We start from the raw sequence: 273,685 nt of genomic DNA on the forward strand, positions 1-273,685 counted from the left end.
CCTCTGGAAAAGTACATTTCATCCCATCAGTGCGCAGGCAGCGGGGTGGGGGTGGGGGTGTTTATAGAGTCTTCCTACTGGCTTCTGCTTAGCTAAGGCCCAGGAGTAGGGAAGGAAGAAGCATGAGGAGGACGCTATCAGCCCTAGAAAGAGGCCCGTGTGACATGTGCAGTGAGGGCAAGACCAGCTTCCTTTCCCAGACGCCCTGCAATAGGGGGTCCCACAGGTCTCGCTCTCATAGGCAGCCTTTGCCTCTGTGCAGGGCTCCCCTGTGAGGTGTGGCTGGGAGGGGGCTCGCTCCTCCCCCTGGAAATAAAGTGACCTCTGAGACTGACGGGGTGCCCCTCTGAATACCTGGGGTCTTGTTGCAAGGAGTTCAAAGTGAAGAGATGAGATTAGGCCCAAACCAGGAAAAGTGGAAGAAAGAAAAAAATTTAAAAAATGCCTATGTTGTCTTAGGTCCTCAAGGAGGATGGGCAGACGAGTTGGTCATTCAAACCAAAGCTCAGCCTGCAGACCACTTTGGACTCTGCAAGGGGACCCCCAAGACCTCAGCCAGCCTCCGGCTTCCCGACACGCAGATCACGCAACAGAGACGCCAGGACGAGACGCGCGCAGAGACAAGCACCGCGGAGCTGCCTCGGAGGATGCGGTGGCAGCAGCCAGCCGCTCCCAGAGACACACACACAGACAGCACGTCCTCTGCCGGCTCGACACCTCGCGCTTTATTTCTGGTGCCTACGCAGGAGCGGGGGACAGACACACTGGACGAAACGCGGTGGTCTCCATCCAGAGGTGGGGGCTGCGGTCGCACCTCTGGCCGGAAGCGGGGCTGGGTGCCAGGGCAGGCGGTCTGCTCGCCAGAGGCGGTGAGGAGAGGAGCTGGGGCGGGACGGGGCGGCACCCAGTCCGGTCCTGGAGGGGCTGGGTTTCCTCAAGGTGCTGGGGTGCGAGTTTAGTCCTGGGACCTGGCCGCCCCTCTCTGAGGGGTCCCAGCGTCTCAACCAAGAAGCAGGGAGGGAGAGGATGCTGTGGGTCCGTGCTGGCCGCTCACTCCAGGGCGGGGGCCGGCTTCAGAGGGGCCTGCGTGAGCGCCGAGGGGCCCAGCACCGTGAGGCTCGGCCGCAGTCGCCACGTCGCCGCCATTCCTGGGGGAGGACGGACGCCCACAGCCCGGGGCCCAGGTGGACAGCTGGAAACAGAGTCCAGACTCCAGAGGGACAGCGGTGGGTGGTGCCCCCTCGCCGGACGGGAGCCCTCCTTCTGGAGGCAAGCAGCTGAAGAGTGACGCACAACGCCCCCGTTGGCTCGGTGGGCCAGGGCTGAGATGAGGCGCAAGAACCCGAGGCTGCCAGGGCCAACCTGCTGAGGTCCAGGCAGACTGCACGGTGGCCTCCACGCTGACCGGGGAGGCAGGCATCGCTGCAGGGGGGTCTGAGGCAGCTGGAATGGAGGAAGGGGCTCAGCCCTTTCCTTTTTCTCAAGTAGCCAGTAACACCCAGGACAGAAGGCACCGGCCGGGCAGCACCGAGAACAGAGATGGGGCTCAGCCCTGGGGGAGACGGCGCTGGAGCCGGAGCCCAGCCGCGGGTCGACAGCCAAGGTGGGGCTGAGAGGCCAGCGCCCGGGGAAGGCCCACCTGGCGAGGTGTCTCCTCGTCCTTCCAGGCTGGGACGCCCCGCTCCGGGGCCGCCTCCTTCTGCGTGGCAGAGACCTTAAGGCAGTGATGTCAGCACCATCCTTGGACAGACAGCCTCTTCCCGCGGGAGAATTGCATATTTTCTGGCAGGGTTGGGGTCTTCACAGCTCTAGCAGCATCAACAGACATCCCCTCCAGCAGATAAGATCCGTCATCCCTGGGAGCCGCCAGGTGAATGCAGAAGCTTCTGAAAGGAGCAATCTGACCACCTTTTGGACCTAAGTGAACCTCTTCTAGTAGGAAGGTTCAGATGTAGCCGCTCCTTGGTTTGGTGGGACAGAGAGATCCAGGTTAGTGGTTGCTGTGCCTGTAGGTTCTGATAAGTGTGTGTGCTACTCGGGGCTCCAAAGAGCATCACAGATGCCTGGTCTGCAGAGCCCATAACCACAGCCTCGCCAGGCAACCCAGTGCACTGGCAGTTAACCGCGGGCTTCTCGACGGCTGGCTCCTGCGGTTTGGACGCCGTTTCTCAGGCGACCCTGAGGTCCACGAGATAAGGAGATGTGTGTCCAGTGGAGATTAATGTTTCCTAGTAGACAGTGAATGTAAGTACTCACACCTTCTTTTTTTATACCCAGTGACTGGTACACAGTAAGTGCCCAATAAATGCTTGTCCAATGAAGGAATTGGGACTGCCGAGCCTTCAGGGCAACTTCTGCAAAAGGTGGACCCCTTTGGAAGGCAGATCTTTGCCACCGAATCAGACTTATCCTATTCCGCGTCTCACACGGGTGTCCACTCCAAGTGAGTCTTCGCTTGTTCAGAGCCGACAGTAAAGGCCAGCCAGGGATTCTGGATTCAGCCGGGCAGAGCAGTTGCCATCAGAACAGTGCAGTGAGGGCTCTGCAGGCCACAGAGGGAGATTTTCCAGGTTCTGGTTTCCCTCCAGTCCACGGGGAAGCTCAGCTGAGGTCTTCTGTCAGGATGGGCCCACGATCTCCTCCAGAGACTGGCCGCCATGCTCCAGGCAAGACGTGTGGGACTCGAGGTCCCTCCTGTCCCACTGCTGAGCTGGCTCTTCAGGTCCCATGAGAGTGCCGGAGTGCCAGGCGCGACTGCGTGGCAGGCATCTTGTGGGTGCGCGCTGCCCAGCACTGGGCTCTCCACATTGCGGGTGCGGGTTGCCCGGCACTGGGCTCTCCACAGGGCGACCTGGAAAAGCCAGACCAGCCCCAGGAAAAGAAGCTTGAGCATTTCATGGACTTGTGAGGGTACAGGAAAACAAGCTGAGAAAGAAGAGGGGAATAAATAGGCAAATGGGAGGGAAAAATGGAAACAAAAAACAAAACAAAAAGTCGGGTTTATTGATTCGTGTGCTGACTTAGGCGCTGTGAGCAGAGCTGGTGGCGCTTCTCTGAAGGCTGCAGTGGCGTCCTCGTGGTCTGGCCGCGTCTCAGGTGGGCGGCCATCTCGCTGGTGTCCCCCGTGTGTCCGGGGGGGGGCAGGTAGCGCACTTTGCCACTGAACCTCCTCCCTCCGGCTTCATGCTTTCCTTTTTTAAAATACCTGTTACAGATTGATTTAAACTTTGTAAACCACATGCTTTTTTTTTTTTTTTCTGGGCTGCAGCCTGATCTTGGGCGCAGGGAGAGCTGTTGGCAGTGGATAGAACTGGGCAGGGTCCAAGGGAGGGTCCGGGAGCCGCCTCCTCCCAGAAGACTTCCCCCGGCGAGGCTGTGTCTCTGAGCCGTTCGTGAGAATCAGGGACTACCGCAGGCTTGTTTGATGCCTTCTGAACCCCTCCCCAGAAAGCCCCGAAGTCTGTAATTGAGACAAGAAATCAAGGAAAAAGAGCCAGGATCTTCTCCCCAAAGTCACCGGAGGAGACTAGGAGATGGGTCTGGGGACGCAAGTCCACCTGCCAGTCCCACAGGGAGTTTGCTAAGGTGCAGCACCAGGAACCTGCCCCTTCCTCCACGGCCCCTCCTGTCCTGGGGCTGGAGAGCCCGCGCTGGGAGGGAGCAGGGAAGAGGGGATGGCATGGCACTGTCCTGCCCCCCCGCTGTCCCATGACTGGCCGCTGGGCCCTCAGAGTGTGGCCTGGAGGCTGGGGTCCAGGATGCTCTCTCTGTCTGGAGACTCGATGTAATTGGCAGCTTCCTGCAGCTTCAGCAGCATGGCCATCTGAAGAGGGGCAGAGAGACAGGTAAGGAGAGGGGTGGGGCGCCCAGGGAGTGCAGGGCTGGCTCGGGAACAGGCTGTGGTGGCTGCTTCCGCCCTGGGTGGGGCCGGTCCCGGGGGGTGAGGGGCGACTGGGGGCAGTGCACCCACGCTGTGACCTGCTGGCCACTCCCTGGAGGGTGTGGGGGCCCCAAGGCCGCCTAACAGCGTTTCTCCAAGAGGCTGTGGCCCAGGGGCTAAGCGCTGAACTCAGTGCCTTCAGGACCTGCTTCTCTCCAGGCCAGCCCCCCGCCCCGCCCCCGCCCCGCCCCCGCCCCGCCCACCACCCCGCCCCACCCCGCCCACCACCCCGCCCCGCCCCCGCCCACCACCCCGCCCCCGCCCCGCCCCGCCCACCGCCCCGCCCCACCCCGCCCACCGCCCCACCCCGCCCCGCCCACCACCCCGCCCCCTGGCCCTGGCCCTGGCCCTGGCCCTGCCCCACCCCGCCCCCGCCAGGCCTGGCCTGGACGCCAGTGTCTTCTCCTCCTGCCCTGGTCCCCTCGGCTTCCTCAACAGGTCACACCTCTGACCCCCCTCATTCAGCTAAGGAAGCATCGTTGTTCCAGCCTTCTGTTTACATGATTAACACTGTCCTGACTTAAAAGCCTTTTTATACAGAGAACACCTGTTTTCTACAAGGTCTGAATCTGAATAAAATGCGTTAGGATTAGAGCAGAAGGATCTCCTGGTAGTGTAAAAGTGCGAGGTCCTGGGTTTGTCGTGTGTCCATGCCATCTGCTGAACCGTCCTGCAAGACGGCTTGACGACCAACACCCCCTCGAGCAGAAGGAAGGGCCGAGCCTAGCACGTGTGCGACTCTGCCAACACTGAGCCGGTGCCTCCTTGTCATAGGCGTCCCCTCAGTGCTCAGAGAGGGGAAGGGTCGTCTTCCCTTCCCATCCTCTAGTCAGGGCCTGCTCATGCCCTCAGCCTGCGCTCGGTGGGGAGTCTCAGGGTTCAGGCCGCGCATTCTGGGCATCAGTTCTCTCCGTTACAAGCTCTGTGGGTATTTTTGTAGCTTGTCACTTGTCTCGGCCCGTTTTTTCCTTTTTTAAAAACTATTTATTTGGCGGCACCTGGGCCTTAGCGGCCACACGCAAACTCTTAGCTTCAGCATGTGGGAACTAGTTCCCTGACAGGGACTGAACCCGGCCCCCTGCCTTGGGAGGCGGAAGGGAAGCCCCTCAGCCCACTTTCTAAGAGCTCCTGGAGTCGCTGTGCCGTGGCTGTCCCCAGGACGACCCCAGGGAGCAAGGACCGGAGCAGGAGCCGCTCCCCCGCCCTGCACGCCGTTCTGTTCCTCCCGCCTCTGCCGGACACACACGTTGCTGGTGGGCGATGCTGCTTAGCGCCGCCTGGGGTGCTGATGGCCAGAGCTACCACCGCTGGCCTCATGTTCGCCCCGGCCTCTGGGCCCAGCAGGGTGTGGACAAGGCTTCAGTTCTGTGACACCCTGACTTCCGGCTTACAGTGGCCTCTACTCACCAGTGGGTCTGAGTCCAGGGAGCTGGGGGTGCTGTCCTTGACTGTCCTGTCCTCGGGGGGCGAGGCAATGCTGTGAGGGCCCACGGTGGGGGGTGGCAGGTGGTACAGCTTTGACTGGTCTTGTTGGGCTGAGGGCCAGGGAAGAGTGTCCCGGACCCACTCCACTGGGTCCTCCCAGGCAGCTTTCTGCCCATGAACCTGGAGAGAAGGAGCGGTGTGGGCACTGGTGAAGGTGAAGAGCCCATGGACGAGCAGCTCCTGGTGTGCGCGTGCCCGCGTGCCCAGCCCCTCAGGCGTGTCCAACTCCTCTTGACCCCCACGGACTGCAGCCCGCCAGGTCCTCTCCATGGGATTCTCCAGGCAAGAATACTGGAGTGGGTTGCCATGCCCTGCTCCAGGGAATCTTCCCGACCCAGGGATCGAACCCTTGTCTCTTAGGTATCCCGCACTGGCAGGCAGGTTCTTTCCCACGAGCCCCACCTGGGAAGCCCCCTGAAGTGTCTGCACTTCCTCAAACGTAAAGCCATGAGGTTTGGATTCCTGTAGGATTTTGAGTTTCCCAAAATGGGAAATAAAATAAGTTGGCATAGATTGGTAGAAGCCATCTTTTTTTTTTTTAGTTTTGGCCACAGCACACGGCATGTGGGCCCTTAGCCCCCACCCAGAGACTGAATCTGCAGCCCAGGCGCTGCAAGGCGGAGTTTTAACCACGGGGCCAACGGGGAGCTCCGAGGCCATCTTGGAGAATAACTTGGCAAACTGTGTTAAAACTTGACATGGACCCCACAAGTCATATGACCCTGCAGTTTTGCTTTCCAAGTAAGAAATTTCAGTTCGGTAATAATACCTTTTGAAAGAAATTTGGGCTTTGCTGAAAAGAGGTATCATCTGTGTAAAAATGGTTTAAATCAGAAAACTGTTAATGCAAAACTAAATGAAAACGGTGACATACTGCATCTCTGGAACTCTCCCACATCATCAGATGGTGTGTGCCACACTGACATGTGACTCTGGATAAAACACGACCACTGGTCCAGTCACCACGTCACTGTGGACCCGTGATGAGTATGCCCTGACTTACGGGTGAGAAAGCGGAGGAGGTTTTTAAAAGTGACAGCTGTCTTTTGCATAAAGTTCTTATTCTCACTTTTACAAATGTTTTCACACATTTCATTTGCCTTCAAAACAGAGCAAACTTATACTGTCTCCTTTCTTACATACGAGGAGTTTAAAAAGGTCAAGTAACTTGACCAGAATAACATTTTAATTAGTAATTAGTAATGAGCTAAAGCTATAATAGGATCTTACTTAATTCCTAACTCAGTTGTTTCTCTATCTGCCCAAATCCCTAGGGAGTGGTTTGCGTTTGGAGGAGACTCAAGAGGCCTAGGCCTGGACACACAGCCCCAGGTCAGTGGCCGTTTAGCGGCTTGCTGGGCGCTGCCCATAGGCGGGAAAGCAGTATTATCTGTATAATGCCTCGCCCGGCCTGTTAGGAGACCCTGAAAACCTCAGTGCCCGTGTATCTGACTCTGTCTCCACTCTGTGAGGTGGGCCAGCCTGGCCTCGGTTGAGCAGGGTCCGGGGTGGGCTCACCTTGATGCCGTCCTTGGCCCCTTCCTGTAGGTAGGGGATGATGGAATTGTTCCACAGGTCAATGAACCAGGTCCGGAAATCCTCGATGCCGATGGGGCAAGACAGAAAGAAGCAGGGACCTGGCGAGAGAAGAGGGCCGGGGAGACGGCCTAGAACCTCACTCTCCCTGGCCGTCTGCCCCGCTGACTCCCTAATGCCAGGCAGAAGGCCTTGGGACTCGAGGGTGAGAGAGGCACAGGGCGGGGCTGAACTGCGATCGTGGTCAAGACAGTGGGCGCTGACAGCCTGGGGCAGCCTCAGGAACGATGCTTCTCCAGGTGGACGGGAGGCGTGGGAGCCAGAGACAGCACTAAGCTCCCCTAACACCCCCTGCGTCTTCTCAGCGAGTCTGGGGAGTGTGGGTGAGGTCTGAGCTCTGACAGCTGACGCAGGCAGGGGCACCACACTGGGTGCTTACTCAGTGACCCGCGGCTCTAAGGCTGCAGGCATGGGGCCAGTGAGTCCTCCACACGCTGAAGACACGGGAGGGAAAGGGGCCCACGCCAGCCCCGCCCGGGTGAGGCGCAGGCCGCACCGATGAGGAAGTCAGAGGTGCTGTGCTTCTCCAGGAAGGTGTGCAGGTGGTACCACAGCTTGGGCACCCAGTCCAGCACCCGCAGCAGCTCCTCCCTGTTGGCGTTGATGTCGCTGTCCGACTCCACCAGCTTCCTCCTCAGGTAGCGAACCAGGAAGCCGTTGGCGGGCTCCACATTGTTGGAGAAGGTCAGCATCCTGTGGCCAGGGACGCAGAGGGTCGGGGGGGGGGGGTGGCGGGCACTGCACGAGGGCAGGTCGACTTCGCTCCCACCCAACCTGAGCTGCCTGCCTCCCACTGATGCCTGCGGGTCTGCTGAACTCAGGGCCGAGGCAGAGCTGGCACTCAGATCAGTGACCCCCTCAGGTGACCATCAGACCCCACTGGCCTGGACGAGGGGTGTGTGGGCAGAGGCTGCCCCTCTTCCTGTGTCACGGGCCCATCTCCCTCGGCACCAACACGGCACACGCCTCCTCTCCCAGCCCACAGGGCGCCTGCTCCTCTCCTCTCGCTGTCCCTCCGGCCAGATCCTGGACTGAACCGGTTTACAGACTCAGGCCATAGGTCTTACCTGAAGCTCAGGTGCAAGCCGTGATTGGGTGTCATTTTTACTGGTTGATTAGTGGTACCAATAATATAGGGACTGCGGGGAGACAGAGGAAGAAAACCCGTTAGACCTGTCTGAATACTCGATTTCTGCCGTGTGCTACCCCCCACCCCCGGAACGCTCACAGCTTGGGGTGAACTGGGCTCCCTTCTGCCCGCTGTGGTGAGTCTGGTCCTGACTCCAGCTCACCATTTGTGATACTTGCAGGTCAGGGCCCCATTGACCAGCTCACTGATGGAGCCTGCCTCACTCAGGTCATCCAATAGGATCACCAGGGGGACGTCCCCAATTCCTGTTTCCCGGTCTATCTGATTGGCCAGGTTGGAGAGATACAGCTGCAGGTCCTGAAATGAAAGAAGCGGGCGGTCAGCACTCAGGAGCAGCGAGCCCCCGGACCAGCCTAGCAGAGGAGGGTTTCGGAGGAGCTGGGCTGGTTCTGGATCCCGGGAGGGGCCTTGGTTCCTGTGAGGTGCGCCTGGACCGGTGACTGCAGAAGCCCGCCACCGCAGCCCGATCAGCAGTGGCCCCTGAGCCGCTCGTGGTTGGGGAACACGCTTGTCTTAACCACGGTGCACAGGATCTGCGCTGGGAGCCCCTGCGATGGCCATGCCTCCCCGGGGGCACGGCATGCAGGGACCGGCAGAGCGAGCGGCAGTTCCGAGGGCTCCCCTAAAGGAAGCCAGGCCGCGGTCAGAGGGCCGTCCCAGAAAGAGAGGCTGAGGGGAGGCGGAGAAAGAGACTGACAAGGTGGGCAGAGGGCCGGTGGCATGTGAGAGGGATGGAGCGCCCCAGGGAGGGAGGAGCCTGGAGTGGGGCTGCGCGGCGGGCGGGGAGGACCGTGGAGCGGGGGGGCCGGGCGGAGGTGGACGGAGGGGGCACGGCCACCTTGCAGGACTGCTGGTGCATGTTGAAGGTGCTGACGATGCCCTCGGTGACCTCGCGGCCGGAGCGCTCCACCAGGTACTCGGCCAGCCGGTTGGTCAGGTAGGTCTTGCCGGTGCCGCTGGGGCCCGAGAGGACGAGCCGCCGGTGCTTGAGCAGCAGGCCGATGTAGTGCTGCATCATGGGCTTCGGGATGAGCGTCTCGAACACCAGGCTGTCCACACACTTCTCCCTGAGGCCTGCAACGCGCCTGCCCGCGTGAGCCGGCGCCCCTGCGCCCAGCAGGACCCCCTGGGCTGGCTCTGGGCACGCAGGGCAGGCCGTGTGCTATGGGGGCGGGTGGAGGGGAAGCCCAGGTGGGGCAGAAACATCCTGTGAACAACACATTCCCTGGGACGAGTCTGGAGCAGGTGAGCCTATCTTGAGTCTCATGGCGACCTCCACCCTGCAGCCCCTCAGCCAGTTCCTGCTCCAGGAATACACGACGGACCGCCTGGCAGTCCCCCCATCCCACAGCCCTGCACCCAGGGTCTGGGGCTGACCTTTGAGGGAGACCGCTATGTTGTTAACCCCTCGGCGGCACGGGGGCAACTCTGGGGGCTCCGCGTCCAGGAGCCGCTTCACATGGCTGACACTGTAGCCGTGGATGGACTCAGTGCTCAGTCCCAGCGTGGAGGCCGGGTCCATCTTAGATATGTAGTCCTGACGGGAAGGGAGGGGAGAAAAGAGGTGCTCGAGAGGGATGCAGAGGAGAGCAAGAGCGCAGGACGAGCAGCGGCACAGGGCACAGCGGTCCACGAGGAAGGGGAGGAGCTGTCTGTCTCCTGGGGGCTTCCGCACGGAGCCTCCGAGGCCCGGGCCCCCGTGTTCTCAGAGGACCGGCAGCCCCCTGAGCTCCTGCACCTCTTACCTTGAACACCTGGAAAACAGCGCCGTCCAGCAGCTTCCAGTCAACCTGCCCGCTGACCTTACTGCACCCCAGGAAGAACTCCTGCTGCTTCAAGTCCTGTGAGGCCAAGGTGGGCGGCTCAGGAGCCGCATACACTCGGCTCAGGGGTCCTCAAAGCCAAGGCTTCTCGAGTGGAAACGACAGTGTCACGGCCCCCAAGCTCCTTACCCCTTTGATGATGTGCTGGGGGGGCATCCTCACCACCACCCGGAGAGTCACCTCCTCCTTTGGACCACAGGTGCTGATGCCATCCATGGGGGACAGGTCTGGAGGTGGGGAACAGGAATGCTGGTTTGGGGAGGCACCCCAGACTATCCTACACCTTCCTGCCACTCCCCTTTCCACAAAGTCTGTATCTACCCCAAAAAAGTACCAGGAGTCCCAGCCCAGACAGTGATTAGGGTTTCAGGACCACAGCGACCCTTGGTGTCTCAGCAGCACTGGTACCTCTCTGACCCCAGGAAGCCACACCAGAGTGAGTGAGGGGGGAATCCTTTCCTTCTTTTCACCCGCCCAGGGCCTTCGCCCCAACAGGTACCTGTGTCTGCGAGGCTTGGGCTGAAGGAATGGGTGAGCGCCAGGCCCAAGGAGCGACGAGGGGAGGGTAGAGCTGACGATCCCGGGATCTGCCCAGGAGCGGAGCCCGCCGAGGGGCCTGGGGCCACCTTCAGCCGGTCGTTCTCTGCTTTCAGCAGGTCCACCTCCAACTGTGGCAAGAACGGGCGGGTCTGGAGCCTCAGCCGCCGGGTCCTGCAGACACGCCCCGCGCTGCATCCCTCTCGCAGCCAAAAATCCAAGTCGCGGCCCATCCCGAAGCCCCGCCCCTCTCCGTATCCCTGTCCTGCGCTCCATCCCGCAACCAATCCCCGCATCCCATCCAGCCCCGCCTGGCCCTGCGGCCCCGCCCCTCCCCGCATCCCCGTCCTGCGCTCCATCCCGCAGCCAATCCCTGCATCCCGTCCAGCCCCGCCTGGTCCTGCGGCCCCGCCCCCCGAAGCCCCGCCCCTCCCCGCATCCCCGCCTGGCCCTGCGGCCCCGCCGCGCCCAGGACCTGCATGTTGTGCATAGTCTCCCGCAGCTGGTCCAGCTGGTGGGCCGAGTTGAGGGCTTCCAGGCGGATGTCTGTGAGCTTCATCTCCTTCTCCCACAGCTCCGAGCGCAGCTCGGACACCTCCTTCTTCTCCGGCTCCTCCTCCTCGCTGCCATGGAACAGCCGGGCGTGGGGGGCCGGGGGAGCGGGGCCCCTGGAAGGAGGCGTGGAGCACTGGGCGTTAGACCCTGGGCCCGCGGGCGGCCGTCACCGGTCCCGCGGCCTGGGGAGGGGGCTACAGTGGGGGGCGGCCCGGGAAAACTTACTCGGGGGGGTCGGTGCCCGCAGAAGACGAGGTGGAAGACTTGATGGAGGGTGAGGCGGTCTCGGTGGACGCGTGCTGCAGTTTGGGGGACGAGGGGGCGGAGGAGTCGGGCGTGGCGATCTCCTCGATGTCAGAATAGGAGGAGGCTGACTTGGGCCCCTTCTTTATACTGAAGGCTTTGTTGAAGGAGCTTCGGAGCTAAAACAAAGCAGATTGGGGAGAGCGCTGTGAGGCCAGGCCCTGGAGATGGGGAGGCGGGAGGGGGCTTCTGAGACACAGGCCGGAGGAAGGGATGTGCGGCAGTGGGCACGCCCTCAGGAAGGCGTCTCTGGGCCTTGTGGCACGAGGGTGGGAGGCTTGCCTAGGAACTCAGGCTGAGTGACTAGGGCTTGCTGCACTGTGGGAACGTCCTGGGTTTTTTCTCCCCCTTGGGGGCACCCTGCTGTGAAGGGACAGAGGGGACCCCCAGGGGCACGGGGTGAACCTCCTGGTGACCCCATCCTGCTTTTTTCAGATCAGCCACTGCTCAGCCTGCACCCTGGCTCATTTGGGCCTCAGGACCCACCTCTGAGCTGGGCTTATCAGTCAGATCAGAGCCTACCCAGCAGATACAGACAACACGATTTTGTGCAATCAAAAGATGGGAGTGAACTAAGCTCCTTTACTGCCGCCCGCACTCAGCACACTGCAGGGTACAAGTGCTTTCGACCATGTGCACTCAAGTGTGCCAGAATTAGGGGAGCTTCCCAGCATCTCCTCCAAGTGTGCAGGGGGAACTGGCTTGGTCTTGGGTGCTGACGAGCTGGGTGTTAGGGGTACGGGAGGCGAACCGGGGATGTGTCCCACGCCCGTCACATGCATCCACTGAGCATGCACACACACGCAGGGACACGGAGATGGAGCTGCAGCCGGAGACAGAGAGTAAGGAGGGTCAAAGCAAACCAGGTCGCTGGGGCAGCAAGAGAGCAGAGTGCGAATCTGAGGGCTCTTGCCAGGCGTGTCTCCTGGGGCTCGGGACAGCTGTGGGGGGTGGTGGTGCAGCAGGGGTGTGTCGGGGTCTCTACCAGGAAGGACATAAGCAAGACCCGTCTGGCTCCATGGGGGTGTGAGGGGGGAGTGCGTGTGCAGGGCTGTGCCCTCTCTGGGCAGTTCTCTGTGGAGACGGAGACCTGGGACTAGGACGCGTCTGTCTCTAGCCCCACGTCTCAGGAGACCGTGTGTGCTCACTGTGACCCCACCTGCAGGGGCCACCTCCTAAGGCCGTGGAGATCCTAAGTGGGAACAGTGCTCCATGCGGGTCTGTGTTTCCAACACAGAACTGCTGGGCAGAGGGACTGTGCGGTGCGATGTGAGGGATGCTGGGGTCAAACGACGGAGCAAAACAAACCCGGGCTCGGTCCTGAGGGACGTCTCAGGACGTCTCCAGGGAGGCCGTGCGTGTGGAAGGGAGCACTCCTCAGATCTGAGCGTCTCGAGGGGCTGGAGTCCACCTCGGGGCAGTGCCAAGCTATGGCTCAGGTTTCAGTGATCATCCTGCACTTGGCCCTTTCCTCCCAGGACCCTCGGGCAGGCTCTAGGGGGCAGAACCTCTTCTTGAACCTCCCCCTTCTGCCCGGCATCTGCAGGAAGCACCGCTCCCTGTCCACCAAGATCCCATCTCGATTCCACCTCCAGTGGGCTTCTGCCCCGCTGTGACACTCTGCCTGCCTCCCGGGAACAGCTGTCTATGAACTCCCAGAGCCGCGCTCACTGAATTAGCAAGCATTCCGACACCACTGGATTGCCATCAGTCTTATATGGGCTGCTTCTGTCTCCCTGGCAGTTTCCCAGGCTCTTTGAGATCACAGACTCCACGTTTCCTGTCAGCCACTGCTGGCAAAGGGTTTGAGTGGACTTTATGTGTCTGGCTTGTCAGCGCTCGCTGTTTCTTTTCGACGTTTATACCCTAATTCTCGAAACCCCTTTGTCAACCCCACGGCTGCTCGGAGGGCTTCAGGCTTAAGGGTGATCTGAGGTCCCACCCCTCACCTCTCTCTGGTTCATTTTACTCCAGAGCTAAATCTTCAGGCCACACCCAAGCTGACCTGGCCTCTGGCAATTGTGGTAACGCTCACCCCCTTGGAGCCTTCCATCTGGGGTGTCTGGGGTTTGAGGGAGCGAGGGGCCAGGGCGCACCGTCCTGGCAGCCCGACAGGGCGCCGTCCTGTTCGCTGCCTTCGCAGCAGGTGGACTCTGGCGCCAGGGGAGACGGGATGGGGCGGCTCCCTCTCACTGCCCCAGCCAGACCCCTCCTCTGTCCTCCAGGGCCGGCCATGGATTGACATGCAGGGAGGGTTAGGGGCTTGGCGGCAGTGGTCACGGTTAGTCTCATGAGTGGTGGTCTCTGTTTAGGGGGAAGGGGTTGCTCTGGAGAAGGGGAGGGTATGGCAGAGGCAAAGAGGAACGGGGAGGAATGAGTGTCTTACCTCGTAGACCTGGAAAAAAATAGGGATTTTAAGTCAGCATTTTGAAGGAAAAAAAAAGAAGCGACACTTAAGTCACTCATCTCACACAGCGGCCCGTCTGGACCGCACCACACTCTGTGCACAGGCTCACTGGGTGGGGCCGGCGGGGGGTGTGCCCCTGGGGCTCCCCTCCTTCACACGGGCAGCAGGGGGCACGGTGATGTCAGAAAGGGCACCCCAAGTCAGCTTAGGGTTTTCTGGGAGACACGAACAGCTAGAACGTCTCTCTCTGGACCAGTCAGGCAGCACAGTGTTCCTTCTGGAGTGATCTGGCAAGTTCCACGAATCTCTCTCCAGCAGCATCTCAGATGAGTGGCTCTGCTCCTAACATCTCTCCACAGTACGGGAGGGGTGGGCACAGGTAGGCCAGTCCCTCTGAGGACCTCCTGCTGCTGCTGCCCACTAGACGCGTGCGGGGCTGCAGGGGGTGGCTGGTGCGGGGGCAGACCTGCGCTGGGTGGACACCACCCGGGGCTCCCATCAGACGGGACTAGCGTGGCAAGCTCAGGGAGGTCAGCTCCTGTGCTCCAGTGGGGTGCCCCCCGGGGGCCCACACGGCTCCCCCCAGACCTTCGCCTACCCAGCTCTTCTTCTTCTTCTTCTTGGCATCGGCCTCCTTGCCGCTGCTGATGCTGGAGTGGCTGGTGATGCTGTTGAGGCTTGAGATGCTGTCGGAGGAGTTCTGCCTCTTGATCCGGAGCTCTGGGGGCCAAGCACAGGGGCGGACACAGAGCCGGCGGCTTTAAGGCGATCCTGAGGCTGGAGGCCGGGCTTGCTGCAGGAGGAAGGGGAGGAGGCACCCACCTCCTCGTCTACGTCCTCCATCTGTTGGGAGCACCCTTCCCACAGGCTTTTGTCGGGTGTCAATCATATTTCAAGATAAACAATCAAGTAGGAAACGGTCCCTGTTCTCAAGAAGCTGCTAACAGCAGAAAGGCCAGCACAGAACCCAGTGACCTCGGTTCGAGCCGCGGGGATGAGGGGAAGCCCAGGCCTCCACCGTCCCCCAGGTACTGGCTGCCACCCTCGGGACTCGCTTCAGAAATACTGGCTACCAATACTGGGTTGGGGGGGGGGTTGGCGCACAAGGCCAAGGGCCTTGCATTTAACCCTAAAGGGCTTTAATTTCCCTTTTAATCTGATGAGCAGAAAAATCTCTTCAGCTCTTGGAAAAGGTTTGTAATGGCACCAAAATGCCCTCTTCTCCTACTTAAGGGAAAGAAAGTGTTAATAAAGGAGGCAGCCTCTGAGTGCTGGCAGAACGGAAGCTCTTCAGGTGGGCGTGGAGAAGCCGCTGCAAAGGCTGCGCGGGAGCGCTGGGGTTTGGGGCACAGTGCAGAGCTGGCGCCCTTCACAGGGCCCGTGGGGCACAGGTAAGGGGCAGCGGAGTCCAAGCAGAGGCGCCGGGCGACCAGATGTTAGTGCAGCTGCCTCTGGCTGTGCGGGTCTTCACCGCTGCCTCCGGGCTCCCTCCAGCTGCGCCGAGCGGGGGCCACTCTCCTGCCGCAGAGGCTCCTCCCCGCGGGGGCGTCCCTCGTTGCGGAGCAGTGGCTCAGTTGCCCCGAGGCTTGTGGGGTCTTTCTGGGCCTGGGATGGGGCCCACGCCCCCCGCGTTGGCACGTGGATTCTTAACCACTGAACCACCTCAGAAGTCCGAGGACTGGATTTGTAAAGCCTTATTTTGAAATCGTTACAGATTCACAGGAAACTGGGGACAAACGGGCAGGGAGGCCCTGTGCACCGCGGCCCGGTGAGCTTCTACTGCAAAGGCCAGAGAGCGAACATTTCAGGCTCTGGGGTCATCTGAGCTTTTACAACCGCTCAGCAGTGCCACGTGGCATTAGAACAGCCACAGGTGATACGTATGTCAGTGAGCATGGCTGTGTGCCAGTAAAGCTTCATTTAAAAGCGGGCGGTGAGCCAAATGAGCTATGGGCGCCGACCCCTAGTTTGCATTTTCCTCCAGAACACGCGTTGCTTTTGTGATCAATTTAATTTACAATCAGTCATAAAATAGAATGTAAGGCAGCAAAGCAACTGTTTACCGCGACGCCTGGAGACCCAGCTAGTTGGGAGGCTGCCAATGAAGAGTCTAAAGCATGCTGTACAGTACTTTTAAGAGCAAAGGGTATGCTTCAGAGTCAGTCTTCAAAGAAAAAGTTAGGAAATCTTTTGTGCCTTTAAAATTTTGTGCCATATGCATGTATTATCTATCTACAAACCAAATAAAGTTAGGCATCATTGCTTTAAGCATTAGCTCTTTGAAGGCTCCTGGAAGTCCTGGCCAAGCTGGACCTGGGTCACCAAGGAGGAGGAGGACCACACGAAAGCTAAGGGCTGGGTGCACGCATGCATCCCACACAAACGTATCTGAGGAGTCAGGCTACTCGGAGAACTAGGCTCAGCGCCCCGACCTGTCGCTGAGGAGCCATGTTCGAGCAAGTCTCCTGCCTTCTCGGGTCTTACTCTGAACTACAGAGTGCACTTTGCAGGGCTGCTGTCCGGACTAGATGAGCCAATGTAAGCACAGCGATCAGAGCGGGGCCTGGCGTCCTGCAGACGCTCCTAAAGGCTGGCGGTGTCTCTGGCCAAGCTGGGCAGAGAAGACAGGAGAAACGGTGGGAGGCATGGACACGTGCTACGCCAGCAAGAGGCAGCGCTCCTCCTGCTGACGGCCGAACACGTTCTCTTTCCCTCTCACTTGCTTTTCTGAAAAGTTTCAAACTCACAGAGTCACTTAAAACTAAGGCTGACCTCTCCGTTGAGCACTGAGAACCACGTGATCTCCGTCTCACTCGAAGGGTAGCTTCTTTCCCCTCAGAGAACCGAAGTAAGCGTCAAAGGGGGTCACACACACGTCTGTGCACGCACACACGTTGTCAAGTGGAAAGCGCTAGCTCTTCAGAGCAGCTTCAGGTTCCCAGCAAGACTGAGAAGGTGCAGAGGTGCCCCACCTCCTGCCCCCACGTGCAGGGACCCCCGATGGGCACCCCCACCGCATGCTGCGTCTTCTGCAGTCGCCGCCGCCGCCCTGGCGTCTCAGCAGCACTCGGAGCCCACAGCCTACGCTGGGGGCCACTCAGCGCCACCTTCTGGGGGTTCAGACAGATGGACAAGGACCTGCGCCCCTGTCCCCACGTCCTCCAGAGTGCCGTCACGGCCCTACGGATGCTGCGCCCCGGCATGGGCACCCCTACTCCCCGCCCCACCCTTTCACTGCCCCGAGTCTCGTCTCTCCCACAATGCCCTGCAGTCGGCATCACAGAACACGCAGCCTTTCCCGACGGGCTCTGTCACTGAGTAACGGACGTCTCCTCCGTCGCTGTCATCGTGCGGCTAGAGCACTCAGTGCTGAGTGACAGTTCATCGTCTGGCCACAGCACCGTTTATTCATACTTTTGTCCATGCAGGACAGCTGGGTTGCTCCTGAGTTTTGGCGACTGTGAATGAAGCTGCCGTAAACACCCACATTTAGCTTTTTGTTGGGGACGTGATATTTCTGCTCCTTTGGGGAAATTCCAAGGAGAGTGACTGCTGGGCTGCACAGCAGGGGTATCTGGAGTTTGAAACTTAAAGTGCTATTTCAACAACTGTCTGTGGCAGTCATTTGGGGTCCAGGGAGAGGAGCCCTGGTCTCCCTCAGTCCCTTGGGTGGTGGGGCCGTGTCCCCGCCACTCCTCACTGATGACTGTCAGGACCCTTGCCTTCTGGAAGTTGCCGGCACATTCTGGAGACAGAGAAGCCCTGCAGAAACCCTCCTTCTAGCCCGGTCCTGCCACTGGCCAGAGGGCCTACCTTTGGGCGTGGCCTCTGAGGCACTGAGGGCCCCTTGAATGACAGCCTGCGCCTCAGAGTTCTTCTTCTTCAGGAAGTCTATGGTTTCCCGTAAGTCCAGCAGCTCAGTGTCCTAGGGAGAAACAGGAGTGGTGTCAGGTGGGGCTGGGGCTCCTGCTCTGCGGGCCCGAGCTCTGCAGGCCTGACAGGGAGGGCAGGACAGGTGCGGGCCGGGGCTGGGGAGGCCTCACCTTCTCCTCGGCGGTCTCGGCCAGGTGCCGCAGGCGGCAGGTCATGCTCACCAGGCTCTGCTCAAAGGCCGCCACCAGGTTGGCCTGAAACAGATGGGCACGGGGCGCCTCAGGTGCCAGGGCATGGGAGGTGGCTGGGCTGACTCTTGGGGTCTCTGGGACGGCCAGTGCACAGGATGCCTCAGGTGCTGGGGCGTTGGGGGCAGCTGGGCTGACTCTTGGGGTCTCTGGGACGGCCAGTGCCAACCAGCCTCCTGGCAGCCCTTAAATCTTGCTTCCCACTCTGGCCTGAAGACATGCCTTGGGGCACAGGCATCATCACGGTCCGGCAGGTCTCTGGAGGCGTCCAGAGGCCTGGCTGTCCCCGCCCCCGGGGAGGCGTCCCCTCTGGAGCCCTGGCTCTGCCCAGTGTCACTCCTCGCCGAGCCCACCACCCCCGCAGAACGGCCTGGACCCAGGCGCCCCGGGGCCTCTGCTCCAGTTCTCCCCGCGTTCCTCCGACAGATCCAGCTCAAGGCCCTCGGGGCAATTCCGCGTCTGGCCGCTAGGTGTCAGGCCTGCTCCACGGGAGCGAGGGGTCCCCAAGAGGACTGCAGGGCGGGGAGGGGTGAGGGGCCCACAAGGCAGAGACGAGCGGGTCAGGCGGGGAGGGCAGAGCTCCAGCTCTGCCAGCTGGGGGGCTCGGGAAGTGGCAGCTCCCAGAGGAGAGGGCCAGCCTTGGGGGGCGTCTAAGCCAACTGCGATGGGGAGGGGGGCTGGGGGTGGGCGGGGGACGCCCCTCGAAGAGCTCTGAGGCCTGCAACCCCGGCTTCCTGTCGACCCCTGCTTCCTGTCACCTGGCGTCTGCCTCCCTGGGAGTCAACCCTAGGGGTCGCCCCTGTCCTCGAGGAGTCTGGAGGCCTCTCGGACCCAGGGAGCAGTGCCCGAGTGCTGGACTCCTGCCTTCCCGGCCCCGGGGCCCCTCCTGCTTGGTGTCTCCCTTCCCACCCATCTGTGGACACGGGTCCCCTCATGAGAGGCCTTCAGACCCTGGCTCCTGGGGCCCACCCCAGCCTCTTTGGTCTGGGGCTCCCTCTCCCTGGGGGGTGCTGCCACCCGCCTCCCCATCGTCCCCGCCCACTAGGTGGCCCAGAGTGGCCAGAGCTCAGCTGGGAACCCAGAGAAAGGCTGGTGAGAGGCAGGGCAGGGTGTCCAGACTGCCCAGCGTGGGCAGCTGGGGAGGCCCAGGAACAGGGCCCAGGGTCTGAAATCGGGACCGAGGGCCTTCCAGAGTGCTGGGGTCGGGGCTCGCACTGAGGGCAGGGCTCCGACCCTCGGGGCCAGGCTGCCTCCGACCCCAGGAGAGGTGGCTCTCAGCCAGGGGCACGTCCTGCTCTGTGAGTCGCCCTCCAAGTCCACGGTCCAGACCCAGCCCGCCCCCCGCCCCGGAGAGTGCGGCACTGCCGGGGTGCAGGGTCAAAGGGCCAGACGCGCTCCTACTCTCTGCCCCTGGGCCCGACAGGGGCTCCCCGGGTCTGCGGCGTGACGGCCTTGGTGGGCGTGGGGCGCAGGCCAAGTAGAAAGACGGGCGTTGTTTCTCTCACTATTCTGTGTCCCAGCAGTGGGGAAAGGCCTGCCAGGGGCTGCACACAAGCTGGTGAGCAAACACTGACCACTGGGAGCCTGGGGAAGGGAAGAAAGGGAGCTGGGGTGCAGGCAGGATGCGGCCGCCGGGACGTGCTGGGGACGCCCAGACTCGCGGCGCAGTCTCGGCTCCATGGGAGACCAAGGCCGGACAGCTGGGCTCCCCCGGGAGGAAGGGGAGAGAGGAAACCAGCGGAAACTGCAGACACGGCTGCTCTGTGCAAATACTTGGAAGGCTCCGGAGACCCGGCTCAGCTGTTGTTTACAGCTTTTGGGGAAAATGGCTCTTATGTCTTCTGCTTGCAGCTTGGCCGCTGGGGAGACGCTGCCGCGGCCTTGCTTGGGGCGGCTGTTTCTCCCCATCGCGTGGGGTGGAGAAACCGAGGCCACGAGAGACGGTCTAAATGGGCCGACTCTGGCAGGCTGAGGGAGGGGATGAGAAGGCAGGTCCCCAGCGCAGCTCACGTCCTGAGGAGCTGAGGCCCCTGTGGCCGGGGGCAGGGGCTGGCTCCGAAAGCCTCCCCAGCTGGAGCTCCAGCGCCCAGCCTGGGGCGGTGCAGGACAGGGTGTGAACAGACAGGTCACGCCCCAGACGGGGCAGAGGGCTCCCGGGAGCCTCCGTGAATTTTGACCCACGACTAACCACCGCTGTCCAAGCAAGGCTGCTTCCTCCTGTACACACAGCCACTGATACAATCCTTTCTCCAGCGAGTTCACAGGCATCACCCGGCCACTCGTCCACGCCCGTGAATTGAGACGGGGGCGAAGTGGCTGTTTAGAAACCCGCGGACTCGGGGGAGGAGAAGCCAGCCCTCAGTCCTCTGCGCCTATGTAACTGAAGCCCAGGGGACACCCGGGGAGACCTCTTCAGATGGACTTGTCCCACTGGGGCCCACACAGCGGCCCCTCTCTGGGCCCACCTCTGGGCACTCACGTTGGCCGAGAGCTGAGAGGTCAAGGTGGCCACTTTCTCCTGGGACGACTCCAGTTCCCTGCGAAGCTTTCGGATTTGCTGTGGAGGGAGAGAAAGGCACACTCACGGCGGCAGAAGGGCTGGGAGGCTGGGGAGGAGGGGTGCGGGCTGTTAGAAGGCAGAGGCAGAGGCGGGGACCCTACCTCAGACTGCATTCTCTCCTCAGCCTGGAGAAGGAGCCCAGAAGCGGGGGAGAGAGAGGAGGCGGTTACACGGGGCAGAGAGCGCACGGCCGCGCGGTGGCGGGACGCGGGGCACCAGGGCCCTCGCAGGCTCAGACCCCAGACCAGCGTTTAGTCTCCTGCCGGAGCCGCGTCACCCGGGGGCCCAGAGGGAGCTGGCCTGAAGGCTGACCTCGTCTCCCCCGACCACAGGACGGCCCGGCCCCACCAGGAGCTGCCGTCTCCACACACCCCGAGGGTCCTGGGCGCCGGAGCTGCCCACCCGCCCTCCCTGACACAGAATCCGAGACCAGGGCACCCTCTGTGTCGCAGAGTTACTCAGGGACTGGCTGAGGCCAGAAGGGCCCGCCTGGTGCCCTGATGTCCAGGGGCTCCCACCCGGCCCCCCGCCGCAGAGGGTCCAGGGCGCTTACTGAGGAGTACGTGGACGAGGCGCTGGAGGCCAAGGAGAGCACGGAGCCGTGAACTGCAAGAGAGGCAGCGCCAAGGGTCAACAGAGAGCTCGGGGAGGCAGGGCGCCCAACACAGGGCCCAGGGGTCCGGCCCAGCCAAGGACTCCAGGCACGGTCAGAGCCGCTCCCCCCTCCGAGGGCAGGGGCAGGAGAGGACACGCCCCCGCGGGACGCAGAGTCGCTGCGCCAGAGCTGCTCAGGATGAAACCCGGTCCTGCCTGTGTCTCCTTTCTCAGCGAGGACCTTGTGGACGAGAAACCCCCAAGTGCAAGGCACTCACTGCGACCCCAGGATGAGCGCGGCGGCCCTCCCGACAGAACTGGATCAGGCAGCTGCGGGAGCCCCGGGACGAGCGTCCTGAGGTCCCCAGGCCTCCCCCCCGGAAAGCCCGGCTCCAGGTCTGACCACACCCCAGAGCGCGGCCCCGAAGCTGGTCTTAGGAACGCTCTGACAAGAGGATGGAGAAGCCTGGTCTCTGAAGGGCTGGAGCACCACCCCCGCGTCCCTGCCAGCTCCGTGCGTGGCGGTCCTGTCCTCTGACAGGGTGGGGGGCGGGGGGGACAGCCACTGCCCAAAGGCCCTGGGCCCCCAGACCTTCGAGGCCTGGGAGGAAAGCGTGGAGATGGCCCGGGGGGATGTTCTGTGAGTCAGACAGTGTGTGAGGTGGGAGAGGTGGGCAGGCGAGGGGACCAGCGGAGCCAGGATGAGCGTGAACTGCGCGGGCGTGAGGTCTCACCGTCGTCCGCAGGGTCTCGGAAGGATCCTGACCGGATCATCCCCTTGGGTCTCTCGGCCAGGGACAGGGAGCTCCCCGTTTGGGAGCCGCTGTACAGCTCGAAGGCCGTCTCGTGGGCGGGGATGCTGTTGGAGCGGGTGATTCTCGGCGTGGTGGCTGCGGTGGGGCTCACTGGAAGGACAGAGCGGGGCAGGTGGGGGGAGAGGCGATGGGGGGGCGGGAGAGGAGAGGGAGGGGCATGAGCCTCGGTCCCGGGGCACCAAGGGTGGGGTGGGGGGAGGGCAGGAGAGGAGGAAGGTGTATGTGCTGGGCTGGCTGTGGGGAGCAAGGCCTGGGGGGGGGGACCTGCGTCTGAACCAAGGGTTCAGAGTGCGGCCTGTGTGAAAGCCCGCCTGCCCTGGAGACAGGTCTGGGGGTCAGGCTAGGGGCCTGGCAGCTTTTCCAAAGCCTTCACCTCGCTCGGATGTGCCAATGAAAACGGGGCCCCGTGTTTCCCTAACACACAAGGGGTGGCCTGAGAGTTCACAGCAAGACTCAGATCTGAGCGACGAGGAGAGTCAGTGAGAGGGGAGCCCCCAGCGGGCACGCCGCTCCGGGTGGACCCCTGGGACACGGTGGCGCCTGGCCTCAGACTGGCCTGGGGGTCAGAGCCCCCGCGCACTTCAGGGGCCGCGTAGCCTCACTGGCCTGAGTCGGGCCCTCTCAGCCCTGCCTCTCGGCCTGCAAGCCCGGGGGGCTCCACAAAGACCCAAGCGGAAGACCTCGGCTTCCTCAGGGCCCCTCAGCCGTGAGGTGACTTACGATCACAGCTTGGCCGGGTCCCTCAGTCTCCTACGTGGTCCCCACCCTCCCGTTAAGAGCCCTGCGGGGACCAGTTGACCTCTCCTCAGCCTGCTTCCCTCCTCCGGCAAGATGGTCCCATCCCGGTCTGCTCAGAGGCCCGGTCACAGGTGCGTCCCAGGACCTCGGGCTGGGCCAGCTGCCTTCCTGCAGAGGCTGGCCGAGGAGGAAGCCACAGGCCAGGCCGGGCACCATCCCTGAGGGCCCCTGGCCCTCGGCTCCCAGGAGGCAGGGCCGGGAGCCCTGCCTGCGCCCCGCCTGTCTCCAACCAGCCGCCCTCTGCGCTTACAAGCTTCCCCTTGCCCTCAAAGGCCAGAAGCTTGTGGCCAGCATGGGCTCACGCAGCCCTGCTCCCAGGGCAAGCCTGGCCCTGGTGGGGGCAGAACCCCTGCGCCCAGCCGGTGCCCCTCCAGCCCCCCAGCAGCCTGGCACCGAGGGTGGCACACGGGGCGGGGGGCGGCCGCCTTCGGGCCTGAAGCACAGCCTTTCCAACACTCAGACTGTCTGATGCCGCACTGGCCACACCCTGTGCCCCGGGGCCGCCTCTCAGCTCCAGGTCGCGGTGCGCTCGGCCTTCAGGCTCACGCGGGGTGGGTGAATGGAGACTCCATGACCCAGCCCGCGTGGGTGACCCCAGTGTGAGGCGGAAGCCGAGGCCCCCCGCCCCGCCCTGCCCGTGGGCGCATGGCGGTCCCCGCGGGTACTGACCGATGTTGGTGAGTTGGCCCTTGGTGCTCAGGGACATGGACAGGGCGGGGGGCGACGGCAGCTCCGACTGGTCGTCCGACTCGAGCAGCCCCGCCACGGCATGGGAGTGTCGCCGCTCCTTGGCCTCTTCCTGGGAAGGCAGCTGGTACCTGCGTGCGAGCGGCAGGAAAGGGCACGGCTGGGTGTCCGCCACCGAGGCTGGGGGCGGGGGGTGGCAGGAGCGGCCAGGCCGCCCTCGGGGGCAGCATCCCTGCAGGGCTCCCCAAGGCAGGGCCAAGATGACAGAGCGGGCGCCAGGGCGCCCTCCCCGAGGCTCGGGACACAGCCCGGGGGTTCCAGGCGCGGGCTGCAGGGCCTGCTGCTGGGGGCAGAGCGACCCAGGCCTGGGCCAGCTCAGGCCAGCGTGAGATCCCGCACGGAGACTCTCCGTCTCTGTCACCAGAGCAGTGCCTGGCCCCCGGTGGCGCTCGGGCAGGGTGAGCCTGGGAATGGGTCCCGGAGGAGGCGGGGGGTGGCACGCACAGCCGGGGCTGGGGCAAGCACGGCGGCTCACTCAGGCCAGGAGCCCCAAGGGCAGGAAAGAAAACACATATGAGGGTTACCTGAGCCCCTTCTTGGGGAGAGTGTTCCGATCCCGCTGACTACTGTGGAGGAAGAAAGAGAAGCTCGTGGGTTCAGAGTTTGGGACCGCAGGCTTGACAGACATGAGACAGGGCCCCGGGTGTCGCTGTGAGCCCCTCGGCTCCACAAGCACAGGGCAGGACGCCCCTGGCACCCCTCACGGTCTGAGAAATAGTTCTGAGACACTCCGCGTTTTTCCCCGATTAGCTTTGTTTTTTGACCAGGGATTGAACCCACGCTCTCGGCAGTGAAAGCGTGGCGTGTAACATTGGACCAGCAGGGAACTCTGACTTGATTTTCAGAGATCACATTAGGGGGACATCCCTGGCGGTCCGGGGGGCTCTCTACACTCCCAGTGTGGGGGGCTGAGGCTCAGTTCCTGACCTCAGGCAAAGGTCCTGCCCACTGCAGAGTGTGGCCAACGTAAGTAAGTAAATACAGATAACTGTTCTCATAAGATGATACGATGGGCCACGGAAAGCAGCATCTGACGTTACAGGAGTGATTTGGGGCCAGGACGGAGAAGCTTCAGTCAGCAGGTTAAACCCGCCAGGAAGTCCTGGAGAAGTCCGCCAGCATCTATGGCCTGGCTTCCCATGCAGGAGATGAGAATCGGAATCAAAAGACAGAAACGAAAGCCTGTTCATCCACAGCGCGCGGAGCAGACAGGCTTAATCACACAGACGCTGAAGGTCACGGAGCGGGAAGCTGACTCGGCCGCCTACCTGTCCAGCTGCCCGGCCCTGGGGCTTCCGCTCCAGGCCAGCTCCTCGGCGTCCTCCGCGGCGGGGGCGGCGGGGGCGGGGGCGCCGCCGGGGAAGGCGCCGGGCAGGCTGAGGGGCATGTGCAGGGACTCCATGCTCCGGTGCAGCCCCGAGAGCTTGGGGTGCATGCGGGGCTCCTTGGGGACGCCGAAGCCGCTCATGAGCTCCAGGCCCTGCGAGAAGCTGGCCGAGTTGATGTTGAGGATGGGGGCCGGGCTGGGGGTGAAGCAGGAGGCGAGGGGGCCCCCGGCAGCCGGGCCGGGAGTGTGCAAGTCCGCGGCCTTGGGCGTGTGGGCGTCGCCGGACGCTGGCAGGTCCAGGCTATTGGAGTTGACCTTGTCGAGGTTGGCGAGGGACGGTGGCTTGATGAAGCTCTTGGCCGCAGCCCTGGGGAAGCAAAGACAAGACAGACGTGTGGGCTCCAGGGTTAGGGAGGCGACGGGCAGCTGGGACCTGGGCCAAATCCTCGTCCTCTTAGGTGCTCCGAGCGCCCCTGAGACCAGGGAGGACCCCTGACCTGGCAGGGCGGTGCAGGCCGTAGTGGGCGGGGTGGGCACACACACAGGACATACCTGAGTGGGGTGGGGGGCAACTCCGCCAGCTTGGGGGCCGGGGTGTGGCCTGCCTGGCTCCGGGGCGTGCTCTCGGGGGAGCCGACGCTCTTCAGGGACAGGCTGTCGGGGCCCAGCGCCTCGGCCTTGGCTTTGGCCTTTTCCTTCTCGCGATCCGTCTGGTTGACGGGGGCAGGGGCAGCCCGCCCGCCGGCCACCTTGGAGGGCTCCTTCAGCCTGGAGGGCGCCAGGCCCGCTGGCTTGCCACCGAGGAGGCTGGGGTCGATGCTGCTGACGGGCCGGGGGCCGCCACGCCCGCCAGTCACGCTCATGGAGCTGGACTTGGCCGGCCGTGGCAGGCTGCGGTACTGGATGTTGGAGCGGGCGCCCGGGGCCAGGAACCCGGGCTCTGCGCTGTTGGACACGTCCAGGCTCGTCTTGCGCCCATTCGCTGGCTTCACAGGGATGCCTGAGGACTTCTGGGCCTTGCCGAGTGTGGCCGAGCCCCCGGTCTGCACGACGGTAGCCGTGCCCGTGGCAGGAGGGGGCTTCTTGTAGCCGAAGGACCCTGACGTGGACGGGCGTGCGATGCCCGAGGGAGGCTTCTTGGCATCGCCCAGGCGGTCACGGCCGGCATCCGAGGAGGAGCGCTGCAGGCCTGCGCCCTTCACAGCCAGCTTGGCCTTGTCGGCGGCCTTGCCCTCGGGTTTGCCTGTGGAGGGCGGGCGCTATGAGCAGGGGAGAGCCAGCGTCTGCCCCCCAGGAGGAAGGGCACCGTGGGGTGGAGGGCCTAACTAGGGGCAACTGGGGACCCACGGGCCGAGGACCCTTCTGGGCAGGCCTTGTGTCCAGCTGTTCAATTTCTCTTGTTTTCTGGTGGTTTCTGCTCCCAGGTTAGGAGGTCCCAGCTTGGTTGAAATCACAAGATGACCAGGAAGGGCACACATCTAATAGCAGGCCGCCAAGGGCCCGCCCCGGGAGCAGCAGCACTCTGATGCCGCCAGTGTCTCCCGGGACACCACACGGGCCCCTAGGAGGTGTGAGGACATCGCCTGAGAGCCCAGGCGAGGGAAGGAATCACTGGGCAGTGTGGGAGGTGGGTCAGACCAGGCTCCCTCCTGCCCTACGTCTGGGCTCAGCCTTCTATGCAGGTGGAGCCCTATGCCAGCATCTGTCTGCCTTCCCTGACTCAGGACGGTCTGGAGACCTGCTGGGTGGCGTGTGGAAGCTGCGTGCAGGCTGCCCCCCTCCCAGGGGTTAAGGGCCAGAGGACAGGAGCCACCAGGGGAGCAGGCCGCGGTCCTGGGCCCTGTCCCCGGGCTCACCTGCGACCTTGAGGGCACTCTGGGCCGTGTGGGTGATGGGCGAGGTGACTGCCACGGGCGGGGTCTTGCCCTTCTTCAGGGGCCCAGGCGGGCCCAGGCCGGCCGGTTTCTTCAGCTCCCCGGCCTTGGACGTGTCATCGCAGCTCTCGGGACGCTCCCGCCGCCACTTGGACCCCGCGGGCTCCATCTTCAGGCTGCCGCTGTCATACTCCAGCTTGCGGGGGGCCTTCTCCTCCGACTCGCTGAACCAGCTCAGCCCGCTCTCCGCCAGCGAGCGCTTCTCCGAGTCTGTGCGCAGCTGGTGGCGAGAGAGAGGGCAGGGTGGACGCTCAGCGGGACAGGGAGGCAGAGACAGAGGGCAAACGGGTGCTGAGGAGGGCCCTCCTCTCCAGGGGACTCGGGGACCCAGCTTCTGCCTGCACCCCAGGCTGCTGGACAGCACAGCACCCTCTTCTCCAGGTGGGGCAGCACTCACAGGCACCCTCCGAACGGGCGTGGGCACCAAACAGACCTCCCCCCGGACAGCAGATCACGCCCTAGGTGACTGCCTGGACGCTACCGGTTCCCTCCCGCCAGCTCAAGGACTCGATCCCGTGCACGTGGGGACCAGTCCCCCGGATTGGCACACGCAGTGAACCCGCCACCCCACCGCGTGCAGGGCACACGCCACCCCGCACACAGGCGCAGCCGGTCTGCCCGTGGTTGGCCTGGAGAAGGCAGCCCCGCGTCTGCACCGCACCCACCACTATTGTCGAGTTCCTGCGAGACGCCGTGGGCGTGGTGGGCAGGGAGTTGAGTGAGGAGCTGGCATTGAACTCTTCGGAGCTGAGGTTGTCGGAGGCATCACTGAGCCCACTGCTGATGGAGCTGCTCTCATCCCAGCTGCGGGCAGGAGAGAAAGGTGAGCCGTCAAGACAGAAGCCAGGGTGAGAACTGAAGTTCCCTTAAGGAGAGGATGGCGGCACTCAGCATACAGACAGGCCAAGAGCAGAGAGTCTGGGGGTTAATCCTAGATTTGCTGGCAGCGCAAAGAGTGACTTAAACTTGCTTACATTAGACAACCTGGTGATGTTCTTTCCCAAAAGGAAGGGACTAGCTTTGTTTGTTTGTTTCCAAGGCAAAACAATCAACATCAACCAATATCACAGTAATCCAAGTCTATGCCCCAACCAGTAATGCTGAAGAAGCTGAAGTTGAACGGTTCTATAAAGACCTACAAGACCTTTTAGAACTAACACCTCCAAAAGATGTCCTTTTCATCATAGGGGACTGGAATGCAAAAGTAGGAAGTCAAGAGACACCTGGAGTAATAGGCAAATTTGGCCTTGGAATGCGGAATGAAGCAGGGCAAAGGCTAATAGAATTTTGCCAAGAGAACGCACTGGTCATAGCAAACACCCTCTTACAATAACTCAAGAGAAGACTCTACACATGGACATCACCAGATGGTCAATACCAAAATCAGACTGATTATATTCTTTGCAGCCAAAGGTGGAGAAGCTCTTTACAGTCAGCAGAAACAAGACCAGGAGCTGACTGTGGCTCAGATCATGAACTCCTTATTGCCAAATTCAGACTTAAATGGAAGAAAGTAGAGAAAACCGCTAGACCATTCAGGTATGACCTAAATCAAATCCCTTATGATTATACAGTGTAAGTGAGAAATAGATTCAAGGGACTAGATCTGATAGACAGAGTGCCTGATGAACTATGGACAGAGGTTAGTGACATTGTGTAGGAGGCAGGGATCAAGAGCATCCCCAAGAAAAAGAAGTGGAAAGAGGCAAAATAATGGTCTGAGGAGGCCTTACAATAACTGAGAGAAGAAAAGACGTGAAAGGCAAATGAGAAAAGGAAAGATATGCCCATTTGAATGCAGAGTTGCACAGAAGAGCAAGGAGAAATAAAGCCTTCCTTAGTGATCAATGCAAAGAAATAGAGGAAAACAATAGAATGGGAAAGACTAGAGATCTCTTCGAGAAAATCAGGGATACCAAGGGAGCATTTCATGCAAAGATGGGCTCGATAAAGGACAGAAATGGTATGGACCTAACAGAAGCAGAAGATATTAAGAAGAGGTGGCAGGAATACACAGAACTGTACAGAAAAGATCTTCATGACCCAGGTAACCATGATGGTGTGATCACTCACCTAGAGCCAGACATTCTGGAATGAGAAGTCAAGTGGGCCTTAGAAAGCATCACTACGAACAAAGCTAATGGAGGTGATGGAATTCCAGTGGAGCTATTTCAACTCCTGAAAGATGATGCTGTGAAAGTGCTGCACTCAATATGCCAGTAAATTTGGAAAACTCAGCAGTGGCCACAGGACTGGAAAAGGTCAGTTTTCATTCCAATCCCAAAGAAAGGCAATGCCAAAGAATGCGCTCAAACTACCGCACAATTGCACTCATCTCACATGCTAGTAAAGTAATGCTCAAAATTCTCCAAGCCAGGCTTCAACAATACGTGAACCAGGAACTTCCAGATGTTCAAGCGGCATTTAGAAAAGGCAGAGGAACAAGAGATCAAACTGGTAACACCTGTTGGATCACTGAAAAAGCAAGAGAGTTCCAGAAAAACATCTATTTCTGCTTTATTGACTATGCCAAAGCCTTTGACTGTGAGGATCACAATAAACTGTGGAAAATTCTGAAAGAGATGGGGATACCAGACTACCTGACCTGCCTCCTGAGAAATCTGTATACAGGTCAGGAAGCAACAGTTAGAACTGGACATGGAACAACAGAGTGACTCCAAATTGGGAAAGGAGTACGTCAAGGCTGTATATTGTCACCCTGCTTATTTAACTTCTATGCAGAGCACATCATGAGAAATGCTGGGCCAGATGAAGCACAAGCTGGAATCAAGATTGCCGGGAGAAATATCAATAACCTCAGATATGCAGATGACACCACCCTTATGACAGAAAGTGAAGAAGAACTAAAAAGCCTCTTGATGAAAGTGAAAGAGGAGAGTGAAAAAGTTGGCTTAAAACTCAACATTCAGAAAACGAAGATCATGGCATCCGGTCCCATCACTCCATGGCAAATAGATGGGGAAACAGTGGAAACAGTGACAGACTTTATTTTGGGGGGCGCCCAAAATCACTGCAGATGGTGACTGCATGAAATTAAAAGACGCTTACTCCTTGGAAGGAAAGCTATGACCAACCTGGACAGTATATTAAAAGGCAGAGACATTACTTTGCCAACAACGGTCCAGCTAGTCAAAGTTATGGTTTTTCCAGTAGTCATGTACGGATGTGAGAGTTGGACCATAAAGAAAGCTGAGCACCGAAGAACTGATGCTTTTGAACTGTGGTGTTGGAGAAGACTCTTGAGAATCCCTTGGACAGCAAGGAGATCCAACCAGTCCATCCTAAAGGAAATCAGTCTTGATTATTCACTGGAAGGACTGATGCTGAAGCTGAAACTCCAATATTCTGGCCACCTGATGTGAAGACCTGACTCATCTGAAAAGACCCTGATGCTGGGAAAGCTTGAAGGCGGGAGGAGAAGGGGACGACAGAGGATGAGATGGTTGGATGGCGTCACCGACTCATGGACATGAGTCTGAGCGAGCTCTGGGAGCTGGTGATGGACAGGGAAGACTGGCGTGCTGCCGTCGAGGGGTCGCAAAGAGTCGGACACGACTGAGCGACTGAACTGAGCCGAACGCTATCTGGCCAAGGAGGATGTTCTATCTGCTCAGCAGAACGGGGATTATACAGACAAGGCAGCTCCCGGACTGACCTCACTGCACAGACCCATGTCCCCTCCAGCCCTGAAGTCCCCACGTCTTTATTCTTAGATGAGCTCTTCTAGGCGTTTCGTCTCCCTTTTCTGAAATTCTCTACACCTGGTACCAAGGGTGGAAGACTGATCTTTTCAGGGCAGCTTAGACCCATCACTTCTCACGCCTCTCTCTTTACCGGGTTGACCGTGTCGTGAGGGCAGGTCCCGCTTCTCAACAGCGAGTCCCGCCGCTCTGGGTGCGGCGGCCGCGTGCAGGGCCGCACGCGCCGACAGGTCCCCTTTTCCTGCCCACAGCTCGGAGCGCCAGGCGGCTGTCAGCATCTGCCTGAGCATTTTTCTAGCGGAACCTGGCCCAGCCTCAGCCACTCTCCCGCAGTGCCGTGGCTATTGATTTCTGCGTTTGACAAGTTCCACCGTCATAGGTTTACTTTTAACATCTGAAAGAAATGCCTCCTGCCCCATTCACACCAGACTCCTCTTGTACCACCTGAGCTCGCTACCAGAGGCGTCTGTGTTCACACATTATTTTCAAAGCTCAAATCGCATCTTCTACAACCTCTCCTCGAACGTGCTGGTCCCCACGCCTTTCCCCATCTCTATGTCTTCCTTCTGGGCCCTAAAGAGTTCTCCAGGTTCCTGTGAAATCTGAAGTTCCACTTTCAGTTTTGGAGGCTCAGCCTGAACACAGGCCTTTAGTGAGAGTGCAGTGCAGGAACCCGTGTCTGTGAGAACCTCTAAACCCTCGTTCAGCAGCTTCACACGTGTGCTGAAGAGGCTGAAGATGTTTTCCATGAATCTGCTAGTTTCTGGAACACTGTTCCCTTTTGATTTATTTTGAGTTTCATCTCATGGAACAAAAATCAGACACACAGGCATCTAAGGGCTTGGCCCAGACTTAGGCCAGTCTCCCCATGATTTACTTGCTGGGAAGAGGAAAGTGGGTGGTTTGGACGTTTGGCTTGTTGTTCTGCAGGGATTAATCCAAACACCATGAGAAAGCAGAAGGCAGGGGCTTGGGCCACACTGCAGAGCGAGCTCGACTCCATTACTAGGAACCACAGCCATCATGAAACGACCTTCCGCCTCTCCCCCCGAGTGGTGACGTATATTAAATCGCACGCCTGTCTTGGGCTAAGGTAATCCCCCCAACATTTTGAAGACAAGAGACACTGAGGGGAAAAGGTCAATACGGTTGTAACATCCCGTCGGCTCTCCTGGGTCAAGACGAGCTCTCTGGCGAGCACATACACACAATTCCCAGGGCGTTCTCTCAGGTCAAAGGCACAAGAAGTCTGTCCTTCCACTGAACCCTCCACCAAGATTAACTGGTGGTAATCGAGGCCTCGCAGCAGAGAAAACTCTTATGGGCAATGAGGACTCTGCAGTCCACCAACCCCAAGAAACCTGCCCTTGCTCACTGTTGATGGACAGCCTAAGGCTGAGATGGCGGAGCAGGGACACACGCTCCTCTTGGCTCCAAAGACGTCCCCTCCCGAGTCGCAGGCCCTCCTCCGGTCGGGAGGCAGCATCAGCCCAGCTGCCGGGCAAGGCTTCCTGGAGAAAGTCCTCTGTAGGTGCTGGAAAAAGGGGAATTCTGTGCTCATGACTGAAGGGGCAGGCATCTCCAGCGGAGAAATCGGACAAGTTTCATATGCGACAGGCAAGGCCCGAAAATCATGTAGAACTATCCAGGGAGAGAGGACAAGCGCCCCCTATCTGCGGTGACCGCGGGCGACGGCTTTGTGCCCCCTAAAGCGCAGCCCGCACGGCCCCCTGCCCGTCCCCAGCTGCCTGCACCCCGACACCCCAGCCTTGGGCTCCTGGCTCTCGGGGAGCCTCGGCCCCTGTGTTGTGTTCCAGTGACCTGCCTCTTGCCGCAGGTTCCTGGAAAAGCGTCCTCGGAAAGCAAACTTTATAAGATCTAACACGTTACAAAATGTTATTTTTCTATTTCACGTGTGAGATTTTGGCCGGACGTTGAATTCCTAGCTGAAGATAATGTCCTCTCCGACCGTGAGGGCCCTGCCCCACAGCCCAGTGTCTGCTGCTGGCGTTCTGACTCGCAGTCCTTAAGGCTGCGGTCGGTTTCCTCTCTGGGAACCTGGTGTTCCGAGGCATCGAGGATGGCGGGGCTGGTGAGGCCCTGTGCGTGCGTGAGCTGGTGCCCCCCTGGGCCCCCGACACCTGGACGCTCATGCCCTCGGCTCTGCGAAACTTCCTCCAGTTATTCCTTTGATGGTTTCTTCCACTTTCCAGCTCTCTCTGGACCGTTACTCAGATCATAAATTCTAAGGCTGCAATTCTGATTTTCTCTTATTTTACATCACCACACACACACACGTATGAATTTTAAACTCTCCTCTCTGGGCAGTGGCCCCAGTTTTGCCAACATTGCCTCCTTTAAGATTTCCATTTCTGTCAGCAATACATTTCCATTTTATGCAACAGCACTGTCGGTCTTTCTCTCAAGGACGCACCTCTCAACTCTCTGAGACGCTCGCTCACTCATCTGTGTGGAGGGGCAGGTCCACGAGCTCTCTGCCTAGTTCCTGGCTCCAAGTTGCTCTGTTCTGTCTGTACTGGTGAGACTTCTGGGAGCGCGGACGCTCCACGGCTGGCACTCGCCTGTAAGGCTGGGCCCCTCACCCTGAGTTCTTTGGAAGCTCTGTGTTCACAGGGAGGACCTGTCAACTGTTTCCACTTTTCCCCATCTATTTGCCATGAAGTGATGGGACTGGATGCCATTCTCAGTGTTTTGAATGTTGAGTTTTAAGCCAGTTTTCTCATTCTCCTCTTCCAGCTTCATCAAGAGCCTCTTTAGCCCCTCTTCGCCTTCTGCCATTAGACTGGAATCATCGGCAGGCTGTTATTTCTGAGGTTGTTGGTATTTCTCCCTGCAATCTTGACTCCAGCTTGTAAGTCATCCAGCCTGGCATTTCACAGAGAACTTCTTATTCTACATTCTATCTGTAAGTCCACACCACAGTCACGAACGGACACCTGGCATATACGAGAGGTGTTCTTTTGTGCGTTTACACCATTTCACACCGTTAACGTGGAACCAAGCTTCCCCTCTGGGGCGGTTACTGCAGGAGCGACACGCCTCCTTTCTCACTCAGCCCGAGAGAAGGCAGTGGGGCTGCGTCTGGAGCTCAGGAGGGCCTGAGTCACACGGGAATCAGACAGCACGGGCGGCGCGGGGGCGGCCTCCAACGCGCTGGGGCAGGCGCAGGCCAGCTTGGGAACTTCCTCTGCAGGGCACTCACCTTCCCAGCTACCCATCTCCTCAAACCCCTAGCCCTCCCCCGCCACAGCATAAATTCCCACTTGCTGTTTCCACCAGAAGCATGACCGTTTCTTCCTGTCTTCCCACCAGCACCTTCCTGCACCTCCTCCTCCTCCTCTGTCCTCACCGCCCCGGCCTGTCCCCGACTGTGGTGCCACCAGCCCTCCTCTTCTTCCTCTACGTCTCTCTTGCTTTTGCTCCGGGTCAAAGCTGGACGTGCTCACACTCAAACCCCCGGGAAGGTCTCTACCCACCCCTCTGTCTACCGAGCTCCCTCTTCCCGGGATACACCAAACACCATCAGAGGAAGCCTGACAGCCTTTCCAACACCTCCATCAGTTCCTCGCTGCTGAGACAATCAACTCAAACCCTGCATCCATGGACACGCGGGTACTGTATGACTAAGAACACAAACGTGGTGGCTGACTCTCTGAATTCAAGTCCCATAAACTTTGCCCAGGGTTAAACTCGACGTCAACATGCTGAACACCCAGGGAGTCACATCCACGGGGTGGCGTCAGCTGCGGGGATGTTTGATGAAGACTGGAGAACCAGCTCACCACACAAGGAGGAGAAAGATGGAAATGAGACAGGAAATCAGGAGAGAGGAGACAGAGAGCAGGGCGGCTTCATTCTCCATGCACACCCGGGTGGATGGGGCGCTTGCCCCCTTGCCGCGGGGCCCCCTCCCTCTGCGGAAGCACAGATGTGCAGGAGGCGGCTCCTCACCACGTGCGTGACCTCTCTGCGAGGGTTCAGGAGTCCTGGCACCACCGTGGGCACCTGACAGGGGGGTGAGCAGACCCGACCTGCCCGCACGGGCTCCTCCCAGCTCCGCGGTGGGCAGCCAAGGTCCCTGCCAAACACCAGCTTTATCCAGGCTCCCGAGGCCCTCCGCGTCGCCCTCTTCCGTGTCTCCTCACCGCGTCTCGGGCTCTCCTGAAGCATCCGCCTTGCAGGCAGTCTCCCAAGGGGCAGGACCGAGGTCCGGTGCCAATGTGCCTCTCACAGTGTCTATGCAGCGGGCAGACCTGTGAAAGCGGGGGTGCACACTCAGGGAACTGGTTACAACTTCCCAGTGCCAGAGACCTGCTCTCCAAGAGTGACTGGCAGTTTGTTTCCGAAGGACCCTGGCTTCAGTGGGAATCAATAACCTTTCTCTTTGTAGAACTTCCAGATCTCCACTTGAATTCTCGGTCTATGCAAGCACATGATCCCGCCTGTCTACCGGATCATTCAAAGTCCCTAGAAAAGGTGCCCGACGACCCTCTGCGAGCGCCGACACCAGGCCAGCTGTCGCTTCGCTGCACCCACTGCACTTCCGGCTGTGATGCCTTCCCAGCTCTTCACGAGGCTCATAGCTGTTTCTTCTGCGCCAGACGCTGTGTGTAAGCACACGGGAAGCGACACCTGGGGACGGACGCTGGCAGAGCTGAGGGCGGAGTCGCCCTCCCCGCGGCGGCGGAGCCGGCTCGGCTCTGCGGTCACTTTGGTTTAAGTCGGTTCCGAACGTCTCGGGGGCTGGATCAAGGCTGCTCTTCCCGTGGGGCTGGGACGTGGCCGTGGTGACTCCAGCCCCCTCTGTGCTCTGCAGCCTGGCTGCCGGCCTGCGGGGCTGCCCGGGGCGTGAGAGGAGGGCCTTGTGCCCATGGGGGGCCCTCTGCCCCCGGCCCCGCTCTCAGCTTCTCCTGCGCTGTGCGGCTGACGGGCACTGGGCGGCTGCTCTGTGCCCTGGCCGGGAAGGGCCGTGTGCCCCGTCTCTCCACCCTGCCCTTGGCCGTTGGCTTGTGGCCCCTGTGTGCTCCCAGGGCAGGCGTCGTGGGAAAGCACTGGGGCTGGTGGCTGTGTCTCCTTGTAGCCAGTTCACATGTAGCCTCCAGAAGTCTCCACGGAGTCCAACTGTCTCCTTTTCCTCATTGCTGCTGGGTTGACCCCCCTCCCACCGGCCCCTCGGATGAAAGCCGCCAAGCATTCTCGCTCCCCTGAAACTCAGTTCCGCTAGAACACTCCGTATCCTTAGACACTTATGTTTTCCTTTTCCAGATCTTGACTGTTACTCCTCCAGCTTCCTGCCACTGGGTGGAGTGGCAGTGCACGGTAAGTCACTAGGCCCTCCGTCTAGGCCGCGAGCGTGCCGGCGGATTGCTGTTCACGTTCCCACTTCCTGGCCCTAAGCCGCGTGGACGTGCCCATCTCCTCTGTGGGAGGACACGGCCGCGGAGGGGAGGGTGCACCTGGACGCAGCCATTTGTCTCAGGCTCAGGGCGGGCGCACCCTCCCTCTGGGAGCTGCCCCAGCACTCACGGAGCTCTTGGCTGGGGTTGGGAGCCCCTCCCAGACGTCGCCCACAGAGCTCGGTGGCCGAGGGCGCCTGCAGGGGCCAGAGGCCAAGGGCGTGGGCTAGTGGCAGGATGGGCCAGCGGGCCGGCGATGCACTGGACGGACCCTCAGTCCTCCCTTGTCCAGCACGGTCTTTGCAAGTCAGGCCTGACGCTGAGCCCAGAATACCTGTGCCTGATGGGGCAGTAGAGAGAGGTGCCCGATGAAGCCGCGCCTCTCTGCTCATTTACCACTTAATGGGTTAGGGCTCTGTGCACAGAATCTTACTTTTTCCTGAGAAGCATCCAAGACGCAACAGGCTGGTGTAAGAGCGAGGCCGACTGTTTTCTTCTTGTGGAATCATTTTCACTCCCAGATGGGGCCTCCCCAGTGGCTCGGTGGTAAGGAATTCACTTTTAACGCAGGAGACGTGGATTCAATCCCTGGCTTGGGAAGATCCCTTGGAGAAGGGAATGGCAACCCACTCGAGTATTCTTGCCAGGAAAATCCCACAGACAGAGGAGCCTAGCAGGCTACAGTCCATGGGGTCGCAAAGAGCTGGACACGACCGGGCAACTAAACAGCAGCTGAGGGCAGCACCAGGCAGATAGCAAGCCGGAAGCACTCGCAGCTGCGCTCTGCGCCCCCGAGGGCGCCACTTGGACATAGCGCAGAACGGCCGGGTGGCTGAGCACACACGCTGCTCCCAGGGAGAGTTTACGGAGCCGGGAGCCCAAGGCTACAGCCCCACAGACGCCCAAGCCCTGCTGGTCTCCATCTGGTATCGCTCCGGTCTGAGCGGAAACTCGCTCCAGGACAGCAGGAGGCTCTCTCGCCACAGAGTGGAAAGCCTTCAGGAAACGGAGTCCTCAGCTGCTCATAAAAAGCAGCCCGAGTCAGCCGTGGGAGGCCTCCAGGGCCCAGCACTGAACTCGAAAGGGGGGGCCATGCTCTGTGAGCCCACAGACGTCGGGTGGGCCCCGGGGGAGAGTCACCAGCCTGGGACCTGTGATTCGACCCCTTGCGGGGCCGGGCCACTAACCGGGCAGCAGCGGGCGGAGGTGAATGAGCGAGAATCAGGCCCGGGGCAGAACCCAACCTGGCTGCCAAGGTGAGGACGGCGGCTCCCGTGACAGGCTGGCCCGGCGCGGCTGCGGGCCAAGAGAAAGGGGACATCGCACACGCACAGGCGCTCTAGACGAGGCCCGGACTGCGCAGCGGCCCCGCAGCTCAAGCTGCTCTACTTCAGGGGGCCGGAGAGGTGGACGGGGCTTGGTCAGGACCAGCCTGAGTCAGAACCACACACGGAAAGAGCCTCCAAATCACTCTGTCCTCCCCACCCTCGCGCTAGGTCTGAAGACGGCCATGGCCGGACGGAATGGGACGGCCCAGCCCCGCGAAGCTGCCTAGGCTGTGGTGGGAGGGAGCTGACCACGGGGCTTCCTGCTTCCCTCCACCCTGGGCAGGTGCTGCAGCGCCTATCTGTTGCAGAACTGGGTAGAGGGTGCTTTTTTTCCCAGTATTTTTTGTTTTGTTGATGTGGACTCTGTTAAAGTTTGCGTCGAATTTGTTACAACATTGCTCCTTTCATGTGTTTGGCCTCCTCTGGCTGCAGGCTCGTGGGATCCTAGCTCCCCGACCTGGGTTTGAACCTGCAGCCCCTGCACTGGAGGCGCAGTCTTAACCCCTGGACCACCAGGGAAGTCCCTGAACTCTTCAAGCAGGAAGACGCTGGGTCCCGGGACCTGGGTCAAGCAGCAGGGGTGACGGCCTGTCCTGCCTGAGGCCGCGTTTGGTGCCGCGGAGCGTCTTGGACCCTCCTCAGTGCACACTTCGAGGAGGCCCTGCCCTTCACGGTTCCCCAGGCCCTTCCCGGGAGGTGAGCAGCTCGGATGGCAGCCAGGCCTCCCTGGAGCTCGCTCCCAGCTCGATGATGGGTCCTGACATCACGGCTGGCTGCTGAGGCTCCCTCTCTGGCCCCTGCAACAAGCAAGGCCTCCGTCCCCTTGGTTACCAGGCAGTCATCTCCTGTTGCTGTTAGTTATAAGTTATGCCTCATTCTCTCGCGACCCCAGGGACTGTAGCCCGCCAGACTCCTCTGCCCATGGGATTTCCCAGGCAAGAATACTGGAGTGGGTGGCCACCTCCTCCTCCAGGGGATCTTCCTGACTCAGGGATCAAACCCATGTCTCTTACTTCTCATGCACTGGCAGGTGGATGCTTTACCACTGAGCAAGCTGGGAAGCCCAGTCCCCTGGTAGGTCTGTGTAACACGGCAGCCACTGGCCAAGCACAGCTACACACCGAATTCCTGAAACATGGCAGGTCCAAACTGAGATGTGTGGAAAGGTTTCACATTTAGTACTAGAGTCCAAAGACTTTGTATGAAAAGAGAATGCTCTGTATCTTATCAATAACTTCATATTAATACTTAAATGATATTTTTAGATATATGGATTAAATAAGCCTTGTTATTGTAATTAATTCCACCTGTTTCACTTTTTAAAAACGTGTCTACTAGGGAATTGAGAGTGACAGATGTGGCTCGCACTGCTTCTGGAAGCTGTGTCTTGGAGGAAACTTTTGGCTGAGACTGTCCACCTGGAAGAGGCGGGGCTCATCGACTGAGGCTGTGGCTGCAGTTGGCCTGTGGCGTGAAAAGGCTGTGGCTGCAGGTCGACGCCAGCTGACCCTTCCCCAGACGGCACCAGATGAGGCAGATGTGCTGGGCACTTATTCTGAATGACTGGCCACAGTCCCGAGCATCCAAGAGGTTAAAGCGAACAGGTGGTACAGCAGGGCCGGAGAGAGGACGAGGCGATGGAGGAGCCTCAGGGACACCGAGCACCTGAGGGAGGTTCAGTTCTGAAAACGACTGGGGCCACGCAGAGACCGGCGGTCTGCTCAGGCGCCGGCAAGCGCGCGCTGCCCCAAGTGGCCTCAGCTCTGCAGGCAGGCCGTGTGCAGCCTCACTGCATGTCTGTGGTTTGGCCGAGGCCACAGCGAGGCAGCCGGGTCTGGGCAAGGACGGACTGCAGAGAGATTGAGAGGACGAGGGGGTGGGGCAGAGAAGCCAGCGCAAACGTCTGGCGCTGGGGGTCCGCCAAGTCTAAGGGAAAAGCGCAGCAGCAGAAGGAGCTCAGGGCCTGGTGACCAGGGCCCCTGGAAACAGGAGGGTGTGTACAATCAGGGGGATTCATCTGGCAGTGAGCTCATACCCCTCCCGCCCGTCCCGAAGAAAACTGAGGGCTTCAGCTACTTGTTAGAGACACTTCCTGGACTGCAGATCCGCTGAATTTTGTCCAACTCTCACACGCTGAGGCTGATTTTGTGAATGGGCTGGGGACCCTAACATTCACATTTAATCTCTACAGATCCCGCAGCGCCGTTCTGGAGCCCGTCACTCTGTGAGATCCGGGCAACCCCTCAGTGATGAATTCTTACTCAGACCCAGCCTGGAAGATTACAAGGATGAACACCACAGATTCAGGAAGCGTTCTCTGGAGGTCACCGCCGACTCGAGTGAAAGTCAAGAAAATCCGGCGCCACGCCCTCCTGTACTCCGATCACCCCACTGAGTTGTGGAATCACCATTTCCGCCTCTGTCAAGCGGCTCAGCTCCTAGTTTCCACGTGGGCATCTGGAGGGGCTGCTATAAACACACAGGCTGCTCGGCCACCGAGAGTGTGAACGCGCCCTCCTGGACTCATCCCCGTCCTAGCTCCCTGCATCCTTCCCCTGCCAGAGTCAACTGACGCCACCGCCCAGCACGGCCCCCTCCCCTCTCCCGGAAGGGTTACGGCAGAGGGATACAGCCCGGCCTCAGCAGAACCCCGCCTGGTCAAGATACAGCTTGTGTCCGAATCTGGAGGGAGACCGGCTCACTGGCAAAAGAATGATTTAGAGAATCATCCCGCGGGCTCCGAGTCCTTAACCGGTCTAGAGGACCCGGTGCTCCTGATCAGCCTGCGGGCAACGTAGAAAGTTCTGTGCATATGTGCAATTTTCCAGTGTCTGATCACACCTTCGGAGTCTCAAATGTCTGTGACTCAGAGAAAAGTTCTTTTAAATTATCATCTTGCCTCCTAACACCCTGCTTCAAGCATGGCCTTCTTGATTCTGGCATTTAATCTCCGCCCTGAGGTTAAGACGGTTTCCCCCTCTTAGACCACTGTTACAGTCTGAAATGTGTCCCCCCCACATCCTTAAGTTGAGGTCCTAACCCCCAACGATTATATTTGGAGCCAGGACCTCTAGGGAGGTCATTAAGGTTAAGTGAGGTCAGGAGGGTGGGGCCCTGATCCAACAAGACTGCTGTACTTAATCTTTTAAGAAGGAGGGCCCACCGTGTGAGGACCTTGACTTGGCCAGAAGACAGTCTCACCAGAAACCCAGCACCCTGATCTTAGACTCCCAGCCCCCAGACTGTGGGAGGGAGCATTGATTTCTGTTGTTTAGCCTCCCAGCCTTCAGTATTTTGGTACAATTGACTGACTCTATACTCATACGTGAAAACACTGGAGCCTGACCACCTCCAGGGTCCAGGCAGTTTTCAATTCAGCGGTTCATTAACGTGAGGTTTTTGACTGTGACGCCACAGGTCATCACAGTTCACATAAAGCACCCAGATCCATCAGCGGGCTCGGCAGAAGGTAGGGCTGGGAGGGGCGAGGAGGCAGGAGCGAGAGGTGGCTGCTCCTCCGACTTGGCAGGGGTGTCCTGCTGGAGGAAACCCACGTTCTTATGATGCAACCAGGCCTCGAGTGTGCTCCCCTAACGACACACACGCGGCCTTCCAGCCCCGCAAACAGCTCGGCCAGCGCTTTTTGGGGCAGAATGGCTGCAGCTAGATTAGAGGAACCAGCGTGTCTCACTGGCACCTCCGCGTGGGACAGGACGACTGCAGGGTGGTGGGCGAGGCAGAGAAGGGAGAGGGCGGGGAGGGGCGAGCCAGGGTGTCCGAGCTGCGGCTTCTAGCTTTGCCGTGTCAGCTGGCAGGGCCAGAGCGCAGGAGACAGCTGAGCGCGGAGCTGCTGAACGGGAGTCTCTCTAATTGGGACCAACCGCGGGTGAGCGATGCTGACTCGGCTGGCCGAAGCCCGATGGGGTCTCTCTCGTGTCAGAGACTCCTGCTTTCTCAGAGGTAGGAGTGAAAAGAAGCACCTCCCTATTTTTCAGAGTGAAGAAATTGAATCCTTCACAGAGTGAAACGTGACCGGGAAGCTGAAGACAAGGGAGAGCCCTACAGGCACAGCCTGCCCGCCGCTGGAGGACGAAGGGCAGCGCCGGGGGCCACCCCGCCATCCCCCTGCCCTCAGTCCTGCAGCTGCATCCCTTGGGCCTCAATTTCCCCAGGCATAAACAAGTCACCCAGCACCTCCCAGCAGGATGTTTCGAAAGTTGAACATCTGGGAAAATTATTTTGATTCCTAACTTGGACAAAGAAAATCTTGACAAAAACTAATGCATGACAAAATTAAGGTGCCGAGCATTAAAAGCTATCCCAGTTTGAGTGTCCGTGTCTTTGTCAAGAGGAACAGTCGGCAGCATGCTGTCTGGGTCCCACGGCCCCTTCGCTTCCTAAAGTCGACACAGACGTCCCGTTTCACAGACTTCTGGAAAGGGATGAAAATGCTGCCAGCGCTGACGCTTCGGGAGACAACTGCTGGTTCCTCCCCACATCCTTGGCTCTTCTGGAGGCTCTTGTCAGGATGGTCTCACGCAGTTCCCAAACCCCTGGCTGATGGAAGGGGCGCCGCACGGTGCTTCTTGCACTTCTGCGCGGCCTTTAAACCAATAAGGAATTAAGAGCCAACTGATGGCACTCTGAAAAGTCGGGAAGCTTTAAGCGCCTAGAGCAGGACTTGGCCAAGTTTCTCCAAAACATGAGGACCAAAGGACCGGTCACCATGTCAGCCTTTGAAGGCCGTGCTCTGCCCCTTGGAGCAGGAAGGCAGCCACAGGCAGCATGGAAATGAAACTCTCCATCACTTAACTTTCCCTCTCACATCACTTAAAAATGTGAAAACCATTCTTTGCCTTGTGGGCCAAACCGAAACAGGCGGTGGGCCAGATTGGTCCAGAAGGCCAAAGTCTGCTGACCACTAGGCTAGAAGAAACTGGAGCAAAAAGGAAAGTGACTCTTCAGCCGACAAGTCTTGGACCAAAAAGCAGCTCTAGACTCAGAGAGACCCCCTCTTCTGCTCCCTTTCCGTGCCCTTCTGATCCGACCTGCTGGGTTTACAAGTCAAAACAAGATTTTCCTACCAGCAACGTTACTGGCTCCTTTTGACACAGGAAAATAAAAGGTTAGGGGGTGGGGAGGGAGAAGGCAGGAGAGGAAAAGAGGACGCTCTAGGCGGGCCTGCCCTTCACCATTAACCCTCCGCCAGAAGGAGGCACTGCCTTAAAACAGGATGAGACAGATTTGAGCACATCTGTAGTTTTAAGAGTGGATGATGAGAAGCCGACAGAAGCAAAGCCTTTTCTAGTGAGAAGCACAGCCCTTGCCCCAGGGATGGGCAAACTGGGACGTCCCGCTCTCCGGTTAGGGTCGCGGCAACAGAGGGGTCTTGTCTCCAGATCAGATCGCAAAGCAGCCTGGGAGCGCAGGGCGGGCATCGGAAGAGGCGGAGGGGGTGCAACCAGGACGCCTTCCGTGCGCTCTGAGCTCGTAGCACTGGCTGCGCGGCTGTGCCCTGGGCGGGACGCGGCCTCCCACAGACCCGCGCGGCCCGCCTTCCCTTTGAGCGCGTCGCTCCCCTTTCCTGACCACCCTCTGTCACATTCAACCTTCTGACCTCAGAACCCCTGGCCTTCCATTATCGCCTTTCCAATTTCCTAGGAAATATTTCCACGTAAAAAAGCCAGTATTTCCACATAAAAACCAAGGAGATCACTTTTCTGGTCACTGAGTCTCGTCATCCAGTTAAAAATCCTGACTCGAAACAGACAGCAACCCACCACCTGTCTCCTGCCTGCGATCACCCTAACGGTGTCCTCGTTTCATCCACCGAAGGGGAGCATGACAAGGAGCATTCATTCGGAAAGCTGGCCGAACACAGCAAACACAGTCCCAGCTACGACTGAGAGAAACCTCCCCGCATCCGCCTGCTTGATGTGTCCTGCTGGACCCCTGGGAGGCTGTGGTCAGAGAGCCGAGTGCCCCTCACGTCCACCAAGAGGATCAGCTCAGGATAAACGCAAAGCTGGCGGCAGCACGGTGGCCTTCAGGGCGCACACAGGCAATGTCATCCGAATCCGTGGTCGGCCTTCCTTCCCAGGAGGAGCATGGAGAAACCAACCCAGGGCAGAGTGTGGGCACCTGCCAGGAGCTGGCACCCTCCTGAGATCCCTGGGGAGGAGTGCTGCCGACAGCCGGCCGTGGACGGGGCAGGTCACTCTAGAGCAGGTAAGCTGCATGGCCACAGAAACTGCCGTCCCTTCACTGAACACAAAGAAGAAACACCTGGGCTGGGCGGTAGAGGTGGAACTGCTTTCCAGGCTCCAGGAACACTTGGACATCGCCCCTTCAGGTCACCTGCAGCTTTAAGTGGCTCTGGCTGGACTTTTTCACACCCATAATGCCTGCAATTCATCGTCATGTCATACCCTCACTTAAATTCCAAAATAAAGATGTCGGTCATGCACGCTGGCAGTGGCCAGAGCTGCTGGAGTCCAGGGTGGTCAACAGCTTCTCTCCACAAAGAATCAGCGTCTGAGGCCTCGAAGAAGCTTCAGTGCGTTGCCAGTGAGGCTTCTCAATTTGCTCCTGGGAGAGCTCATCGGACGCTTCTGTTGCCACCGTGGCCTCATTATTTCAGAAGAAGTGTTCACGAGGAGGCAGGAGAGTTTAAGGGCATGCTCCATAACCGAACGTTTGTCTGTCTGTGTGGTTTTAAGGATAGAGATTGCCGTTGTAGCAAAGCCATCCTCATGAGAGTCAGGCTGCCTTGTGCAAAGCTTTTCAGCAGGCAGCCGGGGTCTGACCCAACAGGAGTTACGACTTGTGTCCACCTGGTAGGCAGGACCAGCAGGACTCTTCACACGTGCAGCAATGCCCCACACTTGACCAGAGCAAGGTCTGCAGCTGGACTGAAGAGGCGAGGCTTTCTGGAAGACATCCTTAAATGATGCTGCCGACCATCACGCCACCAACACCAGAAACGCTGGAGCCCAGTGTGATGGTCCCCTTCTGTCTGCAGAGTCAGAGAAGTTACCAAGCTCACTCATTCGGCTGTCCACAACTGCTCACAGCTAAGCAGGCTCACCACTTTCCCACCACCCACTGCACTGTGGATATCCAAACAGCGACTCCTAAATGCTCACAGGCAAAGCTGTCTTTAGCATGCTGCTTTCCCCCAGATCCACGGCACCTGCTTTCATCAGAACGGCATGCTTTCTGCATTGTTTCCTAGTTGAGATGGATTTGTGCTGATCCATGCATATATTCTAACCTTAGTTTTCTCGTAAACATCACCAGATTGTGAAAACAATAGTTACCATATGTCCAGTATTTAAATACGTGTCTAAGCACTGTCCTGGGCACTTACATACGTGCACAGCCTCATTTAACATTCGTTATCAGCCTGGACTAGGATATTACTTCCATTTTACCTGTAAGAGAGGGGAAACTTGAGATTTAAGACCTGGAGAAGGGAATGGCTACCCACTCCTGTATCCTGCCTGGAGCATTCTATGGACAGAGGAGCCTGGCGGGCTACAGTCCATGGACTCACATAGAGTCAGACACGACTGAGCAACTAGCACTTTCACTCTCAAGGTTACAAGCCTGCCCATGGTCCCACAGCCTCCCTTAGTGTCAAGATCTGACTAAAGACCTGTCATTAACCACTGAGTGGAATAGAAATATTCCCGTCAGGAGGGTGACAGCTCTAGTCAGGGGTGGTAGCACTAGTGAAGCTGAATTGGGCATTTGCTCAGATCACAGGGAGCTCTCTGGCGTGTGGCTCTGCAGGGTGTGGTTTGGCAGCTTTCCAAACGGTGTTCTGCTGGAGGGCAATGATCACTTACAAACCTCCAGGGGACTTCTGCATAAAAAGATGGTCTCCAGGTCAAAGGCAATCTGTGTCTGCTCTGCCGACTTTACACACCTCGAGTTACTGAGGTCTGGAATGGAGAATCGTGAAGAAATGGGGTCGGTCCTGGATCTCAAAAGGCCTGAAGACTCAAACAGAAGACTCCCGAGTGGTCTGCTTCTCAGTAACTGGATGAGGGCTTGAGCACCAGGCAGGGCGGCCAGCCCCACAGGCCCTTCCACAAGCACACACCAGCTGTCTTGGCACAGGCCAGCGGACAGGGTGCCCCTGCAAGCCTGCGGCATGGGGCTGGGAGGGTGCAGGCAGCTCTCGACGACTCAGGTGCCTTAGCCTGGGTGGGGGGGCTTTCCGGAGCCCTGTCCACCTCCTCCCACATAGGGTTCATCAGGAGCCCACGTGGCCCGAGTGTGAAGTCCAAGTCTCTGGAATGGCACTGGGCAAAGGCCTCTGTGGTGACAGGTGAAACTAAAATGCCCCTGATAGCGATGGCCAGGATGCTGGGCAAGGCCTCCAGTGGACACTGTGGGGATACCTGCCTTCAGTGTGGCCCGGGAGTGGCAGAGCCCTCACTGGGGGTCCACAGAGCCTTCCCGCGTCTGCGTGGCCCCAGGACCAAGGCACGTACCCCCACCAAGACCAGGTGGACCAGCCAGCCACTAACGCCACCTCCACAGCAACCTGCCCTGTCTGTCAATGGCACGGAGGCTGCTGATTGGTCTGCTTGCGGAGAGGCCTGTCTCCCTTGCGGGTGTGTCCCTGTGGTGCTCACCTTCCTGGCTTCTTGTCTCTGGGAGGGTCTTCGGTTCCACAACAATCCCTTACACTCACCCACCAGAGGCCAACACTTATGCAGCCCTGTTTCCAAAAAGCCATCCTATGTGGAGTCTGCCCAGGACAGATCGAAAATGAGTCAGGAGCAGAATCCGCAAGAAGTTGCACACAGCGCTGTTCAGATGTCTTCCAAGCACACCCTAAGTGGATGCCCCGCCACGGCGGCGGGAGGCCCCTTCCGGCCAAGAGCACTCGGCATTTGAGTTGAGGCCTCCCTGAGCGAGGTCTCACGGAGGGCGCTTCTCTCCGATCCCAGGCAGTGGTCAAGCTGAAGGCCACCAGGTCTTCCCGTCAGACACCATGTGCTGGAATTCAATTAAACATGGGCCTTTCCCAATCACCCAGTTATGGGCTGAAATGTAACATGGTGCAATTGTTTCTGCTTTCTCTGTTTATGAAACACGCCGTGTAGCCCCTCATCAACGTGTCTTCGAGGCTGGACTGCAGTTCTTACAGCACTGTGGCTCCCAAAGAGACAGTCTTCTCCCTCGAAACAGCCACCTCTTAAATCTGTGAGGGCCTTTCATCTGGGAAGACAGTCCTGGGCAGGCGACCAGAGAGTTTTCTTTGCCTGAAGGCATATGGGTCTCTAATCTGTTCTCAGACCCCAGGTCTGGGAGGCTAGGCAAGGCAACTTTTAACTTGAGCCTCCCCGCTCCCCCGACCCCCAACAACCCGTGCATTCTTTCCTCATGTAAAGATTTCCAATAACAGCATAAAACGAGCAGTTAATAATAGGTCCCAACATGTAAATTACAGTGGTTTCCAAAAATAAAAGCTTCATGGGGGAAAAATCTGCAAGTTACCACTGTGAGGTAGACACGAGAGAGGTTTCCTCACACCAGGGCAATCTGGGCGTCTGTGGGGTAGAAACGAGAGAGGTTTCCTCACACCAGGGCAATCTGGGCGTCTGTGGGGTAGAAACGAGGGAAGTTTCCTCACACCAGGGCAATCTGGGCGTCTGTGGGGTAGAAACGAGGGAAGTTTCCTCACACCAGGGCAATCTGGGCGTCTGTGGGGTAGAAACGAGAGAGGTTTCCTCACACCAGGGCAATCTGGGCGTCTGTGGGGTAGACACGAGAGAGGTTTCCTCACACCAGGGCAATCTGGGCGTCTGTGGGGTAGACACGAGGGAAGTTTCCTCACACCAGGGCAATCTGGGCGTCTGTGGGGTAGAAACGAGGGAAGTTTCCTCACACCAGGGCAATCTGGGAGTCTGTGGGGTAGAAACGAGGGAAGTTTCCTCACACCAGGGCAATCTGGGCGTCTGTGGGGTAGAAACGAGGGAAGTTTCCTCACACCAGGGCAATCTGGGCATCTGTGGGGTAGAAACGAGAGAGGTTTCCTCACACCAGGGCAATCTGGGCATCTGCGAGGTAGAAACGAGGGAGGTTTCCTCACACCAGGGCAATCTGGGCGTCTGCACACAACTGGCAGGCAAGGACTCCAAGCATAGTCCTTGGAAATGATTTTCTTGTGTTGACCAAACCCTAACTTTTCCCTACCTTGCCACTGTCTCTTTCTCCTCAACCAACCTCACGTTAAGCACCCAAGGCCTGTTCCTCAGTGTTTCCTTACATTTCTAGACAGCAAGAAGGGAAAAAAGGCGATGCTATAATCTGTCACCTTTCTCGCACTTTGTCTAAGGTGATGCCTGGAAACTCTTGTTTGCTTGCCAACCAGCCTATCAATGCTTACGTCCCTGAAAACCAGCACTTGCTCAGGATTTAAGAAAAGTGCTCCTGAGAGGCCCTCCAGATTCGTGCGTTCTGACTGCATCTCATCCCCTCACCAAGATTCTCCACTCTTAATCCTCCCAGGAAGGACTGGGCAGGTTTGTCCAAAGAAATCCGAGCCTCGGGAAACCCCACTGACTAAAAAGCTGACTTGTCTCTTTAAGCGAGGTCTTAAGGAAGGCTGAGCTGCTGCCCCCACCACGAGGGGTCACTGATCTGGCTGTGGTGGGCACTGTGGTGTTTATAGATGGCTCGCCTTTATCTCCAAGTTAAGCGCCTTCTTATCAAGAGCCATTTAGTTCACGGGCTGCTTACTCTGAGTGAAGCATCTTTGTTGAGGGTTCTGAGGATTTTCACTTCAGAGAGCAGGACAGCTGAATACCACATTGTGTGGGTCGGTCAAAGGTCAGTCTCAGAGGAAAACCCAGCTAATGGAAGTGAAAGACTCAAGTTTTGGGGGAGAGTTTTCCATGCATGTGAAAGTAAGCCCCTCTCTCACCTGTGACAAAGCCTTGAACAAAAAGAATGAAAAGAAAAGGAATCTTAATTCTTAATCAGTAAGGAGATGAAATAAAGATCTTAGTTCAGAGAGACAAACCACAGGCAGGTGTTCTGGCAAGGTGAAGGGACTCATTCCCTGCCCCAGGCATGACAGGCTGGCCACTTAAGGACGCAGGATGAATGGAGGGAAAACTAACAGGGGACTGGAAAGATTTAAACTTCTCAGACCCTCACCTGCAAATGCCGGAGGGAGCGCGCACACAGTTCTGAAAGGCGGGTGTTCCACACAGTTCTTACAGAATCAGGTATTGAAGTGTCCACAGTATTTTGCAAATGTATGCACCCAACCACGTTGGGAACTGGTTATAGCATTCAACACCTTTGAGGATGATTCTTCGAGGCTGACTGCCATCACTCTGAACAAAGTCTCAAGGCACCACTCTCCACTGAGGCACCCCATTCCCTCTGAACCCTCTCTGCTGCAGCGCCCGTGCTTCTCCTTCAAAGAAGGGAAACCAGAAGGGGGAGTTTCACCCTGGGCTCCAGAGCAAGTCAGTGGCGAAGCCACCTCTGGGTTTTCGGTACTTCATCTCTTCACTTCAGCATCGAAGCTGTTCTCCAGCACTGTCTGGGTGCAGAACGCGCGCTCACCGGCCCCTGCTCCTGCATCACGCCTCCTGCCACCTCATCTCCCCCAGGGCAAGAGGGGGAGCAGTTTCTCTTCTCTAAGGACACACGTCTTAGGAAAAAATAACAGTCTTGAGAACACAGGAAATGACTGGCTATGAAATGACTTTGGGGATTAACATGCTTTTCTTGGGCAACTTGGAGTTGGAATCTCTGCTTTGAGGCTTTCTGACCAGTCTGGGGCTCTGTGCATAATCCTTAAAGAAGCTGAAAGAAGGAAGACTGAAATTAAAAGAGAAGTTAAAATCAAACTGGCTTGTACTTCTGGAGAAGGAGCCTTCAGGCGACAGACAGAAGGAAAACATCCTGTTATCCCTCCCCTTCTGCTCCGACGCGGGACCCAGAGCCCCTGCACGCTGTCCCCAAGGCCTGGGCGGCAGAGCTTGGGCAACGCCCTGAGGGTCCCTGCTGAGGGGGCAGAACTCCCCTCCCTTCCATATACCCCATGCCGGCACATCCTCTGGGGCCACAGCTGTGCCCAGGCTCTCCACGCAGAGACTGCCAGACACAAGCACGTGGAAGATGCTGCGAACATGAGGTGCCTCGTGGGGGATGAAGGGGATTTCCATAAAGCACAGGAGGAGACTGGTCTCATCACACATCCCCTCTCTCAGTCTGTTTACAGGAGCTGGCCTGTTAACAGTGGACCAAGGAAAGTGGAGGGAAATTCATCCATTAACATACAGCTCACTGTACTTTGAAGGTAATTCTAAAACACATTCAAGCCCTAAGAAGAGTGGTCTTTATGGGCTTTCCTCATTCAGAGGAGCCATCTTTGCTGGAAGAGGTTATTCACAAGTCCTCCCCAACAGCGGCTTGAGGCTGGCCCGAAAGGCAAAGTTGCTAAGCACGAAGCTCATGTTCGAGGGAACCCCCCTCCCGGGCCTGCCATGGGAGCTGAGTTCTTGGAGAACAATGCCCCAGGGACCCACTCTCAGGAGCAGCAGGCATGGACATCGAGCTGGGAACGCAGAGCCTGGAAATTGCAAGGATGTTTGTGAAAAAGTGGAAGCGAAAGAGAGGAGCTCAAATGGGAGAAACAGTATGGACTGTGGGCACGGAGTACACACCAAACAGCCAACAGGAAGAAAGGGCCAAACGTCCGGGGGGACGACGCGCCACAAGCCCACCACGCCCGCTGCCCTCCCGACGGCTGCTTCCTGACGGCTATGAGTCTCTCTTTCTGACCGCTTGCTTCTCACTGCAGATACTGGCATCCCAGTGTCGGCAGCCAGCGTCTCACTCTATCACAAGTTAATCGCACCGCCACAGGCACTGAAATAAACTGTTGTTCTGTCTGCGGTGATCACAACGATGCCTGGCATACAGGAGGCAGTTTCAACAGGCGCTGGTGGAGAACTGACTTGCTTTACTTTGTGCAGCCGTTTGACCCTAAAGAGCTCGCCTGAGCGCGTCGGGCACCGGCACATTCGCTAATCTCAAACTTGCAGTCTGTCCCTCCCCACCCACGCTCCGGAACTACAGTCAGTAATGAACCACGACGGAAAAGGCTGTGGAAAACAACGCACATGTGTGCAACTGAGTGACTTCGCTGTGCAGCAGAAATTAACACGAGGCTGCCAGTCAGCAATATTTCAATAAAGTAAAATTTAAAAAATATGATTTACCCACATCTGACCTGTTATATAAACTGTCTCGATGGGACCCTGCTGGCTATTTGCTGTCATTGTCCAAAGAACATTATGAATTCCACATACGCATCACTTCTGGGTAAGAGTTCCTGTCGGCAGGAACCTGTGATTGGACAAAGCCAGCATCATGCAATCAATGACTGTTGGGGGAAAAGTAGAAATAGGGTGGAGAACAGCTTCCCTGGAGGCTGAGCTGATACAGCAGCAGCTCTTGTTCACAGAAAGCGACCGTTCCCAGAGGGAGCCCCGGCGTCCTTAAGCTTTCAGAAAGCACCAAGCTCCTTAAGCAGACATCCCGCCCAACGTGTGATGGGCAGAGGGACCAGCCAGAGTTGTGTCCGAACTTCTGTTTCACCAACTTACGACCTGGGATAGGCACGCCTGTCCACCACCCTCACCCCAAACTCACCCCCAGCTCCCCAGTGGTCACATCACCATCAGCCTTTCGAGGTCGTCGTGCAGAGTAAACACGGAAAAAGTGCGGCCCCCAGCTTGGTGCGGGGCAGGGAAGTCAGATACAGGGCTTGCCTCCCATCTCCGCTTTTGAATGACCCCCCTGCTGCTCAAATGGCCCTGGCAGCTACACATCTGGAGGAGAGTCCGCCCAGGAGGAGCCGGCACTTGCCGCAGCCCGGTCCGCGCACGGCCGCAGAGCGCATCCCTGACCGACCGACCGCCCGCAGAGCACAGCCGGGCTGCCGGGCACGCGCACACGCGCTCGCGGCGGGTCTGGGGAGGCGCTGCGACCTTCTTTCTTCTCAGTGTTTTCCCGCAGTGGTGTGCCCATCTTCACGGGGCACAGGCATGTCCAGGACCTGAGTATTTCTAGGAAGTTCCCGAGCCATCCCCGGAGAGTCAGGTCAGGGGTGAGTCCTCGCAGGCGCCGCATCCTCCGCGGGGGCAGCATCACCTGACTCTGCTTTGAGGGCGGGGGCGAGGGGCTCTGTTCCTCTGGCCATGAACGTGGTGTGTGGTGACCCTGGGCCTGGTCCAGGGGAAACAGCAGATTGTGCTGCTAGATCAGAGGCTTTCAGGCAGGGCTCCCGGCGCGGCTGAACACGCAAGGAAGCAGAGCTGTGCGTCTCACACTAGCAGCCTGTGTGACGCGGGCACCCTGGGGAGGGTGGGTCTGGGCACAGAGCCTCCCACCAAGGAAACTCCCCTCCCCCTCTCCTCAGAGGAGTTCACGTTCCTTCGGGAAACGCTTACTTCATCTTCAAGGCCCGAGGAAAGCGACACCTTTGCCATGGAAGTCCTCCTGCCCTGCCTGCTTCCAGGCACCACCAGTGTGTCCCCTTCCTCCAGCCGACTGCCTCTCACGCGTCTCGAAATTCTAAATGCCGCATATATGTGTCTGCTGACACTTTAAAAAATTAACTTATTTGACAGCTGGTCTGTAGTTGCTGCGAGTGGGGGCTACTCTCTCGTGGGAAACGGGCTTCTCACTGTGGTGGCCTCTCTCGCCTCGGGGCATAGGCCCTAGAGCGCGGGCTCAGGAGCGTCTGTCGCAGCGCGTGGGATCGTCCCGACCCGGGGACCTAACCCGTGCCTCCTGGACTGCAAGGCTGACCCTTCACCTCTGGGCCACCAGGGAGTCTTGTGTGCTGGCTTTCGTCTGTCTGTTCGCACTGCAAGACGCCGAGCTCGCTGAGGGCAGGGCCTGTACACCGCTGCCCCCTGTTCCCAGCACTGTGCCCGCACTGGGGGCGTGCACGACACTGCCGAACAGATGGAGAGGTGCCGGCTCCTTGGGGGTCTCCATTCCTCCAGCATGCTGTGGGCCCAAAGTATCACACAGCAGAGGTTGAACGAACACAAGCTGGCATTGTTAAAGGCTGCGTTTTTCCAGGTGGTGTGTGTCATTTGCTGTCAAAAACAGGATGTATAATATACTACCATAATTAGCATAGAATTTGGGCTAGAGCGAAGCCCGAAGACGGACCATTAAGAATTTACGTAAAGATCTAAGACACACTGTAAGCGGAGAGCTGTGTAGCCTGTCACACTGACAGGCACCTTCGTCAGGGTCCTAGCAGGATGGCAGGGAAGGATGCCGAGGGAGCGGGCGGCCTGGAGAAACCAGGAGGGACCTCGGCTACGTGGCATCTCCCGCGAAGCCTCCGTGCTGAAAGCACTCTGCTCCTCTTTGCCTGTAGCCCGTTTGTTAGTTTGCACTGGAGCATAACTGGTGCACAACGTTGCCCTCCTTTCAGGGGTACAGTGAAGTGCATCGGTTACACACGTACACGTAGCCACTTTTTTGGGGAGCTCTTCCCCGAAAGCACTCCGTCCTTCGCATCCTCTCACCATCATCCCCACACCCTGGGAGCTCGAGGACACTGAGGCGAGTGGCTCAGCAGCTAAGGCCACAAAGGGATCAGCGGCGGAGCCAGGGTCCGAGTCAGGCTGCACGGCGAGTCTGGGCTCCTCCCTCACGCCCGTGAGCGGCCGGCCAGCCCTCGACCTCGTGAGGCCGTGACTGCCCTCAGCTTCCGCAGTGTGAGCGTGGCAGGTCCCCTGGCCTGGGTTAGTGTCCGTGAGCACGCCTCCCCGGAGCAGGCCCAACGGTTGGCTGCAGAGCCACACAGGCCCCCCCAGGGCACTCAAAGGCACGTTCACTGACCCTCCCTGTGCTCGGTTGCTTCATCTGTGAAACAGGCTCATTCGGGGCCTGCTGTGGGGACTACACCAGTACGTGTTGACAGAGCCCTGGGCACAGGCATTGTCATGGCACGTCCTGTGACCGTGGCAGAGGCGGCCGGCTCAGCTATGGGCAGGGGTGCCCACCGCACTCAGCGTCCTCATGAGCGTGTCCTGCCCTGCACTCTCTCCTGCCTCCAAGCAGGGGGCAAGGCTCCGCAGGGCGAGGGGCCGCCGGCACGTGCGGCCTGCCCATGGCGTGCATGCCCAGCCCTGGAAGCCCTCTCACCGGACGCAGCTGCTGGCTCTGCCGACCCCTCCCAGGGGCTGTCCCCGTGCTGGGCCCACACCTGTGGCCCCAGGGTGTCTGTGAGCCGGCCCTATTCCTGAGGCACCCCAGGCTCCAGCTCAGGGTCCCTCCCAGGAGGGAGACCAAGAGAGCTGAATGGGACAACCACCTGCACTCAGGGTTTCTAGCCTGGGAGATACTGAAGGACAGGGTTTGCCAGGGCAGGAGAGGCGTCTCCAGGAGCGACCCTAACACTTGAGACAGAGAGGATGGGGCTGATGGAGAAGCCTCCTCCAGGACGCAGCCACTCCAGGCACCTGGGAGGGAAGCTGGAGCTGGTCATGGGGTGCTGGGCGCCACTCCTCCCCAGCTGTCTCTTTCAGGGCTCCCAGAGCCTGCAGGGAAAGCGTCTCTTCAGTGCCTGTTGTTCCCAACCAAACACCACTACAAGTCAGGTTCTAAGCGGCCCCTTTTTGAGCCAGGCCTGGGCCAAGCCTCCCTCAGTGGATGAGAGCCAGGGCAGTTAAAGTTTATGTCTGAACTCCGGCAATTCTCGGACAGACCTCCAGTTTACGACATCCCGTCTCTCCTTCCCTACTAGCTACAAACCCCCCACCCCGCCCCCCTGGGGAAGTCTCAGGCTTGGGTGAAAAGGAAACACAGGCCGGCCCAGGCGGAGCCCAGCAGGCAGCACGCAGCAGGCGGGCAGAGGTGTAGCTAGACCTGCTCCTCCGCCTCTGGGGCAGCAGCAGACAGGACCCGCCCCACCTGCCACGCCTGCCCAGGAGTCGGTTCCGGCAGGAAGCCGGGGAGCACGGACAGCTGCGGCCCCAGCACAGAGCTCGCTGGACAGAAACTGGGTCTCCGGGGTGAGGGTGAGGTGGGCAGAGGCGGCGGGGAGGACTCCGAGTCTAGGCACCATGGGGTGACCCCCATGTCACCGGTGGGGCCACTGAGCAAAGGCTGAGCAAAGGCCGGCCGCCAGTGGAAGGAGACACGATCAGGGAAATAATGCCGGGGGCAGCTAACAGAGTTCCACTTTCTCCGCCATGGGGAGGGCAGCGGGGAACCTAAGGGTCGAACCAAAGCAATTGGAACTTCCTCAGACAGAGCCCTGTGGACCTGAAGTGGGTAAACGCTACGCGGCAGTGGCAGTAGCTGGGGCGGTTAGGAAGGGACCCTCTGCCTTCTTCAGGGTCAGAGATTCAGGACTCAGCCAAGATCTCAGCAGAAGTAGAAATCCTCATGGGTCCCTGAATAGACCTCTGTTCTCTGGAGTCTTCTCCGTTCCTGAATTGGCTGCTGTTATGACACCCCGCCCCCACCGATCAGCTTAGCAGTGACCCCACGGGTCCCCAGGTGGAGGGGGCAGGACAAGCTTCTGAGGGGCTCTGGGCGCTGAAGATGCCCCGGGCCGCGCCTTGCCACCTGTTTGCTCCACCCGGAGCCTGCGTGGGCAGAGCGGCCTGGAGGTCCTGGCAGGAACCCGCGGGGAAGGAGGGGCAGTTGCCAACGGCAATCTGGGCCGAGGGCGGGGCTGGGGGCGGAGTGGTCCCAGCAAGGGGCGTCGGCCTCCCATTCAACTCTCTAATCTCCCACTTCCTTCAGCTCCGAAGGCGGAGGAGGGGAAGGTGTCCGCGGGCTGGGAAGGTCCCAGAAAAAGCAGGCAACATCAGCGCGCTTCCTCAGGCGGCAGGACCCCTTAGCTCTCTCAGAAGCGTGGTTTCCAAGAGGGCTTGGGTCCCGGGAATGCCGCCCTCACCTTCCAGGGCCGAGCGGTCTCCCGGAGCGCATCTCCCGGTCGCTCGGCTCTCACCTCTCCCGGAGGGGTCCAGCGCGCGGCGGGGTCACACATGCAACCCCGCCCCCACCTCGGGTCTCAGGCCGCACCTCCACCGCCTCCCCTCAGCCCAAGGGACGCCCAGAGCTTCCGGGGCCGGGATCGAAGCTCCCCTCCTCCCACTGCCCAGGCCCCAGGGCACTGCGGCGGCCCCGCAAGTCCGGTCCGGTCGTGTTACGGCCCCACCCGACCGGTCCCAGGGACGCACGCCCAGCCTCCCTTTCGAAACCCCTCCGCACGCGCACCTCCACCCGGGGGCCAAGAGGCCAAACGCTCCGGAGCCAGGGGCCCAGGCGGCGCTGCCGTCCTTCCGATTGGAGCCGCGAGGGTGGCCAGGACGCCCTCCCGGAGGACCCCAGCCCACGACGCGGGGCCGCGTCGCGAGCCGGGGCGCTTACCTGCGGGGGAACTTGCTTCTGCCCGCCCGGGGCGGCGGCAGCTGCAGCATCCTCCCGGCGCGGCGGCCTGCGGCCGGCAACCAGCAGCGACAGCGCGTCGCCCGGCGGGCCGCCGAGGTCTGAGCGCGGCCACGCGGACTGCTGGGGACCCGGCCCGGCCCGCGCCCTCCTCCCCCGCCCGCCCGCCCGCCTCGCGTCTCCGGCGGCACTTAAAGCGACAGAGCCCCATTTCCCGTCGCCGTCTCGGGTCCCGAGCCCCGGCTGCGGGCGGGCCCTTTAACGCCCGGAGCAGGTAGACAAAGAGCCGCAGCGGCGCGGCCGTTCAGGGGGCCCGGGGCTGAGAGCTGCCTGGCGGCTGGGGTTGCGGCGGCCACTGGGGCGGCTGCAGTCACACCTCCCAGGGACCCCCCCCCCAAGCCAGCTGCGGTCACACCTCCCAGCGTCCCCCCTCCCCCACGCCGGCTGCGGGTCACACCCCCCAGGCCCCCAAAGCCGGCTGCGGGTCACACCCCCCAGGCACCCCTCACGACGGCTGCAGTCACACCTCCCAGTGGGCCCCCCACGCCGCCAGGCGCGGGTCACAAGCCCTCCGTCCCCGCCAGGATGGTGGCAGCAGGTAACTCCTGGCTCTTCCTGGAACCGTGCAGGCAGACTGGTGCGCAGCGGGGCACTGGGTCTGGAACCTGGACCCTGCCCAGAGGGCTTTCTCCAAATCCCCTCCCTGACTCTTTCCAAGCTTTTAAATCAGTTCCACTAAGAGTACAGCACCTAAAACAAGGTCTGCAGATCTTACAGTGAAAAGGAGGGGACAGCTTTCTTTTTCTCTAGCCTTTTCTGAGTTCCTTTTTCATTCTAACTGTCCTTGACCTGCAGCTGGTGATGGAGACTAAGCTAGTAAGTCAGTTACATCCTGCACCGTCATTGTGTTCAGTCGTGCAGGTGTGCCCAGCTGTTTGTGCCCCTGTGGATGGCACCACACTAGGCTTCCCTGTCCTTCACCATCTCCCGGAGTTTGCTCAAACTCATGTCCATTGAATTGACGATGCCGTCCAACCATCTCGTCTTCTGTCATCCCCTTCCCCTCCTGTCCTCAATGTTTTCCAGCATCTATCTTTTCCAATGAGTTGGCTCTTCGCATCAGGTGGCCAGAGGATTAGAGCTCCAGCTTCAGTATCAGTCCTTCCAGTGAATATTCAGGGTTGATTTCCTTTAAGATTGACTGGGTTAATCTCTTTGCAGTCCAAGACACTCTAAAGAGTCTTCAACACCACAGTTTCAAGATATCAATTCTTCGGCACTCAGCCTTTTTTTATTGTCCAGCTCTCATATTAGTATATGACTACTGGAAAAGCCATCAGTTCAGTTTAATCGCTCAGTCATGTCTGACACTTTGCGACCCCATGGACTGTAGCACGCCAGGCCTCCCTGTCCATCACCAACTCCTGGAGCTTGCTCAAAACTCATGTCCATCAGGTCAGTGATGACATCCAACCATTTCATCCTCTGTCCTCCCCTTTTCCTACTGTCTTTAATCTTTCCCAGGTTCAGGGTCTTTTCCAATGAGTCAGTTCCGCAAATCAGGTGGCCAAAGTATTGGAGTTTCAGCTTCAGCATCAGTCCTTCCAATGAATATTCAGGACTGATTTCCTTTAGGATGGACTGGTTGGATCTCCCTGGGACTCTCAAGAGTCTTTTCCAACACCACAGTTCAAAAGCATCAATTCTTCAGCGCTCAGCTTTCTTTATGGTCCAGCTCTCACATCCATACGCAACTACTGGAAAAACCAACACTTTGACCAGACGGACCTTTGCCAACAAAGTTTCTTTCAAGGAGCAAGCATCTTTTAATCTCATGGCTGTAGTCACCATCTGCAGTGATTCTGGAGCCCCCCAAAATAAAGTCTCTCAGTTTCCATTGTTTCCCCGTCTATTTGCCATGAAGTGATGGGACCGGGTCCCATGATCTTCATTTTTCATTGTTGAGTTTCAAACCAGCTTTTTCACTCTCTTCTTTCACTTTCATCAAGAGGCTCTTTAGAATAGCATTCAGTTCAGTTGCTCAGTCGTGACCGACTCTTTGGGACCCCGTGAATCGCAGCATGCCAGGCCTCCCTGTCCATCACCAACTCCCGGAGTTCACTCAGACTCACGTCCATTGAGTCGGTAATGCCATCCAACCATCTCATCCTCTGTCGTCCCCTTCTCCTCCTGCCCCCAATCCCTCCCAGCATCAGGGTCTTTTCCAGTGAGTCAACTCTTCGCATGAGGTGGCCAAAGTATTGGAGTTTCAGCTTCAACATCAGTCCTTCCAATGAACACCCAGGACTGATCTCCTTTAGGATGGACTGGTTGGATCTCTTTGCAGGCCAAGGGACTCTCAAGGGTCTTCTCCAACACCACAGTTCAAAAGCATCAATTCTTCTGCGCTCAGCTTTCTTCACAGTCCAACTCTCAAATCCATACATGACCTCTGGAAAAACCATAGCCTTGACTAGACGGACCTTTTATTGACAAGGTAATATCTCTGCTTTTCAATATGCTATCTAGGTTGGTCATAACTTTCCTTCCAAGGAGTAAGCGTCTTTTAATTTCATGGCTGCAATTACCATCTGCAGTGATCTTGTACCCCAGAAAAATAAAGTCTGACACTGTTTCCACTGTTTCCCCATCTGTTTTCCATGAACTGATGGGACCAGATGCCATGATCTTCGTTTTCTGAATGTTGAGCTTTAAGCCAACTTTTTCACTCTCCTCTTTCACTTTCATCAAGAGGCTTTTTAGTTCCTCTTCACTTTCTGCCATAACGGTGGTGTCATCTGCATATCTGAGGTGATTGATATTTCTTCCGGCAATCTTGATTCCAGCTTGTGCTTCTTCCAGATCAGCATTTCTCATGATGTACTCTGCATAGAAGTTAAATAAGCAGGGTGACAATATACAGCCTTGACATACTCCTTTTCCTATTTGGAACCAGTCTGTTTTCCATGTCCAGTTCTAACTGTTGCTTCCTGACCTGCATACAGGTTTCTCAAGAGGCAGGTCAGGTGGTCTGGTATTTCCATCTCTTTCAGAATTTTCCACAGTTTATTGTGATCCACACAGTCAAAGGCTTTGGCATAATCAATAAAGCAGAAATAGATGTTTTTCTGGAACTCTCTTGCTGTTTCCATGATCCAGTGGATGTTGGCAATTTGATCTCTGGTTCCGCCGCCTTTTCTAAAACCAGCTTGAACATCTGGAAGTTCATGGTTCACATGTTGCTGAAGCCTGGCTTGGAGAATTTTGAGCATTACTTTACTAGTGTGCGAGGTGAGTGCAATTGAGTGGTAGTTTGAGCATTCTCTGGCATTGCCTTTCTCTGGGATTGGAATGAAAACTGACCTTTTCCAGTCCTGTGGCCACTGCTGAGTTTTCCAAATTTGCTGGCACATTGAGTGCAGCACTTTAACAGGAGAACCTTTGTAGGCGAAGTATGTCTCTGCTTTTTAAGACACTGTCTAGGTTTCTTATTGCCTAGACAGCATACCTCTCGCCCTCAAGCTCTGCCTGACCTCCATTCTGCACCTGTTATATTTGACTCTGTGCTAACCACATCCCGTGTTTACAGCACTCTCTTTGCAGACCACCCCTTATAGTTCTTTTTTTTGGGGGGGCCTTATAGAAAGGGGGCCACAGTAAAATTCACCAAAGACAATAGACCCAACTACCGGGCTACCTGTTGCTGGCCTAGGAGTATTCTTAAAACAACGAAGAGGAAAAGTCCAAGACCCTTACACCTTTGCTCCTCATCACCCACCCCTGACTGGAGCCCTCATCTGGACAGTCTCCCGGACTCCTCAGGCAGGGGCCCCTTTCCTGAAGCATGAGCCTGCTGTGTCCCAGCTGAGGAGAGAAGCCAGCTTCCTGTTTTCTCCGGACTCCGCCTCTGTATTTTGAATTCAGCATTGGTAGGCAGAGAAAGCCAAAATTTTTGGCGGCATCACAGAGGATCCTGAGAGGGTGGATGGCACCCGAGTGCAAGTACCAGAGGCTGCTCAGGAAGCGGGAGGCCTTGCTTCCTCCAGCACAGGGTTGGGGGGCGTGCGCATTGGGGTTGACTGTGGGGGGAAAGAACAGTTCACACTGTGCAAGCGTCTGCCGTCATCCAGGGAGCATTTTCAGTTGACAGATCAGGAAGAAAAGGATCGCAAGATGCGAAGATTTTCACGCAGGGTAAGAAAAAAAGTGGGGTCCAGTAGCAGGGAATTTCTGGTAACGTGACCCCGGTGGTGAGGAAGGAGGGGCTGCTAGAGGAGAAGGGGCTGCACCCGAACCCCTGCTTCTGAGAGGCGCTGAGTGTGGAAGGTAAGGTCTGTCCCAACCCCAAAGTGACCTGAGCAAACAGGGAAGCCCGGGCCTTAGAAATGGACAGGTTAGATCCTCAGTTTCTTAAACCAGCAGAGACAGCACGAGCAACAGTGCTTTCTTAAGGCCCAAGGGACTGAGCTGAGGTGACGGAGCCCGAGCAGCTGCCTCTCCGGGCCTGAGCCGCGCAGGTGAGGGAGAGCCTGAGCAGCTGCCTCTCCGGGCCTGAGCTGCGCAGGTGGCGGCCGTGCAGAGACCCAGGCCAGTGCTCCGGCGGCTCCCACCGCCTGGCCTGTGGCTCCCACCGCCTGGCCTGTGGCTGTGCGGTGTTAGGGCTTCCCTGACGGCTCAGGTGGTGAAGACGCTGCCTGCAGTGCAGGAGACAGGGTCAGATTCGCGCGTTGGGAAGATCCGCCGGAGGAGGGCGTGGAAGCCCACTCCAATATTCCTTCCTGGAGAATCCCATGGACACAGGAGTGTGGCGGGCTACAGTCCATGGGGTCGCAGAGAGTGGGACAGGACTGGCTGAGCACACACAAGGTGCAGGAGCCCTTCCCCGCTTCCCGCCCCCAGGGAGGTGCCGACGGGCTGTGAGGCCCGAGGATCGCATCGCCGTCCGGCTCCAGTCCTGAGCGCCCAGGCCTCTCACCTGGGGCTGCCGCTCTACTGTCCCAGCGGGGGAGACCTCGCCAGGGGACTCTGTCCTGGGTCCCCGGACAGTCCTGCTGGGAGGGGGCTGTTTCTGAGGGTGCAGACACTGGCCAAGTTTTCCAGGTACGCTTTGTGTCCAAAGGGGAGTGAGGGGCTGCAGGGAGCCCAGTACCAAGCCCTCAGGGCCCCCAGCATGCGGGGGTGGGTTTTCATCCCCTTTACTCTCTCCGGGGGGTCTGGATGGTGAGATTTAGGAAGGCACAGCAGGTCGCAGGCCGAGTGGCTCTGGGGGGAATCACAGCGAGGTGGGCTCTGCAGCAGCATCGCCCACCTCGCTTGGAGGCCGGTGTCCCCGGGGGAAGACCCCCAGCCGGCACCTCATCTTCACCCCCACCCTAAATGGAGGGTGAGGGAGTCGGCCAGCCTGGGTCATCTGGGAGCAGCTGAGGGGAGGGCACCGAGAGAGCTCCTCTTGAGCCTCGGCCAGCATGGAATGCCACCAGCAGGGGATATCTTCCACCAGGCCTAGCTGCGAATTCTCCCTAAGGCTTCCTCCTCCGTGCTTCCTGGCAGAGCCTGGAGGGAGGGAGAGGAAGCTGAACCGTAAGGCACAGGGGTTACCTGGAGGGCGGGAAGGCTCCCAGTCACCCCCCACCAGGACCCAGTGACGCCCCTCAAGCCCAGAGCCCCACCTCGCACCTCAGCCGCCCCCCTCCCCTGGCCCTCCGCAGCCCCTGCATTTCACCCCATGGCCGTAGGGGGCTGAGCAGAAACAGAGCAAGTGAGCCCGCCGCTCAGCCTGGGGAGGGGTCGCAGCTCTCTGAGCCCCGCTTCCTCAGGAGGACTGTGGGCTAGAGCAGGGGTCTGCAGCCTCGGGGATCCAATGCCGGATGGCCTGAGGCAGAGCTGGCCCAAGAGGGACAGAAATAAAGCGCACGGTGAGCGGACCGCGTTGGCTCGTCCTGAAACCACCCCCACCTGTCCACCCGTCTGTGCACAGGCCTGTCTGCCTCAGAACTGGTCCCCGGTGCCAAAACGGTTGGGGCCCGCCGGGCTGGGGCACCTGTAACCCCCTCCTCCTTGGGCCTGGTTCCTGCCAGAACCCAACAGAACAGCCCTCTCTCTCTTCAAGGAGGAAGGTGGGCTGCACGAGGGGCCACCCTCCTCCACCTTGACCCCCCCTCCCACGGCAGAGGCCACTGAGGACCGCTCCCTGCAGGCTCGGCTCCTTAAGCAATGAGCCCGCAGATCAGCGTCTGCTCCTTTCCGCCAGCCGCTCACTGGGTCTTTGGGCACTGTGGGTGACGGGACGCAAGTGCTGTCTGGGGTCTTTGGTGAAGACAGGAGTCACGGTCTCCTTGCCGGCACCCCGACCTCACCCACCATGGGGGACGGCGGCACACCTGCCTTGAGAACGGGGGCCCACAGGTGTGACTGAGCTCTGCTTTCCGGGCCCCAGGCTGGGGCGGGGTGGAGGCGAGACAGCTGCTGACAGGGAGGTGCTTTTCCAGAAAAAAGACCAGCCGCAGAGGAAAGGGCCCAGTCGCCGCCTCCTCACAGAGCCCTCCGGAGCCAGGGCCCCATGCGTCCCCGCGCCAGGCTCCCGGGTCCTCGGTGGACTTTCTGTCTCAGCTGAGGGAGGCCTGGGCTCTCAGGGCCCTGCATAACCTTGCGAGGTCTCCGCCCGGCGCCCAGCGGCCCCCACCCCCTCCAGGCCCCCTGGGGGGACATTCTCTACCCACCCGCCAACCCCGGGGGCAGCTTCTCTGCCCGCCCTTGTCCTCGTGGGCAGGGCCGGGGGTCTCAAGGGCATGTGAGCTGCTCAGGGCCCTCCTGCAGACCAGGCCGCTGGGCTCGGAGGGAAGGGGGGACGAAGCGTGGCCGTGACGGGCCTGGAGTTGGAAGCCCTGGACCAGGCCGAGACGTCCCCGCAGCAGCGAACGAGCCAGCTGTGTGCTGCTCCCAAATGTTTACACGGCCTCTGAGGAGGCCGGCCATCCCGCCACCCGCAGCTGGGAGAGGTGGCATCCTGCCGGAGCACACACAGTGGGCGGCTGCTCCACGTCTTCCCAAGCATCAGCGTGTCTGTGGTCCAAGGGCGCAGGGCGGACGGCGCAGTGGTGATGGAGCTGGCAGGAGCTGCCCCCATGAGGGCCTGCGGACCCTCGGCTGCCAGGGCAGATACGATGCGAGTGTGTGTGTGTGTGTGTGTGTGTGTGTGTGTTTGAGGGTGTATGCATGCACGTGACAGTGTGTGTGTGCACATGTGTGTGTATGTGTGCATGTGTGTACTCGTGAGTGTGTGCTCGTGTGCGTGTGCTCATGTGAGTGTGTGCTTGTGTGCGTGCTCATGTGTGTGCTCGTGTGTGCGTGTGTGTTCATGCGAGTGTGAGTGTCCACACGTGTATGTAGGTGTGAGTGTCGGTGTCAGTGTATGTGTGAGCGTGTGTGCGTGCATGCATGTGACAGTGTAGGTGTATATGTGAGTGCACACGTGAGTGTGCATGCATGCACGTGACAGTGTATGTGTATGTGAGTGTGCTCATGTGTGTGCATGCATGTGTGCTCATGTGTGTGCATGTGTGTGCTCGTGTGTGTGTGTGCTCACATGAGTGTGTGCGTGTGTGTGCTCATGTGAGTGTGTGCTCATGTGAGTGCATGTGTGAGCCTGTGTGTGCACACGTGTGTGCCTGTGCTCATGTAAGTGTATGTGTATGTGTGCATGTGTGTGTGTGCATGTGCATGCTCATGAGTGTGTGTGCTCATGTGAGTGTGCATGTGGGCTCATGTGAGTGTGTGCATGTGTGCTCATGTGAGTGTATCTGTATGTATACATGTGTGTGCTCATGTGAGTGTGTGCGTGTGCTCATGTGAGTGTGTGTGCATGTGTGCTCATGTGAGTGTATGTGTATGTATACATGTGTGTGCTCATGTGAGTGTGTGTGCTCATGTGAGTGTATGTGTATGTGTACATGTGTGTGTGCTCATGTGAGTGTGTGTGCGTGTGTGTGCATGTGTGCTCATGTGAATGTGTGAGTGTGTGTACCAGTGTGAGATCCCCGAGAACAGAGCACTGGCTTCAGGGCGACCGAAGCCCCCGCTGCCCCAGGCTCCCCGTTACTGAGCTGCATCTCCAACCTCCCCCAGGCCGAGAAGGTGCTGGAAATGCCTGTCTCCTTTCACCCCCGGCCCTGCTCACCACCTCTGCCTCCTCCCCCACCTCTGCTCCAGCCAAGTGACCCCCACGGCTTCCGTCCCCCTCTCAGACCCCCTGCAACACAAGACAGGTCGGGCGGCTCCTCTGCCGGAGCCTGCCTGCGGCTGCCCCTCAGCTGCACGCTGGCCCCTGGCTCCCCCGCCCTCGTTTCGGACCACAGTCTGTTCGGTTCAATCTGCGTCAGCCACGCTGACCTCCCCGCAGTCCCTGAGCGCGTGCTCACTCCTGCCCCAGGGCCTCTGCACAGGCTCTTCTGGACGGTGTCCCTGACGCGCCTTCTAGCAGCCCGCGCTCATTGCCCTGCCCCTCGCCCGGCTTTGCCTCCCCCGTGGTGTCTAGTGCCGCCTGACCTACCAGGGCCGCCTGCTGGCTTGCTTGCCATCTCTCTTTTGTGCATGAGTTTAAGAAGGACTTCTCCCTGCTGTATCCCCCAAGTGCCTCACTGACAGTGTGAACAAGCAGCTTGAGGAGGGCTGTGTTACCCCTTTCCTTTTGGATGGTGAAGCTTAAGTCATCATCCAGGGTCATGCAGGCAGTAGCGACAAACTGAGAAGAAATCGGGGCGGGAGGCCCGTCGCCAGCCTCCCAAGAGCAAGAAAGTAACCACAGGGACCGGAGGAGACACAAGAGACAGGACAGCTGCAGCCGCCCAGACTGCAGGGCTGCCTGGTCAGAGCTGGGCAGGGCGGGGCCTCACATGGGAACCTCCAGGCAAGGCTAAGCACAGGCTCAGGGGGGCCGTGGGGGCGAGTGGCTCAGAGGGGCAGAGACGGGCGGCTGGCCCTCCTCTTCTAATGACACTCGGCAGAAAGCCCGTGTCCTGGAAGCCGCTGCTGCCACAAGTCCCACACCCGGGCCTGTCCACGTGGCTGCACCCAAGGAGACAATGTCACTCCCGAACGGCCTCTGGTCATTGGACACACAAGGGCTCAGCCAGAAGCCAGATGAGGAGGCTAAGAGATGGAAAACATGGCCAGTGAGAAAGGGGCCAAGAAACAGGCTTGACGGGGCTGGGGGAGCAATCAGGAGAGGAGGGCGGCAGCTCCGGCGGGGCCGCGTCCCTGCCTCTGGAGGAGAGGCCGCACTGGGAAGATGGCGCAGGGCGCACGGTAGACCCTCTTCATGCGAGCCGGCCAAGGCAGGCAGGGCAGCAGGCTATGAGACCCTGGTCCCTCCCGCTCTCTGAGCTGGACAGTCCCCTGCCCCTCTCCGAGACTCCCTGGCCTGTCTGGGTGCTGTCCCCTTCCCCGGCCAGTGGGGCCTGTGCGCACACAGCCTCTTTGTATCCAGCCCTGCACACCACGTCTGTACGGCTCTCACCTGCATCCCCGGCTGCCCGTCACACAGGCACCAGTCCCGGCATCAGCCTGTCCACCCGTCTCTCCGAATCCTGTCCTGTGTGTTCACGGGTGCCGGTCCGTGCTGCACAGCCACCCGCCTGCGGTCTCTGGACCTGGCTCGTTCTGCCTGTCTTTCAAACCCAGACCTTCACGCATCTGCCTGCACTGGTCCATCGTCTCTGACGTGCGGCGGAGAGCCTCCAGGGGCAGCGCACTCACAGCTCGGCGGGCGAGTGCCCGGCCTGGCTGGCTGGCCCTCCTTCAGCCACCATGAATGGTGTTTGGCTGCCTGGCCAGACATCTGATAGGCCGGAGACAGAGGGGCCTGTCGCGAGCATCCTGGGACAGCGTGGCCTCTGAGCCCCAGTCAGCAGAGCTGGACTCACAGGGTGGGCGCTCCTCTGCCCTGAGCTCCCCGCGGCAGTTGCTCTGTGGTTTGCCAAGTGCAACCCCATCCTTGCAGACGGAGCAGTCGCTCAGGGGCATCGAGGAAGCCTCCCACAGGGACCCCTAGGCCAGCCAATGGCATGACTGTGGTGCCCGGGGAGCTGACTGCAGCAGAAGGAAGGCCTGTGGTCACCACTGCCAAGCTTAGGGGCCGAGCACGGCGCACGGAGGGGAGAGGTCCGCAGGGGCAGAGGGCGGAGGTAGGTGAGCCGGAACTGGCAGGGGACCGTGAGGTGGGGAGCGGGGTGTGGGGGTCAGAGGCCTGGTTCTGCTCTGGTACCCCCACTTCCAAGCTGTGAGCTCCTGGCGAGCCGGCGAGGCCGAGCCCCAGTTCCCCCTCTTTTGTCCTGGGAAAAGCGTTAGTCACTCAGTCGTGTCTGCCTCTGCGACCCCATGGACTCTAGCCGCCCCCGGCTCCTCTGTCCGTGGGATTCTCCAGGCAGGAATACTGGAGTGGGTTGCCATTCCCTTCCTCAGGGGACCTTCCCGACTCAGGGATTGAGCCCAGGTGTTCTGCAGCCAGATTTTCTCTACCGTCTGAGCCACCAGGGAGCCTAAAATCAGGAGGAAGCGCCTGACTCACAGAGTCATTAAGGTTCAATACAGGAGCGTTCTGTAAACTGCACACGCTACCCAACTGTTGAAAGAATTATAGAAAAGCACAAGTCACTTCAGCAAAAATCGTACATACAAGTTCCAGGAGGATCCAGGGCCGAACAGCATCATGGCGCAGCGGGGTGAATTTGGGGAGGCTGCAGGTGCGAGGTGTGCCCGGAGCGACAGTGAGTGACCAGGCATCACCCCCTCAGGAAGCAGAGCTCCCTCTGCAGATGGCCTTCAGACCTTCTCGGCTTCTGTTTTCAAGTGGCTGACCAAGAGGAGGGAGGGAGGTGACATTTGCTGCGCGCCTGCTGTTTACCAAGCACATTATTACAACATATTCCATAACATCCTCACCGCAACTCTATTCCTGTTTGCCCATCCCCACTAGAATGGACGGCAGCCTTCCCAAAGCCTCAGAGATGGGGTCTGAACCTCCTCCTAACTTGGGCCCCTTCTGTAATACCAGACGGCACGGACTGTCCAGGCGCTCCGCGAGCCCAGCGAGCTCATCCCAGAGCAGCAGGTGTCAGAGAAAGCTGGAGGCTGAGAATGAAAGAGGAGAGGCAGGCAGACACGCAGGCCGGTGGGGGTGAGCCCCCCCCTCTCAGCAGCTGCCGCAGCCTTTGTCCATCTTGACTGTCAATGAGCTTGTATGTCCGCAAACTCAGGGGAAGCCCAGCAGCTCAACTGCAGGTCACAGGACACACTGAGGGGCCCTCCTCAGCCTCCATCTGTTGCCCTGGCAACCAGCGCACATCCAGCTGCCCCTCTGGAGTACCTGGCTCACTCCAGCCTTCCAGTGACCCTGTTGGGTCCGCACAGACCTGGTGACCCCGATGAATCCCACACAGACTCAGCAGTGCTTTCACTGTCCTCTTTCAGGAATTATGAGTGTTTTGAAAGCCAGCCGCTCTCTAATGCCACCCCTCCTTCCAAGCAGACTGAGAGATCTGACTCCACAGCCTCCTCTCTTCCCGTCTTCCCTCCTCATCACTGACGCTGCCTGAGCCGCCCCGACACCCTCCCTGCAGTGGCTGCTCCCGGAACGCAGACAGAGCCCCCTGCAGGCACCCGTGGCAGGAAGCACCGGGATGCCCCGCCTCCTGGCCCTCTGGGTGGGCACGCGCTCCCCCAGGACCCCCGGTCCAGCCACCACCGCGGCGACCCCCACAGGACGAGCCCGGCACGGGCTTCCTTTTCTCCCCAGCGCACTTCCCCACCTGTGTCAGGGCTTCCGGAACTCTCTCCGAAATAAGCTACTCGCACTCAAACCTCGCCTCGAGTTCTGTCCCTGGGGACCTCGTCCAGAGCACGCTTCATGTACACACATGCACGCCCAAGGCACGGGCAGCCCTGTCGTGGCAGAAAGGGGCCATGGCCACGGGTGGTGCTCGGTGCAGTCAGTGTGCTACGGCACGCGCCACGTGCTGGACCCGTGGCCAGGGTTTCCAAGCCGCACGTGGGTACTGCGTGAACAGGCAGGAGCGCTCAGGACGCAGTTGTCCCGCCCACTCAGTTAGTCACGTTCCCTCTGAGGCTCAGAAACATCATGTTCAAGCGTGAAGGTCAGCACATGCTTTTCCAAAAACTGTCCTGTATTTCAGAAGGTGCCTGTGACTGCTGACGGCCACCAGCTTGCTACTGTCAGTCACCAAACGGCTATCATCTAACACTCATTATATACGAAGTAAGCGTACTCTCAAATTCAGTCCTCGCATGAGCCTTACAGACCAGGCGTGACCACTGCTGCCTTTTCCAGCCGAGGGAACTCAGACAGACAGAGAGCGCGCCCCCAGCTCAAGACAAGAGCTGAGCCCCGTCCAGCCCTGAGCCGGCTCCACACTGCTCGGCAACTCCGCCAGCTGCCACGGGCCTGAGCTGGCCCGTGCTGGCAAGCCTGCTCACAAAGGCCGGCTTATCTAACTGCACGCCACAGGACGAAAAGAACATCAAGACGCTGTCAAAAAGCAAAACAAGGTTACCCCGGACAGTCTAAGCCCAAACTCGAACTCAGGCGGCAGGTTTAAGAAAGCTTAGCCAGATACACTAACAGCTCCTCATAAAGACAGAGTTTACCAGTCAGATGGACAGAACAGTACGCTGGGACTAGAATAAACGTATTTCAAACCAACAGTTCTTTACACTTTTTAAAGAACACTTTTCTCTTTTCCACCTGACCCTCCCAAGACACAAACGGTGACCCTCTTACACATGAACGAGCTGAGACTCAGAGGGGCTGGCGGCTTGCTTGGGGCCGCAGAGCAAGCTAGCAGGGGCTCAGGACGGAGTCCAGAGGCCCAGAGGCCCCTTTCCCTGCACCCAGAGGCCGCCAGCCGAGGCCACGTGCACCAGTCTGCAGGTGACACCGTCTCGCCAGGTGTCACCTCGAAGAGACATAGCCCCGTCCACATCTCATTTTTCTCCTGCTGGGGACACAGCAGGCAGCCCCTCCCTTCCAGGTGTGATGCCCTGCAAGGGCAGAACTGGCGTCCCTCCTAAACCTGAATGCTGGGTCCTCCCCGGGACAGCCTCAGCCTCTGCCCCGATCCTGGGTTCCACAGGCACAGGATGGGATGGGGGCCCCGGTCCACGGGCGGGATGCCTGCCGAGAAACAGGAGGCAGGCCAAGCAGCACGAGCCTGCTCCTGGCCGGTCACACGGCAGGTCCGCCTCCTTCCCAACAAGCCTGGCAGCTGCAGTGCCTGCAGGAGGGTGTGGTCACTGGGCGGGGTGTCTTGGGATCTGGAGCCCAGCAAGCGATGCCCCTTCCTGGGAGGGGGCCACAGGCCCAGGCCGCTCAGCAAGGCGGAAGGGTTTCTTTCAAGGCTTGGGCGCCTGCGTCTGGAAGCCAAGAGCCAGCCTGGAAGAGGCCAGGGCCCACGGTTTATGTTATGTGACATTTTTCAAAGTCAGGCAGTTTAGTGCCAAGAACACGAAGGCGATCTGTCCCTAAGCTCCGAGCACCGCTCAAGAGGACAAGCTGGGGGTGTGAAGAGGGACGTGGGAGGGATAGCAGCCGCCACCCGGGGCGGGGACCACCCGGCCCCAGAGACATGCTGTCCCTGGCACAACGCAAGGCTCCATATAAGGCTCTGTGGCCTGGGTCTCTGGAGGGTGGTCTTGCAGGGCTGCTGAGACCACACTCTACAGCACGAGAAGGGCTCCTGAGAGGGTGTGAGAGGCAGCGCTGCTGTTGATCAGCTGGGTCACCCGTCTGCCCCCCAAAACCAGCGTTCACACAGACGGACATGGAGACAGCGAGAGGCACGTCCATGTCCATGGCAGGAGGGCACACACGGCCTGTGCACACACACACACACGCACACATGGCCCATATACATGTTTGCACACACACACAGCCCATACAGAACACACACACACATGCACACACACGCGCACACACCCACATACACCCCATACACAATGCACACACACCCCATACACACATACGCACACACACGCACACACAACCCATACACAACACACACACACACACACGCACGCACACAAACAGCCCATACACACACACACACACAGCCCATACACACACACACGCACACACACACACACACGCAGCCCCTGTACTCAGAGCCTGCTTTCCCCTCCACAGGGGCCGCCACTCCCTTTCCAGCTGCAACCCTGGGGGCCACAGATGGCTGTGGAGCGTCTCCTTCCTTAGATGAAATCCGAGACCTTCCTATTTTCAGAAAAAGAAATTCCTTTCCTCTTCTCAGGGGCAGAAATGCACCGCACCGTCACCGAGGACAGGGCCAGGCCGGCGCTGTCCACGGCGCTGTGTTCCGGGCATCATCCCAGCAGGACCACGGCAGGCGGGTGAGTCCAGGCGCCCGGTGTTAGAGGGCTGTTGGCGACCTGCTTGCACAGGGCGATGAGAACGGCAGGGAGCTGGGAATCTGGGCCGTTGCAGGAAGAACTGAAACGAATGAGCTCGTCTGTGTCTGGAGAAGAGGCTCTGAGCTGGCACTGAGAACAGCACCAAACGTCTGGATGGAGCTTCCACTCAGCCTTTCCTTCTCAGATGACAACATCCGAGTCGCTGGGCGGAAGTGAAGCGGGTGCAGGGGGCACTCGGGCACTTTCCGTCATCTTACTCTATCTGCAGGTGAATAAGCCCTATCAGGCTTCCTGGTGGTAAAGAGCCTGCCTGCCAACTCAGAAGATGCGAGTTCGCTCCGTCAGTGGGGAAGATGCCTGGAGGAGGTCACGGCAACCCACTCCAGTATTCTTGCCTGGAGAGGCCCATGGACAGAGGGGCCTGGTGGGCTACAGTCCATGGGGTCACAAAGAGTCGGACATGACTGAAGTAACTGAGACGCACACACAAGCCCCCCGTCACTGTGCCCACGCAAATCAAGGCTGAGAGAAGCTGTTGAGGTTACTATGCAGAAGATTTCTTAAAGGGAAGACGGACTAGCCCCAAATCACCAAGAAGTGTCAGAAAAATACGGCTTCCTGGGGTAGCAGACGACCTGCTATGGTAGGTGGGGCGGGAGACGTGGAGTCTATACTTTTTAAAAGCCCCAGTGGTGATGAGACCCTTGGAGGGAAACACTGGGGAAAGGGTTCACGACAGTGGATTTGGCAATAATCTCTTGGCTATGACATCCACATGCAGGCCACAGGAGAAGGAGCAGATGAAGACTTCACGCATTAACGAACACCGTCAGGAGAAAGAAACGGCGACCCACAGAGTGGGAGAAATGTGTGCAGATCGCACCACGTGCCTGATGAGAGAGCGACGTCCAGAGCATACAAAGGACTCCTGCAACTCGACCAGAACAACCACCCGGCCTGACTGAAAGGCGGGCAGAGGGCCTGAGCAAACACTTCTCCGAAGAAGACGCGTAAATGGCTAAGAAACACGAGAGAAGACGCTCAGCATCTCTAGTCATTAGGGGAACAGATCAGAGCCACAGGGAGACACTGCTTCCCACCCATCAGGGTGACCGTTATCAAAGAACAAACACAGAAAGTGACAACTGTGGGCAAGGAAGAGGAGTAATTATAACCCTTGCACATCGCTGGGGCGAGTGTAAAATGGTGCAGCTGCTGTGGAAAACAGGACGGTAATTCCTCAAAAAATTAAACACAGAACTATCCAGCAACACCACCACTCCGAACAAACCCCACGGAACTGAAAGCAGATTCTCAAGCAGATATTTGTACACCCTTGTCCGTAGCAAGCTATTTACAATAGCCAAAACCCAAATGCACGGCGATGGGTAAATAGATAAGCTAAATGCGGTGCGCATACACAGTGGAACATTACTTGGCCCTGAAAAGGAAGGAAATTCTGACGCCTGCTGTGGATGAACCTTGAGGACTTACTGCCGAGTGACACAAGCCAATCAGAAAAAGACAGATACTGTGTGAGCCCACGTCTGTGAGGTTCCTGGAGGAGTCAGGCTCACAGAGACAGAGAGTGCAGGGGCAGGGGCTGGGGGCGAGGGAGTGCGCGTCTCACGCGTGCAGAGCTTCAGCTTGGGAAGGTGAAAAAAGTCCCGGGGATGAACACTGGTGATGGATCCGAATGGAATTGATGCCACTGAACTCTTAAACACGGTTAAGATGTTGGCCAAATATAAAGACACATTTTACCACAATCATTTAAATGCTTAACTTTAAGTACACCGTGGTTTGCCATCCTGGTTTGCTGAGCTTCCGTTTGAAGAATCTGCCTTCCCTGAGCTCAGCTGGATGCACGACCCAGGAAAGGACCAGGCATTTGGACGGAGGGGGGGTGGGGTCTGACTCAGCGCTGAACGGGAACTTGGCAAGAGCTCCAGGTGGATGGCCCCCAGCAGGTGACTGCGGGCACTGGGAAAGCCTGGGGACCCCTGCCGTCCGCTCCTCACCCGGACGGCTCGTGGCAGCTATCGGCCGGTGGGAGGGGGTGGCCTCGCCCTGCGCTGGGGCTTCGGAGAGGCAAGAAGTGAGTGACCGTGGGCAGGGGCCGATGGGGAGGTGAGGAGCTACCGCTGGGAGTGGAGAACAGTTCTGCCTGTTTTATGCGCAGGAAAAGCAGTCTCCTCAGGAGCGGGTGCTTGGTAAATTACCAAACCTGGATGGCAACTGCAGCGGGGGAGGGAGGGCCAGGGAGAGGCTGGCAAGCTTGGCTCAGGGCTGCTGGAGCCGAGGACACCTCACTTCTAGCTTTCTAGAAAAAACCAACCCTTCACTGTGAGAACACATAACTGAGGAGCAACCGCTTACATTAAAATTACTGAGGAACATAACGGACTCCCTTCAACTCGGACTGCTCAAGGGCACCGAGGCCCGCAGTGCTGGTGGGGCAGCGCACACTGAAGCTCCCGCTGACTGGCTTTGAGCGTGGCTGCCGAGCGCAGGCTCCCACGACAGCCCACGTGAAGCTATCCTGGCTCCACCACTGCAGGGCACAGCGAGGTCCGCCCGGCGGGTATCGCCCCGGACACTCTGCACCCCTGGGAACCACAGGCGTCCCTGGACTGTGGGGAGAGTGAACCCAGGGAGGGACGGTCCCGTGCATGGATTCCGGGCACACACGCCGTCCAGGGGCAGAGGACAAAGACAGGGTGCTCGAGGGTGGGTAGGGGCGTCTTCCCGACCCCCCACCCCCCATCTGTGTCCCCAGGAATGACCGGCTGCTGACACGTCTGTCCTTGCTGCCAACCCCGGCGGGGCTCTGCGGGACCGCCCAGTCCCCGGGGGGCAAGTCTGGGTCCCGCAGTGGGCAGGAGTCCCTACCGACCTTCAGAGAGGGCATTTTAACAATGATAGGGACAACAGTAACAATAATAGGAATAATGGCAATAAAAACGAGCTCATGTATATTGGGGCTTCTCTGGCGGCTCAGACAGTGAAGCGTCTGCCTGCGCTGCAGGAGATCTGGGTTCCATCCCTGGGTCGGGAAGATTCCCTGGAGAAGGAAATGGCAGCCCACTCCAGTACTCTTGCCTGGAGAATCCCATGGACCAAGGAGCCTGGTAGGCTACAGTCCATGGGGTTGCAGAGTCGGACACAACTGAGCGACTTCACTTCAGTTCATTCAACGAGTACTGAGCATTTATGAAGAGCCAGGAGCTATTCCAAACACCCTCGTGATGAAAGCACTTAGCCTTCGTCGTCACCCTGGCACGGGTTCTACAGTCACCTGCACTGAGCAGAGAGACGAACTGAAGCCTAGAGAGGTTAAGGGACTTGTCCAAGTTCACACAGCCTGTCAGCTGCTGGAGGTGCCACCGCCAGCCTCAGACTGGGCTCTCTCCCAGGGCAGGGGCCTGGCTGGGGAGTGCTCTGCATGGCTCCTGTGTGCCTGGGGGGCCGGCTCTTCCGCCTCTGTCTGGTGTGGGGGGCCCTGCAGGCGAGACCCTGGTCCTTCCCACACAGCAGGGCCTTCAGAGCCCTTAGCCCCAAGGCTTGTGCTTTTGACCTGTCCAGCTGGGTCAGGGGGCAGGACTGGACACTTTCTCAGAGAAGGAGAAGGGCTTCCTGGGACAGGGGCCAAGCTCCTGGTGGCCCAGCACACCCTCCGTGCCCAGGAGGAGCTGGACAGCCGTCTCCGGTCACAGCCCCGGGCTGGCCGATCCGAGCGTGAGGTCGGCTGGCCCCTGGGACTTACAGAGAGTAAACAGCCCCGTTGGTGAGTCAGCTGTTTTGTTCCAGAGCAGCCTGTCAGCCCGACTGGCCCTGCTAGGCCCTCCCAGTACAGCCCTGGGGCGGGGAGCAGTGGACGGCCTGGACCTCAGCTACTTCCCACTCTCCTCCAATTCAAGCTGTTTACTGGGGAGAGGTGGTCCCGAGGGGTTGGGGAGGGGCTCTGCGGCCTCCTGTGTGAGGGGGGAGTGGGGGCGGAGCCAGGCGGGGGAGGGGGTGGCAGGTGCACAGACGGGGCGCCAGATACAGGGTGTAGGGGGGTGCCCGAGAGCCTCCAGGCGCGCCCCGGGCTCTAGGCGCGCCCCGGGCTCTGGGCGCCCCCGGCTTGAACACTGAGACCCCAGCACCCCTCTCCTCCTGCCCTCTCCCCTTGCGTTCCAGACTGCTCCCCCGCCCCTCTGCCCAAGTCGCCCCACAAGCCCACACCGCTTTTCCGGGGCAGAAGAAGACAGGAGGAAGAAGGCGGGAAAGAAGGGCTCGACAGCCCGGGTCGGATACAAGTCGCAGCGCGTGCAGAGGTTTGCGGGAGAAACCAGGGCAGAGAGGGCGCCAGGGCCGGGCCCGGCGGAGGGAGCGGAGCTAGCGCGGCGCCCCGGGCCAGGGCTGCCAACAGACGCGCTGGCCTCTCTGCCAGCGGCCTTTCGGGGGGCGGGTCGCTGTCACCCCGACTCTCCAGGCCCACACGCGGCCGGAGCCACTGGCCGGCAGGGGCGGAGACCAGGAGGGCGGGGCGAGGCACAGAGTGACAGCTGCGGGGACGAGTGACGCGGCGCCCTCGCTGACCAATCAGCTCCCCCAGACGCCAGCCCCGTCGTCGCCCCCTCGGGTGCCCGGGACCCGCACGCGGTCCTCGCCCCTGGTCACAGCGCAGCCCCCGCCTCGGGCCGAGGTTCATCCGTCCTACGGGGGTCCATGCGCCGGGCTGTCCGCGGTCCCCTCGGCCTCCCTGGGCTATTCGCTCCTCCGCGGTCCCCGTGAACCGTCCCCCGCACCCCCGCCCCGGGGTCCACCCGTCCTTCCCACGTCCGATCGCCGGACTGCCCACCTCCCAGCGGCCCGCAGGCCAACCCTACCCAGTGGTGATGTCCTCATCCTCCGTCATGGTCTTGCCCATGAGGTCGCTGTCGCTCATGTAGCCGGACTTGAGGTCCACGTCTTCCGAGTCCAGGGACTCAACCAGCTCCAGGCGCGAGATGTGGCCGAGCTTGCTCGGGGAGCGCATGGGCATGGTGTGCGCGTAGTGCGCACGCTCCCCGTGCATGTACCAGGCGGGCGGCCCCTCCGAGCGGCAGCTGCCGCCCACCGACGGCGCGTCCCCGGCCTGCAGCCGTGGGCTGGACTGGCCGTAGCGCCAGGAAAGGGGCGACGAGCGGTTGGACAGGCTGGACACGCTGCGGGGGTTGGCGTCGTCACTGTCGTAGCAAGTCATCTCCAGGGAGCTGGGCAGGCAGAAAGGCACTGGTTACCCTCCGGCCCTGCGAAGAGCCTCCCCGGGGCCTCCAGGCGGCCTCTCAGGGTGTAGGCCCTGCTGCACGTCAGCGCAGGTGTCAGAGGAAGAGGCTGGTGGGCAGAAGGGAAGGGACCCCGTCCACTGCTGAGGGCACAGATTTTGTAGTATGACCCCTGTTTGACTCCTTCTCTACTTATTAGTGAGTCAGATTCCTCATCAACTTTCCTGAGTCTCCATCTCCTCATCTGTGGAATGGAGAAACTGTAACAGCTACTTCAGCATATACAGATTCAGAAGGGCCGCGTGCAAGTGCCTGGTACACAGAGGGCGCTCACTAAGCCTGTGCGCAGGGCGGGAGGGGCCGCCCGAGAGGAGAAGGCCTCAGTCACCCACTCTGCTCAGAGTGTCCAGCACCTCTTTCCTGTTATGAGCTCAGGGTGAGCCGGGTGGTGGGCCCTGTAGGAGCCCTGTGGGTGCGCAGGGACCGAGACGGCAGGGCGGCCAGTGAGCAGGCTTCCCGGCCTGGCTGCTGCCCAGCGTCTCCCCTTGGGCCCTCCTGCCGGCCCTGTCATGCCTTGAGCACTTTCTCTCTCTAATGATGCGGAGCTTGGGGAGCACGGAAGTTCCCTGAAGGGGGCGCCCACGGTCCTGGGAGGTGGCCGGCCTCACTTCTGCTGCTTGGGAGGATTCTCTGCCCGAGACACGGGACTGGGCCTCACGCAGTACGGACTTAATAAAAGCAAGCTGTCCTGACGAGGAGACGAGGAGAGAAGGAAGAGGGCGTGACAGTCCTGGTCGGGACGGGCGCTCTAGGGAAGCCCATTTTCAGGGCAAACTTGGCACCAAGAGCAGCTGTGCCCCCGGTTCTGTTCTCCAGGCAGTGCGGTGAGGGGGCAGCCCTGACCTCACCGCTCATCTTTATCCCAAACACACCTCCAGACACCTCTGAGTTGGTGGCCGAAATTCTAGCTCCAACCTGGGTCCCTGATTTCCAGTCCCAGACCCCACCTTCCAGTCTTGCCCCTCTCTGGGGAGGACGTGTGTGGGGTGGACGGCGTGATGGGCCGGAGCGGGCTGAGGGGAGCGGCCTCACTTCCTCTGCAGCCCCAGCCCCCTGACTCAGACCCTCTCCTTGAGGGGGAATCGAGCCGGAGAAATAGGGGAAGTGGCATGGGAGGAAAGGTTTCCAAAAAGGAACTAAACTGAACTACAGGCAGCCTGTGACCCCAGGGTGAAAAGCGCCTTGCTGGGCGTGCTCACTGGGCCGTGAGCTCCTCCAGGACACAGCCCGTGTCTGTCCTGGGAGCTGCGCCCCTGGTTCGCTGGACGCAGCACCACCCTGATCAGCCTGGGCGAGTCTGGCACATGCCCCTTCTCCCCAGCCTCTCGCTGCTCCTCCTCTAACCCGAGCCCTGTGTGCACGTCCTGTCCGCTCCCAGGGCCGAGGGAGGGCTGATAAATGTGAAGCATTTAGTACGAGAGCCATCAAAGCTGAGGGGGTCGTTGTTTTGGCTACCGAAGTGTGCACCAGGAATGATGCGAACCAAAGGCCCAGGGAGGAAGCGGCTCTGGGCCCACAGCAAACAGAAAGGCCGCTCCAGGGCTCCTGGTTCCTCTCCCGTAGAGGGAGACAAGCCAGAGGCCCAGGCGCTGCCCACGAACCGGTCAACTTCACACACGAGGCCTTCCCGTTCCCCTGCAGAAAGCAGCAGGGCCTGCATGGGGTCAGGCTGTCTTCATGTGGGGATCAGGGGTGGGGACAGGAGCCGGGGGCTGCTGCCCTTGCCCTGCGGGTGAGCCACCTGGGGTGTGACCCCACAGGAGCAGAGCGCGTGGGCCTTCTTTGGCATGGGGCTGGCAGGCAAGGTGGGGCTGAGCTGTTCCAGCAACTTCCCTGGCTGGGGAAGGAGGGCATCCAAGACTTAATCCACTGGGTACTCAAAGCGGTGAGCGGAGTCGAGCCAGACCCCTGTCCCACATGGGTTCCTGCTTAGGGCTGGGAGGGCTGGAGACGGATGTACAGGGTCCCATAGCCTCCCAGAGACCACATCCACTTTCTCCTCAGCCCTCCTCATCACATCCCTTCAGCAGTTAGAATCCTGCTGGCTCGAGCAGAGGTAGTCACAGAGACAGCAGGCTCCGCTTATCACGGGAAATATTTCAGATGTCTGGGAGCAATGTGCTGAGTGTCCCAGGCAGGGGATGAGGGGGGCTGGGGAGGAGCGTGGGGAGGAGGGACAAGGGGGAAGGAGGGACAAGGGGATCTCAGCAAGGGATCCGGGAGCCGCTGAGGCCAGAGTCAGCTCCGCTTCACAGCCACCACCCCCCCACGAGGACGGGATGGCTGGGAAGTGCTGAGTCCTCTGTCGCTGGAGGCACGTAAGTCTGGTTTGCCTATAACTTGGCCACACACCTGGGTCAGGAGAAATCCTCCCGCTGCGCATTTGCTCTCACCTTCCAATCCCAGGAGGTGGGAAGGAACCAACTCTTCCCTACCTTCCTGCTCCACACCCCGAGGATTTCTCAGTCCTGGCGGCTTGCCCCTCACCCCCAGGGTGTAGCCCAGCCCTCTGTCCCCCTTGGAGCTGACAGTATGAGCTCATCTGGGCAGCCCCAGGAGCCAATGCAGGGAATTCTGAGTCATGCTGAGCCTGGGGCCAGGACACCAGGGCAGAGAGAGGCGCGGCAGGAGGGGGGCGCCCCGCATGGTGGAGGCTGCAAGGGCTCATGAGGGGCAGGAGGAGGGTGTTTGCACGGCGCAGAGGCTGGGCCGCTTGCCGGCTGAGGGGACAAGAAGGCTGCTGCGTGTCAGGAAGGGCGTGTGGAAGATTCAGAGCAGGGAGAGGAAGGGAGTGAGCAAGCCCTCGAGACACGGGGAAGTGGACACCCAGGAGGGCGTGGAGGGGGGCAGTCACGGCCTGAGCCGCGTGCTGGCTCCTCCTTCCGCCCACCCAGCGAGGCTCCAGCCTGGTGAGATGGAGTCCGTGTCCAGCAGAAGCCGACGCCAGGCATGGGCGTGCTTCCCCCGTGGACTCAGTGCACGCTGCCCCGGCCCAGCTGGGGGGCCCGCCCTCCACAGAGGGAAGGAGGGGCAGCGGGCTCTTACCTGTGAGTCACCTGGGACCCTCGCAGGCTGGACATGGTCTCCTCCAGGTTCTGGCGCAGATCCAGGACATTCTGCACGGTCCTCTTTCTCTGGGACTCAGGGTCTGGAGGGAGGAGAGGAGCTGAGTGAGTAGGTCGGAGGTAGCCGGAGGCTGCATCCCTGGACGGGTCCTGGGACATGGCTCTGCCTCTCAGGCCTTCCTAAGGGCCTGGGACACACCCTTGAGCCCCTGAGGTCCCGGCCCTGGCAGGGACACGGGCACCAGCCTGCAGTGTCCTCCCAGATACCCACGGGACCACCCTGGCCTGCATCACTTTGGGGAGCCCTGCTTCTCCTAGCAGAGGTTCCAGACCAGGCCCCCGTGGTTGGGGTTAGCCGGGACATCTGCCCGATACCCAGCCTGCCATGGTGCATGGATTGGTGTTTCACCCTGGCTCTCGGAGGCGGGGGTGCCTGGATGTGTGGTGTTGGCCAGTCTCCAGGGCAGAAACACTCTGCAAGGGTGCTGTGATGTCGCTGAGCCCAGAGACAGGGAGTGGTGCTGGGGGTCGGCGCTGGGAGCTGGTGGGAGCCGGCATCAGGTCCGTCGTTGGGCAGGGCAGTTTGCGCAAGGACCCGGAGATGCTGGTGGGGAGGGGCGGTGAGCAGCTGCGGGAAGGCTGGGCATGCAGACCCCAGGCCAGAGGTGCACGTCCGGGCGAGCGCGTGTGGGCGCAGCCCCAGTGCAGACTGCTGAAAGATCAGGGCTGTGGAACCAGCCATGGTTTGCAGGCAGGACGTCACCGCAGACAGAGGAGAGGAGACCACAGCGAACAGAAACAGACCCCATTGCCTTCCCAGGGGAAAAGCATCCGCAAAACCGAGGGTACCAAGTGTGAAGACACTCCAGAATGTCCCCTTCACTCCCGCACTCCATCCAGGAAGCCTCTGTGAAGCAGACACAGTCTGCCCGACCCACGGCTTCTCCTGGACCTTGGCCCAGTCACTGAATGTAGGCAGATCCCTCAGTGCCCCCTGAAAGGCGACCTGGGAGAGTCAGGGGCCCACAGAGATGATGGCAAAGCAACGGAGAAAACTCAACAGCTCTGACCCCCAGGCAACTGCCCCAACCAGATCCCCGGGGTCTCACCCTAGAGCCCATGAGTCCCCCACCCACCCAGACCCAACAGGAGTGCACGGCTCTAAAAGCTGCCACAGGGGACATCTCTGAATTCAGGAGGTATTTCTCCCAAGACTAAGTTGGGCTGGCAGCTGCTTGGCCTGCCCTGTCAGCGAGGCAGGGGCAGGGGCAGGGGAGGGGGGCAGGGAGCCAGGTGCACGGCCCTCCCAGAGCCTCAGGGGCACCTTTCCTGAGAAGCAGCCCCACACCCAGGCCAACCCGGTGCTCTCCTCCCCTCCTCCGGGGCGGAGGAAGGCTGGCAGTGCGCAGGGATGAGGCAGGCCTTCTCGCATCACTCCTCTGCTGGCTGTGACTGCTTATCCTGGCAAGGGCCACCTGGCGCAGCTTTATGGTTGTCGTGGTGGTTTGGCATGGAGAACGGGCAGGGTCAGAAGGTGTACACATATATTTAAAGCTCGGCCCTAAGACGCCTATATGAGGACCAAGAATATGCTGCTGAGACACGGGTTTCTGGGCCAGTGAGATGCTTTCCGTGGATTTGGCAGAGACGAGGGAAAAGGCGTGCACAGCCCTGAGGGGTGAGTGGTCCAGAGACGAGGGGACCTAGGGCAACCTGGAGACCATGTGTGCCAACCCCCTGCAGGCCTCAGTGAGTGGAGGCGCACGGCACGTGGGGGAGCTCAGTGCAGCTGCCCCATTTCACGGAGGAGACCCTGAGCCCCAGAGACGGGGCCCTGCACCTCACAGAGCATCTTGGTGCCACCAGCGGCAGCACACAGCAGGTACTCAGGGGCCATCACAAGAGTGGACAGACTCGACCACAATAAGCAGACAGAAACAACAATGGGTTGCTGTGTGTCCCGTTAGGAAGACGTCTTTGGTTAAAAAAAAACAGGGAAAAATGTTTAGCTCACACAGCATCCTCCTCATAACGTGCCAGCAGAGTGGGGCAGAGCTACCCCAAGGTATCCAAATCAGAGCCACAGAAGTCCTTGGAAGTGACCAGTCCAGCCGGGTCCGTGGCTCTTGGGGGTGGGTGGGGCGACTGGCTGGAGGTGCAGAAATGTAATAAGGAGGAATATGTGGCACCAGGGTGCCACCCCAGGAGCAGGTGGGCATGGGGGGCAGGCGGGGACAGAGCTGGCACTGAGCAGAGCGAGGGCAGTCGCCGAAGCGCCGCCCCACCAATGCCTCCACGCCCCAGCAGCGTCCCCTGGTGGCCACGGTGGGGCACACCACCCTGCTCCCCAAAGGCCCAGCTCAGGGGAGGTCCGGCTGTGTCTGTACTCTTCACATTCTTAGCTCTAAATTACGGATAAGCTGCATCTGTAAAAGGACTCATCCCACACCCCTACCCTTCTCTGACCCCCAACCGGTAACAGCCGTCATCCCTCTCCCCGCCCTTTTCCACCGTCTTCGCGAGGCTCACTGGGGTGGGGTGTTAGTCCGGGACCCACATGACTGACAACGACGATAGGTTTTGTCGGCTGGCATCTGGATGTGTGTGCTTCCCAGGCTCAGAAGATGGCAACAGTCTCCCTCCAACCAGCCATCACCACGGTAACACACAGTCGCCACAAACAGCATCCTCCCAGCATGCACCGGGGTGGAGTTTCTCATAGGAGACCACAGCATCCTCCCAGCATGCACCGGGGTGGAGTTTCTCATAGGAGACCACGGCATCCTCCCACCATGCACCGGGGTGGAGTTTCTCATAGGAGACCACGGCATCCTCCCAGCATGCACCGGGGTGGAGTTTCTCATAGGAGACCACGGCATCCTCCCAGCATGCACCGGGGTGGAGTTTCTCATAGGAGACCACGGCATCCTCCCAGCATGCACCGGGGTGGAGTTTCTCATAGGAGACCACGGCATCCTCCCAGCATGCACCGGGGTGGAGTTTCTCATAGGAGACCACGGCATCCTCCCAGCATGCACCGGGGTGGAGTTTCTCATAGGAGACCACGGCATCCTCCCAGCATGCACCGGGGTGGAGTTTCTCATAGGAGACCACGGCATCCTCCCAGCATGCACCGGGGTGGAGTTTCTCATAGGAGACCACGGCATCCTCCCAGCATGCACCGGGGTGGAGTTTCTCATAGGAGACCACGGCATCCTCCCACCATGCACCGGGGTGGAGTTTCTCATAGGAGACCACGGCATCCTCCCAGCATGCACCGGGGTGGAGTTTCTCATAGGAGACCACGGCATCCTCCCAGCATGCACCGGGGTGGAGTTTCTCATAGGAGACCACGGCATCCTCCCAGCATGCACCGGGGTGGAGTTTCTCATAGGAGACCACGGCATCCTCCCAGCATGCACCGGGGTGGAGTTTCTCATAGGAGACCACGGCATCCTCCCAGCATGCACTGGGGTAGAGTTTCTCATAGGAGACCACAGCAGCCTCCCAGCATGCACGGGAGTGAGGTTTCTCATATCAGATCACAACATCCTTCCAGCAAGCACCAGGGCGGAGTTTCTCATAACAGATCATAGCATCCTTCCAGCAAGCACAGGGGCGGAGTTTCTCATAGGAAACCACGGCATCCTCCCAGCATGCACCGGGGTGGAGTTTCTCATAGGCAACCACAGACAGACTGCTGTCTCTGTGAGGAGTCCACTCGGCACCCGGTGCGCACACTTAGGGGAGGGCCAGGCACACCCACCCAGATGCACACAGCATCCCATCGAGGTGGGCTCAAAACCAGGCACTTCCCCCATGTGAGACTGCAGGGCTGTTCTTTCCATGACCACGGAGCGCCTCCTACACGCACACACGCCTCAGCACCCCTCCGCGGTCTGGCCGGCAGCCCGTGGCGGCCGTCACGTCCGGATCCCAGGCGCCCCACCCTGCCAGCCCACAGACGTGCGCAAGGAGAGTCGTGTGGATGCGTCTCCCGCCGCAAGTGCAGAGGGAAAAGCTGGAAGTAGAACACAGGGGTCCCTGGGGCTGGAGGTGGGGCAGCGCCCTGGGAAGATGATGGCAAGCAGGGTGCTTTCTGCCTGAAGCCTGACCCGGGCAGCAGGCTTCCCCGGACGGCAAGACCATGAATCTCCTGAGTCCCGAAGGAAGGGCTGCCGAGTGGTACCGTAGGTCCAGTCCACACGGCCAAGGACAGGTGCTGGCGGCAACCCCCACCCCATTCCTTCTGACCTGGAATGAGGCATTTCACCACCCCGCTGAGCTGTGTGCTCTGCGAAGAGCGGAGAGTAGTGGTACCCACTCCCCGGGCTGTCGGGGGGATTAAAGAGCTGACGTGGGTGCTACGCGCACCGTAAGTTCTCCACAGGAGTGGGGTAGGGTCTGGGGCGACCTGGACTGGCTGGAGCTACCTGCCTTGCCCAGCTCTTCGCCTTGGATCTGAAACCTGATGTAGGTGAGAGGACAAGGACCCCAAGAGATTTAGGGGCATGCAGGAAGAAGGGGGACTCAGGGCCCCTCACCCAGCAGGCACATTTCCCCAAGCTTTGCACAGCTTGAATTACCGGCTGACAATGACGGGAACTTCAGAGGCTGCCAGGTGAACACTTGAGACTTCCCTGCAACACATTCAGTTCAGCCTGGGGCGGGGCCCAGCCTCTAGACTGGCTCCTGCCTCCTGAGTGGATGGACCAGGCAGGAACCAACAAGAGGAACGGAAGTGCCTCAAGAGGAAGATTTTCAATCCCTAGCATTTCGAGCTCAAAAGAAACAGCACGTCACTCCAGCCGGAGAGGGGTAGGCTTGTGAGCACCACCAGGTGGGGAGGGGTGGGCCCGAGGCTCCGGCACTGGAGGCCTTGGCCTGGCTGCCCCGTGTTGCCCTGGGGTGGAGAAGCACTCAGATGTCACCAGTGGGGGTGACCACTGTGTAAAGGACCTGTCTGAGACAGCACAACATACATCCACCTAGAAACCCAGGCTAGAGGACCTGAGAGGCACCTCTCTCTCTCACACACCCTCTCTCAGCAACTTCCAAAAAGAAAAAAAAAAAATCTCTCCTGACCCTATCATCCCAAGGATAGTACCTAAGTCTTCTCTAAATTCTAAAATTTGTCACAGTTTAGGCTCCTAATACACACAGGTGAAATATCAGTATAATAAGTTACAGTTCAGTTGCACAGTTATGTTCAACTCTTTGCGACCCCATGGACTGCAGCACGCCAGGCCTCCCTGTCCATCACCAACTCCTGGAGTTCACTCAAACTCATGTCCATCGAGTTGGTGATGCCATCCAACCATCTCGTCCTCTGTCGTCACCTTCTCCTCCCACCTTCAATCTTTCCCAGCATCAGGGTCTTTTCAAATGAGTCAGCTCTTCACATCAGGTGGCCAAAGGATTGGAGTTTCAGCTTCAGCATCAGTCCTTCCAATGAATATTCAGGACTGATTTCCTTTAGGATGGACTGGTTGGATCTCCTTGCTGCCCAAGGGACTCTCAAAAGTCTTCTCCAACATCACAGTTCAAAAGTATCAATTCTTTGGCGCTCAGCTTTCTTTATAGTTCAACTCTCAGATTTATACATGACTACTGGAAAAACCATAGCTTTGACTAAGAGCCAGTTACAAACACACATCTCTCTGACAACATGACCCCTAACCAGAAGGTCCTTGGGCATCTGTGCCACCACACGACCTCCAGTGTCTATAGATGACCACTCTGTGGACACCGAGTCCCACGTCTTTGGGAGCCTGACTCATTTCCGTCCGTCTCTTCTGCTCAAGGACATGACCTTCAAGGTCTGGCCGGGGCAGGCACTACAGGCCCACCTCACACAGCCTCGCTGCTCGGAGGTCATACGGGTGGGCTCTGTGGACACTGTGGACTCCCAGGGGCCGTGGCCTCTGAAGGCTCTGTCCCGTGGGAGGCTCGGTGCGGGGCTGAAACCGACAGAGGACAGCACCCTACACACAGACCGCCCTGCCACTCCACCCCCAGCCCCTCCCCGAGCCCAGAGGCCCCAGCAAGAGCCTCCCCCTCTCCCAGCATGCAGTGTGGGACAATTTATTCTGCTGCTAGTTCAGTCATCCCCGGCCTTAAGCCACAGCACTGTTGGAGGCAGCTGGTGCGGAGCCCTGCAGCGTGGCCGCCCGTGCTTCCTGCTGTGGAGGCTCCCAGGTCCCCACCTTTGCCCGGGAGAAGCCTGAACCTTCTCAACCAGCAAGTGATCCTCCCACTGCTGCTGAGTGGGCAGAGCACCCAGGCAGAGCCAGGACGACAAAGCAGGGTGCTGGCCACGAGGCTGTGTGAGGCAAGGCAAGGAGCCAGCAGGGGCCAGAGAGGGGGCAGGAAGGACTCCTCTGACCCGGAATTGCGAGGCAGGGGTGTCTGCAGGCCACCAGCAGTTTCGATTTTGATTGAATGAGAAGACTTGGCTCAGGGACCCTCAGTAACATGTCTCTGGGGGGCACTCGGCCAAGAGGAGCCATGAGGCTGGGGGCGAAGGACAGAGGCGGCCTAGGGGGCTGGGCATGTGGTTTCCGCAGGGTGCGGGCCAGTTGGCTGTGGGGCCTCGGGTAAATTACTCACCCTTTCTGGGCTTCAGTTGCCTTATGGATAGAATAAGGGAGCTGGGGCTGGGGACACTCAAGGCTCTAGCCGACTCTGACCGTCTGTCTGTGGAGCTCTGCAGCTGGTGAAGCCTGAGTAAACGTCTCTTCTCCTCCTGGAGAGGGCTAAAAGTGCAGGTGCCAGGGTATCACCCCGAGAGATGCCTGGGCTGGAGCCGGGGCTCAGGAACCTGCACCGTCCAAGCCCCATTGTGGGCAACGTGGACCAGGGGTCCCATCTGAGAGCCCAGACACCTTGCTGCAGCCTCCAGAACAGTCTGCCCATTGACACCAGGCTCTGACTTCCAGAGGCCAGGCCTTGGGGCAGTGTGTCCCAGGCCCTCAGCCCAAGTGTGCTCCCTGGGCACAAACAGCACCGTCCCCTCTCTGGGAACGCCCACTCGTGTGCTGATCCTGGTGGGGAGGAGGGTGCCTGTCCCCAACAGGCCACCAGGGAGCGCTGCCGGGCGCTGCCGCAGTGCTGCGGGCAGGCGGCTCCCGGCGTTAGCACAGCCCCCTTGGGCGCCGGGCACGCCAGGGCTGCCATCCTCCCCAGCCAGGGGCTTGGCTCCTCCAGTGGGAGCCGCCGGCTAGAACAGAGGGGCAGTGGCTGGCCTCCGGGCACCCGTGGGCTCCAGGCGGCGAGCTCGGATGCGGGGCCAGAGCGTGGAGACCCGCTGCTTTCTGCCCCAGCAGCTGCGCGGAGTGCCGCCCCTGGAGAGTGGGTCAGGCTTCACAGCCCTGCCCGGGCCGCCCTTCTGCTCTGCAGGGCTCCTGGGCAGACGCGTGCCCGGGCAAGAGGGAGCAGGGTCATCGCTCTAGCCCCTGCTCCGTGCCTGGCCCGGCCCTTTCGGGGGGCACTGGTGGCCTCTCTCTGCAGCAGGCAGCCCTCAGGCCCGCCAGCCAGCCCAGCGCAGCTGCTCCCTGACGTCCGGCACGGTCTGCCTCGGGAAAGACTGCTGGTCCAGGGCAGCTACGCAGAGGGCTGTGGGACGCGGGGGCGCCCGCCTCCGGCTCCCTCTCATCTGCTGCATCTTCCTCTGATGGTTACAGGGCTACAGGGTCAGAGAGCCAGTTCCCGATGTCTCCTGTCCACCCCACCCTCCTGGGCCTCGAGGGCTGGCCTCCTGCAGATGGTGGCCGCCTGCCGCGCGGGGGTCGGCCCGTCCCCTGAGGAGCCTGGCTCTCCTGCCCCATAAACCTCCTGGCTCACTGGCAGTGTTATGGTGATGCTGCCCAGAGCTGTCATGTGACACCGGCTCCAATGGAGTCGCTGCTGCTGGGGGCAGAGTGGTTGTTATGGCAACCGTTCTCACATTAGTGAGGACCATCTGCAGGCAGAGGGGGAGGGGAAGGAAGAGGGTGGGGGCAGGCTGGGGCTGGGCCCAGGTGTGGCGACAATCGGAAGGGGCCCTGGGGGATTTTGGTTGTGACGCTAGTAACGTTGGTATCAGCTGACTCGGCCAAGTCCTCTGCCACCTGCCAGGCACACTTCTCTGGACTTTCAGATTGTAGCCCGTGTAACTGTCAGGACAACCCTTTGAGGTGGTCTGACTATCATTCCCATTTTACAGTTGAGAAACCTGAAGCCCAGAGAGGGTGAGTAAGCTGCTGAAGGCAATAAAGCCAAGACCCCGACCAGATGGTCTGACTCTGGGAATATCACCATCTGGTATTATCGTGGCCACGATCCACAAATGCACGTGTGTATACAGTGTGTCTACAGAGAGCTGACACACAGAGCATGACAGTCATCCTTCTAAAGTGCACAATTCAGTGGTTTTTAGTACATTTGTACAGTTGGAAGGTGACGCTGGATGGCATCACCAACTCAATGGACACGAGTCTGAGTAAATTCCAGCAAACAGTGACTGGCAGAGGAGCCGGCGTGCTGTACCCCACGGGGTCGCAGAGTCTGGACTGCGCAGCAAAGCTGCACAGCCACTGCCACTGTCTGACCCCAGAATGCCTGCATCACCCCTCGCCCCAGCCCCTGGCAGCCCAGGGCTCCTTTCTGTGTCTGTGGGTCTGCCTGTTCTGGGTGCCCCACAGAAAAGAATCTCAAACACGCTGCCTTTCGTAACTGGCTCCTCACCTTCAAGGCTCATTCACGTATCATGCGTCCGTACTTCACGCCTTTCCACGGCTGAAGCTGTTCATGCACACTGTACACACGGCGTCCCACTGCGCACGCATGCTGTATTCTGTGTTTCTGCTCATCATTCGATGGGCATTTGGGTCACTTCCATTTTCTGCCTGTTTTATGACTAAAGCTGCTACAACCATTCGTACCCAAACTTCATGGACACATGTTTTCCGTTCTCTTGGATAAATGCTTGGAACACAACGCGGGGCCGTACAGTGTGCTGCGTCGGAGCAACTTCCAGGCTGCTTCCTTGAGCGGCCTCACCGACTCGTCTCCACCCGCGGAGCGTGAGGGTGCTGACCTCGCCACGTTCTTGCCAACGCTTGTCACTGTCTGTCCTTTTGCTTGCAGCCACCCTAGTGGGTGTCTCACCAGAGATGTGGCTTCCAGGCACCTAATGATTTATGCAGTTGAGCATCTTCCACGGTGAAACTTACTACGTTTAAGCACAGTTGCATCAGCCCCACGCTGGCTGGCGACAGCACAGCAGAGAGAGGACAGCTGGGTCACCAGAGCCCCCCGACGGCACCGCCGAGCCCCCCAGCGTGGTCTGCACCAGTGCCCACTCTCATGCCCCGTCTGCCCTGGTCCCCCGCGTCATTGCCTTCCCCGGGCCTCCCGGGGCCAAGTGACAAGACACACTGTCTCTGAAGGGGCGGCCTTGCTGGGGGTGGGCGCTCCCGGCGTTAACACCCCTGGCTGCAGACTCCCCCCGTCAGCCTCCTCTGCAGACCCGCCCTCCCTGGCTCCTGGGGAGGGGCCGCACCTTGCCCCCTACCCTCTGCACAGAGCCTGCGGCCAGCATGGCCTCGGGACTGCCCCAGGAACGCGATCTTCGACCCCCACCCTCTCACCTGTAAGAAGAGACGTCGGCCCTGGGACATGGAGACTGGGCTGTGGGTACAAGGTCAGCAGGCCGTGTGCCAGCCTGGCCGCCCCCGCCACCAGCCTGGAGGAGGGCAGGTGTCAAAGGGCTGGCGGGAGCCTTCGAGGCCATTTGAGGGGAGAGACTGAGGCCCGATGGAGGGGCAGAGACCTGGGCAAGACGACAGAGCCAGGCGGGCGCACAGTGGAGGCGGCCAGGCCCCACGGAGGGCTTGGGGGACAGCTGGGGGCAGGGCCCGGCCTTGCGGGGCCGCCCCGAGGGGGCGCCCTCTCCTAGGAGGCCCCCGCCTCTCGTCCAGGAACCCATCTGCCCCACAGCAGAGCTGCCGCCCGCCTCGCCCGGCCGCCCCTGGGGGCTCCATTTCTGAAAAAGCCTTCTGTGTCACTGATCCCCTCAACCTCTGCTCCCCCCGACCTCGGGGGCCCTCAGGCTCAGCCCATCTGCCAGCAACACCTCCAGGGCAGCCCCAACACCCACCGAATGAACCCGGCTAACAAAGGCCAAGACTCTCTCCACTCACCCGGGCTGGGCCCAAGAGCAGCGAGGCGGCGAGCTGAGTCTCAGGAAGGCTTCCGGCGAGGGGTCTGCCTGTCTGCTGAGTCGCTTCAGTGGTGCCTGACTCTGCGACCCCGTGGACTGTGCCCCCCCCCCCCCCCAGGCTCCTCTGTCCATGGGATGCTCCAGGCAAGAATGCTGGAGGGGCTGCACGCCCTCCTCCAGGGGATCTTCCCGACTCCGGGAGCGAACCCGCATCACGTATGTCTCCCGCGCTGGCAGGCAGGCTCTTTACCGCTAGCGCCACCCAGGAAGCCCTTCCAACTGGTGGAGGAGGGGGGCAGAGCAATCCGGCATAAACCTGCGAGGCTGGCTGGGTCCGCTGCGGGGCAGGCAGGGAGGGAGACGAGCAGGTGCCTACTTAATGCCCAGTGTAGTCATTGTGCCTCGACAGGCCGGGCTCAGAGAGGCCACTCCGCTCCCGAAGGTCACACCGCCGGTGTACGTGCTATACTGGAATCTTGAGTCCAAGTCTGACTGACGGCCACCATTTTTCAGAATAAATTACAACTGGCAAGGAGGACAGCAGAACCAGGCGCCTGGAGGCCCTTCCTGATGGACAGGCTGGCGTCCAGCATGGCCTTCCAGGCCACAGGAGGAGGCCTGTCCTGCTCTGCCCACGGGATGAATGGGGACAGGGTTGCCAGGAGGCCGCGGGACTGGGCGGCGGGCCAGCCGGCGTCCCCACCTCCGGGACTGCTGGCAGGCGCGGGCCTGCCTGGCACTTCCTTGAGGGAGCGCTGCCCTGCCAGCCTTTGTCCCAGTTCTGGAGCCTGCGGGTGCCCTGGCCTGGGAGGAACCTTCCTAGAGCGCTGCCCGCCAGGCTGCACAGCCCACGTGCCAAGACCAGGTGGGCCGTCCTCCCTGCCGCCACCCCTGGCCTCGCCCCTGGGGTCTGGGGCCCACATGCTGGGACGGGGCGGCCTCCAGGGCAGCCTCTGCTGGGGCATGGTCGGCCGGTCCCCACGTCTGGGCAAGGGAGAGAGGGCCAGGCAGGGGTGGGCAGGGAGAGAGGGCCAGGCAGGGGTGGGCAGGGGAGAGAGGGCCAGGCAGGGGTGGGCAGGGAGAGAGGGCCAGGCAGGGGTGGGCAGGGGAGAGAGGGCCAGGCAGGGGTGGGCAGGGGAGAGAGGGCCAGGCAGGGGTGGGCAGGGGAGAGAGGGCCAGGCAGGGGTGGGCAGGGGAGAGAGGGCCAGGCAGGGGTGGGCAGGGAGAGAGGGCCAGGCAGGGGTGGGCAGCGGCACCCGTGTGCCGGGACCCCTCCTCCAGGGGACCAGCCTCAGCTCCGGCTTGGTCCCGTGCGGGGCAGGGGTGAGGCCGGGGATGCGGTGCAGAAGCCTGGGACCCACTTAGTGCTTTACCGGGGAGGAGCGGGGAGAGGGAGCGGGGGCCCCGGGCCTTCTCTGGTCTTTGCCCACCCTCCCTCTCCCGACCCCTCGCCCCCACCCTCCGCCCCCATGCCCCCCTCCCCCACCCCCACCTGAGCCTGGCAGCTGAAGACCGGCTGTGATTTGAATGGAACCAAATCCCCAAGGAAAAGCCCCTGGAGAGCTCACCCTCCTGGGAGCCCAGCCTCTCCTGCACACCCACGTCCCCCATGGGGTGTGGGTTCTGGAAGAACCCGCAGGTCCTCCTGCCGGAGCCTCCTCAAGGGCAGAGATGTTCGAACGGCAAGTCGCCGCTGAGCGCCGAGGGCCTCCTGGGACCAGGGACACACAGGGCTCAGGGGGCGGCAGGGAGCCAGGGGCTGGGCAGAGAGGGGCCTGCAGAGGACAGGGCCGCCACATGGCCCCGAGTGGACACGGAGAAGCCGGTGTTCCCTGGGTTCATCCTCCTCGCTGGTGCGAGGGGCCGTCCTAGACCCATCAGGCCGGAGCAGGACGCGGAGCCGAGAGGCTGGGACGGGCTGAGGCCCGAGGCATCCTCCAGAGGAGACCGCGGACCAGAAAACCAGCAGCTGGGGCTGGCCGCCTGCCTCTGAGAAATACGCGGGCCCTTGGCCAAACTGAGCCCACCTGTCCCCCTACCTTGGAAGCCAAGAGGCAAAGTATCAGGGATTAAGCGCCTCCTGTGTGTCAGCAGGTGGCGCCAGTGGTCAAGAACCCCTCTGCCGACGCAGGAGAGGGAGATGCGGGCTGGATCCCTGGGTGGGGAAGATACCCTGGAGGAGAGGGCATGGCAGCCCACTCCAGTGTTCTTGCCTGGGAAGTCCCAGGACAGAGGAGCCTGGCGGCTGCAGTCTAAAGGCTCACAGAGTCAGAACGGCTGAAGTGACTTAGCTCGCACCCTGTGCCATTCGCGACACCAGGGGGGTGGGCCCTGAAGCTCGGGGTTGGGGGGGTGCGTTGGGGGGAAGGGGAGGACCCTGCTCCTCCGAGCCCAGCGCCTCTCTGGGACTGCCTCCGGCACGTCAGGGATCCTCAGTGAAAAAGCACTTAACAGCACACTGGGCCCGGGGGGACACCCCCTGCCCGGCCGCCAGGGGCTCCGGCATCCATCAGCACACAGCCCTGTTCTCAGGAGTGTGGTCCTGACCGCCCACTAAAGCCACCATCCCGGGGCCTGTCCACAGTCCAGCTCAGCTCGCTGGCAATCCAGGCCACGGTCTCCTTGCAAATGACCCCAGCCCCGGGACAGCAGGAGGTCCCCGCAGCCATGAGCCCTGCCCTCCTGGCCCAGGGCCGACTGTTATCACTGAGACTGCAGACGCTCAGCGGGGCGGGGGGGCAGGAGGAGAGACGGGGGCTCCGGTCGGCACTCGCGCTGTCTGCTTCAAGGACAAAGCGGGCCAGGCCCTCAGGTTTCCTGCCTGGTGCCCCCACCTCCCATCACAGTCAGCAGCTCCCATCTGCCCCCACTTCTCGCGGCGGGGTAGCCACTCGGGGCTCTGCCCTCCTCCCTGCCCCCACCCACTGCTGACAGTCGCCATGGGAACAGCCGGCTGGGCTCCTGGGGACCAGGGTGAAGAGGACTGAACTGAACGGATGTCTATGCGTCTCCTCTCCTCCACAGGAAGAGCTTAGCACAGAAGTGCCAAGCCCGAGCGGGAGGCTGCGGAGTGGCTCAGGTGGCTTCAGACAGACCCTTCTCCCACCCACAGCCAAGGACGGGGAGGCCACGCCATCCGCAGCACCCTGGGCTTCTTCAGGGTGAGAGCTCAGTGTCTCCCGGGTGACTTTCAAGGCCTCCAGGAGGAATGGCCTGACCGTGCACCACTCCCCCTGTGCCACCACCCCTCATGCTCCATCCCCTGCTGCTCTCTAAAGGGCCCTCCCCACTGGGTGACTCCTCCCTGTGCTTCAGTGCCCAGCCACACCTCCTCCAGGAAGCCCTCCTGGCCACCTCAGCGATCACTTCCGCAAACGATGGAACACCTGGTGCCTGCGTCACTCTGGACCAGCAGCACACCCGACTTCTGCAGGAGCCACTTCCAGCACCTGCTAGCCTCATCACCCCTGCCCATACGACATCGCTGTGTAACCGAACCTCCACCCCAACAGCCCAGGAACGTTTACCTGAACGCAGACCTCCTAGCCTGGAGAGACGGCCCTCGTCTTGCCCTGGGGTCCCTGCTGGAGCCCGTGGCAGGCTTGCCCACAGCCTGCACACTGCACCTCTGTCCACCCCTCACCTCCTCACCCTCTGTCTGCCTCCAGGGCAGAGGCCAAGCTCTCGTCCCCAAGGGCCTGGCACCTGCTCCAAGGAGCACAGACGTCCACCCGTCCCGCCTTGAGGGACCGCCGCCCACCTTCTGGCTCTCCCTCAAGGAGACTTTCACCACCGCACCGCCCCCCCCCCCCCGCCCCCGCCAGCAGCGCCCTTGGCCGGTGCCTGCAGCTCTGTGCGGGTCTGCGCTGGACCACTTCAGGCCGCACAAAGGATGCGCTTTTCTCCCTCCCTGACACCTCAGCCTTCATTCCCCTGGCCCAGACACAAATCAGAGGAAAGCGGCTCCCCTGACACCAGAAACGCTTTCCATGGGGCTCAGGAACTCACTCTAAAGGTCTCCCTGCGTTTTTCAGGCCATCACAAACCCGTTACCGGTCGGCCTCGTAGTTTTCCTGGGGAGGCAGACCTGTATACTTTACTGGACTGACGGCTCTTTAACACGCAGTGAAAAAAGCTACAGTAAAATTCTCCATCCCAGACTCATGGAGCTGGGACCCCAGGGATCCCGACCAGCAAGGGTCCCGACCAGTCAGCCCAATGCCCGGTCTGGCAGCTTTTCAGAGGCTGCTTGAGCTCCCCGGGCGCCGTCTCCCCCAGGCAGCCCATCCCAACAACTCGGGGCCACGCCTCCCTGGGTTCCACCATCTGCCTCTACCTGGAGCCACAACTGCTAAATTATGCAAGGTAAGTTCCAACAAAAGCGTGAACCTCGGCCTTAGAACTCCTGGAGAATCCCGTCAGCAGGTGCGCTGAGATTAACTGCTTTCAGTGGTAAAGAATTCTCCTGCCAAGCAGGAGATGTGCGTTTGACCCCTGGGTTGGGAAGATCCCCTGGAGAAGGAAATGGCAACCCACTCCAGGATTCTCACCTGGGAAATCCCATGGACAAAGGAGCTTGGCGAGCTACAGTCTATGGCGGTGCAGAGTCAGACACGACTTAGCAACTCGGGAGCAGCAGGAAGTCCATGAAGACCCCTGGTTACCACGCTGGCTGGTCACCCAGCTCGCACTCAGTTGACCCCACGCTCCCACTAGATGCACGCAGGCCTTAACCACAAGGTTGGGGAGCGGGCTGCACGCCTTGGAGCCCAGGTCCAGCCCTGCGGCTCCCGACCAGCCCCGCTGCTCCCGACCAGACCTTCCTTAATGGAGATGGAATTTATCAAAGCGAGAAGACCCATTCTATCCAGTAGGGGACAGGGAGGGGGATAAAAAGACATTCGACTCCCCGCTGTCAGCCAGAGACCCTAATGAATCCTTTGCTTCCGAAGACGATTATCGGACGGAATAATTCATCGCTAGAGATTAATTGGACTAATTATGTTGGCTTTCAGAATCCCCTGAATAATGACTTTCTCTGGGGTGGGTGTCAGGGATAATTGCGCGATATCTGAGCCTCTTCCCCCAGTGAAAGGCCTGCAGAAAGGGATCTCCGGCTCCAAAGGGTGGGCAGGATGGCTCCATGTCAGCTCTGGCCTGCTTAGAAGGGGCCTGTATTTCACGTGGAAGCCCTTTATGAGGGAGGCATCATCACGCCTCACGACCTTTCTCCACCCTCTCTCAGCACGCTCTTCAGGACACCCTGCTCGTCCTGGGACATTCCTTCTCCTCGGTGCTGTGGGGTCAGGGAGCCCAGGAGCTGAGTGACCTGCCCTCACGCTGGGGGACTCCCGCACCTGCCCATGAGCCTGCCGGGCCCTCCCCCAGGGCCACCCCGTCCCCGCTGCCCCCAGATCCGCACCCGTGAGGACAAGCGGCTCTGGTCTGGCACCTCTGTCTCCTCTCCCTCTTTGAATTAAGAGTCGGCAGACGCTGAGCACACAGAAAAGAATTCAGTGTCTAAATAACACAACCAAGCTAATCTGACGTGTGTGATGGCCCGCCCTGTCATCGTCCTGTTCTGTGGTGATTAGATACAAAATGGCCAGGTGGTCATTCTCCTAACCATGCGGGCAAACAAGGGACGCTTAGGATGGCGGCGTCGGAGGGCGTGGTACATTGCCCTGGCTCCCACCTTCTCCCACCCCAGGCAGGGCTCTGAAGGAACTGGTTTCCCCTCCTTCTCCTTGGCAGCCTCTACAAACTAAGTTAGTTTCAGGAGACAGTGGGGATCACATTAGTTTTAAGGCTCCAGTCTATTTTGAACCCATATCCAGGGGAGGTAAATGGTAGCTTTAGAACCACTGACTCTACTGAGGTACGTAAGCCAAGAGTCTTAATGTTCAGAGATCTCATTTTTATTTCACCTGAAAATGGAAGTAATTAGACATCTAGATGCTCAAGCTGGATTTAGAAAAGGCAGAGGAACCAGAGATCAAACTGCCAACGTCCACTGGATCATAGAAAAAGCAAGAGAGTTCCGCTTCATTGACTACGCTAAAACCTTTGACTGTGTGGATCACAAGAAACTGGAAAATTCTTAAAGAGATGGAAACACCCGACCACCTTTCCTGCTTCCTGAGAAACGTGCATGCAAATCAAGAAGCAGCAGTTAGAATCCGACCTGGACCGACAGACTGTCACAGAATTGGGAAAGGAGTGCGCCAAGGCTGTATATTGTCACCCTGCTTATTTAACTTCTGTGCAGAGGACACCATGTGAAACGCTGGGCTGGAAGAAGCACAAGCTGGAATCAAGACTGCCGGGAGAAATATCAATAACCTCAGATATGCAGATGACACCACCCTTATGGCAGAAAGTGAAGAGGAACTAAAAAGCCTCTTGATGAAAGTGAAAGAGGAGAGTGAAAAAGTTGGCTTAAAGCTCAACATTCAGAAAACAAAGATCATGGCATCTGGTCCCATCACTTCATGGGAAATAGATGGGGAAACAATGGAAACAGTGAGAGACTTTATTTTCTTGGGCTCCAAAATCACTGCAGATGGTGACAGCAGCCATAAAATTAAGACGCTGCTCCTTGGAAGAAAAGCTATGACCAACCTAGACAGCATATTAAAAAGCAGAGATATTACTTTGCTGACAAAGGTCCATATAGTTAAAGCTATGGTTTTTCCAGTAGTCATGTATGGATGTGAGAGTTGGACTATAAAGAAAGCTGAGCACTGAAGAACTGATGCTTTTGAATTGTGGTGCTGGAGAAGACTCCCGAGAGTCCCTTCGACTGCAAGCAGATCAAACCAGTCCATCCTAAAGGAGATCAGTCCTGAATATTCATTGGAAGGACTGATGCTGAAGCAGAAGACCCAATATTCTGGCCACCTGATGCGAAGAGCCAACTCATTAGAAAAGACCCTGATACTGGGAAAGATTAAAGGCAGGAGGAGAAGGGGACGGCAGAGGATGGATGGTTGGATGGCATCACCAACTCCATGGACATGCGTGTGAGCAAGCTCTGGGAGTTGGTGACGGACAGGGAGGCCTGGCGTGCTGCAGTCCCTGGGGTAGAAGAGTCAGCAACAAGGAAACATCTACTTCTTAGGGTTATTGAGATGGTACCTTAGACAATGTCCATCAAGTCCCGGCCCAGGGGAAGGACTCGAGCGCAGCAGTCACGAGCATTCCTCTCATCTTGGGCCACTGCGGTCTCAGCTCTCACCAACCCCCCATCCCAGCTGCGGACACGACGCTCTCCCCTCCCTCACCTGGAGCTGGGGGGATGCCGGTCAGGCGGACCGGTGATGTGGTTTCAGGGAAGACATTCCTGCTCCACCCTCCACCCAAGGTCCTTGGTTTTTTGTTTTTTTTTTTTTTTAAAGCAATCTATGAAACTGTCCTGTAGTAGCTGCCAGTGTCAGTCAGTGAAATACATCCGGTTATATATTGATGGTGAAAGAGTGTAAGGGTCATTGGTTAATTTGTGCAGTAATTTGTACAATCCTGTACATACCGGCAAAGAAGACCTTCCTAAAAACAGCCTGGTTTTCTCCCAAGGGAGAAAAGGATGAAGCTAGGATGACGGCTGCAGGAGCTGAAAGGTTTCTGTTAATGGGTAACCATGCATAATCGCAGAGTACCTTCCACCCAGGAAGGAGCCTCTGAATTGAGTGACAAAGCAGCTGCCTTCGGAGCTTTCTCAGCAAACCTGAGCCTCTGCCACCCTGGGGAGGGCAGGGCAAGGGCGGGGCGGGGAGGTGTGTGAGACCGCTGCAGGGGTCGGCCGTTCTCCAAAAGGGATGGGGTAGACTGTGACCAGGAGGAGCCCCAGGGCTCTTTAGGAGGCAAAGGCAGCCAGACAAGAGCCAGAGAAAAGCTACTCCCAGGAGCTCCTGAAACCAGCAAGTGGAGTCAGGGGGTGGGGTACGATGGAGATGCAAGTGGTACAACCTTGCAACAAAATGACAATGTTGTCAGTTCAGCATAAAGACGTGTTTAGAAACGCCTGGGACCCCCTCAAGACCAAGTGCGGTTAACTAGAGGGCATCCGATGGCGGTCAGGCCTGCACCCCAAATACTCGAGATGCGGTAACAGAGCTCTGACGTCTGAAGGCGTCCTGCCTCACGGTTTTCTCCGTCGGTGTGTTTTTTTGTCCATACCATGCCACACAGCATGTGGGAGGGAGCCCGGGCCTCCACGGTGAAAGCACCGATCCTAATCACTAGGCCACCAGGGAACTCCCTTGTCCCACAGTTTAATCAGACTGAGTTCCAAGCATCCAGACTACAGAAAGAAGCGTTTTGATGGGAACCTTGGGGAACGGTGGACCTGGACAAGCAGCCGGGGCCGGGGACAGGGAGGCGGCCAGGGCCAGCACGACCCCCTCCTCCAGGAGCGCAGGGCAGCAGCACCTGCCTCTGGTCAGGTGTGGGCCTTCCCACGCTCCTTCCTGGGTCTGGAGCCTCAGGAGGGCGTAAACCAAGCTCAGTGAGCTGAGGACAGCCTGTCCTGCTGCCCCGCAGAAGCGTCTCACAGGGACAGCCTGCAGAAAGTGCAGCTCAGATCAGACCGGCACGGTTCCCCACGAAGCCTGAGTCCACCGGGCACCCTGTGGTTCCAGGGCGGGGCACTTGGCGGACAGGCCGCGAGCAGGGGGCCTGAAGAGGGGAGGCGCTGGGGTCTGCTGCCTGCCCGCCACCAGCTGCCTGTGTCCCTGGGCCAGGCTCTCGTTTGGAAAATCATCTAGAAAGCATTCAGCTTGCGGGCTCTGCTCAGAGACATGTGGGCCGTGACTGTGGCCACAGGGCGGGGAGCGCTGGCTGCTGGCCGGGGGCAGGCCTGCTGAGCTGAGGGTTCTGCCACGGGTGGTAACAGATCCACCGTCTAGCCTCAAACCTGGAAGTATCAGGTGCCCTGGGAACCAGATACAGCAGGAAATGAGCAGAAACACCCAAACACGGGGTAACAGACACCCTGGCGAGGGCTGCAGGCGGCTTCCCGCAGAGTATCACCCAGAGCTAGTGCCCCCACCGCCCCGGGGGGGAGAGGCCTGCATACCCATGACTTTCTTTAAAATCAAGTCAATCTCAGACACCTCTGCACGCTTGCTGCAGAGCCTCCAGAGCGCAGTCTTTGCCTTGAAAAGACTGCGACCCAGAAGGAAGAGGGCTTTAAACAGCTGTGTGAGAAGAGGCAGAGGATGCGATGGTTGGATGGCGTCACCAACGCAGCGGACACGCATCTGAGCGAACTCCAGGAGACAGTGAGGACAGGGCAGCCTGGCTGCAGTCCACGGTCACCAAGAGTCTGATGCGACTTAGCGACTGAACACACACACGGACAAAGGAGCCTTACGACGAGCTGTGTGGGGCCACACTGACTGGACACACGGACGCTAACTGCTGTCTGTTGTTTCCATTATATTAAATACTGGGGTGTGTGTACAGGCTTCCCAGGGTGTGCTGGTGGTACTGGACACACAGACGCTAACTACTGTCCGTTATTTCCATTATATTAAATACTGGGTGTGTGTGTGTGTGTGTGTGTGTGTGTGTGTGTGTGCAGGCTTCCCGGGCCGTGCTAGTGCTAAGGAACTTGCCTGTCAATGCAGATGCCCGAGACAAGGGTTCAATCCCTGGGTGGGGAAGAGCCCCTGGAGGAGGAAAAGGCAACCCACTCCAGGATTCTTGCCTGGGCTACAGTCCACAGGGTTGCAAGAGTCAGACATGACTGAGCAACTCAGCATGCGTGCACACACGTGTGCGTGCACACACGTGTGTGTGTACACAGCTTGGCATACACATACATGTCCTCACTCTGTCCACTGAAGGGGCCTAGGAGCAGTGAGACCGCCAGCATCAAGTCCTGGCTTCTGACACCATATCCTCCAATGAAAGGGCAGGACCCCTTGGAGAAATGGCTGGTTCTTGAACAGGGAATATGCAACATGAACCTGGAGCACTTTCTAGGGCCAGAAAGGAGGAAACTAAGAAAAATCAGGTATGTCAAAGGGACACAGGTACCAACTAAAAGCTCTCTACCAACAGCCAAAGCTGAAACAGTTTGATCAAAATAAAAAACACAGGGTCACAGCGTAACTCAAAGAATGAAGAAAACAATCACGAGTGCACACTGGCCTTCCCAGAGAAACGGAGAGTGGAGAAAGCTCCTGCACAGGAGGGCTTACGTGGACACTCTCCTGGCGGGAGGTGGGACCTACCTGCTCGCCTCCCTGAGTGAGGCTGTGCAGGGCAACCACCTTCCGGGGGGCGCACCCTGGAGAAAAGGGGAGGGGGACTTTGCTGGGGAAACACGACCACGCCATCAGCCGGACGATCGAGGTAAACGACGGCAGATCACGTTGGGAGTAAACACCCTTCAGAGGTCGTGAGAACGACACCTTGCCTCCGTGGTCATCGAGCCTCCGGCAACCATCAGACCCGTGCGGAAGGACACGCTGCAGGCTGCCTGGCAGTCCTCTTCAGGGCCATTCCACCAAGGAAAGACTGAGAAACTGGCACGGCCCAGAGCAGCCCAAGGGCACAGGAGGACAAATGGACTGTGGCCCTTGGATGGGGTCCTGACACAGAAGGGCACAAGGTGAAACCCAAGGCAAATCCAAACAAAGCGTGGACCTCAGCTAACGATGGTGCTTCAGCCCTGGCTCGCTGACTCTGACAAGCGGGCCACAGGGGCCGGGACACAGCCACACGGGAACTGGGCATGGGGCCCGCAACAACTCCTGGCCGCATCCTCGCCACTTCCTACGAGTCTGAAGCTATTCTGAAATGTTCAAGTTTATTAAAAGACAAAAAGCTGCACGGGATCCTGAAGCACAGTGGGGGGGGGTGCGTATCACGGGACACGCGCGATGATGAGGACTCAGCCCTGCCAGCGAGCGGTTTGGAGTCTGACCAGGGAGGACGGGGCAGCTGCCTGGCAAGAGGCCGAGGAGTGGAAACCAACAGCGTCTCCCGACAGGCACTGTCAGGGGAGGGCTGCCTGGAGGGTCAGGAGACCCCGGAGAGGTTCACCCTTGGGGTGGGGGTGGGGCGTCAAGAAATATCTGAAAAGGATGGGCAAGGCTTTCTAGGAGGACGCTCGAGGCAGCGGGTGTTTTAGGCTAGGACATGGCTCAATCCAAGACAGAGACGGGAGAACTGGGGCAGGTCTGGGAACTGCAGAGCCCAGCGTAAGCACAGACAGGGCAGCATCCCCCAGGGGCCCACGGACCACTGTCCTCCAGAAAGCCCCACACAAAGAGGATCCCAGGCCACGCGGGGATTCTGCACCCGCTCACCAGGTCCTGGGCCGTCACCAAGCTGCAGTGACTCCACAGGCCCTGAGAAGTCCTGCAATAGAGAACCCCGTCTAGCCCTGTTCGGCCGGGACTTCCTAGAGGCACAAAACCGAGGGTCTTGTATTTTTCAGCAGAGTCAATTAACAAGTCTCACCCGACTTCCTCAGGGAAATGCTGGCAGATGGCTTGGGCAGAGAAGACAAAGGGGCAGGGAGGTGTGCCCTAGGAGGCCTCGGGCAAGAAATCAGAACACTGTCCTGAGCAGCCTTGGGGACCAGCCCATGGGGGGCAACGCAGTCCCAGCTGTGCCCCAGGAGGACACCCCCAGAGCAGGGCTGGGGGCGAACCGGAGACGGGGACCCAGGATGTTTCCATGAGGAGCTGACGGTGTGAGTTGAGACAACGGGGGGTACTTCCCAGGTAGAAGCAACCAGACGGCTGAGTGGCTGAGCCAAGGTGGGGTCAGAGCCAAGGAGCGGGGAGAGCAGAAGTGTGGGCCCAAGGCCGGGCCGCCGCCAGTCTACACACACCCCCATGCGCCCCCCTCCTCTGCTCCCAAAGACCAAGACAGACGTGGCAGCTCCAGACCTCACTGGGCAAGGGGCACCGCAGGATACACTCCGTTCGAGCAACAGAACAGAGAGGCAGACCTGGGCCATGACCCAGAGCCCAAACAGCGAGAGCGCACGCGACTCGGGCCAGGGAGGGAGAGGGGCCTCCCTGCTGGTCTGGTGTCTGAGACTCACATCAGACGCATGGGGCCTGGCTCTGATCCCTGCTCAGAATTCCCAGGCTTCAGCAGTGCGTGAACCGTGAACTTCCGGACGCTCAGGCTGGATCTAGAAAAGGCAGAGGAACCAGAGAGCAAATCGCCAACATCCGCTGGATCAGAGAAAGCAAGAGAGTTCCAGAAACACATCTACTTCTGCTTCATTGACTACGCCAAAGCCTTTGACTGTGTGGATCACAATAAACTGTGGAACATTCTTCCAGAGATGGGAATACCAGACCACCTGACCTGCCTCCTGAGAAATCTGTATGCAGGTCAGGAAGCAACAGTTAGAACTGGACATGGAACAACAGACTGGTTCCAAATAGGAAAAGGAGTACGTCAAGGCTGTATATTGTCACCCTGCTTATTTAACTTCTATGCAGAATACATCATGAGAAATGCTGATCTGGAAGAAGCACAAGCTGGAATCAAGATTGCCGGAAGAAATATCAATAACCTCAGATATGCAGATGACACCACCGTTATGGCAGAAAGTGAAGAGGAACTAAAAAGCCTTTTGATGAAAGTGAAAGAGGAGAGTGAAAAAGTTGGCTTAAAGCTCAACATTCAGAAAACTAAGATCATGGCATCTGGTCCCATCACTTCATGGGAAATAAATGGGGAGACAGTGGAAACAGTGTCACACTTTATTTTGGGGGCTCCAAAATCAGCGCAGATGGTGACTGCAGCCATGAAATTAAAAGACGCTTGCTCCTTGGAAGAAAAGTTATGACCAACCTAGATAGCATATTGAAAAACAGAGATATTACTTTGCCTCTGGTCTCCTATCCTCCCTGCCCTCGAGGTGCCTGCGTCCGGGAAGGCCCTCTGCGCTGTGGGCGCTGCTTGCTGCGGGAGGTGCAGTTTCAGGGCGAGGGTGGCTGCGGGGACACTACGGTCCGCAGAGCAGGGGCTCGGGCCTCCCGGGCTGGCCTCAGCCCTGGCTCAAAGGGGGCTGCCATCGCCTCCTCCTGGGGCACATGCTGCGCCTGAAGCCCGAGCTGGCCACTCGGGAATAAATACCTCAAACCACAAAGGACAACTCACGGGCCAGGCCAGAGGGCGATTTCTCCCCTCATCCTCCTGCCGCCCAGCTTCAGACCAGACGGACAGGGTGGACCAGGAGGTGACAGGGCAGCGAAGCCCCAGGACGCCAGGAGAGCTCCAGCCCCAGAGGCTGGGGGGGTGGGCAGGGGGCGGCATGCGAGTCCCGTGAAGAGAAGCAGGCGCAGGCCGCAGCGTGGGGGTCTCTGGGGGCCTGAAGGCACCTCAGATTCCCCCGCTCTGCTTTCAGCCTCATCCTGCTCTGAGATGACCGCACACACAAGTGCCCTGGTAACACGGAGGTGCCGACCAAGGACCAGACTCGGTAGCAGCAGCAGGGTCTGGGGGGCTGTCCACGGAGCGGGCCGCCCGTGGCTCCCGACTGCCCGAGGAACGAGACGGTGGTGGCAGCGTGGCGCCGCAGAGCCAGGCCACCCACCCGCCCAGTGACCGGTCAGCTGTGGGCACGGGCGGGGCGGGGCCGCGGATGGGCACGGAGTGCGCAGCTCCAGGGCTGCGTCCACAGTCAGGGCTGGCCCTGGAGGAGGCTGCGAGGCGTGCCCCAGACACGGGGCTGTCTGGCCGCAGAGCCCCAGTGCCCCCGGGTACCACCCACCACGGTCCCTGCGCCCTGGTCCGGGTCCACAGAAGCGCCCCTGAAGGAGGACCCCGAGCAGGGACCTGCATCCTCGCAACGGAGGCCCTGCTGGCGGCTGAGACCCCTCCCCCAAAGTACTTTTTGGTTTTCGACAAGTTTCCATAGCAACCAGAGGGTTACCATGGCGACCGAACTTGGCTCCGTCCACAGCTGAGAAGGGCCCTCGCGCTTATCTGTCAAGCAAGGCTCACAGGAAACCCAGCGAAGGGCGGAGGAGGAAAGCTGTCTGGGCGGCGCCCCGCGGGCTCCTCCCCACCGTGCGCTCCTCCCAGGCCTGCCCCTCCCCTTCAGGGATCCTCCCCGAGCCGCCGGGCTTCAGAGGCAGAGCCTCCCTGGGCGCCCGGCACGGGGCACAGCTGTGCCCTGTTAACAGGTTACTCCTCTGGGACCTTCCGCCTGCGAGGCCAGAGGCCTGTTTCCTGGCTTTGAACTCTGAGGAGGCAGTGACGAGCGTGGGGGCAGGCCGCAGGCTTGATGCTCCAGCTGGAAAAGGGAGGCGGGCCGTGGGGGCCTCACGCTTTCTGGGCAGGAGCCTGAGGTCCAGCCTCTCAGCCCCCGTCCCCCTCCCCTCTGCCCCAGCTCCTCCCCAGGGATCCATCTGACAAGTGTGTGCTTCCCGCAACACCCGCTTCCTGCTCAGCTGCAGAGGCCCATCTGCCGGCCTGCTGCCCACACGCCAGGAGCGCTGGGCTCAGATCCTAAAGGCACCCCACGGAACAGGGGGACACACGTACTGTGCCCTGAAATAAATTCTCAAGACATCTGTTGCATTCTCACAGAGCCTACAACAATAAACTCATTAAAAAACAGTGAAAGTGTGTGGTTAAGCTCATTTTTTTTTTTAGCCTGCAAGAGCATTATGTTTAAAATTAACAGCAGTATTATTTTTAAAGGCTGGAGCCAGCTCTTCTTTCCACACAGGGAGGTCCTGCTTGCCTGCCGTCCAGCGGGCAGAGCTCTGCTCCGGGCCTAACGTGGACTCCAGCGCTCCACGCACAGCTGGGGGGCAGTCCAGCAGTGAGTGCTGCCCCCTGTCTGCCTTGGGTCCTCGGGCCTGCCCTCCGGAAGCCCCCGGCCTGGCTCTGACAGCCAGGGAGTGGGCAGCGGGCCCCCCGGCTGCGACCACCTCGTTTCCAAGGCATCCTGGCAGCCAGCGCGGCCCAAGTGCTGAGCGTGTGTGACCAGCAGCAAGTCCTGGGCTGAACCCAGGGCAGGGCGATGACACTCACAACGCCTACCTCAGCGAGTGGGTGTGAGGATGAGCTGGTCTGTTCTGACACAGCGCCTGGAGCAGCGCAGGGTGCAGGGAGATGCCGCTCCCCGAGTCAGGGTTAAGTCCCGCCCTGACACCCCTTCTCAGAGCCTTCTGCGCAGTTAAGGGCAGGGCTTTCAAACTGCAGTTGCCACGTATCTGTGGGTCGTGAAATCAGTTTAGTGCAACCCCAAATGAAAGAAAAACACACACGTGCATTTGACGTAACAGAAGATTAAGTGCACTGGACCCAGTATTGTTTCAAAAACCTCTTGACAGCGAGCACCCATGGCGCAGCAGATCACACGGAGCACTTGCCAGAAGACGTGCTCCCGACCGGGCCAAGGCAGGAGGAAACAACTTGAAACCCACTGCTCGGGGGCGCTGTCAGTCAGCGACCACCTCTGTGTGAACGAGTCCTCGGTTCTGTCTGGGAGAAAGTGGGGTGAGTGGGGGCAGGAAGGGGAGAACCCAGACTTCAAGGACAGCCTGCACCTCCTGCTTCACACCCGGGAGCTGGCCTGTTCCTGGTGGAGCAGAGAAACCCTCCTTTGAGAATGACTCCCTCAAGATCATCCGAGGTTATCACCAGAGCTGACGGCCGGGGTTCACCGGGGACCTGGCAGACAAGGGCCCCTGCGGGGGCAGTTCTGCCGCCTCCACGGTGCGTTCACACGGGGCCTAAGCCCACACCCCCTCCTTCCTCGATGAGGTCTTGTCTGCGTCCCCCAACAGCAGTCTGAGCTAAAAAGGGAAAACATGACCCTCTGTTTACAAGAGATGAGAAAACTCAGGACCCAGGAGGTCGCAGGCCTTGATCAGGCTCAGAGTAACAGCTGGGCCCAGGGTCCAGCCAAAGCTGCCCAGGTTTGTTCAGGGACAGACGCGGACGGGGCAAGGGAAGGGGTGGCAGGGGGTGTCAGCTTTGAAGACAGTTCCCCAGGGCAGGTGTGGAGTGCCCCCGTTCAGGGCCTTAGAGGAGGGTATGGACAGGGGGCGAGATGGGCAGAGTGAGGTGGACATGAAGACTGAGCGCTTGGTTACATCGGAGAGACGGCCAAGTCCTCAAGGCCCGGGAGCACCCCCATCATACGGCTGGGCCCTGCGCTCTGGGACACGCACTGCCTAAAGGAGCGGGGAACGGGGAGGCTCTGCCCAAGTAACCTGGCCCGTCTCCGGCAGAGGCCACCAGCACCAGGAGGGCCTGGCTCGCGTGCGCGGGGAGGCTAGGCAATCCCATCCCGAGTCTCCACCAGAAGCAGTGACCCTGGTCCCACGACCACACCTCCTCCGCCGGGGCCACACGTCCCCAGCTCAGGACACCCACTCACCCCCCTCCGGAGGCCAGTTTGTATGAATCACAGATGTTGTAAGTTCAGTTGAGACAAGCTCACCATCTTAAAAAAGCCGTCATTATAAACAACAAGATGTTATTCTCAGGGCGCACCTGTTTTGCGTTTAAGAAACTCAGTGTCCAGGCAAAATGACATCCAGGCTTCCTCGGTGTCCATCTGTGGGGCTCGGGGGGTCCTACTTGGTGCCCCCACCCCCTCCCCCAGCCCCAGGCTGCTGCAGGGTTGCCCGGAGGCTCTGGCTGGAACCTTACCGCTGGGGCACCTGCCTTCTCTGGCTGACGCCCACAGCAGCTAGAGCCCCTTCTGAACGCAAACCTGGTGTCAGTCCCCCCACTTGCCCCGGCTTCCCACTGGACGCGGGGATGAAATTCGGAATCCCAACCCTAACCAGGCCCTGCCGGGCCCAGCCTCGTACCAGCCCCCTCTGTTCCCAATGAGCTTCTCTTCCACACACACCCAAACGCGCTCCACCTCGGACTGCATACGCCGCCCCAGCCAGGCCGATTCCTGCAGGCCTGGCCCGGGGCCCTTCCCCCAGAACCAGCCGAGGCCCCGCCCTCCTCCTGCCCAGCACTGACCAGTGGGGCGCGACAGCACCCTTCTGTGACCGTGCGTTCAAGTGGCCTCCCCCTCGGTCTCACATCCATGAAGAGAAAGGAGGGTCTGCTTCGTGCACTGCTGGGGCCCTGGGCCGGGCCTGGACGGGACATCAGCCCGGCTCCCCTGCCCCTCCTGGGCTCAGGCGCCACGGAGGCAGCCCTCGACCAGCCCTGGAGCCCGAGGACCGCTCTGGGCTGCCCTCACCGCACCCCCCCATCTGTCTTCTCTTCCAGACTCACGTTTCTACGCCCAGAGCTGCTCGAGATAACCTGGGATTTTTTTTTTTTTTTGGTAAGGAGGGAAGCAGGATGAGAGTGGGTGTGGGGACAGGTCCCCTTCCAGCTCTGTTGGGTGTGGAGGGACGCAGGGATGGAGGAGGCAGGCAGTGGAGCCAGGGGGCAGCGCCGGCAGGTGCAGAAGGCGTGGGAGCAAGAAGACGGTGGGATCCGGAGCCCCTTCCTCGGCTCCAGCCTCGGACCCCACCCAAACGGGGCTCTCCTTTGACAGGTGGCCTCCCAGGAGAGCTCCGGGTGGGGACGTAGACCCCAGGTGCAAAGTGACCTGACACCAGGCTAGTAACATCGCTCTCCCCAGGCCTCCAGGAAAGCTGCACTCGGTGGATGGAAGGGCTCCTGGGAACGGCCAGCCCGGCTCGGGTCATCTCCCACGAGAGGAGATGCGGAAAGTCCACACCTGCTGGGGGCGGGGCTTCCGGGGCTGGAGCAGGAGGCGGGGCCGGTTCTGGCCTCTTAACGACGATCCCGCACCGAGAAGACTGCTCCTCCGGCCCCCTCACCTGTCAGCCTGGGAGGCGGCCACGGCCCTTTCCTTCGCGGAGCGGGGGTTGGAGGACAGGAGGCCTCTGAGAGGGGTGCTGCGCCGGCGCTGTGACGGGTGCGGACGGACTACCGCGAGAGCCCCCAGCACAGGCCTCGGTCCGGCGGGGGACCCCCACCAGCTGCAGGAGGGAGCGTGCTGGAGGCGCAGGGAGCCCGGGGCGGCACCCAGGAGGCCAACCCGGGGCGCCCTGAGCTCAGCAAAGCAGGAGGCTGGGAGCACGCGGGGGAGGAAGAAATACCGCTGGGGGGGTGCTGCGGGAACCTGCCTGTCTGCAGCTCGGTGGTGTCTGGAGAGGGAGCGCCCTGGGGAGAAGCCCCCAGAGCTCACAGACAGGACCGGGTGAGATGAGGCAGCGGAGGCAGGCTCCAAGGACACACCAAGGAGAGAAGGGGAGCTCTGGTGGGGGGAGGCTGGGGGCTCTCGAAGGCCCAGGAGGAAGGGCCCAGAACACAGGGGTCTGAGGACAAAGGGCCTGGCCAGGTCTGCCTGGGGCTCCCCGAGGACAGGGCCTCCTTCCCCAAGACCCACCCAGCTGCGGGCAGTGGGGGTGGATGTGTGCCAGCGAGGCAGCCTCCGGTGAGTAAAGATCTCTTTAATCCTGGCGGCGGCCCACAAGGCGATCTAACCTGCTGGACAGGTGAGGAAGCCAAAGCTCGGGAGGGCTGACTGGCCTCAAGGCCGATCAGCCCAGAGGCAGGACCTGGCCTTGGGGTGTCTGCCCCGCGGCCTGTGGGTCTGACCACGGCCCTCCCAGGCCCTCCCGAGAGTGGGGGATGCACAGAGCTGCTGCAGACAGCTTGCACTGAGAGCTGGGAACTCTGATTCAGAGATTCGATTTCAGCAGGAAACCCAGTCTCTGTGTGAGTGTGAGAAAGTGGCTGGAATCCAGTCCCTGCCCAGCCGGGGCTGCTCTGGCTCAGAAGCAGGCTGTGTCATCAGGCAAATCCCTTCCCGTCCCCCACTGGACATCACACCCGACACCAGGCCAGTGCCCCCCCCCCCCACCGCTGGCCCCAACACCGGGGCCCCAGGCTGGTGCGTGCAGCCCGTGCTGGGTCAGCATCACCCCATCACCCGTCCTCTGAGACGAGGGACAAGCCAGGACCACTCAGCCTCATTCCTGCCCAGACGTGCTCCCAGCTGAGTGATAACCAGCCAGTGGGGCGGACTTCAGCCCTGCGGGACATTTCGAGGACCACCAGAGGGGTCGTTGGCCGAAGGAGGGCCTGGGAACTGGGCGGGACTGTCCCAGAGGACCTGGGGGGTAGAGGCACCACAGCAGAACAAAGCTCGGGGTCAGGCCTGAGTCCTCACCCTCCCAGAAACAAGGGTGCTGCCAGCTCCTTCCCGATGTGGACAAGCCCCAGGCCAGAGCCAACGTCTAGGCAAAGGGGATGAACCTGGACATGAGGCGCCCGTTCTGCCCCCGCCCCGCTGGCTCCAGACGTCTAGGCAAAGGGGACGAACCTGGACATGAGGCGCCCGTTCTGCCCCCGCCCCGCTGGCTCCACACGTCTAGCAAAGGGGACGAGCCTGGACGTGAGGCGCCCGTTCTGCCCCCGCCCCGCTGGCTCCACTGCCTTTGCGCGCTGCTTCTGCTATTTTCTTTTTGTCAAAGTCTAACAGCCGCTTGGCTGATAAATGACCTTAAAAACTTGGCAAAGCTGACTTCTGGAGACTGAATCCCTTCTGTCCCACGAGGCTCAGGCCCCCTTCCCCTGGAGAGATGGGCTGAACCTGGGACAGAGGAGCCCGAGCCTGGGCACCATGCCCTGCGAGGTGGACCAGCGCACAAGGGCAGGTCCGCCCTCAGGAGGTGCGGAGCCAGGTGTGTGCGGCAGACCACCGAGCAGGAGACGCCCCTCCCCGTGGAAACCCCACCGGCGGCCCCCAGCCCCGAAAGACCTCGAGTGCTGAGCCCCCTCCCGCAGGCTGGCTCCAGAAGCATGAGTCTGAGCCAGACTTCCTGGGCTGAACACTCGTGGGTCACCGCCCACCCCGGAAGCTGCCTTCAGGGACCAGGCCGAGGGACCAGGGTCGGGGGCCTGCGGGGGAGGCAGCAACAGGGCTGAGTGTGGGCGCCGGGGAGGCCAGAGGCCCTGAGCTCACATCGCTCTTTAATGCCGGCCCTCACCCCACCTGCACATGCAGGACGGGTTCAGAGAGGGCAAGGCGCAGCCAGCAGGTAAGGACCTCGCCTGGCCCCCTCTGCAGGAGCTCAAGCCCATGCTCTTCTGTTACCCCAGGCAGCCTGCACCCCAGACACGAGGCTCCAGCCGAGAATGGCCCCTGCAGCTCGGCCAGGACCGGCGTGCGGGCAGGCAGCATGGACACGGGCCCCGCACGCCGTCCTCAGCCTGGCAGCGGGACCAGGGGCCCCAGGGGCCGCGCTCAGCGGCCTGCACCACCTGGCTCCCGCGGGAGACCTCGGAGTGGGCCGCACCGCTCAGAGTTAGGGTGCGGTGGCCGCCCGGAGGGCCTGCTGGAGGCCCGGGAGCGTCACGGGCATGGAGACTGCTCGAGCCCCTCTGCCAGGCAGAGCACCCAGGCTGCTCCTCTCCTGGTTGGGCAGCTCTGGGGAAGTTACTGAGCCTCTCAGCTTCCTCATCGGTGAGATGAGGATAAAAGCATCACCGAACTCACCAGGCTGACAGTTACGTGAATCAACACAGTGCTCAGCACGGTGCCTGCTACGCGCCACACGATGAATGACAAGTGTTACTACAGCCCTGGGCTTTCCATGAAGCTGACGTCCCCCAGATCCTCCACGAAGCTAATGTCACCCCCAGATCCTCCACAGAGCCGATCTCACCCCCAGATCCTCCACGAAGCTGACGTCCCCCCCAGATCCTCCATGAGGCTAACGTCCCCGCCGGATGCTCTACGAAGCTAACGTCACCCCCAGATCCTCCACGGAGCCAATGTCCCCCCCAGATCCTCCATGAAGCTAACGTCCCCGCCGGATGCTCCACGAAGCTAACGTCACCCCTAGATCCTCCACGGAGCCGACGTCACCCCCAGATCCTCCACGGAGCTGATGTCACCCCCAGGTCCTCCATGAAGCTGACGTCCCCGCCGGATGCTCCACGAAGCCGACGTCCCCCCCAGATCCTCCATGAAGCTAACGCCCCCACCAGATGCTCCACGAAGCTAACGTCACCCCCAGATCCTCCACGAAGCCGACGTCCCCCAGATCCTCCACGAAGCTAACGCTCCCTCAGCCCCTCTCCTGCGTCCTGCAGACACAGTGATCTAAAATCAGGGATACTGGCCGAGGGGGAGTGATGCAGGGACAGAAGAGGGAGTTGGGCCCCAAGAGGCAGATGGGGCTGTTCCTGCACACCAGCCTGGAGCCCGCCCTTCCGTGCGGAGTGGTGGGTGGGCAAGTCTGACCCCCGCTCTGGCCACCAGGGAGGCTGAGGCTGATGGGGTGTGTTCCCACCCCACAGCTACCGCGGATGGGCCCAGGGCCCACCGGCGTGGGGCCCGGGGGGACAGCTGACCCCAAGCTGACTGTGGGGCCCTGCCCGCTTCCTCCCGGCTGGCCCAGCCCGCCCCCTCACGGCCACGACCTTCCAGTCCATGGAGGAGCCCCCTCCCCAGGAACCTGCCGGCAGCTCTGGCTGTCGCAGCCACGGCCGCCCCGTTACCACCCGCCTGTGTGCTGCTCGGGCAGGACGGCGACAGGAGGCAGGGCCATCTATCTGCAGGGGCTGGAGAGGATGGGTTCCCACGACAGGGGCTCGGGGCCCTCAGCCTGCAGTCCAGGCTGTCTGCAGCCGCGGGGCAGACGCGGCTCCCACGCTAGAGGCTGGAGGGTCTGGATGGCCTGAGTTGCCCTCGGCCGCGTCCAGCTCTGCTTAAACTTGCTGAGAGACCCTGCACCCTAGGCTTCCTGCGAAGTCCAGGCCCCAGGACAAAGCCAGACACCCAGCTCCCGGGACGGCGGAACCCACGGCAGCACCCGAGACACAGACGCAGACCAGCTGGGCGGCGCCCGAATGGCAGAGGGTGGGGAAGAGCCGCAGTGGAGACGAGGCCCCCACCATCCCTGGGCCCCCGCACCGCCTCGGGGCCTCCGAAGGCCCCCAGCCAGGGAACCCGGATCCAGCCCTCCCACCCCACCCAAGCAGAGCTGGGTGGTTGGAGTACCTTGCCCCTCACGCCCAGTGTCCACGGATTCCTTTATCCCAATTTCCAGCTCCTTCAGGAAGTCTTCGGGGTGCAGCAGGTAGGCTGCAGCCGAGACAGGTGGCCCGCCCTAACCCCTGCGCACGCGTCTCTTCTCGCCGCGGGCACCCCCTCCGCGCACACGCTGGCTCTGCCCCGTGCAGTGCTGCTCGGCGTTGCCGGGGGCTGTGGGTCTGGGCTCTCCCGGGGCTGGGGAGCAGCACTGACCCCTCGGGTCTCCCCAGAGCTGCCGCTGCCCCCCCTCCTCCCTGGACACGGCAGGGGCTGCAAAGGGCGCCTTCGCTCGGCACACACATGGAAGCCGGGAGGCTCTGGGCCGCCTAGTCCCCACTCAGCAACCTCTCCCGGACCGACACCAGGCTCAGGACACTGTCAGGGGCCTGTGGGGGGCGAGCCCCAACTGCCCCCCTCCAAGGGCCTGCCCGGGGCCTGTTGTGGTCGCCGCAGGGCACCCCCACCTGCCCACCCACGTCCTTTTCCACCTCCCCAGGCTGGATGGAGTCCCAAGGAAGCCCCCATCCCCTCCTCTTCCTGAGCCCAGTCCCTCTTGCCTCCGCTGCCAGGATCCGACCTTCTTTCCAAGGTGGCTAGTCCACGGTGTCCCCTCGCACCCGGGACCCCACACCCGCGCCGCACGCTGATGGGCTCCAGGCTGCCCTGCCCGCCTGCTCCCTGCAGGGGTGAGGGGGGCCTCCTGTCGGCTCACCCACACACGGGCAGGGGAGAGCAAACGAGCCACAACCACAGGGCGCTGCTCCGTCCCGGCAGCTGCCTGACAGCAGCCCTGGGCTCGGTGGAGTTGCGCCCACCCCGCAGGGAAGGGAGCTTCCTGAGGCTCCTGGCAGCTGGCGCCGCAGAGGTCACGGTCAGGCCCTGGTCCTGCACTCAGGAGGACGTCCCACTGCCCAGGGTCGGCGTTCGGCCAGTTGTAAGCACAGGGTCACTGGGCACGGAGTGACCTATTAACCCTAAGGGACAAGAGCCTCTCACCCCACGTGATCCGTGGGGGCCGGTCATCAGCAGGCCGTCACTTTCTCTGGGCCTGCTGATTCCTACGGAGGGTCAGATCCCAGCCCGAGATGTCGGAGCCTGTGCCCCATGTCAGGTGAGGAGTCCTGCCCAGGGAAGCCAGGCTTCCCAAGGGGCTGCCAGCGTCCCCCGAGGGAAGGCCTGCTCAGCACCACCGAGGGCAGAGGAAGCCGGGGTCCTGGAGAGGCAGCCTTACGGGGCTTTCCCGGGAGAGGAACCGGTGAGCCCCAGTGTGGTCGTGTTTCAGACCCTTTCAAGCCTGGCCAGTCCGCGGGCGGGTATGCATACACACACCTTCGGCCTGCGTGCTGCTGCTGGAGGCTGAGTGTGCACGCGCTCGTTTGCACCATCCCATGTGACCCGCCACCCTCTGCACCCCCAGCTTCCCAGCCCCACCTACGCCCTGGGGCTCATGTCCGCACACCGGCTCCTCCCCACACTTGGCTGGCTTGCACTCCCAACCCTCACCACCTCCCCTTGCAAGCCAGGGTCACAGCTGACAGTCTGGCTCTCCCAGAAAACACCAGCACTTTTCAGCTGATCACCCCCAAAGGCAGCAGCTCTACTTGACCCCCTGCAGACGACCTAGGTGCCCAGACGCACACCCCAGGCCTGCACACCCGAGGCACAGGGGCGAGCGCCGGGCAGCCAGTTCAGGCTGAGATTAGAAGGCTGTGCAGTACCGCCCACGCAGCCCTGAACCTATCATCAGGATGTTGAAAATAGACCTGAGGAGGGCTTGAGCCGCGCCCAGTAGAGCTCCCGCCGGGCGGCGCTGGAGAAGAGCTGTGTGGCAAACAGGCAGTGCTGGCAGTGAGAGCGTGGACGCTGCTGGAGCCAGAGCCCTCGGGTGAGCCCGGAGGCTGCCCGCAACGGAGCCCGGGCTCTCCTGCCTCAGCAGGAGGGGACCCTGCACATGCTCTCCCCACCGCACCCAGCCTCCCCCTTCTCCTGTCAGAGGCACAGGTGCCCGTCAGAGACAGACCCGGGCCCACTGGTCCTCCAGGCATGCAGGCTGCGGCCGCCCCGGACACAGCCTGGGCACAGATGCCATCCTCAGGGCATCCTCCCGGCCTGGCCCTGTGCCTGCTGGGCCGGGGGCTCTGGCTCCCTCTCCCTGAGAGCCAGGTCCCCAGGAGCCACAGTGAGGGAAGGTGTGGGAGTCCGCAGAGGGCTGACCCAGCCTTCCCGGGGCTTCTATGACAGAGCAAGGCCTGCCTGCTGGGACCAGGGAGCTGTGCCTGGCCCCCCACCTTCCCATGTGGGAGAGGGCAGGCCCTGGGGACATCGAACCACCCGGGTAATGCAGACGCGGGGGGAGGAGGTCGGCCAGCACACGTGGGAAGCCCACGGCATCCATATGCCCCTGGCCGGCCGTCACAGGCCTCCAGGCTGAGGGGGACGCTGTGGGATGGACCCCCAGGTCGGCCAGGTTCTGGGGTGCAGATGTTGCCAGGAGGTGGGGGTCCAGGCGGGGGCTGGGCTCCCTGGGGCCCAGGAATCGGAGGGGACCGCTCGGCCCCTCCTCTGTGAGTCTCACTCCAAAAGACAAGACAGGGAACGGAGAAAGACGGGAGGAGGCGCGCACAGCTATCCGAGAGGCGGCCGGACTGACCTGTGAGGACCCGGGGGCCCGTGTGTGTCCCCACACCAGTGGAGGTTCTCCGGAGACAGAAAATCGGCTCAGCGCCCTTTCCAACAACGAGTGCTTTCCAGGAAAATGAAGGAGTGAGCCCTCTGTCACCGGGAGTGTGTCAACAGAACACCTACCTGCCTACAGTGCTATGAGGGAGTGACTTCGGCTCCACCACACAACGCTCACTGTGTGTTCTGAGTCCCAGGGAGGGAGGCAGGCCTCCTTCCTCCCGCCGTGAGGGGCGGGGTTGCAGAGCAGCAGGGATGAGCCTGGTCAGCCCAGGACTGGCTCTCCCTGGAGCCCCCTCGCACAGCGCACCCCCAGCCGCCAGCAGAGGCTGTGAGCCGCAGGCATGTGTGCGGAGGGGGCACTGGGGCGGGGTGAGGCTGGAGGTCTGCAGACGAGAGAGCCGCTGGTGCTGGTGGCGGGGGGTTGGGGGGACAGGGCAGCTGCGCCGCAGTGCACGTCAGCTGGGGAGGGGACACGGGCCAGCAGCGAGAAAGCAGCCCGTGACTCCGGGCGGCCTGATCCTACTCCACCTTAGACGCTCCCCTGGGGAGCCTGGGCCTGGGGTGGAGACTCTGATCACCACTCTGCCAGGAGCTCCGGGCACTTCCCTCCACGTGTGCTCGTCCTCAGGGCAGAGCAGCGGCCAGAGCCCCCCTCGGCCCACCCGCTCGCCTCAGCCGCAGAGCAGGGCCTGCAGCAGCTGGAGCAGGGAGGCCAAAAGGGCAGGGGCAGGGCCTGGGAGGCGTGGACCTGGAGGAAGGGTCCTGCCAGCTGCCCCTGACGACGCGGGGCTCCCCGCGGCTCTGCGAGCCTGGGAGCATCGGGCCCCCCTCTCTCCGCCCGGAGAGGCTCGGCACCGCAACCGTATGTGTGGAGTGTGGGGACGCGAGTGTGTGCGAGCTCGCACACACAGCCCGTCTGCCCGGGCATCGGAGCTGGGAGGACTCCCCAGAACTCTCCACCCGCCCATTGTGGTGAACAAAAAGGAAAAGCTCCGCTGGAGAAGGCGGTTCCCTCCCCCTATTCACGCGTCCCTGAATGCAGCCTCTAGAGTAAGTCCCGCCCCCTGAGACACCCCACATCAACCCACTGGCTTAGAGACACAATTTCCTGACTTCCTGCCCCTGCTCTGCTTGGCCAGCGCCTCCAAGGGCCTAGCTGTTGTCATGGCAACCCCTCACGTGGGTCCAGACGCCTTCCGAGGAGGTGGGAGCAGGAAACCCAGCTGTTTGGGCTCCTCAGCACCTGGAGGGCTGAGGAGGGGGTGCCTCCAAGGGAGTCAGCCGCTGGCCGACTGGAGGTCGGGATGGGGCTGCGTGTGCACTGCTCTGTTAGCACCAGCTCTCAGGCCGGGGGGCATCGTCAAGGTCTGCTGGCCTCAATCTGTGCCCCTCCCCGGTCCTGACCCTGAGGGGAGCACCCTTCCCAAGTGGGGAACCTGAACCGCAGAGGAGGCCCTGGAGCTCAGGACGCCTGCACAGGGCGGCAGACTGCAGACTCCCAGCGGCCCCACCCCAGGCTGGCTCTGACCTTCGCCTGGGAGGTCGGGACCCTGGAGGAGCCTGCGGTGGACTGCCCACCAGGGCCCAACGGCATCTGAGCCCTACGATGGGCCCCTTTCCTCCGGATGCTCACCCCCCAGCCTTCCAAGTTTCCAGGCCTTCCCAGTGGGACCCTCGTTCTTTGGCAGCTCCCAGAGAAAGGGAAGGGCAGGGCGCCTGCTTGGACCATCTGGGCCCCAGCTGACTTCTGGGAAGCCATGATCAGCTTTCATTCCCTTTCGTTCCAGAAAGGCTCTCATGTGGGGCTGCCTCCCTGCCTCCTCAGGAGCTGGCTGGGCAGCTCCAGGGGTCTGGGACAGTCCCAGGGTGGGCGTGTCCTGACACTGAGCTCACAGTGTGGAACCTGTGTCTCACCACCACCTGGAGGTGCCTGACAACCCAGGCACCTCCGTGGGCTGCGAGGTGCCCCCACCCCACTCGTAACAGCGGCTGTGCCTGGGGTCACCTGCTCCTCCCACGCCCCCACCCCCTCTTCAATGCCCTGCTCCCCTGGGGCAGTCCACCCATCAGCCCCACCTGCGGTCAGTCCAGGACGTTTGCCCCACTGTCCACTCTCCCCCACCAGCTCTGCCGTGATCGGTCTGGGGGCTTGTGCCCAGCATATAGAGGTTGGCCAGGCCCCTCTTCACCTGCCGACCCCCTTCCTTCCATCAGGCCCCCTACGCAGACCTGTGACTCAGGGATCCGCAGATTCCGCCTCCCACCACAGGCTCAGGGTGACTCCCAAGAGGCTTCCGCACCCCAGGCCAGGCTCTGACCCTCCATCTCCCGACCGCCCTCCTCTCTGAGACAGGCGGGTGCTCAGTCCCGCTCTCTCCGCACGCCCCTCCCCCACCAGTTTCAGGACCGTATCAGCGTCTCTGTGGTCACCGTCTCTTGAGAAGGGCCTCGGCCAGGCAGCCTGGTCCTGGGTAGTTCGGGGACTCACAGGCCTGGGGAGCCCTGACCTTGAAAGGGGGGCTTGCCCTCTGATCGCCTGTCCCTTCCCTCCTCCAGACAGGCTAACCTTCCCCTGCCCTGTCCCACCGTCCTCAGCCCAACACCCCTCAGCCCTGCGCCTCCTCTGCCTCAGTCACAACTCAACAGCCCCTTTTCCAAGGGGCCGAGGCAGGGCTTCACCTCCCAGGCCCTCTCCTGCACTCCATTTTCTCCACAGCCCTCCTTCTGGCCTGGAATTACTTGCTTTTCTCCTTGATCACCCGTCTCGCCCCTTCAGACTGTAAGCTCTTTGCGGGCAGCGCTCAGCACCGGGTGGGGGATGAGGTGGCCCCTCGACTTTCGCCCCGACCCGTGCCCCAAGGGTCCCTGCAGAGGCCAGGCCTGCAAGGCCCCCGCGCCTCCCGCTTTGCGGGTGTCCAGTCTGGCAGCCCACTCCAGTGTTCTTGCCTAGAGAATCCCAGGGACGGGGGAGCCTGGTGGGCTGCTGTCTATGGGGTCGCACAGAGTCGGACACGACTGGAGCGACTTAGCAGCAGCAGCAGCCCCCACCCACTGCAGAGCCCGTATGCGGCCTCCTTCGCAAGCCCCTGAATCCAAACCCGCCCTGCCGGGGGTCCGTCACCCCGGCCCAGCAGGCCCTCGGGGTCCCGGGAAGGTCGCGGCCAACCAGTCCTTGCAGCGCGGCCTCCCCCGGCCGCCGGCCGAGCCCCCGCCCGCCCCCACGCGCCCCGCCGCGGCCTGTCCGTCACGAGGGCCGCAGCCCGCCGGCCCCGCCCCCGCGCGCGCACGGACACGCCCCTCCGCAGCCCCCGGCTGAGCGGGCCGCTCGTGGGGACCCAGGAGGCCGGGTCCCTCAGCCCGGGGGAGCACATCCCGGCCGCCACCGCAGCGAGTCCGCGGAGCGCGGGCCGCCTCCAGCCCCGGGCCTCGCCGCTGTGCTCCCGGGCACGGCCATGCCGGCCCCCGGGGGCACCACCTTGCCCCGCGCCTCGCGGCTGCCTCCCCCCAGGGCGCCGCGTCCCGGGAGAGCGGGCGCAGCCCCGGGCCTGCTCCGGGTTTGCCGCGCAGGCTCCTCAGGTCGGAGAACAATGGAGCAGCTCTCCGCGCCGCCTCCGCTAGCGAGCTTTGTTCCTCCCCCCGCCCGGCCGGCCCCCGTTAGCCGAAAGAATAAGGCCTCCCGGTCAGCGGGGAGTCTCCGCGCGATCCCCAGACCTCACCCTCGCGCTGAATAGCGGGGGTGGGGTGGGGTGCGGGCCACAGCCGGGCCGAGGTACGGAACGCGCGTCCAGATGCGCGCAGCTGGCTGCCCGCCGGCCCCCAGGCCCCAGGAGCGTCTCCCGGCCAAAACACCCACACCCGGGAAATCCGACGCGCGCTCCCGCCGGGGATGCACAGAGGAAGCGGAGCCTCAACGCTGCTCCGCGGCGGAACAGCGCTCACCTCTGTCCCGCCACATCTGGCCTCTACCCCAGCTCCCGCCCGGCGCTCCCCCGGCGATGTGCTCCAGCCCAGAACAGACCACGACGCGGCTGTGGTCTCCACCAGCCCCCAGATTTTGCCAGATGAGGACGCCTGGCTTTAAGATTACAGGAAGCTGATGGGCCCTATCTCTGAGACGCTAAGGCTGGCACCTCATTGTCCAACCTCACCTCTGACAGGCCAGCGGCGAGCCGGGGCTCCGGCCCGGGGACATCCATACCTACCGAGGCGCACTTCGGCCACATGCGCCTGGGGATGGGCCAGTCGGGCACATTTGGGCGCAGCGTCCCGGCACAGCCCGCCTGGGGTCCGCAGAGCCCCGCAGCGGGGAGGGGGCAGCGGAGAGAGGCTGCTCCCCACACACCTTCCGCGGCAGCGCAAGGGGAACGACAGGGGCGGGGCGGGCCGCGGACTCACCCAGCACCTGGCTGAAGAGCAGCTGCTCCAGGTCTCCCAGCACGGTCACCACGAGCTCGGGGTCCACCTTGAGGAAGGCGCGCTCCTCCTGGCCCTTGGCGGTGGGCGCTGGCCCGGAGCCCTTCTGCGCCTTGGCCTTGCTGGAGAGCAGCTCGTCGTCCGACTTGGCGTCGTCGCTCACGGCCGCCTCGGGAGCTTTGCTGAGCGGCTTGACCTCGGCGTAGGGGCCGCGCGGGATCCGGCTTGGCTTCCCCAGGCTGGGCGCGAGCGGGGCCAGAGGGGTCTTGGCGCCGCCCGCCGGGCCGCCCTTGGCCTGGAAGAGCGAGTGCTCGGACTTGGACAGCGTCTTGGACATCAGCGGAGCCTCGCGGGCCTTGGGGCCGCCCTTGCCCGAGCCCTTGGGCGCCTTGGCCATGTCGTCGCTCCACTCGGGCTCATACAGCTGCGTCTTCTTCTCCGAGTCCGTGAGGAACGAGAGGTTGGTGAGCGACTTCTGCTTGCGCAGGTTGGAGGCGGGCGGCCCGCCGGGGACTCGGCCGTCCGCGCTGCCGGACTTGAAGACCTTGAGCTCCGCCGCGCCGGCCTTGGCCGTGCCGCCGCCGCCGCCGGGCGCCTTGGCGCGCTGGGGCAGCATGGCTCTGCGGTCCGCCGCCGCCTTCCGTCCCGCGGCCCGAGGCTCGTCCGCGCCCTCGCCGCCGCCGCCGCTCAGCTCCACCTCGGGCTGCGCGCTCTTGACGCTGCCGCCCAGCATTCTGCCCGCGAGGAGCGCATGGACGATCCGGGCGTCTGCAGGCACCGGGGGCGGGGGCGGGGCGGGGCGGGGGAGGGAAAGGACGGAAGAAACCGCGGAGGAAGGGGGAGGGAGCCGAGGCGCGGGGGAAGAAACGCGAGGCAGGCGGCGGGGAAGGGAAGAGGCCGGGGAGCGACGGGGCGGGGCCGGGGGGAAAGGGGCGGGGCGGGGGAAAGACAAATTAAAATTTTTAAATCGATCAAAGAGGAACACACGCCCAGAAGCTCGCCGGCGCTCGGAATGCCCGGCGCGGATCCCGGGCCCCTGCCCGCCGGGCCGGTGGGCTCCGCGGGCCGTGAGCCGCCCGCCAGCGGGAGCGGAGGCTGCGGGCTGCGACTCGGGCCGCAGGAAGGAGGGGGAGGGCGGCGGAGGGGAGGGCTGTGCGCGCGCGCGGAGCTGGGCGCGAGAGTCTATTTCTGGCTCGGGAGGGGGTGGTGTCTGCAGCCGAGATCCAGGGGCGGAGGGGTGTGGGGATGAGGGATTCGACCCGGTTTTCTCCTCGCTTTCGGCGCGGAGCGGGCAGGATCCGGGGCACGGATGGTCCCCTGCCGCGCCCGGGGGGCGGGGGCGGTGGGAGGGTCTGCTGAGGCGGGGGCGGGGGCGGGGGAGTGCAGGTAAAGGGGGCCGGGGCTGGGCGTCTCGGGACCCAGAGAGACAGTGGGCTGAGCGGGCCTGGGGGAGACGCTGGGAGGGGCGCAGAAGCCGTGTCGGGGCGCCGGCTCCCCGCCCCCACGTCTGGGGCGCTCCCGCCCCACCTCCCGTCTCTGCGAGGCTCAAGGCTGCCCTCCTGAGGTGGGGACGCCTCCGGAGGACGGGGCCCGGGGCGGCTTGGAGAGACCGGTCTCGCGGACTGGGGAGGGGCCTCCGGGCGCTGGAGAAGGGGGCTGATCTCGGTGTCCGGGTCTGACTGCGTGACCTTGTCAAAGTCACTGCAGCCCTGGATCCCCGGCTTCTCTCCCGGGACTGTAGTACCGGCCTCAGAGTTAAAGGGACTGGACCTGGGAAGAGCTCCATCAAACCCAGGGCATCAGGACCGGTTGCCCCTGGCCTCTCTCTCACCTGCCCGAGCAGTGGTGGGGGCTGCAAAGCCAACAAAAAGATGTTTTCCTAGCCGCCCCCACCGGCTGCAGGAAGAGGGCGGTGTGCAGGGACCGTCCTGGCCCTCAGGAGACGTGGCACTGCCCACCCTCCCTGGCCTCCCGGGTCAGGACCAAGTTGCCTGAGCGAACAGTCCTCAGGCAGGAGAGAGAGGGACGGGAGAAAGAGGGGGCCCTGGGAGCCACCCCATCCCCACCTTCCATCTCTGCAGCCCCAGGCACCCCCAGACCCTGAGGCTCCTGCTGACCCCCTCCTGGCCCTCGCTCACTCGCTCAGCTCAAGGATCAGCCTGCCTGTGCCAGAGGCACTTGTGTTCCTGTTTGTCCCCCCACCCCCACCCCGCCCCTCGCCGGCTCCCATGCTCAGATGGAGCTTGTCTCCCAGCACCTTGGTGGCGTGGGTTTGGAGGCCCGAGTCTGGGGCTCCGGGCCTGCTCCCTGAATGTCTCCTGGGTGCTGGCAGGGTCCCGGGGCCTGACCCAGACACGTAAAGCCTGCAGGTCCAAGGCCTGTGGCAGCGTGGATGTGCTGGCCACAGATGGCTCAGGCAGAAGGGCGTTTGCTGAGAGACATGGACCCTTGACTGGGCCTTGGAGAAACAGAGAAATGTGGCAGCGCTGGCCTCGGGAGCTCAGAACCTGCAGAATGACGAGGGCAACTCGGACTAGGCTGCCCCTGTTCCTGGGAAACAGCAACCAGCCCAGTGGCGTGTCCCGTGCAGGCGGACAGAGGTGTTCAGTGCTCTTCCCAGGAGGACCGAGGGGGCTCTGAACCCGGGGGCAGGCCCCCCGTCACCCTGCTGCTGTGACCCCAAACTCCAGCACATACTTGGGTGGTCCCCAATACATGTGAGCGGGCGTGGCATGTGGGAGGATGCATGAAGGAACTCTCGGAAGCTTTCTGGAGTAGGATCAGCCTAAGTAGGGAAGGGTTCAGACCAGGGGGCCAGGGAGCCGGAGGTGGGGGTGCCCATCAGTGGGTGCGAGTTCACTAGATGGTCAGAGGGCAAAGCGCAGTCGGGCCTCCGGGCCTGCGCAGAGGAGGAGGCTGGTCGGAAGGTCTTTCCCCCCCCCCCCGCCTGGGCACACGGGAGACATGTGCTCAAGCCCAGACCCTTCCAGCTGGAGGATGGGACTCAGTGCCACCGTCGGCACCAAAGGTCTGGGTGACAAGCCCGCCCTTCCCCGACACTAGCCACTTTTCCTGAAATCACAACAGCCTCCCGAGTCCCCCGCCTCACTCAGAAGTCTTCTCCAGCCTGAGCACACATAGCGCATTCAGTCATGAGGGGGTCTCACTGTCCCTGAAACCAGCAGCTCGAGAGTCTGGGGACACTGCTCCCTGCTGCCCAGGTGGCTGCGTTTGCACACACGGACTCCGACTCCTCCGAGGTGGCCGGGGGCGGCCTGGCTGCCCCCTGCCCGGTTGGCGCTGTGGCCCGTCCCAGCCTGGGTGCCACTGTGGACAGAGGCCCTCCTGCGCGCCAGTCGGTTCGACCAGCATCTCTGCACCCTCTCTGTGGGCCCCCTCCTCCCTGCCTGGTCTGGCCCCGCTCCGGCTATGGCTCTGCCCGTGCCCTCCTGGTCTTGGTGCCCCCTGCCCAGGCCTGAGCCCCTTCCTCTCGGCTTCCTTAACTCACTCACTGGCTCCTGGGTTTCCGCCTCGTCCCGGCCCCTCTCTTTATTCCCGTGTCTTCTCTCAAGGGGCATCATATGCCCCGGACCCCGAGTCTGTACCCTTCCCTCAATAATCGGCTCCTGAAATCTCACCTTCTTCCAGAAGAGAGTGTTTTCCAGAAAGGACACACGAGCCCACCTCCCCCTCCCTCTGCGTGAAGCACCACCTGTCAGTCTACAAGATGGAAGACACTTCTGCATCGTCTCCTGGGCCAATTCAGTGCTGAGTTCGCGGGCTGGTCCTCGTCTGTCCGCCCACCCCGCGTCCCCTGTCCCTCTCTGAAGGGGCTCGCCATGGCCGTGGGGAGGTCCCTTTAAAGCACATCCTCCTGGGACTCACATTCGCTCCCTCCCTCCGCTCTCTCCATTCCTTTCACGGCTCCTGACTTTCCCACCAGCCTGCACTGCAGTGGGAGCGCTCGCTGCCGTGGCAACAGCCATTCCAGCATCAGTCGATAAAGCCAATACGTGCAGAGTGGCTCCTAAAAAGAGGCTCCTGCCCTGTCACGCACGCCAGTGCCAGCCCGGGGCCCTCCCAGCCTCTCCCCACTCAACAGGCCGAACGGCCGGGCAGGGCCACGGAGAGGGGCTGTGTGGGAGGCAGAGGCCCAGCTGGGTGGGGAGTGGGTGCGGACGGCGTGGTGGCCTGTGGAGGGGACTGGGCCCTGTGCAGCCTCCAGAGGGGACGTGGGAAGGAGGCTGATTTGCAATCATGATGGCCCCCCGTCTCCAGGCCCCCAGGCCGCTCATCCTCACCCTGCTCTCTGCCAAGGCACGGCAGCCTCTCCAGTGGGGGTGGGGTCAGTGGGCTGACCGCATCTGCTGACCGATACCGTAGAACTATTTGAAGAACGGAGACACAAGCCCACGGCCAGGGATAGGCACATGGTGTGACGCTCTGTCCCCCACCGGTGACCGGAAATCACACGCCCTGTCCCTCCATCTGAGAGAGGGACTCTGCTGGGAAGGGGGCCAGGATGCCTCCACCCGACTGACCTTGAGGGTGACCTTGGGAGAAGGGGGACTCAGGTAGGGGAGTGGGCAGGTGAGTGCACGCTCTGCTGCTCCACGGCTGAGGGCTGAGCAGAGGGGCCGTCCTCTCAACTCCTGCGCCCACTGTCGGGACCTGGGGGGCCTGCCCTGCCTTTTAGGGGGCCCTGCCGGCCCCTGTGCTGAGCTCATCGCCTCCCAACTCCCCGCCTCTGTGGAAAGCCCTGCAGCCACTGAGCCCTTGTCCTTCTGCCCTTGTCTCCACCGCACCACCACGCCCTGTGTCCTTCCCCGTCAGTAGGGACTTTCTGAGCGTACAGAGCACACCCGTGGGCAGGCTGCAGGCCGCGCGGGCGGCGGGCGGCGGGCGGAGTCTCCTATACGATGGACAGCCTGCCCCTGCCCCTCACACCCGCCCAGCACCTCCGAAGCCCGCCCTGACAGGCGCTGGGATGCGCCGGGGAAATGCAGATGGAAACGTATTCTCCTGAGATGTCCAGTTAAACAGGAGGAACAGGTGACAGGCAGGAGGCTAGCTACTGAGAAGCGCTGAGGAGAAGGAACAGACCCGGCATGGGGAGCGTGAAGCGGCTGAGGGCAGGGGGCGAGCTTGTGGCTGGGTGACCCAGGGAGGCTGTGCTGAGGAAGCACGTTTGAGGAAAGCTCCAAAGAGAGGGCTCAGTCTCTGGGTGTCTGGGGAAGACTTTTCCAGGCAGTGGCTATAGTCTGTACAAAGACCCAGGGGCAGGGTGTGCCTGGTGTGCCTGGCCGACTCTGGGCACGCGCTGAAGCCGTAGGGATTTGCCGCTGGAGCAGAAGTGGGCCTGTGAAAGCGAGGGGGCCTAGACCACTCAGGGGACTGCGGCCTGCATGGCTCTGGGTTCGGGGCTGCCGTGAGTCAAGGTCGGGAAGCCCTTGGGAGAGACGACTAGGCCCTCTGTTCCCCAGCCCTTCCTGCGGCCATGGGCCCTCCTCTGCACGCCTCTCCTGACTCCCTACGCACTTTTCTGCAGCCGATGTGATAATTTTCTGGCATCCCATCAGCAGGCTTCATCCACCGATCTGTGATTCCCGAGGATCCACCCTCGGCTGGTCTACTGACCATGAGCTTTTCCCAGAACCCACCACCGCCCTTTGCGCACAGCGGGCTCTCGGGAATACTTGGAGAATGACGAGCAGCGGAGTGAACGGGTGCGTGACTCAGAGCAGATGTGTGCGGCTGTCAATAGCGGTGACCTCTGGTGCCCGTGGTGAGAGACAGCGCAGCTGGGCCGGAACGGCAGCCAGGCCCCGGGACGGCTCCCAGCCACACCTTCCCTCCGGTTCCTGCAGCCCTAGGCCCCGGGGGGCCAGCAGTCCCTCTCCCCGCCCCTGCAGGAAGCTCCCGTCCTTGTGACCTCGAGACGAGTCACAGCTGAGACCTCCTTCCCCGTCTCTGCGCTGCATACCTCAGGGGCCTCTGGCACAAGTGGGCAAGAAGTCCTCACGTCCCCTCCTGACCAGGCAGTCCCGCCCTCCAGGGTGGGTGGACTGCTTCCTACTAGAGGAGAAAAGCAGCTGGTGCGCAGTGATCCAGCGTGGGAGCCCCAGCTGGCTCACACCTCGTGCAGGAAGCCCTCCCAGACTGACCCACTCGCTTCCTCCCAGACTCAGCTTTCCAGGGCTTGAGACATTTCTGTGGATTCTGCGGGGCCCTGGCTCAGCCCCCTGGCCTGGGGGCTCCCTGAACTTTTGGGTTGGGGGTTTGCTCATGGGCTCAAGGTCACAGGTGGGGGCCCAGCAGAGAGGTTTGCCGTCCGCCTGTGTTGGAAGATGGGGCCCAGGAAACGGAAGGCCAGGGGTGGAGCCGGGGCCGCAGTCCCCGTGTGCCTCTGGCCTAGCGTCTAGGGGAGGACTGCTGGAGGGTGGGGTGCCCCTGCTCCTGGTAACGCCCCGTCCTGGGCCGGCACGCCGATGGGGGGGTGAGCCGGCCGCCGTGTGATGTGGGGGCCCGGCCAGGGAGGCCCCAGAGCCCCCTGGAGGGCCGGGCTCTCCTGGGCTGGGAAGGTGCAGGCCCCCACCTCAGGGGCTGGCTGCTCAGGGTGTGCAGACTTCCAGGATGGGGACCGTAGCCAGAGGGCTGCTGACCTGGGAGGGAAGGTGACTTGTGGCTGGGCTGCGGCCTCTGGCTCTGTCTCCTGGATGCTCGCCTCGTGTCCTGACCCCGGGCTAGAACACGGCCCTCCGCTCCTCAGTGGGGGTGCCCGGCATGCACAGCCAGACACTGGGGGCTCCCCTCCTCCACTGAGCAGACACCCGGGACCCCCCATAAAGCCAGAACCCCACGACGGTGGGCAGAAGTGTGCAGCTCTGACTCGGTGACCCGACGGCCTCCCAGGGAAGGACTGTCGCCCCCTGCCGACCCTGGTTATCGACCACCGTGGAGGGCAGTGCCAACCAACAGGCAGGCTCGGAGCTTGGCTCTGCTGCTCTCCTACCCATCCTCTGGTCCAGGCTGAATCCCATCTGTATCTGCCCTTCTTCCCAATGCCTTCTCGTATATGAATTCAACTCCAATTCACCCTTCAAGGCCCAGCCTCAGGGCCGCCTCCTCTAGGAAGCCTTCTCTGACTACATCCCACACTGATCTTGAACTTTCTTCTCTACCTGTTATAGTCAGGGGGGCGGACAGACAAACCCTGCCCAGTCATATCCAAGGCAGAGAGGTCCTTTCCCTCCAGCTAAATTGTAAGCCCTCCATTACAGACTGTGTTGACGTCCCCCCAAATTCACAAACTGAAACTGATCCCCAGTGTGACCTGCTTAGAGATAGTGCATTTGGGAGGTCATCAGGTCACAAGGGCGGGTCACTTGTGCCTTATAAGTAGAGGCACCAGGGTGCTTGCTTGCTCTGAGCTGTGTGTGGACACAGCATGAAGACGGTTGTCCCCAGGATGAGAGCTCCCACCAGGAACTGAAACGGTGAGCACTCTGACCTTGGACTTCCCAGCCTCCAGACCCATGAGAAACACCCTTCTGCTGTTGAAGCTGCCTGGGCCGACTGCGCCTCTCCTCCGTGGTAGTCAGCAAGGGCCGTGGGTGCCCGTGAGCCGCAGGCCAGGGGTCTCACTGCCACCCGGCAGCTGCTGCTGCCAGGGACCCCCGAGACACGGGGTGGGCGTGTTCCATCAGCCCCTCCGAATCCGGCGCTGTCATTGCCTGTGTCACAGAGAAACGCGCTCGACCAGGACCACCCCGCAGGCTGCTGCGGGGTCAGGACTGGCGCACAGGCTGGGCGCTCACGCGTGCCCGCCAGCCCTGCTGCTTTGGGGACTGACTGAGCAGTCGCATGTGGTTCCAACGAGTGTGGAGCCCCACAGCAGGAAACCCAGGGTCCTGGTGGGGTTGGACGGGGGGTCCCGCAGCAGGTATGGGCCTCGGGAAGGGGGCCCCGCCCCTCCTACCTGTCCAGGCGCCCCCTGGGGCCTGGACGCCCGTCCCGCCCGCCTGGAGTCTGCCAGATCCAGGCTGGCAGCCACACTCGCCCTGGCCCACAGAACCCCGGGGGCGCGGTGCGGGGTGGAGATCTCCTCCTCCATGCTCAGGACCAAGGTCCCTTCACGGCTCAGCCGCAGGACCTCTGTCCTGGGGTCCTGGCCAATTCTGGGGGGGCCTGGCAGCCCTAACCATCCAGGACCCTTGGGGGCTTCCCTATTCTCAAGTGCTGGGGGCTCTGGGTTCCCTTCAGGACTCGCTGCGTGGCCTTAAGAGAACGTCTCCCTTCTCTGCACTTTGGCTGGTCAGGACGAGGTCAGCTGGGAGTGGGGGTGGGCTTCCAGCTGGAGGGGCAGGAGGAAGCACCTGATCCAGGACTCAGCCTGGAACTGGACTTGGTGAAGTCAGAGGCCAGCTCCCAGCTGACAGAGGCCAGGGCAAGAAAGCGATGCCTCCCACGTGGGCTCGGCTTGTGCGTTGCCATGGCAACCGTCCCCCCACACCTGCTGGGCTGTCCATTGCATACTGGGCCCCAGAGGAGCTCCATGAGGCCCAGGCACAGCATCCTGAGACCAGGACCAGCCATCGGTTGTCATAGCAACTGCAGGCTGCAGGGGTGGGGGGTGCGCTGGTGGCAGGAACTCCAGGCAGGAGATGGGGCGGGCGGCGTCTGCTGGCTGTGTGCGGTCGCGTAGGATGGAGACCTGTGAACCGCGTGTGTGGGCGTGTCCTCTGTGACCCGTCCACGCAGGGCTGGCTATTCTAAGGCCATTGACCCACAACGCTTAGAGGAGCCTCAAAGACTCCTCTTTACTCAGTTTTCTGCTTTAGGGCGGAACTGGTGCTCTTACACGGAACCCTATTGCCTCGCTGTGGGCCACGAAACCCAAAAGCCAGATGAAGGAAACACCAGGCCAAACCCAGGTGGTCTGGCAGGCCTGTGATGACCTCACTGCCAACACAGCAGAACCTGTTAGTCAGTGCTCAGCAACCGGATACAGAAAGTCCATAAACCAGCCGTCAGATGCCCACGTTTTGTGCTGTGAACACGCTCATCTCTCTGGAAGACATATCGTGGGGTCCATCAGGCTCTGAAAGAGGTCACTGATGCCAAAAAAGACTGAAGCCAGCCCCAACAGAAAGGAGACGCCTCCATCGGCTCCGGCTGAGCCAACAAGCCCACCTCCTCCCATCTGGAGGGACACTCCCTCCCACGCCTCTCAGGTGGCACCTCTCTGCTTTACCGAAGCTTTGTTAGGTTTTAACGAGGCGTTAAACGTAACAGAAGAGCGCGGTGGGGCTCCTATCTCAATGAATGGTACGACCCCTTGGCACTTACAAATCACCCTGCGGATGCCCGGAATACCCCCAGGAGAGGGGCCAGGCACTCGGCCCTCCTACGGGAGCCTGGTCTCATCCCAGGTGCTTCCGTCCTGTACCCCCACCCCCTCAGCTCCGCGGAGGCCCAGCCTCCCAGGGAGGGAGCATGTAGCAAGTTCACGAGGTGCAGCTCCTGCCTGGACCGTGGACCGGCTCCACCCTGGGCCGAGCCCCTCCGGCTGGAGGTCCCTCCCACTGTGACCTCAGTCATTCTGCCCCCACCCGCCTGCCCTCTTTCCTGACCCTGCAGTCATCTTCAGCTCACTCTGAAGCTCCTGGCCGCACCCCCGGAGACCCAGGAAGGTGGGGTTTGGACTCCTCTTGCCCCCTGAAGGGTGAGCAGGGAATGGATGTCACGACCCGGTGTGGTTCTCAGCCCTTAACCCTCCTGGGCACTGTGTCCAGGTCCCCTCAACTCTCCATGGCGTCTCCCAGAGCTCCTTCTGGGTGGGCTGCAGGCTGTCTTCTCATGGGGAGTCTCTCGGCAGGGACCCTAATCCTCTCCTCATGGTGGGTGGGGAGCTGTAGGTGGCGGATGCTGTAGACCCGTTTCTTCCCATTCAGTGGTGCCCAGGGAGGGACTGAAGCCTCGCCCGTCACTGGCTGGGAGGGCTCTTTATCCGCCCAGCCTCCCCAGAAGCTGGGAAGAGGACTGGCCTGCCTTTGCTGGGGTGCGGGAGGGGCGGGAGGGGCGAAGCCCTGTGAAGCTGAGTCTTCAGGACAACCCTGGAGGTGAGGTCTTTCTGCCAGTCACAGAAGGACGGATGGTGGTGAGTATCTACCAAACAGCCCCCACAGCTGGGATTCCTATCTGTCCTCCTGCCCCTTGAAAACTGTCCCAAGGCTGGACAGAGCAGTCTGGTCTGGAGAGACCACAAGTGACCTGGCCCACCCCCACTCAGTCAGCCCCTCACCCTTGAGATCCACCCACAGCCTGCAGAGGAATGAGCGCCAGTTCATCTGAGGCCAGAGGTTGGATTTCAAAGTCATGCTGGGAGGCGCCGAGGCCAGGCCAGGCCAGGCAGGCCCGGAACACGGGGGCCAGGCTGCGGCCTCCAGGAAGACCACGGCGGGCACGGAGAACCTTCCCTCCCACCGTCCTCCCCCACACTGAAGAGGGGCGCTGCTCATTCTCAGGGGGGTTCCCAAAACCAGAGCCCTGCCCTTGCTTGCTGGGATGGTCGCACACTCCAGAGCTGGGGCTTCACCACGGGGCCTCCATGCAGCTCGTGTGCAGTCGCACAGGCTGAACACTGCACAGGTCCATGGGCACAGAAGCCCCACAGGGCAACGTTTGTGCCTGTTTCGTCCCTGGATGAACCCAAGCGTCTAGAGCAGGGCCTGACTGTACTCGGTGCTGAATAAAAATTGGTTCACTGGGTATAACTCTCTGGAGGTGGATAACACAGAGCCCCGTGTTCTTGGCCAGAACAGGAAACAGGGAAGCCAGGCCTTGCCTGCCCTGTATTCATGGGTGCAAACACCTGAGAACTCCCGACGTCCCTTCTAGAGTGGGAGTGGTCTGGGGGCCCGAGCTGCCTGGCCTCTGCTGCTTCTGACCCTCCACTGAAATGGGCTGAACCCCCTGCCTGGAGACAAGTCCCATCCCAGAATCCCCAGGTTCCTCCCTCCCCCCAAAGAAACCGAGTCCAGATCCCTCGGGTTTTCCGTCCCTCCTCCCCGCCGGCTTCCTCAGTGACCTCATTGCTCCAGCCTCTCCCTCCCTAACCCTCCCCAAGCCAGGCTACACCTCACTGACCGTCTCACAGCTGTCCAGCCTCCTGGGGCGCCCAGGACCCGGAATGTCCCCCGCAACCCTGCAGTGAGGTCACGGCTGGGACGGCCTAGAGCATGACCTCTGAAGGCTGGGCTCCAATCCTGGCTGGACCACCTTGGGATGTCTCCACCTCCTGCCCAGCCATCTGGAAGGTGGGCACCTTAGGAGCATGCCCCCCCCCAGTCTGGTGGGTACCTTAGGAGCACACCCCGCCCCCTAGTCTGCCCCACTGAAGCTGAAGCAGCAGGTCAGCACGCGCTGAGCGGCTCTGTGTGCTGGGCTTCTCAGGGCTTTGCGCGGGTGTCATCACGGAGGCACAGGGAGGCCAGGAACCAGCCCAAGGCTGCACAGCCAGCAAAGGCAAGGCTGCGATGCCCAGCGGGGCCCTGGGTCCCCAACTCCATATCCCTCCGGCCCCACGGAAGCCCTGCCCCCGAGATCACAGCCCCCACTGCCTGCCTGGAACATGGGCTGTGCTTCCCGTCGACTGTCCGTGCATCCTCTCTTTACAGATGGCTGGGACACACGCCCGGCCTCAAAGTCCCCAGAGGGTAGGAAGGCACGTGGGAAGGGGGGTTAGCCCAGTGCAAACAAAACAGGCTTGGGGTGCAGAGCCAGGGGCGTTCGGGCTGGGTTGGGGCCGGGGAGGGGGGGTGGGGGGACTGTCCCATCGGCGGAGGTGAGGAGAGCCCAGCGGAGCCCAGCACACGGGAAGGCGGGGCCCAGGCTCCAGTCCCGGGCAGCCCTTGCTGTGCATCTTCAGACAAGCTTCTGCAGAACCTCTCTGAGCCCCTGCCTACAGCAGAGCAGCAGGCCCACGGTGAGGCACGTGCCACGAGCTCATGAACGGCTTCGTGGGCAGCACCTGGCGCTGTGCCCTGCACACAGTAGGTGCTCAACAAACAGTGGCTGTCCCCGGCATTCGCTCCTCCCGGGGTCTGGGGAGTTGAGGCAGTGGTCCTGGTCTCAGCTCAGCTACTCATGGACCACAGACGCCACTCTGAGCAGGTTACCCTCCCTCCCTGAGCCTCTCTTCCTGGTGAAAATGAGGCCACATTTCAGCGAGGCTGCCATCTGTTAGGGCAGCCTCACTGTCCGTAAGGACTTCCCAGGTAGCGCTAGTCCCGGAGAAACTGCCTGCCAATGCAGGAGATGCCAAGAGATGCGGGTTCGATCCCTGTGTGGGGAAGATCCCCTGGAGAGGAAATGGCAACCCACTCTAGTACCCTTCCCTGGAGAATCCCATGGACAGAGGAGCCTGGCAGGGTACAGTCCATGGGCTCGCAAAGAGTCGGACATGATAGAAGTGACTTAGCGTGCACACACCGTCTGTTAGGGCTGTGACCCCCAGCGCCTTTGAGCCCAAAGCCTCTGCAGCCCGGAGACCCAGTTCTGGCCTGAGGATCCCGAGAGAGTCCGTGGAGGGTGGCATGTGGCTGCCTGGGAGCCCCAAAGCAGTGTCCCAGCCCCTCCTGCCCTGGGAGGAAGCGCCAGATCTGGGGTTTTCTCTCCTAAACCCACAAGGTGTGAACAACTGAGCGTGGCTTAAAGATAGAGTCAGCTCAACAAGAGAGAGAGGAGAAACGCAAACCAGCCTCAAGGGCGAGGCTGGGGGCAGAGGCTCGTGCCCCAGTGACACATGGACGCACGGCGTGGGGTGAGAGCAGAACCTGCCATTCCCTGCCCGCTCAGTACCTGCACACGCACGAAGTGCAAGTAATCACCTGTGCCGATCTTGGGGTGACCCTCCTGGTCCTCTGCCACGCGGCCTCATATGCGGGCGCTGGGGACCCCGGCTCTGGCTTCCCAAATTAAGATCCAATGGAGACTCAGGCAATGTCCGCAAGACAGCAACCAAGGGGCGTGTCAGCAGATGGGACCAGCGCTGGGTCTCCCTGGCACAGCCGGTGGGCGTGTGGAGGGCCGGGGCACTGGCATGGACACCCCCACACTGCCCGGGGCAGACGTGGAAGGAGCAGCTGGTGGTGGACCCATTCGGGACAAACAAAGGCGGCGCCCAGCACCCTGCTTGGGGGCAAGTCGTCATGGAAAGCCTCTCCCTGCTGCACAGAGCGGCTCTGGTGGTTTGTTGGTTGAACGAGAACAGTGATGAGTGCGTGCAGCCCTCCGAACTCCCTTCCCTTCCTCTCATCTCCCTTTCTTCAGGCTCAGAGTACAAGCCCCCCCCCAAAGCATAAGCAGGCCCCAGATCTCTCCCCATCCCACCCATCAAAGAGCCTGGGGTGTCCTTGGCCGAGGTGGACACTGACCACAAGGCAGAGAGCCTTGCCCGCTGCCCAGGAGGCTTGCAGGAGGTGGGGGGCTCTCTTCCTTTGTGAAGGGGCGTCTTTGTGAAGCCCTCCTCGTAAGCTGCCCTGCACCTCTCACCGTGTAGAACCTCACCTGCCCTCCACCAGACACGGCAGCTCGAGCTGGTGAGGGGCCTGCTGGCCGAGCAGCCTGGGGCTCCCAGATGTAGCTAGCGAGATCTCTCCCCACTCCTGGGCTGGCGATGCCACGCCCTGGCTGTGTGGCACAAGCGTGAGGAAGCCATCACACTGGCAGCTCTGATGTAGAGACAGCCCGCACGGCGTCCTGGTTACCGCGTCCTAACGCCCGCAGGCCTCTGGGGCCAGGGAGCTGGGCTCCTCTAGTCCCCGCTGCGCTCTGACCCCTCGCCCCGAGAGGGAGCCCCGCCCCCGAGGGAGCCCCGCCCCCGAGGGAGCCCCACCCCCAGAGGGAGCCCCGCCCCCGAGGGAGCCCCACCCCCCGAGGGAGCCCCGCCCCCAGAGGGAGCCCCGCCCCGAGGGAGCCCCGCCCCTGGAGGGAGCCCCGCCCCCAGAGGGAGCCCCGCCCCCGAGGGAGCCCCGCCCCCGAGGGAGCCCCGCCCCCAGAGGGAGCCCCGCCCCAGGGAAGCTCCGCCCCTGGAGGGAGCCCCGCCCCAGGGAAGCCCCGCCCCCAGAGGGAGCCCCAACCCCAGAGGGAGCCCCGCCCCAGAGCACTTACCCCGGCTGGAGAGTTCCTCCTGAGCGATCCCGCGGGGGCTGGAGTGGCCGTCAGAGGCCCAGCTGCCCTGGCGGAGGGGGCCCGGCTCCGGGTCGGCCTGGACCCTGCAGGACAGAGAACGGGGTCACTCACGGTCACTCACGCTGGCCTCCAGCGTCTCCCCTCGGAGCTTGGGCCTTCCCTTTTGCTGTGCCCCGCCCAGGGCTGGGACCCCCCGATGGGCATATACGACCCCGGGGTGGGCAGCAGGCCTTTATGGCAGAGTTAGTTAGGCCAGGGGCACCTCAGGGCAGGGGCCCGCCTGACGCCAGTCACCCTTCAGGGTCCCGGAGTCCCTGGACCGTGAATCACCCCAGGGCAGAGGGACTCCGAGTAACCCTGGCCTGGGGGCCTGTGTCCTGCCAGGTCCCTGCCCCCAGGCTGCCCTGTGCACCCGCGGGAGGGCCATGCTCTGAAGTGGAGGCCGCTGACCCCTTCAGAAAGCTCAGGGGTGAGGAGGATGGAGCAGGCGGTGGGGAGGGCCCAGTTGGGTCTCTGTGACCCCTGAGGGCAGAGTCCTCCTGGGCCCATCCTGGAGGCAGGGAGGAAGGGCGGGTCTCCAAGCACCAGCTCCCAAGTGCACACAGGCCTCCGAGCACAACCCCCGGGTACAGTCCTCCCAGGAACAAAGGCTTCGGGAATTTTATTATAGGCAATTACCCGGGCTCTCCCGGCCGCCCGCCTCCCCGGCAATGTCTCCAGCTAAATGGGCCCTTTGGCAGCTTGAGGGGCTGGCGGTGCGTGTGAGCCGGAGGAGAAATCGATGGCTGGCCTGTGTCGTGGGGCGGGGGCTGCCTCCCCCTCCAGGCTTGACCGTTGCCAGCTCTGGGGTGGCCGGAGTGGGTCAGAGGCCAGAGGGACCTCCTCTCTCCCTGCCTCACTGGGTCCAGGGCCGAGGAGATGCCCTCCAGGCTCAGACCCGCCTGAGAGTCCAGGGCTGTGGGGGCCTTTGTTGATCAGCAAACTCCTGCAGGCGGCCCGGCCCTCGTGGGTCTGGGTCTGCAGGCCCCGTGCTGGGGACAGGGCGGGCTCAGAGGAAGCAGGGGGGCCCACCTTGCTGCGAGCAGCTGGCGCATGCTGCCGGCCGTGAGATGCCTACGGAACAACGAGCTTAAACCTGGCCTTTTCCGGAGGCAGCGCAGTGTACTGGTGAGAAGGCAGCGGGAGTTACTAGGTGAGGGCTGAGTAACACCACACACACCACACATCACACACACCACACACACATATACACACACACACCACACACACACCATACATCACACACCACACACACACCATACATCACACACCACACATACACACACATATACACACACCACACACACACCATACATCACACACACCACACACACACACATCACACACACATATACACACACACACCACACACACACCATACATCACACACCACACACACACCATACATCACACACCACACATACACACACATATACACACACCACACACACACCATACATCACACACACCACACACACACACATCACACACACCACACATCACACACACATCACACACACCACACATCACACACACATCACATACACCACACACACACACATATACACACACACACCACACACACACCATACATCACACACCACACATACACACACATATACACACACACACCACACACACACCATACATCACACACACCACACACACACACATCACACACACCACACATCACACACACATCACACACACCACACATCACACACATCACATACACCACACACACACACATATACACACACACCACACATCACACACACCACACACACACACATATACACACACACACCACACACACACCATACATCACACACACCACACATCACACACAGCACACACACACACACATATATACACACACACACCACACACACACCATACATCACACACACATCACATACACCACACACACACCATACATCACACACACCACACACACACACATCACACACACCACACATCACACACACCATACATCACACACACATATACACACACACACCACACACACACCATACATCACACACCACACATACACACACATATACACACATACACCACACACACACCATACATCACACACACCACACACACACACATCACACACACATCACACACACCACACATCACACACACATCACATACACCACACACACACACACATATACACACACACACCACACACACACCATACATCACACACACCACACATCACACACACCACACACACACACATATATACACACACACACCACACACACACCATACATCACACACACATCACATACACCACACACACATATACACACACACACACCACACACACCATACATCACACACACCACACACACACACATATACACACACACACCACACACACACACATCACACACACCACACATCACACACACATCACATACACCACACACACACACACATATACACACACACACCACACACACACCATACATCACACACACCACACACACACACACATCACACACACCACACATTACACACACATCACATACACCACACATACACACACATATACACACATACCACACACACACCATACATCACACACACCACACACACACACATCACACACACATCACACACACCACACATCACACACACATCACATACACCACACACACACACACATACACACACACACACCACACACACACCATACATCACACACACCACACATCACACACACATCACACACACCACACATCACACACACATCACATACACCACACACACACATACATATACACACACAAACCACACACACACACACCATACATCACACACACCACACATCACACACAGCACACATCACACACACACAGCACACATATACACACACCACACATCACACACACCACACACACACACACCACATCACATACACCACACACACACACCACAAACACACGCCACACACACACACATACACTCCCCCTACACACACACCACACGCATCACACACACCGCACAGACATCACACACATCACACAGACATCACACCACACACACACATCCCACACATCACACACCACAGATCACATACCACACACCACACATCACAAACACCACACACACACCCCCCACACACATACACTCAACACACACAACAAACATCACACACACACACGACACACACACACCACACATCACATACACCACACACCCCCCCACACATCCCCCACACACACACCCCACACCCCCCACACACATACATATACCCCCCACGCACACAGCACACACACACACCCCCCACATATACACCACACACACACCACACACACACACAACCACACATCACATACATGACACACACACATACACTCCCCCCACACACACCACACACATCACACACACCACACACACACACACACACACCCACACACACACCGCACACACCACACACCACACAGACATCACACACACCACACACACACACATCCCACACATCACACACACACCACAGATCACATACCACACACCACACATCACAAACACCACACACACACACCCCACACACATACACAACACACACAACATCACACACACACGACACACACACACACCACACACACACCACACATCACATACACCATACCCCACACACACACATCCCACACACACACACCCCACACCCCCCCACACCACACACCCCCCCACACACATACATATACCCCCCCACACTACACACACACATACACCCCACATATATACCACACACACACACCACACACACACACATACACCCCCACACACACACCGCACACACCACACACACCACACAGACATCACACACACCACACACACACACACACACATACATCCCACACACACCACAGATCACATACCACACACCACACATCACAAACACCACACACACACACACCCCACACATACACTCAACACACACAAGAAACATCACACACACACACCACACATACACCACACACACACACCACACATCACATACACCACAGCCCCCCCACACACATCCCACACACACACACACACACACATACATATACCCCCCATGCACACACACCACGCACACACACCCCCCCCCCACATACACCACACACACCCCCCACATATACCACACACACACATACACCCCACACATACACCGGACACACACCACACACATACCACACACATCACACACATACATACACTGCCCCACACACACACCCCACACATATACCACACACACACATACACCCCACACATACACTGGACACACACCACACACACACCACAAACATCACACACATACATACACCCCCCACACACACACCACACACACATATACCACACTCCCCCCCCACATATACCACACGCACACATACACCCCACACACACACCACACACATCACACACACGCATACACCCCCCCACACACACTCCCCACACACACACATATACCACACACACACATACACCCCACACATACACCGCACACACACCACACACACACCACACACATCACACACATACATACACCCCCACACACACACACCACACACACATATACCACACACACACATACACCCCACACATACACCGCACACACACCACACACACACCACACATCACACACGTACATACACCCACACACACACACACCACACACACACACACATATACCACACACACACACCCCCCACACCCCACACAGCTGAGCACTCCAACTGAGCGGGCAGGGGCCAGGGCAGTGAATAGGAGTAACTGGCTGTCACTGTTCTTGTGAGCAAAGGCGAGAGGGGGCGCACGGGGCAGGGCTCCCACCCCAGGCAGTGGGCGGCAGCCTCAGGGTTCTGACCTCAGGAGTGGCCCCCTTTCACCTCCTCCACCCCACACAGCCAGGCCCTGCATCCCCTAGTGATCCCAGCTGGAGTGGATGGCACCGTCTGTGCAGGACATTGGTGGGGAGTGGAACCAGAGGAGAGAACACCCACACCTGACCCTTGAGACACTTTCGCACCCTCCTAGACCCTCAGCCTGACCCTCGGCCCCAGGCCTGGGCTCTTCGTGGAGCAGAGAAGGGTGAGGGCAGAGACGAGGGAAGCAGATGGGCAGGACCAGGGCGTGCAGAGCAGGCTGAGGCGTCTCTGCCGCGTCTGCCCTGCGTGTCTGGGGTGGCTGTCCGGGCCGTGGGGAACGGACATCTCCCAAGGAGGCAGGGGAAAACACCGCCGCTTCGTTCCCTGGAGGAGCAGGAGGGGCCTGGGGTCGGGGAAGCTGAGCCCGCTGAGACCCGGCGGGCTGGAGCTGTGCACAGGCCGGCTGTGGAGCGCAGGGAGGTCTCCATGGAAACTGTGTCTCTGACCCCTGGGCACAGACATGTCCTCACAGCGTGGCCAGCACTGCTCGGGAGGGGCCTGCGGCTCCACACGGCCCGTGGGGCGGCCTCGGTCCCAGGCTGCCGTTTGAACCATGACCCTCCGGTAACCCTAACGTGGGCCTGAAACCGTCGGTCTGAGAGGTACGACGAGAAGATCCCTGCTGAGGCGTCAGGCCACTTTTCTGTTTAAAACACAATGGTGTCCTGAGCGGAGGAAAATGTCTGTTTAGTTCTGACGGAGATGTTCGGAGGAAAAAGAGCTGGCCTCTTTGGAAAATGTCAGATTCTACATCTGCCAGGAGGCCTGAAGGGTAGATAATGTAAAATCTGGAACCGTGGAGTCAGAGACACATTTCCCCAAAGATGGATCGGTGCAAAGGCAGTGTACGAGGAGACACAGGCCCCAGAGTTGCAGGGAAGCAGCTCACGGGCAGGGAGAGGACCGGTCCCAGGACAGGCCCTGACCGCCTTGAGAGTCGAGTCCAGAAGCTCATGGGGGTGGGGGGCATGTGGGCTGCGCCGGGGTACCCCCAGGGGCGGGGTCCCCGCAGCCGGGGGGTAATCTGAGCCTCTTTGGTCGCGGGAAGGTACCTGCTAGTCTGTAGACACTGATGCGGACTTAGCACTGCGGAGCTGCGCCGAGTGCATCTCACTCGGCACACGCACGACAGCCCCGCACACCCCTCAGAGCAGCCCTCGCTCCCGCGGCCGCCCTCCCCCAGGGCAGACTGCGTCCTTGCCGGCACACCCTTCAGGGCTGCCCTGGGCCCCTCACCGCCCCGGCAGGCTTTCTCTCGGTGCGCTGTCCTTGCACCGATGCCCTTTCAGGCTGTGGAGTCCGTAACTGAGTGCAACGCCCTGCAGAAGGCTGGGCATGAGGTGAGAAGGGCGTGCCCCTGTCCCGGCCCATGTCTGTTACGTGGAGCAGGGGTGCCCAAGGCTTTTCAGGGGTCAAGCCACACTTCTGGCTTCACGTGAATGTGTGCTCTCCTCCACCCCAGCCACTCCCACCTGGGGGACCCAGCATCCAGGGAGCTTCTCGACCCAAACTGGGGGAGCTTGTCCCGGAATCAGCCCAGAAGAAAACCCCAGGAAGTCCACTTAGTCAGGGAAAGCAATTCCTTTGCATTCAAGCATCTCGAAACTGTGCCACGCTTGGTGATCAGAATGCTGCTTATTTAAAGGGGCCGTCTCAGACAAGAGGCACACGTCTGTGTTAAGGAGGACAGATGACGGAAGCAGGTCTCTGAGCTCCGCTTGTCTGAAGAGCCGGCAGCTCGGTTTGTTAGCTGTGCTGGGGTGAAGGGTGGCCCGGCCCCCACTGAAGGTCAGAAGCTGGTCCCCCCGGGGATGCACACGGGCAGCTTGGGAAGCGTAGAGAGCGGACAGCATGGGGGCTCCTGGGGGTTCATGGGGATTTCACGACCATGGAGGGAAGGCCTCGCTCAGCGGCAGCCGGCCCAGGTGAGTTGGGTCAGGCTGTAGCTGGCTGCATGAGCTGTGCAACACCCTGACGCCTGTCCTTGAAGAAAGTGAGCATGCTGGGGGCACCCCTCCGGGCCTGTGTCTCGTGCCCCCCTAGGGTCCCACCCCGCCCCCACGCTCCCCCCCACCTGCCGTTCTCTCCACCAGCCCCTCCCCTCCGTGGGCCCCCGAGTCCGGCCCTGTCACCCCATTGCCCCCTGCAGCTTACCTGTACCGGAAAGGGGCCACGGTGGCTGTGGCGGGCTGGCCGTGCGGGTGAGCCGAGCCGAAGCTGACGGCGCCCGGGGCCGGGCGTGGGCTCCGCACGGGGCTGCCTGACAGGGAGGGAGGCCCCGACGCCGCCCGCGGTTCAGGCTCCAGAGGCCTGGGCACCCCGGGACTTGTGCCGGGAGCGTCTCCCTGATCTTTCCCTGGGTGGTTGGAGGGCTTTCGAGCTTCAAGAGTCCCCAGTATCTGAGTGTCTCCATGGGAGCTGGCACGGGAGGGGCTCCTGCTGCGGGCCTGGCGGGTCACGGTCCCCTCCTGGGCCCCCCTCTTCTGCCCCGGGGTGCCCCGTGTCTCTCCAGCTCTTCTCGACCCAGCCCGGCTGGCCAGGGCCTCCTTGGGGGCCGCACGGGGGCTGCTCCAGGGGGAGCCGGCGGGAGCCCCCGCCCCCTCAGACAGCTCCCTCGGCGCCCCTGTGGCCTTGGGGGAGCCTTTCCCCCAGGGGGCCTTAGGGGACGAGCTCCTGGAAGGGCCGCCGGCCTTGCCCAGTCTCGGGGAGACTGCCCGCGGGGGGCTCAGGGCCAGGCTGGCCTGGCGCGGCCGCAGCTGGGGTGATGCCGCCGGGGTCTGGGTCCTGCTCTGCGAGGCAGCGCGGGGCACGGGGATGGCAGAGGCGTGCTGGGGGCGGCCCACGGCGCTCAGGCTGGCTGTCCCGTCCATGGCCGGTGGGCCTGCGGCAGGGCTACTGAGCTGTGGAGAGAGGACGGGAGACTGTGAGGCCCTGTCCTGGGGGCACCGGCACCCTTCGGTCGTGTCCTGGCTACCCACCCGGCTCAGGGAGGACCCTCTGCCTCTTGCAAACTCAGGAGAAGGTGCCGGGCACTGAGATGTGCTGTGGGACCGGGCGGTTCACGCTCGTCCCAGCGTCTGTGCACAGATGGGGCACCCCCCGCCCCCCGCTCAGTCTCAGGAGAAGGTGCCGTGCACTGAGATGTACTGTGGGACCGGGCGGTTGACGCTCGTCCCGGCGCCTGTGCACAGATGGGGCAGCCCCCCCCGCCCCCACCCCCGGTCAGTTTCTTCTCGCACCAAGTCCAGAATGCTCTGCCCCGGGAACCAGCTCCCTGCCCCCGGCTGGCTCCTGCTGTGGCCTCTCTGCCTGACACCCACCTTCCCTTGGACATGGCTGTGGGGCGTCACTCTAGACCTCACTGGCCCGCTGGCAGGCAGCTCCTCGCGGTCACAGCCCGCCTGCACCTGTCCTGGCCAGGCTCCTGCCGTCCGGCTTGCACCCGCCCGGCATCACTGCCCTTCTCCAGGCTCCTTCCTGCTGTGCCCACCCACGTGTCCCTGGAGACATGGGCACCCAGCCCACAGCCTTCCTCTCTAGCCCCTTCCCTACCCACCTCCTGCCCCTCCGCCCCCTTCTCTGGCCTCAGAGATGAGGGTCCCACCCTGAGATAAAGGCAGAGCCCTCCAGGCAGCCCCTGCCACCAGCACCTGTCCTCTCCTGGACCCCGACCTGTGAGTCACCCCCCCTCTCTCCCGTATCCTCCCGAGCATGCTAATGAACGAATGAAGAGATCAATTAATCACTTTCATTTCAGAAGAAATTTGAAATTGGCTACAAAGACACACAGTCAGCTTGAGGAAAGACTCAGTGCAGAAAATGAACCACACGACAATCAGCAGAACACGGGAATGGGCGCTCCCATAACCCTGCCGTGGGAGAAGACTTCACAGCGTCTCACTGAAGGCAGGGACCCTGAAGGAAGACGCCGAGAGGTCGGGGCGTGCAGAACTAAAGTCCCTGGGGGTCAGGAAAGCACTTCCCCAGGTTCAGGCCACCAGTAAACTGCAAGCACACCTGCCACACTGGTGAGGGACCAGGAGTCCACACCTTCACTCCAGGGGGCTCTACCAAGTGGACCAAGAGCAAACACCCCCTAGAAGCAGTGGCCACAGCTTCGAACAAGAAGTTCATAAAGTGATACGGTTAGCCAGAACACAGCAAAAACAAAGGGCTTCGCTGAGGATCGAAGAGACGCAGATTAAGTCAGTCAGCATCGGCTGCTGTCAGGTCTTCTATCTCCTGGAAAATTGCGACTTCTAGTCGTGGTATGAGGGCAGGCCCTGGCGCACGGCCACGGGAACGGCCCCAGACGCAGAAATGTGCCCTGGGGATGATCCCAGACGTGGCCTGAGCTGCTGAACTTGGCCTCGGGCACAGGGCTGAGCCACACCGTGACCAGCAGAGGCAATGGGCTGACCACCCCTGAGCAGGGCCCCGGACCACTGAGCACTGCAGCCACAGCTCAGACCTCAGCGTCTGAGGCTCAGTCCCACACAGGCAGGCCCAGCATCACTTGTCTTGTGCCAAGACAGCGGGGGGACAGCAAGGCCTGGCGCCCCCACTCACACCCCACGTGCTCCTCCTTGAGGGGCCCGAGACTGGGCAGGGGCTTCCCAGGGCTGAGGACAGGCCTGTGATAACGGTTTACTAAACAGTTCCCTTTCCTGGCTAGCCTCTAAACTCCGTCTGCCTGTCAGGACAGAGGGGACCGGAGGCCCGAGCTGTGCGCAGGCAGCAGGCTGCGGGACAGGATCTCGGGCCACCCCACCCCCTTGGCCTCCATGCCTGGCTTTGGGCTCCAGCAAACCAGACACGACAGTCCACTGAGTCTGGCCCCAGTGGAGAAGGCCGCACCCCACTCAGAGGACATGTGGTCCCCACTGGGGGGCTGTTTCCCTGGCCTCTGAGAGAGGCCCCCGCGCACAGGCGCCCCGAGCCGCAGCTTGAGGGTGCCTGTGTGTTGGGGGTGGCGCGTCCCACTGACCCGATCCCTATAGACGGCTCTACTGCCAGGACCCTTGGCTCCTTTCCAACCAATCGGCCAAAAGAAATGACTTCGTGCCAGTGAAAATCCATGACTTAAAACTGCCCCACGAGTCCGGGGGGCAGGGGTGCTGAGCCAGTGGGGGCCCATGGACAGCCCCACGGACAGCCCCACTCAGCACTCAGAGCCCCTCGCCAAGACCCCCTGGGGAGGCTCCCAGCAGTGGCAGCCCCCCCCACCAATAACGCAGGTGAGCGCCGGGAGACTGAGTCACGAGGCCCTGGGAGGTGCCCACAACAGCCCTGCTCCCTCCCGTGTCACGCCCTCCGGGTCAGTCGGTCACCAGAGGCCTGGCTTCCAGATGGGTCACTCAGCAGATGTGAGAGGAACCTGGGGGAGGCATGCCCAAGGCCCCCGGGAACTGGAGCCGCACAGCCCACGCCCGCCCCAGCCACGAGCCGGCCCGCCAGGGTCCCGGCCACCCTCCCCCTCCCGCTCTGCTCTCAGCCCCAGGCCCGGGGCTGCCCATCCAGCCGGGCAGATGCAGGCGACATCACCCAACACGCCCACTTACTGTTTCCAGGCTGCGCGTCCAGGGCCACCGGGCTGGGGCAGGCGGGGTCTGCGGGACTCTGGGCCTCTCTGAAAGCCCACCACTGGAGACCCTGCCCCCGCAGTGTGGGCTGGCACCTGGTCTGAACAACAGCGACACCGAGGCCTTTGGAGGGGCGGGACGCAAACCCACCAGGGAGACCCCCTGCGAGGTGCCGTCAGGCTTCCTGCCAAGGCACGAGGCCTCGGGCCGGTTACCCAAGCAGAGACCTCGAGGGGAGGGTGGAGGCAGGTGTGGGGTGCTGGTGGCAGCCCAGGACCAGCCCTGTCCCCTGAACTCCAGTGCTGTTCATGCACGGGCCTCTGCGGTGCCATCTGGGAGGTGGGGTGACGTCGGGGGTGGAGAGTCAGGCTCCGTGCCGCTGTCCTCCAGAGTAGTGGGGGCGGGGGGCACCGGCCACCCTGTGCAGAGCACGTCCAGGCCCCCTCTGGGCCACGCTGACCACGCTCCGGTCACTCCTGCTGATGACGCTCCCACGTCGGGACCACCCCCTTCCCAGCAGCAGCACATCCGTGCAGGAGTCGCGCACAGACGAAGGGCCAGGGACCCCACCCCGTATCACAGGGCAGCCCCAGAGCCGTGAGGTTCCCAGAGCTCGGCACCCCCGGGCCACCAGGCCCAGCAGGCTGGCCAGTGAGCTTGCAGGAGACCCACGTTGGTGGGAGCGGGGGACTCCCTCTTCCTGTCTCACTACCTAGGGGCAGACCCTGGAGCAGCCGCCACTGCCCTGCCCAGGCCCAGGCCCCTGCCACTGCCCATCCTCCTGGCACAGGGGCTCCGGGCAGGGCCCCCCCAAGACGGCTAGCTCAGGGGCTGGACCAGGGCTGCCCAACCGGCAGAGCAGAGGCTCCTAGGGCAGCTGAGGGTGTGGACAGAGAGCAAACGGGTGCGCTTTTGTGCTCTCAGATCAGAAACCCACGGCCACAGCCTGAACTTCTAATAACTGTTTTGGAGTGTTGTTCAGGAACTGTGTGGCTTTGAGAAAGTCACTTAAACTCTCGAAACTTTGGTTGTTTCATCTGAAAAATGGCGAGGGGGGCGGTGAAGTGTGGGGACCGACGTCACTGAGCTGCTATAAAAACGGAACGAGATAATGCGTGTCTTAGCACATTCTGGCTGTTTTCACGGCATATCATAGACGGAGGTGGGGTGGTGGGGTGGGTGGGGCTTATAAACACCGAACTTTATTCCTCATGGTTCTGGAGGCTGGACGTTCAAGGTCAAGGAGCCAGCAGATTCGGCATCTGTGGGGGCCCTTGTTTCCAGTTCATGGACGGCGTCTTCTCACTACGTGTGGAGGGTGGGGTGAGAGGGCTCTCGGGGGTCTCTTTCCAGGGACACTGATCCCATTCATGACCCAACCACGCACCAAGGACTCCAGCTCTTCCCACCATCACTTGAGGCCAGGATTTCAACATAAGAACTTGGGGACATAAGCACTCAGTCTAAAGCAGAGTGAAGAACCCTTCATGGTAGCCCGAGCGGAGTGCTTTTAAAAGGTTAGTTCTTATAACGAAAGTAACATGCTCATCAGAAAAGACTTGGAAAAACCCACAAAAATACAAAGAAGAAAACGTCTGTCCCCTTGCCGTTCGGTCGCTCAGCCCTATCCACTCTTTATAACCCGCGGCCTGCAGTGCGCCAGGCTTCCCTGCCCTTGCGTCTCTACATGCCTTACTAGCTGACATTGGCCTTCTTATGTCTTGATTTCTTCCAGGCTTCTTACAATTCATGCTTCTACCCAGAGATGTCGTAAAATCGTGATGCTACTATACGAAATTTTACATCTTTTCACTTACTATGTAGTAAGCATTTTTACTTTCCTTTTAAAAACCTTCAGACGTTTTCAGAAACATTGTTGTGAATCACTGATAAGCTTCTGTGACTGCATTAGACAAAACTAGCTCATCTCCCCACTGTCAGTAACCATTTGGAGGTTTCCGGTTTCCTATCATTTTGGGTAAGACTGTGACGAACACCCAGGCCAGCTTGGCTGGGGCCTCGGACGGCTTCTGGCTGCACTTCTGGAAAGGGGATTACCAGGTCCAAGGTGGGGGCCGTAGGAGAGCTCAGTTACACACTGCAGACGCTGTTCGGAAAGCAGCCCATCTTCCCAGTCTGACTCTCAGCACCCTTCCCCCAGCTCCTGGTGCAGCTGTCGGGGGGGGGGGGGGTTGGGGGTGGGGGGGGTGCAGCCTCTGTGGGGGGCCCGGAGCTTCAACCATGTTCAGGTAGTCAGGCCAAGCAGGGGGGCAGAGCTGGAGGCAAAAACGTGGGGGCAGACCCTGCGGGCAGTCTGTTCTGCCTGCCCCCTGAACACTGCTGGGCCTCGGGGGTTTGGGTCTGAGGCTGGGAGGGGCCTTCTTCCCTTGGGGAGCACCAGCGACTGGGCCGTCTGGTCTGCTGGTGGGGGGGGTGGGGAGAGCGCTGAGGGCGGCTGGCGGCCCGACAGGCGGGACAGGCCTGCTCTCCCCAGGGTCTGGTCTGCTGCTCCTTGGGGCCCTGTCCGGCCCAGGCCCCCCGTTCCTTTTCAGTCCCTCCCTTCTCTGAGACTGCCCTCCAACTTCTCATCCAGGTGGTTTTCGAGCCGAGCCCCATGGTAACCGCCTGTCAGGCCCTTGGACGGGCGGGTGGGAAGCCGGGGACCCAGGCCTCCTCACTTTCTCCCCACACCGCTCCCTCCCTCGAGCAGCGATTGAAACATCCTCCATCATCCGCTGCCTTTTGCGATGATGGCCACAGAAAGGCGTTTACGGGCCCCGCCCCACTCCACGCAGACGAATGCCCGTGACTCTCCTCCTGGGACCTTGAGGGAACGCCCTGAGGAGACCCTCCAGCCGCACACGCAGACATCGGCCTCGTGACTTGTTGTCTCCTAGGTTCTGGGCCAGGTTATTTGTGACCTCTCTGGGGACCCTGAGAGCAAGCAAGTGACCGCTGCGTGGATGTCCCAGGACACAAGGTCCCACCGCCTCCTCCAACCACCACCTAACTTCTTCTTCTCTCTTTTGGCAGTACTTGTTGTCATGGAGATTCTAACGCAATGTAGGAAGCTTGTTACTTGGCAACGAGATGCTGGAGGTACAGGATTGGCTGCTGAGGTCTGAAGGAGCAGCAAGGATGCTGAGGGAAGGTGGGGGCGTTGAGAAAGACCCTGGGGGAGCAGCAGGCACAGCGAGCGGAGCAGACGAAGGGCCAGGTGGCGAGGAAGAGCGAGCACGGAGCATCCCGGGGCTGCGCCAAGCTGTGTGCTTGCTCTGATGCCCTCAGTGAAAGCAAGACAAAACAAGCACACAGAGATGTATTTTCACAGCTGTATTCACCCCGCGGCAGCATGGATGGGGATTTCAACACAGAGACGGTCCTAAGTATCAGAGCGGGGAAATGCTGCAGGAAGGCCCTGTGGTGCAGCGGAAAGGGCAGGGCTTGTGGTCGAAAACTTGGATGTGAAGCTCAACCCCACCCATTCCTCTGCATGTGACGCCATCAAAAGACTGAAACCTCTGAGCTTCAGTTTCCTCATCTGTGAAATGGGACCAGCAGCCTGACCTCCAGGGCCGGCTTGATGAGTGCTGACCGGCGGAGCGGGTGCGTGGGCAGTGGTCTCTCACGTGGCTTCTGCAGGGGCCTTTTATGACCAGCTGCTCCTCGTTACCTTAATCACTAGCATCATGACCAGAACTGAAAGCATGTGACGTGGAGAGGAGACAGCCTAGCTCACTCCCATCCAGACTCACGGGCCTACTGTTCGAGCCAGCCTCTCTAGGGGCCAGCTGTCCACGCCTGAAACAGTCTGTCCCTCGGGGCGCCAGCAGCAGGAACAGATCCCAGTGGGTTCATGAGATGCTGTGCCCATCCTGAGTGCCCAGTGGGTGCCCCAGAGGGCAGCACTCTCTCCAAGTAGGATTTTTTTTTATCAACAATGCGTTTCCCTGCTTCACTCCCTGGGCCTGTGAGGGGTCGGGGACCATGAATGCCGGGGCTTCAGTCAGTCTGCGGAGGACAGGGAGCTGGGGGCCTGGGAGCCCAACAAGAGGGAAGGAAGAAGCAGGCTTGGGGACTCAATTCTGCAGACGCCCTGGGAGGGGTGGGCCTCTCGCGAGGTGAGAGAAATGATGCTCCAGAGCCAGATTTGAGGTCCGGACCCCGGGAGCTGGGCGGTGGTCATCTCAGGACAAACCGGCTTCAGAGGCCGTGCCGCGCGTGGGCCCTCTGCTCCCTCACCAGGAAGGAGGGGTCGACTCCGAAGCCTGCTAAGCCTCACTATTCTTGAATTTCCTGACTCATCTTTGTCCATTTTTTTGATCCCTCCCCCATCGTTTATAAAACAAAGCTCATATTTTGAAGTAGTTTCAGATTCACCAGGAAGCTGCAGAGACAGGACGAAGTCTCCGTGCCCCTGGCCCAGCTGCCCTTGTGCTGAAGTCTCATATAACCAGGCACCTTTGTGAAAGGGAAGAACTTGACATTGGATCGTTACTGCTCAGTGAACTGCAGCTCTTCTCAGAGGTCGCCAGTCTTTCCACCCACGTCTTTTTCTGTGTTCCAGGCGCCCTACTGCACTTAGCTTCGCTTAGCTTTTAAAATTAAAGTTTCCTTTTGCAAACTCCAGTCTGTCTGCACCGTGCTCCAGAGGACCAGGAGAAGGCATCTGGGCTGCTGCCACTCGACTCTGAGTGAGTCACGGGACGCAGTAAGAGCAAGGGACACGCAGTGTTTACAACAGCCAGGTTAGGGAAGCCTGGGGGTCCACCGACAGAGGGGTGGATAAAGGAGACATGGGACGCACGCAATGCACTATTGCCCAGCCATAAAAAGGAGTGAAAGGATGCCATCTGCAGAGGCACAAATGGATGCAGAGACCGTCATGTAGAGTGAAGTAGGTCAGAAAGAGAAAAATATCTTAGATTAATGCATATATGTGGGATCTAGAAAAATGGTACAGATGAGCCTACATGCAAAGCAGAAATAGAGACAGACACAGACAGCAAACATATAGGTACCAAGCGGGGAGAGGGGGTGGGGTGGGTGAGTTGGGAGCCTGGGATTCACACGCACACATACATATATTATCGACACCACGCATAAAATAGATATGCTTCCCAGCGGCACAGCGGCAAAGAATCTGCCTGCCGATGCAGGAGACGCAGACGTAGGTTCGATCCCCGGGTCGGGAAGATCCCCTGGGGAAGGAAATGGCAACCCGCTCCAGCATTCTTGCTGGGAGAATTCCAGGCACAGAGGAGCCTGAAGGGCTACAGTCCACAGGGTCACAGGAAGTCGGACCCGACTGAGCACACACGCAGAAGCAGAAAACGGGGAGCCACGGCCCCTGCTGCGAGCACGGGCTCTGCTCAGCGCTCTGTGCTGACAGAGGGGGGTCTGCACAGCCCGAGGCAGCGCAGCACCGCCGCGCAGCTGAAGTCCAGTGATAATAACAGAAAGGAGCAAGCGGTGGCCTCTCCCCCAGAGCCTTCCTCTTTGGGATCAGAGGTCATTCCGCGTTGCTAAGGCTTTTAGAGGTGACCGTGGGGCCTCAGTCCCCAGGAGCTACGGGATGAGGGGACCACAGTCACAGATGACCAGACGCTTTCCCCCCAGGGCACACGGCCTGGCAGGAGCCGCCCCCTTGGTCTGGAGCCCAGGGTTGGCCTGAAGCAGAACTCAGCCTGTCTCTGAGCACAGAAGGTTTGGTGATGAGCGGAACCAAGAGGGAGCAGAGCGGGGCCTGTGCGACGCAGAACGTTTCCACAGTGTTGCGATTTCCCGCAGGGTCTTCCTGGAGCTGCTGTGGTGCTGAAAACGCACTGAACCTCTCTCCTTGTTTATGACACACGCCCCTCCTCCCTCTGTCCCTCAGCCTCGCCTCCTTCTGAGCAGTCACAGGAGTGGCCCTGAGCAGGGGTGAGAGCCCGGGAGCCTGCCCGAGGCCCCGGCTCACAGGAGGGCGCCGCGTTCCGACGGACGCAGGCTCGGGGAGAGGATCGCCCGCAGCTCGCTTTGTGCCCTGGGCCCCTTGTCCCAGCGTGCAGGCCGAGGGGGCTGGCTCACGGACTCTGCATACACACCCTCTGCTCCCTGTTCCCACTGAACCCGGCCTCGGGAAAGGAGCCCCCTTCCGGCCAGAGGGACTGGGCTGGACGTGACGGTGAGGCGACGTTCAGGGGACCCTGCGTGAGGGACCTCGTCTTCCCGAAGCCCCCGCAGGGAGCCCGCTCCTGGAGGCCCCGGGCAGGCGGGAGGCCGCCAGTCGGTGCGGAGATCCCCGTGTTCTCCTCGTGGTCGAGGGGCCACCAAGGCCCAGATGCCAGGAGCAGGTGCAGACCGTCCTCTCGGGGCAGAGCCCGCCCGCTGCTGATGCCCCACGTGACGACGGCCACCATTCGGGAGGCCACGGGCATGACCACCTCCAGGGGCTCTGCCAGGCCCAGGATGAGCCCCAGAGAGACAGCACACCTCCCGCCTCCCCGTTGCCGAGCCGGGGGAGCGCGCGGAGCCGGCCTCCTGACGGCAGGCGCCCGCCCTCACCTGCGGCCTTTGCTTCCGCCCCTCGACACTTGGCGAACTTGGGGTTTGGGTCCCGGATGAGAGAGCTGCAGTCAGACCCCCGATTCCAGGCCAAGGACATCCAGTCAGCCCCACGGTCCCTGCGGCTCTTCCTGGCCCCGCACCCCGCGCCAGGGTCCCAGTTCCGGCCCCTTGTTATCAGAAGGATGGAGGCCTGGTCCCCTGCCCCGCTGCTGCCCACTCAGCATGTCCTCACTGAGGGCAGAGGGCCCGGCTGAACCCAGTCTGACAGCGACCCCTCCGTGCAATTAAACCAAGCCCCCGGGGCCCACGAGAGCCCCTGACTCACTGCCCCTGCCTGCCGGCCGCACCTCCAGCCTGTCCCCGCCGCACGGCGTCCTGTCTTCTTCCAGCTGGTCTCTCCACACTCTCCTGTTCGGCCCGGGCGTCGAACCATCCAGGAGTCCCCGGGGGCCCCGGCAGTGCCCCACGGCTGGCTCTCAGTGCCCGTGGCTCCTGGAGAAGGCAGCCCCACCCCGCTCTGCGCTCCAGTGTCCAGTGCTGGTGGAACAGAGATGCCCGGGGCCCGGTGGCTAGGCCCTGCTCCTTGTCCAGCCCAGGCGGTGGGGGTCTCCTGGCCCCAGGGAGCCAGGTCAAGGGAGATACCGCCCCTCCCCGGGCAGGGGGTGCCGTGGGAGGGAGGAGACGAGAGGCAGCTGTGGAGGGCGCAGGCCAGGAAGCGTCCCCACAGCGCTGGGAGCAGGTGGGGAGCAGACACAGCTTCCCAAGCTGCGGGGAGGGGAAAGCCCTGCGGGAAGGGGTCTCAGCATTGTCCCCTTGGGCTCGAAACTGGAGGCCCCTGGGGCACATTGGTGGTTGTGTGAGAGGCTGTGATCTGCATGGAGGCTCACCCGGAAGCTCCAGGCTAAGGACTAGGGGTGTGTGTGTGGGGGGGGGGGGAAGGTGGGCCATGGGGCCAACCCCGGGGGTCTGGGCAGCAGGCGGGCTGTGGGGGTCTGCACTGCCCCCTTATCACCCCTTCCTCACCCTTCCTCTCATCACAGGCCCCTTCCCCAGGGGGAACTGCCTTCAATCTCACCTGCAGCCTCGGAATGATGAAAAACGACCCTCACCACCAGCCCGGCACTGGGGGGTGTGGGCCGCTGGACTAGGCTCACCATTTGGAGGAGGAAGAGCAAGGCCCCCGCCCTCAGCTCCCAGCACAGCACCTGCATGAGCCCAGCTCGGCTTCACACAACCCGGGAGGCAGACACCGTCACCTTCGCTTCACAGCAGAAGCAACCTGGGTCCCCAACTGTGTGGCGGGCCCAGGGCCACTCCCAGGCTGGTTTCACGGTGAGACTGGGGGCGTGGGGGCCACCCTCTCTCGGGGCCTCCCTGGGAGAGGCAGAGCAGAGACCTTGCCCTTTGCCGCGCTTAGACTGTACACACGGCGCTCCCTCCACGACCTGGGCCGTCTCCTGGAGAAGGAGCAGAGACCTGCCATCCCAGGCCTGACCCCCTATGCTTGCCTCAACCCCGGGGGCAGGGACGGGGCAGGGGCGGGGCAGGGCCCCCGGGGAGAGCCCAACTCCCCTGAGGTCCCTGCGGGCCAGGCCCACTGCTTTCAGCAGGCTCCGTGCTGGACAGCTCCCAGGCCACTGCCCAGGCGGCGCTGCGTCCTGCTGGGGTGGGGCCCCCTGCGTGGCCGCCTCGCCCACCACTGCCCCATCCTCCCACCTCTCCTGCCACCGGGGTGTCACAGACACGATCCAGTTCCCAGCCTCCCACCCAGTCCCTTCCCCGTGGGAACCCAGAGCCCCAGCCATCCTCCGAGGGCAGGTGGGCCGTCCTCAGTGAGTCTGACCACAGACCTCTCCACAGCCGGCTTGGGGCCCCCCTCCCACCACCTGCCAGGCTCTGTGCAGCCTGAGTGTGCTCACGTCCCTCCGTTCCAGCAGCCGCCTACTTCCCCTTCTCCTGGTCATCCTGAGAGCCCCAACCTTACAAACAGGGCCCCTGAGGCACAGGGCAGACCCGCAGACATGACGCCTCCTCACAGCACGGGGCCGGGCCGGCCACTGCCGGGAAGGGCCGTTAGAGCCACCGCTGGGGCCAGGAGGCGTGGGCCTGTCGCGCAGGCAGACCAGGCTCCCGGGCGCTCAGCTGCGGCTTCTCCGCCGCCTGTGCACTTGCGCTGTTCCCCCACCCGCTCTGGGGGTGGTTCCCCACACTGACCCCCGGGGCCAAGAGTTAGCCTGAACACCTTCTCATAGTTCCTGTCCATCCCGTGGGCCTCCACCGGCCCTGATGGGCGGGAGCAGAGGCAGGAGGGGCAGGGCTGGAGGGGGGGTGCCTGTGCGCCCGTGGGAGCCCCAGTCTGACAGGGGAGGAGACCCCGTGCCAGGCTCAGAGACCCCGCCCCCCTACTTTGGCTGTAGCCCCTACTCAGCCCCAGAGACCCAAATTTCCACTTTCCGAGGGACGGTTTGGGGTTGGAGATGGATTCACTGAGGTGTCTGCACACTGAGAACGCTGGTGATTGGAAGGGGGTGGCTGAGGGCCGTGGCCCCAAGCTGAGAAGGGACACCTCCAGGAGTGACAGGTCACCAGCAGGACCCAGTCACCCCGGGATGCGCCCCGGGGCTGCAGGTGTGGCTCTGATGGAGGAAATGCCCTGAGGCCACTGCCCCTTCTGCAGGGAGCCTCCGTCTGGCCATCTGGGCCACAAGGCCTGGCTCAAACCCACCTCACATCTTTGGGACACAACCACCCGCCTCCTCCTGCCTCTCTTCCTGACTCAGCCCTCAGAGCAGGAGCGTGACACTGCCTCCTCCAGGAAGGCCTCCCGTCATTCAGTTCCTGACGCCCACTCACTCACTGTTGACCCCTCAGTGCCACTAAAGGGACAAGCGAACGAGATGTGGTCTGCAGAGCCCGGTGGTCAGCGCGCCTGCTGTGTGCTCCAGGGAAGCCCTTACCCACTGTCTCACCGATTTCATCAGCAGCCAAGGGACTGAGCCAGAAGCTCTGCAGACCCACTCCAGGCCTGGTGATGGTTTTGCCTGCGGGGCGGGCAGCACCCTCACCTCAGGCCTCCTCTGCCCCTGGGGGCGGGAGCTCAGTGCATCCAAGGCGTCTCCACCATGCCCGCCTGCAGCTTGCCCCAGACCTAACCAGACCGTGTCCCTCGGGAAGGGGACCAGCAGGGGCTACAGCCAGGAGCTCAGGGACGGTGAGGTCACCGCAAACTCCCTACCTCCTGACTCAGCTGTCTCACTGCCCAGACTCCCCTGGGGGCTGGGGTGGGTGCTGAGAGTGACGAGCAGGAAGGGGATTCTCGACCAGAGGGGCGTGGGGAGACCTGGTAGGGCTGTGGGTCTCCTGCCCAGAGGCCTGCCCCGCGGGGCTGAGCTGTGGAGACCTGCATGTACCTACACACACCCGCACACACATCCACACGCAGCCGCACACGTATGCACACACAAGAACACACCTGCACACACATCCACATGCAGCCACACACGCATGCACACACATCCACATGCAGACGCACATGTGTGCACACACAAGCATACACCCGTACACACATCCACACGCAGCTGTACACGCGTGCACACACCTGCACACACCCACACACACCCACACACACATCCACACACAGCCACACACGCGTGCACTCAGAAGCATGCGACCGCACACACCTGCACAAACATCCACACGCAGCCGCACATGCATGCACACACATCCACATGCACACACGTGTGCACACACAAGCACACACCCATATACACATCCACACGCAGCTGCACACACATCCACATGCAGCCACACACGCGTACACACACCCACACACACCAACACACACCCGCACACACATCCACACGCAGCTGCACACGCATGCACACACATCCACACACGCGTGCACTCAGAAGCATGCCACCGCACACACCAGCACATACATCCACACACAGCTGCACATGCGTGCACACACCCGCACGCACCCACACACACCTGCACGTGCAACCTTACCCAGCAACACTCGCTCCCCACACCCACCCCGCTCTGCCAGGCTGGCTCTGCCCCTACCTGGGTGGGAGGCACCCAGCCATGTTGGAGCCCGGGGCGGGGCCCCACTCAGGGGGGCTATGCAGACAAGCGCCCCACTCCTCGCTGCCTGAGAAAGGTCTTGGGGCACACTGCCCCTTGCTGCTGAGGGCAACACCACCAGCCTCACGCCTGGGCGACTCCCGGTGCACAAGAGGAGACACTGAGGGCACAGCAGGGAGAAGCCAGCACCCTGGCTCACACGGAGGCGAAGGAGACAGCGGGCAGGGCCCTCGTCCTCCTCTCAGAGCGGGCTCACCCCCGGGAGGAGTGATGGAGGAAGAGAAAGGGGCGCCAGCTGGGGGTGACAGGCGGCCGTGCAGACGGTCCCTGTGGGTAACACCTGGCTGCAGAGGGGCCTGCCTCCTGCTGCACCAGGACCAGAGGGCCCGGCCCGCCTCCCGCCCTCCCCGGCACCTAGAGCCCGGCCGTGCGCTGACTGCAGTGTGGTGAGAGGCCCGGCCGACGGATGATGAGCCCAAGGCCCGGCGCAGGCGCAGCTCTGACTGACGCTCCGGCCTGGCCACCCGCCTGCCACCCAAGCGGAACGGCCGCCTGCACCCATGGCAGCACCCTGCTTGCCACGCGGTCACCACCGCTGTGTCAGAGAGACATGGCCGGGTCTCCAGGACCAGGAAGCAAGGGATGCGCAGAAACTTCCTGAAGGGCTGGGACTGTCCCGAACCACGCCTGTCACGGCACTTGAACAACTGCTTCCGTCTGTGAAAGCTCGCTGGGTTTTCATTTCATGCACCTTGTACCTCAGTAAACCAGCACACACAGCAGGTCAGCAGAGCCTCAGTCCGGGGGGGGTTTTCGGCTGGAACTTGAGAAGGCAGGCACCCAGGTGCAGGCCCTCCTCAGCCTGGACTGGTGATGCTGCCTTCGGCACTGATTAACCGGGCCTCCAGTCTCACCTTCTGAGACGCTAGCATCCTCCTTACGGGGTGGCTAAGGAAGAGGCTGTCCTTAGTGGTGATCCCAGAGGAGGGGCTCCGGTAACAACAAATGCTTCCTTCCTTGTTTTACGGGCTTTCCACACAGTAACTCACTTAACATCACAGCAACTGTGAAGTGAAGTAGCTCAGTCGTGTCCAACTCTTTGCGACCCCCGTGGACTGTAGCCTACCAGGGTCCTCCGTCCATGGAATTTTCCAGACAACAGTACTGGAGTGGGTTGCCATTTCCTTCTCCAGGGATCTTCCCAACCCAGGGATCGAACCCGGGCCTCCCACATTGCAGGCAGACGCTTTACCGTCTGAGCCACCAGGGAAGCCGAGGTACTACATATTATTAGCCCCATTCTACGGATGACAATCTATGGCGGCTGTGCCACAGAGGAGCGGCGGAGCGGAGATACCCCACGTCCAAGGTCAGGAGCAGTGGAAAGGAGATATCCCATGTCCAAGGTCAGGAGCAGCAGAGAGGATACACCCCCGGTCCAAGGTTGGGAGCGGCAGCCACGATGAGATACCCCATGTCCAAGGTAAGAAAACCTCACTAAGATGGTAGGCGCCGAGAGAAGGCATCAGAGGGCAGACAGACTGAAACCACAATCCCAGACAGCAGGCCAATCTGATCACATGGACCACAGCCTTGTCTACCTAAATGAAACCAAGCCATGCCGTGTGGGGCAACCCAAGACGGGCGGGTCATGGTGGAGAGGTCTGACAGAATGTGGTCCACCAGAGAAGGGAATGGCAAACCACTTCAGGATTCTTGCCTTGAGAACCCCATGAACAGTATGGAAAGGCAAAAAGATAGGACACTGAAAGAGGAACTCCCCATGTCAGTAGGTGCCCAACACGCTACTGGAGATCAGTGGAGAAATAACTCCAGAAAGAATGAAGGGATGAAGCCAAAGCAAGAACAACACCCAGCTGTGGATGTGACTGGTGATAGAAGCAAGATCCGATGCTATAAAGAGCAATATTGCATAGGAACCTGGAATGTCAGGTCCATGAATCAAGGCAAATTGGAAGTGGTCAAACAGGAGATGGCAAGAGTGAACGTCGACATTCCAGGAGTCAGCGAACTAAAATGGACTGGAATGGGTGACTTTAACTCAGATGACCATTATATCTACTACTGCGGGCAGGAATCCCTCAGAAGAAATGGAGTAGCCATCATGGTCAACAAAAGAGTCCAAAACGCAGTACTTGGATGCAATCTCAAAAATGACAGAATGATCTCTGTTCATTTCCAAGGAAAACTATTCAGTATCACAGTTATCCAAGTCTATGCCCCAACCAGTAACGCTGAAGAAACTGAAGTTGAACAGTTTTATGAAGACCTACAAGACCTTTTAGAACTAACACCCAAAAAAGATGTCCTTTTCATTACAGGGGACTGGAATGCAAAAGTAGGAAGTCAAGAAACACCTGGAGTAACAGGCAAATTTGGCCTTGGAATGTGGAATGAAGCAGGGCAAAGGCTAATAGAGTTTTGCCAAGAAAATGCACTGGTCATAGCAAACACCCTCTTCCAACAACACAAGAGAAGACTCTACACATGGACATCACCAGATGGTCAACACCGAAATCAGATTGACTATATTTTTTGCAGCCAAAGATGGAGAAGCTCTATACAGTTAGCAAAAACAAGACCAGGAGCTGACTGTGGCTCAGATCATGAACTCCTTATTGCCAAATGCAGACTCAAATTGAAGAAAGTAGGGAAAACTGCTAGACCTTTCAGGTATGACATAAATCAAATCCCTTATGATTATACAGTGGAAGTGAGAAATAGATTTAAGGGCCTAGATCTGATAGATAGAGTGCCTGATGAACTATGGACTGAGGTTCATGACATTGTACAGGAGACAGGGATCAAGACCATCCCCAAGGAAAAGAAATGGAAGAAAGCAAAATGGCTGTCTGGGAAGGCCTTACCAATAGCTGTGAAAAGAAGAGAGGTGAAAAGCAAAGGAGAAAAGGAAAGATATAAGCATCTGAATGCAGAGTTCCAAAGAATAGAAAGAGAGATAATAAAGGCTTCCTCAGCGATCAATGCAAAGAAATAGAGGAAAAGAACAGAATGAGAAAGACTAGAGATCTCTTCAAGAAAATTAGAGATACCAAGGGAACACTTCATGCAAAGATGGGCTCGATAAAGGACAGAAATGGTATGGACCTAACAGAAGCAGAAGATTTTAAGAAGAGGTGGCAAGAATACACAAAGAACTGTACAAAAAAGATCTTCATGACCGAGATAATCACGATGGTGTGATCGCTCACCTAGAGCCAGACATCCTGGAATGTGAAGTCAAGTGGGCCTTAGAAAGCATCACTACGAACAAAGCTAGTGGAGGGGATGGAATTCCAGTGGAGCTGTTTCAAATCCTGAAAGATGATGCTGTGAAAGTGCTGCACTCAGTATGCCAGCAAATTTGGAAAACTCAGCAGTGGCCACAGGACTGGAAAAGGTCAGTTTTCATTCCAATCCCAAGGAAAGGCAATGCCAAAGAATGCTCAAACTACGGCACAATTGCACTCATCTCACATGCTAGTAAAGTAATGCTCAAAATTCTCCAAGCCAGGCTTCAGCAATACGTGAACAGTGAACTTCCTGATGTTCAAGCTGGTTTTAGGAAAGGCAGAGGAACCAGAGATCAAATTGCCAACATCTGCTGGATCATCGAAACAGCAAGAGAGTTCCAGAAAAACATCTATTTCTGCTTTATTGACTACGCCAAAGCCTTTGAGTGTGTGGATCACAATAAACTCTGGAAAATTCTTCAAGAGATGGGAATACCAGACCACCTGACCTGCCTCTTGAGAAACCTATATGCAGGTCAGGAAGCAAGAGTTGGAACTGGACATGGAACAACAGACTGGTTCCAAATAGGAAAAGGAGTGCGTCAATGCTGTATATTGCCACCCTGCTTATTTAACTTCTATGCAGAGTACATCATGAGAAACGCTGGACTGGAAGAAGCACAAGCTGGAATCAAGATTGCTGGGAGAAATATCAATAACCTCGGATATGCAGATGACACCACCCTTATAGCAGAAAGCAAAGAACTAAAGAGCCTCTTGATGAAAGTGAAAGAAGAGAGTGAAAATGTTGGCTTAAAAGTCAACATTCAGAAAACTAAGTATCTGGTCCCATCACTTCATGGGCAATAGATGGGGAAACAGTGGAAACAGTGTCAGACTTTATTTTGGGGGGCTCCCAAATCACTGCAGATGGTGACTGCAGCCATGAAATTAAGACGCTTATTCCTTGGAAGGAAAGTTATGACCAACCTAGATAGCATATTAAAAAGCAGAGACATCACTTTGCCAACAAAGGTCCGTCTAGTCAAGGCTATGGTTTTTCCAGTGGTCATGTATGGATATGAGAGTTGGACTGAGAAGAAATCTGAGCGCCCAAGAATTGATGTTTTTGAACTGTGGTGTTGGAGAAGACTCTTGAGAGTCCCTTGAACTGCAAGGAGATCCAACCAGTCCATTCTAAAGGAGATCAGCCCTGGGTGTTCACTGGAAGGACTGACGTTGAAGCTGGAACTCCAATCCTTTGGCCACCTGATTCAAAGAACTGACTCATTTGAAAAGACCCTGATGCTGGGAAAGATTGAAGATGGGAGGAGAAGGGGACGACAACAGATGAGATGGCTGGATGGCATCACCGACTCAATGGACATGAGTCTGAGTGAACTCCGGGAGTTGGTGATGGACAGGGAGGCCTGGCGTGCTGTGGTTCATGGCGTCACAAAGAGTCGGACGCGACTGAGCGACTGAACTGAACTGAGCCGATGGATGACTATTTCTCTCTCCTTATTGGAAAGTGGGAATTCTCAACCTTTTCCTGTCCAGGTCTCTCGAGTGTGCACACAGAAGAACTGATAGGTCAAACGGCATCGCCGTATCTAACTTTTTGAGAAACGGCCAAACTGTTCTCCAGAGTCAGTGGACCATTCACGTCCCCCCTGGCCGTTTATGATGCTCCAACTCTCCCACACTCTTGCCAGCCGTCATCTTCTGTCTTTTCGATCACAGCCATCCTCACAGCTGTGAAGCAGTAGCTCGTGGTTTTGATTTGCATTTCCCTGGTGACTAATTGGAGAAGGAAATGGCAGCCCACTCCAGTGTTCTTGCCGGGAGAATCCCAGGGACTGGGGAGCCTGCCGTCTATGGGGTCGCACAGAGTCGGACACGACTGACGCAACTCAGCAGCAGCAGGTGACTAATGAGGGTGAGCCTCTTTTCATGTGCATGTTGGTCATTTGTGTGTCTTCTCCGGAGAAAAGTCTGTTTAAATCTTTTGCCCATTTTAAAATTGTTGTCTTTCTTATTGTTGAGTGCAAGAGCTCTTTATGTATTCTGAATACGGGGCTCTTATCAGATATATGATTCACAAACCTTTTCCCTATCCTGTGGGCTGTCCTTTCTTCCTGGAGAGTGTCCTCTGAAACAAAAGCTTTAAAGTTTGATCAAGTCCAGTGTATCACTGTTTCCCTTTGATGCCTGTGATGGAAGAGTGTTTCAGAGCCTTTTCCATATTAACACGATGGAGATTCCAGAAGGCAGGTGGGCTCGACTGCATTTCCAAACTATAGCTGACCTCGGGAGCCCAGCCGCGAGCCTCGGTTGGGGGCGCACTGACCTCAGGAGCCCAGCCGCGAGCCTCGGTCGGGGGCGCACTGACCTCGGGAGCCCAGCCGCGAGCCTCCTTCGGGGGCACGAGCAGGACTGGAAGCCCAGGACTCCCTCTGAGAGGCACAGCTCCCAGGCTCTCAATGCTCCATAGAAACGCCCTCGGCAGAAGACGAGGCATCACCAATTTTAAATCCTCACACCGGGAAGGTGCAGCCCAGGGCCCTAGCTCAGGGACGACACGCCGAGAAGCCGCTCAGACCTCAAGGGATGGGACAGAAGGCCAGCGCCTTGCCAACGACCCCAGTGGGGACCTGGGTCAGGGAGCGCCATCTCATCAGCTGGGCTGGGGGTGGGGGGAGCACTTCCGTCAGCTGCTGTCAGAGTGTGGACGGGCCTGTTTCTCAGGCTTTCCAGCTCCTCTCTGTGCAGAAGCAAGGGCTCCACGCCCCACCCCCGGGGCTCTGGGGTCTGGGCTCCCTGCCAGTGGCCAAGAGCTCCCTGGGGTCCCTCTATCGCTGTCTGCACCAGACGCGCCAGGCCCTTCTCTCTGATGACTCAGGAGCAGACCAGCCATCTGTGTGAAAAGGTCCAGGGTCCGAGCTCAGAAGGGCGTCTGAGCAGTCCCAGCTGTCAGCCAACCGAGGGAAAGCCCAGGCGGCTTCCGTGGACGTGGGGCGAGTCCAGAGGCCGGCCAGGAGGGTTTTGGGGGCTCGGCCTCCCACAAGCTCATCCTGCCCTGGAGCTCAATCTCTGGGCTCAGCCGGCAGCAAGAGCCCAGTGCCTGGAGATTATTCAGACTGTTTATTCCTCGACTTTCAGAGCCTGCACACACACCCCAGGCAATCCCTCAGTCGCACTGGACCAGAGGGAGCGCGGTTCTTTCTCATTCATGCTTTCCTGAACAGACAACGGTCCTGGAGACAGTAGGGAGTCAGCACTCAGACCCTCTGTCTTCAGCTCGGTCATCTCTCCCTCTGCATTCAGCTCCATCGTGTGAGGAGCCACCTAGGTGGGCAGCCCCCTTCAACCACGGGGTCACGGAAAGGGCAACGGAGTTGAGCCAGAGTCCCCGGCGGCCGGGTGCTTGGCTGTGGACAGCTTCGTCCATCCTTCTGAACCTCATTTCCTCACATTTACCGTGGGAATGACATACACAGGGAAGTCCTGGGACATGCTCGGGAGTCAGTAAGTGCCACCTTCCTTCTCAAACTGCTGTGTTGAGAGATCATTGAGGGTAATGGGATCGCTCAGCTGCTGGAAAGGATCTCGCAGGCTCTCCGGTCGGATCCCCTCACTTTTCAGAGGAATAAGGTGGAGGAGAGAGGCTAAGTGACTTGCTGAAGGACAGCACTCACCACGGGGCCACGAGTCCCACTCAAGGTTGCGGCCAGCGGGTCCCGGCCGTCGGTCACGCACGCACTCTGCCCGGAGGCATAGGGCCTCAGCCGCAGGAGTTCCCCGGGCTGCGTGCAGTTACTCCAGGAGCCAACAGCGGGAGCAGCCTCCCGGGCAGACGGCCGCGGAGGACAGGATTCCCAAGGCCCAGAAGGGCGCCCATCGGCCCAAGGTCACCCCACGCAGCTGGAAGAGCCCGTCCCATGGGACCCGGCTGCATTCCAAGCGGCCCTCCCAGGCCCAGAGGGTCCTGGCGACAGCAGGGGGGCGGCTAATGATGCCAGCCTCCATGGGCTCTGCAGAGAAGGCCCCACAGCCTGCGGACAGTGCAGCAGATGACAGCTTTCTAACCGCAGCTGAGGACAGGCTGGGATTTTGGTGGCTTGGACAATTAACACAGCTGGGCACCAGTCTGATGGGCCCTGGTGGGGGCCTTGCCCGGAAATGCCTCCTCTCTAGGCTCAGGGATCAGGGCCTCTGTCCCCACGCAGGTGAGCTGGGGAAGCAGGGCCAGGCCGGGCACACAGACGAGCAGGCCGGGCGGAGAGGAGGCTGGAGGGAGCTCAGTGACCCCCCGCCGTGCCCGGTCTCTTCGGAGGGGCGCCTGGTCTCTTCGGGGAGGAGGGGGCGGGCCGCTGGGTCTCAGGGGAGGGGGGCGCCCGGTTGGGGGGCGCCCAGTCTCGGGGAGGGGGGCGCCCGGTTGGGGGGCACCCGGGTCTCGGGGAGGGGCGTCCGGTTGAGGGGCCGCCGCGTCTCAGGGGAGGGGGGGACCCGGTTGGGGGGTGCCCAGTCTCGGGGAGGGGGGCACCTGGTTGGGGGGCGCCCAGTCTCGGGGAGGGGGGGCGCCCGGTTGAGGGGGGCACCTGGTTGGGGGGCCGCCGGGTCTCGGGGGAGGGGGGCGCCCGGTTGGGGGGCGCCCAGTCTCGGGGGGGGGGGGCGCCCGGTTGGGGGGCGCCCAGTCTCGGGGGGGGGGGCGCCCGGTTGGGGGGCGCCCAGTCTCGGGGGGGGCGCCCGGTTGGGGGGCGCCCAGTCTCGGGGGGGGGGGCGCCCGGTTGGGGGGTGCCCAGTCTCGGGGGGGGCACCTGGTTGGGGGCGCCCGGTCTCGGGGAGGGCAGGGGCGGGTCCTGTGGATGCCTTCCTGTGGTGAACGTGCTCCGTGGCTGTGGGGAGACCCACCGGGCCTCACCAGGGCCGGGTCTGACTGTCCCCTCCTCTCAAACGCGGCAGCTGAGTTCTGGATCTTGTTTTGTGATTTTCACACCCTACACGATTTACACGCCCAGTTCAGTGTGACAATCCCGACCCGTCCACCTCTCCAGCTCTGAAGTCTCTGCTCAGGCGTGTCTGCCGTCAGCGCTGGGCTGCTGAGACCCGTGGGGCCCAGCGCGTGCACAGCGGGACCCCTCTTCCCCCTCCCCCCTTCTCAAAGCCCGATCTCGGTTTTTCGAGCTGGGGCGTCCTCTCCTCCTGCCTCTGTTCCACCCTAGGAATCTTGAATCTCGTCTCCTAAATATTCCCCAAGGTCACCCCTGCAGTCCACCCCCATCACCACTGTCCACGTCCAACCCTCGCTTGAACCTAACACAACCCTGCTGAGTGGACTCAGCACTTCCTGTGTCGTCTCTCCCAGCATGGCAGCCGAGAACACAAGTCTGACCACATAATTTCAGGCTTCAAGGGCTTGCCTGGCACACTGTGCCCTCTGTGGTGCTGAGCCCACTCCCTCCCCTGCCCCCTGTGCCAGGTTCTTGGGCTTCATCACACCCCTCCCTCCCAGCCCCGGCCCCGCTCAGCGCCAGCCCACAGCGAGCTCCCTGAACCCTGGTGCTGTCTGACGCCTCCAAGCCTCTGTACCTGCTGTGTTCCTGCTGTGTCTGGCCAGGAATCTGCTTCTCTGCCACAGCTTAGCTCAAGCACCACGACCTCTTCTAAGGTCCAGCCCTGCTTCCGCCCCTCCTAGGGGTGGGGTAGTGGCCCCACCTCCTTCAAGCCCCCAGCAGGCAGCACCTCATCTGCTACCAAAATACCCAGAATGTTTGACTTGTTTGTTTGCACATCTGCCTCTCCTTTGGGCTTTTAGGAAGCAAGAAATTAACTTCATTTGTCTCTGCATCTCTAAAGGCTGGCATAGACAAGTGTTCAAAAATAATCCGGGGAAGATGTGGTGTACTTCTCCGAATTCACCAGTGAGGTACAACTGAAAACCCTGGACACGACCCAGTAGACAAACACGAGAGGCTGACTCTGAACTGGAGAGAGGGAAAGGCAGATTGGTGAGGGGGCCTCCTGAGGGCCTCACGGTGGTGGGTCCCTGGGGTTTCTTTTCCTCGTGCACCCCAGACTTGGAGCTGAAGAAGCCGGCAACTCAGATGCCAAGAGGCACCAACAAGAGCGGGCTCTCTGCAGCCAAGGGACCAGGAAAGAGAGCCTGGCAAGACAGAGAACCTTCGGACGCTAACTGCTCCTCCTCAGCCACATCCACCCACAAGAGCCAAAGCTGAGTGAGGAGCAGAAGCCCCTCTCCCTCCCAGGCTGAAGCTGTAATGAGATGCCTGCTGGGTGGTGTCAGAGTAGGACCCCCGACCTGCTGGTAATGAGGCCACAGCTTCTCTCCGTGGTCAGCGGAGACCAAGGGAGGAGCTGGACTGCCCACCCCCAGCCAGTGGTGATGAGAAGCGGAAGACAGAAGATAGAAAGAAGAGCCAAATGGAAAATTTTAAGTTGGAAAACACAAGAGCGGAAATATAAATCTCAGTGGATGGGATCAACAGCAAAATAGAGGAGACAGAACAAAGAGCGTGTGAGCTGGAAGACAGAACAGATGCTGCCCAAGGCGGACGACAGAGAGGAAACAGGCTGGAAAAGCAGCAGGTCCTCAGGGACCAAAAGGTCTAGTTCACGTCCTTGAAGTCGCAGTAAGAGAGGAGAACGGGGAAGAAGCTGAGAAAGCCGTCCAGCAAGTAACGGCAGAAAACATCCCAAAGCTGGCAAGAGACGTAAGCCTGCTGATCCAAAAAGCTTAGCAAATGAGCAACAGGATAACCCTGAAGAGATTCACAGGGCACATCACAGTTACACTTCTCCGAACTAAAGACAGAAAAAACTGAAAGCAGACAGCAAAACAGTAAACCTTATCTATTAGTTTATCTATCAGTTTCACGACTGAACTAGTCGCTCGGTCGTGCCTGACTCTTTGCACCCCATGGACTGCAGCACACAGATGGCCAGGCCTCCCTGTCCATCACCAACTCCCGGAGCTTGGTCAAACTCACGTCCATCGAGTTGGTGATGCCATCCAACCATCTCATCCTCTGTCGTTCCCATCTCCTCCCGCCTTCAATCTTTCCCAGATTCAGGGTCTTTTCAAATGAGTCAGTTCTTCGAATCAGGTGGCCAAAGGATTGGAGTTTCAGCTTCGGCATCAGTCCTTCCAATGAATATTCAGGACTCCTTTCCTTTAGGATGGATTGGTTGGAGCTCCTTGCAGTCCAAGGGACTCTCAAGAGTCTTCTCCAACACCACAGTTCAAAAGCATCAATTCTTCGGCGCTCAGCTTTCTTCACAGTCCAACTCTCATATCCATACATGACCACAGGAAAAACCATAGCCTTGACTAGACGGACCTTTGTTGGCAAAGTGACGTCTCTGCTTTTTAATATGCTGTCTAGGTTTGTCATAGCTTTTTGTTGAAGGAGCAAGCGTCTTAATTTCGTGACTTCAGTCACCATCTGCAGTGGTTTTGGAGCCCAAGAAAATACAGTCTGTCACTGTTTCCCCATCTATTTGCTATGAAGTGATGGAACTGGATGCCATGATCTTGGTTTTCTGAATGTTGAGTTTTAAGCCAGCTTTTTGAGTTAAAACTCAACTTTATCTATGGGGGGAACAATTAGAATGACTGGACACCTCATCAGAAACCGTGGAGGGCAGAAGGAAGTGGCACGGCATCTCTAAAGTGCTACCAGAAAAGAAGCGGCAGCGTGTAGCCAGCAAAACGCCCTTCAGGGGGAAAGGGAGGGTCGAGAACATTCTCAGATGGGGGGACCAGGAGGCCAGCAAAACGCCCTTCAGGGGGAAAGGGAGGGTCGAGAACATTCTCAGATGGGGGGACCAGGAGGCCAGCAAAACGCCCTTCAGGGGGAAAGGGAGGGTCGAGAACATTCTCAGATGGGGGGAACCAGGAGCATTTGCTGCCAGCAGAAAAGACTGGCTCAGGGAAGTTCTCTAAACAGAAAGGAAATGAAAGGGAAGAGACCTCAGAATATCAAGAAGGAAGGGAAAAACCCAGTAAGCAAAAAATGGGTAAAGACAGTAAGGCTTCCTTTTCTTTTATTTTCTAAATCATGTTTGATGTTTGAAGCAAAATTTATAACACTGTCTAATGTCCTGGAAGTATATAAAGAAAATACTTAAGAAAATTATAAACAAGGGAAAGTAATGGGATGTAAAAATAAAATTTCTATTCCTCCCCCAAACTGATCATCAGAAAACACCAGTAGACAGTGATAAAGTACGCATATATAATTTAACCCCTGTAGCAACCACTAAAAAACCTATGCACAGATAAGCGTAAGACTCATTATGGTAGTCGTTTCGCAATAAACACAAGTGTTGAATTGTTGTAAATCTGAAACTAATATTATGTGCCAATCATATCTCAATAAAAAACTATGGATAAATTAAAGTGGAATTCTAAAAAACTGTTCAAGTAACCCAGAGAAAGGCAGGAAAAAGAAAACAGAGGCATAAAGAAACAGAGAAAACGAACAAAAAGCAAAGTGGCAGGCCTTACTCGTCCAACATGACACGGATAATGTGGACAGCCGTGCGCTTATCTAAGAAACTGAATTCACAGTTTAAAAACTTCCCAGAAAGAAATCTCCAGATGGTTCCACTGGAGGATCCTACAAATATCTGAAGAAGAATTAACACCGAGTTTACATAATTTCTTCCAGAAAATAGAAGAGGAAACACTTCCCAGTTTTTGAAACTTTTGTGAAATGAATTATTCCAATGCCAAATCCGAAGGTGGTACCAAAGCCCGCCGCCGTGGACCAATATCCCTCGTGAACATAAACATGAAAAACAGAGGAAAGCCCTGCGGCACGGGAGGGAAGCATTTGAAGATTATATATCTGACAGGAAGTAATAGAGAGCATATATGTGGAACTCCCAAGATTCAGCAACAGTAAAAGACAAGTGAAAAATGAGCAAAAGACTTGAGCAGACATTTCTTCAGAGAAGATACAAAAGTGACCAGGAAACATATGAGAAGATACTCAGCATCACTAACCGTCAGGGAGACGCGCAGCGAGATCCAGCCTCGCGCCCACTGCAACGGCCACTACACGAAGAGCGCACAGCCCTCCAGAGCCCGCCGCAGCCCTGTTTACAAGAGCTAAGGCGTGGAAGCACCTACACGCCTGCAGGACCTACACGCCTGCAGCACCTACACGCCTGCAGCACCTACATGCCTGCAGCACCTACACGCCTACAGCACCTACACGCCTGCAGCACCTACACGCCTGCAGACAGATGAGAGGGTAGAGAAACTGTGGTGCAGATGTACAGTGGAATATGACTCAGCCATTAAAAGAAGTGGATTTGGGTCAGTTCTAGTGAGGGATGAACCTAGAGCCTGTTACACAGAGTGAGTCAGAAAGAGAAAAACAGATGTCATATATTAGTGCATATATATGGAATCGAGGAAAACGGTGCTGATGAATCCATCTGCAGGGCAGAAGCGGAACCACAAACAGAGAGGACAGCTCTGCGGACTCGGCAGGGGAAGGAGGCGGAGGAATGAACTGAGAGCGTGGACGGACGCGCAGACACCGCCGCGTGTGGGACAGACAGCAGCGCGAAGGTGCCGGGCCGCAGACAGCTCACCCCGGGCTCCAAGACAGCAGAGGGGGAGGGGAGGGAGGTGGGGGGTCCGGAGGCAGGCCACACGCCTGTGAGCAGTCACGGCTGGTCCCTGTGGCTGCGCGACAGAACGCAGCCCAGCACTACAGAGCCATTACCCGCCACACAAGACACAAAGAGAGCAGAAGGCGGCAGGGCTGGTGAGGGTGTGGAGAGAGTGGAGCAGAACCCCCGGGCGCTGCTGGCGGGAATGCAAAATGACGCAGCCGCCATGGAAAGCATGCTGCAGGCCCCCTAAACGGGGCGTGGGTTCCACTTCTGGCACATAACCAGAGGAGGCAAACAAGGTCCCGAAGAGACACGGGCGCGCCACGCTCACAGCGGCGTTGTCCGTGATGGCTGGGACGGGGCGGCAAGCCGTGCCCGCGGGTGGCTGGCTGGCTGAACGAATGTGGTGTGCATATTCAGCAGAGTATCACTCGGCCTCGGAAAGGGAGGAAACCTGGACACATGCCACCGTGTGAATGAACTCTGACGACATGAAGGTGAGAAAAATAAGCCAGACACAAAAAGACAAACTCCGGTGACCTCACGTCTGTGAGGTCCCTAGGGCCAGATTCATGCAGACAGAAAGCGGACGGGCGGCTGGCAGGCCTGGGGAGCGGGCAGCGGGGCAGGAACGCCACGGAGCGCAGCGGAGCGGCGCTCAGCACAGCTGGACCGCACACACAGTCAATTCCGTTATGTGTATTTTACTAGCATTTTTTTAAAAGAAATATTTCTGTGCCAATCTAATAACATGTATAGGGTCTGTAGGCTGACAACTACACAACACTGATAAAAGAAATCAAAGATGACCTAAATAAATAAAAAGACATATCATGTTCACAAATTTCAAGATTCAACACAGAAAGATGGCGATTCTTCCCAAACTGTTATACGGGTTTGACAACAGTCGCTATCAAAATCCAAGCAAGTGTGTTTGGAAATATAAAGGTTACTGTAAAATTTATGCTGCAACACAAGGGAACCAGAATAGTTGAAACAATCCTGAGAAAGCAGAACAGACTAGGGAGGCCCTGTCCGCCTGGCTGTGATGATCACTCTGCAGCCAGAGCAATCGAGGCCTCGTGGTGTCGGCAGAAGGACAGACGGCAATCAGCAAACAGAGCAATGCTGGGCAGAAGGCGGAAGCCGCCGGCCCACCCACGCAAGCGTGACCCGCTGGAGTCGAAAAAGGTGCAAAGCGACACAACAGAACACAGACAACTCTTTCAACGGATGACACTGGAGCAGCTGGACACCCACAGCCAAAGATGAACCTCAAAAAGAAAAACCAAAAAAAAGAAGAAAAAAGAGAAATGAATCTTAACCTATGTCTACACCTTACACAGAAGTTAACTCCAAATGGGTCATGGACTTGAATGCTTAATGTAAAACTTCTAGGAAACAGGAAAACAGCTCTGGGACCTGGGTCTACGCAGAGAGATCTTAGATTTGATAACAAAAGCACCATCTGTAAAAGGGAAAGCAGACAAACGGACTTCATCAAATGCTCGACCACAGATGCTGTCAAGAGGATGAACGGACAAGCCAGGACGAAACGCTTTCCAACTGCACATCCAGCAAAGGGCCAGTACGTCAGACACATGAAAACTCTCAAAACTCAAAATCCAAACAATTCAATTAGGAAACGGGCAAATGACATGAAGAGACATTTCACCAAAGAGGGTACACAGACGGCTAAATCAGTCCATGAAAAGAAACAGCATCGTCAGCTGTCAGGGAAACGCAAATTAAAACCACTGCACTCACGGCAGGATGTATAAACAGTTACAACATCAAAAGCTGACGGGGATGCCGAGAAACGGATCGTTCCTACGCTGCTGGTGAGAATGTAAAACGGTGCAGCCAGCGTGGAAAACAGCTGGGCAGTTTTCTTTAAAACACTAAACCCACGACCACCCACAGCTGCGCTCAGGCTCCCAGCACCACCCAACATACTCTCCGTCTATGAGCTCATCCAGCCACCACAGGGACCCTGGGAGGTCAGGTCAGGCCAGGCCAGTCGCTCAGTCATGCCAGGCCAGTCGCTCAGTCATGCCCCACTCTTTACAACCCGCAGCACGCCAGGCCTCCCTGTCCATCACCAACTCCCGGAGCTTGCTTAGACCCATGTCCATCGAGTCAATGATGCCGTCCAACCATCTCATCCTCTGTCATCCCCTTCCCCTCCTGCCCTCAATCTTTCCCAGAATCAGGGTCTTTTCCAGTGAATCACCTCTTCACATCAGGTGGCCAAAGGATTGGAGTTTCAGCTTCAACATCAGTCCTACCAATGAACACCCAGGACTGATCTCCTTTAGGATGGACTGGTTGGAGTTCCTTGCAGTCCAAGGGACTCTCAAGAGTCTTCTCTGACACCACAGTTCAAAAGCATCGATTTTTCAGTGCTCAGATTTCTTTATAGTCCAACTCTCACATCCATACATAGCCACTGGAAAAACCATAGCCTTGACTAGATGGACCTTTTTTGGCAAAGTAATGTCTCTGCTTTTAATATGCTGTCTAGGTTGGTCATAGCTTTCCTTCCTAGGAGTAAGCGTCTTTTAATTTCATGGCTGCAGTCACCATCTGCAGTGATTCTGGAGCCAAAAAAAAACAGCTGTTTCCACTGTTTCCTCATCTATTTGCCAGGAAGTGATGGGACCAGATGTCATAATTTTGGTTTTCTGAATGTTGAGCTTTAAGCCAACTTTATCACTCTCCTCTTTCACTTTCATCAAGAAGCTCTTTAGTTCCTCTTCACTTTCTGCCATAAGGGTGGTGTCATCTGCATATCTGAGGTTATTGATATTTCTCCTGGCAATCTTGATTCCAGCTTGTGCTTCATCCAGCCCAGCATTTCTCATGATGTACTCTGCATATAAGTTAAATAAGCAGGTGACAATATACAGCCTTGACGTACTCCTCTTCCTATTTGGAACCAGTCTGTTGTTCCAAGTCCAGTTCTAACTGTTGCTTCCTGACCTGCATACAGGTTTCCCAAGAGGCAGGTCAGGTGGTCTGGTGTTCCCATCTCTCTCAGAATTTTCCACAGTTCATTGTGAGCCACACGGTCAGAGGTAGTGCTGCGATCATCCTCATTTCACAAAAGAAGGAACAGTGTCTCAGAGAGGTCAAGCTGCTTGCCCAGCGTCACACAGCTTGAAGAGAGCAGACGCCAGAACCCTAACCCAGGAATCCGGCCCCAGAGTCCACTCTGGGGGCTGCTGTGCTACAGGGCCTCTTTATTTATCGTTTAATCTCATAATAGATTTTCGTGTTTTTTTAATTGAAGGATAATTGCTTTACAATATCGTGCTGGTTTCTGCCCTACACCCACATGGTTCAGCCACAGCTGCACGTATGTCCTTCTCTCAGGTACCCCCTCCCCACCCATCCCACCATGCTCAGTTGTCATAGGACCAGGTCTGAGCTCCTGGCATCACTCAGCAGATTCCCAGTGGCTATCTCTTCTACACACGGAGATGTCTATGTTTCAATATTGCTCTTATCAAGGCCTCTTTCAGAGTCTCCTGGACAGAGGCTGCTGTGGGCAGGGCTGGACCAGGCTGTCTGGAGCCTTGGTGGCTGAGGGCAGCTGGGGGGCTGTGGACAGTCCCCCCTCCCCTCACTGGGCGGAGTGGGCAGGGCTAACCCTGCCATGCAGAGCAGCCTCCCAGGAAGAGGGCTTCTTGGAGTCAGTTCAGGCCGTGCAAAGCCACAGAGCCGCCCGGCCCAGCGGCTGGCAGCCCTGCTGAGGAGCTGGTCTGCCCTTCCCCTCAGCCACACCCAGGGCAGCCACGTCCGGGGCCGACTGCAGGGGAGGGCAGGCGGTCTGGAGACTGTGTGGGCCTCCCTGATTCATCACGAGGGTCCTGACTGCAGGACAGCGAGCAGCTGTGGGGGAACAGACGCCGAGCGTGAGGACGGTGCAGGGATGACCTGGGTGGGCAGGTGGGCCGCATACTCCGCCCCCGTCACGTGGGCCTCTTCCACCGTCCGCATGTATCCCCTCCCCGAGGCTGGGGCGCACGCGCCCGTGTCAGGAAGCAGCTCCCCAGGTGAGCAACCCCACCGTGGGCAGGCTCCCTGCAGCCTTGGCTGGGTGTCTGGCTGTCTGTGTGTCCTCTGAGCCGGTCAGGGCGTCTGGCTGAGATGACGAATTCCTCAGGGACAGACTCTGTGCGCGTGTAATTCAATCTGAGCTTGACCAACACAAATAAACACGATGGATGTCAGGGCTTTAAACAAAGTCTGATGGTCTACTTTTGAGGGGGGCCCATCTGTGGAGGCTCCCAGGGATGACCAAGCTCTGGGCGGGCTGGCCTGGGCCCAATACGGGGAGAAGCAGCTGGGAGGGGATGCCCGGAAGGACACGGCCAGACGCCACCCCTCAGGGTGTCCACGGGGGCAAAGGGCCTCTGCTGTCCTGGAAAAACTAACCCCGAGTGTCCTCCTGCAGAGACTGAGGGCCCTGCCGGCCTTCTCGCTGGCAGTGAGGGCTCAGACAGGCACAGACGGCCCACTTGGCTGGTGGCAGCGAGGACTCCAGGATGAACAGGAACCTGCCCCCATGTCTCCTAATTCCAGCCCTGAGCTCGCCCGGCTACACTGCTCTCCAGAGCTAAGCATCTGGCCTGGGACCTGAGTTCTGCAGGCCCGGAAGGGTCTGTTTGTCACAGAACCACCCCGCACACCCCAGCCTGGAGGCGCCCCCCATTCCTCCTGCCCCGGCTTCTGCACGTCCTGCCACGCACCTCAGATCACACGCACGTCAATGAGACACTCCTTCATGAAGGCCTTTGCCCAGAGGTGCTCAGGGACGGCGGCGGGATGACGGGATGATCAGATATCGGCAGCCCCCAGGACACATGGTCCCCTCCCGCGCCCTCCGGACGGGGTGTGGTGGGCACCCCGGCTGAGCGGCTCGGGCCGTCTGCGGCTTTCCCACCGTGATCAACAGCTCCGCAGAGAACATTCTTGCTGCCAGACCTTGTACACGCTGATGAGCACTTACTTAGGACAGATTCCTGTGTAATCCCTCTTTAATAGTGGGATAAACAAAACCATATTAGGAAGGGGAATGTGCTGCAGAAGAAAAATAAAAGCTACAATAAGCGATTCTCATAAAAAAAAAAAAGGAGGCTGGCCAGGCCCCCAGTTCTCAGCTGCGGGCAACCAAGTAGCCGCTGCAGAGTTGGGCTCCCAGAGCCAGAGGCCAAGGGCCGTCACCTGGGTCCCATTGTCAGGGCCTGGCCCTCACTGTGAGGGGTGAGAATGCTCGCAGAGGCCCAGTGGACACAGACTCGGCTGCCCAGGGGTTGAGCCAGGCCACAGCGGCCTCTGTGCTCGGACCCGGCCTGCACGACCTCCACCCCGTCGCATTCCCACCCCACGGCCACCCCACCCCCTGCACGTCCCCCATGAGCACCAGGCTCAGGAGGTGCCCAGCGCCGCCCTCACACTGCCTGGGTGGGAGGTTCTGGCCCAGCCAGGCCCGGAGGCCAGAAGGCAGCTTGCACCACGGTCAGCAGGCCTGGTGGGAACGGAGCAGCCCTGGGCTCCTCCACCCTCGTGGGGGCAGGGTGCACGTGGACACGGCGGAAACGGGTGCCGAGAGGCTGTGAAGCCAGGAAACACAAGGCTTGGTCGCCTTAGCAACGGGCCACCAGGGTCAGCGGCAGAGCAGAGGCAGCTGCAGGGCTGGCGCTGGAAAAGAGGCCACAGCATCCGGCCCGGGTCCCAGGGACGGGCCTTCCGCTGCCACAGCCAGGCTCCCAAGAGCCGGCCGGAGCACACCACCCGGGGGTGGGCCCTCAGACAGCCGGGGGACATCTTCCAGCAGAAGCCCAGCTGTGAACAGGGTGTCCCGCCCCTGGGCGCTGGGCAATGTCCCAGCCGCTCTGAAAACTCACCTCTCGTCTTCTCTGAGGACAGCCTTGGGGGGCGTGTGCCTGGTCGGGGGCCCCTTCCCGCCACCTGTGCCGCCCACCAGCTGGGACTGCAGGCCCAACAGGGACGGGCTATGTGGCCAGACACCCCTGGGACCAGAGGGCACAGGGCCGGGCGTCCCGACCCTGGCAGCTGCTGGCTCGCGGGTTTCCTGCCCTGTGCGGGAGGCCGGGGTGGCGCTGGGCACGACCGCACACGGGCCGCGGCCTCACCAGGGAGCACTGTGCTCACACGGGAGGCCGAGCGCCCACCAGGATCAGACAGCTCTGTGATGGCTCTCTCATAGTAAACAATCCCAGTAACGGCATCAGCAGTGAAATACAAATCGTGAGGGATGAAGCAGGTGCTATATTTACGGTTGGAACCTCGTCATATAAACGCCCTCACTGGTTCTCGTGAGAACCCCGTGAAGCAGGCAGGCAGGTGACAGCGTTCCATGTTCTTCCAGATAAACTAAGGATGAGGAGCAAACTGACTTGTCCAGGGCCGCCCTGTTCAGAAGCCTCCAGGGCCTGGCCCTGTGGCCTCCGCCAGGGTCTCGGGGGGCATTCAGGAGAGCTAAGGGTGCACGGACGGAGGCTGGGAGGGCCTCTGAGGGCCCGGACAGGACAGCGCCCCTCCTTCCCGCTGCCCCCACACCCAGCATCCCCGCACCGTCCCCAGAAGATCGTGCTTCTCACCGATCGTTCCGTAAGCCGCTCCTGCCGCTTAAGGACACCGTCCGTTTCCTGCGACTCTTCCCCACCCCGCTTGCCCGAATTTGGGTATTGACTCCAGGTCTGCAGGAAGAATCCAACCGACCTCGGTTTTTGGCAGCTCTGTGATATTTAAATCCTCCAACAATGCCTCGTGTCAGTCGCTTAGAGCATATGGATTCAAGCCAGGCCTAAAATAGCAGCAGAACAGAAACACACCTGAAGGACCAGAAACATCCCGACGCGGAAAGAAGCTGAGGCCGGGTCCAGGCAAAGCTGGTGTTTTTGTTTTTAACTTTTTCTATTTTTTTAATTAACTTTTTGGAAGCCACCTTAAAATTAAGAGAAACGTTCCCAGTTCCAGGACAAAGAACTTTTCCCACCTGAGCCGTCTGAGGGTAAACTGCTGACCTCAGGCTGCCACCCGTGACCTCAGGGCTTGTTCCTTACGAGTCCGCACCTTCTACAAAACCACCTGGCAACCTTCCCGGGCAGAAAGCCAACACTCCGGCTTCGCCACTGGGCCTTCGCATTCTCTTCGAGCTCGGTCACTGTCTGCAGGGCTCTTTGTAGTAAAAAGACCCTGTCCAGGCTCACAGACTGCATTCAGACCCCGTCTCCTTTTATTTTTATTTTCGTCTCCTTTTAAATAACTATTTAAACACAGACACACCCCTGGGAATCTAGAAAGCCTCACAGGCCTCAGATCACAGAGGGTTCTCTTCAACCACCTCGGAAGTGAAGACAAGGGCGAGGCCTGGACACCCTCGAGTGTCCCTGGGGCTTCGAGCTCCCTGGAATCGTTTGCTTCAAGAACAGAAGGTGATGTTAGTTGTGGACACAGACTCCTTCACAGAGCCCAGCCCCCCACCAGCGCCGGCCCAGGCATCAGAGGGGCTCTCCCTGCGGCCTGACCCCCCCCACTGCTGCCTGTCCTCAGGGCTGAGACGGGGCCTTACCGAGCTGCCTGCGGCAGGGGGAGGGGACGGCCTGGCGTGCCTGGCACAGGGAGGAAACGCGCTTCTCCGGGGGTCCTGCTCACAGGAAGCAGCTGGGCGAGGGGGCTGAGGGGGCCCGCCCTGCACAGCTGTGGGGCCTCGGCCCCCCCATTCAAGGCAGTGACCTACAGCCCCCCCCGAGACTTCCGGGCTTTCAGACCAGAGAGAGCCTAGGGATGGGAGGCTCCCAGCGGAGCACCCCCCCACCTCCCCGAGCACCCCCTGGGCAGGCCCCGTGCACTGGGTGTGGCTTGCATTACCTCGCCGAGTCCTAACAACTTCACGGAGTGATCAACATCCCTGCTTTACAGGTGAGGAAACTGAGGCCCGAGGAGGTGCAACCGCACGCCCAGCGGCAGTCCTCAGGGAGCCCGAGTCCGCCCCGCCCCGCACGCAGCGGGCGCATTCGCGGCCCTGCGTGTGCGCGCGGCACGGAGAGCCTCCCAGGAGCGGCGGGGCCCAGACGGCCGGACCCGCCCCCGCGCACATCCCAAGAGGGACAGACACAGAGCCGCTCAGGGAGGGTCAGTGCCGCAGCCTTAGGATGCGGTGGGAGCTGGTGCTGAGTCAACAGCCCAGGTCTCCCCACGAGACCTGCCAACCTGGGACAAGAAGCGCTGCCCCAGGACGTGGCCGCACCGGGGGCTCAGCCTGGACGGGGCGAGGGGCCCGCAGCAGCCGCCCCCGCACACCCTCCAGACCTATCGCCCCTGCTCTCTGTGGGACCGCAGTGCCTCCTCTGACGGCCCAGGGCTCATCGGCACTGTCTGCACACGCAGGCGCCCCTGACTGCCGGCTGAAGCAGGATGTACCCTGAGCCCCGTCTCTGAGCCCCGCAGCGGCAGAGCAGAGTGGTGGCTGGCCCCCTGTCCCTGTAACGGAGGCCCCTCTCCCCTGAGCAGGCTACAAGCCCCGTTCACCCATCAGTGCCCCTCTGGTGGCTCAGGTCTGGGATGCCCCACCAGAGAGCCTACAGAGAAACCCCCCTGTGTCCCCAGGGGCTGCCTCCCCGCTCGCAGTGTGCGGTGCCGGTGAGCCCCCGCGGCCGGCAGCTTCCCGTGTGACCGGCAGGAAGGGAAGGGTGGGGAGGCCCGGACACTGATTTCCAAACTCCGCCCGGTTCAAGATCGTAATCAGCGTCCTGGGAAGGGCAGCTGGTCACCTCCTGTCTTCCGGTGGCTGGGGGGTGCGGCGGGGACGATTCCAGAGCATTGACCACTGACGCCGGTGCCAGGTGGTCTGGGATCACGGGCAGGTGAGCGAGCTGCAGAACACCCCCAGGAAGAGCGTGCCAAAGGGTGTGTTCAGAGCTTTGATTGAGATGGAAAACGCCTGAGCAAATATTAAGCAAAAAACAAAAACACAAAACGGTAGGCAGGGCACACACCTGAAGTGAGAGAGGAGCTCTCCCAGAAAGAGAAGACAGCAGCAGGGAGCTGAGAGTCCCTCCTGGGGGCGGAGGCTGTTCAGCTGTGCTACTGCCCATCGGGGCTCCGCCGACCGGGAGGAGAGAACTGTTAGAACTCGGGGGAAGGACCCACGGCGGGGAGTCTTGGCACCACACGGTTGACTCCCAAGGGAAGCGGGGTCCCTGGGGGTCTGCGGTGGGCAGGGAGAGAGCCCCGGGGGGCAAGTGCCTGGATGAGCGAGGGGCAGGCCGCTGGGTCCCTGGGACAACCCCCTAGGCTGCAGCGCAGCTGAAGGACCGAGCGGGGGTGCGAAGCCGCGAGCTCTGAGCGGCATCCCTGGGCGCTCGGGGGCTGGGGGGGGCCCAAGGGGAGGGTGCAGTGGGCTTCCTGGAGGCGGTGGGCCTGGCACGGGTCTCCAGTGTGAGCCGGGTGAGGACGCAGCTGCTGGTGCTCCCTGCGGCGAGGCGAGGGTCCTCAGAGAACAGAGTGAAGCTGTCAGACCCTGGGTTTGCTGGGGGTGGGGACAGTGGCAGGGGTCGGGGCGTGGGGGGGAAACCCCCCCGAGCTAGGGGGCGGGGCGGGGTCAGGGCCTGTGAGAAGGACCACAAGAAGCTGAGGGTGGGAGGGCAGCGTGTCCTGCTGATCTTCCAGAGGAGCGTCTGCAGGGGCCGCGGGGCGCGCCGGTGCTGACTCTGGGCTCAGTTCGGTGAACTGGGGGCAGGGGAGGGTCTGGCGCCCTTGGTGACTGATGGCCTCACCCTCCCCACCCCGGGGCTGCGGGTCCAGCCTGACCGCGGGCACCGTGAAGGCGGGGGTGGGCTCAGCCCCCATCGCGCTTGGGTCCCAGGGGCTCCGCTTGTAAAAACGATTGTGAAACGCTCTGCAAACCACAGAGCTGCTCACAAGAGAGGGATTCTTCCCCACAGAGGGGCTTCAGTTCCCGCGGGGCCCGCCTGGAGAAGGGGCCCTCCTGTTCCCCCGCGGTCTGGGCGGACGCCACGTCCCCGGGAGAGCGCGCCAGGCCCCGTGCCCGCGGCTGGCAGCCGCCCCCACACAGCACAAGGCCGCTTTGTGTGTCTCCCCGGCCCGGCGCTGGGGCTGCGGAGACCTGTGAGGGTGCGGGCACCGGGCACCACAGGGCGACGAGCTGCACCCAGACACCCACCGCACCCCGGCCCCACGGCCCTGCTCACTCACCCCTCGGCCTCACTCTGAGGGGGGACCACCACCGCCTGCCAGGGGCCAGGACCCCAAGATGCCCTGACGCTTGGAACCTGTCTATGAGCATGTCCCCCACCCAGACACGAGGGCTTTGGCAGATGTGGTCGGGTTTCGGACCAGGGATGACCCCGGGTGATCCAAGGGGACCCGATCCAGTCACACAGACCCCTCACAGCAGAGCCTCTTTCCCGGTTTCAGAGACAGAAGGCGGTGAGGGGAGGGCCCGGGGCCCTGCCGCTGCTCAGAAATGGAGGAAAGTTTCCTCAGAAGCTGCCGAGCGAGGAGCCCCTGAGAAGCACGCCCCACCACGCAGGGCCTGAGCCTGGTGGTCCCCCAGGGCCCCGACCTACAGAGCCGGGGGCGATGGGGGTGCAGGGCGGGTGGGGAGCCACCCAGCGGGCAGGGTCAGCCCCCGGGGACGCGCCCCCCTGCCCCCGTGAGAGGTGGGGAGGAGCGGGGGCAGGGGGAGCCCTGACCTCGGCCCGGACCCGGGGAGATACCCCCAGAGCCCGTGCTCAGCCTGGCCCCGTGGGCGGGCGGCCTGCGGGCCCCCTGTGGTCCTACCCCCTAACCTCAGGCACCCCTTCAAACAGGAATCGTGCCCTCACCTTGCAGAAGAGGAAACGGAGGCTCAGAGAAGTCGGGAAGGGGGGTGGTTTAGGCCCGGAGCACACGCCCCAGGCATCCGATTCCACCAGCCTCCGGTTCACGGGTCCAGGGGTCACCCCGCTACACCCTCGCACCTGCGGGATCTGCTGGGGTCCTTCGCCCCCAGGCCGCGCCTTTGTGCCCACCCCCCGCCCAGCCCGGCTGCCCCAGGAAACCACGCCAGGCAGAGCCCTCTGCCGTCCGAGCTTCTCCGTGGGGTTCCTCCGGGTCACGTTTTCTGCCTGTTTCCTCAAGAGCGAGCCCAGGGCAGCTCCCCTGTGCTGCCCTCTGCCCAGCCTGTCACCTCTGAACAGGGTGGCCACTCCCCACGGGTCAGGGCAGCTGAGTCGAGGGCCCAGGCAGCCCGTCCCGGCAAACACTGCTCACGAGGCCCACGCGTCACCTCCCTGACCGCCCAGCACCCGCGCAGCCTTCACCCATTTTTCAGAAAAGGAGGCCGATGCGACAGAGCCCACGGGCTGCGGTCACCAGGCACAGGGGTCCGGGGTCCAGGGTCCAGACGACGGTCAGGGCCCCAGAGCCCACCTCCTCCCTGGGCCCCGGCCTCCTTACAGACAAGGCCCCGGACAGAGCACCGGTGCAGGACCGGCCCAGCGGCCTGCTCCCCACCAGCCCCCGCGGCCCGGAGTCCACCCCAGCCCAGCTCCCGGGGGCCCGGTACAGGACCACTGCGTGCGAGCTGCCCGAGCACAGCTTGGGGCTGGGCAGCCGCCCCTCCAGGACCCCTCGGCTCTTCCTGCCGAGATGCAGCCGGCCTCCCCGCTGCCAGCCCAGGCTGGCCACTCAGTCCAGGCGCGGCCCGCTGCGGAGGGCCTGCTCTGCTGGGGGCGTGGAGGGGAGCCACAGGGCCCTCAATCAGAGCCTCCCAGGCCTGCTCCCAGACCGGCGTCTGCCTCCCAGACCCTCGCCTGCAGAAGCCCCTCCTGCCCACAGCACCCTGACCTGAGGTCCCGAGGTGGGCTCGCCTCAGCCCACCAGCCACCCTCAAACTTAATGACTCAGTTCTCAGGTGCCTTTATTCTGATCTTCAAGATTTTGCTCCCAGGCTGATGGCACGGGAGTTCCTGCCTTCAGAGAGAGCCCCCCAAACTCACGGGAGGCAGAGCCCACCCGCAACAGCGCCTGCCATCTGGGCAAAGAGACTCAGAAGGAAAACCTAGAAACACAGATGATGGAGGGGGAGGCCAGCCACCCTGCAGGTCGGTCTTTAAGCCCAGGAGGCTGACGTGCCTGTCGGCCACCGGGCCAGCAGGGAGGAGAACCGGACGCATGCCCGGCAGGGAAGGCCCCTCATCCCCTCTCCTCCTCGAGGCTGGGGATCCCTGCGCTCTGCCGTCCACAGTCACCACCCTCCCAGCACAGAAACCTCGCCTCGTTTAGTACAGTCCTTGACCAACCGCTCCCATAGTGCCAGCATTAAGGGGCTGCCAACACCATCCCTTCAAAACAGAGGGGGGACTCGGGGCAGAGCAGGGCCTCCCAAGGCTCCCGGGGTCAAAGCAAGGCCTCGGGGGTCTCAGCAAGAGGGGGTTCATAGCACCAGGACCCCACCCCTGCTCAGCCCCAAGACAGCCCCTGGACGGACGCCCCCTTGGACCCCGGAGGGAATGAGGGCTGGGAGTGCAGCAGGGTGCTGACCTGCCCCCGGCCCGGGGTGGCTGCGTGCCCGTGGGGCTGGCCTGGAGTGTGGCCAGGCCTCGGGGGTCAGGACATGGTGCCCAGGCCCTCTGTCCAGGGAGGCGGCCCTGCAGAGCGAGGTGGAAGGGATGGTGAAGCCACAGACCTGGGCTGCGGAGGCCTTGGGCCCCCGTGGGACACCGACCGGGCCTGTAGGGCCGGGGGGTGGGGTTTCAGGGGGGTCTTCGCTCCTCAGGGGCTCTGTGGGGCGAGGCCCCGGGCGGCACAATCCCAGCCCATCTGCTTCCCGCTGGCTGCGTCGCCCCCTGGCCCCGAACTGGCCCAGATACAGGGCTGTTGGGCTGGCCCAGGATACCCCCGTGGCGGCGGGCAGTGGTGGAGGAGGGGGCGCCCGAGCCTGCCCTGAGCCCCCAAGGCCAGAGCGGCCAAGGCCCCAGCGGCCTGCAGTCCACACGGCGATGGGACCCGCTTCTGTGGGAGGCTGCGCCCTCTCGTGGCAGCGGCGGGAAGACGCAGCCGCTTGCAGACAAAGGGTGACCGTCCTGCCTGGGGCCCTGCACCGTCCGCACAGCAGCACCCACGGCAGGGCGGCACCCGCGCCCACTTGGGGAGGGCATGGACAGGCACGACCCTGTTCCCAAGGGCTCCCAAATGGAGCCCCGAAAGGGGGGGACCCCACAGCTCCAGGCGACAACCCTGCCCTGCACCTCCAGCCCCCGGAAACCCGCCGGCCTGCGGGCTGGGTTCAGGGACCCGGAGAGCATGCAGCCCCGCCTCGATTGTCTCCCCAAACCACAGGCAGAGGGAGAAGGGGCTGAGCACGAGCTCACGATCCATGCCCGGCTGGGCAGCCACACCACTGCTGGGAGCCAGGGCGGCACAGGCAGGGCCAAGCCTGTCCCCCGGGGTGACGATCTTCTGGGGCTCTCATGTGTCTCCAGCACAGGACGCCGTCGGCCGGCCAGGAGCGGGCAGCACACCCGAGACGGCCTCGGGGGTGGGCAGGGCCTCGAGAGGAGAAGGGCTGCTCGGAGACCCCCCACCGAACCCCCACCAACCAGAGCCCCCTCCGGGACAAGTCTGGGCCAGGAGGACCGAGATCGGGAGGCTGGGGGCTTTGGCCTTGCCAGAAGCCCCGCCCCGCCCCGCCCCGCCCTCCGCCTGCCTCAGTCCTGGGAGCCCGCCCCCCATGAGGCTACAATCCCGCCTGCGTCGCCCGCGCCAGCCCTGCGCTGGTTCTGCTGCACAGCTACCCCGGGCTAAACCCTGGTTTACTTTCCCGCCAGGGTCGTCCCCGAGCCTGGACCACACGTCCCAGGCCCAGCACTGCCCCATGTGCTCAGTGAAACGACCAAGTGCTGGGCGTCAGTGAACGCGTGCCTCCCTCCCGCTCGGCCCGAAAGCGTGTGTCCCACCCTCCGGACCTTCCCACGCCTGTCCTCGTGAGCACACGCCCGGCAGAGCCGCCGCTAGCCCCCAGCAGCCCTGGGTCGCCCACTGACCCCCGGCTCGCTCACCTCCGGGGCCTTCCTCCCCGCCAGGGACCCGCTGGCCTCTCCCCCTCTGGCCTGTCTTCCGGAAACACCTTTTTCCTCCCTGCAGGCTGCTGTGCTTTCCTAGAGGAAGAGGGCCTTCGGATAGGAAAGTGTTATTTATAGCGCGGCTCACTGGGGGTAGGCCAATGGCCAGGGCTGCAGGTGAAGCCTCAGGCCTTGTGCGGGTCCGACCCTGAGGAGGGAAGCGGGGTGCCAGGACGAGGGCAGGCCTGAGAGGCGGGGCTCGGACACCAACCAGTCCCCCCAGCTTTTCTGCCTCTGTCAGGGACCCCACAGCTCTCCCCAGTCCCCAGACATGAACGCAGAACTGGGAAGCAAAGACCTGCAGGCTTGACACCTGGACAACCCGGAGACCAACTCTGATGAGGAAATGGAGGCGGGGGGAGGGAATCCTTCCAGAAGGCGCGCGTGCCACTAATGCGGGCCTTGCAGGCCACAGCGACCACCGACCTGGCATCTCCTGCCCCATGCCGCAGCACGAGGCGGGCGGGGTGTTAGAGGCTGAGCCGTGTCGTCAGGAAGACGGCTGAAGCGCTAACCTCCGTTGTCTCAGAGCACGACCTCGTTTGGAAACAGGGCCCCTGCAGGTGTTAGTGGCTGTGACCCCAGAGCAGGGCACCTGGGTCAGGGGAGGCAGACCCCGCACACAGACACACATCGGGGCCTGATACGAGGACTGCGGGGAGGAGGCGGCCCTGAGCACGGAGAAAGACCAAGTCAGGAGTGGCTCGCCGGGGCACCAGGCTGCCGGGGACACGGGCGGCCAGAAGCGGCAGGGCAGGCAAGGGGGCCCGGCCCCGCCCCGCAGGCCAGCGCTCAGCCCCCGTGCGGGATGGCAGGCCGCTCTGGCCGCCCCGGCCACCCCGCTGCTGGCACGTGTGACGCAGGCCCAGCGGACCAGCACGCGCCCGGCCCTCTTTGCCTCCCCTGGGTCCGCGGTCAGGGCAGCAGGCTCGCTCTCGTGGGAGGAGTCCCTCCGAGGGTCCTTTCCACCAGGCCGCCCCCCAGCAGCTGCCCGTGGCTGACAGCAGACCCCCCCAGCCCACCTGCTCTGTCTACTGGAGGCTCCCCTTGGAGCCCAGAGCACGGGCTGGGGCCCCTCCAGTGCCCGGAGCTGAGCCAGAGCTCAGACCCCCGGCCGGACCCCCTCCTGGAGCCTTGGTCTGAACCCCCCACTCCGGGAGGGAAGAGAAGGCTCCACGACCACAGACAAGGAGCCGTGGCTCGGGGAGCCACCTGAGCGCAGAGGCGAGAAGGCCCCACAGAGGCCCCCAGCTCGCCTTCAGGCCCAGAGCCCGAGAGCCCCTCGATGTGGGCGGGCGTGGCTCCCCAGGCAGGAGAAGCGCCAGGAGCTGCCCCACAAACACCCGAGTCCATCCCCACGGCAGGAGTGGGGACTAGCAAAGCACGCCACTCGGCACGGGTGAGGCTCGGAAGCCGCTCAGGAGGAGGCCAGACGCGCCTGGGGCCCGCTGCGCAGTCTGGCTCGTGGAGGGCGACGAGCACACAGCAGTGAACCCACGGCAGAGGCGCTGACGCCGGGGATGGAGACGGGCCGAGGGAATTGTCCTGGGTCTGCACTGGGGCGAGGTCACCAAGTGGCGGTCTGTCTTAACAGTTCAGCAGATGGACACCTACGAATGTGCGTCTCACTGAATGTAGATCGCACCTTGATGAAGACACAGCCGAATAGGGAGAAGGAGAAAAGGGCCCCTTCCCTCTGGGTTGGAGGGAAGGGAGCTCCTGGGCTGTGAGATGGGCTGTGGACGGTGGGGTGGGGTGCTCCTGCTTCTCTCTGGACCGGGTCTCGCTCAGGCTCTGCTCGGGGCCCGGCTGGCCGGCTTGGGGCAGCAGCGGGCACCTCCCAATGCGAGGCAGGCAGAGGCCACGGCCCTCCTGGCTCAGACGCTGGGCTCCGTTCCGTCCTCCCTGGCGCCCTGCCTCCGTGGCGACGGCCACACCGGGACTTCGGCCCCTGAGGCTTGAGCTCATCATTTCGAGTCTCCCCCTTCCTGTGTCCTCTGCCTCGGCCACAACCGTGAACCCTCCCTGCAAAGCCGGGGCTGTTTATGAGGCCCTGGAGACAGCCAGGGCCAGGGTGCACAGGCTGTGCCCAGGGGCCTGGGGCCCTCCAGTGCCCCCACCCCTGCCCCGCTCAGACATATAAACACCCCCCGGGCATAAATCCACCCAGAAGCATGGTCCGCGGGGCTGGGCAGCCAAGCATTTGTGGCCAACATACTTTGGCCCCAACACCTGGTCCAGGGGCGTTTGCCCTCTGAGGACCATGTGCAACGGCGCTGGGGGCAGCATGGGGTGCCCAGACCAAGGGTGACAATTGGGGCCAGTGGGGGGTGACCGCTCAGTGGCCAGGGAGAGCCAGGAGCAGGGGCTCCTGTGGGCAGGAGAGGGGACGGACGGCCAAGGCTGCCTGGGGGAGGGACAGGTGCCCAGGACCACCCAGGAGAGGGGACAGGTGCCCGGGAGGGGGACGGGCGCCCGGGAGAGGGGACAGGTGCCCAGGAGAGGGGACGGGCACCTGGGAGAGGGGACAGTTGCCTGGGAGAGGGACGGGAGAGGGGATGGATGCCCAGGAGAGGGACGGGAGAGGGGATGGGCTCCCGGGAGAGGTGACAGGCGTCCGGGAGATGGATGGATGCCCGGGAGAGGGACGGGCGCACAGGAGAGGGGACAGGTGCCCAGGAGAGGGGACAGGAGAGGGGATGGGCTCCCGGGAGAGGTGACAGGCATCCGGGAGATGGATGGACACCCGGGAGATGGATGGACGCCCAGGAGAGGGGACACTTGGGAGAGGGGACAGACGCCCGGGAGAGGGGACGGATGCCCAGGAGAGGGACGGACGCCCAGGACAGGGATGGACGCCCACAGCCACCCAGCAGAGGGGACAGATGCTCATGTCTGCCCAGCTATGGATGCCCCACTGCGTCCCCTGAGGCGTCCGTGGGCCAAGGTTTCCTGACCTGACTGAGCCAGGACCCTCAGGCTGCTCCAGGTCCAAGTCCAGCCCAGCAGGCTCTCCTCTGTCCTGGGCTGCCTCTCCAGCCCTGTGGGCCCATCGGCCCTCCCAGACCCAGACACAGAGGCCTCTGTCTCCGCTGCACGTGGGGCTGGGGGTCCTGGCCCCTGTGGCCGGCTCTGTGCGACCCCTTCCACCCTCTCTCCAGTCACGTCAACTCTGGGGCACATTCTGGGCGCCCCAGGGGCCACGGCCAGCACGAGGAAACGGGGTGACATGGTCTTGAGAGACAAGGCCTTGTGGTGACGCGTGCTAAGGAGCTGGGTAGCAGTGGAGAGACCTGGGCTCACGGGACTCGGGAGGGCTGGGCCATCAGCTCCAGCCCAGCTGACAGGCCAGAGTGCTCACTGCATCTCCAGACAGAGCAACGAAATCCATGCAAAACGGTTGTTTTCAACTCTGAGAGAAAATGAAAAACGGAACTCAAAATATATGCTTTTGCAGTGATCCTCAGACTAACCAGGTAAAGTCTGCAGGGATGATAAGGTTCAGTTCAGTTCAGTTTAGTCGCTAAGTCGGGTCTGACTCTTTGCGACCCCATGAATCGCAGCACGAGAGGCCTCCCATCACCAACTCCCGGAGTTCACTCAGACTCACGTCCATCGAGTCAGTGATGCCATCCAGCCATCTCATCCTCTGTTGACCCCTTCTCCTCCTGTCCCCAATCCCTCCCAGCATCAGAGTCTTTTCCAATGAGTCAACTCTTCGCATGAGGTGGCCAAACTATTGGAGTTTCAGCTTCAGCATCAGTCCTTCCAAAGAAATCCCAGAGCTGATCTCCTTTAGGATGGACTGGTTGGAGCTCCTTGCAGTCCAAGGGACAGACCCTCAAGAGTCTTCTCCAACACCACAGTTCAAAACCATCAATTCTTCGGCGCTCAGCCTTCTTCACAGTCCAACTCTCACATCCATACATGACCACAGGAAAAACCATAGCCTTGACTAGACAGAACTTTGTTGGTAAAGTAATGTCTCTGCTTCTCAATATGCTGTCTAGGTTGGTCATAACTTTCCTTCCAAGGAGTAAGTGTCTTTTAATTTCATGGCTGCAGTCACCATCTGCAGTGATCTTGGAGCCCCCAAAAATAAAGTCTGACACTGTTTCCACTGTTTCCCCATCTATTTCCCATGAAGTGATGGGACCAGATGCCATGATCTTCGTTTTCTGAATGTTGAGCTTTAAGCCAACTTTTTCACTCTCCTCTTTCACTTTCATCAAGAGGCTTTTTAGTTCCTCTTCACTTTCTGCCATAAGGGTGATGTCATCTGCATATCTGAGGTTATTGATATTTCTCCCGGCAATCTTGATTCCAGCTTGTGTTTCTTCCAGTCCGGAGTTTCTCATGATGTTCTCTGCATAGAAGTTAAATAAGCAGGGTGACAATATACAGCCTTGATGTACTCCTTTTCCTATTTGGAACCAGTCTGTTGTTCCATGTCCAGTTCTAACTGTTGCTTCCTGACCTGCATACAGGTTAATCAAGAGGCAGGTCAGGTGGTCTGGTATTCCCATCTCTCTCAGAATTTTCCACAGTTTCTTGTGATCCACACAGTCAAAGGCTTTGGCATAGTCAATAAAGCAGAAATAGATGTTTTTCTGGAACTCTCTTGCTTTTTCCATGATCCAGCAGATGTTGGCAATTTGATCTCTGGTTCCTCTGCCTTTTCTAAAACCAGTTTGAACATCTGGAAGTTCACTGTTCACGTATTTCTGAAGCCTGGCTTGGAGAATTTTGAGCATTACTTTACTAGCATGTGAGATGAGTGCAATTGTGCGGTAGTTTGAGCATTCTTTGGCATTGCCTTTCTTTGCGATTGGAATGAAAAGTGACCTTTTCCAGTCCTGTGGCCACTGCTGAGTTTTCCAAATTTGCTGGCATATTGAGGGCAGCACTATCACAGCATCATCTTTTAGGATTTGAAACAGCTCAACTGGAATTCCATCACCTCCACTGGCTTTGTTCATAGTGATGCTTTCTAAGGCTCACTTGACTTTACATTCCAGGATGTCTGGCTCTAGGTGAGTGATCACACCATCGTGATTATCTTGGTCATGAAGATCTTTTTTTACAATTCTTCTGTGTATTCTTGCCACCTCTTCTTAATATCTTCTACTTCTGTTAGGTCCCGACCATTTCTGTCCTTTATCGAGCCCATCTTTGCATGAAGTGTTCCCTTGGTATCTAATTTTCTTGAAGAGATCTCTAGTCTTTCCCATTCTGTTCTTTTCCTCTATTTCTTTGCATTGATCGCTGAGGAAGGCTTTCTTATCTCTCCTTGCGATTCTTTGGAACTCTGCATTCAGATGCTTATATCTTTCCTTTTCTCCTTTGCTTTTCACTTCTCTTCTTTTCACAGCTATTTGTAAGGCCTCCCCAGACAGCCATTTTGCTTTTTTGCATTTCTTTTCCATGAGGATGGTCTTGATCCTTGTCTCCTGTACAATGTCACAAACCTCATTCCATAGTTCATCAGGCACTCTATCTATCAGATCTAGGCCCTTAAATCTATTTCTCACTTCCACTGTATAATCATAAGGGATTTGATTTAGGTCATACCTGAATGGTCTAGCAGTTTTCCCTACTTTCTTCCATTTAAGTCTGAATTTGGCAATAAGGAGTTCATGATCTGAGCCACAGTCAGCTCCTGGTCTTGCTTTTGCTGACTGTATGGAGCTTCTCCATCTTTGGCTGCAAAGAATATAATCAGTCTGATTTCGGTGTTGACCATCTGGTGATGTCCATGTGTAGAGTCTTCTCTTGTGTTGTTGGGAGAGGGTGTTTGTTATGACCCTGTGTGTTCTCAGGGTAAAACTCTATTAGCCTTCGTCCTGCTTCATTCCATACTCCAAGGCCAAATTTGCCTGTTACTCCAGGTGTTTCTTGACTTCCTACTTTTGCATTCCAGTCCCCTATAATGAAAAGGACATCTTTTTTGGGTGCTAGTTCTAAAAGGTCTTGTAGGTCTTCATAGAACCGTTCAGCTTCTTCAGCGTTACTGGGTGGGGCATAGACTTGGATTACAGTGATATTGAATGGTTTGCCTTGGAAACGAACAGAGATCATTCTGTCATTTGTGAGATTGCATCCAAGTACTGCATTTCAGACTCTTTTGTTGACCACGATGGCTACTCCATTTCTTCTGAGGGATTCGGGCCCACAGTAGTAGATATAATGGTCGTCTGAGTTCAATTCACCCATCCCAGTCCATTTTAGTTCGCTGATTCCTAGAATGTCGACGTTCACTCATCCGAGCTACCTCGGACGTACGGTAGCTCCTCTCGGCCGTTCCTGCGCCGTCGCAGCCTGGCACTCTCGGCCGCTGCCCCTGATCTCGGATGAGGCGTAGCTCCTCTTGGCCGCCTCCCGGGCACGGGGCCCTCCCGGCTTCTGCCCCAACCTCGGACGTGGGGTAGCTCCTCTCGGCCACGCTTGCGCGCCGTCGCAGCCTGAGGTTAAGTAGCTGCTCTTAAAAGGCAAATCTTAAGCGTCTGTCAAAGTGAATGGAATAGCAAAGTTAGCAAAAAGCTGATGTGAGAGACCCTGCCTCTGTGTCACGGACAGAACGTCTGCAGCTTACGCCCACGGGCCACTGAAGACGCTGCCCACCTCGGCTGTGTAGGCTGGGGGTGGGGCGCCGGAAGGCACACCCGATTCCCTACAGCCGTGCGGCTTTGGGCAAGTTACCTACCCTCTCTGTTATTGTTCGGCCGCTAAGCCGTGCACAGCTCTTCGAAACCCCAGGGACTGCAGCATGCCAGGCTTCCCTGCCCTTCACTATCCCCGAGTTTGCTCAAACGCACGTCCATGGAGTCCGACCCTCCCTGGGTCCTAGCTTCACCGTCTGCAGAAAGGGGACGTAGGTCCTGCCTCCTAGGGGGTGCCGGGGGAGGGAACGGGATCCTGGGATGGGAAGTCAGCCCGCGGGGGCCGCTCACAAAACTAGAGGAACTTCCACAGGGCAGGCTTCAGAAAGAGGCAGCTGGGGACGCAGGGCCAGGCTTGTGGGGCTCCAGGCTGGCTCAGCTTCACGCACGAGGTCAGGCTGCAGCTGCACTCTGTGTGCCCTGAGGGTCTGCGTGCCACAAGCCCTCATGGCACGTCCTTCAGGGCTACCTCTGCAGTCACCAGCCCCACCAGCTTCTAAAACAGAAGGCCCGGTGCTGAGGAGACCTTCAGAGGCCCGCAAGGGAACCTAGGTTCCAAAATACAAAACAAAGCTGCGAAAACTGACATTGACCAAAGTGCTTGCATCTGTGAATCCTGACATCGCGCCAACTGAATCGATAATTAAATTTACTTTTCATACAATGCATTATATTTGAAAATAAGTGGTAGGTAAATGTTTTCTCACTTCACAATAGTTTCTGCTGAGGTTCAGGGTTACCAAGAAATAGCCAACATTAAATGATTAAGAAATGTATTGCCAATGTTCAAAGACTTTGAAAGGTGTTTTTAAATTTTTACAACGAAAACACCAGTGCTCCTTTGGGGGTGCAGAGTGTGGGTGCATAGTCCTAGGGCTCTGGCTGGTGAGAGTGCCCAGCGGGCCTGGGGCCTGGGCTCAGCATCCCCAGTCAGGCCAGCCTGCTGCCCAGGGAGCTGCCGCAGCCACCTCTTTGTGGATGACCGACACGACCCGGGACGATACGCCGATAACTTGACTCCCTGTTTCGCCATCTTTCGAAAACACCCACTGTTACCCGACAGAGCTGTAGGAGGGGTTCCCAGGTGGCACTAGTGGTAAAGAACCCAGCTGCCAGTGCACGAGAGGCGAGAGACGCGGGTTCAGTCCCCGGGTGGGGAAGGTCCCCTGGAGGAGGGCACGGCACCCACTCCGGCATTCTCGCCTGGAGCATCCCATGGACAGAGGAGCCCGGCGGGCTGCAGTCCAAGGGGCCGCAAAGAGTCGGACGCCACTGAAGTGACTTAGCACAGCACAGGATGGGAGGAAAGAAGAGCTTCTTTCTGCATCTCTTCCTCCCAAAGGTGGATCTTCATTCCTCTTACTGGTCATTTCCACCTATAGTCTTGAGTTTTGGTCTCTTGTTTTAGGACAGTTCGACAGCTCTCTTGAACTGCCCCCCGAACAAGACAAGCGTGTTGGCGACCCTGCCCCTCCCCTCCTGCCCTCCCCGAGGCCACACCTGATGCTCCGTCACCCAGAGACCACCACCCGCACTTCACGTGCTTCAGGAGGACAGTGCAGGCCACGCTCAGGGTTGGGGCTGGCGACTGTGGTCTGTACCCTCTCACTCTCCTCCTCGGTCAGACGGGCAGCACAGCAGCCCTCACAGGGCAAGGCGGGGAAGATAAGGAATACGAGAGACACGTACAAGACTTTCTGCAAACACACGCTCACTTGACATGCGGCCTGGAGCCGCTGGTGCTGGTGGGGCCACCTGGTTAACTCTCTGACCCTCAGCTCCCTCCCCAGTAAAATGGGGAGACCAATGCCCATCTCACTAAGAGGCTGTGAGCTCAGTTCAGAGCGCTTTGCCCCAAGGGCACGCCTGGCCCAGTGTAAGGGGTCGTGACCGCAGTCCCTCTTCCACGAGAGAAATCCACAGCTCAGACCCCAGCAGGGCAGGTGGAGGGAGGCATGGCCCTCTGGACGGAGCACTGGGGCATGTGAACACAGCCCGTGGGGGGGACACACGTGAGCCGGCCAGTGTCACCCGCGTGACCGTGGGGGACACACGTGAGCCGGCCCAGTGTCACCCGCGTGACCGTGGGGGACACACGTGAGCCGGCCCAGTGTCACCCGCGTGACCGTGGGGGACACACGTGAGCCGGCCCAGTGTCACCCGCGTGACCGTGGGGGACACACGTGAGCCAGTCAGTGTCACCCGTGTGACTGTGGGGGACACACGTGTCAGTTTGGTGACATTCAGGGTGACTGTGGGGCTGTAGGTCCTTGCCCTCGGGTAATGCGTGGGCTGTGGCTCGGGAGACTGCCCGTGTGGGTGGGAGGGCGGGTAGAGAGGGTGACAGCTTCGGAGCAAGACGGTAGCAGAGTCCAGACATGCCCTGCGCCAGTCACTGACCTCTACTGACCAGACATTTTTTGAAAATGAAACATTACCAGGGAAAAAAACCTTCCCACATCAGAAGGCTCTGCCGTGCCCCTCAGGGCCGAGGAATTGGGGCAAGCCCTGACCCAACAGTTGCCACCGTCCCCCGAGGGCATGTGTGTTGCGGCGGGGTGCAGGGGAGGGCCGAGACCCCCAGAACCACCCCAGACGGGGCCAGGTGGGCGGCTGTCGGTGGGTCCCAGCCAGGGCTGCGCCCGGCGGCAGGTCAGCTGTCTGTCTGGTCCAAGGAGAGCAGACAGAACAGTTGGCATCTCAGCGGCGCCCGGAGCCCAGCCTCCTGCCCAGCTAACTCAATTATCTGCACCAGTGAGCTGGGCAGAGGCACCGGCGTGACAGTCACCTCCCAGGGTCTACTGCGCGCTCTGCCCAGGTCTGCAAAACTAGAGGCCCGCAGGGCACGCGAGGAGCGCTAACAGCAAGGAGCAAAGGATGCCTGCCACCCCGGCCTCCTGCCCTCTGGCTGCGCCCAGCTCCTGAGGGCAGCGCCTGCAGCGGGACAGCGGTCTTGCCTGGCTGACGAGCCATGACGCCCACAGAGGGCACGTGGAGGAGCGGGAGCAGAGAGCCGCCTCCCCCGGACACAGGTGGTCCCTCCTGGCCTGCGGATGATTGCTCCCCCAGGGGATTTCCCAGCCTGGCCAGACCACAGGGATCACGCTGACGGAAGGGGTGGGCTGAGACCAGGAGTGTGGGGAGCAGCATCTTAGGAGACAGGCGTTTTCGTCACGCCCTCCTGGGGAGAAGCAGGGCCTCGGCTGGGTCTGCCTGCGTCCCGTGGACCGCACTGGCGAGCTCGGGGGCAGAGTGAGACCCGAAGGGCGGACACTTGTGGACTATCCACCGTGCGCTGAGGACTTCGCTGCAAAGTCAAGACCTGAACCTTGACTCCCAGTTTGCCTCGCTTCACGGTCAAGTCCCTGCTGTGACGACACCCGTCTTCCCAGAAGGTCCTGGAGGTCACCCCAGTGAGCGCGATCTGAAGGAGACGGGTCAGAGCAAGAGCCTGGGGCCGCGGCCGGCACCACGTCCAGACCCTAAAAGGCTGCCACACTGCTCCGCTCAGCTTACCGCTAGCCCTGCTTCACTCGGGGGTGCATCAGGGAAGCCCCTTTACCCGGGATCTCCACCAGACGGTGGCAATCATGCCCACCACAGATTAATCCAAGAGGAAGCCTAACAGGGGGTCCACATCAGAACCAGGCGGTTTCAGCACGCCGTCGCGGGGTTCCCGGGCCACAGAGGGGTCCCGGCCTGAGGACCCTGGGGGGAGGGTTTAGAGGCGCCGCGGTGTCTGGAAGGCAAATACGGGGCTCTAAGACATGGTTCTTTCCAGCTCTGAGTTTAATTCTACAGAAGTTGGCGTTTATTCTGTTTACAAATGGACTTTAAAATCTGGGGAGGGATGAAAAGTGGGTCAGTTTACTGTCCAGATGGGGAGGAGTTGCGTCACTGCACGCAGTGACCAGCCCGGGGTTCCGGGGAGGAAATCAGCTCAACCACTCCCCTTCACTGTCACCAGAGTCACTGAGGCAGGCACGGCCAAGCCAAGGGAAGCCCCGGGACCCGCCCTGTCTGAGGTCCCAGTGAGGCCGCCACCGAGCCAGAGAAACACAGCTCATGCCGGGGTGGCCTTGTGCCCTCCCGGCCCCCGGAAGACCCCAAGTCGGATCATGTCTGTGCTTGAGTGAGCTGGTGTCTACACCTGGGTCAGCTGGTGTCTACACCTGGGTGAGCTCCTGTCTACACCTGGGTGAGCTCATCTCTACACCTGGGTCAGCTGGTGTCTACACCTGGGTGAGCTCGTCTCTACACCTGGGTCAGCTGGTGTCTACACCTGGGTCATCTCGTGTCTACACCTGGGTCAGCTGGTGCCTACACCTGGGTCAGCTGGTGTCTACACCTGGGTGAGCTCGTCTCTACACCTGGGTCAGCTGGTGTCTACACCTGGGTCAGCTGGTGCCTACACCTGGGTGAGCTCCTGTCTACACCTGGGTCAGCTGGTGTCTACACCTGGGTCAGCTGGTGTCTACACCTGGGTGAGCTCGTCTCTACACCTGGGTCAGCTGGTGTCTACACCTGGGTCAGCTGGTGCCTACACCTGGGTGAGCTCCTGTCTACACCTGGGTGAGCTCCTGTCTACACCTGGGTGAGCTCGTCTCTACACCTGGCTCAGCTGGTGTCTACACCTGGGTGAGCTCGTCTCTACACCTGGGTCAGCTGGTGTCTACACCTGGGTCATCTCGTGTCTACACTTGTGTGAGCTCCTGTCTGTCTACACCTGTGTAAGGCCGTTTCTATGCCTGGGTCAGCTCTTGTCTTCACCTGGGTGAGCTCGTGTGTACACCTGGGCTGGTCGTGTCTCTGACGTGGGGACAGTGGTTGGCACACTGTTTGTAAGTCAAGAAGATCTGAGTCAGAATCCTTCTAAGACGTTCCCTTTGGAGGTGGGGTGGGGTCCTTTAACCCTCCAATGCCTCCAAGTCCTGACTTTTCCAGTTTTTACAAAGCATTCAGATTCACAGGTGAAAGCAGGTGGTGGGGGCGGCTGGGGCGGCGAGGAGCGTGGGAGGCAGCTGTTTGCGGAGAGGGGCCCCAGCTCTGGCGGCAGTGGTGGCAGCAGGAGTGGCCTCAGTGCCACAGAGCGGTTGCTTAGAGTCGTTAAGTGGTCAATTTCATGTTATATATATTGAATCACAGTAAAGTTTTAATGTTTAAAGTATAATAACTATAAAGAAAAATATAATAAATATGCATCAACCCACCCAACTACAAAATGTTAGCACTTTGTCAAATTTTCTTCAGTTTTTTACATAAAAGAAATGAAAGTTAAAGAAAAAAATGTTTCAGAGGGATCTTTCTCAGGAACTCAAGGGAACGTCAGCCCAAGAGAAACAATCAGTGTGACGTACCAGAACACGCGATGACCTCAGCTAACACAGAAAAACATCACGTGACAAAATCCAGCGCCCGTGTTTGATAACAGACACCGAGGAAAGCTGGATTAGGAGGGATTTCTTCAACACGACAAACAGCATTTATGAAAAACCCACGGCAAATATTCTACTCTGTGGTGAGGACTGAAAGCTCCCTTCTCAGATCAGGAACAAGTCGGGGCTGCCGGCTCTCACTGCGGCCGCTCGGCTCTGCACGGCGGGGCGACTAGGGGAGAAGCAGAAATAAGGCCATCTTCACGGAAAAGGCGTGCATCCATCTCTGCTGTTGACACGACCCTACCTGTAGCGAATCCCAGAGTCCACACGCAGAAGCCACGAGAGCGAAGAAACAAATGTTTCAGGGCACAAGATCAGAGCCCAGAGGTCAGCGGCAATTCTGTACCCTGGCAGTGAATAATCCGAAGAAGACATTAAGGAAACAATGCCACTTAGGAACGCTTTCAGAGCGTCTAAGGTCTGGGCATCAGGATGGTCTGGCGGCCTCTTGAGGTGGAAATATCTCGTTATTAACGGTCCTTGCTGGGGGAGCCTGTGTCAGCTCCTTTAATTTTTCATGCCTGTTAGCGCGTCTCATTACAAACAAGGAAAGCAAATGCGCTTGATGGGGACGGACGGGCAGGAGGGGTGGGCCACACCACAGCAGGCCCGAGCGGACTGGGTCTCTGGACCCAGGAGCCGTCTGGCTCCCTTCATGTCTCAAGAGTCACAGGAAACTGGGAGCAAAATCCCAGGCACCTTGGAGGAAACGGGGCCTGAGTCAGCCTTCCCCAGAGCGGGGAGGGGCAAAGCAGGCCCAGGGATCTGTTCTTAGTGGGTGTTTTCCACTTGAGAAGTTGGTGGGGATTTTTTAAGTTGAAGACGGAACTGGAAGTGTTTTTAAAGATGATTTTGTGACTCGGGGCCAGGAAGATGAAGTATTATCTCCCAGTTCTCTCTCTGTGGTCCTGAGACTCTCAGAGTTGGGGGCTGCTCCCACCATCGAGATGGTCTCCCTTCCCTCGTTTCTGTTCTTCTCTCTTGCCAACACCTGTGTGACACCTGCTAAGATCTGTGGATGGAGACACCAGGAAGAGAGATGCTCTGATGCCCGAAGGTGACTGGCTGGGAGAGAAGGCGCCTTGGACCAGCACAAGGGAGCCCTGCCTGCCCAGCAGCGTCTGCAGCCCAGCAGGGTGGCACGGAGCCGCCCCGCTCCCTCCTGGGGGCCCCAAGTGCCCTCTGCGGACGGGAGGGCGGGCAGGGCAGGGGCCGACGTGGGAAGAGACCCCTTTGACTCGTTTTCCTAAAGGCTAAACCCATTAAGCAGTCAAAAGAAGGGTAAAAGAAAAGGGAAGTGACACTGATGGAAAATGGAAAGAGGAAGAGAGACGGGTTTTTAAAGATGGACAAGAGATGTTTCTATTCCAGGCCGTCCTGGGGCCAGAGCTGGGCTGACGCCAGAGGCTGCCATGGAGTCAGGATGGGGCGAGGTTTGGGAAGGGAAGGAGAGCACTTACAAGGTGCCTGCTAGGTGCTGGGCCTTACAGGTGGTCAGACAGGAGCTGGCAGGAGGGCATCCCGGGGAGACAAACAGCAGAGTAGAATGTGAACCTGCCCACGGGGGCTCAGCGGGAGGGGCTGTTCCCTTTAAACCTGGGCAGCTCGGGAAACTAGAGGCTGGAGTGCAGATCAGAACAGCCTTGTGTGTCCTCCCCCTGGCACAGAAGTGAGGAGCGACCCGCCCCCAGGTTACCCAGGGCGTGAGCAACGCAGGCTGACACAGAACTACAAACAGGTCGAAAACTTTCTCCCCAAACCGCTGCGGAAAGCCCAGACCTCTGTGACGCTTGGTCTGGGGAGGAAACCCAGTCACCGAGATTCCTGGTCTCATTTCCAAGTTTAATCCCAAAGACTCACAACCCCAAACTCAAAGCAGGAAGAAAAACTAAGCGTGCATTAGCAGGCTGGGGTCCTCCTGCCCGACCTGAAGGGAGCCCAGGTCCAAGGACCGGCAGCTCCGCCCACTCGGGGAGGGTTCTTTGTGCGGTCAGCGGCCCCATTAGAAGTGAGTTGCAGAGGACACCGCGTTGAAGAACCAGACGCTGACAAGAGGCAAACCCCGGCAAACCCTCTGCCTCTGCGGCTCGAACAAGGCCGCAGGCTACTCAGCATTGCATTTGAATGAGCCAATGGTGTCCCAACAGCTGAAACAGGAAGCCAGATAAACGACACTGCCGCGGGGATGCGCGGCCCGGACGCGGCGCCGGCTGAGCCCCAGGCTCTCTTAACAAAGTCCCCTGACTCGCTGGCCGAGTGAGGTTCCTCTGTTGCGCTGGGGCTAGGAGCCCGTCTGCCGGGCGGGGGTCACTCCTGCACCCCGCCCCTCCGCCTCCCCTCTCGGCCCGAGCACACCCGGCCGGCTCCTTATCCTCCGCCCAGTTTCCGTGGCTATGAACACAGAAGGGACCACAGGGCCCACACACCCTTAGGTGGGCTCTGAGTCCGGCGGCTCCGGGAAGCCTTCTCAGGCGCGCGCCAAAGCCGGCCTCCGAGGACCGGCCCGAGGGCGCTTCTCCGCGCATCCCGGAGCCAGGGAACGCTTTCTGGAACAGCCGCCAAGGTCACCTGCCCAGCTGTTCACCGCGCTCGGCTGGGATTGGAGAGGATGTGGGCAGGGTGCGTGTGTGTGCCGGTGTGTGTAGCTACGTAGCGCCCGGTATCTCTGATCGTAGATCTCAACACCCTTTAAACTACACCGCAAGGGAAAGAAAACGCGGCCCAGACGGGGTGGGCCGGGACGGCCCCCCACCAGCCGACTCCTGCACAGACGCGCAGCCCCGCGGGGACCTTCCCGGGTGCTTGTTCCAGCTTCTCTCCCGCTCCCCGCGCGCAGCCTCCCGCGGGCGCAAGACCACCTCCCGGGACTCGTGCCCAGCCCCGCAGGACGCCCCCGGCCCCGCCCCGGAACCCGCCCGGCGACCACCCGGTCCCCGCGCCGGCCACTCACCCGCGCGCCTGCGCCCCGGGGCCCGGGCTCCGCGCCGCCGCCGCCGCGCACAGCTGCGCATCCGGACCGCGCCGCAAGAAAGTTCTCGGGCTCCCGCGCCGGGTCGGGCCCGGTGGAGTCTCGGCGTCCACGCTCCCGCCGCGGGTGGCACTAGGGCAGCCGCCGGCGCCGGGCCCACGACCCAGAGAGAGGCGGCATCCCGAACAAAGTGCGTCCCCGGCCGGGCGCGGGGCGGAGCCTGCTGACCCGCTGCCCCGGGCACACGCCGGCTGCCGCCCCAGGCCAGGGGCGGAGGCTGCGCCGCCGAGCGCCCGCTCCCCCCCCGCGCTGTGCCAGTCGAACCCACAGAGGGGCGGAGGCGCCGGGCCCTTCCAGACTTTGTCATTGGAAAGCTATTCCCGTAACCCTTTCCTGCCTTCGCCTTCCGTCCCGCCTCCGCGGCCGCAGAAAGGCGGAGCTGGGTGGGGGGCAGGAAGCCTCCGCACAATCGGGCCTTTCCTAGGCCGGGGGACCCGGCGCCCCCGCCCCGCGCGCCCTCGCGCTGCGGCCGCCCCGCCGTCCGGAGGCGCCGGGACAGACGGGTCGCCCCCCGCCCTTCCCCCCGGGCCCCCTTCCTTCCTCTCTGCTCCTGGGTCTGGCGTGGGACGCGGGGGCAGAGGGGCGGGGAGACGCCAGCAGGGCCTGGCAAGTAGCTGTGCTCAGTGAAACGCCCGCCCGGGACTCCATCCTACCTCCTGGCCCTGGCCTGTCCCGCCTCCTTCTGGGGCCTGGGACGAGGAGGAGGGCAGGAAGGGGAAAGGAAACGAGCGGACCCTCAGACCGGCTGGAGGAGGGGCCGGGCCGCGTGCCTCCCGGGAGGCCCGCGAAGGCCAGGTGGCCCCAGCTTCTGGAGCCTCCGGCCCCTGAGGAAGGCAGCTGTGGGACCAGAGGCGGCCAGCTCCACAGAGCAGGCAGATTGACGGCCGGGGCCAGGTCCCGGGGAGGCCCCCACGTCCGCCTGAAGCATCCGCTGCGGGCAGAGGGCCAGCAGATTTGTGCCCAACCCCGGCCGTCAGCCACTCAGGCCACAGTGGCTGTGCACACAGGATGAGAGAGGCGCGCCAGGCAGTGGCTGCCTGTGACACTGAGGAAGTTCTCAACTGATCGGAGAAAAGATTTTGATGTCTTTTTTGCCCATGAAAAGAATGAGTTGTCTGTTTTGGTGGGGAGACGGACAGAGAGACTGTCCCAGAGGGACACGCAGGCGAGTCCTTGCCCTGAGGACGCAACGGCTGAGTGGGCGTAAAGGCACAGTGCCCGTCTGCTCCTCACCAGCCGCGGGAACCTGAGCAGGTTCTTTGGGGCCATTTTGGTTTCTTCATCAGTTGCCATCTCTTCCAGTTGTTGGGAGGATTGAGCATGATAATCTAGGTGGCACACGGAGAATAGTGCCTGGCACGACTTGGTAAACCGTAGTTGTTATTTTGATCTCTCGGTCCTGCAAGCCTGCAAGCCTGCGTCGTTTGGCATTCAGTGATGGGCTGACTGGGATCTCTCTTGCTTTTCACAGGTCCACCAGCCTGCACAGGGGGAGCCTGGTTCTTTTAGAAGAAGCACCGTCCTGTCTCAAAGGCTCACAGGATAGGCTGGCTGAGTTCCTTGCCTCTGAGGCCTGGGGGCCGAGGACCTCACAGCAGACCCTGAGCTGCCCTCTAGTTCACCCCGAGGATGCACCTGGGCCCCGCCCACACTGGTCTGTCAGGAAGATGCTGTTCCCAGGGCACTGAATGGGGGAGAAGCCACGGCTTCCTGAGGGTGAAGTCTCTTCCCTTGTGGGCTCAGTGCTTCCCTCCCACTTGTGAGTGGCGGATCACACCAGTCCCCAGCCCTGCTCTGCATGTCCTGGTGTGGAGCTCCGACGGCGAAGGACGTGGACAGGCGGGAGCAGAGAGGAGAGGGCCAGGCCAGGAGCTGTGGGGCGGAAGCCGCGTGAGCCCAGGTGGTGGGACAGGGCCGCGGGTGAGGGGCCACAGGGACCACGGATGCAGCCTCGTCTGGGTGGGAAGTGGGATCCCGCCCCGCCCAGGAGAGGCCTCTGCCAAGCAGCTGCCTTGTGAGCACTTTTCCTCCAAACCCCATGATGACTCAGTTACTCTGAATCAAGCAAATGGATTTTCCTTAAAGATGAAAATCAATAAGAAGCAAAAGCAAGGGCCTGGCTGCCGGGAGAGGAGGCTGAGGGAAGTGGAGTGGTTCCTGGCGGAGTGGCTTGCCACGAGGGAGACAGTGGGGTTCAGGCTCAGCATCACCCCTCCCCCACCCCAGGAGTCCTCCAAACTCGACTGACCTCCCGGAGACTCCTTGAGCCCCGCAGCTGCCCTGGCCTCTTCCTCCATCCAGCTTAGAGCTGATCTGAGTCAGGGCAGGAGGTTGCTAACAGGAGGATTAACGTCAGTGTGACAAATGGGTTTTAAAAAGTCAGCCCGGCAGCCTGTTGTCACCCCCGTGGCCTCAGAGTGGCTCCAGAGGCACTTGCAGGTCTGGCCTGATTTCCTGCGGCCCCACCCGCCTTCCTGCCCCCGAGCCCTGAGGACTGATGCGCACTGGGGTTACGTCTGGGACCCCAGGGGTTTGCAGGGCCAGAGCGCCCACACCCCATGTGCAGGGCGGTCTGCAGGGCAGGGGTGGAAGCACAGTGCGTGCCTTTACTCCTTGAGCGCGGGACCCACGGCATCAGAGTGACCCTCTGGCTTCCACCTCAGAAGGAGAGTGGAAAAATACTGGGCGTCAGAGGACTGAGTCCACGTTCAGCCAGGCCCTTGCCAGAACCTCTGTGTGCTCGTCGGTGAGCTGGTGACACCGGGGGGCCCCGCCCCCAGCAGGGCCTGGGTGGGCGTTCAGTGAGAGGGCGGAAGGGAGAGGGTGGGTCCTGCAGGCCAAGTACATACAGGAGACGCACGGGTGTCAGACAGAAAACACGCCTCACACCGTCCCCAGCCCCCAACCCACCTGTGTGCTCCATGCTCAGACTGACCGTCTGCTAACAAGCCCTGCCCTCTCCGGCCTGACCCGTGAGTTGGGGGGGAGGCGTCACGCCCGTGGGTGGGGGCACGTGGCTGTGGCTGGTGCGCCCTCTGTGGCCACCTAGCCTCAGGCCCATCGTCGATGGTCTGAGCTCCCGGGGTCCGGAGGGCGCCTGCGGGAAGATGTTGCTCTCCATCCCAGGAAGCGAGCCGTGTCCCCTGTCTGCCCAAAGACGGCTTCTCCAGATGCCAGGAGGGGAGGGCCTGCCGGGCACAGACGGGCTGGGCACAGAGGCGGTCCCCTCTCCGGCGCCCAGCTCTGGCTGGAGCAGAGCTGAGACGGTCGTCACAGTCCAGGCCTCAGAGCTCTGCTGGGGGCAGCTGCTGCCCTGAGCCCTTAACAGCGCTGTCATCTTTGTCCCTCTTTTACATGTGAAGAGACTGAGGCCGTGATCTTGCCCGAGTCCTCCAGCCAGCCAGCACTGGAGCCGGACTCACAGGCCGGCAGCCCGGGATCAGCCCACGCTCCCGGCGCGGGGCGCTCTGCGACACCCCCACCCCTCCCCGGCTGCAAACGCTTCCTTCTTTCTCTCTGCTCACGCGGCTTTGTGGGGCGTAGCTGACATACTGAACGTTAACCCCGTCAGTGTGCGGGTCTGTGGCTTGTGCTGTCTGCAGAGCTGGGCAGCCGTGACCACACCGCGCTGCGGAGCGTGTCCGCCCCCCGGACACTTCCTCTTTCAGCTGCTCTAATGCCTCAGGCCTGTCGTGAACACGAAGTGGGCCTGCAAGTGGCACCTGGTGCCCGCTGTCCGTCTTTGCCGTGCTGGGCCCTTAGCGTCCCCTCTGCAGATCTGTCTTGGCCTGGGAGACTGTCAGACCTCATGCAAGCTGAGCGGCAGGGCTGGGCTAGAGCTCCGGTCTCCCGGGTGGCAGTTCAGTGCGTCTCACCTCCTGCACCTGAGGCTCGGGGGGATGCTGCCAGCACCCCTGGCTCTTTGTGGGGACCTCCTTGGAGATGCTTACCGGCAGGTACGGACCACAGGAGTTTGCTGGTGCTGGAGGCAGAAGGCCCAGGACTCTGGCCTTGGAGCAGAGAGCGCAGTTTCGGAAAGCTGGACACGGACTCCAGGGACAGGGCCCAAGGTGGTGGCTGGGGCAGGAATGTCCCCGGTCAGGACAGGCGATCCGTGGACTCAGAGCACCCACAGGCTGGCCAGCTTCGTGGGCACAAGACCTGTGTGGTCACACAGACCCCACACTGAGGGGGATCCCTGCTCACTTCCTTACCTCAGTAGACACAGCGTTTCTCCACCCAGAACTTGCTCAGGAGCTTGTAGCGTACACGACGCCATTGCAGGGACTTACGGCGCTGCATTAAGAGAAATGAAATTTGCAAAACAGTTTGCACACTGTGACCTCAGTTATGGCAAAAGATGCCCCACAAAACCATGTATTTCTATGAGCACTATACTAATACCTGTATGAAAACGTTTTCAGAGAGCTCTGGAAAGTCTCCAAACTGGTTCCTGCTGGAGGAGAGTCACCCAGGGGCTTATTAATTTCTCCCACATGTTTGTGTTGCTGGGGTTGTTTTTACAAGGAGAGCGTATCCAGGTACTACTTACGTGATCATGTGTAGGGTGGTAAGATGCCCTTAATATATCAGTAATTATTCTTAACACATTAAGGCATGTCTTGGCATTCCCTGGCAGACCAGTGGTTAGAACTCCACGGTCTCACTGCCAGGGGCCTGGGTTCAGTCCCTGGTCAGGGAACTGAGGTCCCACAAGTCACACGGTGAGGCCAGAACACAAGCGTCTTGAGAGGGAAGAGAAGGAGCACCGAGGTGTGCGGAAGGCAGAGGATAGAAAGATCCAGACACATCAGGGCTGCGGGGGGAGCTTGATGGGAGGAGGCGGGAGCTGGCTTGGGAGCCGTCACCCACAGGGCAGGCAGACGTGGCCCCTGAGGATTTGGAGGGCGCGGGGTCCCCTCTGGTGCCAGGGTCAGCGATAGGGTGTGTTGGGGCGTGAGTTGCCCAGTGAACCTGGTGATGACTTTGTAGAGGTGACTCTGGCTACAGTGAGCAGAGGTGGAGGGTGGGGGCAGGAGGGAGTTCTCTCCCCAGGAGGAAGGGATGGGCCCCAGGGTGGGATGTACCAGGAAACAGGAGGGTTCAGGCCCGTCCCCTGGGGAGAATACAAGCTGTGTGTGTGCGTGCATGTGTGCGTGTGTGCGTGCGTGCGTGCGTGCGTGTGTGTGCGCATGTGTGCACGTGTGCGTGTGCATGCGTGTTTGTGTGCATGTGCATGTTTGCACATGCGTGTGTGCGTGTGCGTGTGTGCATGCGTGCGTGCATGCGTGTGTGTGCACGCACGTGCGTGTGCATGCGCGTGCACGCGCGTGCATGCGTGCGTGTGCGCACATGTGTGCGTGCATGTGTTTGTGTGCGTGTGCGTGTTTGCACATGCGTGTGTGCGCGTGTGCGCGTGCGTATGTGTGTGCACGCATGCGTGCGTGTGTTTGTGTGCGTGTTTGCACATGCGTGTGTATGCGCGTGTGTGTGTGCGTGCGTGCATGCGTGCGTATGTGTGTGTGTGGGTCTGACTCTTTGCGGCTACATGGACTGCAGTCCACCAGGCTCCTCTGTCCTTGGGGTTCTCCAGGCAAGGATTCTGGAGTGGGTTGCCATGCCCTTCTTCAGAGGATCTTCCCAATTCAGGGATCGAACCCAGCTCTCCTGCTCTGCAGGCAGACTCCTCGTTGTCTGAGCTGCCAAGGAAGCCCCACGGAGTCACGGCTGCAGTCAGATCACCGCATCCTGACTGTATGACGAGACCACAACCAGCGTCTGTCCCCTGGGAGACAGAGGGTCTTGACAATACACACATGGCACGGTTGTTGGGCAGATTTGACGAGATGATGTCGGTGAGACATTGGACCCAGCACCTAGCTCACACCAGGAGCCCTGAATATCACCCTGCCCTTTAACTGCCTGCAGTTTGAAGCACGCATGTGACGAGAGGTCATGTGCATGTATAGAGAGCCTTCTTTCCAGGACTTCCCTCCAGGAGCTGCATCCAGCCTGCGGAAGCTGGGCCAAGCCGCCCTCCCCTGCCAGGGAGGAGGCATCAGTCGCTACAGCCAGAGGGCTGGGCAGAGACGGGAGGACGGGGCTCCGGCCCCAGGGCTGCAGGGGGTGTCCCTCCTTGGGGTGCCAGGAAGAGGCTCTCTGTGAGTGCTGACCCTGGTCCCCCACATTTAGGGTGTCCCCCTGGCTTGGGGTGGCGCATGTGCTTGCTGGCAGCTGCGGCTGCCCCTCTCTGGTTACAGACGTGCCCTGTGGCAGCAGGGATGCCCGCCGGCCCGCACCTGCCGCCCGGGTCAGCTGCTCTCCTCCAGGAAGGGCAGGCCAGCGTCCTCCTCTGCAGGCGAGAAGGCACGGCATCTGCCTGTCCGGCATGTGGAGGCTGCCTGGAGGGGGCTGGGCCTGCATCTGGTACAGACTGAGCCTGCGTCCAGCCCTGCGGTGGTCCCATGGGGGCTTCTGGTTCTCTGCGTGCTCCTGCCCCAGTGTGGGGAGGCCGGGAGTCGTCCTGGAGGCAGGGGCAGGCTGGAGCAGTAGTGTGGGGTGGGGCAGAGGCCACCGGAGCCGGGAGAGAGCAGGCCGTGGGGCGGATGGGGAGGGTGAGTCTGCAAACAAGGGATAAGCTGGCTGCATGGCTCGTCTGCAGAGACCTCTGCGGGGGGTGCCAGGCGGAGGGCCCCCTTTCCAGCTGAGGGGGCGGGGTGGAGCTCAGTGGCTTCGTGAGACTCCTTGGAGAGTCGGGCACCCACTCAGCCAGGAACTCGAGGTCCCTGGGAAAACCTCAACACGGCGTTCTCTCTCTCCTCCTCTCTCTCTCTCTCTCTCACACACACACACACGTACGCACGCACACACACACGCACACACACACATGCACACGTGGGCACACATGCAGACGTGCATGCACACACATGCATGCATGCACACGCACACACATGCATACATGCACACACACCCACAGGCTCACGCGCGCGCACACACACACACACACACACACACACGGCATCGCATGTGTCAATCCATGTGAAAATGTCCCAGAAGAGAACCAGGCGGTGAATCAGCCGGGCTGCCGTCTGGATTGCACACCCACCCCACCCACCAGGGAGGGGAGCCTCAAGCTGGTGAGGTCCTCACAGGAAGCTCCCCATCAACCCCGACCCGCTGGGACCCACAGCCGGGAGGCGGTGGCCCCAGCTGGCTGTGGGACACTGCTGACCCCTGCCGGCCGCTGGACCCGAGTATGGGCCCGGCCAGGCATCTAGGAGGGGTGGGAAGAGAGAGCCCGGCTCAGGACCGGCTGGGCTTCTCGGATGAGGCCAAGGAGGAATCAGAGCAGAGCCCAGACAGAGCTTCTGGGAGGAGGGCTGCTGGCGCGTCCTCCCGCCTCCGTGGCCTGGTCAGCTCCCAGCTGCCCAAGAAGCCATCAGCGACACTCCACCAGCCAAGTTCAGCTACTTGACTGGAAAGAAAGGGAAAAGCTGAACTGTGAGAAAGAGTCTCTGCGGGTCTGCTGTGTCCCTTGGACCTGGGCTGACACGGGGTGATTGAGGCTGTGCTCTCTCCTCTTCCGTGAGAGGGCTTCGTGTCACACTTTGGAAAACCACTACCAGGAAAGCTGACATCTGGAGAGTCTGCCTTTGGTTAGATATTTAAAAATCATTTCGTGTACCATAAGGATGCAATTTCCAGAATCTTTACTGGAATGTTCCCAGGGAACAAAGGAGCCCCAGACTCCAATAGTTCCAACAGAGTTATGGAGCCACCAGGAGGAGTGAGGTCACACCTCCTAGACTCCCTTCGTCTACCCCACCCACACCCTTGCACAGACCAAACCTCCCTCTGCTGCAGAGCTAGCCTGCCCCGGGTGCACACTCCCCCAGCCGCTGCACGTGCCGCTGAGCCGCCCCGCGAGCCGATCGCGACCTCCTGGGAGCGGAGGCTTGTGCGTACTTCCCAGCCCTCATTCTGCTTGCCTCCTATTGCATCTGACGTCTTAACACCATTCGTCATTTATTTATTTCCAATTTTATATGAAATATTTTATACATGCTAAAGGTATGGAAAATAACATAGCAAGCATACCTGTTGCATTCATCAGAGTTCTGCACACAAATAGAATCGAGAGGATATTCATTCATTCATCATTCATTTACCTATCGCAAAGAGCCGGCTCAGGCAGTTATGACAGCTGACTCATCCCAAAGGGGCTGGTGGCCTGCAGACCCAGGGCAGCCAATGGTTTACTTCCAGTCTGAGTCTCAAGGCCTGAGAAACAGGCAAGCTTCTGGTGTAGTTCTAGTTGGAAGGAGGCCACCAGGCTTGATGACCCAGGAGAAGCTGATGTCCCAGTTTGAAGGCAGTGAAACAGGAGGGAGGCTCTCTTATGCAAGGGAGGCTCAGCCAGAGGCCTAGAGGAGCAACCCCAAGACCACGGATTGGCTGCTGCGTGGGGGCAGGAGGGCCGAGAGGAGCTACTCCACGTTCAAGGTCAGGAGGGGTGGCCCTGAGGAGATACCCCTCGTCCAAGGTAAGGAGCAGCAGCTGCGCTTTGCTGGAGCAGCCATGAAGAGATACCCCATGCCCAAGGTAAGAGAAATCCAAGTGAGACGGTAGGTGTTGTGAGAGGGCATCAGAGGACAGACACACGGAAACCATACTCACAGAAAACTAGTCAGTCTAATCACACTAGGACCACAGCCTTGTCTAACTCAACGAAACCAAGCCATGTCCGAAGGGCCACCCAAGATGGGTGGATCATGGTGGAGAGGTCTGACAGAATGTGGTCCACTGGAGAAGGGAATGGCAAGCCACTTCAGTATTCTTGCCTTGAGAACCCCATGAACAGTATGAAAAGGCAAAATGGTAGGATACCAAAAGAGGAACTCCCCAGGTCAGTAGGTGCCCAATATGCTACTGGAGATCAGTGGAGAAATAACTCCAGAAAGAATGCAGGGATGGAGCCAAAGCAAAAACAATACCTAGTTGTGGATGTGACTGGTGATAGAAGCAAGATCCGATGCTGTAAAGAGCAATATTGCATAGGAACCTGGAATGTCAGGTCCATGAATCAAGGCAAATTGGAAGTAGTCAAACAAGAGATGGAAAGAGTGAACGTCGACATTCTAGGAATCAGCGAACTAAAATGGACTGGAATGGGTGAATTTAACTCAGATGACCATTATATCTACTACTGCGGGCAGGAATCCCTCAGAAGAAATGGAGTAGCCATCATGGTCAACAAAAGAGTCCGAAATGCAGTGCTTGGATGCAATCTCAAAAATGACAGAATGATCTCTGTTCGTTTCCAAGGCAAACCATTCAATATCACAGTTATCTAAGCCTATGTCCCAACCAGTAACGCTGAAGAAGCTGAACGGTTCTACGAAGACCTACAAGACCTTTTAGAACTAACACCCAAAAAAGATGTCCTTTTCATTATAGGAGACTGGAATGCAAAAGTAGGAAGTCAAGAAACACCTGGAGTAACAGGCAAATTTGGCCTTGGAATGTGGAATGAAGCAGGGCAAGGCTAATAGAGTTTTGCCAAGAGACTGCACTGGTCATAACAAACACCCTCTTCCAACAACACAAGAGAAGACTCTACACATGGACATCACCAGATGGTCAACACTGAAATCTGATTATATTCTTTGCAGCCAAAGATGGAGAAGCTCCATACAGTCAGCAAAAGCAAGACCAGGAGCTGACTGTGGCTCAGATTATTGCCAAATTCAGACTTAAATTGAAGAAAGTAGGGAAAACCACTAGACCATTCAGGTATGACCTAAATCAAATCCCTTATGATTATACAGTGGAAGTGAGAAATAGATTTAAGGGCCTAGATCTGATAGATAGAGTGCCTGATGAACTATGGACTGAGGTTCATGACACTGTACAGGAGACAGGGATCAAGACCATCCCCATGGAAAGAAATGCAAAAAAGCAAAATGGCTGTCTGGGGAGGCCTTACAAATAGCTGTGAAAAGAAGAGAAGTGAAAAGCAAAGGAGAAAAGGAAAGATATTCCCATTTGGATGCAGATTTCCAAGGAGAGATAAGAAAGCCTTCCTCAGCAATCAATGCAAAGAAATAGAGGAAAAGAACAGAATGGGAAAGACTAGAGATCTCTTCAAGAAAATTAGAGATACCAAGGGAACATTTCATGCAAAGATGGGCTCAATAAAGGACAGAAATGGTCTGGACCTAACAGAAGCAGAAGATATTAAGAAGAGGTGGCAAGAATACACAGAAGAACTGTACAAAAAAGATCTTCATGACCAAGATAATCACGATGGTGTGATCACTCACCTAGAGCCAGACATCCTGGAATGTGAAGTCAAGTGGGCCTTAGAAAGCATCACTATGAACAAAGCTAGTGGAGGTGATGGAATTCCAGTAGAGCTATTTCAAATCCTGAAAGATGATGCTGTGATAGTGCTGCACTCAATATGCCAGCACAGTTGGAAAACTCAGCAGTAGCCACAGGACTGGAAAAGGTCCGTTTTCATTCCAATCGCAAAGAAAGGCAATGCCAAAGAATGCTCAAACTACCGCACAATTGCACTCATCTCACATGCTAGTAAAGTAATGCTCAAAATTCTCCAAGCCAGGCTTCAGCAATATGTGAACCGTGAACTTCCAGATGTTCAAGCTGCATTTAGAAAAGGCAGAGGAACCAGAGATCAAATTGCCAACCTCCACTGGATCATGGAAAAAGCAAGAGAGTTCCAGAAAAACATCTATTTCTGCTTTATTGCCTATGCCAAAGCCTTTGAGTGTGTGGATCACAAGAAACTGTGGAAAATTCTGAAAGAGATGGGAATACCAGACCACCTGACCTGCTTCTTGTGAAACCTATATGCAGGTCAGGTGGCAACAGTTAGAACTGGACATGGAACAACAGACTGGTTCCAAATAGGAAAAGGAGTGCATCAAGGCTGTATATTGTCACCCTGCTTATTTAACTTCTACGCAGAGTACATCATGAGAAATGCTGGACTGGATGAAGCACAAGCTGGAATCAAGATTGCCGGGAGAAATATCAATAACCTCAGATATGCAGATGACACCACCCTTATGGCAGAAAGTGAAGAGGAGCTAAAGAGCCTCTTGATGAAAGTGAAAGAGGAGAGTGAAAAAGTTGGCTTAAAGCTCAGTATTCAGAAAACGAAGATCATGGCATCTGGTCTCATCATTTCATGGGAAATAGATGGGGAAACAGTGTCAGACTTTATTTTTCTGGGCTCCAAAATCACTGCAGATGGTGACTGCAGCCATGAAATTAAGACACTCACTCCTTGGAAGGAAAGTTATGACCAACCTAGATAGCATATTGGAGAAGGAAATGGCAACCTACTCCAGTACTCTTGCCTGGGGAATCCCATGGACAGAGGAGCCTGGTTGGCTACAGTCCACGGAGTTGCAAAGAGTCGGACACGACTGAGCGACTTCACTTTCACTTTCACTTTCAGTTAGATAGCATATTGAAAAGCAGAGACATCACTTTGCAAACAAAGGTCCATCTAGCCAAGGCTATGGTTTTTCCAGTGGTCATGTATGGATGTGAGAGTTGGACTGTGAAGAAAGCTGAGTGCTGAAGATGATGCTTTTGAACTGTGGTGTCGGAGACGACTCTTGAGAGTCCCTTGGACTGCAAGGAGATCCAACCAGTTTATCCTAAAGGAGACCAGTCCTGGGTGTTCACTGGGAGGACTGATGCTGAGGCTGAAACTCCAATCCTTTGGCCACCTCATGCGAAGAGTTGAGTCATTGGAAAAGACTCTGATGCTGGGAGAGAGTGGGGGTAAGAGGAAAAGGGGACAACAGAGGATGAGATGGCTGGATGGCATCACCAACTCAGTGGACATGAGTTTGGGTGAACTCCGGGTGTTGGTGATGGACAGGGAGGCCTGGCATGCTGCGATTCATGGGGTCGCAAAGAGTCAGACACGACTGAGCAACTGAACTGAGCTGAGCTGAGCCCTGACTGAAGGGAAGAGGCCCACCCACGTTAGGGGGCGATTGGGCTGACTCAGTGTACTAATCTAAATGTTGGGAAAGTGAAAAGTGAAAGTGAAGTCGCTCAGTGTCCGACTCTCTGCGACCCCGTGGACTGCAGCCTGCCAGGCTCCTCTGTCCATGGGATTTTCCAGGCAAGAATACTGGAGTGGGCTGCTATTTCGTTCTCCAGAGGATCTTCCTGACCCAGGGATGGAACCTGCATCTCCTGCGTTGCAGGCAGATGCTTTTACCATCTGAGCCTCCAGGGAAGTCCTGGTGGCTAAATGTTCATGTTGTCGAAAAACACCCAGAGGGCCTTCCCCAGAGGGGACACAGTCTTCACCAAAGAGGGAAGTAGTCCAGTGATTCAGGCTCCTTGCTTCCACTTGGGGAGCACAGGCTGATCCTGGTTAGGGAACGAAGCTGTTGCATGCTGGGAGGTACGGCCTAAAAGTAATCAGAACTGTTGAAACAAAAGCATCCAGAATAATTCTGGCCACGTACCTGGGCCCAGTTATGCCAACACATAAACTCTAATCACCACAACCGTAAACACCATCCAGTGTAAGAGATAAAGCCACTCAAGGACACAGTCTAAGCTCCCCGAGCACTGCTGGCTTCTCTCTTCCCGCAGAGGGCCGCTAGTCTGCACTGAGCCTTGCCCCTTCCTGCTCCTGTCTTCACACTTTTATCACGGCACGCATACACTATTTTAACTCTGTCTGGACAAGTCACGGATGTTTCCAGAAGCCCCCTGGCTCTCCTGGACTGACCAGATCGGGTGAGACTAGGAAGCCAGCAGAGATTTCTATTATTATTTTAAGTCTAACTCTGTTCCTCCCTCCTGTTTTTCCTTTCCTTCTTTCCTTTATTCACTTAACTCTGATAGGATACTCACCCAGGCGTCGTGCACGCGGAAGTTGCCCAAGACACAGTTCTGTCCCCAAAGAGGGCCGCTCCTGCTCTGTGTGACAGCCGCAGGGGGCTTCCGAGTGATCGCAGTCTCATCTCTCTGCACGCGCCTGCTGCTTGCTTCCTGCTCTGAGCCCGCTGTTCACAGGGCCCCGGCCGGTCCGAGACTCCGACCCTTCTTGGCCACTGGCTGTGGCGACACCGCCCAGTTCTTCCCTCTGAGAGTCCATCTCGGCAGAATCTTGCCGCGGCCAGCACAAGCAAGAGTCGCACCTGCAAAGGGAGAAAACGGAGCGTCCCCGCGTGGAAAAATAAGAGAGACAAAAGATGGGGTTGAGAGGATCAGACCCACTATGTCTGATGCCTTCCTTTATTAGGCCACGGTATTTATAGGGTAAAGTACGTGACTTAATACATGTACAAGGTTATTCTTTAATCTCAGGATACAATCACCAGACCCCTACCATTGTGTACAGAATTCAATAAGATAATCTATCTTTTATGATACGTGTATAAGATAATCTATCTTCTAGGACATGTTGCAGGAACAAGACATCCTGGAGCAAGACGACCTGGAGCCTTAAGGGCTACAAGAATTCTTGAGGGTGGCGGGACAGGGAGCTTAGGACAACGCCTAAGGCTCTGCATACCTGCGGAGCAGCTCCCAGGACTTAACCCTTCACGGGCCGTCCCCCGCAGCTCCCCTCTCTTTATTTTTTAAAAGCTCCATAAGATGTCGGTGCTGCAACATGTTCTTATGTATCAGAATTTTTACATGTAAAACTTCTTTAACAATACTACGAATAAGACAAGGAGCCAGACAAATCACGATAAGTACAACAATTAAAACCGCGCCCATAGTGATTATGCTTCGCCATAGTGATTGCAGGCTAGGGAAGTTAGAAAATAAATTTTGCACAAAATTGTTAACAGCATCAGCAATATTTAAAGTAGCTTTAGGAGAATTTTCAATATCAAGAATTTCATTATGTAATTGCAATAGATCTAGAGAGACATTAGTATTAAACCAAATTCCTTGTAGATGTTTTTTCACCTTATCCCAAGGAAAGTCGGATGTATTATAAGCCTTTTTAGTAACACAGATCCATTTATAATTAGCATGACATTGAATTTTCATGCGAAAGCTAATGCTCTGAACTTGTTCTCCTAGAACTTTAACCGCATCATATAAAGCTGATAATCTATCTTCTATTTTTCTATCTATATCTTCTTGTGTTCCCATTACTTTAGTAACATTATATGACAAGGAATCTACAGTATGAGCAGCTTGAATGGATTGTGCTAGAGATACAGAAGCAGTAACAGCAGTTGCTATAAGGGTGATTAAGGATACTATACCCAGAATAATCAGGCTCACACTTCTTTTAGTGCGGCTAAGAGCCGTGTTAATGCGTTGTAACAATTCTAAAGCAGTCTCGTCATACCAAGCTTCAGTTATTTCAACAGGTAGCATTACAAAAGCAGGTTGTTTTACTATTAAAACTTGTTCTCCTTTTGCAACACCTCTTATGCAATTGGTAAGTATGCAATTAGAACAATTTAAATGATAAATATTCGATGACAATGTTATTTCCATATGGCCTTGTATCAGCATGAATGGGTAAGGGACACAAGCTCGGGGATATAGAAACCCCGTAACTCCTACATTACCATATTTACTCCCACTGATATTGGGTTGCAAATATAGACTATTACCATGACCAAAAGCAGCCAAAAGTTTCCACAGTTCTGTTTGAAATATCTGAGCAGTGTTTACAGAGAGAATGGGTGGATGCTGTCCTCGATATTTAGGAAAATCAGGTTTTCCTCCAGGTGCCCAATCCCATAAAAAGGTGGTATTGGCATTGTTGATGTTGTACACCGACGCAACCCGGGCTCGACATAAAGTCCAAGGAGTGTCTATTCCTATGCGGATGCTTAGATGTTTGCCACAAAACGGAATGTCGAGAGGTCCAGTTCCGTCACGGTGCGATCTTTTTCCGGTTTTTTCATCAATGCCAGAAATAGTAACTCGAGGATAGGATATATCAGCTGACACCTGTATACAGTGAGGATGTTGTAATTGATAAGAAAAGCACATAGGATATTGCGTAGTAAGACCATAAAAGGAGATATTGGCTTGTTGCTGAAAAAGTACCTCTTTAATGTTTTTTCCTTGTAATGTCGCTGCCATAGCAATGCCTTGCATATAGGAGGGTCCAATGTCAGCACAAATACGAATATAATCAGACAGATCTGCCTTCTTTCTATAAGGTCGTAAAGCAGCTTGACAGGCAGAGTTAGCGTTTTCAAAAGCCAATTGTTTTGCTAATACTATCCCAGCCTTTTCATCTGACATTATCTTACCTATAGTATCTAAGAGTCGTGCCACGAAGTCCTGATAAGGCTCGTCAGGTCCCTGTCGGACTTTTGAAAGATCTTCTGTCTTAGTACTGGAGCTAGGAAGTTTTTTCCATGCCTGTCTGGCTGCGTTTGATATTTGTGGATATGCACCAGGCAAAAAATTAAGTTGAGTATTAGTAGCCTGGAAAGCGCCTTCACCAATTAACATTTCATAGGAGGTTTGTATACCTTGCTGCCGATTAACATCGGCTATGTGGGCACACTGTTCAAAATATTCAGATTTCCATAATAAATAACCTCCCCCCGAAAGACAAGCTCTAGCTATTTGTTTCCAATCATTTGGGGGTAGATTCTGAGCGCCCAGATTTTCTATCATAGCAATAGTGAATGGAGCGGTAGGACCGTATTGTGAACAAGAGACCTTTAACTCTTTCAATTGTTTGAAAGGCAGTGCTTCATAGAAACGCTGGTTATTATTTTCAAAGACAGGAAAAGCAAGGGAAAAATCGGAGACAACCTCACCAAGTCGTTGTACTTGTCTCAATGCCTTTTGTAGCGGAGACACCATCTCAGATGGAGGAGGAGGAGGCCCCGGAGGGGGATCGAGACCAGCAACTACGGAAGGAGCATAGGCAGGAGGGAGAAGGGGAGCAGAAGGGGATTTTAAACTGTTACTAGGAAACTTAATTCCTAAGTTCTGCAAGGCAACAGTGAGATTTTTTAAACATTCAACCAATTCATCTTTAGATGTTGACGCCCCCTTTTCTTGTGCCAAAAAACCCCAATCTTCTTGATGGTATTTAGCAGCCTCTTCATCTAACTCCGCCTCATCTGTGGAGGAAAGTGAGTCATCACTATCCGAAAGACGCGATAGGTTACAAAACAGAGGGTCACCTTCACTTCCCTCGGGAACATGAAGAGGATTTTCTTCCTGTTTTAATAAGTTTCCTAAACGCTTTAATTCATCATTATCAAAGTCCAAGCAATCACGAATTAGTGTCCAAAAGGATAAAGTTTCTACAGGAACCTTCTCAGGGCCATGTAAAGTATAATGAGTCCGAATTTGTTCCCCTACCTTTTTCCACGTCTCTAAACTTACTGTGCCTTCTCTGGGGAACCAAGGGCAAACTTCTTCAATAAATGAAAGAAAATTGATTAATTTAGGTTTAGAAATAGTAATTCCCCGGTGTTTTAACATTACAGATAGCATATGTACAAAGAGTTGACGACTATGCGTCTGTCCCATATTTATACTCTCAACGATATACCTTACTGCTCCTTCCTTGATAGTCGCTAGTATACTTATATACTCACTCTTTTCGACTTAATATGAGCAGTGGCGAGGAGAAGCTGTCGATCTCGAGCCCCACGTTGGGCGCCACCTGCCGCGGCCAGCACAAGCAAGAGTCGCACCTGCAAAGGGAGAGAACGGAGCGTCCCCGCGTGGAAAAATAAGAGAGAGAGACAAAATATGGGGTTGAGAGGATCAGACCCACTATGTCTGATGCCTTCCTTTATTAGGCCACGGTATTTATAGGGTAAAGTACGTGACTTAATACATGTACAAGGTTATTCTTTAATCTCAGGATACAATCACCAGACCCCTACCATTGTGTACAGAATTCAATAAGATAATCTATCTTTTATGATACGTGTATAAGATAATCTATCTTCTAGGACATGTTGCAGGAACAAGACATCCTGGAGCAAGACGACCTGGAGCCTTAAGGGCTACAAGAATTCTTGAGGGTGGCGGGACAGGGAGCTTAGGACAACGCCTAAGGCTCCGCATACCTGCGGAGCAGCTCCCAGGACTTAACCCTTCACGGGCCGTCCCCCGCAGAATCTCACCCGACAGGTCCCCCCAAAGGCCACAATTCCCTTGCCTTGGTGGACAGCCTGCACGGTCACAGCCCGTGGGGCCCCCGGGAGTGCAGCCTGCATCGGTCCTTTTCAGAGGCTCCTCTGCAGTGAAGTGTCTTGGCCAGCCTTAGTGAGGATGGCTCAGTGGATGCTTTTTTCTTTCTTTTTTAAGAGCTGTTTTTAAAACGTTTACTTATCTACTTCTGGATGCGCTGGGTCTTCGCTGCTGCTCTTTGAGGTGTGTCAGGCATCTCGTGGCGCTGGCTTCCCTTGTGGAGCCTGGCCTCCAGGAGCTTGGGCTTCAGGCTTCCACAGTTGCACTTCCAGGCTTTGAGCACAGCCTCAGTCGTTATGGCACTCCGGCTTAGCTGCCCTGCACCATGTGGAATCTGCCCAGACCAGGGGTTGAACCTGTGTCTCCTGCATCGGCGGGCAGATTCTTAACCACTGAGCCACCAGGGAAATGCTCGGTGGACACCTCTAAACCCTCGTGTTTCCCCTTAGCAACACCCCATGTATAAAAACGGATTTCTTCCCCAGGAAATGCGTCCCTGAAGGCAGTTACTGAAGGGACCCGCCTGGAGCAACCTTCCTGCCCCTGGAAATGGTCTTTTTCCGAAAGAGCTGCAGCAGTAGTTCTCGCCCCTCACATGCTGTTCTAGAACCTCCCCATGCGCACAGAAAGAGGGTGCGATCTGCGCCCACTTCCCCTGAAGCTGGCTCAGGCTCCATGACCCCAGCAGAGCTCAGGGAGGTCCTGCTCTGCGCCTTCTGAGGCTGGTTTGCAAAAGACCAGGCACACCCTCCTGGTGCGCTTGCCCTCGCGGCCTAGCCCAGGGAGCTTGCTCCTGGGGTTCCCGCTAACAGTCCCAGCCACCAGCCGCCAGCCGCCGCCAGCCCTGTGGGCAAGGAAGTCCTGTGACAACTCTGGCCAGCCATCATCACTAGACAATCCTGGTGGTCTCCGTGGCAGCTCTCTCGCATCATTCGTGTGGTCTGAGCAGGAACTATCCCGCTGAACCCATAACCCCAGAAAAACGGAGTGAGAAGCCTGGAGACAAAGATGAGCGGCTGCTGCGGGTCCAACCAGCTGGGTTTGGGGCGGCCCCTTCTGCAGCCGTGGGTAGGCGGGAGTCCGTCGTTTCCACATGGCCCGGCACGTCGCTCCTGAGACCCTGGTGTTCCGCACTGTCCGCCCTGCACCCACCCGTCCGGGGAAGCCAGGCTCAGCACACTGTGGGTGCTGCTGGGAGGACGGGGCTCCTGAGCCTAACAAGCTTCCACTACTCCAAAGGCTTTTCTCTCCGACCAGGGACCCAGGGCTTTGGGTTTCTCTGCTAGGAACCCAGGATGTCTCAAGTGAGAGTCATAAGAATTTAAGTGTCAAACGATCCCGGTGAAAAAAGGATGAAGGGCGCTGAGACCCCAGGTCCCTGAGGGTGTGGTTCACAAGCTCACCAGCAGGGGGCAGCCGTGCTCACAGTTCTTGTGCAAATCGAAACTTCGGTGCTAGAGTTCCTAAAACATAAAAATCCTAAACAGAAAATAAGTAAAGCCAAGCACATCTCCAGGCGAGGTGCACGCGAGCTACGAAGGAGACGGGGCCTGCCTCCGCGGCTGTGCAGCCGAGTAAACGCTCTCTTTGGATCGTCTGATCCTTTCTTCCGCCTGAGCCTCACTGATCAACCCTGATGGACCAGAGGCTGCGGAGCTCTTGCCTAAAACCGCTCAGCCCTCTGCTAGCTGGCTAGGCCACCAGAGATGCTTGGAGGGTCTTGGCCAGGAGAACCGGAAAGAAGTATTGGAGCGAGAGGGAACCAGAGGGGCTAGGAGCCGAGGAGGCAGGAGGGGCCCTCCAGGCCTTGCTGCTCCGCGCTGCCGTCCAGCCGCCTCTCCCCTCTGCGCCCGCACTCCCCGCCCACAGCAGCCGTGAGCCCGTCCCTGGGTGAGCGCAGGAGGGGAAGTGGCCTCACGTGGCCTTTGGATGGGGGCGGGAAAGGAGAGAGGTCACTTAAAAGTCATTCTGCGAGTTTCATAACACCCCCGAGCAGCAAACCGGGGCCTCTGAGTCCCCTTCCAAGCTCCCTGGAATATTCGTGTGCTTCACGGTTTAAGGGGCTTGAAGAAGGAAACGCATTTCCCCGTCAAAGCCTCTGTAGGGCCCTTGTTTCTCTCCAGGTGGATGTCCCCCCATCTTGCTTCCAAGCATTTTCTCCTCCTGACATTTACACGTGAACTGTCCTGCCCTTTCTTTTGTGTTTTGGCCATCAGGCTCACTTCTCTTGCAGACCCCGAGGGGCTCTGGGATTCGCCCTCAGGAAACATGAAGACAGGGACAGATGGTCCAGGTCAGGAATGTGGGCCCATCCATCAGCCCGGTGCTACAGCCTCAGCACTGCAGAGCCGGGTCCAGGTGGATCCAGGGAGATCCTGGCGGGTCCAGGCAGATTCAGGTGGATCCAGGTGGATCTGGGGGGATCCAGGTGGATCTGGGTAGATCCAGGGCTGGGAAGGACCTTAGAGCCTCCCCTAAGCCCCACACAGGGCCCGTCACAGCCCAGGGTCCTCAGAGGCCCGCAGGACACACTTTCCAAGAGACGATTTCTCTTTTCATAAATCATTCTCAACAATATCTTTTAATTAAAATAAACACCGGTATTTGTGAAGGAGAATGCAAATTTTAAACAACTTTTTACCATAAAACTGAAGACCTCAGGGCCCTGGAGTGGTCAATCCCACCCACGTTCTGGGCACTCAGGACAGGCACATCCTTCTATGCTGGCAGGACCACCGTGTGGGAGCCTTTGATGGCTCAGAGCTGGTCCCAGCCTTCACCTCACACACGAGGGCCTGGACCACAGTCACATGGCCACCGAGCTGATCAATGCCCGCAGTCACTCACATGCCCAAGGGGGGTGAATATAGTCCCACCACCTTCAGGCCCTGGGGAGCCCCTGGAGAGGGCCTGGGGGCACTGGTGCAGTCAGTGTTGGCATCAGTCGCAGCCAGTTTACCGGGCTGTAAATGACACACAGCTCGGGGTTAGGTTAAGGCGTGCAGCACTTCGGTCTGACTCACACCTCCCGAAACGATGACCACAGTGGCTTGGTGAGCCTCCATCACCTCATACAGACACTGCATTGAAGAAACGTGAAGAACGTTTTCCTTGTGATGAGGCCTCTTCGGTTCACCTTGACCACTTTCCTGTGTGCCGTGCAGCAGTGTTAACTACCGAGCTGCGCGTTTGTCCCTACTGCCTGCTATCGCTGGAAGTTTGCACCGTCTGGTTGCCTTCATCCAGTTCTCCCTGCCTCTTGTAAGCACAAATCTGATCTCAGTGGTTTTTTAAATATTCATTTATTTATTTAGGCTGTGTCAGGTCTTCATTTATGGCAAATGAGATCTTTAGCTGCAACACGCTACCTCTTAGCTGCAGCGTGTGGGGTCGAGCTCCCCAGCCAGGGACTGAACCTGGGACCTCAGCAGTGAGGCCTAGGAGGCCTGGCCACTGGGCTGCCAGGGAAGTCCCAATGTCACTAATTTGGATCCTTGACGACGGAGCCGAGACTCACGACACAGGTTCAGCCCTGGCCCCTTCGGAGCGTCAGAGCCCTGCTCGTCCGCAGGCCTTGGTGCCTCAGGCCCCTCTTGGTTGGGAAGTGGCCGTGCCGGCCCTGGGCCTGTGGGCATCGCATTCATCTGCATCCGTCCTCCTTGACCCCTCGCTCCCCATGCGCCCTGGCAGCTCCCGGCAGACGCTCAGCCCTGCGAGGATTCTCTTTCTCACTGACCCTGTGGTCTCCCCCCGAGAGAAGGGTTACGTGCGGTGGGTCACTGCCCAGCCTGGGGCCATCCTGCTGCCTCAGCTCTCTGTAAACCAGCACCGCTCCCCGCTCTCAGCAGCCATTCCAGGGGCAGGACTCAGCACACAGCCCCCTCATTTACAAGGCTCTGCAAGAGCCTGCAGGAGAATCCAGGTGTGCTGGCCTTTCCCCAGACATGCCCGAAGGCCGCTTCCCAGCACAGGTTGACTGTCCTCACTGGGGAAGCCCTCTAGCCACTTCCCCACCCAGGCAGCACGAACCCAGACCAAAGAAGGAAAGGCCCTTCTGTAAAATCCTGGGCAAGACTCCAAAGCTGCGCTCCGCAGGGTAGGGGAGCCGAAGGGAGGCAGGATGCGCCCGAGAGACGGGCGCATCTGGGCAGCGGGCCCACGGGCTCTGATGCCGCTGCTCTGCAGGGCAACACTCCTGTTGCACTGCACGCTCGGTTGGGGGTGACCTGCAGTCTTCCCGGGTTTTTCTCCTACATCGAGGTTGGGTCAGATGAGAAGGCCTGATCTGCAAGAAATCCTGGTGGGGTCAGTGCTCCCAGTCTTGGGAGGGCCCTGTTTGTACAGAGGGCCCGGACCAGGGAAAGATGTTCTTAGGGTAGAAAGTAAGAAAAGCTTAGACAAATATTTCATTTTCTGGACTGTAAGATTCTTGACTTTATTCCCGGAAGAGTTGATTCAGCCGCCTGGGGCTTTAAAGGACGGCTGTCTGACACCTGTCCAGGCTGAAGACGCAGCATCTGTATCTCCAGGTGACCTGGGGGAGGGGCCTGCCTCCAGCGCACTGCCCTGAGCAGAGGAGGCATCCTTTTCCAGAGACGCTGCTGCCAAGACAGCAGCAGGGAGGGGCACACGGCGCCCACCCAGTGGACACAGCACAGTGCAGTGGGCACCCAAGATCGGAGTGTGCCACGTGCCTACTCAGGCTGCAGTCTGTGCCAGCTGTGCCACCCAGCCTGGAGGATCAGGTGGCGTTTCCTTTCGACTTAGAAACGCAGTGAATGAGCTACAAAAACCACAAACAAAAAGAAAGGGCTTTGTCTTTAGAGGTGCCCCAGGTCCTGGGCACACTAGTGTCTCAGAATTCCATGGCCCTCTGAGTCCAGATCCACAAGCCTAAAGGGCGGTGAGCCTTGGGAGCCAGAGGCTGGCAGGACCATCCGGGAGGGGATGGCACCTTCCTTGAAAGCTTGGTGCTCTCTGCTCCCCACCAGGGTCCTCCCTGCCAGGAGCCTGGGTGCTCCTTCCCTGTCCAGGCCACTGGGTTTCTGGGCTGTTCCTGCACCCAGGAAAGAGCTGCGCGCCTCTGTGCCCTCTGAGATGCCCGCAGCAGGCCCCCTGGGTGGCCCAGTAACCGGCAGCTACCCCAGGACAGCTTTCCGAGGCCCGGAGAAAAGCCCAGCGTCACTCCCACTTCTCAGAGCTGCTGTTTGGGGGGCGGAGGGGACAGAGCTGTTGGAGGCGGGGTGATCCTCACTGAAGGGCACTGCTGAAGGCTTGCTAAGCCTATAGGATCTCCCCTGCCCGCCACAGCCCCGCTTCCCTGTGGAGTACTCCCTTCACAGACTGGGACCGAGGCCTAGGGGTGGGCGGTCCAAGCCTGGGGACCAGCGGGGATGCGGAAGGGGCGGGATCAGACCTGAGGGGGCGTGATGTCCTAACCGAGGCGCGGCGCCCCTTCCCCGAGTCCCTGACTTCCTGCTACCAGGACATCAAACACGACGACCCCCCTTCTCATGCGGCACACGTTTATCTGGGCTCTTGGATCGTGGATGACGGATCACGTGTGTCTCCACCCTCGTCCGGCGGCCGGGACGGCTGAGAAGTTCCGGGCACAGAGATTCGCTGCTTCCTCTGCGGAGGGGCGCACGGGGGTTCCCCGGAGCTCAGCCGGCGCGGGCCGGCCGTGGGGGCAGCCCTGCGCCGTGACATCAGCCCGGGGCGGTGACATCGGCGCCGGCTTGGTGCGGTGTGCAAAGCCTGTGGGTTGGCGCGGCCCGGACACGCCCTCCCCGAGCGGAACAAAACTGCGCACGGGCCGGCGCGCCCAGCCTCGTTTCCAGAGCCTGCCCTCTCGCCTGCCCGCCGCCTGCCGCGCTCGGCCGCTGCCAGGTGAGTGCGCCCCGGGCTCGGACGCCCGGTCCGCGCGCCGCCGAGCACCCAGGCCCCCACCCGCCGGAGCGCTGAGCGCCCTAGGTCCCCCACCCGCCGGAGCGCCGAGCGCCCAGGTCCCCCACCCGCCGGAGCGCCTGCCCGCGCGCTCAGGGCGCCCCTGGCCTTCCAGCCCCGCCGCCGCCTCCAGGGATGCTACAGGGAGGGTCGCAAGAAAAAGGGGCGCTGGGTGGGCGCGGGCGGAGGAGAGGGGTGAAGTGGCCGCGGTTCTCTTTCCAGTTAGCGCGGGGCCCCTTACTGCCCCGGGCGCCGGGACGCAGGCGGGTCCCTCCCCCGGCGGGTCCCGCGGCGGGACAATGGGCGATTCTGCGCGCACTGACGCTCCTTGTGCGGCGGGGGATGAGGGCATCCGTGCCACCCCTCCTGCCCGGGGGGAACGTGCGGCGGGCGGGTGGGGGCCCGCCTGGCACAGCTGTGCCCGGAGCGCGGGTGCGAGTTTCCCCTTTTGCGAGGGGCTAGATGGAGGTCGCCTCGCCGCCTTCACCCCTGACGCCCCGGGACTTGGCGCGGCGCGGGGACCACCACCCAAGCCTGGAGGAAGCCACAGTGTTTGCAGCCTCAGTCCCGAAGGCCGGGGGGCAGGAAGGGGCGCTGTGAGCACACTTGAAGCAAGTTGCAACCCGTTCCCAACCAGCAGCCTGCAGGCAGGCGCGTCCTCCGCGCTCACAGCTTCCGAGTGTGCAGCAAACGCTGGTCCAGTTCCGCCGTTAGTGATCTTATCGAGATCCGGGGCTAGACGGGAGCGGGGGTGGGCTCCGCCCCTCCCTGGAGGCCTGGGCCCCGCCCCTGCTCCTGGGCGTGGACGGGTGTGCAGCCCCTCCCAGCTGGGGGGACTTGGCCTGGGGGTCCTGGCGCAGTAGCTGCTGGAGGCCCGCGGGGCTCTGGTGGAAGCGGGGCCTCAACTTGTGGAGGTGATGCCGAGGCAGACTGACCCGGATACTCTGCCGGCCTGGAAGCCGGGCTCTGCTTCCGTGCCCGCGGTCCTGGGAGGGCGGGGCCCGTTGTCTTTGCCGCCGGCCTTGCTGCCTCCCAGAAGCTGGAGAGGCCAGAGGAGCTGGCCACCCCCCTGTCATCTCAGAGAGCAGCTGGGATCCGGGCACTCCCTGGGGCTCGTGTTCCGTGCCGCCACTTACTGTCAGCCCCTGAGAGGCAAGGTGGGCTCAGGCTGGGGGCCCCGGCCACCTCTTTCCAGAGAGACTGTCCTTGTGGCTGGATTGAAGCCTGCACTGCTCGCTGTCTCCCAGGGAAGGACCCAGTCCTGCAGGGAGGAAATCCGGGGCGGAGGAGGCGGACAAGGAAGGAGATTTACTCCGGAGAGGGTGTGCTTGGAGGGGGAGGGGCAGCGCTGACTCTTTAAAGGGTCTGGGGGTCGCTGGGGAGAAACTGTTGGCACAGGTCTGCAGGCCCCACCCTGCCCCTGGGCTGCCCAGCACCTGCCCTCCTGGCCCAGGTGTCCCTTCTCTTACAGCAGATCTCTCTGCCTTGTGATCCTGGCAGGGCCTTCCTGGCCGGGAGCGTAGTGTTGGCACCTGGTTGGCTGGCAGTAGACATTTGGTGAGTGAATGGGTAGATGTGGGCTCGTAGCCCACCTGCCCTGCTGGGCACGTGTGACCCTTGCAAACCCGTGTGGCCCGGCGTGCCCGACACTGAGGCCCAGGTCAGGTTTCCATTAACTGCGGGCCTCCTGGTGAAGGCAGACTGGGGAGGCTTCTTTGAGAGGCTGCTGGAGCTGAAGTTTCTGTAAGCTGGCTTCTTGTGAGGTTGGCTTGGAGAGGACGGGGGAGTCGTGCATTGGATATATTGAGGCACTGAGGAGAATAAAGGTCGCCACTTGCCACCCTCAGATGTGTCGGCAAATAAGGAAAGAGTCCCGACCCTGGGCAGGAGAGCTGGCATTTCCCGAGAGAACAGCTGGCTGACGTCTGTGCTCACCCGGCCCGGGACTGGCCTGCGTCCTTAGCCGTCTCGTCTGGGGCAGCCTGTGAGGTGGGGTGGAAGCTGGGGCTCAGAGGTGACCAGTGACTCTCTCTGGGTCAAAGGCCGCCATTGAGACACAGGCAGACACCTTCCAGGCCCACACCCAGCCTCCCGGTCACTCTGCCTTTCCTGTCTCTGATCAGCTCTCCAGGGACAGATCCGCCCCTCCCGAGACAGACGTGCTTTACAAAGAGCTTGAGGGTAGCTTACACGCTGCTTAGGGAGGATGCGGCTCTGCTAGTGGGAATGTGGAAGGGATCTAGCTAGAACTTGCCGCCACTGGGTCCTCTACAGTGTGGGGAGGGGGGGCCCCCGGAAGTTGGGGTCTGGGTCCCGGGGATGCGCTCTCACCCAATCTGATGTGTGTTTGGATTTCAGTGTTAGGTTGGCAGGAAAGAGAAGCAGCCTGGAGAAGAGCCTTCCCGAGGAGAAGCCAGGTGCAGAGCTGGGTTGGGGCGGGCAGGGGTGGGCGCCCACAGACCCAGTGGTCAGGAATTTCTGCGGTGACGCTGGGCTTGCAACTACGCAGCTCCCCAGGAATTCATCTGACGTCATCGCCGAGTGATTCCATATATGGTAAAGAGTGTAAATGCGGAGGCGCTTAGCTTTTCCTCGGCTTCCTGGGGCGGGAGACAGCGTCTGACTCCTACGCGAGGCGAGCAGACCCCCGTCTGTGGTGCTGCCTTTCTGCAGGGCCCGAGGGGGCTGCCTGACCTGTCAGCTGCAAGCAGCCTGTTTTACAAGGGCTAAGGGCTCATGTGCTTTGTTTTTGCTTTAAAAAATTTAATCCAGGAAAATAATTCAGACCTTTTCAGCGTGGGTAACCAATTGTTACTAAATTGACATCATCCCAGATGAAAGCAAATGAACTTTATCTGTTGGTTAATCTATGGCACCTTGTCACAATATCAGGCTGCCTGTGACAGTTTGAAAATGCTTAAATCCTAGCCCGCTGTTTCTACCTTTGTTGACCTTCAGATTCTGAACCCTGTGGGGAGTGCCCTGCTGGTAAAGGCATGAGGGGCGCAGTCACCGCCCCACGAGGACCTCAGGGCCTGGGCTTGAAGGGAGAGCTCAGAGCAGGGAGAGAGGGAGCAGGGTGACACCGGGTTGGAGCCCCGTGGGGCCCGCACGGGGTGCTGGCGGGCTGAGTCGCCTGCAGAGTTCCGGGAACCGTGTGATGCTGAGGCCGAGCCTGCACCCCATGTCGGTCCTTGCGCCCCTGCAGTGACTGACTACATCTTTCAGGGCAGGACGGTTTCCCCGACTCTGTTTCTCTGGGGACCCCTCCTTCCTTGGCTGCCCTCCGGTGTAGGGGCGGGGAAAGGCTTGAGCAGCAGATTGGAAAGGATGACAGCTCCCGTGTGCACCTGGCCAGGTACCACCCAGCCCAGCCAGGCCCCGCCCAGCCCACCACCCAGCCCAGCGAGCCCTTCCCAGCCATACCGTGTGGAGGGGACCTGCGCTCTGGGCCCAGGAGTTGCCCTCTGTCCCTGGGGAGCAGGAGGCTTTGGAACAGAGAAGTTTGGGATTTTCCACTGGGGACAAAGACACGGCGGGGAATGCCGTCAGGTCACTGATCTGAGGAGGGGAGACCTTCCCTCAGACGCGGGCGGCCAGTGGTTAAGGGCTGACATCGCCGAGCCGGTGTCTTAGATGAACCGTGAGTGCCCTGGGCACTGGCGGAACGTGAGCATCTCTGTCCTCCGCGGGCCCGGAGCCTGGCCGGGTCTCTGCTCCCAGGACAGAGGAGCCGTGAGCCGGTCTTCATGCTGCAGCTGGACGAGGCTGGGGGCAGCGGGCCGACCCGGGCGCTGGTCGGGAGAATCCAGTCCCGGGCTTCTAGCTTCTGGCGGCCCTGAAAGCCTTGACGTCTCAGGGGAGTAGCTGCCCGGGCATCTCCAGCCGTCCCACAGGAGATGAAGCCCACTGCTCAGTGGGGATTGTAGACACGGTGAAGTGGACAAACCCAAACACCCAGGGGTCAGGGCTGTGTGTCCACAGGGTCGGCACGCGGAGCAGACATGGCCTGGGGCAAGGACAGAGCACGTCCAGCCCTGGGGGGCCCTCAGGAGCGGGACCCACCGCACGCCAGGCCCTGGGCTGCTGCTGTCCTTCCCCCCCGACCCTCAGAATGAGACTCGAGACTTGGAGTCAGCGGATGGCCTGACCTAGGGAGGAGCACACGGAAGCGCAGAGGAAGGGAGCCTGACCCTTCAGCTGGGAAGAGATGGGTCCATATCCCCTTCCCCGACCTCTGCACTGCCTGGCCCCCTCCCCCGCCCCCACTGCCCCCCGGCCCCCCCCCCCCCGCCACCGTCTCCTGCGGGGGAGGGGGCCTCTGCCCCCAGGCCTGAGGAGACAGCTGAGAGGGGGCCAGGCGTCCCTGTTGAACTCCAGATGGTCTGGGAAGTAGGTTTCCTTTTAAGGCAATCAGGCTCCATCAGCTGGACTCAGGCTGGCAGGAGGGAGTGGGTGGAGCAGGAACCTCCTCGGTGGAAGGAGGTGGCCAGGCCCCCAGCTGAGCCCCCAACCCATAGATTCCCAAGGGGTCCTCACGAGGGCGGGGGGGGGGGTGCCCATGGCCTGGGCAGTGCTCTTTGCCCCAGGATGCCAAGCCCTGTCTGTCCCCTGGGTTCCTGAAGGGGACCTCCCCACAGTTTGGGGGGCCCCGGCTGGGAGGCAGCCTGGACAGTTTCCCGCCTCAGGTTCCCAGGCCCTTCTGGACACTGGCCCCCCGAGGGAGGAGGGCTTTTGTGTCGGGAGCAAACCACGGCTAGGAACGGCTCCCCACCGCGCGGTCAGAGAACCTCCCCGCTCAGGGGTGTCCCAAGGCTGGAGGACAAAGCCTGTGGGCTCAGGGGCGGGACAAGGCGAGGCAGGAGCCCTCGGGTCCCCATGTCCCCAAGCCTTGTCCGCTAAGCGCAGAGGGCCAGCATGGGGCTGGGTGGCCAGCCTCACCACAGCCCCGACTGCAGGCCTCCCCCACCCCGGGTCCTCATCTGTGCCCTGGGCAGGTCCCCGCCTCCGGGTGGCCAGGAATGGTGGATGGCGCTTGCAGACCGCCCAGCACACGGTGGGTCTGCAGGCTCGGGGCAGGCTGTCTGCCGAATGCTGAAGGCTGGGGTTCAGGGGTCACGTTCTGGCACCTGTCAAGAGGCAGGAGGGAACCCATATGTCTCTATGGGAACTGGCTCGTCCCCCAGGACTCCCCACCCTGCTCGCGGCTGTGCCTGCACCGCCCCTCAGGGGACTGGAGCCACTGGGTGACTTTGGGGTCCAGGCTCTGCCCTGGTGCCTGGCACACAGGTGTTCACATAGGTGTCTGAGATGTCAGCCCCCCTAATGCTCAGAGCCGCAGCCCAAGGCCTGCAATATGCTCAGTGGGGTGTGCGGGCTGAGAGCAGGCTCCTGTGGGTGAGGGGTGCAGGGAGCGGGGACGCTCACTCTCCACGGCCTCTGCTCTGTCTCCCCGCCCCTAGGGGTCACTTGAGGAAGCGGGGGCTGCCTGATTTGAATGGGGTTCTGCAGCAAGGAAGGGTCAGGAGGAGGCTGGAGGTTAGGCCGACTGCAATGACCACACTACACCCACCTGGCTGTCCGTCACCGAGGTAGTTTTGCAGCCCTGCCACAGGGGGCCGGAGGAACAGCGGGGCCTCAGGGACCCGCCCTGGGGGTATGGGAGCTGAGCCCGGGCCAGGAACCTTGGCAGTCAGGTTAGGTCCAGTGCCCTGGATGAAAACTGGGCTGATTCCCAAGGAGAAGGGGGCTATTGAGAGTCAGTGAACCTCTGGTGAGAAGAGGCCTGGAGAGGCGGGGAGGTCAGAGTTTGGGGTGAGTGGGTGGAGTGGAGAACAGAGATCCTCCCCATTCTGGGGTTTAGGATGACATTCCTTAGTGATCAGAGAAGATTATGGTTCCATCAACAAAATGGAGCATGTTGGAGAGAAAAGGTGATGAGTTCTGGTGGCTGGTGTTGAAATCAAGGTGCTTCCCTGAAACTGGGTGTGTGAGCCTAGGCTCAGGGCAGAGGTTAAGGTCAGTGGTCAGTGAAAGTGCTCGGCGGGGTGACCACAAGAGCAGTGGGGCCAGAGGAACCCCACCTCGGGGCGGGGAGACAGAGCAGAGGCCGTGGAGAGTGAGCGTCCCCGCTCCCTGCACCCCTCACCCACAGGAGCCTGTTCTCAGCCCGCACATCCCACTGAGCACATTGCGGGCCTTGGGCTGCGGCTCTGAGCATTAGGGGGGCTGACATCTCAGACACCTATGTGAACACCTGTGTGCCAGGCGCACACTCCTGTACAAACACCTGTGTGCTAGACACTCGCAGACTGGGGACATGGTAGTGAACCTGGCTGGACTTCCTCCTTGAGCCGACACCTGTGTCCACTGTTGGGGAAGAAATTTCCCTCCACCCTCCTAGCTCCTTCTAACTTGAAAAGAGTTACCTTGACCTGAGACAGATGAACAGGAGAAAATCAAAGCTTAATAACATGTCTTCCTGGGAGAGACCCCCAAAAACCGAGTAACTCCCAGAGTGGCCCAAACCCTCACATCAAATTCCATGCTCAGCTAAAGCCAAAAGAGGAAGCTGGGGCAGTGGTTTGGGACTTCAGAGGCGAGGAAGCCAGTTGACATGGAGAAGGAAGAGCAAATGTTTGGAAACCAGTGTTTGCCGGGCCGGGCGGAGATGAGGGGACACAGAGTGCATGGCCTCCTGGCCCCGCCTGCTTTCCCCACCACACCCGGCCTGTGTTCTTCACAGAGATCTCTGGAAACTGCGGCATTGGGGAACTAGCCCTCTATCGAAATTCTTTTAGGCATTTGAGGGAAGGTTGATGTTTCTTCCTGAGTCTCTTGGGCCTTGATTGTTTTCAGCTTGAAATAATCCACATGGCACAGAGACGTTTTGGGGGCAAGCTTCCTCCCTGCACTGCATCCGATGGGAAGCCCCTGGCGGTAGGGACCATGCCCCCTGCCCCTGCCCAGACTCCAGCTGCCAACACCGCCCTGGGTGCCCATCCCTGAGTTCCCATGGAGGGTACTCCTCCCCGGCCCCCCACCGTTTCCCAGCACCCCAGTCTTCCCATGGAGTCCCTCCCCCGTGCACTTCTGTCCAAAAAGCTGGAAGGGTCGCCGTTCCCGGTCCTGGGCTCTGACCCTGCAGCCCTGGGTCAGGCACTGAGCCGTGCCTCCCTGACTCCCCAGAAGTAACCTGTGGTGTAGCTTCTGCTTCTGTCCCCATTTTACAGATGCAGAAACGAAGGTTTACAAAGGCTAGCTCCCTTGCCCAGGGAACACACAGCAGTGGGCGGCAGGGTCAGAAAAGGACTGAACCCGCCTGGCCTCGTGGACCCCAGCTCAGAACCAACCTCAAGCTTCTCAGCTTGTCCCAGGCTGCTGCCTTCAGAGCCACCTGGGTGCTTGTTAAATAGTCCTGTTCTGTGCCCCGTCCTCAGAGGTCGTGATTTGTTGGGTTGGGGGTGGTACTGGGAAATCAGATTTTACAAACGCTCCCCCCTCCCCCCACCCTAATGGACTCTAAAGCTTCAGTCCTGCCCTCTGTGTCTGACTCCTGCTTTTTAAAAAAAATTGAGTTTTTTTTGGAGGGGGTGAAATTCCCGGGGGGTTAAGACTTGAGATGTTCAATACGAGGGCGTAGGTTTGATCCCTGATCAGGGAGGAAAGACCCTGCAAGCCCTGTCTTGTAGCTAAGGGAAAGTCCGGTGCGCTAAATTGTACATGCAAAAGAGCATAGAAGGCCTACATGTGGGGACTTACAGAGCTCATGCAGAAGCTCTGCACACTCAGCAAAAGCAAGACCGGGAGCTGCCTGTGGCTCAGATCATGAGCTCCTTACTGCCAGATCCAGACTCAAACGGAAGAAAGTGGGGAAAACCACTAGACCATTCAGGTATGACCTAAATCAAATCCCTTACGATTATACAGTGAAAGTGACAGATAGATTCAAGGGATGAGATCTGATAGAATGCCTGAAGAACTATGGACAGAGGTTCAGATCAAGACCATCCCCAAGAAAAAGAAAGGCAAGATGGCTGTCTGAGGAGCCCTTACAAATAGCTGAGAAGAGAATCGCAAGGCAAAAGAGAAAAGGAAAGATACATCCATCTGAATGCAGAGTTCCAAAGAAGAGCAAGGAGAGATGAGAAAGCCTATTTTAGTGATCAGTGCAAAGAAATAGAGGAAAACAACAGAATGGGAAAGACTCGAGGTCTCTTCAAGAAAATTAGAGATACCAAGGCAACATTTCATGCAAAGATGGGCTCAATAAAGGACAGAAATGGTATGGACCTAACAGACGCAGAAGATATTAAGAAGAGGTGGCAAGAATACACAGAGGAACTGTACAAAAAAGATCTTCACAACCCAGATAATCATGATGATGTGGTCACTCACCTAGAGCCAGACATCCTGGAATGTGAAGTCAAATGGGCCTTAGGAAGCATCACGAGGAGCAAAGCTAGTTGAGGTGATGAAATTCCAGCTGAGCTATTATTGCAAATCCTAAAAGATGATGCTGTGAAGATGCTGCCCTCACTATGCCAGCACATTTGGAAAAAACTCAGCAGTGGCCACAGGACTGGAAAAGGTCAGTTTTCATTCGAATCCCAAAGAAAGGCAATGCCAAAGAATGCTCAAACTACCACACAATTGCACTCATCTCACATGCTAGCACAGTAATGCTCAAAATTCTCCAAGCCGGGCTTCAACAGTACGTGAACTGTGAACTTCATATGTTCAGGCGGCATTTAGAAAAGGCAGAGGAACCAGAGATCAAATTGCCAACATCTGCTGGATCATTGAAAAAGCAAGAGAGTCCCAGAAAAACATCTACTTCTGTTCCAGGAAGGGGGACCCCTTCCAGGGCCCGATACTGGGCTCTTGTCTAACACTCGGAAATGAATTGTCCGAGGAGACACGTGCTGACAAAGCAAGAGATTTTATTGGGAAAGGGCACTCGGGTGGAGAGCAGCAGGGTAAGGAACCCAGAACTGCTCTGCTGCGTGGCCCGCAGTCTCGGGTTTCATGGCAATGGGATTAGTTTCCGGGTGGTCTTCGGCCAATCATTCTAATTGAGTCTTTCCTGGTGGCGCACGCGTCACTCAGCCAAGATGGATGCTAGCGAGAGGGGTTCGGGGAAGTGGACGGACACATGGTGTCTCCTTTAGACCTTTCCCGAGCTCTTCCGGTTGGTGGTGGCTTATTAGTTCCGTATTCCTTATCAGGATCTCCTGTCATAAAACAACTCATGCAAATGGATACTATGGTGCCTGGCCAGGGTGGGCAGTTTCAATCAGCATGGTTCCCCTAACACTTCTGCTTTAGTGACTCTGCCAAAGCCTTTGACTGTGTGGATCACAACAAACTGTGGAAAATTCTGAAAAAGATGGGAATTCCAGACCATCTGACCTGCCTCTTGAGGAACCGATATGCAGGTCAGGAAGCAACAGTTAGAACTGGACATGGAACAACAGACTGGTTCCAAATAGGAAAAGGAGGACGTCAAGGCTGTATATTGTCACTGTGCTTATTTAACTTATATGCAGAGTACATCATGAGAAATGCTAGGATGGATGAAGCACAAGCTGGAATCAAGATTGCCAAGAGAAATATCAATAACCTCAGATATGCAGATGACACCACCCTTATGGCAGAAAGTGAAGAGGAACTACAAAGCCTTTTGATGAAAGTGAAAGAGGAGAGTGAAAAAGTTGGCTTAAAGCTCAACATTCAGAAAACGAAGATCATGGCATCCGGTCCCATCACTTCATGGCAAATAGATGGGGAAACAATGGAAACAGTGAGAGACTTTCTTTTCTTGGGCTCCAAAATCACTGCAGATGGTAACTGCAGCCATGAAATTAAAAGATGCTTGCTCCATGGAAGAAAAGCTATGACCAACCTAGATAGCATATTCAAAAGCAGAGACATTACTTTGCCGACTAAGGTCCATCTAGTCAAGGCTATGGTTTTTCCTGTGGTCATGTATGGATGTGAGAGTTGGACTGTGAAGAAAGCTGAGCGCCGAAGAATTGATGGTTTTGAACTGTGGTGTTGGAGAAGACTCTTGAGAGTCCCTTGGACTGCAAGGAGATCCAACCAGTCCATTCTGAAGGAGATCAGCCCTGGGATTTCTTTGGAAGGAATGATGCTAAAGCTGAAGCTCCAGTACTTTGGCCACCTCATGCGAAGAGTTGACTCATTGGAAAAGACTCTGATGCTGGGAGGGATTGGGGGCAGGAGGAGAAGGGGACGACAGAGGATGAGATGGCTGGATGGCATCACGGACTCGATGGACATGAGTCTGAGTGAACTCCGGGAGATGGTCATGGACAGGGAAGGCCTGGCGTGCTGTGATTCACGGGGTCTCAAAAAGAGTCCGACACGACTGAGCGACTGAACTGAACTGATCTGCGTAGTTTGAAGGGTAATTACGGCAGGAGACCCCATGTGATGACCCCTGGCGGCCCCCTTTTCCCTGTCTTTGAGGTGCCGAATCTCAGGGAGTAGTCTCTGATGCTCAGCCTTGTCTTTAGCTCTCACACGTGTCCCTCCCGACAGTGTGAGTTTTGCCTGTTTCAGACCCGACACAGTTTGTGTCTTATGAGTTCTAGCTTACCTGTTTCTTCTGCTGTGAGATCCGTCCGCCTGACGCACACAGCAAAGGGTTTATTGTTGTTTCTGCGACAGCCTGTGTCTTGTGTGAGTTTGTGTCCTAGAGGGCTGGCAGGGGTGGGGGGCGCAGCGGTCCCCTGTGGGCTCCGGGGTGGGAAGCCCCGGTTGCCGGCGGGGAGGCCTCTGCCCCAGGCCCTGTCCTGGGCCATCAGGGTCTCCACCTTCCTGGAAAGCCCATCCTCTTCTCCGTGTCTACTTCCAGGATGCCGAACTGGGGAGGAGGCAAGACGTGCGGGGTGTGCCGGAAGACGGTGTACTTTGCGGAGGAGGTCCAGTGCGAAGGCGGCAGCTTCCACAGATCCTGCTTTCTGTGCAGTGAGTGCCCCCCAGGCCGCCGTCGCCGTGGGGACGGCCGCGGCCAGCCCCGGGGGGCGGTCCTCGGGAGGGGCGGCGGTCGGGAACAGCCTGACATTTGGCAGGAGCGCAGCGGGGCGGGGAGGCGCTGTGTTCCTCAGAAGCTGTTTCCGAGGCGGAGGTGGGGGCTGTGGGGGGCTGGCCGGCCAAGCTGAAGGGGGTGGACACTCCAGGGCCTGAGTGCCAAGCCAGAAAGACCCAGCGGGGAAAACTTCCCACTCACTCTGTCTTCCCTCTCTCCCTGCCACAATCCCGGCACTTAAGAGCAAGACACTTTTAGCCCAAGCTTTCACCAACCCCTGCACCCAGGCTACCCTCTGTTAAAGGGCCACAGAAATCACAGATACACTCATGAGGGGAGCAAGCCTGGGAGAGGATTAAAAGGTGCAGTTACGTGTAAGATGAAGAAGCTACGAGGATGTGTTGCAGAGAGCGCAGGGCGCACGGCCAGCACTTTATAATAGTCACAGGTGATAACTTTTAAAAAGGTGAAGCTCGGTGTTGTATAGCTGACATGTCATAACATAATATGTCAACAACTATTGTTCAGTTGCCCAGTCGTGTCCGACTCCGTGTGACCCCATGGACCCCTAGCACGCCAGGCCTCCCTGTCCCTCACCGTCTCCCAAAGTTTGCCTGAGTCTACGTCTTTGGGCAATGGACACAGACATGTCAACTATCCCTCAGTTAAAGATAAATTCACCAGCAGCAGCCTCATGGGCAGCTGCATCTGGGGAGGGGCTGGGCTCCCCCAGCATCTCTGGGCGGGAGGCCTGCCCCCTCAGCCCCCACCTCTGCCCGACAGTCTGGGTGAGGGGATGTTGATGTCATCCCGACGGCTGGGAGGAGACGGGCCCTGGTCTCTGCCTGGTGGGCAGGCGCCTGGGTGCCTGGGGTGCTGGGCGTGGCCAGGGCCCAGGTGTCCTGAGCGCCGGGGCTTGGAGGTGGGAGGACGTCCGCAGGCTCCTGACTGACGGGCTCAGAACCGAGGGGCTTAGAGGAGGTGACCTGTTTCCCTTGAGCCCAGGCAGTGGCACTGGGCGGGCAGGAGCGTGTCGGCCAAGCCCCGAGCCTTCAGAACCAGTGGGCAGGAGTCCAGATGTGAATCCCCTTTCTGTTCTCTGGGTGCTGAGGGCCAGGTGCCTCCTTCTCTCTCTGCATTTTCTCAACGTTACAGGGGAGAAAACAACAGCTACTTCATGGAGCAGGGCTGCGGGAACTGAGAGAAAGGGGTCAGGAAACAAAAGGAGCAGCTGGAGCAGTTGTGAGTGTTCAGTCAACGAAAGCTGCTCCCTGACACACACACACATGCACAGACACACATGTACACGCCCACACACATTCACATGTGTGCACACATGCCCCCTCACACGCACAGACACACAGGCACACACACATTCACACGTGTGCACACATGCCCACACGCAAGGCACACACATTCATACGTGTGCACACACGCGCACAGGCACACACGTGCATGCACACACCCATGCACGTGCGGACACATCCATACATCCACACATGTGTGCACACACAGACATGCACCCACCCACCCATGCATGCGCGCAGACATGCACACTTGCACACACGTGTCCACACACATGCGTGCACACACCCACGTGGCGCAGGGGATCCGCAGCAAGAAGACTGGCACTCGGGGAGGCCCCAGCCTGTCGGGGACCAGGCCCTGCCCCCCAGCGTGGGGTCACTGCTTCCGGAGCCCGTGCTCCCACGCGGGACACAGGTCCCCGGGGCCACCTGCCCTGAAGGAGCACTGGCTCCCACCAGCTGTGGGCGGGCCAGCCGGAAGCCACCTCCAGAGCAGGCAGCGCGGGCCCCGCGCCTGCCGAGGCTGACCGAGGTTGTGCTGGCCGCGGGTGGTCGGTGAGCTTGGGCGGAGCCTTTGGCACCTGGCCCAAAGGAGGCCGACAGCCGTGTCGCGTCATCAGCAGCTCACTGCGCTCAGGAATTTTCAGGCCATTTATTTTTCTCAGAGGGCATAAGAGGGCTCACTGATGGCCAGGGAGAGGGTCCAGACTGCTGGCCCCAAGGACCCCTCTCCACCCTCAGATGTGGCTTTGATCACCAACAGCAGCTGCTGGGGAGGAGTGGCCGCCAGCTGGGTGGTCAGGGAAGCCACGGGCGCGGGGCTGGGGGGACGGGACGGACCCCGGGCTGGGCTTGCAGAGTGCGCCCCAGTGTCCGAGAAGCAGCAGACAGTGCGCAGCCCAGGTTGGGGGCCTTGGCTCTGTGGGCATCGGCCCTGAGGCTGTGTCTCTGAGCTGAGACAGCCCTGTCCTGGGGCAGGTCAGCCCATGCGAAGGCAGAGCTGGTCTGGCCTCACCCCCGGGTGCTCACAGCCCCACCCACAGCGGCACCCCCGTGCCTGCAGGCGCCAGGCGGTGGGGCCGTTGGGAGGCGCCAGCTGTAGACCCGGGGCCTCTCTGAGCTGCACCCCTAGGTCCCTGCAGGGAAGGTCGCCCAAGGAGACCTCAGTCCCCGGGCTGCTCTGTCTCACTCGCCGCCTCCCGTTTAGTCTTAGGAATTTCCAGTTCACTCTGGGTCTTATGGGAAGCAGTTCCAGGCCGACTCCCAGCTTCCCACCCTAGAAGGGAATGCTAGAACCCCTGGCCTGCTGTGCCCGCTTCCTCCAGGCTGAAGCCAAGCCCTGGGGAGGTGGCGGGGTGGCCCATATTTGGTTGCCTGCGTGCTGGAAGAACATGGGGATTTCACAGGCAGGACAAGAGGGTCCTTATTTAGTCTGAAGTCTCCAACCTGGCACAGGGGTGGGGGTGAGGGCAGAGAGCTGGCCTTTAAAGGCCAGGGGAAGGCTGGGAACTCCCTGCAGATCCTGTGGTTAGGACTCGATGCTTTAGCTGCCAAGGGCTGGGTTTGGCCCCTGCTCAGGGAACTAAGATCCGGAGAGCCACACGGTGGGGTGGGGGTGGGGGTGGGGGGTGGGGGGAGGAATCTGTCTCAAGGCAAGGGAACTGGCAAGGGGCTTAGAGGTGAGCTGAGTGCTCCTCGAGAGGCAGAGAGGCTGGCTGCTCCCGGGGACCCTCTTCAGAAGGGTGTGTTTGAGGGCATCATCCCAGTGGGCACACTGACTGCCCCATCTCTGGGCCTGCGTGGAACCCTATCGTTATCCTAGGCCCAAACCTACATCAATGGGACGTGAGTCTCTGGAGACACGCACTCGGGGGCTGGATGCTGATGGTCTTCTGGGGCCTGGCTCTTCAGGGCGCTCACTCTGTGTCACACTGTTGGGGCAGCCAACGTTCATGATGACCTACTGTGCGCAGGGCACTGTGCTGAGCACGTCCCCAGCGAGGCCGCAGTTAATTCTCAGCCACCTTTCGGGGGGCACTGTCGTCATCTGCTGGTGGGGACACGGCTGGGGAGGCATGTAGCCTGGCCAGGACGCTCCCTGGACGTGGGCTAGCCTGGGCTCCGTGTGACCCTGGGCTCCACACTCTCACTCTGGGTCACAGGGCCGCTCTGAGGCCCACAGGAGGCTGCGGGCACTCTGCAGGCCTTCCAGTGTACCCCATTCCAATCCCCCTTTTCCCTGAGTCAGGGAATTTCTCCCAGCATCTGACCTCCTGCGGCCAAATGATTTCCGACTAGAAACTTGAGATCCCGTTGTCGCGATGAGCACAACCCGTATCTCATTTCCAAGCCAGTCATGCTGGGCGCTGAATAAATGTTGGCCTTCCCCCCGGGAGCGTCTCTGCCCTGCCCCCTGCCCCCACACCCATGGGCGTCCCTTCTGAATCAAATCGCAGGAGGCAGGACAGCCTTGCCCTTCTTGCTTCTCCTCTTCTGTCGGGACCCGTGGTGTCTGTCAAGGGCAGTGAGGCCCCTGGGGCGTGGGGTCGGCCTAGGCCGCTGGCCCCGTGAACTCGGGAAGCTCTCAGGGTGCGGGACAGGCGGCGAGGAAGGCCACCCGGCTCCGGGAGAGGCGCTGGGCCAGCATCTGTAGGCCCTCCTCCCCTCCCGGCTCCCTGACCACCGCAGCCCCATCGCCAGGCCCCTGGCTCCTGGGAGGTCAGGACGCTGCGTGTGCAGCGTCCCAGGGAGCTTCGGCGGCGGGGGCTGGCCGTGACCCGCTGGCCCTGTGCACCCCCCGCAGTGGTCTGCAAGAAGAACCTGGACAGCACCACTGTGGCCGTGCACGGCGAGGAGATTTACTGCAAGTCCTGCTACGGCAAGAAGTACGGGCCCAAGGGCTACGGCTACGGGCAGGGCGCGGGCACCCTGAGCATGGACAAGGGGGAGTCGCTCGGCATCAGACACGAGGAGTGAGTAGCCCCCCCCCCAGAGCAGAGGCCCTCCTGTGCGCCAGGCCCCGCCAGAGCAGAAGTGCAGACGGGCTGGAGCAGCCAGCCCATTTCCGTGCACTGGGAGGGGCCCCGAGAACTGCTGGGCCCCTGTCCTCTGTCCGCAGATGAGAAACCCAGCCAGTATCAGTGACTTGAAGGCGCCCCACAGCCACTGAGGGTCTGAGCCGGACGACCTCGCAGCCTGGCTCACCGGTGTCGGTTCCCTTCCTGGAAATGGGTGTCACTAGGCCCCCAGCACCCCGACCACTGACCTGCTGTGAGCTGGGTGTTGGCAGTCAGCCTGCCAGCCCCTTGGCCCTGGGGGATGGTCGCAAGGGATGGTGACTCTCCACGCTTCGGCCCAGGTTGTCACCCCATGGGAGCGACCTGTCAGCTGACTTCTCCTGGGAAGTCTCTAGTAACAGATGTGCTGCAGCAGCAGGCGGGCAGAGGGGGCCAGTTCTTAGCAGACGAGCTGTCGGTGACTCTGGCGTTCTAACTGGGGCTGAGAGGAGTCTGACGTCTCGGGGAAGGAATACTACGGGCCCCTGGTGGGTCCCCTGTGGGCGGAGGTGGCCCTCGGGCCCTGGTGGGTCCCCCATCAGCGGAGGTGGCCCTCGGGCCCTGGTGGGTCCCCCATCAGCGGAGGTGGCCCTCGGCCCCTGGTGGGTCCCCCTTCAGCGGAGGTGGCCCTCGGCCCCTGGTGGGTCCCCCTTCAGCGGAGGTGACCCTCGGGCCCTGGTGGGTCCCCTGTGGGCGGAGGTGACCCTCGGGCCCTGGTGGGTCCCCTGTGGGCGGAGGTGGCCCTCGGGCCCTGGTGGGTCCCCTGTGGGTGGAGGTGGCCCTCGGGCCCTGGCTGCGTGCCCCGTCAGCAGAGCCGACTCTGCAGCCCTGGCATCTATAGCCGTGCAGCGGGCTGGGCCAGGTGCCGGCGGCTGGCGCCCTCCAGGCCCGTCCCCCCCAGGCCCGTCCCCCCAGGCCCGTCCCCTCTGCCCCCTCACCGCATGCTTTTCCCTGAGCAGGGCCCCCGGCCACAGGCCCACCACCAACCCCAACACGTCCAAGTTCGCCCAGAAGATCGGGGGCTCCGAGCGCTGCCCGCGGTGCAGCCAGGCCGTCTATGCGGCCGAGAAGGTGATTGGCGCTGGGAAGGTAAGGCAGGTCGTGCTGGGGGCAGGGCACACGTGTTCCTGAAACGTGCATTCTGGAGCTTTGAAGTGCGCTCCCTCCCAGGAAGCCTGTGCCCTTGATGTAGCTCCCCCTTCGCTTCAGAGCCCACCATGAAAGGGGTCCCTTTGTCTGTGAGGCTGCCTGTTCCCTGGGCCTCCCAGTCTCCAAGGAGCTGAATCCCCCATCATAGCAGCCTCACCATTGGTCCATAGAGAAGGCTGAGCGCCGAAGAATTGATGTTTTCAAATCGTGGTGGAGAAGACTCTTGAGAGTCCCTTGGACTGCAAAGAGATCCAATCAGTCCATCCTAAAGGAAATCAGTTCTGAATATTCATTGGAAGGACTGATGCTGAAGCTGAAGCTCCAGTACCTTGGCCACCTGATGTGAAGAGCCGACTCACTGGAAGAGACCCTGATGCTGGGAAAGACTGAAGGCGGGAGGAGAAGGGGACGACAGAGGTTGAGATGGTTGGATGGCACCACCGACTCGATGGACATGAGTTTGAGCCAACTCTGGGAAATAGTGAAGGACAGGGAGGCCTGGCGTGCTGCAGGCCCTGGATTCGCAAAGAGTTGGAAATACCTGACTGAACAACAACAAGCACACTCCACAGGAGCTTCTGATCGACCCCTGTCTGCAGAGTCGGGGTCTGCTGACCTCTGAGGGTACGTGGACACCAGCCCTGAAAAGAATGTGCATCGCTGTGTGGGGTCACATCTCTCTCTGGGAAGAAGAGCCATAGCGTTCATCACATCTCCAGAAGGATTTGTGATACAGAAATGTTAAGAACCACCCACGATCCGCAGAAACTCACTCTTGTGCCCCCAGGGCAGAGTTAGCCAAGGTTCAGGCCCGTCAGAGCCCCCTAGGAGGCAAACTTGGTCTGGCTGTCTTGCCTGGCCCCCACTGCGATATTCCAGTAGTAGACTCCACCCCGACTCACCAAAGTGCAACGGGACCCTCCCTTGGAGAGGCTGCAGGGACAGGTGGCCTCAGATGAGCTGTCAGAGGGCTGCAGGAGAGGCTTCTTCAGGAGGGCCCGGAGGCAGTGCTGGGCCTTCACGCAGATGTGGCTGGGGTCCTGTGGTCAGCTGTGACGCCGCAGGGCCTGGAGCCTGTCTGCAGCCTCTCTAGACCTGAGTCTTGGCCTCTGGGGCTTCTCACCTTTGAGCAGCGGCTGGGCACGTGGACAGGGGACGACACGTAGGACGGGTCTAGACCAAGCACGGCCTCCGACTAGCCCCAGGCCTGCTGGGGAGGGGGTCGCACCCGTGTTACAGGTGAAAGCACAGGTTTACCCACTCCTAGGAGCTGGCTGCGACTGCTGGTGCCTCCTCTTGGGGCCATGTTACCCCGTGAAGCTTGTCTCCGCCTCTGTCCATCGGGAGAGGTTTGTAAACCCAGCAGGATGGCCGCTGTTTGCTTGGCGTGAAGCCTGGGCTGGTGGGTCCTCCCCTGAGCCGCAGCCCCGCGTCTGAAGCAGAGCACACGGCAGGCCCGCCAGGCAAGCTGGCGTCAAAGCCGAGCAGAGCCGGTGCGGGGATCCCGGTGCGGTGCAGTGCCCAGGGTGTGGCGATGCCAGTCAGCTACCATCACCGTCATTGCTTTTGTGGGTTCTTGTGAGGTTGAAGTGAAGATCCTTGGTGTTCACTAAATGATATGATGTGATTAATATTAAGTTGGTGTTTCTTCTGCTGTGTCTCACTATGAGAATAGGGAATCACCAAAAAATACCTAGGCATCAGCATTTCCATTCCCCCTCGGAGTCTTAGAGCGAGGGCCCCTCTCTCCCTTCGGGAGGAGGGGTTCTCTTGTGGGCAAAGGTGGCGGGGGGAGACCAGTGTGTGTGCCGGGGAAGGGCTGAGAAGCAGGAGGACTTTAGGTGCTGACCCCACCAGCGGGGCCCGACTGTGTCTGCAAGGACAGTGGCGGCAGTCTGTCCCCTGTCTGCCCGGAGACTAGGGGGCAGCCTGGGCTTCCCCGAGGACGAGCTGAGGCCGGGGCGCCCTCAGCACGGACACCGAGGCCCCTAGAACCCTGGGCAGGAGCCAACATGCGTGGGCCTGCCTGCCAGGAGGCCCAGGGCCTGCCATTCCTTTCCATCTCCAGCTCAGAAAGGGCAGCTGTGCAAGGGAGCCTCCTTGCCCTTAAAAGGCCTTGTTTTGCTTCATCCCGTCTGCCACCGCTGGCCTCCGGCTTTCCGGGTTGGGCAGAGCTGTCAGCTGGGAGCTGGCGGCTGACCTGGGGTCTGGCTGGCCCCCGCGGGGCGCAGACTGGGGCTGGCTTCCTCTGAGGGGCTGTTGGCCGTGTGGCCTCTGAGCACCTCACTGGAGCAGTGGGGCTTCTCTGGCTCCCGGCCTTCTCCTGGAGCCCCGAAGACCCTTTCTCCTTCCAGGGAGCCAGGCACCGCCTCTGCACCCGGCCCCTGCCCGGCTGCAGCCTCCCGCTGCAGTGAGGGACCTCGAGAACTCCAGGGGCCTGCTGACCACAAAAGCCTGTGTGTGTCACGCCCGTGAGGAGGGAGGGGCCACTGGCCTGGAACCAGGGCCAGGGTGGGCTGGGACCCACAGCCCACAGCCCACAGCCACACCAGGAGTCCCGGTCGGCAGTCAGGACAAGGCTGGAGGGCCCCGCCAGCCCTTCGTGGGGCAGCTGCGGCACCGGTCCCCAGCACCTCCTCCGGGAGGTGGGGGAGGCTGGGCAGACCCCACAGGTGTCTTCATCACGCCTCCAGGGAACGGGCTGGGGCAGCAGAGTTAACTCTTTCCTTCCCTCCCCAGTCCTGGCATAAGTCCTGCTTCCGGTGTGCCAAGTGCGGCAAAGGCCTCGAGTCCACCACCCTGGCCGACAAGGATGGCGAGATTTACTGCAAAGGTGAGCGGCCTCCCCTCGACACCCTCCCTTCCTGGAGAGCTAAGCAGTCAGGCCCGTACGTGACGGCCAGTTCCAGCCTTGGAGTCTCCTGAGGCCTCTGTGTGCAGCCGAGAAGGAGCCCCGGTGGGGTGGGGTGGGGGTGGGGGTGGGGGTGGGGGTGGGGGATGGTCCGTGGCCGGGGCGGGGGGGGGGCGGGGGGGGCGGGGGGGGGCGGGGGGGGGGCGGGGGGGGCGGGGGGGGCGGGGGCGGGCCGGGCCGGGCCTGGGCTCCCTCCCCTGCTTCTAGCGCGAGCTCTGGCCTCAGATGGCTCTTCTGGGATTTCAGAGGCAGGGGAGTAGCCAGGATGCTCCTCACTCTCTGCGTTGATGTTGGGAGGGCTGTGCTGTGTGCCTCACTGGCCCAGAGGCCCCGGCAGGTGCTGGGGCGGGAGTGGGGGTCCTCACCCCTCTTCTCTCTGCAGGATGCTACGCAAAGAACTTCGGGCCCAAGGGCTTCGGCTTTGGGCAGGGGGCTGGGGCTCTGGTTCACTCTGAGTGAGCCCCCCGTGCCCACTCCCCACTGCCCACGCCGTGCTTCTCATCACCCCCAACCCCAGCGACCTCGAGACTGCCAGCCTCCTTCCCTTCCTCAGCCCTGCACGTGTCGCTAAGGACTCAACCCGGGGCGTCTGGCTCCCTTTGGTTTGGGTGTCTGCTGTAGGCCCCCCCTCCCAGGAGCTCCCCCCTCCGCCTGGCCCACCACGTCACCAGCGGGGCCTCTGGCTCTGGGTGTGCCCCCATCTCTCCCCTCCCCTGCCCTCCCCTCTCCACAGATTCCCGCCCTCAGAGGCTGAGTATCCGTCGTCATTGTGGGGCCCTGCGGGGGGAGGGCCGTGCTCCTCGTGGGGGCCCTCCTAGTGTCCTTCAGAGCAGGCCCGGGGTGTTTCCACCTGGGAGTCACGGGGGATGTGCAGACGGGCCCCGAATGGTGGGGCCACCTGCCCTGGCCTAACCCTAACCCTAACCCTTCAACGCTGTGGGCCACGGTGCCCCCGAGCTTGGGGCGGGGGAGCGAAAGCCAGGCCCTAGGGCCCCAGTTCAGGATGTGGTCTGGCCTCCCTGGGCTTGAGCTCCCGTGTGGCAGGGCCCTGATGAAATACCCCTGACCTTACGGCCGCCCAAACCAGAGGGCGTCTCTGCCCGGCCTGGGTCCTGAGGCTGTGGTGGGGGGGGGAGGCTGCGCCTATCAGCGAAGCCCAGCCCCAGGATCGTCCTCAGCATGGCCAGCTTGGCCCGAAGAATCGGAGCGAGGCACATGCAGCTTGCCTTCACCTGGATACCTGCCCCAGCCCAGCTGGGCCCTGCCCCTCACCCTTTTCCTGGGACCCTCCCCCTCTGGCCACACCGCCCACCCCTTCCAGGCCCCAAGTCCAGAGCAGCAGGAGGACGGGGCGGGGCCAGGCCTGCTGACCCCATGGACGGAGGGTGATGCCACGTGGCGCTGCCTGGACTGAGGGCTGTGCTCAAGCTGACCTGCACCCTGTCAATAAAGCTATCAGAACGGAGCCTGTCGTCCACCCTGCCCTTGGGGTGGGGGGCCAGCGTCCTGCTCTGGGGGTGGGGGCCGGCGACCTGCTCTGAGGGTGGGGGCCGGCGTCCTGGTGGTGGGGGCCAGTGTCCTGCTCTGGGGGTTGGGGACTGGAGTCCTGCTCTGGGGGTCGGGGCTGGTGTCCTGCTCTGGGGGTCGGGGACCAGTGTCTTGCTCTGGGGGGCACTTTACAGGAGCAGTCAGGTTGGCAGGAGGCCTGGGGAGGGAAAGTGTCTGCTTCCTCCCCAGTGTACATTCTAACTGAACCCAGGCGTGGGGTCCAGCCAGCCCGATCCTGCTGCCCCAACTGGGCATGAGAGCTGTGAGCTTGGGACTCGGGGGGGCTCAGTCAGGCCCCGAGACTGTGCTCAGAACTGTTCCCAGCACGGGAAGCGCCTGAGTGAGAGGGCAGCTCGGCCACAGGAGCTTCGTGTCAGATCCAAGAAGCTCAGGTCTGCTGGAAGGGCTCAATGGAGAGGGGGAGGGGTGGGGGGTTTCCAGGGGCAGCGGTGCCCTCCTGGGGGCTCCGCCTCCCAGAGGCCACTCCCCCAGTTCCAGTGTGTGACTGTGTGAGCTGAGGGGGCAGCAGCATTCGGCCCCCAAGCTCAGCACCTTTCACGCACGGAGTCCCTTCCCTCTAGCCCCAGAGCCTAGACTCTCGTCCCGGAGCCGCAACGCTGGCCGGGGCTGAGGGTGCAGACGCAGGGCACTCACCCTGCTCCTGAGGGAGAGCTAGGGAGGGGGAGCCTGGGACAACAGAGGAGTCTCACCCTGCTCCTGAGGGAGAGCTAGGGAGGGGGAGCCTGGGGCAACAGAGTCTGAAACGGAGCGGGGCAGACGCCTCTGGGCCACGAAGCCAGAGACCAGTCCTCTGCCTTTGGCCTAGGGCACAGCGGGTTCCCCCCATCCTGCCAGGCCGCACGGAGGGGCCCCTCAGCTGACCCCAGGTGGAGGGCACTTCTCTTTCCCCCGTCAGTAGTGGAGAGGAGCCAGGTCGCTCTGCCCACATTTTCCCCGGAGAGTTCAGCTAGACACCCTTGACCTGGGGTCTGCCTTCCATAAAATGCCAGCGTCTGAACACGCCTGAGCCGCCTTCTTCGCCACTTTATAGCAGGGGCTCCCCCATCCGCTTTCCAATACCACGCCTCTCCTTCTTGTCGTCAGAATGGCTTTCTACAACATTTTGCTTGGAATCCCTTCCTCCTTTTGCCCTGAGACGACTTCTACATTTTGCTTGGAATCCCTTCCTCCTTTTGCCCTGAGACGACTTAGGCTCTTTCTCCAATGCTCTCTGCTCTCTGGGCTGTCACCGGAATCCCCTTTCAAGGTCTGTTCACGATGATGTAGGTTTTTTCCTAGCAGACTTCCCCAGACCTCTCCAGCCTCTACCCATCACCCAGTTCCGAAGCCACTTTCACAGTGTTAGGTATTTGTTACAGCAGCACCCCACTCGTGGCACCAGCTTCTGCCTTGGTCTGTTCAGGCTGTTTTAACAGAATGCCACAGTCCAGAGGTGGGGCTTGAGGGGGCTTCTTAACAACAGAACTTTACTCCTTCCAGTTCTGGAGGCTGGGAGTCCAAGGCCAAGGTGCCAGTGGGTTCAGTGTCTGGGGAGAGCCCGCCTGCTGGTTCACAGACATGTCACCTTACAAGGGGGCGGGGGCTCTGGCTTCTCAGGAGGCGCTAATTCCACTCACCAGGGCCCCTCCCTCAAGCCCTAAGCACCTCCCAAAGGCTCCATCTCCTAACGCCATCCCCTTGGGGATCAGCATTTTAACATATGAGTTCCGGTCTCCTTGACCAAGTCCACGGACATGTGAACTGCACGAGCTCGTCTGAGGGCTGCCTGTCTCGTGTTGGGGGCTGGGCTCCTCTCCCCACACCGTGGATTTACAAAACAAGAGCAGCTGCTTTAATAAGAGCAAGTCTGTGCATCACGTCCGTAGGGCCAGACGCAGGGGAGGCCTTGACGGAACCCCAGCCCCGACTCTGGGAAAGGGCCTAAACGTAGAGGCCTGGTTTAAGACCAGTCAGTGCTGCAGAGTGCAGGCAGCACAGGGTGGGGCCCCGGGCGAGAGGCCCTCGTCCTGACACTTCCACTCTGTGCAGCCCGGGATGCGGTCGGCCGGATACCTTCCCAGAAGGGTCTGCACATTGGGTGTCGGGGTGGGGTGGGGATGGATAGTTCCGCGAACAGATCACCAGCACGGGCTCTGGGAGGGCCCACAGGAACAGCTGGGTGGGGCGTCTGGGCCCCAAAGCTGGGGACAGGCTGCCCTCTGCTGGAGCTGCGGCAGAAGCCCGTCGGCCAGCCTCCAACACCAGCTGCAAGCTTGGGACCACCTGTCACCCAAAGCAGCCTCGGTGGGGAGGATGCTGGACGCACCTCCAGGGAATGAAGCTGGGTTAAGGCAGAGGCTGTTCCCAGAGGCCGGTTGCTGGCCTGGAAGCCCCTCAGGACAGCGTGGGGCGGGTGGACGAGGCCCGCCTGACGTGAGTGAGGCCAGGCCCCCTAAAACTGAGTCCCCCTGCCGGGTTCATGATGAGTCTCTCTACCCACCACCTTATTCCCTTTCTTGCCAGGACTGAGAGGTATCAAAGCCAAGGGGGTGCTGAGACCAAACAGGACCCGCAGGGCCCTCCCAGTACACCCCCTCCCAGTCCCCCGTTTCCTGTCTGCAGAGAAAGCCTTTGTCTCCTGGGTCCTCCCTGATTCCTGAGTCAAGGGCAAAGCAGAAACCACCCCCTTGGAGAAGACCCCCCTGCCAAGGCCAGCTCCCGGTTCCCAATTTTGGGCACTCCGTGGGTTTCATTCCATGTCCTGGGCACTTAGGGCCTCGGCCTCTGTGAAGGCCTTAAATGCGTTCACGCCTCTGGAGCGGGCGCTGTCATAACTGCCATTTACAAATGATCCGACTGAAGCCAAGAACCAAACAGTGGCCTGGGATCTGGCTCAAGGTAAGCAGCAGAGCAGGACAGAAAGGCAGGAGCTGGCCCGCCTCCTGCGCCACCCACCTGACACTCTTCCTTTGCCGCCGTGGGCCGGGTGGTGCGGAGCAGGGCGGTGCCTGCTCTCTTACCCTGTGTACTTGGCACAGGTCTGGGTGCTGTCTGACTTGACCCCTCCATCAGCAGTAAGCAGAGGTCACGTTACCCCTTTATCCTACAAGAGGAACCCGAGAAGTGGTGACTGTGTAAGTGACATGTATTCAAAGGCACTGCCAGTGGCGGAACCAAGGCTGGAACCAGCTGTGTGACCCTGGGCCCGCCTCCTCCCCCGGGCGTCAGCCTCTCCCTTGTGAATGGAGATGTGACCTCGATTAAGTCCACAGAAGTGCTCCTCAGGCCTGAGAACCTACTGGGGATCTTGTGAAGCTGAGACTCCAGCTCGGCGGTTGGGTGGGGCCTGAGACCCAGCGCCTCCTGTGGGCTCCCAGGGGAGGGAGGTGCTGTGGCTGTGGCTTCCAGGCCATCCTGGGCAGTCGGGCACTTGCCAGCTCTGATGTTCTGCATTTATGGGCCTGGGGAGCCTCCTCCCAGAGGCCATGGAGATTCCGGAGGCTGGTAATGGTGACTAAAGTGCTGAGTGGGCGTTTTCTGCCCCAGCTGAGCCCCTGGCCCTTCCACTCCGTGACCTCGTCCTGACCCTCTGGAGGGCTCAAGCGCTGGACCCTGGGCCACTCCCACTCGGGGTTACTCCTCCCGGCCCCCTGCTCACCCTGTTCCCTGGCAGAGCACAGCCCACACCGATGCTTCTCTCCACGGGCCTCCCTCGGATCGCAGTCACGGACACGCCAGGAGCGTCCCTCCCCCAGCTCCCCCACCTCCTCGCTTCTGGACCTCAGTCCCAGGCTGGACAGCTACAGCTGTCTCTGACTGATCTTGACAAAGGCACCTGTAGGAACCTCTCACTTATCAAGGGATAAAGGTGAAAATCCATAATCCTCACTACGCAATGTTGGAAACGCAAAGGCAATGAGGGAAAACGGTCCTCTCGTGTAGAAGGGACTCGTGGGGACCCGGGTCCCTTCCCCTCCGTCACCCCCACCCATGTCAAGTCCATGAACCGGCTGCCCTTTAGGCGGAGACGTAAGAGCTGCCCGCTGGTGCAGAAAGTACCAGGGCGGGACGGGGACTTCCAGTCTCTGGGACAGACCCTGCACATGGCCGGGGGAAGGCTGCGGGGCCCTGTCCCCCTCCCTCTTCTGGGTGCAAATGCGTGTGAGCCAAGGCCAAGCGGAGCAGCTTGTTTCCGGGGCTGGGGGACTGGAGGGGTGGAAGAAGACACTTTCTTATCTTGAACTCTTTTTTGGTTGCTGTGGACCATTTTTCAAGTCTTAATTGAATTTGTTACAATATTGCTTTTGTTTGTCATGTGGGATCTTAGTTCCCTGACCAGGGATCTTTCAACCACACCCTCCACACTGGAAGGTGGAGCCTGACCGCCGGACAAGGAAGTCTCTGTCCTGAATCTTCTGCAGCGGCAGTGCGCCCCGGGTGTTGCTCTCACTCCAGACCCAACAGCATTGTGAAAGGCAGTGAAAAACACAGCTAGAAGCCGGCGACGCGCCCGAGTTTGCCCAGCAGTGCCGGCAGGCTGGCTGCGGCCTCTGGGTCCCTGGGCAGCGGCCAGGCTTCTGACGGGGTCGCCTGGACCCGGGGCCCCGAGGATGAGCTGCTCCGGGCTCCTCTGGCTCTGGCAGGGGCACCCAGATACCACAGCAACGTGGGAAACGTGAAGCCTGAGGGCAGCCTCCGCCTGACCCAAGCGGGGATCAAACGCTTCAAGCCCAGACTCGGCAATCAGAGAGGGGCAGTGGGTGCTCTTGAGAGAAAGGGAGCCTGGGTGAATCAGGAAAGTCACTGGGCTGGAACGCGATTAAAGGGTGAGCGTGGGAGGGGATTTCCACGGAGAGTGCCCGGCCCGGAGCAAGTCCAGGCGGGCCAGCTGCAGGCTGTGGCCCGCCTGAGGGCTGTTGTAATGCTGCCCGTAAAACCCAGATCCGTGGAGACTTGAGCCCTTGATCTGGTTTCTTTTTTCTTATGTTGCCCTTTAGAAAAACAGATCCGAGGAAACCCCAAAGCTCTAAAACAAAGCACTCTCCATCAAGCGGGTGTGAGCAGTCAGGAGAGCTCTCTGGGAGAGGCCAGCTGGGGGTGTCCCCAGATGGGTGGGCTCAGGGGGACCCGGCTGCGAGGTGACCCACCTTCCTCCCCATCCTGGGGCTGCGGAGTAGACTGGGGGAGAAGGCTCGCCCCTGCCGTCTCTCCGGAAGGACGACAGCGCCTCCCCCAAGACAACGCCGGACACCGGAGGCTGAGGTTAGAGAGGAGCGGACTCGTCCCAGGTGCCACGTGCCTGGTGTCGCGCGTCCACCGCTCCAGACTGCTCTGATCTCCCCTGTGACCATCCAGGGGCTGTCACTGTCATTTTAGGTAACATGCCTGGACCGCGCTCTGTCAGTCCACTCACTCTAGTTGGCGTGTACTGCCTCCTGGTAATGAGAGACTGGGAAATGCCGGTGTTATCTTTCTTCCTTCCAATTTTTGTTGGTTCCATTTCCGTTTTATCCCGTCACTCAGCAGCTGAGGCCCTACTGTGTGCCAGACGACATGCTGGGTCCACAGGATCAAGAAAACACACAGAACTCCCGGCTGGCATGGGGTCTGCATTCTAGTAGAGGGGGTGGATCGTGAGTAAGGAAAACATCAAGACTGTCAGAGAGAAATCAGGCAGGGAAGGAGATACAGTGTGTGTGTATGTGAGAGAGAGAGAGCATGGATGTGTGTCTGTGACTGTGTGCCTTTGTGTCTGTGAGTGGGACTGTGTGTGTGTGAGTGGGACTGTGTGGCGCGGTTTCAGCAGGGTGGTGAGACAACCTCCCAGAGAAGGTGCTGCCTGAGTACAGAGCTGTGTGAGGGGAGGAGACAAACCCCGAGATGCTGGGGGCAGGGGGGGCCCCGCGGTCCAGGTGGGGAGGAGCCGTGACCCTGGGGGAGGGCTGGTGAGGAGGCCTGCGGGCTGAGAGGGGCGGGGTTCACGTCAGGGAGAAAGAGGCAGCTCCCCAGGGGTGCGTCACAGGCTGCAGCCTCTGAAGAGTTATAAGCAAAGGGGAGACTGCTGCTGCCTTCAGTTTAAGTTTGTACGGCGTTAATATACATCATCTTCGTAAATCAAGTAATCTCCAGTGCTTGTTCTATGGAGTGAGCCTCACAATCAACGGGCACTAAAGTGAATTTACAATAAGATTAAGTAAATACTGTGGGCAACAGCAGAGATTTTACTCTCTGGCCCTGTTCTTGCCTCCAGCCCGCCTCGTCCCATCTTCCCTTCCCTTCCATTCCAGGCAGTCCCCTGGAGTGGACCAGATGCCCTGCAGCTCAAAGCATCTCTAGGCTGCTGGTCCCTGGACCGTTTTGCAGTCCAGCTATTGCAGCTGCTGCAGACGGATGGACAAACGGAGCAGAGCAGCTCCCCTGGGGGAGTGGGTGCCTACGGAGGGCAAGGGGCTGGCACGTGGGGACGTTCTGCGCAGCAGTCCTGCGTCGGGTCAGGTACAGCACCGAGGGAGTGTGCCCAGGACCCAGCCAGGCCCCAGCAGCTGAGAGCCAGCGCTGTGCCCAGGGCTGTGTTCCCTGGGGTGCTGTTCCCGGGGGCGGGCTCCAGAAGCTCTGGAAAGCAAGGGGTGTCAGCACTAGCCCCCTGCCCCTCTGGAGCCATCGGAGGCTCAAGTAATCCAGCTGGGGTCTGAACCTCTCCCAGATGGGGCCACCAGCAGAGATCAGCTCTGGGAAAAGGTTTAGAGTGAGCCATCTCTCCTCATCCCTGACAGACATGGAGGGCAGGACTCCCAGGTCCTGAGGATCTATGCAGGACCCTGGGAGCTGTGGGCTGGGAACCGAGGCTTAGCTGCCAATGACCTGCCGTTTCCACAACAGGGGACGCCCTGCTGAGTTCCCTCCCGTGGCCCTCCCTTTACCCCAGTGCTCCTGTCTTTTTCCAGCCCATACTCCTGTGTCCAAAGGCCTGGCGTTTCTCCACTCAGTCAGCAGGAGAGGAGAGTGCGGGTGGCTGGTTCCCACGTAAAAGGAAAGCTGTGTCCCCAGATGCCGACACAGGGGCGGTCCTCTCAGCCACCAGTCTCACCCAGCTTTGTCATTTAGAAGCTGTGAGACTTCATCTAGGTTGCTCCGCCTCTGATCTCATGGGTCAAGAGACTCAAAGACACGTGAGGGTGCTCTGCAAACGTTTAAAGCCCGCACGTTTGTAAAATCACCTGGGTCTGGAGAGAGCACCAGTGTGTCCCAGGCCTGGAGAGGGAGGGGTGACCGCCAGAAACCAGCTGGAGCGGAGCTGGTCTGGAGCTAGCTGCTCAGGAGGATTCCAGATTATGCAGGTCTCGGCGCCCCAGGAGACGCCTCTGCAGGACCGGGGTCAGGGCCTGGGCGGGGCCGGGGAGCCCCAGGAGGGTGTGGCCGGCAGACAGGCTGAGCCCTGGGCTCCCTAAGGCCAGCCATGGTGCTCACTTGAGCTCCCCACTCTGCCGCCTCAGACGGTACCAGTCTCGATGGCCTCTCTCCTCTCTCGGCCGACCACGCCCTTTCCGGGACGGCTGGGGGCTAGCTGGCCCGCGTGTGCAGGTGGGCGTGCGCAGGTGGGCGTGCGCAGGTGGGCGTGCGCGTGCGAGTCTCCTGCGCATGCGGGCTGCAGAGCTTTGGGTGGGAGGTGGCAGCCCCTGACCTAGACGCTGTGTGGGGTTGCCCCCCTCCCTTGGACACGCTCTGTTCCCGTTAGACTCCGTGTCGCCGGGCAGGAGGGTGCAAACACAGGGCGTGAGCACACCGTCATTGCTGCATGTCGAGATTCCCGCAGTGACCCACTGTGAACAAGGCTAAGCACAGGCCCTAAGAGACCGGAAGCCCTGGGGAACGTGCCAACATGGGGTGGCTTGATGACCCGGGAGAGCCTAGTCTCCGGGTTCCCATCTTCTTCTGAAGTCAGTAAAAGTGGGGGAAGGAGTGGAATGACTTTTTCTTTCAATTAATTTTTTGGGCAGCATCATGCAGTCAATGGCACTCCACTCCAGTGCTCTTGCCTGGAAAGTCCCATGGGCGGAGGAGCCTGGTGGGCTGCAGTCCATGGGGTGGCTAAGAGTCAGCCGCGCCTGAGCAACTTCACTTTTCACTTTCCTGCATTGGAGAAGAAAATGGCAACCCACTCCAGTGTTCTTGCCTGGAGAATCCCAGGGACGGGGGAGCCTGGTGGGCTGCCGTCTATGGGGTCGCACAGAGTCGGACACGCCTGAAGCGACTCAGCAGCAGCAGCACGCACGTTGTGGAATCTTAATTCCCTGACAGAGGCCCCTGGAGTCCTAACGACTGGGCCGCCAGGGACTTCCCTGGAATACTTCCTGAGCCTCCTTCCAGTGCTGTCACAGATGTTATCTTGCGCATTAGAGTTGCCTGAGATCAGAACCAATTAACCCTCCCGCTTGACAGATGAGGAAATTGAAAGATAATGAAAGTGGGCAGGATTCAACCAAGGGGAGGAGTTGGGGTCGCAGAGCTGGACAGGGCTGAGCCACTGAACGCCAGCAGCAACCGCAAAGGTGGTGTCCACGGGAGGCTCTCCAGGCGGCAGAGAGAGGGGAGCCTTCAGCCGAGATGGGGGTGGGGGTGGGGGACGGCGACCTGAGCCTGGGGGAAGAGGCAACAGGCCCCGTCGGCCACGCCTGGCTCCCCCGGGGCCCCGGTCTACGTGGGCTGAGCGCGGCCCTGTCAAGGGCGGTCCCAGGTCCGGTGCAGACGCGGCCCTTCCTCCTCCCCCAGGAGGGGAGGCTGAGGGGCCCCCAGGTTCCTGCCATCTAAACCACACCGGGATGGAGGCAGGCGCGGGAGGGTGGGCTGTCCAAGCAGAGACCGCTGTGGGCAGCCTGTCTGGGGCCCCCACACGGAGAAATCTGCCCAAGGGGGAGGACCCCAGCTTAGCCTGATCCCCCCTCGCCCTCCCCCAACCCCGCCCAAACCCCAGAACCATCTTCATTTTTGATTGCGCAATGCCAAGGGGCAACTGGCCAAGCGAGGAAAGGGGTCAGAAGCTGGGGCAGGGTTCCTGTGGCCTGGGAAGCTCCAGCAGCTGCCTGGCAACACCCCCACCCCCGGCAAGATCCAGCCGTGCCGGTGGGCGACCACGAAACAGGCCCCTCCCAAGCAGCTAGGCCTCTAGTCTAGACGACCACCCCTCCTTCCCCTTCCCACCCCCCCCTCCCCGAGTCCAAGGCCCGGAGGTCCCCGGGAGCGGCGGACTAAAGGCCCGAAGGCCCGAGCGGTGGGACAGCAGCCCCTCGGACCCCCGGCCCCACGCCCAGAACCCGCAGGGGGACCGCGCCCCGCCCCCGGGCGGGCCGGGCGCGCAGGGGAGCGGAGGGCGGGCCGGGCGCGCCGGAATGCGCGGCGGCGCAGGAGGCAGGGGGCGGCGCCGGACATGTGAGGGCACATCCCGCGAGCGACGGCCCGGCGCGCAGACGGCCCAGGAAGGAGCAGGCGAGCGGGCTGCCGGGCTCGGGGGCTCTGGGGCCCGGGGCCGGGGCGGCGCGGCGCGGAGCGGCGGCCAGGACCGAGGCGGGGCCCGACAGGCACCAGGCGCGCCGGCCGGGCGGCGGGCAGAGCCGGCGGGGCGCGGCGCGGCCTGGCCGCGGTCCCGCGCGCGCCCATGGCGGCGGCGGTGCTCCGGGAGGGCGTGCTGGAGAAGCGCAGCGGCGGGCTGCTGCAGCAGTGGAAGCGCAAGCGCTGCGTGCTCACCGAGCGCGGGCTGCAGCTCTTCGAGGCCAAGGGCGCGGGCGGCCGGCCCAAGGAGCTCAGCTTCGCCCGCATCAAGGCCGTGGAGTGCGTGGAGAGCACCGGCCGCCACACCTACTTCACGCTGGTGACCGAGGGCGGCGGCGAGATCGACTTCCGCTGCCCGCCGGAGGACCCGGGCTGGAATGCGCAGATCACCCTCGGCCTGGTCAAGTTCAAGAACCAGCAGGCCATCCAGACCGTGCGCGCCCGGCAGAGCCTCGGGGCCGGGGCGCTGGTGTCCTAGAGCGCGGGGCCGCGCCTGGCCTGCCCGAGGTCGTGTCAGGTGAGCCCCCGGGTCCGAGCCCCCCTCCTCTCTGGCCCTCCTGTCGCCTCTTTTCCCTCCGGAGGAAATGGGGCCCCCAACCTGCGAGCCCCCTCCAGGCTGGGCCGTCCGAGGGCCAGCGGGAAGGGAGAAACCTGGGGGAGCGCCCAGGAGTCCAGCCTGGAGCCGAACGCCGGCCTCCCCTGGGCGCCGGCGGGCCGACTGTGACCTCCGTGTCCGAGAGGAGGGTGGGCCGGCGGCCTCCCGAGGCTGGCTCTGCCCTGACTCCGGGAGGAGGCTGGCGGACAGGCCGCGGGGCCTCCACCCCTGCCAGGGCGGGGCTCCTGGGCTGAGGGAGCCGGGTGGGGGTGGGACAGAGAGGGATGGGCTTGCCCCCACTTTCTGCTGGGATGACTGTCGCCCTCGAGTTGGAGCGTGGAATTGTGGCAGGAAGACTCCCTCAGCGGCAGGGTGCTCAGGGTTGGCGTGGGAACCAAGAAGCCAGGAATCCCCAGATGGGACTTTGGCAGGGGCTGGGCTGGACCTGGGACCCCCACTACCTGTTCTCAGGGCGAGGTCTGTTGGGGGTAGGGGGGCGGTCCTAGGGCTGAGCTGTTTGGGAAACCAGGAGATTTTGGGAGGTTTGCAGGCAGGCCACTCCTGCCTGGGGAGGTGGGCCTGTCCACCTGCCCCTGGTGTCCAGCATGTGGGCTGGGCTGAGAAGGGGGCTGGAGGAAGGGTTGGGGCCCTGGTGGTGGGTGGAATGGGCCACGATTTGTTATTTGTGATGCCTTGATCTTCCGTGGGCCGTAGGGCAGGGGCAGGGGCGGGCCTATGGTCAGGAAAGCTGGGCAGGGACCAGGGCAGAACCGGAAGCCCTGGCTTCCCCTGCCTGGGCCCTCCCGTGGGAACCGGGAGCAGGCTGAGGAAGGGTCTAGTTTGTCTTTCTCAAAGGAAACTGACGTTCCCCCACCGACCCCCGAGCCCGGCCCCCCCATTGACGGCCGCTCACGGCGGTGGGGGGCCCTATGCGGTGGGGGGCCCTGAGCGGCTGGCTGACAGGCAGACCCCAGGCCTTTGAGCTGGTTCTCTTTGGCGCCCCTGGCCTCAGGGACCGGAGGCAGCAGCTCTCTGCGGAGGTCACGGGGGTGCCCTCCTGAAATGCGGGAGCAGGTCTGGGGACTCTCCATGCGCAGCTCCTGTGGGCACGCTCCCCACTGCACCCGCTTCTGCCCTGACGGCTGCGCTTCCCCTCCAGCTTCTGGGCCCCCGTCGGCTCTCGGGACGTGGCTGCTCCTGACCGTGCTCCGGGTGGCGAGGCTGCAGCTGCGGACACCCCCGTGGAGGAGGCGTCGGAGTCATGGGTCGGCTGGAGCCAGCGAGGAGGGGGACGGCCACGGGGGAGGTGAGGATGAGGATTCGGCCCCAGGCGCTCAGGATCTCAGGATGTGCCCGTCCCAGGCCCAGCCTCTGAGCTCCAGCAAAGCCCCCACCCGCTACGGCCCTGCTGTCTACTCTGCAGTCTGTCCGCCTCAGGCTTGATGCTGTCCCTGCAGGAGGGCGGCCCCCCAGGAGCGCTGAGCCAGCACCTGAGGGCCCGAGAGGCCCGCCTGGGGACCACGAGACGAACCCCCGGGCTCAGCTCCGGATTCACCTCAGTGGGGGTAGCTGATGGGCCTGAGGCCCACTCTTGCGGTCGTCTGCTGCTTGGGTCCTTTTCGGGACCCCCACCCCTCCAGGCCTCTCTTTGCACACTTCTTCCCCCCTCCTGCCCATCTTCCCCGCACTGCCGTGCCAGGCCTGGAGGTGGTGGGGTGGGTAGAGGCTCAGCCATTACCATTTCACACCTGTCCCAGAATCTGATACCCTGCAGAGGGCAGTGACCACACTGTTCTCCAAGTGAGAGTCTTTCCCACAAAGACCTGGTATTGGGAACATCCCTCTCCTCGCCTCCACTTTCCCAAGCTAAACGCTATCCTGAAATCTCCAGCCTGGGGAGGCCGAGACCCTGCAGCCCAGAGAACACAGCCTCAGAGGTGCTGGCGGAGGGACCCTGGGGCCTGCACGGGCCACTTTGACCTCTGCTGTCCTCCTGGGAGGCAGCCGTGTCTCCCCAGCGGGACTCGTCCCTTCGTCACCCACACACTTGGGCCTGCTCCGCTGATATCATAAGTCTTCTGGTTTAAAAGGAATCGTTTCAGCAGCAGAGAAACAGAGGTGGAGACAGCGCTGCCCTGAGTGACACAGAGACGGCCCGTTGGCTGACCCACGTCCGGCCTGCCCTGTTGCTGTGTGGCGGCTTCAGAGTCCGATGGGGCAGGGAGGCTGAGTGTCCACCACGGGAGTCTGGAAGCCGCTTCCAACCCTCTTGCTCCCCACAGGCTCCTCCTCCCATCCGGTCACGACCCCTGTCCTTTGTCCCCATCCCCCAGAGCCCTCTGCAGCTTCTCGTTTCTCTAATATGTGAACCTCATCTTACAATTGAATAAGAACCTACAAGGCACAAAGGCATTTTTACAGACGCCTCGTTTGTGCTCTCATGAGGCTGTCCACCCAGCCCATGGTGCCGATAAGCGCCCCGCCTGGGCCGGCTCGCGCTGTGATCAGCCAGTGGTGTCTGCCGTGAGCCTCCGGAGACAGTGTGGAGGCCGACAGCTCTGTGTGTGGGTGGAGGGCGAGAGACCTTGGTGTTGCCACTGGGTCCTGGACTCAGGGAAAGCTATGTGAAAGTCTTGGCTTCATTCTGCTATATCTTCCAAGATAGATCCTGGCTCTTTCCAGCAAACCGAGGGAGGTGTCCAGACACTCAGAAATGGGAACATGTTTGTGAGCAGATGGGATCAGGGTGTGGGACACGCTCGTCTAGCAAAGATGAGCCTCTTGCAGGCAGGCCCAGGGGAAGTGGAGATGGAGCACCTGGTCTGAGCGGAATCCAGGGGGCGAGCGGTTGCTGCTGTGCCCTCGAGGGGCAGGTGCCGCGGGGGGTGCCATCCCGGGAGGCTGGCTGTGAAGGGTAGTGAGGGGCACAGCTGGTGGCGGGGGCCTTCAGCTCCTGGCCCTCTCTGCTCTTGGGGAACACCACCCTGTCGGCTCCAAGTAGCCTTTGGTTCTTGTCCAAGCCCACTTGGGCTGCTCCCTTCGTAGGAGGTCCCGGCCCCTCTAAAGTGCGGCTGTGGGTCCCAGCTCGGAGTATGCCGGCGCAGCTGGTGGGTGTCTGGAAGGGGAGAAGCACTAGGAACCCCGGAGGGGGTGGGACTCAGACCTTGCTGGGGAAGAAGGCCCTTTCCCTGGGATCAGGGGTACCCTCATGCTCTGCCAAGGGGAGGAGCCTGGGCCTCGTGGCAACCCCCGGGAGTGCTCAGCTGCACCACTGATTGCTGATGGGGTCAGGGGCCCCCAGCCGCACCCTACAGACAGGCACGGAGTGGAAAACCCTTGCTTACAGGAGGCCTGGGTGGGGCTCTTGCCAATCTGCTTGCCCGGCCTCCCTGGCCTCCTCCCTGCCAACCCCTGAGTCATCAGTGGGAAAGTGAGGCAGGGTGAGTCCTTGCAGGCGGGGGTGGGGGTGGCTCTGTTCAGGTGAGCAGGGTTGGGTGGAGGCTCAGACAAGAGCCAGCCTGTGGCGGGGACTGGGGGTGGCGCCTGGGAGCCTCAGAGGGAGCGGGCATTGCGCCACGACCCGGAGGCCCTCTCGCAGAGCTGGGGGTGCAGAGGCACCTTGGCAGTGTGCCCACCAGGCCCGGTGCAGGGGCCCTGGCAGACCCTGGGCTGCTGGAGTGTACCGCCTGGGACGTGGCTCACCCTCCCGACTGGAACCTTCCCTGGTGCCCGGAGGATGTCCTGGCCCCCGGGAGGCGCGCCCTCCACAGTCAGGCACCTCCTGTATCCACCCCCATGCCCCCAGCTGGGGCCCCTGCGCAGGACAGGCGGGGGCCCTTGTACCCCCACTGCCCCCCGCCCTGGGGTCTCTCCCTGCTCCGTCCAGGCCGCCCTCCCTGCTCCTCGGCCACATCCCCGCCGTCGCCGCTGGGGACGGCCATTCCTGCCATTCGTGCGCGCCTCTGAGTCCCTGGGACTCAGTAGGTGCCTTGTCATCTTGACGGTGACTGAGCTGACTGACTCCACGGGCCCACGTCAGCACAGGGGAGTCATCCAGCCACGGAGGCTGTGGATTCAGAAACAGGTTATGTGGCCTGCTAGGCATCCCAGCGGCTCACCAGGGGCGGGCCCTGGATGTGTGCCCTGAGTCCATGCCAGACGAGCCCTTCTTGTGGGGTTAGCAGGTGAGTGGCCGGGGAGAGGGGCTCGCAGGCTGGTGGCGAGGGTGAGAGCAGAGGCTGGGGGCTGAGAAGGGGCGTCAGGGGGCCTGTGTGGAGGGTGCTCGCAGACGGAGGCTGCAGCCAGGCCTTGACACAGCACTGGGTCCAACTCCAGGAGCCCCTCCACTTGGGAGGGTCTGTGAGCCCCCAGGGGCAGCCCTGGGCAGGACCCCCTGGGGCAGCAGAGGGGCCTGGGGCAGGGCAGCGCACGTCCTGTGTTGGCTCCAATGCTCCGTCTCACGACCTGGGCACAGGGCCCATCTTGAGGTTGAGGCCTGGGCTCTGCTGATGGACCCTGTGCGGCGCAGCCTGCTCCTGAGACCCACAGGGGGGCCACCTGCTGCCGGGGTGAGCGGGGACTCCTCTGGTTTCAGCACTGAAAGCTCTGTGTCCCCAGAACGCCCCGGGCCCTCGGGCCGTCAGTCACCTCCCTCCCGCACTGCCTAGGGTCAGGAAGCGCGGCCCCCCACCTTTCCTGATTTCAGCTGTCAGGCCCGCCCTTGGCCCCCGCGGAGTCCTGGGCTGTGAGCTGCGGGGCAGGGGCCCAGGGCACTGTCACCCCAGCCCCGGCCAGCTGTGCGTGCGTCCTGTATCCTCAGGACACAGACTCCTGGCCGCGGGGAGGAGGGGGTGTCCCCAGGCTGCCCAGCCGGCTCTGCTTCTGCTTCAGCAGCGCTGTGCCTGCCCCCCGGACTCTGCCTCCCAGAGGTCAGGGGCTGCAGGGGAGGTGTGGCCAGGGCAGAGGCGCCAGGGCTCGGCAAGGGGAGCTGGTGCCGAGCGTGGGCGCAGCAGGGAGGACCGAGGAGGTGCTGCTCCGGGCTGCTGCCTGGCCCCGCTTCTTCCTCCAGGCAAGCGGGAGCCTCTGCAGAGCTGCTGTTCTTGCACGTAACCCTTTATTTCATTACAGACGTCCGTTCACTGAGGCAAACATGAAAGGACAGACAGTTATGAAGAAGGGAGCATCACCGTGGTGTTGCCATCCTTCAGAGGTCACCTTTGTTAGCGTTTCGCGGTATTTCCCTTCCATCTGCTCCTCTGTAAATGTACGTGATACTTAACTATCACATGGTTTGTAGCATGTAACTACTTTTCCCACACAGGGTCATGCTGTGTGTACCCCGCATCTTCATTTTTATGTATAATCCACTGTGTTATTTTTAACGCCTGTGTGTTTATCATCCACTGTTTATTTGCCATCCAGCCCCTCCACGCCCTTTTAGTGTTTACCTCTGTGTATATAAGGATGCAATGAACGTTTGCCTATTTGAATCTCTCTGTGTCTCTGGATGTTTCTTTCTGAGGATATTCTTTTTTAATTTAAATTTTCTTTAAAAAAGAAAATTGAAGTGCTTGAAGTACACTTTTGAAGTGCATTCTCTTAAAAAATTACGTTTCAGGTGTAAAATATAGTGACTCACAATTTTCAAAAGTTATACGCCATTTATAGTTACTGTGAAATATTGGCTCTATTCCTTATTGTGCGTATATCCTTGTAGCTTATCTATTTTATGCGTAGTCGCTCAGCCCTCTTCTTCCCCTGCCCGTGCCTCCACCCTGACTCCCTCCCGTTCTCTGCGTCCACGAGTCTGCTCCTGCTCTGCCACGCTTGGTAGTTTGCTGTATTTTCGAGATTCCACACGTAAGAGGCATCACACCGTATTCCTCAGGAGAGTCCGTGACGCGCCGTGGCTTCATGAGAACAAGCGAGTGTGGGCGTGCTCCTTGAGGAGGCTGGTGGTCGCAGAAGACGGAGATGGGTGGTGGGGGCCGGGGCGCAGGAGGGGTACGGGTGGGGGGCTGGTGCAGAAGCAGCGCTGTGGGCTGGGTCTGGAGCCACACGAGCAGGCGTACGGGAGGCAGCTGAAGCCTGAGCCCTGATCACAGCCCCGAGTGCAGACCCAGGCCGTGCCTGCTTGCGACATGGTCTGCCTCCTGGATCGCCGTGAGACATGTGGAGGGAGCGCCTGTGAAAGGGACTGCACTCGGGGTGCACGGGCCGTCTGCGGGCACAGGCCTGGGTCACCCTCCACCAGCACTGCTAACCAGGCCCTCTCCAGAGGCCCAGAGCCCTGCGAGCTCACAAACACACGCACGCACATGCACACACAGACACACATGCATCACACGCACAAGCACGTGCACACACAGGCACACACGCATGTACACACGAACATGCACACACATGCACAAGCACACACAGGCACACACGCATGTACATGCACACAAAGGCACACAGACATGCATGTACACACGCACACACAAAAGCACATGCACACACAGGCACACATGCATGTACACAAGCACGCACACAGGCACACATGCACAAGCACATGCACACAGGCACACACATGTACACACATGCACAAGCACGTGCACACACAGGCACACATAATGTACACATGCACAAGCACATGCACACAGAGGCACACACATGCATGTACACATGCACACACACGCACAAGCACACACACGCACAAGCACGCACACAGACACACACAGGGACGCCCCTCGGCTCTGGCTTCCTGCCGACCCCTGCGCTCTCCCTGCTCCTTCAAAACTCAGCTCGGGAGCGCCGCTGGTGGGCAGACCCCGTGCAGCCCCGCCGGTTTCTGCCTCTGAGGGGCTCGTGTGGATGCTGCCCCTCAAGAGTGACTGGCCTGGAGGCTGGACGGGTGTCTCACCCACACAGTGAGGGTTCCTGAAGGCCTGAGTGTCCATCTCGCTCACTGCCTCTGCTGTCCAAGCTCCTTTTTAAGTTTTATTATCTCTTTATTTTTAAATGGTTTTGTTTTTTGCTCATGTCATGTGGCCTGTGGGATCCTGGTTCCCTGACAAGGAATCAAACCTATGCCCCCTGCATTGGGAGCCTGGACGCTTAGCCACTGGACCGCCAGTGACGTCCCTCTTCCTGCCTGCTTTTGAAGGAAACGCTGTGTCGGGCAGGTCCGCATTGCAGGAATGAGCGTGGCCAACAAGCTGGTCCCAGCGACAATCACGTACGTTTGGAAGCAGGTCCCTCGTGGTTGGACCTTCAGACAAGAGCCCCTCCTGGCCGACATCCTGACCTCTGTCCTGCGATGCCCTGGGGCAGAGGCCCACCAGGCACATCCAGGCCTCCAGCCCTTGGGGGCTGAGACGACGCCTGGCCTTGCGCTGTGGCCATCCCCATGTGAAGCGGACAGGCTGGCTCCACGCCTGCCCACCTCGGCATCTCCCTGAGGGCCCCCTTCCCTGGCGCCCCTGCGGGAGGCCTAGGCTGTGTGGGGGGCGTCCAGCTGCATCGTGGGGCTCTCCTGGTCCCCGAGAGCAGCATCTCCCGGCAGCATCTCCATCTCCAGAGGGAGAGGCTGTCACCCTCACCAGCCCACCCTGCCCATGGGACTGCTGCGTCGCAGGCCCGTCCTGCGGACACAACCCCGTCCAGGCTGACAGTCCCTGGCCTGGGCCTGCTCTCACAGGTATGATGCGGGCACTCGGCCCCAGCGTTGTTTACTGGGGGACTTAAAATGGCCCACCCTGCCCCCAGCCAGGATGGGGCTGGGTGTGGCTGGAGAGGACCCCAGCAGGACCCCCGGGCACGCGGGCCTCCGTTTCAGTTGTCGCCAGCACCCAGGAGGCCTTTGGTCAGAGCTGGACTCTGCCAGCGCTGGGAGGGCGCACCCAGCCCAGCCTGTTTGCTCAGCTCCTCCTCAGCAGACGGTGGGTGTCTGGGGGCGGGCCTGTTTATCTTTGGCAGACAGTAAATCCTGGATGAACGGCCGGGTGACCGGGTGAGGCCGAAGGCTTCCAGCTGTCCGGTCACCCCTCCCCACCTCTCCCGACCCTGGACCCCCTGGGAAAGTTACAGTGGTTCAAAGGCTGTTAGAACGTCGCTCACCTTGGGGACTGTGGTCACTAGTCTCCAAGGAGCTGGACTGGGAGGGGAGGCCACCCACCGGGCGGGGACCAGACTCGTGGCTTCCCAGCGTGCGCAAGTGCACAGTGTTGTGGGGTCCTGACCCTGCCGCCCCGTTTGGTCTCCCACCCCTGGAAGCAGAGAGGATCCGTCTCTACAGAGAGAGAAACGGAGACTCAGAGACCCTGGTCGTTTGCTCAGAGTCACACAGCGCTGACCTGCTGTGGGGTCTGCACACAGGGCTGTGGGCTGGGAACTGGCTGGGCAAGGCTGGGGGGCTGGGGGCCTGCAGGAGGGACCACGACAGGCGTTGTGAGGTGGGCCGGAGCCAAGGTTTGGGCGTTTATGCCCCTGCCTGGGAGACTTGGGGTGGTGGTGGGGCTGTCATTGCGTTTTACTGAAGGCTGATGAGGGCGGGGCTCTGCTGGGTGTGTGGGAAGAACTGTAAATAATTCAGTAATAAAGCGGGAAGGCTGCATTAACTAGCCTGGACCCTTGCTGGGTGGACACACACACTGAGCCCTGGCCCCAGCCTTGCAGGCTGGTCTGGGGTGTGAGGCGGCCGTGGGCCCTGACCTGCCCCACCAGCGCCCCAAGAGAAAGGCAAGAGATGCAGAGAGGCCCCTTGCGGAATGGACCACCCATGGCCCAGCAGCTCCTGCGTGCCCTCACCAGCTCCTTCCCCCCGGGCCCAGGGGGAGGTCGGAAGTTCAGCTCTCTAGTGGACCAGGCTGGCCGCTCACGCTTGGGGCCAGCGCTTGGCGGGTCACCTGGAGGTCTTGGGAGCAGGGTGGCAACAGGTAGTGAGCTGGGGGCCTGGGGGCTGGCTCCTGGTGGGGCTTGAGGGGGCCTCCTCTGACCCGAATAGGGGGAGATGCTGAGCGTCCAGCCCTCCCCTTTGGCCCACGCCATAGCCTTGGGCGCAGAGGGCGCTCTGCAGATGAGGAGGGAGAGCTCAGAGAGGCCACCCTGGGATCCACCCCAGTGCCGGCGTGGGGACAGGACCTGGGCTGCATGTCTGAGTGTGTCCAGAGGCTGCCAGAGGGTGGGGACTCTCGTCCCACCCACGCTCACCTCTGTCTGCTTCCCTGACACCCCTACCCCACCAGGGTCTGCCTCTGGGGCCCAGCTGAGCCTGAAGCACCTCGAGGAGGGGCGAGGGCCCCAGCCAGACGGCTGCATTTACTCAGCTTTCCCTTGACATTCTACACACGCGAGCACTTGGCCGGTGCCCGGAACGCTGTTTATCGGAACAATCTGTCTTTCAGGGCGCCTGCATCAATCGCCCCATTGTCCCTTCCTTTCCTGGACGTCTCAGGCGGGGGAGACCAGCGTCAGGGAGGGAGGTGCCCCAGCTGCCCCGGTCTGCAGGCACCGTGGAGGTGCCAGGGCTGGGTGGGTGGCAGCGGCCTCAGGGCCTCTTCTGACCCGATCACTTCTCCCCGTCGTGTTCTCAGGTCCCAGCGGAGCAAACCAGGGGAGGGGAGAGCCCACCGTGCTGGCGATCGGGTGCTTCGTGAAGGGGGTGCCGTTCCCAGTCCAGGGCCATGGCTCAGCCCCGCGCTGCCCCAGTAGCTGTTTGGCCTTGGGTGATTTAGCATCCTCTCTGGGCCAGCTCCGAATTCGGGCTCTACCCCTGGCTGGTCAAGTGCCAGCTGTTTGCCCTGATGAGCCTCAGTTTCTTGATCTATAAAATGGGCTGAATAACAGTCACTCCTCATTATCTGTATTTGCAAAGCAGCCCACTTGCTAAAATGTGTGTATCACCCCTGATCAGCTCTCCTCGGGCTTTTGTGCTGGGTGGGTGAGAACTGTGAGACCCCTGCAGGCCCACTGCCAGCAGAGCTTCAGTGAGGTGGCAGCTGCTTCTGGTTTCCATCTCATACTGCAAACAAGTGGTTGGTGCCACGCTTCTTGTGTATTTGTGCTTTTGTGGGTGACTCCAGTGTTTAAGATGGCCCCGGAGTCAGTACTGCAGGGCTGTCTGCTGTCCTGAGTGAAGAAATTGGGATGTGACTGATGGAGAAAATACGTGTCAGATGAGCTTCGTTTGGGTGTGAGTTCTCAGGCTGTTGGCCCCGAGTTCAACATCAATGAGCCAATGGCATGTATCAGATAAGGTGTCTGTAAACAGAGGCATACATAAGGAAGGCCGTGCACTTGACAGGCTGGAGCCCTGGGACCCCGGCCCTGTGTCCCGTGTGCCGCGGCTCTGGGTTCACCAGGTCACATTTTCTGATGATGAAACAGAACCTTGAATGATGAGTCAGCGACACTCATCACACAGGCTCAGGAGGCTCTGAAGTTCAGCTGTGTGCAGCTGGCCGGTAGCTCTGGAGGTTGTTACTGGTCCATGATGCCGAGTCCACAGGTCTGTCTCCTGACCCCTCAGCCTCCCGAGGGTTACGTGCCCCCCAAAGTGCACACAGGGCGTCACAGCCAGAGTGGCTGGGGCCTGGGGTGTCTGGGTGGCATTCGCTCCACCTGGTCCCCTGCGAGGCTCTCAGAGCCGTGGAGGCCCGTGCCACTCGGATGTCTCCTCAGGAGGCTGGAGATGCCCGATCCCGGCTCACAGGCAAGCTTGGAGTCCAGGGGCTGCGTGCGCTGGCTGGGGCTTGCTCCTTTCGAGAGCCGCACCTGCTCACTCTGGGGAGGCGAGGGCTTTGGGGTTCCCAGGGAACCCTGAGGACAGCCGCTCCCACATGGGGCGGGCAGGAGGGCTCATGGCTCAGCTGTCCACCCGCTGACCCTGCCCCTTGTCGGCTGGCTGGGGGCCGAGTCGCCAGCCCCCTCCCGTGGCACAGCTGCCTTCCTCCATCCGCCTCGTGTCCTCTCGTGAGTTTAATCTGGTCAAATTAAGAGCCTTTACATAATTGGATTCTGTAAACACTTTTCACAACTGAGCCAGATAGCATACTATGAGCAGCATCCCTTTTCCTAGCACTTGGGTTTCCTCTGACGCTGAGGTTTGCCTTGTTTGTGCTTCCTTCCTTGCTTGTGTGCCCACAACGCATTGCGCCTCTGTTTTTCCCGTTGGCAGAGTCCCTTCCTCCCCTCGCCCCTTCCTTTCCTTCTGCCCCCTGCACCCCGACTCTAACCTGTGCAGGCCCTGCTGGACCTGGGAAACTTCTTTCTCGCTGCCCTGGGAATTCCCTTCGCCTCTGCCTGGCACCCAGCCCTCCCCTTCAGCAGGGTGTTCATTCAGTGAAACCCAGGCTCCAGAAGCTTCTTGAGAAAAGAGACACAAGACTCTGAAGCTTCACGTCTTTAAAAACATCTACACATGAAAAGATGCTCAACATCACTCACAATTAGAGGGACGCAGATGAAAACTACAATGGGGCGCCACCTCACAGCGGCCAGCATGGCCGTCGCCGAAGTCTACAGCAAATGCTGGAGCCGGTGTGGAGAAAAGGGAACGCTCTAGCACTGTTGGTGGGAATGTGAATTGATACAGTCAGTATGGAAGACGGTACGGAGCTTCCTTAAAACAGTAGGGATAAAGCCATCATATGACCCAGCAATCCCACTCCTGGGCATATACCCTGAGGGAACCGAAACTGAAAGAGACACACGTGTCCCATTGTTCCCTGAAGCACCATTTACAATAACTAGAGCATGGAAGCAGCCTAGATGTCCGCTGACAGGTGGATGGATAAAGAAGTTATGGTATATATACACGGTGGAATATTACTCAGCCAGAAAAAGGAACATATTTGAGTTAGTCCTGATGAGGAGGATGAACCTAGAAGCTATTATACAGAGTGAAGTGAGTCAGAAAGAGAAAGAAAAATACCGTATATACGGTATATACGTACATACGGAATCTAGAAAAATGGTGCTGAAGAATTTATCCACAGGGCAACAGTGGAGAAACAGACGCAGAGAGCAGACCTGCGGACCTGGGGAGAGGGGAGGAGAGGGTGGGACGTATGGAGAGAGTAACATGGAAACTTACAATACCATATGTAAGATAGATAGCCAATGGGAGTTTGCTGTACAGCTTAGGAAACTCAAACAGGGGCTCTGTATCAACCTAGAGGGGTGGGGTGGGAGGGAGACGGGAGGGAGGGTCAAAGGGGAGGGGATATGTGTATACCTATGGCTGATTCATGTTGGGGTTTGACAGAAAACAGCCAAATTCTGTAAAGCAGTTATCCTTCAATTAAAAAATGAATCTTCCTCCACCCTCACGGTCAGCTGATAGTTTGGCTGGGCGTCTGTGTCTTTCTAGTTGGAATCATTGTCCCACAGGGTTTTGAAGACATTTTCTCTTGTATTCTGGTTTCTGGTATTGCTACTGAGAAGCCTGAGGCTAAAGTTTTTGCGTGTGACCACCTTTCTCCCTGGATTCGTCTGGGCCCGGGGCTGCTAAAGAGTCAGAGACGACTCGGCAGCTAAGCAGTAAGCAGCAGCGCTCTCTCTGGAGCTGGGCTCCGGGGCCTCAGCGTTTCGGTGCTGGGGGCTTGAGTCCCGGGAGGCGCCACGCGGGGTCTTTGGCGAGCGACTCGTTGGCTCTCTGAGGCGCCAGGGCCCCCAGGTGTGAAGTGCTGGGCCCCCATGGTCCTTTAACTTTCTTATCTTCCCTGAGCAGATTCTCTCTGTGCTTTCTGGAAGATTTCTTCAAGCTTCCCCCGCAGCGGTCCTGTGGAATGCTTTGTTGCTGCTATTGTATTGCTAATTTCGAAGAGTTCTTGTGATTTTCAGAATGTTCCTTTTCCTCTCTCTATAGCATTCTCTCCCGCTTCATGGACACGGTATCGCCTCTCTCTTCTCCCCACCTTCATGGACACGGTATCTCCTCTCTCTTCTCCCCCGCTTCATGGACACGGTATCTCCTCTCTCTTCTCCCCACCTTCATGGACACGGTATCTCCTCTCTCTGTCAGGGTTAGAAGCTGTGCTCTGCTCCTTGGATTTTGTGTTTTCTCCAGATTATTTTGGCTGTTTTGGTTCTCTTTCACAGTAGATGTTGTTGGAAAATAGTTGCACAACATGAAAGTTTCAAGTTAAGTTTCCTTTGGGGCAAAATCAGGTCTGGAGACAGCACTGCAGAGAGTTCTGAGAAACTGCTCTGAGGAGGCGAGGGGAGGAGCCAGGTTATGCGGGAGTTTTGCAATAAAGGGCAGGTAGTCTGAACATCAAAAGTTCATTATTAATTAAAGGAACCAGATATCCCAAGTTAAGGAACGCAGAGCTTTTCTACGTGTGGGAAGACGCAGGAGCCTGGGCTCACGGAAACTCCTTTGATATGTCCCTCACCTTCTGGGGTCAGTATCTTGTGGATTTTTTAAATTAAAAAATTATTGATTTAGTCTTGACTGTGCCGGGTCCCCCTTGCCTGGCTCTCTCCCCTTTGCCTGCCCCCTCAGGCTCTCTCCCATTGTGGGGGTCAGGGGCTACTCTGTTTCTGTGCAGGGCGCCTCACTGGGACTTCGCTTGTTGAGAGGAGCTCTGGCTCTGGAGCTTGGGCCCGGGAGCTGTGGTGCTCGGGGGCTTCTCTCAGACCAGGGGCGGACCGTGTCCCCTGCACTGCCGGGGAAGTTCAGTGCCCAGTGTCCTCGCATCCTGAGCTTCCTCCAGGCTCACCGTGGGGTGGCTGCAGCCTGGTGGCTGCTGGTCAGCAGTGTTCCTCCCTCCCTGCGTCCCTCAGGGCTCGCCAGCTCACCGTCTGCGGAGGCTGCAGTCCCTGGCGATGTGGCATCCTGGTTTGTTGGTGTGGCAGAGATATTCCCTTTCTCAGCTTCCCCCCAACATCTGGTGGTCCTCACTGTGCATTTACAGATAGGACCTGGAAGCATGCAAAGGCTGTCGGGAGCTCAGGGTGTGGCTGGGGCTGGAGGCCCTGGGCCTCTCTGCAGCCCCCAGACATCAGCGCTTCCTGGAGATGGCCGCCTTTCCCAGGTCAGAGTTCCCATCTCCTTCTGGGCCCATCTGAGGCTGGCTGTCTGCGTGTCCGGAGTAGAAGTGGGGGGTCGCCCTCCGTCTGTGAGCTTCGCTCCATCCCGGGTCCCGGTGTGCCGCCCGTGCTCTGGGCTGAACGCAGGTCCACGACTGCTGCCCTCCAGGCCCCTGCTGACCTCACCCTGCCCACGTCCATCTCTTTCTCTTCCTCTGAGTTCCGTCCCCCTTCCCTTTGCACGTCTGACCCTTGGGGCTCCCCCGCCCCTCTTCTGTCCCCTCACCCGGCCCATCTCCAGGCGCCGTGACCGCTGAGCTCTGCACCGGTGACAGCGTGCTCCTCTAGCTGGCGCCCGCTGCAGCGGTCACTCCCGTGGGGCACCCCCAGGGCCCAGGGCGCTGGCCTCAGCTAGCCGAGACGCATGTCTCGGGAGTAACGTCAATGTGCGAAGACGCTCACATCTTTCTGGTTTCTCTGATTAGAAGGAACCTTCTGATGTTCGACTGCAAGTTTCTGATTTTGGGGTATTTTTCCCCAAGAAGCGTTCCTTTGTATCCCGGCTCCTCCCTGTCCTCTTCAGAGCAGTCCTCCAGTGCCCTCTGAGGGGCTGTCTCCTGGGCTGCAACCTTCAGCTGCTTCTTGTGTTTTAGTCGCTAAGCATGTCTGACTCTTTTGCAGCCCCAGGGACTGTAGCCCGCCAGGCACCTCTGTCCATGGGCTTCTCCAAGCAAGCATACTGGAGTGGGTTGCCATTTCCTCCTCCAGGGGACTTTCTCGACCCGGGGATCGAACCCAGGTCTCCTGCATTGGCAAGTGGATTCCTTACCACTGAGCCACCTGGGAAGCCCGACCTTCAGTAAGGTCCCCAAATGAAACAGCTCGCAACACGGGGGTGCTCCCTCCAGCTGGGCTCTCCTCTGCTCCGCGCGCTGCCGCTCCCTCCCCAGGAGCTGCTTCCACAGCGGCTCAGACGTGAAAGAGTCCGCCTGCAGCGCAGGAGGCAGGAGACGCAGGAGACCCAGGTTGGACCCCTGGGTCGGGAAGATCCCCTGGAGAAGGAAATGGCAACCCACTCCAGTATCCTTGCCTTGGAAATCCCGTGGACAGAGGAGCCTGGTGGGCTACAGTCCGTGGGCTCACAAAGAGCTGGACATGATTGAGCAACTGAGCACGTTGCAGTGGGTGTGGTTTATGTCATACTCACATTCCGCTACATTTATTATTACTAGTACTGTGATTGCCTCTGAACTGGTCCCTTGGTCTCCAGCTCTTCCACCCTCGGGTCCAGCTTTTACCCTGCGGCCTGCATGAACTTTCTCAAGCGCACAGCTTCCTCTGTTACTCTGGGTTGCAGCCCTTTGACAGACCTCTGGTGACTGCTGAGTCTGGGCTGCTTGGCACATGGTGCACACCAGGTTTTGTGACCTGTAGTCTCCTTCCAGCCTCTGCCAGCCCGCCCCCTGCTTGGCCCCAGCCTCGTCCTCCACACTTTAGCGAGAGCAAACTGCCCGCAGTTCCAGCTGCCCCACGAGATTTCCTGCGGCTGTGTCTGCTCAGATTACCCTGGGGTCTGTAATGCCCTTTCTCCTTGGTTGCCTGATGAATTCCTTTCTGTATTTCCTAATAAGCCAAGTTTCCTCTCAGGATTCATCACGCCATGTTAGTTCTTTCATAAAGCACACACGTTATTTCAATTGCTTGGGGGGGTCTTTAATATATTCACGGGAGCAACGAAGCAGGAGGGGAAGCCTTCCCGTCTATCTAGATTTTAGTCTGAATCGTGATGCGTTCACGGTTATCGAAGTCGGAGGGAGGATGACAGGTGTTTGTAGCAAGTGTGCGTCTCACGTGGACCCCTGAATTATTGAGGTGACTGTCCATGGGGGAAGGCGTCGGTGAGAATGAGCACCATTTGGTCGCAGGCTCTGAAACACCGTGGTTCTCCGGGCTCCCGGGCCCTCAGCGTCCTCGATGTAGAAGCAGCAGGGATTCTCTTCCGCTTCTTCCTCCCTGGGCGTCAGGAAGCGACCCGCCCGCCGCCCTGCTCAGCACCGCCCTCTGCTGCTGGCGTCCCCAGCAGCCCTTCCTCAGCGTCACCCCGACCCCAGAGAGGAGCCAGGCGCCGGGCTCCCACACCCCGCGAAGGACTAGGAGTCCCTGGGGCGCGCCGCTGGTTCAGAGCCCCTGCGTGTCCTGGAGTGGGTTCAGAGGGTCACGGAGCCTCCTGCCTCGGTGTGCGTGTGAAAGGGATGTCTTCCAAATGACGTGTGTGCAAGTTACAGATTTCAAAAGTTTTCAGTGAAAGTTCTAAACCCCCCAAAGTGAAGAACCCCTTAACCACTTAGATCCTTAGGAGGACTTTCAGACGCAGGGACCCGACTTTAAGGAAGATAAACCGCTGTCAAAGCAGCGGCACGGGGCTCACGGTGACTGCGTTGCAAGCGCTTCCGCCAGATGAGCTGTGCTTGTCCTCTCTGGGTCTAGCGCTGAGACGGGCCCAGCCCACCTGGGTGGACGGGTGTGCGCAGCAGGGAAGGTTCCCGGGCGATGGGTTCGGGCCGGACTGAGGATGGCTGACTGTATTAGCAGCAGGGCGGGCTGGGTGGACGGAGAGAAGGCGCTCAGGTACTGGTCTGTGGGCCATGAACGGGACACACACACACACACTCTCCAAGAGTTAGAATTTGGGCAGAGTTTTCTCATCCAAAAATCTGAAACAAAATCCCAGCTTCATGGGGTTCCTTCTCGAAGTCTCCCTAACTTGTCATTTCAGGACATTTTATGAAACCACAAAGCCACAAAATTCCCAGATTACCAATGGCCAGTCCACAATCAATAACTTGGATATTAAAGAATTTCCTGAGCCTTCCCTGGTGATCCAGTGCTTAAGACTTTGCCTCCAAAGCAGGGGCTGTAGCTCCATCCCTAGTTGGAGACCTGGGATCCCAAATGCCTGTGGCCCATAAAACAGAAGCTATGTTGTATAAAATACAATAAAGACTTTAAAAATGGTCCACGTCAAAAAACATCTTTAAAAATGATTTCTTGATTATTCCTGCTTCTGGCTGCTACTTGACAGGATTAAAAAACATACTTCACCTTTTTATCGATCATTTTGTTTTTTTAATCTTTATTTTATAGATAAAATAAATGAGCCAGATAATAGCATTAATAATCTACTAAAAACAGAACATGGTTCTGAGGGGGAGGATAAGTGAGGAGTTTGGGGTTAAAATACGCAGACACTGTATGTGGAATGGATAGCCAACAAGGACTTACTGCGCCTCACAGGGAGCCGTGCTCAGCATCCTGTAACAACCGACGATGGAAGACAGTGTGAAAAAAGAATCTGTAGGTGCATATATATATATATGGGTCTCTTTCCTATGCGCCAGGGACTAATGCAACACTGTACATTGCCTATATTTCAGTAAAAAGTTTTTAAAAAGAGTAGTGGTTCTCACACTTTCGGGTCTCAAGAGCCCTTTATGAGATTTACTGAGGACCCTAAACCCTTTTGTTTGTTGGTCATGATTACCAATATTTACCGTATCAGAAATGGAAATGGAAAAAGAATATTGATTAATGTATGTCATAATTATACACATAAGCCCATGTGACTTTTTTTATGTTAGCCCAGATAGGTTTACATAATAAGCCTCTATAACGTAAAATATTTTATTCACGTTATAGAGGCTTGGCGGGCAGGGGGGAGGTGCTCACCGGTCACCGGCAGGCCCTCTGTCTGCCTTGGCGCCACGTGGGTGGCCCCGGTGTGGGTGTGGGGTGCAGGGCGCCGCAGCTCAGCGTCACGTCAGCAAAGGCACAGCGGCCCCGCGCTGCCTCCCTGCCTGCCTGAGCGCTCCGTTGGAGGGGCAGCAGTTCACCCCTGGGTCAAGGTTTAGTGAGAGGCGGGACTGCCCGCCCCGGGAGAGGGCGCGGCTGCGGCCTAGACGCTCGGGAGCCAGAGCCTGAGTGAGCAGCTCCCAGCCGACCCTGCCCAGGGCTGCGGGCTCCCCAGGGACCTGCGGGACCTCCTGAGCCCAGAGCTGATCTCCCGCACTGTCTTGTCAGAGGGCTCCTCTCCGTGTTCGCGTCTGTCCACGCATCGACCCCACAAGCACTCATTAGCACCTACTGTGTGTCAGGCACTGTGCCCACCCATTGACCCCATGAGCACAGATTAAGCACTTACTGCGTGTCAGGCACCGTGCCCACTCATTGACCTCAGGAGCACTGATTAAGCACCTACTGTGTGTCAGACACTGTGTCCACTCATTGACCCCACGAGCACTGATTAAGCACCTACTGCATGTCAGGCACTGTGTCCACTCATTGACCCCACGAGCACTGATTAAGCACCTACTGCGTGTCAGGCACTGTGCCCACTCATTGACCCCACGAGCACTGATTAAGCACCTACTGCGTGTCAGGCACTGTGTCCATTCATTGACCCCACAAGCACAGACTAAGCACCTACTGCGTGTCAGGCACTGTGTCCACTCATTGACCCCACGAGCACTGATTAAGCACCTACTGTGTGTCAGACACTGTGTCCACTCATTGACCCCACAAGCACTGATTAAGCACCTACTGTGTGTCAGGCACCGTGTCCGCTCATTGACCCCACGAGCACTGATTAAGCACCTACTGTGTGTCAGCCACTGTGTCTGCTCATTGACCCCACGAGCACTGATTAAGCACCTACTGCGTGTCAGGCACTGTGCCGGGCACTGAGCGTATGACCAGTTTAGGACGTGGGGCTGACACTCAGTTTTCTCCGGACGAGTTGGTAGATGACCTCCATGTTGTGGGTCATGTGCAGGGAAACAAGGAGGCATGGGGCTATGGAGCCTGGAGGAGGCTCCAAGCATAGTCCGGGTGGTCAGAGCTGGCTTCCTGGGGGAGGCAATGCTCCTCCGATACTCGGAGGTGGATGGAGTGAGAGAAGGCCTCCGAGCAGCCTCTGTGGTCCTAGGAGCCGAGTGTGTGGAGGCAGGGAGGCTGAGAGGGGGCCACAGGGCGGGCAGCCCACTGTGGGGTCCGCACCTCATCCTGGGGTCCGTGCCGAGGGACGAGGAGCGGGACCACCCCTGTCTGGGGCTGGGCTCTGGCCAGGGATGTGGGGGGTGCCTGCCGCGCTCTGGGGCCCCTGGGCCAGCTGTGCTCTCAGAGCCCCCAAACCCACGTGGTCCCAAGGGCCACAAGGGCCACCTGAACCCCAGCCGCGGGCCTGGCCTACCTGCTGCTCCCAAAGCCGCACAATCCAGCGTCTTACGTTTCCAGAGCTCCACAGCCCACCTCAGCGTCACTGGGCATCCTGGGCAACTCTCTCTGGAGGTGCGCCCCGTCCTCACGGGGGTCTCCCCCCGACCTCTGCCTCCTTGTCACCCCTCCCCTTGAGCTGCCGCTCACCCTCTGGCTCCCAAGGACCACAAGATTGGGTGGCGCCCCCACGGACGACTCAGGAGAATCTTCCGGACTCAGCCCTTAGTTGACCACATTTTCAAAGCCCCTCTGGCCGACGAGGTGGCATATTTCCATTCCTGTTGGTGCAGCCGCTGTTGGTGGGGAGCAGGGGGTGGGGAGGGGCCTTGCGTAGCCAGCACAGGGAATCCGTCCGCACCTCTCCCGGGCTGAGGGCGCCGGTCCTGACTGACTGTGGAGGGTCCTCCCCAGCCAGGGGCATGTCTGCACCAGAGCCTCACAGGCTCACAGCCTCAGGACAGCTGTGCTGTCGGCAGGAGGGGTGTGGGCTTCGGGGTGGGGGGGGCGCTTGGCCCGGGCGGATGAGCCCTGAGAAGAGGGGACTTTTTCAGGATAACTCTGAGCAAGGGCAGGAGACAGGCTGCAGAGGCACCAATGAGGAGCAGAGAGGAGGCCTCGGCAGAGCCCCGCAGCACTGTGTGGGCAGCGGGGCTGAGGACGCTGCAGGCTGGCAGGGTGACGGGTGTGGGTGGGCGTGGGACTCTGGAGCCCGGGACAGGGGTCCGCGTGAAGCCTGCGGATGAGTCAAGCTCCCCGAGGCACCGCAGGGGAGGGTCCACGGAGCGGATCACGGGCAGCACACTTTCTGAGGTTGCCTGGCCGCTGCCCTTTCAGGTTGCTTGGGCTGTTTTCGTTCTATTTGTCAGCCTGTTCTCTTTGTTTTTCCTTTTCAGAAAGCAGGGTAATCCAAGCAGACAATTCATTTTGTCTTTGCCCATGTCAAGGTTTTGTATGAAAGTTATTGCAAAAGTTATAAACATGATAGACCCAGGCGATAAGCTCGCCCCCAGTTCCCAGATTCCTTCTCTGACCCCAGCCACTCCTTGGCAGGGCCTGCCTTTGTTTTCCACCCAGGCTGCTCCGCCTGGAACCCTGACCCCACATAACCTCCCAGACCCCGGCCTCTCTCCCTGGCAGCCTTCTCGCATGGAGGCTTCCGGAAGGCGACCCGACAAAAGCCAAATCAGAGCCACTTCTGCTGGCTCGAGAGGGCGGGCTCTGTACCCCCTGTGGCCCTTGGGGATGTCCCCGAGAACAGTCTGGCCCACCAGCTCTGTTCCCACCCTCCTGCTGCTGGCACGGCCTCGTCTGGTCTCCGCGAGGGTCAGCGTCCTGCTTGTTTTGCCCCGGCCTGGACTCCTGGCCCATGAGATGACCAACAATAATAGCCACTGGATTAACATAGCAGGCATTGTCTTCCTCTGACCAGAGGGTGGGTATTAGGTGTTCATCCATCATTCTAAAAATAGTCAGTAAACAGGTGCACCCCCCCCCCCCATGCTGCTGGCATGGGGCTGGAGCCGGGGGTGGGGGCGGGGGCGGGGGGGTTTAGCGCGCCCAAGTTCCAGGCTCCGATGTGGGGAGCCGTCTGGGAAACCTGCCAGGAGAGGGTGTGGAGCGTCTGTGGATCCTCAAAGTCCACCAGCCCAAGGGTCAGCCCGGGCCCAGGCCCCTCAGTTCACCCCCAGCACGGATGGCCTAAGCCCTAGGGTCAGGCACCCTCCTGGGGTGCGTACCAGAGTCTGAGGTGACGCCCAAACGGCAAGCCTCTGGCCCTCCTGGAGCCCAGTCTGGGGCCTGGTTTGCACATGTCCCTGCAAGGGATGTGGGGTCAGCGAGACGGCTTCCCAGAGCCCCACTCCTGCTTGGAGCCCCTCTGGTCTGTGGGCCCCCCCTTTCTGGGGCTCCCATCTCCTGGGTGTGGTGCTGTGTGCCCGGGCTCTGCGTGCTCCTGAGCTGGCACACGAGCGTCCTGGAGCTCGCTGGCTGCTGGGAGCTGCCATGGCCCGTGCATGAGGCCGTGTGCGGTGGGCAGGGGGAGCCGGCAGGGGAGGGGCGCGGGTCTGTTCTATTTTTACCGGCCAGTGGCTGCGGGCCGCAGCTTTCATAGCCTGCCCTCTGCTCTGCCCCGCAGTCTGCAGTCAGCCACGAGCCGAGGCCAGCCTCACCCCCGGAGACCAAGGAAGGTGAGTGTCCCCCGCCTGGGCCGCAGTGCTAGGGCTTCCGACTTGGAGTAGGCCGGGGCCTGGACGTCGAGGAGGGTGGCTCCCGCCTGTGCAGCTGGGCTATCTGTGGACGGCCCAAGATGGCTCTGCAGGGACAGCCTCCAGCCTGTCTAGGTTGGGAGCCATGAGCTGGACTTTCCGGGCCCCCAGGAGCCCCAAGGAGAGCCTTCAGGACTAGTTTCCACGCGGCCGCACCGTCTGTGGCCCCAGGAGGGAGCAGGGTGCTCCGGGGCCAGAGGTGCAGATGGAGAGCTTGGGGCGAGGGCAGAGGCAGCACCGGGGTGGGAGACGGAGCAGAAGCTGGGGTGAGGGGGCAGGACCCAGGCGCTGGAAGGCCGCACCCCCTCCCCTCCCCCACCGCGGACCAGGGAGACCCGCCACCTCTTTGTTCTTGGTCTTTGGCGACTCGCTCTGCCACGGTGGACGCAGCAGGAGCAGGCAGAGCGCCCGCCCTCCTCGGGGCTCCAGGGCAGACAGCGAAGGTGGCGGGGTCGGGGGTGGGCCTCCGGGGGGGGTGTTGGGGGGCGCATGGGGACTGGAACCTGGGAGGGCTCTCTAACGGGTGCGGGGCATGAAGCCCGCTGGCTGGGAGCCTGCCCCTGGCCCCGAGGGCAGATTTTCCTGCTCAGCGCTGGGGGCAGCACAAGCCTTGCTGGGGGTCTGGAGGCCTGCGGTGCCCTTGAGCTGGGGTCCAAGGGTGGGGAGGCCGGATGGTGGTGGGGTCGGGGAGGCAGACATGAGCCCGAGGGGAGTGATCAGTCCTTTCCCCATGCACACAGCCACGCACACGCAACTCACACGCCTCACGGCCACAGACATGCGGCCTCAGCCTCTGCTCCTGCTGTCCTTATCTCCCCGCGCCGTGGGGGCCGGGCATGTGCCTCCCACCGCGGAGCTGCCTCCTCCGCAGTCCTTATCGCTGGTCCCCCTTGTTTTCCAGGGGACCTGTCAATGGGTCCCGGCCGCGGGTGTAGAGCAGCGCAGAGCTCCCTTGGCCTGGCATTTGTCAGCAGGCAGGCGGGGGTAGGCTGCAGCTTGGCAGGGGTCCGGCACCGGCTGGGCAGGCAGTGGGTCCCCTGGGAGGTGCGGGCACAGCCCGAGGGCGGTGTGTCCACCTCAGGGGGCTCTGTGCCCCCAGGGCCGCTCGACAGGGGCTGTGACGGACGGAGCGGGTGCTCTCCCCAGGACCTCCTCAGAGGCCCCAGAATAAACAGCTGGCGATAAAATCTAACTTCAGCCAAGCATCTCGGGAATGTGAGGATTGTTCCGCTCCCCTCTGTGCCCCAAGGTGACAGCTGAGGCTTCGGGTCACATTCCTGCAACCCAGCGGCAGGGGGGCCCACAGACTTTCTGATGGGGGAGTTGGCGCGGGGGCTGCCCCCACTTGGGCGTCATGGGCACGGGGAGCAGGGAGGACTGAGGCAGAGGTGGAGATGGCTCTGGAGGAGGTGCCGTGGCTGCTGCACGCCCCCACCCACTCCAGGACCTGGACGGAATCCAAACTCCCGACCCTGTGCGCAGCCCCCCTCCCCCCATCCTCCCCCCTCCAACTCTGCTCAGGACTCCTGACCTGCTCTGCGCACCTGCCCCCACCCGTTGTCCCTGAATCTTTTGCCCAGTGTCCACCCCCTGCACTGAATGCTGTCTGTTCAGGCTGGCCCCGAGTGTGGTCAGCCCTTAGGAACATGCCCCTTCTATGGTCAAGGACCCCTTCCTTGATCTGGGCCCCAGACTGTCAGGCTAAAAGAGGTCCCAGGGTCACTGGTCAGGGGGCTTCAAACTGTGCTCCATAGGCAGAGGACCCCACCGAGGAGAATGGGGATCCTGGGCTAACCGCCGCCCCCAACCAGGGCTGGCTGGTCTGGTGATTTGGCTTGAACGATGGGTTCAAGAACTAAACTTTAAGTGGAAAATAACTTCTTTGATCCCTGATTCTGCAGAGGAAAACGGCCCTGCAGAGGCTCGGGGTGAAACCAGAGTTGGACACAGGGCTTGCCCTTCCTCCTGACCAGAGCCCCTCTCCCTGCAGGGCACCCCGCAGCCCGGCCCTGGGTGCATCGCTGTCCAAGTGAATGGCGCCCCCTGGAGGTGTGCCAGGCAGCAGCTTCTGGTTCTCTGTGGTTGCTCTCGCAGACCCTCCCTCTCTGAGCCATCCATGACCACCTGCTGCCCGCAGCGCGGTCTGTCTCACCCTGTCATCCAAGGCCCCCAAGTGAGCGCCCTCCAAACACCTCTTCTGTGGATGCCATTCCGGTCCCCACAGGCCTCAGCTAGCCTTTCTGGAAAGGAGTAGATAGGGAATGCTTTAGGCTTTGGCGTACTGCGATTCATGCGGTCGCAAAGAGACACGACTGAGCGACCGAACTGAACTGCACTTGCACGTTACATACAGGTCTGTCACAGATTCTTTGTTTCACAATGTTTCGAGCAAAAACAGGCCATTCCTGACCTGCGGGCTGCAGTTTGCAGATCCTGGCCCTACACACCGGCCCAGCAGGACCACTTTTGGTTCTTCTGTTACTTAT

General features: G+C 59.9%; 3 protein-coding genes across 6 annotated transcripts; 2 read left to right on the top strand and 1 right to left on the bottom strand.

Moving 5' to 3' along the window:
• Positions 1-718: 718 nt before the first annotated feature.
• On the bottom strand, positions 719-139,796 carry NAV1 (neuron navigator 1). Of its 3 annotated transcripts, XM_068986263.1 has the most exons (32): positions 139,081-139,796; positions 131,933-132,036; positions 117,743-118,528; positions 78,424-78,526; positions 74,941-75,306; positions 27,358-27,496; positions 26,615-26,912; positions 25,311-26,001; positions 24,700-25,125; positions 23,956-23,997; positions 23,354-23,502; positions 21,806-21,976; positions 21,031-21,083; positions 20,579-20,602; positions 20,397-20,474; positions 17,840-17,923; positions 17,610-17,721; positions 14,395-14,516; positions 13,776-13,784; positions 11,312-11,508; positions 11,007-11,199; positions 10,494-10,662; positions 10,124-10,221; positions 9,917-10,012; positions 9,549-9,708; positions 9,010-9,245; positions 8,314-8,468; positions 8,089-8,160; positions 7,518-7,714; positions 6,944-7,062; positions 5,348-5,545; positions 719-3,823 (listed from the first exon to the last, which is right to left on the bottom strand). In XM_068986263.1, exons 1-32 carry the CDS (start codon positions 139,794-139,796, stop codon positions 3,728-3,730), a joined length of 6,459 nt encoding a protein of 2,152 aa, XP_068842364.1. In that variant the 3' UTR covers positions 719-3,727. The 3 variants fall into 3 exon arrangements, with proteins under 3 accessions (XP_068842364.1, XP_068842365.1, XP_068842366.1); XM_068986264.1 differs by lacking the exon at positions 21,806-21,976; XM_068986265.1 differs by lacking the exons at positions 13,776-13,784; positions 20,579-20,602; positions 21,806-21,976.
• A 78,538-nt stretch (positions 139,797-218,334) lies between these two features.
• CSRP1 (cysteine and glycine rich protein 1) lies at positions 218,335-239,410 on the top strand. Of its 2 annotated transcripts, none has more exons than XM_068985927.1 (6): positions 218,335-218,429; positions 229,366-229,478; positions 233,650-233,818; positions 234,862-234,991; positions 237,791-237,884; positions 238,345-239,410. In XM_068985927.1, the coding sequence occupies exons 2-6, from the start codon at positions 229,367-229,369 to the stop codon at positions 238,419-238,421; spliced, it is 582 nt and encodes a 193-aa protein (XP_068842028.1). In that variant the 5' UTR covers positions 218,335-218,429; position 229,366; the 3' UTR covers positions 238,422-239,410. The 2 variants fall into 2 exon arrangements, with proteins under 2 accessions (XP_068842028.1, XP_068842029.1); XM_068985928.1 differs by lacking the exon at positions 218,335-218,429 and adding an exon at positions 220,875-220,903.
• A 9,752-nt stretch (positions 239,411-249,162) lies between these two features.
• PHLDA3 (pleckstrin homology like domain family A member 3) lies at positions 249,163-253,015 on the top strand. The gene is made up of 2 exons (XM_068985809.1): positions 249,163-249,573; positions 250,811-253,015. The coding sequence occupies exon 1, from the start codon at positions 249,163-249,165 to the stop codon at positions 249,532-249,534; it is 372 nt and encodes a 123-aa protein (XP_068841910.1). The 3' UTR covers positions 249,535-249,573; positions 250,811-253,015.
• Positions 253,016-273,685: the final 20,670 nt, after the last annotated feature.

This window comes from Capricornis sumatraensis, chromosome 14, assembly GCF_032405125.1.
Source record: "Capricornis sumatraensis isolate serow.1 chromosome 14, serow.2, whole genome shotgun sequence".
Lineage (NCBI taxonomy): Eukaryota > Metazoa > Chordata > Mammalia > Artiodactyla > Bovidae > Capricornis > Capricornis sumatraensis.

Coding starts and splice junctions, on each gene's coding strand:
- CSRP1 (XM_068985927.1), top strand. CDS start 229,367: ATGCCGAACTGGGGAGGAGGCAAGACGTGCGGGGTGTGCCGGAAGACG. Junction 233,819..234,861: donor CTCGGCATCAGACACGAGGA/GTGAGTAGCCCC, acceptor TTCCCTGAGCAG/GGCCCCCGGCCACAGGCCCA. Junction 237,885..238,344: donor TGGCGAGATTTACTGCAAAG/GTGAGCGGCCTC, acceptor TTCTCTCTGCAG/GATGCTACGCAAAGAACTTC.
- PHLDA3 (XM_068985809.1), top strand. CDS start 249,163: ATGGCGGCGGCGGTGCTCCGGGAGGGCGTGCTGGAGAAGCGCAGCGGC.
- NAV1 (XM_068986263.1), bottom strand. CDS start 139,796: ATGGACGGGACAGCCAGCCTGAGCGCCGTGGGCCGCCCCCAGCACGCC. Junction 20,603..21,030: donor CCTCGTCCACGTACTCCTCA/GTAAGCGCCCTG, acceptor CTCCTTCTCCAG/GCTGAGGAGAGAATGCAGTC. Junction 10,013..10,123: donor CCCAGCACATCATCAAAGGG/GTAAGGAGCTTG, acceptor TTGGCCTCACAG/GACTTGAAGCAGCAGGAGTT.